Here is a 288,358-nt window from a genome sequence, read left to right as displayed (position 1 = left end):
ACCACCTTCCTATCCCCGTTAGCTCTGCCACTTCTTACACTGCTGCAGTTTCTCTCGTGTCAGTTTGTCAGAGGTGACTATTGTGTTCCAGCCGCTACTTGTACCTGCTCCCACCTGCCATCTGTATTTTACCTGTACGTCATCAGAATTACTCGACTGCCAGCCGGATCTGTGTCGGCATGTGGTCCTCCATCCTGAGCCGCTGTACACGCCAGTCGTGACACACGCGACTGGCTCAAAGTAATACAACAACATTTCCCATTACTCATGTTGCTTCTTGTTAGAGTCGGCCTGTGTTTTGCTTTGTTGCCTTCACTTTTTACGTGCCGGATCAAAGATTTAGGAGGAAATGAAAAGGTCATTTGTGTAAGTTTGTACACAGCCCCAAACAAATACAAGGTTGGACTGTTTTTCTTTACCAGTTTTGTATTTTCTCGGAATATGTTTCATATTGTATTGCTGTACTTTTTGCGTTGACGTCCAGTGGTGACTCATATCAGCTGCAGTGGCCATCATGTGAGTCATGTGGACATTTTGCCAGGAAATGCTAATGCAGTTGTGAAAAAAATTAAGATTTCTGCAAAAATATGACTGGAGTTTGGATTGGATTGTTTTTAGGCAAACCAGCGACCAAACCTCCAGCATGCACAATTTAATAGCTTATTTCTGTACAATTGTATTCTGTTTATTACTACACATTTTAATCCAATTCCAATCAGTTACTTTTTTTTTCAGTTTGATCCGTTTAGCACCAATTCACAATGCATGTCATCTCACAGCACTGCACAGTTCCTTTTGGATTCCCTGTGAGTAGGCAGTTGGCAACAGTGGGAAGGATCTATTTCTCATTTCTTTAAAATACTGAAGTTATTCATAGAACGGTAAAAATACATCCATAATCAGGGTTACAGGTTTCACTGTGGAAGGTTTTTTGAAAAATCCAAACTCTTTCAGTGTGAGAAAAGCTTTGGTTGGTGCTTGAATTGTCTGCTGCTATTGTCTGACCTGTGAGCTGCCTTATTGATTGAGTTTTCATTAGTGGCCCATGACTCACAGTTGTTGTAGGTATGCGAGTGAGAAAAGGGGTTGGGTGTATTTGTTCAAATAAACCTGGAAATTTCTGAACAGCCCTCATCTTTTGTGCTGTAGAGAGGCATGTTTAATATGAACTAACTCATGGAGGCAGAGCGGAGGTAGCAGCCTGAGGCCACCGCATCCTGATGTCTCCTCTTAAAAGCGGGGAAATGAAATGGGAGAAGTGATGCAGGGAAGATGCCTCTCATCAGGCCCGGCCCCAACACCTTCTTATCACCAAAAGCAGCCTGTGGCCGGAGGGCCCCACACAGATGAGAACTTTGGAGGTGCTGAGGCCACAGGGTATCCACCAAAGCATGCTCAGGGTATGAATGATGTATGACAGGAATGAGCTAACTCAATTCAAAACAAGTTCAAACTGCTGCAAATCAAGGTTCTGTGAGGTGAAAAGTTTTAGGATAGCAAGTCTAAGGCAGCGTATGGCTAGTGTTTCAGGGAGGTCATAGGTTAATTGCCTTTCCAGCAGTCTCTGGGGTGGACTGTTGTGTGCTGCACCTAGAATTGTATTTCATGCAGACTGTACTGTAAGCCTGTCTCGCTTTCTCTCTTCTCTCCCTCTTGGTTTGCACACCATCGCAGTGTGGGGAGGATATTACCACTGGCATTGCAGTGGTGAGCTGACCAATTTCAAAACACATCTGTTCAATTATACCTGAGAACCTCGAGATAATTAACTCTCTTCCCTCTGGCTTCTGCTGGATTACTATTGATTCCAGCAACTTAGGAAGCAGCCTAAGCTCTTCTCTGTAGGAATTGTGCATGCAGAGTGATTATAAAGTCATAAACTGGTGGTTTGTGTTTTTTCTGCCTTACAATCTGCAGACATTGAAAGCTTAATGGGTGCATAAAACTATTCATAGGCGATTTTATGGAGCTAAAAAAAGATGAATGAGAGAAGTTTAACATCTCTGTTAAATTGAGTATCTTGTGCAATGGATAGATGGATGGATGGATGGATGGATGGATAGATGGATAGATGGATAGATGGATAGATAGATAGATAAAAATACACTTCTATAAATGAAAAAACCCACAAAAACTGCGACTCACCTATTCTCATACACATTTACATTTTAGCAAAGGATCTGGATGTTATTTAGAAGGTAAAGCAGTATGAAAGCCACTGCCTTTGTGAGGACTGAAGTGCATTTCCTCTGGACTCGTTGCCATAGCAGCCTTCCTTCAGTGGTTCTAATGACGGCTGATGAGTTTGAAATGAAATGCTGATGGTAAGGAAAAGTGTTCTCTCTATTGTTGAGGGAAGGGAAATTAACAAAATAGTAGCTGCTCCACGGATGATGGAATTTGAAATGGCAGGTTGTTGAGGCAGCTCTGAAAGCAGATTTTAAATCTTTAAATAACAGAATGACACAGAGTCCTTCATTTGGATTTGCTTGTAGTGTTTGATTTGGTCACAGTGATTTGTCCCCTTCAGCTGCTGCAAGTACAAGATATTCTTGGAAATAACTATAAAAACAAATACCCTTCTTAGAAGCATACAACAGAAAATCCTCTACTGACACTTTTATTGCGTTAATGTAAGACTGGAGCTGAGATCAACAGTAAAATAAATCTCTCTGTCAGTCTTCAAACTATGCAGAGGAATTTCAAACTTTGTCACTCTTTAAACTTAAGGGGAAGTCATTGCAGAAAGAGAGCATTCATCCATTTCTTTCAAAAAGTAGACCTCTTTACTGTTCTCTACTGTAAGCTGTCTTATGAAGAAATAACCCTGATGGAGAGTTTCATCTCTGGAGTGTCTTCATGCTGCACAACTGCTCTCTATACCCGGCTCCACTGAAAATCAATTTGCACCCTTCAGAATTAACTGTGTCCAATTCCCACGGATATGTTTATTTCATTCAGTCCAAATGAGATTATGGACCAATAGAGTGACCCTGAAAATATCCATAGCAAATCCATTTCTTCCTGCATAGTAGAGTGTGTGTGTGTGTGTGTGTGTGTTGCTCATAAGGTGAAGCACAAATGGGCTTTAAACACTATTTTTCACTGTGTTTTTCTATGAGAATGTTTTTACGATACCTGTTCAATATTATGTCAAGTAATGAAAATAAGCTCCTATTTGCATGATGTTTCTTCTGTTGTATTTGATTTGCTGTCGCGAGTTTCACCGTCTGGTTGGCAACAATGCATCATGGGATGTCATGGTTTGGTACCTGCATTCAACAAGGGTCAACAAAGTCTCTACCTAACATCAATACCTATCGGAAACCCAATAGAGTCAAGCTTGTGTGTTTAGACTGGCTCGCTTCAGCAGCTGTCCTCCATTCTGGTGTTTATGTTCATGTTTTTCTAGAATTAACTACTCTTCATCCTGCAGTATTACAGGAAATAAAGTATAGCCCAAGCAACCAAATTGTGACAATGGTAAATGTAACTATTCTCTACTGGTTGCTAAAATACCTGCATCAACGATCATGTTCAGTGAATGTTGCTGCCCTAAAATTAAATTCAATCTAATATGTGATTAGACTCGGAAGTACTTATTTTCGTGCATCACGGAAGTGCACAGAACAGCTGAAAGGTAATAACTGGCAATTTTATTTTGGGGGTGACAGTCTCCCTGCCAAAGCTGCTTTCATTCACTGACTGGCAGACAGAATGAGAGTGACTATGCCTCTGGCTATTCAGAGAGTGAAAAACACTCGTGCCACACCAGCAGCAGTGCAAACTAAGTGCCAAGAGTGCAGTGCCAAGACCTCAAACCTCTACACCAATTCTTGTACATGGTGATCGTATGAGTATATACTTTATTCCAGCTAAAATGAACACTCTCAACCAGAACTCAACTCAGTGAGAAAGTTTGGGCTTAGATTTTCCTCTAATTTTCTACATTGAAAATAACATAAAAAAGGTCTAATCGTTCAAGGATAACAAGTCGAGAGTCACTAAAGAGGCAAATATTTATTTGTGCAGATGAATTTCCATCCAGTTATGAAATATCTTCAGCAATATGGAGACTAAACAGATACCACAAATCCATCAAAGCTGCAGCTTCTGAAGATTACAGTCCAAACCGCCTCAGAGGACCAGAACAGGGCCAAGGATCAATTCCTACTTCATTGGACACCAATTTAAAGTCACTCAGAGTGATTCACTTGGCTGCAGGGGCAGGTCCAGGGGCCCTTGTAATGAGATTCATGCTGCTTCTCCCTATCTTAAGCCAGCACTGACATCCTGGATACATTTATCCTCCACACTCCCTCACACATCTCATTTGCTGCTGTACCACTACATTACAGTGTATTTTTCCAACACAACTGCAAACAATATTTCGTTAGATCGTGTCAATATTTTATGTCATAGAGACAGTGAAGTGAGTATAATACTGCATTTGGTTCAAGAACATGCACATGCTGTCTTCACCGAGGAAGTAAGTTTCAGTTGAAGAAAGTGCAGTGAGTGAAGAAAATAATTAGCTGTTGACTGGAACTTGTGAAGGTGACTCATACGATGTGATGTGAAACTCAGATCTAGAAAACAGAATTTTGTAAAATCTTTGGAAGTTATGAAAATGTCTGGAATTGCTTGTGCGTGTGTGCGTGTGCGTGCGTGTGTGTGTGTGTGTGTGTGTGTGTGTGTGTGTGTGTGTGTGTGTGTGTGTGTGTGTGTGTGTGTGTGTGTGTGTGTGTGCGTGTGTACAGTGTGCGTATGATTACTGAGACCTACTGAGACTACCCCAGTCCACCCAGAGGGGTGGCAGGGGACAGATGGCAGGGAGGGACTAGAGTGGAAGCTGCCAAGCAGCATTAGTCACACCCATTACTCACAGACTCTGTGCTGGCAGACAACAAGTGACTGTGCCCCTGACGTCTACATAGCAGGAAATTCTCATTAACAATTTGCGCAGGAAAGAACAATGGGGGAGCAATTAGAGAGAGGCAAAGAGGCATTAGAGAGGGAGAGAGGAAGGATGAGGACTGGAACCTCCTCTTTGGTGTCACTGGAGGCATCATCACCACCATCATCACGATCATCGCTCCTTGGCATGATAGCAAACTCAGACATCCTCTGGCTTCCCCTGAGACTTCATGCCTAAAATAACAACCAAAAAAGCGTGCAAACTGCTGCCATCGTACAGACATGGACTAATCTATGAGGACAATCTGAGGTGTCACCGTATCAAGAACTGTTTCCAAGGTCTTCCCTCCTTCCACATTCCTGTTCTTCTTCTGTCATTCCTGAACATCTAAGGACAAACACAACCTATGCAGTGCTGATCCCTGCCCACAGGAGTGTGATCTAGGCCAGGCGTTCATTTTCCCCTTTTAGAAGCCTGTTAATGAAGTCACAAACAGGCTGACCCAGTGGGACGTGCCCAGCCTCCGCCGCAAAGATGTAGGGAGACTTGAGGACTAATTGGCACCACCCTTGTTTCCAGTGTAATTGCACTTATCTAGCGAGTCACCTTCGAGGGTCATTAAGAGGCTCTGGATTAATTGAGCAGAGCGCTGAGGAGTGGAGGAGAGAGAGGAGCCAAGCGGAGCAGATATTTGGCCCATTATGCCAATCGGAAAACTTTCCCTGAGTCTGACACGTCTGCTCACACGGGACACTTTCAATCAGTCTGCCTTAATCGCTCCTCTGCTGCGACTAACAAATGCTCGCTGCAGCTTTCTTTTTATAGAATTCTTAGTGATCATTATTTCACAGCCCTACTCCCACCAGTACACTCTAATGGGTCAGATACACCACTGCAAGAGCGTGATGGAGTAATGACAGTGCTTTTAGCCTGCTCATGTGTAAAGGAGTGCGTGGAAAAACAAGCTTCAGAGAGGACAGAGAGAAATGTTTCAAATGGGATGTAAATTATGACAATGAGGTGTGCATGTGTCTGAGAGGGCAGCATGGTGCTATGTGCTATACAGTACGTCCTGTGTAGAAATTCACATTTCTCATCACATCAAGGGCATACACAGAACCTGCCAGAATAGAACTGAGGGAACCAAAGTGTAATGAAACTCAGGGCTTGGGGAAATGTTGTGTGTGTGTGTGTGTGTGTGTGTGTGTGTGTGTTTTGGCTTGCTTTAATGATACACTAGAAAGGGCTGAAATACATTTTCAAGGTCACTTGCGCTAGAATCGGTCAGCGTTGAGAACACTCCGGACGTACCATGAGAAAATGGGCTGCTTTGGACAAACACGTAAACACATCCTGCACATACACCCAAATTGATGTGTAGATGACTACAAGCAACACGGCTTGTGGTTGCTTTGTTTCACTTTGTTGCCATTTTGTGTGTCTTAGTCTTGCATGTCTTGCCACTTCATACACTTACAAAATCTAATGCAATCCGAAACAACAGTTGTACCAAAAATTCTACTTTCACGAAGCCTCCACATGTTTGTTTTTTTGTTGTCAAATGGATAAAAAGCTAATAAAACAAACTCTCTGGCTTGTTTGTTTGCCTTTAAACCAATCACAGCTTTATTGGGCGGAGCTGAGTGAAAGATGCAGCAACAATGTTCAATCAAAAAAGTGATGGCAAGATTGTTTTATGGCACATTTGCGCGCAATGAAGCGAACATTGTCACTGAAATGGCTAATTTACTTGAAAAGCTAGCAGGGCTGCCTTACTGTACGATCCAAATACTCCACAAAACTTGAAATTTTCACCCTCTAGAGTCCTATTCCAAAGGTTGTTTCCTTCAGTGAGATGGATTTTGAAAAAACAGTTACATGCAGATGAAATGTGCCACCAGTGAGAGGCTTATACCTGCAGTCTACATCCAGTGAGTCACACTAATTACTGCTTCATAGTGGGTGGTGGTGCATTGTATTACATTACATTTAAATGTGCTCCTAATATTTTGTCCGCCACATTTAAGTACACGAGGGGAACAAACCCAACAATGCTGCTAATTTACTCACACACCTCAAACAGAAGCTCAGACACAGAGACTTAAGCACTCAGAGGCCCAGTCGGCTTCTCACTAACACATTCATAGAGTCTGTCCTCTATTTGTTTAACACTGTGAGGTCATATTTTCGAAGCTCACGGTCTCAAACCAAGACCCAGTGTTTAGTCAATGTCAAGGGTTTGGTGAGATCAGCTCTTCACTTTTGATGGCTCAGCAGGCCAGTATAAGCTCCCATAAGGTTACCACTACAGAGTCCACAGCAGTAGCTGGTATTTCACACAGTCGGTGTGACTCTCTAAATGTAACCAGAGTGCAGCCTCAACGATAACAATTACCTTTGTTCATGTGCATGCATTTGGGCCGGTAGTGCATAGCTGATGTCGAGTGCTCGCTGAACAAACTGAGGGGCTTAACCTTCTCTAATGCTTTCAGATTGATGCATCTACTGGAGTTCTTGCTTTCTCGCGTCTCTGTTGTTTGTTCGTACAGCTGGATTAGGCTGGTGTCTCTGCTGTTTGAGGGGGAGATGGATGTTGATGGGCCTGACCTTTCATTTGCGTGCTCCACCATGCATGGCACACCAGTAGAGGGAACGCTCAACAGCTGGTGTATGCGAGCAATATGTTTGTGTGCTCGCTGTAATCTTTTACTAAAACATCCGTTGCTTTCTCATTGAGAAAGAGGCAGAAGACAGACGAAAAGGGCATATTTGTGTTCTGCCACGATGTGCAGCAGAAAAAAAAACTGTAGGGCAGAGCCTGTGTGTGTGTGTGTGCGTGCGTGCGTGCGTGCGCGCGAGAGAGAGAGAGAGAGAGAGAGAGAGAGAGAGAGAGAGAGAGAGAGAGAGAGAGAGAGAGAGAGAGAGAGAGAGAGAGAGAGAGAGAGAGAGAGAGAGAGAGAGAGAGAGAGAGAGAGAGAGAGAGAGAGAGAGAGAGAGAGAAGCACTGGCTGTAGCAAAATGTCAACATGATAAATCCAACCTTTACAAGCAGTCTCTGCTCTAAGCGAGCTCGTGTCCCAGAATTAATAATCAGATATATCAAATTGTTTTGGAATAATTAATTCACCACAGTCTGTCATATATCCCTACTGTGGGGTCTATAAATCCCGCTTTTAAAAAAAGTTATGGCTAATATATACGCCGAGTGCTGCCCTGTGAGATGCCTTAGGGGGAAAAAGGTGCTTTTTATTGGCAGAGAGGATGGCGCTTGTTAAACAAGCCTTGCCAGAGCTCGTCGGGTGTCAGGCCAATGTGAAAGAGAGATCAATCTCTCCGACCTGTGTCAAGCGTCTGATAGATGAAGTGGGAGAGGGGGAGGGGCTGTCATTGTTTCAGATGGTTTTACCTCAGAGACTGACTCCAGTGGCTGCTGCTCTGCAGCTCCCCACTGAAAAGCAGCAAGACTGGATGTAGAAAACAAACTCAGCAGAGCTGTCAACTGACCACTTTCATCCACTCTCCCAGCCAATCAAAGACTGGCCTCAATACCTGGAGGATTGAGAAACATCCTGTGTTGACATGTACATCGATGAAAGCACACTGCATTTTTCTGTGCAGGTTAAAAGGCATGAAGTTAATATATATGCAGTAACTTGAAATTTAAATCACACAAATGATTTGGTTCGTGCTGGCTCAGCAGAGGCTGAAATATTGACTGTGTAGAAAGTATACTGGCTTTATGGTCACATGTGTTTTGATCAAGCTAAATTGGTTATATTGACTCAGCCCTTGTAAACTTTCATCATGCAGTGTATCACTCAACAGGCACCACTGTGCTCCAGAAGCTCACATTACTTACTCCGATCAAACTGTTCTTATAAAATTATAATGGGGAATTTACAATGTTCAAATATTTATGTCTGCTTGTGAAACTACTACATCAGAAAGAAACCATTTTTCCAAACTCTATAGTAGAGAAAACTCTTTTCCTTTACAAGCTTACTGACACCGTGACACTGAATTTTATGAAACATGCACAGTATTTTGCAGAAATGCTCTTTCATGACATGTCGGGTGCAAATGTGTATTCAGCTAAAAAAAATGTTTTGTTAATGAAATACTCAAGTGTGATGACAATTTTCAAATGTTACAAATGAGAGTAATGTGACTGTAATGTGGTATAAGGTTCATTTTCCATCAGTTAATGCTTTAAATTTAACAAATGTAAAGAAGGAACCGACTGTAAATGTAAATGTCACAGCATATTAAAATATTAATTTGCTTTTTTATCTGATTGATAAATGACATTTCAAACTAATCTACGGACATAAAAGTACTCACTGATGAGGTCTTTGTTGCGCCAACCTTTGTACTTTCCATCTGGCTCAGTATTAATGCAGGCTGCAGCAGGGCTCAGTAGGTCCTCCGTAGTTGGAGAGAATAAGATCTATACGGAGCTTAATGAGTGTTCACAGAGCAGCACAGCAGGGGGCAAAGATTGATGCCTTTCATTGAGGTAAAGGTAATCTTATTACATGGCCATTAATAAAACATCATTCATTAAGTGGAGTAATAAAGCTCCAATCAGTATTGTTGACTTCAGCTGACACCTAATCAATATAGTCGGTAGAATTCAAACTTCAGAAGACATTCACTGTTAATTGTAACCTTTTGCTAGTACACAATATCAAATCTGTTTAGTTTTTGAAGTTCCTCTCCCACTCTATTTTTCACCTTGTAGTTAAAACTTCAGGAGGTCCCGATTAGAACTGCCAGAAGGTAGGAACAAGTCAGTACAGGTATTGTTCCACAGAAGACATGCACTCACCGACTTCTTTGTCTTCCATTCTAAGAACTGGAGCTTGGTTTGGCGGCGAAGTTTAAAGAAGTGTATCTCGGCTCTGTCTGTTCGGAAAGACTCACAGAGGTGATAATTTCCTGCAGCAGGAAATGCAGCTTAACAAACCGCCAGAGAGTACGTGGGAGTGATGGAGGTTACCGAGAGTCAAGAGAGAATAGTTCAGAAAAGCATCAGGGGTGGATGAGAACATAGATTAAGAGATTACCCATTTTAGCGTGCAACACATTCAGCGGGCTTCAAACCATCGGTTGTTTTTTCGTTTTAAGTGAGGGGGATGTAAGAGAAAAACATAGAATTTAGCTCAGTCACTGAAATGTGTTTGTCCTAGATGGAATAGAATTTCCAAGTAGCTGAGGGGAATTTGAAATGAAGGTAATTTTATGGTAGGCATAGCATCTTTTGGCCAGCTAGTGTCTGGTCTGAAGGTGACAGAGGTAGATAGAAAGATTCAGGTGATGCTGCCGTTGGCTGTATGGACTTGAGTGTATACATACATGCAGGTTACGCACAAAAGAATGGAGGGCAAAATACGCATAATTGAATGCATTCATAGTTAAACCTGGGTGCTGGTAACATCAATAGTGTTGTGTCTGTGTCAAAAGCCCCTTGAATGGGGGAAATTTTATATTTACACTTAATCTCGCCGTAATAAGGCTTTTTGTGTCGGGCTCATAGCGGATGCTATGCTTCCATTGTCTGTGCTGAATAGATAACAAGATAAAGCCCAATGAATGAAAGCTACAGGAAGTGATGTCACAAGCGATAAGCAATAACAGGGACACCATCAGACACCGAGAGCTACATAATTTGTGTCTCCATCTTTAGAAATGACTTTCTTCCTTTTTGTCCCTGCTCTCTTCCCATAGCGTCTCTTATCTTACAGCAATAATTAAACCCACGAGGGAGTATTTTATGATGGACATATAAACCTGTTTAAAATGGAATTAAAGATGTTATCGCATAGACTGAAATAATGAAATGCTTTGGGGAATTACAATCACTGGGCTGCTCTCTCCTGCTTTTCTCCGCCTGAATTAAAAGGAAACAAGCCCTCCTCGCTGAAGATTACACAAACCATTTGACTTGTTGCTCTCGGGAACTTTGGTGTCTATGGCCGGAGTGGTGAAAGATGAATCTCTAATTATAGCGGTATTTCTCATCCATTTATGCATGCTCCTGAGGAACATGCCTTTCACGGCTGCAAATGGTTCCTAAAATTTCTCAGGTTGACAATTTTTCTGTAGAATTTTCCAAAGCCAGTGACAGAAGGGATAATTTCTATAATTGCTCACTGTGATCCATTCATTTTGGAGTCACAGAGCCCCAGAACAACCTGTGAGGGAGTGTCAGGGACAAGAAGTCTTCACATTATTTCCCGCCACCGTTTTTTTACATACTAGATCCCACTTTGTCAGATCTCTCCATCCAGGTCTATTACTCCTTCTGGGTCATGGTAACCCCTCACGAAACTTGGTAGGCTCTATTCCATTACCCCCTTTCAACACTAATGACACTCAGAGTTCCTCTCTGACGCACAATAATGCAGTGCTGGGAGAGGGTGGGAGGCAGTGTGCCATAGAGATAACCAGTATCTCATTAGCAGGAGCACATTCAGCTCTCCTGCTCCTCCAGTCAGCGCTAAAAAAAATAAGGGGGAGTGATTTTTTTGTTGCGATGAAGTCATAAGAACATTAAAGACTAAAAGGATTAGCTGTGGCTAATGGGTCCAGATGACCTTTAGCTTTCACGTTCTACAAAAGGTAGAAGTTGCAACTTAAGCAGGTCTCCAGTTTGAGACTTCGAACTCATAAACTTCATCAGTACATGTATTATGCCTAAGAATTGCCTTCAATACCAGCTATATAAGTTTAGAGGAAATAGTGGAGGTAAATGTATCTACAAAGACAACCCTAATTCTATTGTCTCCACCAAGATGCAATCTGATATAAAATAATCTGTCCACTTGGCTCCCCTGATGGTGTCTCGTCCCTCATGGAGGCAATTTGCACTGTCTCTGGGCTTCACATTTCCCCAACATTAACTGCACGATTAAAAACTCATTTCAGCTGTAATTCCACAGTTAAGCACCTTTTCCTTTCCCGAGTTAGGTTCTCATAATCCTCCCTGTGACATATGCCTCTGCTTTTCATAAGCCATTCCAACCTGCCGCCGCGCCAAATGTTTTAATTAAGGCAAGAAAAAAAACATGCTTGAGTAATAAGACACCTTTAACTAAAGTTGAGAGATGTGCATTTTTTGGAACCGCTGTGATTTCTGGACAGACTAACAAAGAGACCGTGCTTTGATGGTGCGATTCAGTACAGCGAGAGAGATTTCTCAGATTCAGCAATACAAGCAGCCCACATTCACATCAGCAGAGGAGGAGTTAACACCATTAGGGACATTAAATGATGTGCTGCACTCTTGCACTCAAGGACTGAATCATCAAATATTCATGGAAACCAGTCTGCACTGGTGTTCTTTTAAACACTTTCTTCAAGCAGACGCTTTCCCCTCTTTGCTGGTTCATTATTTAGTTTGAGGTTGGGTGACGCTCATCCTCGAGGCCTCGCTGAACACTGTTGACATTAAAAACTCCAAAGTTTACTTTGGGCTTAAAAGCACGCGCCGTGCTGTTGGGAATGAGAAAACTGGCAGGCCCCCAGCTCCAGCACCGAGCCTCAGCAGACAGAGCTATCAATATCTTCGACTTCTTTCACCATCTGATATGTTGTTTATTGTCAAGTCTGGAACATCGCTGGATCTCTCCCTTGTACGTCTGCACTTGAAGATTCATTTAAGTCTCTGAGACAGTGTGAAGTGTATCGTATCATCGCAGGAGCCTGAGAGACTGTTACGGTGACCTTGGGAATGCACTGGATCTTATTTCGCAGTCTGGGTCAAAGTAGGATGGTGTGATGGGAGCGGTGATCATGGAGGTGTGTGTGTGTGTGTGTGTGTGTGTGTGTGTGTGTGTGTGTGTGTGTGTGTGTGTGTGTGTGTGTGTGTGTGTGTGTGTGTGTGTGTGTGTGTGTGTGTGTGTGTGTGTGTGTGTGTGGGGTCGAGGTGGGGGGAGGCTGGAGAATCACAGGCGATGAGGAGGGACTTAGTACTCCGATTGAATACTGCAGTTCCACTCTTCAGATGTCTTGGAGATTTACAATTTGGATGCAGGCTCTGCTAGCTGCAGTATTGATCCCTCCTATAGTGTATAAGCAACACATGCCCACTGTGCACAGGAATCATACATCACTGCACTGAAAGAAGGAACAACTACCATCTCTCATAACAGTGCAGTCAGGCCGTTTTTAGCCTGCGGTAACGAAAATGAGCCGCTCCATGAGTGATGGCAGTCACGCTCTGTGACTGAGGTCTGCGGAGTGAAGGACTTTGCAGATCAGTTTCTGAGATGTTTACAGGAACGGGTGGATTGGGTTAATCTCTGCCAGTGAAGAGGCCACGTCACTGCAACAAACGCAACCTCCATGCGTACATCGTGTAGAAAAAGAAGTTCTCAGTCTTACAACTTCCATTAAAGTTCTATTCAAGTTTCATCTGCACATCACTGTCAGGCAAAATTATATCTTTTCCTGCAGTGGTTTTTGGTTTTAGCAGCCGATAAATGATACGGATAAAGAATCATCAGGAATTATGGCGATCAGCGCTCAGTGTGCAATGAGATTTCCAGCAGCACATTCATATTAGCTTGCCAGGTCATGCAGACATATTGATCTATGGGAAGAGTTCACCAGCAATGACCTTCATGATTTGAGGAATATAATTAAATATGCATTATTACAGACCTTTCCAGTGATGCTTATGGATGCAGAAACATTTGGAAAATGTCACGTTCCCTCATTTCGATATTGCTGATGAACTCTTACTTAGTTGTACTGGACCTGAAGGAACACAGATGAATGTAGGTTCTATCATTTTCATGCTCCAAAAAGTGCATTTGATCCTCCTGAAATTATTTCTTTTCCACTGTTTTAGAGAATGAAAGTTTGTTCGTTCTGACATAGACAGATTACTGGTGACTGTTAGATTTGATAATAGCAGCATACACCTAATCAAGTGCAACACAACAAGCTTTAAGGAGTAGATATTCCACTTAATGTGAATTCATAAAGATATTTTAATTGTCCTGTTACCTTTACAGAACATCTTTATGGGGAATTTGTGGTTATTGCATGCAGCTGTTGTGGCTGAGAAACTACCAAGAGAAACGAGGAAAACTGAAACGACAGAGGACGAATGTGAAGAAATGAAGAAGAGTAGTCATTGCAGTGGAAAACGATGAAACTTATCAAAGAACAGGAAGTTCCTTGTCCAATCTGTGGGTGGTTTGTAAGGTTTGTCAAAAAGAGTTTTTGCTCACAAGCTTTAAATTGGCTGTCAGAAATATTCAAATGTGTCTCTATCTGTGTAAAACACAGGAGCAGGCTTCTCTGACTTAACTGCCTTTCAGCAGTTTTTTTTTAACTCCATCAAAAGAGGAGTAAAAGTAAACATTTTCCTCTCTATACACCACCTTTTAATAACGCAGTGCTCCTAAAAAAAACGCAGCAAACATGCTTCAAAAATTCCACCTGAGAAGCAGACAACTCCTTGTTAACCTTCAAACAGTGGAAATAAAACTCAGACATGATAAGAATCTCTATCTGACTCTTGTTTCTCTTAATTTCCTGTGCTGCTAGATTGGCTGATGGGAAAAAAAAGCGATGCCATCAGTCATCGCAGAGATACAATCAAACCGCGTGCACATGTTTGCTGGTTCATAAAGTATTGATGAATCTCAGCTTTCCAGAGACGCCAGTGTCATGTTTGTCATATGGGCTATTGATAAACTGTACTGGGTGCAAATTGCTCTATTTATTCATAAAGGGACTGCTTGTGTTCATTGATTAATAATTGATTTGATGTTAGACATCCATGACCATAACAATGAAGACAGGTTTGTTGACGATGCACATCATCTATACAGCTGACAGATGCAACACGAACTACACAGAATATCTATGTAAATTGATTGGACTGATTATAGACGAGTGAGGGGCTCAGATGCTGAATTATTTTTCATGTCTGACCTTCTCCCATTATACCCACAACTTCTAACTTGTAAAAAAAAAAAAAAAAAAAATGCAATGGTGCCTATTTGTACTAAGTCTTATTTTCCCACTGCTAAACCTGTTACTTTCACTATTAATTTCTACACAGACCATTAAAAGCTACATCATTTTTTAATTAGACTAAAGCCCTTAACTAAGACCAATATTGATTTTTAGGGAGTAAAAAATTCCAATGTTAATTTATCAGCAAGTCTTCTTTATATACATACAGATGCATACATATGTATGTTAGAGTGAAAATTAAAATGGAAAATGAGTGGGTAATTGTTTATTTACTTTCTGGTAACGTAGATCACAAACTAGTTAGCAAATTACCAGAACACAACACTTGACTCCGCACCACCGTCTGCCCCACTGTAGCACATACTCTCCAGCATGTACCTATTAATTACCCCAAGGTTCTTTTTCTGCCTTATGTTCTGTAAAAACAAACAAACAAACAAAAAAACACATGAATTAAAAGATGTTTTCCATACGGTGCACTTTGGACAACATATATACTGATGCTAATATGTTGATGATAGGACAAAATCGGCTGACCAATGCATTCAATACATTAGTACAGCTGTAATTTATGAGTTAATATTTTGATGGCAGAGTTCAAATGAAGTATGTTTTCTTTATTTATTTTTTTGTTTTTTATTGTTTAGTTAATTTAGATACATTGGTTGTAATTATTCCCGTGTGCGGACACTTTAATGTAAGAAAAAAGATGATATCCAGTAGCCTCCACCACAAATCCATGTGTAGTTTTTTGACATGACCAAAGACACATGATAATTTTACACCTCTACAGTGCAAAAGACATGAGCTATTTTATTACCTCTACTTTTGGCTGTAATTGTATATTTTTTCCATTTTTTGCTCACTGACTGTACAATTTAACACCACAGGCAGACACAAGCCTCGCTCCCTCCGTGAGATGATACTTCTGCAGGATAAGGATCAGAGTCATATTAATCTTCTCTACATGCTGAACCTATAGGACTCCATGCACGCCCCTTTCTGCACAGATGAAGCCCCGCCCCGCTCCAATCACTCTTCAGTACTCCACCTGAGATCCCCTTATACCAGATTAACAGGATTTGTGTTTTTCTGTTCCAGGTAATTAAACGTGTGCGTGTGCAGGGTTAAATGAGGTCACTAAAAGTAATTACCAGTATTCATCACTGCAGTAGCATGCCTGCAACATGCATGTCTTTTTCTTTTTTCTTTGAGGTGAATCTGCAACTGAAAGATTACAGCAGCATGTGCGTTGGTTTGTCTTCTCTTGATCATCTAAATAAGCAGATTAATTGGAAATTCTCCAGTAAATGAATACTCCAGTGAATGATAGATGTCAAAGCAGCAGTACAATCCTGACTCTAGTCCCTACTCTAGATCCTACATTTACCATAGTGTTACTTGAAAACCTCTTCTGTTAAACCATCCCTGTCTGGGACACTCTTGCATCTTTAAATTCCTCACCTTCTCCAGAGGTTTTTTTCTTGATGATTTGTATTTGTAGTCTCTAAGCCAAACTCAAACAACACAGATGATGTGACTGCCACAGAGGACATTTCGACTGTTTTCACCGGCTGAGCAGTATTCCTGACGGTGACTAAATTGTTCTTTATGTGTAAAATTGCAGGGCCCTTTAAGTGCCACTCCAAATGTGTTGGTGGTTTTGAGAAATTTGTTTTGCAGTTGTGTTTACCACTTGAATGCTGATGTGAATGGAGATGCACAATAATATCAGCACCTAAAATTTAATATAGGCATCAGACCATCGTGAACAGTGAGAGGCAGATAGTGCCGTTCAGGCTAAAAGTTTACAGTTTTGTTTGAATGCTACATGAAAAATAAATATGGATGCTTTACATGTAAGATAAAGTAGTTTTTATTATTTTGCCCAGTAAATGTGCATTGTTGAAAGCATTGTTTTGTATTTCTGCACCTGCCAAAGGGCCATTGCCATCCATTTGTGTTGCATTCATCCATTTGGGTTGCAGTAGCAGCAGGCTAAGCTGGTCATTCCAGATGTCCCTCACCCCAGCGATGCTTTCCAGCTCCTCCTGGAGGATCCCAAGGTGTTCCCAGGCCAGATGAGATATGTAATCCCTCTATCAAGTTCTGGGTGTACCTTGGGGTCTCCACCCACTTGGACATGACATCAAAAACCTTGAAAGGAAAACACTAAGGAGGCCCCTAATCAGATTCCTGAACGACTTCAGATGACTTGTTTCAGTGATTCTACTCAAAGGTCCTCAACCTATAAGGCTGAGCCCCGCCAGCCTTCAGAGGAAAGGTAACTGGGAACTTCACTACCCAGTAACTACCCAGAGATCATGACCGCAGGTGAGAGGTGAAAAGTACACCGACTTGCAAATCAAGAGCTCAGCCCCTCTCAGTCACTACAGTCTATACCCATGTTACTGCTGATGCTGCATCAAGCTGTCCATCTCTTGAAGAAAACCCCAACATATTTAAACTCCTTCGCTTGGGGCGGCAACTCGCCCCTAATACAGAGGGATCAATCCATCGGTTTCCAGCAGACAACTACAACCTCAGACTTGGAGATGCTGACTCTCTGGATGTTTCACACTCGTATGCAAACCGCCCCAGTGTGAGCTGAAGGTCACCACCTGATGAAGCTGGATCATTTGCAAAAAGCAAAGAGTAGGCATAATAATGTGTTACCTCCAGTCAAGAAAATACTTTATGGTGTCTCCAAGTAGGAGAAAAAAAGTTTTTTTTATATATATATATATATATATATATATATATATATATATATATATATATATATATGTATACATAGATAGATAGATAGATAGATATATATATAGATAGATAGATAGATAGATAGATAGATAGATAGATAGATAGATAGAGAGAGAGAGAGAGAGAGAGAGAGAGAGAGAGAGAGAGAGAGAGAGAGAGAGAGAGAGAGAGAGAGAGAGAGAGAGAGAGAGAGAGAGATAGATAGATAGATAGATAGATAGATAGAGAGAGAGAGAGAGAGAGAGAGAGAGAGAGAGAGAGAGAGAGAGAGAGAGAGAGAGAGATTTTGGAAATCAGCTAAAATGAGATGTGAAATGTCACCAAAAATCCAATATTGTACAATATAAGACATGAATTCTGCAAGCCTTATACAGTTAATCACGGTAACTGATACGAAACAAACTTCACACGAGACACATCTTTCCTGGCTGTCTATAAGTTAAACAGACACTGCCTCTTTAAATACTCCCTACGAGTGTCTTTTTTTCTCACTGTCCATGCACTTGAATGATCTTGACTCCTGAATGCTTTTAACTTTGAAGATTCATACATTCATTTTTCTATGCTGCTTTTAAAACATTCCTCACAGCCCTTTCTGTTACAGCAGGTGACACACGTGTGGGAAAAGTCTTCCTGGGTTCAAGAACAGCTATGCTAAAATGGACATAAATTCACTGATTTCCACTCAGAGCATGCTATGGTTGGAGATATATATGTTTCGAATAAAAGAAGAACAGATAAATGCAAGAATGGGCAGGTAGATGGTGTGATTATTTCCAGTGATCATAATGAGAGCACTGTGCTCTACACTGTACTGCTGCAGCGGCAGCTCACATTTAAATGATCACCTATATGTGCAGGGAAGGGACAGTCATTAGGAAACGAAGCTCTCACAGTCATAGCTTAAATACACCTTGACAGTCAATGATAAGTTGAGTTATAGGCGGAAGTGGATGAATATGTAAGCAGAAGCTTGCTGTTTGCACTGGAAGGTAGATTTTTAGACGCTTTTTCTTTGTAAACTGCAATGTCTTGGCAACAGTAGTTGGTTAAGTCTATAATTATTACACTAAAGCTAATTAATTCTACCACAGGCCTGGAGTTTGTGCTGGCTGCTGTATATTTACATGAAATATTCTGTGCACGTTCACATTCAAAGCAAGAAGACGCCCATTGATTTTGGCCACACTATTACCTTTCTTGAGTAATGCTCTCCCCACCACAAACCTCTCCTTTAAACATTCAGCTCAAGGATCAGTGGACAGTTTTTATGTATGTGCTCACATTTATGGTTCCAGTAAGAAAGAAAAATGACTTTACCGACCTGAGAGCCTCCACTCCACACCCGTATTATCAGGCAATATTTTCATTTTCATTTTGACTCTTTGATCATAAGCACACACTCTTTGCTGCGCATGTTTTTAAAAGCGGTTCTTGTAACACTGTGATCTTTCACCTCACACCAGCTTTTAGGCAAACTCTGGCACTCCGAATATGCTGTAATTATTGTGTCAACTTTTGAGTACAACTGCAAAAATAATGACCACGTTATTGGGCCTGGGTGCTGTTCTTGTTAGTTTTTCTCAGTCTTTTCTTCCATATAAGAAAGACAGATCAAATTACAGTGTTTGCAGTGTAATGTTCTAAAGCAGTAATGACTCATCGGTCACATTTTGCTTTAACAGAACCCTCCATGTTTATTGTAGCATTTGCAGTATACAACATAATTGTACAACATCACTTAAATGTCAATTAATACAAAATTGTAGAATTTCTAAGTTCAAAAGAAGGTATTTGATCTTGTGTAAAAACACAACAACAGACAGTTTAGATTTGCTATAATAATACACTTCTCACAGTAGAAAGTCAAAGCAACAAAAGTTATTTTTTCAGTACTGAAAACATTGGATGAGTCTTAATCGTCTTTGGCATTGAGGATATCAGTGGTACACAAATGTCTGGAGAGATATCCTGCCATTTTTCAGAGACTATTTTTTCAGCTGCTCTTTGCTGGAGGGGTTGTATTGCTCTACTTTTCCCTTGGCCAAGTATGTCAGGTGACATTTTTGGCCAGATTATGGTTTTCACTTTTTTTTTTCCTTAGAAAGTCTTTTGGCAGTGTGCTTTGGATCATTATCAGGCTGGAATGTTCTTCTTCTGCCAAGCGTCTGCAGACTGAGAGTGATCACTTTAGCCAGTATGTTTGTATTTATGGTTCTATCTACAAATGTTATCTCCCCAACACTTTTTTGCACTCATGCAGCCTCATATAATCACAATCCCTCTCTGTGCTTCACTGTCAGGTCTATGCATTCACTGTGGTAGGCCTGGAGAGATTTGTTCTAAACATTGTGTTCCTCGTCTGAGCTTTACAAAATAATCTTCGCCTCATCTGATGAAACTGTGTGCTTCTAGTATTTATCAGGCTTCTTTTTTTTAATGTTATTTAGAAAGCTTAATATAGCGGTTTTGTTCTGTAGAGAAAGCAAGTTATATTTTTAGGATGCTGCCCATAGAGGTTGATGTTATGCAATGTCCTCACACTGTCTGAGCTATCACAGTAACCTGGAATTCCATTGATAACCCCTGTAACACGCCTGAAGCACCTGCCTGCCTCTATTTCAGATGCAGGTTGTGCAAGTGCTACTCTGTTAGTGATGCCATTTTAAAGGGAAGATCATTTTGGCTCTGATTAGTGGTACTAGACTCTTTCTGTACCTCCTGATTACTGCTCCAACTCTGTTTTCACAGATTTTTAGATGGGGCCAGATCTTTCTGTATCATTTTATATCCTGTGGGACATTCCCATTACTTTCTGCTTTGGTTTTTGTAAATACACTTTCCAAATGCTGAGTTGTGGTTTGACTGCTTAAACATTGTTGTTTTGGTTGAGTTTGTTTACTGTCTGGTCACTTACTTTAGTTTTGTATGGTCTGATACAGCCCAAAGGTCCAAAATGGGGGAAGTTCTGGTGTTCATTGGTCATTTTCTAACCATGTTCATGCAGCTTGGCTGGTTAGAAATCATAGGGGTGCTCAATTTTATTTCAGTGATGACAGGATTTCTAATTTTTATGATGATTACAGATCTCTTCATTGTTGTTGCATTGAGTTTCTACTTTGGGGCCTGCATTTTCAATGTAGTCTTTCTAAAATATGTTTTTGATTGTGCATAAGAGGAAACAGTATAGTTGTCAAACTCAGAAATAATGCAATTATTGAGGGGTGATATAATTTTGACATTTAGGTGATATTGCACAGGGATGTAATTACTTCTGTTTTAAGAAATAGAACATTTTCAATAATTTATTAATGCTTATTTGTGAAACATTTTAACTTATCTCCTCATCCATCCCTTACTGACTTTCATTTTCTCACATTCTCTGATCTTTTCTCTTTACACACCTGTACATTTACACTTTAACACACTTCATACACAATCACAGCTACGTGCAAATCTATCCCAAAGAGCGGAAGTTTTTTTTTTCTAAACTTATCTTACATAATTGTACATCTGTAGTGGCTCGATTCTTTGCTCTAGTGATTTTTTTCGGTTTATTTGTAGTTGTTCCATGTTTTATTTTAGTTTTACTGCCTGCTTTTGTATTTTTCCAGACGGTTTTCTATTTCCCCTTTGTTTTGTATGGGTGACTTGTGAATTTACAGTCAATCATCTTCCCTTTTTGGTTGTGTTCATCATTCGTGCCCTGTTTGTCAGCACTTTGTGACTTGCGTAGATTTTATTTTTTAACCTTTTTGCTGTACCTGAGATGCTGCCTCTGCCTAGCCCTTGTGTCTTTGTTTGCTTAACTGGATATTTGTCATCTTGCATCAGCCTAAGTAAGTAAAGCTTGTTTTTTGTTTTTTCAACCTGCCTCTTGTGTCCTAAGGGGGACGACTACTAAGCCTTTCAGAGCAGTATAATGTCACATGTGGCTCTGGAGGACATTTTCAAAATCTCGAAAAATAACCGCCTGATGATATTTCCTTGACTTAGGCTCCAGACTTGACAATTTGCCATTGTACAGTAGTTTTACAATGTTTAGACAGAGTTGTAGATGAGCTGGTGTGCTGGAACTGCAACAGGTGGTGAGAGGTGGGGACTGTGTAGATTGACACATTCTAGATGAAGCAACCGTGGGATAATTTTCATGTAAAAAGATTCTAAAGTCATAACTTTGAGAGAATATTTAGGGGGTAGAAGAGGGAGTTGAAAAGCAAGCCTCCATTGCAACACTGAGATGTAGAGTTTAAACGAAGTGGGTATTCAGAAGGCAGAAATAGGTTTCTAAAGTATGATGCCACTGAGTTGCATTGTGGGAATCGTAGGATACAGCAAGCCAGGATGTGTTGCATTCTGAAAGTGAGCTGTCTAACTTCATCTGCAGCCCTACATCTGCTTATATTTGCATTACAGTATGTTTTAAAACAAATTATTGTTTTTATACAGTGCTTATAAATTCTAAATAGAGCTAGAGATAAAGCGTGAACTTACCCATTGCTTATCCAATGTTCAGCAGGTGCTGTCATTCCATATCCAACATTCAGCAGGTGCTGCTACAGTGACTCATTGGTGTGAGGCGAGACGTTGCAGTGGAAAGCTGTTTAAGACTGGCGCTGTTGCTGTAAGCAAGCAGTTCTCAAATACGACAACAAAGAAAAGAAACAGAGATTGTATAACAAGTATAAAAGCAAATATGGTGACTAATCTCTGCATAAAAAGCCCTATAGCTGCACAGACTTGAGATTAAGCTCACTCTTACTGTATCTCTGTACTTGTATGGGGGAAAACAATAACATGCGTAAATGCTGCTGCTCACTGGTGCACACAGGATGACATTACCTGGACTAAAATGACATTTTCATTTCCCAGGGTCTGATAGAATTCATCCACATTGTTTTCACAGGGACAAACATTCAGTTAGTTCCGTGGTTTGATTAATCAACATAGAAAACCTAAGAAGACCTGCTCTATTTTTCTGAAATAGTGTGTCAATATTATAAGCTGATTTGGCAGTAAATAGCTGTGTGTTGCAAAGACACAAGCGGATAAATATGTGACTGTGTGTGTTGAGGGTAGATAAGGGCAATTTTTACACCTCTGACTACCACTTGTCCATCAACCAAACCTTAAATGACATGGAAATTGAGTTCTAGAGACTCCTAATAAAAGAGATACAGCTTGGTGGAGGGAAGAGGAGACATACTTGTCTATTTTCCTCTCTATCAGACAAAAGGCATGCAACATGGGAGGAGAGGAGAGGTCCCTTATGTAGCGAGTACTATTGAAAAAGGGAATGAGGACTGAGATACAGAGATTCCTCAGTTTTATTTCCAAGGCTTCTTTAGGGAGTAAGGCCAACGTTTTTTGGACCTGATGACTGACACCACGGACAGAAAGAGAGCCAAAACAAAAATATACAACAAACAGGCCTGCAGCTCAAACAACCTTTTTTTTCGCAGGCAAAAATAACACCTCTGTGAGCTATCACGTTTGTTTGAGTATATTTTCAGTTACTGAACAATAGAGAGCTTTCCGTGTGACACAATCAACTACACTGTCAAACAGGTCCTTAAACATGGTATTACAGCACAATGGGGATTTAATGTCCACTGCATTGCTACCCATTCCATCTGCATTTCACACCAGCGTGACCACAAAGGATTAAGAAAAAAATAACAGAATAAACTATATGAATGAAGAAAGTGCATTCTGGCTTTCCAGACTCCCCGTGTGCAGCACGCAGCTGCCTGTGGAATTACAAATGGAGAGTAAGATGGTATGTGTGAGCAGATCACTGTTTAATATGAGAACAATGTCTGTGCAGAGACTGACCTACTGACTTTTATAATAGAGCTGTGAAGTCTTCTGCGGAGCTCTGAGAGTTAGCATGTTAAACCGCAACTGCTGAGGTCAACCCATTGAAATGCAACGTTGAGTATGTATATAACCTTACTTGGAAGAGGCTAATGCCGGTTCAGGTTCAATGTGGTAATGAACCCACCAGTCACACAGTCACCACAGATATTATCTGTTGAGTAATTGGCATGCAGAGGTCCAGTTTGTGGTGAGGAATGCTGAACTGCAGGTGTCTGGTCAAGACACACAGATTAACCACTGAGAGGGCTGCATATGAAAGCAATATAGAGTAGAAATCAAGTTATATTACAAGTCATATCTGGATCTGCTGTATTTCTGGGAATTATGACTTTAAAGGATTGTTCTTGATTATAGAGTTTTGTCCCAAGTGTCTTAACTTGCATTCTGTTATTCCATCCATCCATCCATCCATCCATCCATCCATCCAGCCATCCAGCCAGCCAGCCAGCCAGCCAGCCAGCCAGCCAGCCAGCCATCCAGCCAGCCAGCCAGCCAGCCAGCCAGCCAGCCAGCCAGCCAGCCAGCCAGCCAGCCAGCCGATTTGGTTCAATCTAAACATGTCTTTGGTTTGTAGAGTACTCCAAATTGGATTAAGAATGGAAATTACTGAGTAGTGACGCTTGTCAGACTCATCAAACTTTCTTTTCTGCACTTGTTAGAAAAAAGGTCTTATTTTAACCTGATAGATGCCTTTATCTACTCGTACTGGGTGTTGAAATCCAGAAAAACATGATGGATTTTAGCAGTGCCAGTAGCAGTGCCAGTGGTACCCAGAAAAATGAGAAAATACTAAGGTTGTCAGCACTCGCACAACACACAGACGAGTAACAGAGATGAAGAAGGAATGGTGTTACATGAATTTAGATGTCAAATAATAGCCTTGCTTAAAAGAATCTTGTGTACATTTTGGCCACTAAAAGTGGATGCAAGAATTAAAAAAAAAAAAAACATATTCAATTAAAACATTCATATATGCTACTTATCTCTTTGAACCAAGTGGTAACCTCAGGTTAAAAATCAGGCCATTGCAGAAAGGTGCAAAAGCTACATTTCTTCAAATGTCCACTTGAGGCTCCATTACTAAGTCAAGCCTCATAGACCACTATGTTAAAACGTACAATTTTTCCATTTGTGAGAAATGCACAAAGTATGAATTTTGATATACTCCACTCATCTAAATTGTATTAAGAAATAAAATTCTGCATATTTATAGGTGAATGTTGTCACTGTGGCTCAGTGGTTTGCATTGTCACCTTGCAGCTAGAAGATCCCTGGTTCATGTTGCATGTTCTCCCTGTACATGAATAGGTTTTCTCCGGGTTCTCTGGCTTCCTCCCACAGTCCAAAAACATGCTGAGGTTGATTGGTAACTCTAAATTGTCCATAGGTGTGAATGTGAGTGTGATTGTCTGTAGATGTAGCCCTGCGATAGACGACCTGTCCAAGGTGTCCCTTGACTTCGTCCTAAGTAAGTTGGGACAGGCTCCAGCTCCACCACGACCCTAATGAGGATTAAAAGGTATAGATAATGGACAGTACATGGCCAACCTCAGCTCCTCTCATGCTTCATCTCTTAAGTGAATTAGGAGGAGTCAGGCACTGTCAAGATGTAAATGGTTGGAGCCACCAAACCAAACTTCAAAACTGCTCTTCAGGAAACTTATTGGTAACGTCACAGAGGGTTCGTTCATTTTCATGGTTTGAGTCGGTAGTTCATGGAGGAGGCACAGTGTTCTCACAGTGTCAATGCTGAGGAGTGGGGAAGAGATAAAAAAGTACAGAGCAGGTGCAAGGATCACTAGCATTATTTTCTATTATGCTCACTTTTGCTTTTGCCTTGAAAATTATCCACACCAATAGAAATGGCCAGTACATAGAAAGATAACCCTTGAGTTTTATAGTAAACCAAAATGTTCCTTTTAACAAGTCAGCCTCTGGCCAAAATACAAGATTAATGCCTTTAAGAGTGTCGCACCTCCCTGATGGCCTGAAAGGCTTCTGCCATAGCAACAAGCTTTAATCCATCAACACAGATGCTGAGCTACAGTGTTTAGTTGAACACATACAGTAAACAAAGCTCTTGCCAATGCACAGAGAGGGGGAAAAAAAGCCCTCTCTATCACTGATAATGATCCGGAGCAATTTAGACGGGCAGGAAGCAGACAGGTTTCTCCTGCAGTAAGTGAATGAATATTCTTTAAGCGCTGGAGAGTAATTCACTACTGGGACAAGCTGCCCTCCTGGAAGACAAATGTGTGTGCATAATGCTGGGGAACATTAGTGGGTGGGGTTTCCAAGGAAGGACCTAGTCTTTATTTAATATACTCTTTGCAGATGGATTGAAGCTGCGAAGCTTAGCACAGCAGCATAATTAATATTTTGATTGGAGCTCTGGGAAAATAATATCCAGTGATGTATCCCTGCTGTCAACTGATGGCTCCAAACCCTGCTTTCCCCAGACATATTGACATTAGTGAAAACCTAAAGTATGACGTGCCTCCGAATTTGCTCAGTAACAATATCCGAAAGGACAGGAAACAATACAGCCCTCACTCAAATTTATAAAAATAGCCCAAGGGTAAAAAATGTCGTGACCTAATATTATCCCAATTTCTTTCTCAAATTGTCAACTGCAGATAAAGAATACAGCCCTCTTACTCATAAAGCAAAAGTCCTCCGTGCACAGTAAGGCCCTTAAATTGTGTGCAGTGGACCATCGTTTCCTGCAGGGACTCGATGGAGATAACGCTATGTGAGCTAACAATGTCCTCACCAGGCCGGCCATTGGTTGCGAGGCGCTCCCAGTGCAGGTGAAGCCAGAGATGTGGTGAGCAGCTGTCAGAGAGGCCTGTAATTGGAGCCCATTGTGCCATTAGTCCTGCCCATTAGGCCTGTTATGATCGCTGTCTGTCTCCGCTACACTTTCACAGTCACTGTCTCCATTTGACCCAGGGCACTCCCTCCTACATGGGGACAGAGCTGAGACTTAATGACTTGTCACGTGTCCACCTGTGGCTCTCGAGGCTGACGATCCAGCGTGACACATTCCCCTGTGCACTGTCTGATCTGTAATGGTCTCCATCCATACAGGGAATTGGAGTGTTCACCCAAGGCAAAACGAAAAAAAAAAAAAAACTGAATGATTGTGTTCTGCTGTTTCTACACAGGCAATAGCAAGTGAAAGCCTTGAGAGAGAGGAGGTAATAGACGCTGGTGGTGGTGAGATGGGAGGACAGTGAGTGAGATGAGAGAGTCGGGTACGCCGTAGACATAAAATCATCAGCTGTCAGAGCAAATAATTTGCTTTATACAAGACGTACTTGGGCATACCACAATTTCTCTCAAACGCTGTGGTTTAGCTGAAATGAAAAGGAAACTTTTCCCCTCTTTGAACTTTTTCTGCAGAGGAGGAAATCAATCTCAGCAACCTCAAATTTCAACCAAAAAGCCCAATCCAGTTACTGTGGGAGATAATCCTCAACCTGCTCTGTGTTTTACTGCTCCCTTATTTAACATTTCTGCTGGTTTTCCCTTCCAACTCTGTCAAAACAAAATAATCTCAAGCCTGACACCTGGAAATTGGATCTAATTGGAGCTAAATCCTGTTCGTGGAGCCAACAGCATATCGATCCATTCCTGATTCAGCTAGAGTACATTGTGTACTGAATGTATCCCTGCCAGGACAAACAAATAGTGAATTAGTGGGTTGTGCACAAGGCCACACGGCTGTCCCAGCTTCGCCTGTAACATCAGAGTTATTGTGGCAACTGTAGGCTGCATTAAGGGGAAAGAGAAAGCTGAGCTGACTGTTGGCAGCCACCATTGTAAGAGAACATTTTTATGCAGGTTTTCAATACCTTTGGGAGGGAACGCAGGGTTACTTTATACTTGAGAAAATGGAGTCAGAGTGGTGGTTATGTTGGCAGCAGGCACAGTCCCTGGAAACCATTTTATTTTTTGTGGTAGGAATACAGATTATTTTGTTCTCGTTCTCTTTACTTGAGGACAGAAACGGGGGTGCATTTGAAAAAATGTGTTTAAGAATCTAAAAAAGATGATTTTTGATGATGGGACAATACATCTGCATTTACTTTATTTGCAAATCTTTTGATGCATCACTTTGCATCTCTTGATGGTCATTTTTGTTGTTGTTTTGCATGTCTTCCGTCATTTTGACCAAATGTTTCGACCTCATGTAATTGTTTCCACCTTAATTTTTGCTTCGCACTATGTTTTTATCCTCCGTCACCGCAATAAAATGAAAACCTATATTCATTAGCTTTTCTAACACTGAATGGATAATATTACTCCACTTAAGCACTTTAGCTTTGCAGCTAGAAGATCCTCGGTTCCCAGGATTTTTCTGCATGGAGTTTGCATGTTCTCCCTGTGCATGTGTGAGTTTTCTCTGTGTACTTCGGCTTCTTCCCACAGACCAAAAACATGCTGAGGTTAAGTTAATTGGTTATTCTAAATTGCACCCCCCCCCGTGACCTTAATGAGGATTAAGCGGTCTATAGATAATGAATGGATGAATTATTCCACCCATACTACAATCACTTGCCAACAGAATGCCACATGAATCTAATTGTATTTATAGATTTGTTTATAACAAAATACCAAATAAACCAGCTGTTAATTTGGGCAAATAGGATGTTTCAATTTTGCTTTGTTATTTTAAATGTCATAAACTCTGTTTCCTGCTGAGCCCTTGAGCTTCTGTTTTTGCACAGGCAACATCTTGCTGTACAATAGGTTTGGCTTGGAATTGTATAGCAAATGACACATTTTAAAAGCAGAAACAAATGCTGATTGCTGTCAGTCAAGAAGAGAACACAGTGATGCATTCTGCTTCACAATATTATTAAAGCTGTCTGTCCAGCAGAGATTACAGAGCACATTACCACAAAGGCTGCCTCTCTCTCTGCTCTGTCTCTGGCTCACTCTTACCTCTGATTTCCCCTCATCTCTTTATTTTCTGGGCTGTTTTGGTCATATTTCCTCCCGGGACTGCTGTATTTTACCCTGCAGTGGTCCCTCAGGCTCAGGCTCAGGCTACCAGCTTAATTTTATTTAGGTTCTCATTTAAGTCCTCCTGTTGATTTGGACTTCCAGATTCACAACTTTGACACATTCAAAATTACATTTATGAGGCTCCTAATGAAATTCCCTTTTTTTTAGTTGTTGGAACTGAAAAAACTGTTATTAAAATTTAATCGACACCTTTCAGCCAATCAAAATCTGTGATCATGGTACAAGCATGATAGAAACTACTGCCACATAACTTAAAATGCCACTCTGTAAATATCCACACTGCTCTAAAATTGCTTTTCCTCCTTTTCAGTAAGGCATCTGTTGGAATATTTTGATTTGCAGATATTAAATCACAGCACATTCAGAGATTTAGAACTGCCCACATTTAAGAACATAGATGGGATGAAACCTCAAACATATTAGACAGTGAACTCTTTGACATTCTTCACCGGATTTCATTGCCCACACAGGCGTACAGTTCTTGAAACTTACCTAATTATTCTTTGAAGCAGTCTTATCAATGTCAAGGTCTCGAAGTCCCACCAACGCAAAAGTGTTCATTTTTCAAGTGAATGAAAAAAAATTAAAAAATAATTCGGCCAGCAGTCTTTTTCTATTAACATTTAATGGACGATTCTGGGAAACTACATTCAAACACACTTCACTTGAACTCACTCTAAATCAGATTATTAACTTCACTAAAGCATCTGACAGGTGCAAAGCTCTTAAGTTGTGACAGTGTGTCTGAAGTGCAGGAGGTTTGACAAAGCCTGTGTAGATTATGGAGTGCCTTGAGGAGTGATCTGCCAAATCTTAAGCTCTGAAGGAGGAGTTGTTTTGATGGTGGGTGCTGGTATATACCACCAGAGAGGAGACCCAGGGAGAGCGACCCACGCTGGGCCTGGAGACACACTGAGACACGTCCTCTCTGTGTCTGACTGGTCCCAGTGGCATCGCCAGTCAGGACTTGTCCAGTTTGACAGTTCAGAATAGCTGCCGTCTTGTCTGTTCCACTGAGGATTCACAGCTTTGACAATATGTCTGCAGTTTCACCTGAGGCACCAATTAACCACTCCTCCAAATACACTGATGCAGGCCACATTCACACTTGCTGATACAGCACACGCACACACATGTGAAGACACTTTTCCACACACCAGCTCCTACTGTGAGAATGGCCAAAGGCGGCAATCCAGCATTATTCATGACTGGCGCTTGGTGAGGCCTCCTCTGGACCATTGTCCTGGCATACAGTCCCATTGCTTCTTGTCCCAGTTGACCTCTTCATCCCCCTGTTGAGATTGTCATTAAGGAAATCATTGTGCCCAGATCCCAGATGGCATGTTAGGATTGCTGGCAAGCCCTCTGATTATTGAGCAGCCCCCCTGGAAGGCCTGAGTCATTCTGGATGAGCTGGATCTTTGTTTACAACAGTATTCCAGGAAATCCTAAAATGATGCTCTGGCAGCGGGACGCTTCGGTTGTTTGAAAGATTTCAAATCCCAGATCAGCTCCTCTTTTTCCTTTTTTTTTTGTTTTGTTTCTTTTACACAAGAGATGGTCTGACAGTGTGGTCATCCAGGTTGTCATTCATTTTCTGAAAGGAGCCACAAAACAGAGAGTGTTTTTAAATGCTCTACTCCCAAGTGAAATCTGGTGTGTGTGAATCCTGACAACAGCCCACAGCAATGCTGCTTTCTCATAATCCCCAGTATTGTGGAACTATAAAAGAATCAGTAGGAAAAAAATAGAAAAGGAATAAATAAAAACAATAGATAGAAGCGAGACTTTTTTCTTCAGAACGATAGAGCGAATTCAAAACACTTTGTAGCTTTCCTTTGGCTTGTAAATTCTAGGAATCAGTTTCGGTCTTATAACATCATATTTTGACACTACACATTTGTGTGTGTGTCTAAATAAAGCAAAATATGTGCCCTTAAGCATCAGTTTTTCCAAATGTTTACCAAAATATCCCACATAAATATTGCTTAAAGCTGAACTAAACAATATTTTGATATCAATAATGGATTAGATCATTGTGACTATGAAAGAGTTTACTCTTTTTTCCAATTCCACAGAGAATTATCACCCAGCGCTGCAGTTCCCTTCTGATTTATGGAGTTTTCAGTCAATTGTGGATCATTGTTTTGCCCTTCCAGCTCACATACTTGGCTCTCATGAGCATCATTTCCACACACAGCAGGCAGTTGTTTTCAACAAAAACCTGGCTGTGTACTGGCTGTGGGCTACCTGCCCAACACTGGATAAAGTTTTCAACTACCTGGTGAACATAATGGAGAGTTTCACTTAATGTGGCAACAGCACCACTGCACTCTGAAATCCATTATTTCCAATGGCTCGCACCACGGCACTGCGGATCGTGTTACGGTGGTGCACCGAGGCTCAGGAAATGGAGATCGTAGACCAGGGAGATTTAGAATGCTTTCTTTACAATTTGCAAAGTATAATACAGAACGACAACAGGAAACCGGAACTATATGAGAACCCGGAACTAACTCTAACCGCCCTAGGTGGACTGAACGGGAGTTCCTCTAAAGGGACAGGAAGACTGACTACACTAACAAACTCAAGAATGTAAACCCCGACAACCAAGAGAGGATTACAACTAAAACCAAAACCTAAACGAAACCCCATACTCACAATCCTGACAGAAACCCCAAAACCCAATAATGCTACAAACAATAACTGATGTAAAAGACCCAAGATGTTAACCTTAGCTGATGACAATAACGTACACAGAAAATAGAAACAGATGATGAATGAACATTAGTTCATCATAAATTACTATCATCTGGTTGTGCTCGGTATTGGGGACTTAACTGACTGGACAGGGGAACAGAGTTTGTAACGTGGTCCTGGGTCCAACCTTCCCAGTAGAGAGACGACCCAGCAGATGGAGAATGGGACTGCAGTGGAAAGGCAGACGTCGTACTGGGAAGGTTAGGCAAGCAGTGATGGTGAGCTGATCTCTTGGCTGGTGAGGCTGGCAGCAGGTGCTTACTTCAGAATGCAGTAATGGAGAGCGGATTGGCCAATGTGAGAAACCCAGTGAAATCCAAAGAGGTGAGATCCTCTCCAACGGACGGAACAGGGCAACAGCAGATAGATACACAGGATTACTGAGGGTCAAAACTGGTGGATGTTGATGAGAAAGTCAATTTTCATTAAAACAAATCGATATTAAGTACAAAGTCGAATTAGTCAATAAAATTGATTTATCGCCCAGCCCTACCACATGTGTATAAATCTGCAACTAAGCTCTCAGTCAGTTTGGCTGGGATTTAATGTGACCACTTCACCCTGGTGCCGCTCGAGTCTTTTGTGTAGTCCGTAGCCACTAAGAGAATATAGCTTCTGTTAGCAGCTTCTAATTCGGTGAGGAGTTGCATGTCTTTGTGAACTGTATCTTGTGTTAGCAGCGGACTAATTTGGTGAGAAGCTACTTGTGTCGTGTGTGTCCTGTAGCCACTGTAAGGTGGTGATTCGTGTGTTATGTCTTGTTGGTAGTGTGTGTATTGATGTTTTGAGGCACCAGTTTTACTTAATTGTGCAAACTTGACACTCATTACTATTGTATTAGTTTCTGTTGTTTGTGGTGGGTAATGCTACTGTATTTAGGTTTGGCTAAGGAGTTTAGTTGTTTTTGTTTAGCTAGTTTAAAAACTCTATTAGCCTTTGTTTTGGTTTTATTTGATTTAGCAACATCCACCAGCCCTGTTTTCCTTTGTTTGACCACTTTTGTGGTACTTCTGTCACTGAGCAATAAATTGCTACCAATTACATCTGGTTGTTTTTGTTACACCCAGCTGACCCTAGCGGTTGGGTTGTAACAGTGACTTAATTCATGTTGCTTTGTGAATGAACATTTCAAGTTTTAGGAAGGCAGCACTACTATTTTTTTGGTGAATTATTCATTTTAATCACAATGCTTGTCTTCCTGTATGCCAGTGTTCCACTAAAACAATTAGACCTGTCACTACTTTGAGTTAACGCTAAAACATCCTTTGCTTAGTCCCGCCCACAATGACTGTGATTGGTCAACTGGAGCATTTTACCCTTACAGCCAATAAGAAGGATCAGCCTTCACTAATTTCAGTTAACTCATCTCTTTTGTCCTCAGTCATCCTCCTGCCCATGACCTGGAAATAATTCTTGATGCGACTTCGCAACGAAGGCCTCAATTCCTAAAATGCATTTCGAGAATCTGAGGTTGAGGAGGATTGCTGGAGGAGTTATGAGCGAAGATGCACAGGTGTATCCTCACTGTGACCTCAGTGTTTTCAGGACCAGTGACATAAAGGAGGCAACATACATCTGGAGTATACATACAAACCATGCCAACAGCAAGACATGTATATCACTCAATTATAATATACTGTATGTCATTCATTATTTATATAATACTCTTTTGTGTGTCTTTTATACTTCCAGGCACATATGTGTTAAATTTAAAAAAAGAAACGTACAACATCCGTACATCGGTGTCACATTCTACCATATTGTGAATTGAAATATAAGTAAATATATACTGGAAGTTATCATGAACACTGTGCTGCTCTTCTGACAGAGATCTTAAAATACATTTGCAAGTTCTAAAAAAAACAAAGGACAGGTGATACAGCTGTTCAACACGTCTTATTTAATTGATGTCGCTTTACAGTGATGCTCTGAGGTGAGGATATTGCATTCTGTTAAATATCTGTTGCTTTGACACCCCTCTGTTCCTGTCTCTTCCTCCTCTCCTCCACTCTTGTCTCTGGTGGGAGGAACTAAAATGCGAGGCGAGGAGTCGAGGATGTACAATTAGTGAAATGAGATAAGATGATGGTGTGGTGCAGACAGACTATGTTCTACAGAATGAGTGGACATAGCGGGACTTAGTGTGTTTCAACAGTTAGGGAACCTGTTTTAGTGTGTGTACCGTGGGAGACAAAATTTTACATGCAACTGTAAACAGTGTGTATATCCTGGCAGTCTTAAGTTTCCAATGACTGCTACAACTATAAACTTTCTATGATGGAATCGTTAAAACATATTTGTCTTTGTCATAAAAAGCAATCATGCATTTTTGTTATTTCAAAGATTTATTATGGGTCTTCTGGAAATATGGCAAAATTTACTGGGTCAAAAATATGCATACAGCAACTTAAATTAGCCGTTTTGGTGATATACAAAGGCTTGTTAATCAAATTTAGTTAGCTTCATGGCCTTATAACTTCAGGGAGAGTCATTTCGATGGACTACAGCTGCTGACTTTTCTAAACCGGTTTAAATAAGGTCCATTTAATGCACTCATTAGACTCAGCCAAAAACGCTACAGTGGGAAGGATTGAGGAGCTCAGCACGGATCTGAAAAAGCAAATCATTGACTTGAACAAGTAAGGAAAGTCACCCGGAGCCATTTAAAAGCAGCTACAAATCCCAACATCAACTGTGTATACAACTGTTTAAGTATGAAATGTATAGTACAGTTGTGTCATTGCCACGGTCAGAAAGAACACATAAGCTATCACCAGCTACTGAGAGACAAAACAGCAGGTCTGCAATAAATTAAAAGCTGCTGGAACACAAATGTCAGCATCGCCATGGCCTGAGAGGCTGCCATGTAAGAAGGAGGCTTTTGGGCAACAACTAGCAGAAATATGTATGGAGGAAATAAGGTGAGGCTTTTAACCCATAAAACACTGAACCTACCATCAAGCATGGTGGTGGTAGTATTATGCTCTAGGGCTGTTGTAGTGCTAGTGGAACTGGTGCTTTACACAAAGTAAATGGAATAATGAAGAAGGAGGATTACCTAGACATTCTTCAGGATAATCTAAAATCATCAGCCAGAAGGTTTGGTCTTGGATGCAACTGAGTACTTCATCAAGGCAATGACCTCAAGACGCATCAACAGTAGTAAAGAAATGGCTAAATTAGGCCAAAATAAAGGTTTTAGATTGGTCTCCTCAAAGTCCTGATCTGAACGACATTAAGAATCTGGACAGTGATGAAGAAACAAGTCTGTCAGAAAGCCAGGAAATTCAGCTGAACTGCACCAGTTCTGTCAAGATAAGTGTTTGAAGTTACAGCCAAGACTTGAAAGAAACTTGTGGATGGTTACTAAAAGTGCCTAGTTGAGGTGAAAATGGTCAAGGAACCAAATGTTAGCATTGTATGTATATTTTTGAACTGGCAGATTTGCTCTACAGACCTGTTAAATAGATGTAGTCCTTCTAGAAGTTTTGAAAGCTCTGCCTGTTTTGTACGGACTCCATTGAACAGCAGGAGTTGTTGCATTGCTCAATTAGGAGTTAACTAATACCAAACTGGAGCTAAAAGAGCCTGCATTTCTACAGGCCCCAAACAAATGTTCCTGTTGCTGTTTCTGGTGGTTTCTAATACAACTTTTAAAGACAATGATGTGTCAGGTTTGTTTTTTAGCCTTTTCTGCTGACTTAAGGTGGTCAGAAAATCAATTGATACAGCTTTAATTGATCCAAAACCCAACCAGAAACTATACAACTGTTTTGGCACATTCTCCTTAAAAGACTGTCACTCTCAACTTTTTCATTTTTTTTATCCAGTACCAAATTTGCTTCAACTCTAACCTTTCTTTTAGCAGCTCAGCAGAGTATATATCTTCCTAGCATCTGCCTCTTTGGATCAGATGCATGTGAAAATAGTCAGTTAGCATTGTTACTGGAGCCATTTTACCTTTCACAGAGCTGAAAGCTGAGCATCATGGTGACAGAAAGAAAGAAATATCAAAGATGGAGCCCACGATGACAAAGGAAGTGCATTTGATTTTCAAAGGGATGCAGATATCAGCACTTTTAAATCGCTTGACCAGACCTGGCCCTTCCTCTCTCTTACCTTTCATCTCAAGAGCTGGCCCCAGGAAAGAACTGATGGAAGGCTGCTCAATATTTAAATGCATCCAGGCCTGACAAGTTCATGCTTTTATTCAGAATTGGCATGAATATTGAAAACCCTGCTTCATAAGCACCAAACACTGGTCTGAAGAAGGCCTAATGGATGATCGCCCATGTTCTCATTGTAATCTGTCAGCCATCTGATGAAGGGTGAAGAGGCCTCTTCATCCGCCAGCACATCGGTGGACTGATTGACACGGTGTCAATTTCACATTTATCTCAACAAGAATCCATTTTAAAACCGTCTTTTCACTTAGCAAGATTGTAAACAGACATGATAAATATAAATGTCTGGCAGTAAATGTCACATCTTAACTAGAGCCCTGGTGGTCAATCAGCATGTCGTGTGGAAAATAAGAATGAATGACCTATAAATGCTATTCCTTAAAAAAAAAAAAAAAAAAAAAAAGCTCAGGTTGAACAGTTATATTCAGGATATTATCAGCAGTATGTTTTCTTCTCCCAGCTGCATGTATGTTCTAAATTTTTTTGGAATGTTAAACACGTCTTGCAAGTCAGTCTACTTTATCGAGATCAGATTTCAGTTTCTCTACGTAGTTTACATACAAGTGGACATGTTGTCTGTCTCATGTTACATGGGGAAGCCTCCAGGACGTCATTCATAGGTTTTCTAAGGAACTTTACTGTATGTTGATTAGGGTTTCCCATCAGTTTCAGTTACTGGGGTGTGTCAGCTGTCAGTGAAGCAAACACAACTACAAGCACTTCTTCAATCCTTGGCATCGCCTTAAAATAAATTAATAAATGAAATATCTAAATATGCGCTAAGAAGTGAAATCTGATAAATCTGAGCTGCTAAAAGTATTGGCTTTGCATGTCGTCTGAATTGTTGGAGAATGTGTCTGATTTTATTTATTCCAATGTGTTTGACTCTGAATTACTCTGCTCTAGTGAATACTAATAGCCTGCACATGCTTCCAAGTTGTCTGTTTCCTTTTAGTTCTTGCCTAGATTATCATTTAGTTAAATTTTCATCTCTTTCATCCCCTTTTAACTAAATACATCTTCTCAGCTGCTGTCAAGCTTTTTGCATAACTGGGAGCTTGTGCCCCAGTGGCGCTTCATGGAGGGCTGCAGCAGTAATCTAAAAGCTACGTTTTGCAAAGCATGTTTTGTCATCTCAGTGACACCGATTTGCTATCTAAGTGCTACAAAAAGATTCATTTTGTGGTATTTGTAGAGCAAAAAAATGCAAACTAGAATTTGCTTCTTGTAAAATTACCCTAATTCAATAAGCAACTGACTAGGATGCACATGTTATGTTTGTTTGAGGATAATGTGAAACAGAGGCCCAATTTGTCATCTAAATGGAACATCTTGTGTGAATTAATCCATTGATTCTGTATTGGCCACTTTGTGTATAACTACAAAAGTAAAAGCCCAATCAGGGAGAGATTACAAAAGAATCCTGGAAACACAGAGTGCTGAGCTTTTCAACTCTTTGCTTCAGTCAGCGGACCTTGTGCACATTGCCCATAGCACTATTTAGCACTATGAGATTGCTGCTTTAAAAAGGGGATTCAAGAGGGATATAAATGAAAGAAAGACTGAAGTGGATTTGCTTTTTCATTTGCTAACTCCCACTTCAACAAGTTTAGTGCAGCAGGCTTATCTTTGCAGAAAAAGTCCAGTTGTTAGGGAGGTAAACAGAACAGCTTGGTTTACCTGGAGGAAGGCCACCTGAGAGACACAACTAGGTGGTAATTTGATTTTAGTGCATGTTGTTAATAAAGGCCTTATGCTCCACTCTGCTGCTATGATTTCATTTAGACGCATAATGCTAAACATTAATATCAATACATACGCTATTGATTTTTCCTCTCTGCCTGCTTTGAAAGGGAGGCAGTCTTAGGGCACAGAGAGGGGATTCAGTTGCACTGAATTTAATTTGGTGGTTTCATGTCAGCATAGATATCCTGAAATTCAGACTTGTCTGAAGCCTTGTTCAATATCCTTGCTTGACCCCATCCTCTGGTTTCTTCTCCTCAGAGAGAGCTGCATCACTCTGAAGGCAAGAGAGGAGCTCTAATCTCGCTCCCTCCTCTCTCTCTTTTATTTTTTTGTTGCTACAAATTCTTTGCTACCCTTACCCACAGAACCACAAGAGGGTCTCCGAAGGGTCAGTGCCGCAGCATTTCGATAGAGAGAAAAGGCCAAGCATGTGGGTGTTCGATAGAAATCCAACACCCAGAGTTCCCTTTGGGCTTAACAATGGGCATCTGTAGTGCTAATGTCAAAGGTTGTTTGTGTGATTGTTTTGATAAAAAATTTCATCCTTTGCTGCAAGATCAGAGTTCACTTGCTCGAGCGGGTGTGTACTTGATATTTAAAAGAATAAAGAGCTTGGGGAAGAGGTGCTGGTGGAAATAAACAGTAATAGCGATTGATGTTGAAGAGAGAGCTGGCATCTCATTCATCAGAGAAACTGAATCTCGACATATTCCTCTGAATATGTACGCTCTTAATTGGGCACAATTATAATTAATGGATGCACTCAACAAAGAATATTAAAGAACAGATGTTTACTCAACCTAAGTCAATAGTTGCAGAAACCTTCAATTATGGCCCCCCTATGAGGAACGAAGATGTCGCATTAATCTGGGCCAATTGACAGTAGATTGAATTTATTACCTTATTATAAGGAAGCTTGGTTATTATTGCCATAACTCACTGCTGATTAGCAATCTTTTGCAGTGCAGAAAGATACAGAGTAAACACGATCAAGATCTAATCACATGACCAGCCCATATTCATCTTGTATACTTGATTAGGTCAGATGTACAGGGAAAGGCAGGCGGAGAAGAGAGTGCGTATCAATTTCATGATATGAAAATAATTTCCATAGACACCCCTGGGTGGTAAGAAGCTGCTGTGCATCAACCTGATTGGATACTGTTAATCATGACTAAAGAGTCTATCATTGCAGTAGAGTATGTCTTCAATATTTATACACAAACAAACCCCACAGCTAAGTATTCATCAGGAGAAGACTTCATGTATGCTTCTCACTAAAAAAAATTAGAACAGTAAAAGGCATAACAGCGAATTTCACACTATTCCACCATCAACACTGATGGGATTTTTATGTTCACAGATTCAGCAGAAGTGTCGCTTCATGTGGCAAACATATGGAGAATGTGCCTTGATTTGTGCTCCGCTTGCCGAATCGCTTGAACTGAGACGTTCCTCCCTTGTGCTCTGCCTGCATGATGAGGGCTAGCATCTGAACTTCCATCCTGTCAAGTGTGTGTTGGATGCATTCTTCTGACAGCTTTCTCGCTTTACTTTGCACCCCCACCTCCCTCCCCAGCCCTCCATTTCACACCACAGAGGTCAGGGATTCTGTGAGTGTGCATGTGTGCAAGGAGGAGAGAAAAAGAGCTGAAGCGTGTATTGGGAGAAGCTGTCTACCTTCTCAGCCAGTGGTGTTGTCAGGTCTGTGGTGTTAAGGAAGTTCGACAGTATGTCCCCTACCTCACCTTGCTGCAAACAGGGCCTGATATCAGCTTTCATCCTGGATACAAGTGTGTGTGTGTGTGTGTGTGTGTGTGTGCCCTCTGAAGTGTAACAAGTTTGTTCTTTTCTGCATGTGTTTCTATGTGTGTGTACGGTATTTGTGTGTACCTGCCCTCTCCCGCTCTGTGTTGCTTGACTGTTCAATATTTATCTTCCGTACGTGGAGAAGGTTGACTTGAGGATGACTTGAGGATTAATGCAATCCTCAAACAGAATACAACATGTCAGATTTTCACACTGTCTCTTCCCCCTGGTGACCAAATGGGATGGTTTTCATGAAGGGGAGTGAATTTATCGACCTCAAACCAGATGGTGGACTGGAATCACACTGACGCAGTTTACACATAGCAAGCTTGTTTTATTCCACCTGAACACATTTTCTTCTCTGCACAAGACGTATATGAAAAAGCAGTAGGAGAAATACTAGCACTTTTAATGTATTTTTTAATACTTCTGCTGGTTCTAATGATTCTAGAAAAGCCCAAAGACACTATTTGTATAAATATGAAAAGGGCTATGATTAAGCATGATTTAAAAAAGAGACATATCTAGTCATTGCTTTTCTTCTAAGGGTTGAAATGATTATTTGATGAGGTAATCAGATAATAAAGTTTGTAAGTGGTAATTTTGAGCTTCTGAATCACTAGAATTTTATTGGCAACTTCCCTGCATGCAAATGTTCTACCAAAATAAAACTTAAGCACTATGCTGTGTGGCCTTCGGTGGATCCTGTTCTTAGCCTTGCCCAGCACAGTTTTTAACAGTGTATAAAACTAACTTGTCTCCCAAAGCAGAATGATAAAGATGTGCAGCCAGACCATTCTAAACATCACACATAATATTTTTCACTGGTGGTTGTGTGATGATGACTCACTAGAGATCACGGCTCCTCATCTTATTTGTCACTTTATCACTGCACCAAACAAAGAAATTTGTTGTAAATCCATTAAAATATTATGAGCGTCATTTTTCATGTTCTCCCACTGACCTTCCATTAAAATCCCCCAACAACAGCTACGTGTTGCTGTTTTTAAAATCGCCTTCACCACGAGAAACAACACCAATCTCTGAGCAGCAACCTACACGCTGAAAAGTTCAGATTTTGCCAAAAGTTCAGTTTGTGCAGTAAAAGTTGCCCTGTCAGCTCTTTGGTGAATTATCCATATTGTTGGAACTGCTTACCTTCCTGCCTGCAAATGTCGTACCACAATAAATCTTTTACACTATTTAAGTAAACACCATCAGTGCACCCTGTTCTTTGCCCTGTGATTGGTTTAAAGAAATGCAAACATACCTGAGCAGAATGATAATGAGGTGCTGTCAGACCATTCTACACAGAATTGTCAACACTGGAGAATGGTCTGATTATACAAAAATACAATTTTGATAAGAACCTAATTGTTATATTTCAGATAAAGTAAACAAATAAAAAATGTTATGTGTGAGTCTCTCAAATGTAAAAAATGTCCTGCTTTTCTGTTTATTTGTTGCTGGGATGAAATATTCAATCTGCAGATTCATTATTTTCCTCACTTTTATAACCCTACAGAATAATTAAATGACTGTAAAGTTTTCAGCAAAGTAATCTGTTATGAAAATAATAGTTTGTTGCAGCCCTTCTTTTGTAAATATAGCTTTCCTTAATTTAAAATGTGCAGCAGTGAACCTCTTGACTTTCAAGAACAGAATATAGTTTTATCGCCAAGGACTTTTCACCAACCGTCTGAGGATCATGTTTATTGGCACACAAACACATCACACATAATATTTTTCACTGGTGCTAATGTGATGATGACCCACTAGAGGTCACGGCTCCTACATCTTGTTATTTGTCACTTTATCACTACGCAGAACAAAGAAATTTGCTGTAAATCCGTTAAAATATTGTGAGCACCATTTTTAATTTTCTACCATTGACGTGTCATTGACATCCCCCAGCTAAACACCAACCTCTGAGCAGCAACCTACATGCTGAAAATTTCAAGGTTTGCCAAAGTTTAGTTTGTGCAGTAAAGCAGCCCTGTCAGCTCTTTGGTGAATTACATATTTTATTGGCAGTGCTCACCTCCCTGCATATAAATTTTCTACCAAAATAAAACTTTGACATGATTTTGAGTGGCTATTGGTGCATCCAGTTCATGGCCCCTCCCAACACAATTGTTATTTGTTTAAAAACACACCCAAGCTTTTCTTCTGCCAAAGCAGAATAATAATGAAGTGCAGCCAGACCACTCTACACAGCGTTGTCAGCACTGGAGAATGGTCTGACTGGACAAAACTAGAATTTCGATAACCTAATTGTTATATTTCAAGAAAAAGTAAATAAAGAAAAGTTGTGTTTGAGTCTCTCAAAGGTAAGAATTTCCTGCTTTTCTGTGTTTATTTGTTGTTGGGATGAAATCTTCAATCCACGGATTCGTTAATTCCCTAACTTTTATGACCCTGAATAATAATTAAATGACATATTTCACCTAACAATTTTCACTACTGGTAGTATGATGAGGACTCACCACAGGCCACAGCTCCTACATCTTTCTATTTGTCACTTTATCACTGCGCAGAGAGAAGAAATTTGTTGTAAATCCAGTAAAATATTGTGAGCATCATTTTTCATGTTCTCCCACTGACCCGTCACTGACTGTCCCAAACAGCAGCTGCTACGCTTTGTGTAAAAATCATGTGTCGTCTGAAGTCCCAGTAAAAGCTTCCTCAGAACCAGACACAGATCTGCACACAGCAGTTCATCTGTCTCTCACACACCAACCCCAGCCCTCCTCCATGTTGGAGCCCCCTGCCTGCCTGTCCCAAGCCCGGCTGCTGGCTGACAGGCAGCAAACCGGGCCTGACAGGTGGCCAGGCAGTGTCACAGGCTCACCGCAGAGAGCACTGCCTGTCTCCACTCATTTCCTCCTCTCTGCTCCCACTGACCCGAGCCCCAATGCTCCACACCTCCACCCACTCCACCCACCTTCCTGTTGAGGGAACGTAATGCCAGACATGGAGGCTTCCTTTTAATAGACAGGCTTTTTAAACCGGTGCTTTTCTGTCTGCTCTCAGCCTCTGTTTTAATGTATGTGTTGAAGGTGAAAATTGAATTATGGAATAACAAATAATGGAAGGAAAGCTCTTAAGGTTATGGATAAAAGGTGCTTTCTCATGTTCAAGAGCCACTCGAAAATGTCTCACCAGTGCCTCTCGTTGAGAAACTTTCAAAAAGAAATGTGCGTGTAATGAGTCAGACTGGATGCCATTTGTTGCATCACGAGGGAGACAAGGTGGTGCTCTTCTAAAAAAATAATTTACTGTCCTTCTGTCTGCACTGAAATGTCCACATTCATTGAAAATGAAAATCTGAACATTCTTTCTTGCAATAGGCAAAAAAGAGAGAGAGCAGTTGTATAATCGCTTCTTATTATAGCAGAATAACTATGAATGAGATAAAGATATGTTGCAGAACAGATCGAGTTCAATGACTTCCATTTTCAAGTTGTGATCTCTCCCAGCAGGAGAGGGTCCTCATATGCAGAAGCAGTGGTTTATCTAAAAGGAAACTCTTAGTCCTATCAAAGCACGCATGCCCTGAGATGATCCACTGCACTGTATCTCAGCACCCGTCCATTCAGATCTGCCTTTTCACTGTGATACGTTCCTCTGCCTCACTTTTGTCTTTCACTGTGGAACGAGACGCTTCCCTCAGCCTTGGTTGTAATTGGTTTTCATGTAAATTGAGATCGGTCAAGAGAACAGCAGATTACCTGTGCATGCTTTTCCTCATTCTCGCACACAAATGTTAGTATATATATATATATATATATATATATATATATATATATATATATATATATATATATATATATGAAGAGGGAGAAAGGGATATGGATGTGTGTGCATTGATATATATACACACACATATACATATATATATATATATATATATATATATATATATGTATAAAGAGAGAGAGAGAGAGAGAGATTTACTGAAGCAAAGCACAATTAGACTGTTGCCATGGAAGTCTACCTAATGAGGACCGAGATAACAGCTGAAATTCAGACAATATAATGCATCACAGTCAAGGTCCCAGGAAATTGTTCCATCTTAAGAGAGAAAAAAAATGGGTGGCTCCTTTGTGTCCAGCAGAGACAGTTAAATGGCCTTAAATCAGCTGTAATTTCATGTTTGATCTTCCTCACCCCTAAAGCATAATGGCCTTGAATATGTGATCCTGTCCATTCAGAGCAGGATGAAAGTATCTTGACGGCTCAGTCTGCACAAAGGTGTGCTGTTAGCAGGAACATTCACATAGCAATGAACAAGATGGATGTGGTGCTGCAGTTGGCTCCTCTGAGGAAGAGAGATGTCTTTTTTCCTCCCCCAAAGCACTTTTCAGATATATCTGTTTTGAAAGCACCTTTTAACAACGTGCCCATATTTCAGAAATATAAAACAGCACCCCTAACGTACAGCTCAACCCCTTCCCACATCATGTCCTTCCCAGTGCCATAATTTCAGTGCATCCTCCAAAACAAGAAATGTCAGAGCGAAGACGTAGAGAATTTGATTTCCGAGGTCTTTCTAATTGCATTCCTACATTGGAACTCCAGAGATGGGAGGGTGACCCTGCTAATGGAAGGACTCATCAGTATGTTCCAGGGTAATTAGCCGAATTAGCCAATCCTCTCATCTCTGAGGTGACCCTGGTGTTGGGGTGAGCGTTTGACGTGCAGGGAATCTCCGCAGTAATTACTGACTTCCAACGGGGCCGTACTTGTTGGCCCTGTTGGCTTTGTTTATTCCATAAAGCCGATATGAAATGAGTCTGAACTGCTTTTTAGCTCAAGGTAGATGTCATGACATTCTGATGCATTAAACAGCATTAATGCTTTGACAGATACAATAATGTCATCAGTTTAATGTTGTCCAGTTACTTGACTGAGTAATAAGCTTAAAGAAATAAATATAAAACAAAATGCAGCAATAACAGTTGTCTTAGCACACACTCATTCACATAACCACAAAACACACAATCATCCCTTTGTCACATTTTAATTATGTACTTTTCGCTCTTCCTCTTATGGGTATGTATGTGTCACATTTTGTGAGAAACAAAACCTCCACTCTGGTGTTTTTTTAACTTCTCCTCCAGAAAGTGGGTACAACAGTAATGCTTTTCCTGCTTTCACAGGAAGCTGCCTTTATTATTCAGCCATCGTCAGTCCATTAAAAGGCACATGAACTATTACCCTTTTCCCTGCATTACTTCTCTCCAACTCAACTTTTTCCATCCATTGTTGCTCACATATCTCTCCTTCCTCTTGTTCTCGCCAAGAGAATATTTAACCTTGGCGAGGCTCGGGGAGCAGATGGTGGGCCCTTATGTGTGTCCGGCATCATCCACAGCTAATGAAGTGATGTCTCTATAAACACCTGACAGTGGGTCAAACCAGCCTGGATATGAAGATGGGCAGTTCACACTCCCAGTACCTTATTGTGTCCACATTATTGTGCCAGCGCGTGAACCAGCCTTCCCTACTGCTGCACCTGCAACCTCACATACTAACAAGCAGACTGTGGCCTGTACACAAACAGCTCAGACACATTTAGCAAATACAGACACACATTAGGTTCTGGATGAACCTCTATAAAATAAAAAACATTCTTTGGTCTAAAACGAATTACATTTGAACCACTGTCAGAATAGAAATATATATATATATATATATTTACAGCAGCATGTTTGTATGAATAGAGCAATAAGGCTTTTTAATGGCATGATGAGTAGCAGGGAAGTCACAGGTGGTGTGATAGGATTAACATTTCATTTGCTGTCAGATCCAAGATATTCTGTATGCCGCGTAACTGAAATGGTTTACACTTTCATTAATGTCATTAGTCACACCTGAGATTTTCCTGCACTGACAATTTAAAACGTCTGCGTGAAAGCAGCCTATTACCAGCACTTAGCGGTGGGTGAAGTCCTCGGCAGCTCAGCGCTGCTCTGCCGGTCACTGGGTGGCGGTGAGTTTTCGTCACGCCTGACGGCATCATGTGCACTTCAGTGAAATGGAGCAACCGAAACATGAAGCGAAGCAACACTGTAAAAATGACTAAAAGAGTGAAGACAGGGCAGGGAAAATCTGAGCCACTGTAGCTGATGCCGAAACACCAACGGTCCCCAAAACCCAACACCTCTGCCACCAGTGTAAGTGTCATGGCTGTAAAGTTGCCTGTGTTTTTCCTAAAAGGATATGAACTTTTTGTGAGCCAGTCAATGCAGCAGAATTAGAATCACCTCCTTACCAGACTTAATTTATGAAAGCTGTTATCACTCATCATACTATAAATATAGTACCATACTCACTGTAACATGGGCGTTAAATGAATTAGACTATATCAACTAGATGGTAACTGAGGTATGAAGTGCAAAAATTAACCACCTTGTCAATATGAATTAACTGACTTTCTTATTAGTGTTAACGCTTACATTTTAACAATCACTGAGTTTGCAGTTTTATTTCTGTCCAGCTGTTTTTATGTACATTTTCACTTTGTACATAGAAAAAGCTTGATTGGAAACTTGAGAAATTTGGTACCAAAATCATGCAACTTAAATGTTACAGGAGCTTGTGTTGCCACCAGAACCCTTCCAAGAGCATATAGATGTAATGTTAGTTATTCAAAACTCTCCATTTCATTTGTCCTTTAATGCTCTCCTTCAAAATAATACAGCGTGAGCCAAAAGTAGGCTTACACTTATCAACCACCGAACCTGTGCTTTCAAATTAATTTCTTAAGTGATAAATTGCCTGGTGTGAGGGTGGGGGAGTGTTCAAGGTTCCTTGCCATGATGTCTGCACCTGCTCGGCATTTTCACATTGCAAATACTGCTTTAGTATCAATTTTCTTTACTCTTGATTTAATTTGTTAGCCATCGCTCACAAGCCTTGTAAAAAAAAAATTTAAAAAATATAAAAATCGAAACCAAAAGTAGACGAAATAGCTTAATAACGTTTCCAAAATGTGAATGAGGGACATGGAATACTGGTTTGGAATTGTGGTTTCATTATATTAGATTGGAAACTGTTTACTGCTTACTTTTGGCTCACCCTAAATTCATGGTTTGGTTTACTTCATTGGAGGTTTGATACTCTTTTATTTGCACTGCTACTTTAATTGAACCACGTCTTAATTTCCACATTGCAGTAGTAAATGGAATCACACAAATTCATTCATTCATTCACACATTTTATTCATGCCGTTTTTCAGAAATTATACCTGAAATTGACCATAGGTTGTACTGAAACCCACTTTGTGTCTGAAATCACACTTTTCTTTACAAATTCTGTATAAATTGTGTTGCTGAAATGTAGTTTTATTAGAAAAAGTTGGTGGGAATGATGAAATTCTTAACAAAATAAAAAAAAAAAAAATCCTTAATCCTGTAAAGAAGTTTTAAGCTTGCTTGAGATGATTTTTAAATTGTTCTAAAAAGAGCTGAAGTGCGAAAAGGGGGATTGAAACACTTTTTTTTGAAAAGGTTCTCACATCAAACTCTTAACTCGCATGACTGACTTTTTATTGTCTTCGCCTCCGGACAGCACAAGACATGTTCAAAACCAGCTGAAATAAAAGAATAATGTTAACTTGCCTGACTGAAAACAGTTTCTGAAGACTTTTCTTCATTTGTCTGGAATTCCAAAGTTTTGTTGCCTGTTTTCCAAGGTTTTTAGTATTTCGCAAATTAGTTTTGTCTCTGGTATTTTCTTCTCTGTTTATTACAGCAATGTAGCATATACTGCCACTCTCTTACAGTACACAGCCTGGTATAAACTACGAAACAAGACAACCATAATTAACACTTTTCGTTTTTAAAAATTTCATAACCCTTCAAAAATTTGCTTCAGATTTACTTAACCCTTTGATACACAACATGGGTCAAAACTGACCCAAATAAAATGGAAAATGTGTATCTCTTGACCCATGCTGCGCATCAAAGGGTTAAGAATGATCTGAAATTACAGCTATTTTTCTCTATACTGAGCTGTGAATCTAAATTGCAAACATTTAAGAACCCTAATCAATGTGCATTATCATCAGCAGGTGTACCAAATTTGATGCATCACGTTTTTTCATTCTATTGTCAGACTATATAGTGCATGCAGTATTTCACGCAGAGTATCTGGGCACTTGCATAAAAATAGCACCAATAACAAAGACTGTACAATACAAAGCTATTTTGCACCACAGGAGTTTTGCAGGCAATTTCAGAGCAGTCCAAGCGTTTGTGCAAGAACCGGAAATAGTGATGCTAACTCGTTGAACTCGGAGAAAACGACACGGATTGGTTAAAGTCTGTGAGGACAACAGCTGTCGTTTGTTTGTCCTTGTCAAGTAGCAGCTTTCACCTCTATACCATCGCCATCATCCATGTAAGAACACTTTTGATTGAAATTGATTTGTTTTCAATGTTCTAACTGTATTGGAGTCGCATACAGTAACTACTATTTGTCGTTGTTTGGGTACAGTCAGTGTTAATGTGAAAACCGAAAGGTTGAAAGGGTAATTACAGCACCGTTTCTGTAAATGTTTGCATTATGCCATGTGTGCCGCTAGTTTCTGCAGTACAAAGCCTCTTTTATTCAGTGTACAACAGCTTGTTCCTCTGAGATAATGCTGTATTATGGGTTGTTTGTCGACTTGGAGCTGCTGGCCTCTTTGTCCTGCTGGCGTTAGTCACCCCTAAAACTGTCCACTAAGTTCAGTTTCAACTAGAGTTTTCTGTAGTCTCATGAAATGTTGAATGTTTTCAACTAAGCAGAAAGTACATTTCTAATGAGAAGTGGATGGATTCTCCTGACATCTTCACAGAAAATATGGACTAGGCAGAGTCATCTGTCAAGAGACCACAACGATGCACAATGTCACAGAATACCATGTGAGACGATGTTAAAACTAAAAATACTGCCTGAAAAATTGTCAACAGTGACTGTTTAAACTGACTGCAAAATGAAGCCAGGAGTGATGCAGCCCTTGAACGCACTTCTGAATAAGCTAAGCAGGTGACAATAATGCTTTATTTCAAGTCCTCCACATAACTTGATAGACAAAAGACATCAAGGATGAGTACTAGTCAATGGATTTGCAAAATATTCTTCAGCTGAAATGAAGAACGCACCAAAACCCAGAAGCCTTAGAGCTGATATTGTAAGTGATGCTACAACCCAGGCTAACACACACTTCCTCTCAGGGGGCTGTTTGCATTTACAGATTATGGCACGTTCCAGTTGGAATCTTCACCACTATGGAGGGCACTTAAAAACAGGAAAGACGAATAAACGAGTGGCTGTTCATGTGATCACAACAGCAAAAGTTTGTTAGCTTATCACTAAATAATTTGATCAGTTTTGCAACACATCGATTTCAGATGGGATCAGAATTCATTTGAACAAATTAGATGATGCCGCTAACAAATGTTTGAAGTTGACTTGTTGACGAAGAGGCCTTTTCCTTTGAGTGTAGTGACCTTGTGTTCTGTAATATACATCAACCCAACATATAATCATCCAGAATAACTGAAATAACATGTGTAGGCCTTGAAAGGATGGTAAATATTTCATATTCTCATAACATTACATTTTTATTGAAAGTTTTCCTCTGATTCAATGAGTTTTTTTTTTTCTAAATGTAGGTGTAACAAACACTGTGCGGAGGTTGCATCGTTACTGTTGATATGCACATGCAGTATGTATGGACTCTCATTTGATATGACAGGTACTGCTGTGTGGTAATATTCGACTACAGTGCATTAACTAAACCTACACGCTTCACTAGTGGTTCTAAAATGACTGCTGACAGATGTTCATCTGAAAAAAAAGACATTCTGAGACTTAAATAAATAATTTTAATGACTCCACATCAATAGTCTGAAAGCTGGCAGTATTTAAATCATTTGTTTGTCTTACTTCTTCCCTGATGCAAATCCGCTGGCTCATTTTGTCTTATAAAGTCAGAACAAAGACCTTTTGGTTGATCAGTAACAGGTTGCAATCTTGCATCGACAATTGCTCTGAAATGAGCAGGTGGTGTGTCAGACAAATCTAGTTTTTATACTGAAGGTCAACATGTGGGATATTATTCATGTAAAGTGTATTTGACAGACACTAATTCATCAGACTCACCTTTCCATGACTTCATCTGGAGGGGAACATTAGAGAAGACTGTGGCCTATTAGACACAAGAAGTCTGACACAGGATTGAAGCTCCCTCATACTGTCTTTCTCAGGAAGTCTTTTCTTTTTCTGCTCTATTCAAATTTGTCTATTCAAACACCAAGCTGCTTTTTGTGTGTTTTATCCCGTCATCACCACCGGCCATGACACAGGAGCTTTACTTCTGTCCCTTTTAGTTCTCTAATGGAAACAAAGCCTGGACACAGACAATTGGCTCGGCTGCTAGCAACTGTCTTTGTCCTTACTGCAGAATTTACTGTACTGAGAACATCTTAGTGACAGACTGAGCGTGTTTTTCTTTTTTTTCTCGCCAGAATGGTTGTGCAGCCGCAGCCTCACCTCTAGTGCTTCAGAGATGGTAAGATAGGCAAATGTACAGCAAGAAGACTATTTGTCAGTCAGCAGTAGACCACAGACTGGGGTGTATAATTACCGCTTACTGCACAATCAGCTGTCTTGTCACACTCTCCGTGCCAGAGCTCTCCGGATTCACATTTAAATTTCTGAGGAGATTTTTTTTTGTTGTTTTCTTGCACAGATTTTCTTCACTTCTTGGCATTTGCTTTCTATTTCCACATTTTCCTTTTCACACACATATTAGAGGTCTTATTGATTTAATAGCGAACCGCATCACTTTTTGTTTACACATAATTTGTTACTGCTTCTCCCTCGCTGCTTACGTATTTTTTTTCTCCTCATGCACGTCTCCCGTTATGCTCCCCCTCCACTCTTTCCTCTGCCCACTTTGCTGCGCCAGCACTTTGATAGCAGAGTAGCTGCGGGGGTGGTGGTGGTGGTGGTTTAATGGGGGGTGGGGACTTCAGGCCCAGATGAGAACAGTCAATATTTCATATCTCTACCTGGAAGGAGACACAGAGGGCAGTGCAAATTCAAATAGGGTAAGATGAATGACACCCACACACAGTTTTAACCAGATTGCCAATGGGAAATGCAACACGAGGCTATGTGGCTCCTGACATAAGGAATCCATGAATTTCAACATTTGCAAATAGAATACGGTTTCAGAAAAGATGGCAACACTTGCACTATGGAAACTGAAAAATTGAACGCAAGGACCACAATAAAAAAAAGTGAAGCCACATTAGCATAAATCAAATTGTCAAACTTTTACATCTTTGGATGCATTGTGCGCATAATGCAGTCGTAGCTGCGAGTTTTGAATTATGCCACTCGTGAATAGCAGCAAATTTTCCCCCTCAGATCAGGCTTCAGGTGTGATTATGTGCTGGTGATTTCAAAGGTGTGTTGTAATGAAAGTGGATGGCTGTGGATGAAAGGGGTGTTCCCTTCCTCGCTGCCAAGTCCCATTCTTCCACCTGAACTCAATCAGCCATTCAGCCCGTGTAGACAGAGCTTACTGTTGGCTCCTCATATTGGCTTCCGTTGCCCAGAGAATAACTCTGCAATCAGTTCACATTCCTTCCCGTATCCCTCTCAGGTTGGCTACATTTGCTCTCATTCAGGCCTCTGCACACTCACAAATGAACTACAGTCTTATCAGGATCGAAATAGCAGCTCTGAATGATGTGATACGATCAGTTTTAGCCTGAGAATCACGAGTGCTCATTAAGATGTTCGTGTTATGAACATATTGCCCCATGCAGACTTATTTCTATGGTAATGCAGTTATTCATATGGCATTTCTTATATTTGCTTACAGCAAATCAATAAAGGGCAATGTGCTGACTGCATTCTGTACCAGACAAAGAATGCTGGAACCATGTGCAGCAAGCATGCATACGTCGAACTCTACAGCACGCATTGATTTGACATTATAAAAGTTTTCAGGCAAACAGCGGCCCATCACAAGACCTACCATTTCATAGTGCAATCATTTTCTGTCAAAGAGGAAACAAATATCACCTGACGCGTGCAAATGAGAACACAGTGGATAGTGTTGTGAAGAAAACAATACAACAATCTTCTCATGAAAACGATGTTAGATACGCTCCTGTGAGAGAATCACGTTCAATCGTCTATGCAACAATGAAAAGAGGAGTCGAGTCTATTGTACCTGTCTTTCTGTCAGCCCCCAGTTAAATGCTGCTGGTTGTGTTTGGTCTCTACAGAAGCCTGCTTTTGGCTCCTTTGCAAGGCCTTGCCACTTGGGTGCTGAACTGCTTCGTTCCAGTTGCCTGTGTTTGTTTGTTTAATGCCAGGCTCTGCTTTCACACAGACATAATTAAATCAGGCCTAATCCACTATTTATGCATTCTGCTTCTGAATTATTCACACAACAGTTTTATGTGTTATTGCATTTTTTTTTTCCAGAGACAGTTTGAACTTGCCATTATTGAATAGAACTTCCCTCCAGATTACTGCTTTTATTAATTAAGGCCCCCCTCCATGCAATAATACACAATGCAGTTGTGTAAGAGCTGTGCTTGCATATTTTTTTGCTTAAGCAAGTGTGAATTTGCTTAATGCAACTATACAGGATGTAATAAGAGTAATTAGAGCCTCTAGAGAGTACATCAGTTTTCCAAGAATATTTTTTAACATTGAAATATTCGAGTATAAATGCAGACAACACAGTGAAACAGCTACGGTGCATCTGTTGAATGTCACCGTAGTGTTTCAGGATAACACACAGTCAACACATACTAAATCTGTTAGCAAAATGACATTGTGTAAAGACCCTTGATGCTGCTGAGGGAGGAGTCTGAAAGGGAAAGAATTAGGGGTGTGGAAAGAGGGAGAAAAGAAAGAAATTTAACTTAATCACAACTCTGTGGCCTGCTCGTATTTTCTGCAACAGAAACACACAGGAAAACGTGTTCAAGCTGCATTAGACAATTGCACAAAACACATTAGTTTCTTAGTTAAGACTGTAAAATTGTAAGATGCCTATTTTATTCTATCGCCCTGCTTAAATATAGTCCACATTAGGAGCCTGAAGATGTGTTGGTGGCATCAGTTGCAGAACTTTCACCCAGAGGAATTATGTTTTTTACACTCAGTTGCATTTTATTTTGCTATTTGCTTTTGTTATCTGTTGCTGTTCTCTGTCGTTTTCTTTTCTCGCATTACCAGACCTATCTGAACAGTGCCAGCGGTGGAGGTCTGACTGCACCTCATATCGTTCTGCTTAATGGCATAAAAATGCTTTGCCTTTGCTGTTTTTTCATCAAGCAAATTCAACCAAGCAGGCTTGCCTTACTGCATGATCCAAATCTTGAGAAAAACTTGGTACTTTCAGTATGTGGCTGCAGCTCTGAGGTTTTTGTTGCTTCTCACAGTAAAGAGAATTTTGAAAATGATAACATACAAATAGCAAAAGGACAGGCTGTGTGAAATGTGTACCAGAAATTGCAGATTTACACTCAGAAGTTACATTTGGTGAGACCGACTTCTTGTTTACAGCCACTGTTTGCTTTGTTTTCACCACAAAACTTCCTGGGTGTGATTAGGAAAAAAAAAATCCAGTTTGGGTTAAAATACACCCATGTTAAACAATAACCACAAAACTCCAGTTGTTTTCCAGGTTGCTATGGTAACACGGTCTGCCACAAGTATAGCCCCTAAAAAATGTGAGCATCTCATTAGATTTACAGCGTTTTTGTGAACATAATACATTTTGTTCGGTGGACAGGTGGAACTGATACACATTTAATTGTGAGAGGCTGCCTTGAGGCTACACTTTCTTCCACCAGCATAACACTGAAATCTGAAGCATTAGCAGTAACGTTGCATTGTGAGTAACGTAGGCAGCAGCTTTTGACAACCAAGAAGAATGCTTGAAATACAAGATGATATCTGTGGTTCTGCTGCTTCAATTTTGAGTCTTTGAAGCAAAAGCAATAACTGTCTCTTATGACGCTAACTATATTAAAGGAGTGTGCTGCTGAATTTGAATATAATTTCACCTAAAGGATTCCTAAAGGCTGCTTCAGTAGGTTACAACAATGTACCATCAATCCATAACTGCAACAGCAAATATTTGATGAATATAATGTATTTCTAACCAGATTATTTTTTGTATTATTTTCCATTGGAAACATTGTTAATTAACGCCACTAACAAAGCCCTGAAAACTTGGCTTCAAATCCTGTATAGATTAAATATTCATGACTAAATAAGCTGTGTCTGCTTGAAAAACAACATCCTTAGGTGGGTTTTTAATAGTCAAAAATTCAGTTAATCTGTTTCATCAGAATTGTATGGATGCAGTTTGATTGGATTTGCTGAACAGTAACTAAACAATCCACCAACTGTCATCACATTTGGATTCAGAAGCTGCTAAATGGAGCATGTGAGATCAGATCGCGTTTTTGCATTTGGACCTTCACTATTGTCACACTGCAAAATGTAAATACTGAATGTATTAGCAAAATGTTTACTGACAACATCCTCTCTCGCAAATGCGACATCTGGAAAATGTGTCACCCATCTTGATTACATGTACTATACTACAACTTGAAACATGAATAAAACACTCTCCTCGCTACAAGAAAACACAACAGGAAACACAAAATTACAACTGGAAAAGCATCTTACTAGCATGTAAATGTACCTGTGGTACCATGCGGTAATATCTGGGAAGCTTTCTTAACGAATCTTAATTAAACAGAATTTTAGTGAGACCTATGTAAGATATAAATTGTGTGAGATTTGTTGTGGGTAAGTCGGTTCAGAGGTTTTTTTCCCCCTCCACATAGCGGTAGGAGTCTGCCGAGTGGAAACAGACAGAGGTTAATTAGGCGGAGTAGATTCTGATGTTCCGGTTCAAATGAAAATCAAATGACATCCACTGTCATCCATCACCATCGAGCCGCTCTCTGGCAGTCGTGGTATACGATGAAATGATAGTCAAAAGGCCACCGACACAGGCATCTGCGGGGGCTCATCCCCTGTGTTAAATATGGAGAGCAGCCCGTAGCCTTGTGCCATTATTTTTGGTCCACAGTCATCTAGTAAAAACTATTGATTTTTCCCAGTCCGCCCTCTGTGGAGGCAGAGTGATCCGCTGCACTGTGCTGCTGAAATATCTGTGAAGCCCATTAGAACAGAGCAAAGGAATATTATCTAATCTAGCTAAAAATAATTCTGCTCATATGTGAAAATTACTTTATATTTATTTTACACCCCTCGCTCCACTCAAGGTGTTGCATAAATGTTTACTTTGGTCTTTTATTGATAGATCATTTGCTCCCTGGGATCTTCAGGCAGTTCTGGTGTGCACTTATCAATATTTCATCCATTCCAGAAGAGCTGGTGAAAAACAAAACATCAGTTCCTGAAAGTCTGAGAGGTGTGGAGTTTGTGCAGAATTTGTGATTCAGTTTATTAGAGATCTCCTGTTTTTTGCTGCTTTTCTTCTTCATGCTGTGAATCAGGTGGATGTCAATACACTTAAAAATTAAACTTCAGCTTGAATAGTCAGAGAAAAACACTCATAAATTCCTGTTACAGCATAGATATTATTGCAGTAACACCAGCTGAGTTAAAACTAGAGTTGACTTTAAATCCTTAACACACTGTAGGCGTTGCCATGATATGTTGTGTTCCACTCATATTGTGTGGACTGCGAACATAACAACCAGCATAGTTGTACAGAGTGTTAACAAAAGAGATAAATTCTCAACAACATTCTGTTGTAGACATGGCCACTAAAAATCACTGAAGAGGCATTATTTGATTCACACTGGCAGCAGCTGCAGCATTCTTCTCCTGAAAACCCTCCAAATATTTTAGAAAGCCTTCGTGCCACAACACATTTTTGAAATGCTATTCACTCCTTTCTCTGAGAGCTAATTAATCTGGAGGGTTTTGTAGATTTTCACTATGCTGTCACATAACTCTGGAGATTTCTGTGAAGTTTTCTACTTGGTCAGCAGTGAGGAAAGTTTCACATCGACGGCAAGTGGCACAGCTCCCCACACGACTGACAATGTTGCAATAGTTGCATCAGCAGCGGCGTCGCTTTGAAAACGGTGCTGATGAACTCTGTGCGGCTTTTGCACCTTGTAAATGCGTCTGCTTTAAACAAAGCTCTCACACATGGATTCTGTCCCGCTGTGCGCGATGTGTACAGTAGATCTAATAATTACCTGTTCAAGCATGATATCAAGTCTTTGGCCTCTAATTTGATCAGCTGCTTTCATCTGCCTCACAGATTTAATAACGGTAATAAGCTGGCAGGCTCATAACAAATGATGTGCAGACATGGGAGCACCTATGGCCTTTAAAACACGCCAGCATTGTTGGTATTTTTAACCAAAAACTAGTTGGCTTCGAATTTCATGCAGGATCACACTACATGGCTGTTTGTTTGGCAGTGAGCCATGTTATCTGATGAAGGCAGCAAAGAAGAAACTTTTCCTCTTGTGAAAATGTACAGTGAATGAGTAAAGACTCACAAAAACGTTACACTCTTACAGTATGTCCTCTTACTATTAGTTTTGCCCCTGCTGAACCAGTTAGATAACACAAAGCAATACAGCAGTAAACAACACCGACTGCCTGAACCGCATCTTACTCTTAGTGATGGTACGAACATAAAAGTGTTCAACACCCATAAACTGAGATCTGCTGCATGACTTTGACCAGTGGGGATTTTATTACTATTGTTTTTTCCCTCTTTGGGTTTTTATCTTTTTCCATTTATCTCTCTCTCAATTTTAACTTGTGAAAAATGAAGATATTTCACATTTTCAGGGCTGTTTGAAAGCTGCTGATGTGATTAGCCCTTTAATATTTTGGATAAATTGTAGAGTGGCTTAGAAAACATCTGTAATTAAATGGAGTTCTGGAAATCCCAATGCAAAAACATCATACAGTCAACTTTGGGTGTTTTTAAAAAACACCAGCAAAGAAGATTAAATCAACTTTACTGGTGCTTTTATCAGACAATTCCTGAAGGATAATTTTTCGCCTTTAAATTAGATTGAAGCGACTGCTTGTGTTACATGTAACACTAACATCAACAATATGTGCACTTTTTGTTAAAAAAAATTAAGGGTTGTGTAGAAAACACATACATTAGAGTAATTATAAAGAAGAATTTCACCACTAGAGCGTGAGCTGCGTTGTAAAACGTCTAATTGGTGGAAATGTGCAGTTACTTTTGAAGTTCGGTGGTTTAAAAAAGTAGTTGCACATTTGCACAGAAACTATGGGCTCTGAACAGCCTCATACTAAATAAACTTTCACTAGTGATGAAAATATTTACAGAAAGCAACTTTTGGTCAGTTTTTACTATAATCAGACTACATTGCAAACCTGTCATGACTTCAGGTTGCTAGATTAAAAACCTAAAATGAGATTAGTGTTAAAAAAAAAAAAGCAAGCTTCATTACCAGTAAGGGAGGAAACTATCAAGTTAACTATAATTCATGTGAACCTGTTGCTTTCAACTTAGAATAGTAGCTGATTTTGTTCGGAATTAAAATAACTGTTGATTTTTTCTTTTGATGTGAACCATAGGTGGACTGCAGATGTGTTTAATGTGTATAGAGTTAAAGCTGATCAACTGTATCATTAAATAAATCTTGACTAAGTTATATTTCCTCCTAATTATTAGTTTACAATCAGAAGTGATCACGTACTGGTTGGGCCTAATTTATGCAGGCAGGATCATTAAATTCTTAATGAGCCTTTACAAATTTTGTGCCTCGGTGATAAATGTAAGATTAAAAGCTGTGCTGTTGTAAATGTGCACTTCTCAAAACACAATTTATGAGTGGAAGTATTGTCTCCTAATAAATTTGGTGGCGGAGAGAAACCAAGAAATTATAAGATACCTCAGAGGTATGACCTCTGGTCAGGAGGACAGGTTCTGTCCTGGACTGTTCCCTGGACTCCATAGAGGAGGTGGGTGAGAGGAGGATGTTGGCAAAGCTCACATCCATCATGGACAATCCCTCTCACCCACTGCATGACACTGTGGGGTCTTTAAGCAGCTCCTTCAGCAGCAGACTGAGACATCCACCCTGCAAGAAAGAGCGCTATCGCAGGTCCTTCATTCCATCTGCTGTAAGACTTTACAACATCAGTATCACTGGCTGATGTTATTTTTTCTGTTAAGCCACTTTACCCTCATCTGTCACCCTTGTATATATTGTAAATATTATTACTATTGTTCTATTATTATTTTATTCTTATCACTATGTCTACTGTTACATAAGTCTTTCTTTTAATGTTAGTGCACTGTTACTTTTATTTAACTTAAAGAAATAAGAGAAAAAAGCATTTATTAACCTCCGCCTTTGGAAGATATCACACAGCTGCTGTTTCTTAATGACATTTAGGACAGCGGAAATTTCAGGGTGGAAGCGCTTTGATAGCTTTTGTCTGCTTTGTAGGCGTCAATTAGCTTCATTTTCAGATCCTCAGAGGAACCCATGGCTGGAAAGTGCCACCACAAGGTTTAAGAATCAGAATTTCGCAGATCTGGTCTCATCAGCTGAAAATTCTTCACCTGACTTTCAAATCACGTATGTCAGTTAAGGTGTAAGTGAGACTTTACAAACTCTGGACATACTGCTGTTTTTTTTTCTTCCAGATTTTGTCTCGCTGCTGCAAAGTTTCTATTTCCTTTTTGTCACATTAGAAAATCAACAAGATGCCATTTGCTCAGAGCAGTCCAGACTTTTTGCATATAAATGAATCTCTTCACAAACGAATGAACCACAAGAGAGAAAGCAATCCACGAAACAAGAAATGGAAAGCAGAATTTGTAAGCCTGTGTAGTCAATGCTGAGGTGTACTGTAAAAAAAAAAAAGAAAAAAGAAAAGAGAGCTGGGGCTCATTTTGTGAGAGATGTTTAATAATTCAACACGACCTTAAACCAATTCACTTCAAGTGCCCAGATGGTATTTTTATTAAGCAAATGCTCCATACTTGAAAGAAATAATTTACTTGCCTTCCCAAACTGGCAGGGTACCTTCGAGCCATTCGGAATTCACTGTGCGGAGAATCAGTCGCGCGTTTCTTCGGGGTACTAATTCAGCAAAACAATAATTTCATGGATATCACAGGCAGATGGGGAGGTTGTATTTTTTAGAACCACAACTATAAGATAATGTGAGCTTAGAGAGGGATGAGCTGATATTTCTGACTGTGTAATTCTGACAGAAGGGGACATCCAAGCAATTTATCAACTAGACTGTGGTTTACTAATTAGGTTAAAATGTGTGAAGCCATTTTAACCTTCTGTTGGTGGGGGAATTCTAGACAAACTGTTGGAGGAAGTCATTTCCCTGGAGGACACATCATTTTCAGCAAACTCACACGTTTTCTCCCTGGAAGCTCTTTTTCGTCTTAACCCTTCTTCTTGTCAGCAGCTGGTCCCATGTGAATAAAGGCGACATTATTTATTAAGACTTGTTGTTTATTGCACAGGGTGTGAGTTTAAATCCTTGTCATACAGTTCCTCCGCCAAGTTTTTCCAATAAAAGCATAAGCACAATGCCCCAAAGAAAGATGAGTGGAGTGTATTTCTCATATCTCTGACCTAAAAAATCCTGCCCTCTGGACAGAAACACCCACTGAGCTGCAGTCAACTAGACTGAGAGTACTTCTTAATTAACCGCCTCAAGCCGTTTATTTTGAAGATACTGTTTAAAGGAAGGAAAAACTGTTCAGAGACAATTTCTTTTTTCAATATCGAAGGAGTTAGTGGTGGAAATGAAGCGGCAGAGTGAATGGCAGTGACAGGGACAGGCACTGGGCTGTGCTGATTGACACTGCAATACTGTCCTATTCCTTTTGATGGGATTAAATTGTCATGACCTCTCAGATATGGAAATTGAGGCACTGATCTGAGGCTTCGGAAATGTCAACATTATTAAATTGTGAGAGCAGTTGAAGCAGTTAAAGGTGCATCTCGCACTTTTTCCCAGGTAATATTTCAGACCACTGTACGGAAACCAAACATTAATGGATGTATTTTACTTTTTCTTCAGGTTTTACGACTAAGACTGGACATATATGTCAAGATACGAATGCAAATGGGTCTGACATTATATGGGCTCCATGTTTTATTATGATCTATAAGAAAAGTGACAATGTAGAAGATGGGAGAAAATATCTTATTTATAAAGGACTAATCCCATATAAGTGATTTTTAAAATTAAAATATTGCACTAAATACTGGACTAAATGATTCAATAAAAATAGACATATATCTTGTATGCTGGATGATCACACAGCCCTCTGATTTACTGTACTTTATTTAATTTGAACCTTTCATTCACAATCAGAGTCTTATCCCGCACTGGTCTGTCGGAGCAGCTTTTATAAAAGCTAATAACTATGCGGCTCCTGCTATACTTATACCCAGGATCAGGGGCAGAGGGGGTAACTGGGGTGTGAAATAGACTCCAGTTAGCTGATGGACACATGAAAGGACTCGGATGGTTGCTTGTCACTCACACAGCCAGAACCGCGCATTTTTCACTGCATCTCAAGTCAAAAAAAATATGAATCTAAATAGCCTGGAAAATACAGTTTTTCCTTTTCTTCTTCTTCTTCCAATAGATCCCAGGAGTGGCACCGGGGCATCATCATCATCATCATCACAGGGAGTGATTCGGAGCACGGACAGCGCACACCGCTTTGGCTGCTCCTGCGTTTTGAGCGGTAGGAGGGGTTGTAGTGACGCGGCTATCCAATGGGCTCCGGTTTCCTCTGGACCGAGCGAAGCATCTCTTGTCTCAGCGGCACTTTTGCGCCAGACAAGTAGGGACGATCTCTCACTCAGCACCCAAGAAGGAGAAAACAGGGAATTACTGAGGTGTATTTGGCGACGAAGACTCATCTTTCTCTTCTTTCCCCCCCTCATTAACACGCTGGTTCGCAAAGATGAACGCTGGCTGCGTCATCTTGGCGTGCACCTTACTTGCGGGCGCATCCTCGGTAAGATGAGTTAATTTCTACGTGTTCTTTTTCGGCTCACAGTGGGCTGGAAGTGCTGCACTGCTGCACTGCTTTACTTGGGGCTGTGCAGCGCGCTGCAGGAGGACTGGAAAGTGGCTGTGAACGGCTCACTGTGCCTCGCAGTGTTGCGCTATAGGCAGCAGGATGCGTGTAACGGAGCCTATTACTGCACATTTTAGGTCAAGGATATTTTTGTCTAACTATGGTGAGGAAAAAAGTCTGAGAACTCTGCTCATTACCCTCCCAGATCCTCCCGTCCAAAATGAACTGCAGTGCATTATTGCAGAGGACAGTGATTCTAGAGGGGCTTCTCGCGCTGTTGGCTGCGATCAACTTCGTTTACGCACGTTTACGCACCGTAATTTCTCCCTTTCCGGATTTCTGGCATCGACTCTCAGTGTTTAATGAAGAAGGTTAATCTAAGCAGCATTATGAGAAACTCATCTTTTTATTTCCAAACTTAGTAGAATAACGTAGGCCTGCAATAATCAGCCTTTGAGCTGTGGTAGTTTTCTGAGCTCTGTTGATGTGCAGTGCAATTACCGAGTTGAATATTTATGTATATTGGATATATTTTCTTTATAAAAACATTTGTGCTATGAATCAGGTGGGCTGCTTCATTCTTCCTTCCCTCTGGTTACCGTGAGCCTGCAGACATGCTCATATATCAACAATATATTGTTGTATTTGGCATTTAAGCAATTCTTTTTCACTCATACACACACATTTGAATCAGCAGGCAGTATATAGGGTGTTAAACATTTCCTGCCAGCCACAGTCAGCATTCTTACCTTACTTTTTTTGTTTTACTATCATTAAAATATGATAATTGCAACGTTCTCTTAATGATAATGATTTGATGATGAGTACCATCATCAAAATGATTTACTCCCTCTCTGTGCAGCGTCTGAGTGTCTCTCATGAGACTTTGTGTTTCACTCCAGCGAATCTGAGCAGGTGTTTTAAGCCCCCAGATGTGGATTTCCACACTGTGATGGTCCAAGTGCAACATGCTGCAGGCTGATGTACTGTAAATCACTCACTGTGGCGGTGGACACTGTGAGGTTCAATATCAGCCTGAAAAGGCTGTGAGATCAGCTTGTGACCCCATGGCTGCGAGTCAATTTGCCAGTGCTTAACAGGCTGTCTTGTTTTATTCCTCAGGGGAGTAAGGCAGGCCAGCCCCTCAAACCCCCATGCAGACCAGGCTTCTCCCACAACTTCTACACGGTGATTGTCTCCAGAGACGTGCTGCACGGCCAGAGTATTCTCAAAGGTAAGTCTGCCGCTGCTGGATCTCATTATTGACTGATGATATTTTCTCTTCACTGCCCAGATGTGTCCCCAACCCACAGTGTGATTGAGTGAGTAAATGTGTGTCTACGGTTGTGTGTGGGGGGACATATATTATGGCAGTCGAGTCTCCATCACTCTTAAAGAAGGTCAGAAGACACTCCGGTTGTGGCTTTGCAATGTAAGCAGCTCATCTTGAGCGCAGGCACACATATATTTAGGCAGAAGCATAATTTGAATGTGGCTTAGCTTGGAAAAATCTTGCGGTTTGACTAAGCAGGATGTGACAGCAGGTGTGCGATGCATTCAGTTCAACAACTGTAATTTTCTGTTAGGTGTCATTGAAAATGAACACCTAAATTACACAGATTTTGTAGACAATATATTTCTTGTTTCTTGATCGACTAAACATCAGGTTTCCAGAGCAGATTCATTCAAACTGCCAGTTCCCTGCTCTGCATGTTGCAGCTGGAAGCCCAAAACTTTTATTTTATTTCTGGCGTTCATTGTAATACGTTTTCCAGCCCTTTTATTCTCACCATTTTTTGGAGGAATTCAATTCTGTTTTCATTCGCTCCATTTCTTTTCAGTGCAGGCAGTGTACTGGATCTGCTGTGAGGTTCATCTCCTGCCATGTGAAATTGTGCCGGAGTCTCTTCAGCATGTCTCTGCTGTTTGCTGGTGAATCTTAGCCATAATGGAAATGATTCCCACACAGCCACATCCCAGTGTCCCAATTTGCATAATTGACAAATAAACAACACCTTTGACACTCACTGGATGTGCTTTTATAACACCGACCACTTTACATGGAGGGCTTTAAACTTGTAGATGATGAAATTCCCCCTTAAGATGAGGAGAGAAGCGGGCTTGCAGTTATATTACTTCGGCATTTTGAGCATTTTAAATCGACACTGTAGGTTTCTGCTGTGAGAGTCGAGGGACTTGGTTTTGGTAAAATGGGCTCAATATTTAGGTTTTTCTCATTTCCTTTTTTCCTTCCCTGCATCCTACTAGACTGTTACTCATACATGTGGGTAGCAGCTGAAGAACAACGTACAATAAGCTTAGCTTTCCCCTGACACTTGGCTTTTATAGCCAAATATTTGTCTATTGTTACGTGAAATGCTATTTGCCAGGAGGAAATGGCATTCTCATTGTAACAGCTGTTTGAGCATTTTCTGACTGCAAGCGAAACAATTGAATTATTCTGGAGGTTATTTTGTTATTTAGGAAGCTGACAAGGACAGTGCAGCCGGTCAGTGGGGAGCCAGTTTGCCTGAAGGGGCTCAGAGCTCAGGGTTCCTGCCTGTTTGGAAATGGGCTGAGGCGTCCTCACTGACCCAAACAATATTACCAGAGGGTTGATGTGTCTCGACAGATAACGTATGCCGTTTCCTCCTCTGTCTTTATGTGTGTGTTATATGTCTCAAGGGGATGTTACACACGCATGTAGCTTCTCCTGGTGCACATATTAGCTGTTAACACTCCGATTCCAAAAAAAAAAATGTCACAGCAAAGCTCAGCTGCATCAGTTTGATTTACCTTATGTGCTACGTCAGCTCCAGCTTTGATCCCATATTACCTTTTGCTTCCAGTCTCTCGCTTTCATTTTGTCTGAGTCTGTGTTTGTTCTTTGTGAAAATCAATCTGAGAACCATGCTGTCCTCCCAACTGGCCATTCAAAAGGATATGGGCTGCAGCAGCTTAAGTCGTCGTGCAGTGATTAATGTGCAGCGGCTCGCTTTACCGAGGATCTGTTTTCTATACAGTGGGACACAAAGTGGGAGGAGGCCTTTAATACGAACGCCACAATATGTATAACCTGAAACTGTCACTTTCCAAGAAAATGAATGGGCCAGGGATGAGATGAAGGAGGGTCTGGGATGCTCCAGAGCTGACTAGGGGGTTGCTGGACTGCTATGGGCCGTGGCTGTTGTCTCCCTGGAGAGATGGACAGTGAGCGATGGGGAAAGGACCAAAAAGCTGTGGCCCAGCAGGTGCAGCGTGAAACAGGCTGCTGTTTCCAGTCGCTGAACGTGTTTACCACAACTCCTTTCATGCTGCGGTGGAAGTGGGAGTTGTTTTCCTTCTGTTTTTATTGTTTTGATGGTGTGTGTGGGTTGTTTAGGAGTGACTACATAAATAATTTCATGTCAAAATCATTAACACCATTCTGAGTTAACTGAGGGTTTTAAAAATATTTTTCCATCATGACGCAGCTGTACACGCCTCGTTGTCACACAATGTGTCTGACTTATGAACCTCTGTGCTCCTATGAAGGACCGGAGAGGCGTTTATCTCGGTTTCCATTACTGCTGACGTTTTTCTATGGTGTGTTTGAATGCGTTACCTTCATGGAACACATTCATTTTCATTCATTTCAATATAGATTCATTTCAGTATAGATTGTGGAGTATTTGAACTTGCGTAAGATTGGCTCCCATGCTAATTTAGGTATTTATTGTTGTTGTCTGTGTTATGTAATCATTATATAGATAGATATAGAGATAGATATTCATTGTATTCAGATGATCTCCATTTCATTTATAGTGTGACTTCTGCAAATATGTTGTCAGGTAAGTCACGTTTTTAATTAATTGTCGCTATTTTACAGAAATCTGTCTTCATTTTGGCATGGAAGACTCTTTGTAAATTATTGTCTAAAAAGTCAAATGATATTGACCATTATTCAGTGTCGAAAAAAAATTTAAGGGGTTAAACTTCCATGTCTCTTAATGAACCTGATAGATAAGAAAAGATTAGATAAGATACAACGGTGAAAAAGATTGGGAATGACATGCAACAAAGGTCTCCAGCCACACTTGATCCCTCAGTTCACTAGAATTCTTGGTTAATGCCTTAAAGCCACAAGCTATCAGGGCAGCCCAATCTGCAAATTTATCTACATCACATCATTTCAGAGTCCATGAGGGAGTGAGAGTATTCTCAACCCACCAAGGATCTTGTAATCCTTTCTTTACTGGTTTTTCCACGTATTTGACTTGTCGCTCTATATCCAATAAATGACCCATCAGGGGATCAACCAGGGCCTCATGTTCCCTTCTCAGATGTTTCATTTCAGTGTGTTCAGTCCTACGGACGTACAGCTCCAGTATGTGCAGAGAAGGAGAAGAAAAAAATACCAAAAAGCAAAAATAACAGTGTTTTGTTTGGTAGTAATTTCAGTCTTTGTTATGCTGTCAATGTCATCAGCCCTCAGATTCTTTTCTTTGTGTCTCTGCTCTTTGAAAAACGTGAACCTGAAGATTCACTGAACTGTGACCATAACAGAAAATAATGTCTCCATGAGATCTTAAACACATCATGCCTTTGGATATATGGTCAATTGGGACTTAAATAGTACATGACTTATAGTAAATGCACCACAGTAATATAAAATATTAGTATTGTCCTTTGCACTTGCTTCTTTCAACAGTTTCGCCCTGTAGGTAAAGTGAAATGTCTGCTGAAGTATTGAAAGGTCATTTTGGAAATATAATGCATCATTCAGTTCCCCTTTTTGGTCATTCTTCACTGGCTTTATCGGTTAAACAGGCCGTTATGGCTTTGTGGTTGACCATACAAGACCTTTGTTTAACTAACTCGCAAATCTCTGCACTGCTGGGGAGATGTGCTGAATAAATCATCCCGTGCTCCCATGGAAATGTTTGTCTGAGAGCTGGGTCAGGATTGGAGGGGAAGGCTGTGGCACACAGGCAAGCAGACAGCCAGGCCTTGAGTCGTGGTCCGTGCAGATTCCCACTGTGGGCAGATAAGCCATGAAAAGAAATATTCCAGTGATTGCACATCACTGTGTAAACCATCACCTCGCTCCAAGAGCCGGAACAGACACCTCGGAACACGGACAAGGGGATGTGGTCTCGGCACAAAAGAAATTGATTTGAAATACAGTTCAGACAGGACAGTGTCTCTTTAAGTCGCTGTCAATGCATATTTGAAAAGACAGCGGTGATGAGTTTCACCCTTCACCCCTTGACACTCCTGAGAGACAGAGAACAACGCCACTCAGAGTGATTTAAAAGCCTGTCCGACTGCATATTTTACTTTATGTCACCAAGATTTTGGGACAAAGAAAATGGCTTTGATGGATTTACTGGATTGAAGAAATCTTATTTTTTGGGAGAAAATTGATTTCAGCCTTTCAGTGGATGATTTAGAAATGCAGCAGAGAGCCACTTTGGTCAAATGAGCTAAAAAAACATTGATGAGAATTTAATGTTTTCTGGCAGAGAGCATCACAAAAGACGTGTCTATTCGTTAGCCAGGCATACAGGATCTTTTCTTAAAGTCTCTGCTTTGCTACCTCGAGTTGACACCACCTTTTTCAAAGAGAATGGTCTTGTTTTCATTTCCAGTCCCTGTGTTGTCTGTGGAATCACAGGAGATGAACTTACTTTATGAAAAAATTACTCACGATTTGGCATCTTTCTTTGCTTCCTTCATCCCTGGGCTTTTAATTTAAAATTGGGTCTTGTGGTGCATACAGGGGGAAATATAAAACTCACTGCACTTTAATCTAAAAGATTAATTTAAGGAGGATCCTGCCTTCATCAGCTATAAGCTTTCAGCATGGATTTCCTATTGTTTAATTCCATCTCGAAAAGTTACACATACAAAATGACTCGTAACATGACCCCAATTAGACTACAGCAGGAAAATCTGGCAAAGAGCCATATCTGCTTTGAAACAGCCAGCTCGGCGTTTACTGTGCTGTGGAGAACTTCTGACTCCTAACCTACTATCCAAAGTGACAGGGCTTTCATAAGTACGTCCAGACCCAAGAACTGGGGGCGAGGGGGGGATTATGTTTCCAGGCATTTGATAAGCGGGATGCCATTTTCCTTCTGACTCACGAACGTCTCTCTTGTCCTCCAGAGAGTCTTTCATCTCTGCAGCCAGGACCTGCAGTCTGTGGCGAGCTGATAGAATACAGGTACAGAAGATGAGCCACATCATTTCTCTTTATCTCGCCTGCCTTCTTACCAAACCAAGCTATGCTCCTATATCCCTCAAACTCCCCACAACATGACATACATGCTGAGCCAATTCCATCAAGCAAACCACCCAAGATATAGTACATGTCACAGCACAATGCTTTTCATCCTGTTTTGTAGTTATTTCCTCTGTGGAGGTAGTAAGTAAAAAAGGGGTTTTGATAGATGGGAAACCGGTTGTCAGCAGAAATATTATTGTTAGGGCTTCCATGTGAATTTGATTAGTTCTAGTGCACTGATTTCCACTGTGCTGCTCTCACAGTTTGCTGGTATTAGCTTTAGTCTGGCGGCTGGTCGCTGGGTCATGGCACACACTCTCATGGAGTTTCAATACAACACAGAGAGCTTCATTGCTTTCCCAAATGGTGCCCACCGAGAGACAGGCATGATTCATCTCGAGCTCTTTGTATTTAGAAAGTGATAAGCTGTCAGAGACAAACCCGACGCTGGAGACTCCTGCTGCATTTTAAAAGCACAGTGCATGCTGCATGTTTGCGCTCTAGCGGGTGAGAGCCACAGATCTACATTTCCTGACAAAATAGAGGTGAGATAATTGTGCCCTGAGTTCTGACCTTCAAACAGCGCTAACCACGATATTATCAGACCTCAGACTGCATCTGCTGGAGCAGGAGGCTGTGGGTTCAATCATGGAGTGATTATGAGAGAGGGAAAAAAAAAAGAAGAGCTAGGCACTTCTGATGGTGTTAGCCAAAAAAGAAGTCCTTGGCAAGGGATTAATGGATAAGAAAGAGGACTGTGTTGGATGAGGAACTGCAGACTTTACTACTGTATTTCAGGAACTGAGACAAGGGCAAATTTAGAGAATATTCATGGACGAAGTTAAAAGTGTTTTTTTCATATTTCTCAGAAACTGTCTCCAAATTACACTTTAACCCTCCTCACTGATGCCGTTCTTTATATTCATTATCAAAGAGAGCAGCAGTAAGCCGTCTTTTGAAGAAATGAACAGCACCTCCACCACTGATGACCTTGTATTCTGTGAATACTATTTGCATTTGTTACTGAAAACCTTTTTAATTGACCACCCTCTTTCACAATCAATGTGTATTAGCACTTTGCATCTCGGTGCACTTTAACGATCGGTGGCCTTGATTAAGACTCTATTGGCTTTTTTTTGTTGCAGTGCAGAAATGAACCATTTTCCCACTAGGAGACCTCTGTTTCACCTTTTAGCTGCAAGTGTAACCCAGAATATACCAGTTCATTACAAAGGTTCCCCTCCTCCTCCAGGTTTCCAGGATTTACATGCATCTGAATACGAATCAGGTCTTCTGTTCTGAAGTGGTGCTTCTTGCAGTTCAAGTTATTCACGTGTGTGCTATTACGTTTGTATTGTCATGACAAAGCAGACTTAAGTGCCATTTAGGTGGACCATTGGTTAAATAATATTCGGAAAAAGGAAAAATGGTTTAGGTTAACTGCGATAACCCGGCAGAAGAAACTGAAAAGAACAAAGTAAGAGCTCTGTGCAAACCTCGTCTATCTGAAAATAATGTAAAAAAGAAAAAAAAAGCTCAGTTTGAACCAATTTTCTATTTCCGTTATCATCTGTCTGAAATTGTGGCTTTTCAGAGTTGCAATTGGCTTTGAGTCATGTCAAGCTTTCTTCTTCCAAGAAATGAAATACGCTGGGAAATAAAAAGCTAGAATTCACATACTGTATAGACTACAAATATTCTCTAGTTGGCCTCCATCAGTGTCTGCCTGAATGTTTAGAGTCCTGTGTGCCACTTGTGTGATTGCTAAGTCTGTAATTACTCTGGAGTGAATATTTGTCAGAGGAGAGGATTCACAAATGGTCAGATCCTTTCAGTCATTTGTTTGGAAATCGAAAAGGCCAGTGGAGGAGGAGTTAGAAACAGGAGGAAATGGAGGTAGAACAACTAACACATTAAAATTCACCCTGGAGCATCGTCCTCTCAAACCAGCCTTTTAGTGCACTTGAGAAGCACAAGATGGCGCTTGTAGAAACTTCATTCTCGCCAAGTTTGTGCGTGCCTCATGCACAAACAGTATTTTACAGTATGTGTTTGCTGAGCTGTGAGAATCTCTACCTACCAAAGCTGCCCTCGCGCTCAGCTGTGCCACTTCATTCTTCTCCCCCAACCCTGTTTTCCTTCCTGAGTCTGGGGATCAAAGTGACATAAAGCTTCTCACTTTATTGATGAGTTATGGCCAAGCGGTTTGACCTTGTGCTGCTGCTTGACCTCGCATGTTCTCCGACACTCATATCCTCAGTCCGCGGCGCTGGAGGAGATGAAAAGCACGGCCCAATCAAAATGATTTACGTTTGGCTTGACTCAACACATAGATCCTTCTAAGCTGCTGCTAAATGCATCTCCAGAGGGCCACTCTGTATTGTACTGTACAGACATTTCTAAAGCCACGGGGCTTTTGCTATTCTATCGCCTTAATTAAAAGAGTACACTGTCAAGACGCCTTTGTTCTGCAAACTCTAATATCAAAAAGGTCCCTCGCCAGAGAGGGGCTTGTGCTCTATTTTGTCCTCGGGATTAATTCAGCTTGGAATCTATATTTGATCAGGGCGCCTGCATCCTCTTGTTTTCACTGTATTCTCTTGTTCATTTTTGTTTAATGCGTAAACACACTGTTGTTTATTTATATATAACCACACTATATTTTGAGCATTGTGTGCGTTTGCGTGTCTGTGAGCGAATGTGTTTGTAGGCAGCGCTCCATCCAGAGGGTGATTATCTTAAATGGAGAAATTAAAGGATTACAAACCAGTCCAGTAATCCAGCTGTCAATCTCATGGCTCATTAGTAAGCAAAGGAGAGCGATGACGGAAAGAGAGAGACACAGCGAGAGAGCGATATATATATATATATATATATATATATATGTATATATATATATATATATATATATATATATATATATATATATATATATATATATATATATATATATATATATATATATATATATACAGCCAACTGGGAGGGAGTGGAGGATGATGGGAATGAGACTAACATACCTGTTTACAATGTTAAAGATGTAAATTGTCAAACAGAAAGGAGGGTTTTCGGTTTTCTCCTGGTATTAATCAGCTTTCATTACTAAAAAAGGCGCATTGATTTCACCTTAGCAGCTGAGATGAAATGCCTCGCAGTGAAAACAAACAATTTTCAGTGAGATTTAACGGTGAAATTAAATTTTCCACACACAGTTTAAATATAAAAACTGTGACTTTTATCAAATTGCACATTCTGGTGTTGGTATGGTTAAATGAGAACTTGCTTGCAGTTTTGCCTGTGTTGTTGCACTACTCAACTGTTTGGCTTGGTTTATTATTAGTTCAGTATTGGGATATGCACAGAAGCACAGCAACTTTCAGCAGAAAACATCTTAAGGATTCACATTGTACCTCTTACTAGGAAAACCATGTGCTGTGTGCTACCAGCATTTATTTGAGGCTTGTTTCACAGTTGCTGCTTTTCACAGTTTTAAATAGCAAACCAGTGAATGCAACTACAATGATGTACACAGCAACATGTAAACCGTGTGTGTGTGTGTGTGCTGCAGATTAGCCTCAGTGTTGAAAGATATACAGCATCTCCACCATTTTTCACCTCGCTCTGAGGCGCATAAAAGAAACTGTTTGGGAAACGATGGCACCATAAAAGAAAATAGAAACACAAATCCTGACTCCATCATGGAAAGAAGGGGGGAAATTGCATCTCCTATGGCGGTGACGCTTTTTGGATTTGATTGTATCAATTTGCTGTCTATTTTGATCTAAAAAGCGGGGCAGTGTGCAGGCTTATTTGCTCTGTGCAGCACAGCGACTTGTGGATGGACACTGCTGGGAACTATTGCTTGTGCGGCTCCTGTCGTTTAATTTAAAACTCACCATTCTCGGGTTTGTGTTTTTACATTTTGTTCGATTGCACTTCACTCATTTAGGCGACTCAGTTTAAGTTTCAATTTATTATCTAAGATCTAACTTCTCACTGTCCACTTGTTTTAAATCTTGTTCTTGTGTCATAGACAAGATTTCTAGGTGCATTGCTGCTTTATTTGTGGTACCTTTTGAGGAATGACTGCCCTGCTTTGTTGAAAAAAAATGCAAAGGGAAGTCGGTTGTGCTTTCTGCAGACAGACTGTTTGAAAGAGCTCATTCTGGCCAGGATTCAGATGGCTTATTTGGAAATCACAATACGGAACCGTGCTCCGTCCTGTTGTGATGCAGATTTGTTTGTGGGAGGCAGACAAATCTGCTTTGCTGACCAGAATAAACAGAAGACATTCAGTTGTAGAACTGTAATACAACTTAATCCATTCTGCTTCCTGTACGCTCTCTTTGTCAGCTTTAATGTCAGTGACAAATTTTTTTATTCTTTGTTTTCATTGTTTGTTTGCTTTCTTTCCATGAACACATTATCTTGACTGTTTTTGTGGTTTACTTACTCTCACAATCTGAGGGAGCTAATCGTGCTGTTGCTGCTTTGCTTGTGAAACCAGTTCCTCAAAAAATGACGGCATTTAATAAAGCACAAATTACTAGTCTGATGTTTGTTTAGAGCTGCAAGAAGAGCAGCTCACATACACAGCTTGTACCACAGACGCATGCATATACACACCAATATACACTTTAACATCACTGTAGAGGTTAATTCGCTGTAGCAGAGGCCCCTGTAGGTATCTGCACAAATGTTAAATGTGCCATTACACTATTAGCTTTGACCTCCACATGGTTTTCTTCTACACTACCATAATCTACCTGCAGACCTGCAGATTGATTCATTCCCAGTCACCTCTGGAGAACAAGCACACAGTTAAACAGCCAGGCCGGAAAAAAAATGTATTTGTAAATGTGATTGTGCCTTTTGTACTGCTTTCGCACTTCTTGACATGTTTGTACATCATGTAGATAGAGGTTCACTGCAAAAAGGTTATAGCCATCAGTTTGTAACAGGCAGAAATCCAAATGAAACATCATCCGAATGCCGAAATGTCCTCGTCTTACACGCAAACATGTATTTTGTTGTCTCTGCATAAAAAGATGGATATTTTTCAACATGCCTGAGCTTGACATTTGGCATTTTATTCTTTATTTAGTAAAAGGCTGGCAATTTGCAGCAGTACAGAGGAAAATATAGGGTTGAGAACCCACTTTTTTTGATTGAAATATGGGAGCAAATCAATAGAGCCCTCCTTTTCGCTGGCAACGTGCAATGCAGACGCACGCTGGTAGCATCGATCACAGCTTCAGAAGAATCACAGTTTTCCTCTCCCGCTTCGCTCTGTCTCTCTGTGTGCTTCTCTTCTCTTCCCCTCTCATTCTCTTTCGCTTGTCTCTTTTCTCTCTGTAGCCTCGTTTAGGTTTTCAGATAAAAATAATGGCTCTGAGAACCAACAGAGAAGAGTGGGACAGAGGGGGAGGGGTTGGTGGTGTTGGTGACAGTGTTTGTGCTCTGCACCACAACCCAGCAATAAGACAATAAGAGGCAGTCTGACTAACTGTGGCCTCTGGGAATAGAAGCCTTCTTATTGCCATAAACAGCAATTTAGCCCGGGTAAAAGAAAAACGGATACAGCCATATTACTGTGTCATCATGATTACAGACACCACAGGGCTGTGGCAAAGTGAATGATGGCTGCTCCATCCAGGCATCTATTCAAATGCGGTGTCAAATTTATAGCTGTGTAAACCAGTCCAGCGTCAAGGCTAATCCCAATGATGACATGTCAGAGGTGCCACCGCTAAGTGAAGGATGTTCCCGCACTGGTTTGCAGGACAGAGTTTGTTGCTTGTTTGTATTGCTGGGCCTGTTTGTTAAAAGCAGAGTGATTCCGAAGCTGTTGGAATTTGCATACAATAGCTCACGTCTGTGCTTAAACTTGTAGCCTTTTGATTTGCTGCCTACAGGTTAGTGGCTGTACATGCTGTAGTCCTTTCTAATCTGCTCGTCTGAATTCTATCCAGAGGACATGGAAAGCTTTGAACAGCTCTCTAAAAGTATCATTATGAAGCTGAGAGTTAAACGTCCTGGTTGAGTAAGCTCAGCTGCCCTGCAGGGCCACAGACCTGCTGAGCATAACTCACCTGTCATGAATAAACATCCTCCATCCATAGATTTCTGCTGGGTTTCCTGATTTCATATAATGATTCACAGCTTGATTTGCATTCCTGTTATGCTTTTCTAAGATTATATTAAGCTACTGAAGTACCATGCGATGCTCTGACCACAGCGATGGTTGTGCCTGTTATTTTTAACTGATAGTTTTTCATGCTGGGGTCAGGTTCAAGGCCTAAAGAGCTCATTATCGTAGAGCTAGGGTGGATGTTGGCAACAAAACAAGACCCTCTTCCACCTTCAGGCCCTGCAGCATGTTGGATGAAATGTGAGGAGGAGTTGGAAGAAGGCCTGCACATGTGTGATCAACATAGCAAACTGCACAATTTACACTGCCAATAACAGTAAAGAATGGCCATAATGCCACGCTTTAGTTTTCTCTGTATGACAGTATTGTGAATCTGTTCTTACAGACATATGCCAGCAACAGAATGTTTTTCCTTTTTAGTGCTAAACTGTGTTCCTGTAATGTGGTGAAAAGTGTCCTTTGCATTCAGAGCTTGAATACGAGCGGTATTGCAGTTTGGTTTTGTGGATTGAGATTTGCATGTCTAATGAAAGTACGTGTTGAATCACCGGCATATTTTATCAGTTGTTAACAGATTTTTAATTTATTCACAGTTATCCCCCAATATTTTTGTCACACAAGTAAAGCAGTTGGCATTTTTAACATTAGAAGTAATTTAAATAAACTGCTACAGGCTGAAAGGTTGAGCTTATTTCATTCATGCAAAAATAAGAATTCACATGAATAGTACTATTGCAGATGCAATTTGTCTCATTGTGGAGCCCTGTGTCCACACAAATCCTTTACAACTAAACACTATTCAGATCATGCTTTAAAGGAAAGTATTTACTGGCAGATTATCTTTGTTTGTAATGTAAAAGCCTCACATGCAAAGTAGATGCTCGCTAGACAGCAGTGCACAAAACCTTTTGTCTTCCCACTCAGTTCCTTCAGTACAGCAACTCAGACAAGTGTGTGACCAAAACTGACTTTGAAAGAGTAAAATGAGTTCTAATGTCAGATTTAACAAAGATCAAACAAAATATTTTTTTTCTATGTTCCGAGTTTTCTACGGGTGAAACATTTCAAATGTCAAAATAATAGTCAATCATCTTTATAAAATAATGAGAAGCCAAAGCATGGTTAATTAAATTAAATTTAATTTTTAATTCTACTATTGCTAATAATATTAATAACGGCCAAGCCCTACAACTGATGTTTCAGATTCTGTTTTGCAAACAAATATCACTTCCTGTGAGGTGACTTTTACACGTATGCACATCGTAATCTCGATGCTGAAGCCATATTCAATGCAGCCCCAATTTATTCTATTGCTTTCTAACTGTTGCTCCTTTTCACACAACCAGTCGTGTGTTAGATTTGACAAGATTCTTCACTCTGGTAACCCAGAAATTTGGAGGAGAAGCTTCATAAATGTTGTGAAAGAGTGTATTTTTTAAAGCCTAACCAAGTAGCTCTGATGCCTCAAACTAAACAAACAGTGAGTGGAAATGAAACATATATCTAAGAATAGTAGCCTCCTATGGGACATTGAAAGCTTAGACTTCTAGGTGAAAACCCTGTTGACTGTTTTCCACTGGAGGAACTTGCAGGTTATTTTAGTGCGACCCAGACATTTGTGCATGTTCTGACTACAAGAACTTGTAAAATCGAATTCACAGTCATTTTCAGGGGAGAAAAAAGACTGTGGTTCGTACTTCTGATTGGTTAAACACGGAGAAGACAAGTGCAAATTTGGACAATGAGTGCCATTTTTCTGCCCTCTTAATACCTAAGTTTTCCTGTATGGACTAATGTAACAAACCCTTCCTTTGTGCTACTTCGTGTGTGCTCATAGAACTGTAATTACATCTTGTATCTCATACTTGCCGCTGTTAGGGTGCATATTAAGTTAATGTTGCCGTCGAAGCTATGCCATATTCCTCCTCAGTGGAAACAGAGAGGCTAAAAGGGTCAATTACAGGGCTGTTCTTGAAAACTTTTATGCCATCTCATGCCTGTCCTGAGGTCATGCAGTGGAAAGCTGGACCTCTACCCTCCTAGCCTCCTAATGCAAACTTTGACTGAAAGCAGAAACATTTCCGCCTGTATCACACTGTTATCTCAACAGGAGAAAAAAAAAGTCTTTCTAAACATAAATGAGAACACAGTTTAGCTATATAGGGCTCATTTTTTAGAGTCTCAGTATGTATGGTTCTCCTCAGCTCATGTAAACACACTCACACACACACACGGCAAAATGCTCCTGCAGGTTTTTTACTCTGTGAAATCTCAGGAAACATCTCAACGCTTGAACTTCGATCTCAATTCACACTGGGTTAGTAAAATCATAGCATTTGTTTCTGAGCTGCCAGCGGAGGGGAAAATTCTAAAGAGTAGCTAACTTTGTCTTGTTAATAGGCATTAACAGAGACTAGCAGCGGTGCCAGAATGTAAGCTGCACTCCGCAAGTGCTTGAAGATGCTGTTTTCATGATATTCTCTTAATCATCAAACTCCCTCCAGTCATTCACATGCTTTAATGTGCAGACGCCTCATGATCCACTTGTCACCGCGTTTCTAACGGCATCCGAAAAGATCCAAGGACATCGCAGACGTGCAGACAAGTTATGGTTATGATGATAAAGTTAGGCATAGTGTAATGGATTGTAAAGATGCGACTAGATTGGATAGAATGACCACACTGAATCTACACAATCTACACACACACAGACACACAAAGAGACAGACAGGATAGTTTTATTTGCTGCTGTAATTCTATCAAGCAAGACATCATCAGGAATGGGTCACTCATGGATCAGTAGCCTTAAGACTCCTCTTCCTCTTTTCTCCTTCTTCCTCTTCCTCTTTTCTCCCTCTTCCTCTCCTCTCCTCTCCTCTCCTCTCCTCTCCTCTCCTCTCCTCTCCTCTCCTCTCCTCTCCTCTCCTCTCCTCTCCTCTCCTCTCCTCTCCTCTTTGTTTTTATCCCCCCCCACACCAACTTCCCTGTGGAAGACTTTTAGATCCAATTTACAGTCTCTCTGTGCCTACTTTGCCGTCTCTCTCAGCTTCAGTGTGTTCACCAGCCTGAAGCTCTGTGTGAACTTCTCTTCGCACTCTGGAGATTGTGTCTGTCGTTCCAGGGAGAAATGGAGCAAGAAGGGGATAAGATGTTGACAGGAGATGTCCTTTTTTCACTATTTTATTGAGCATATGATACATGGCATACATTTATGGAATGTGTAGCTCTGTGTGCATATGTTATATGTGTGTGCCTGCATGCTTGATCTCACCCCCCCAACTTTCAATAATCTCACCACACACCAGCACAAGTCAGAGGCAGGGCCCTTGCAGGCTGCATTCTAAATACTCTCAAGGCTGGAGGCAAAGCAACATGAATTTCAATGAATTATTAAACAGGATTATTTATTTACTTCCTCCGCACCCTGAACCACCTAACTGGCAAATCTACATAGCATTTTTTCGAACCTGTGGCACATTTGTATGCATAATTTACTCTCATGGCTGAATATTTTCTTTAGGATGTTGAGTTTAGTGTATTCCTCTGTACACCTTTGGGAATCAGCCCGGTGGACTTTGAATTGTGCTGCACTGAAATTCTAATGGACTTTGATTGTACATTTCAGCGCAGTTATCTTCACGAAGAGATTGATTTTGAAATGTTGCCTGGCATAATTCGCTTCGTGGCCGTCATGCGTTCACGTCGTAATTTTTGGTTTGTTTTAGATTAATGTGAATCAAGTGGTATTGTGTGGTGGATGAGTTTGTGCCAAATGTATGTGTGTGCTTGTGTGTGTGTGTGTCAGACTATGTTGGCTGTGGGAGAAAGAGATGAATAAGCGAGCAGAGGACTGGAGCCCTGCCAGCCTGCGAGACTCCGACGCACTGCAGATGAGCCAAACCTCCATCCATTCACATGGAGCTCTTCATGGTGGGGTGACGGCATGCTCCCACTATCAATGTGTTTGTCGGATTTTGTGTACCGCTACATGTTTGTGTGCCCTTTGAATTTGCTGTTACGTTCCCCTTAACAGATACTGTGCTGTTTCAAAGGCATGATTAAATATCAATCTAAACCTCATGAGCAAACAACCTTGGTTTCATTATGAAGTTTTAATGAGAAAATCTTACCAATCCCGTGGCAATCAGCCGTATGTATTTATAAAACCCCGCCTTGGGTCATTAACAGCGCGGCACGCATCAAACATGGCACCTTAATAAAAAGCTAACAGCCCACGTATAACTGAAGCGCAGAGTGTGTGACCTACGCAAATAGCACACAGATGAAATATACATCAAGGCAAATGAGATGACACTTCCGTTCCTGCTGTCTGAACCGACCAGTACAGCTTTCCTCACAATGCCATGCATCCAGTGTGATTAGGAGTGTTTGTGTGTGGTCCAAAGCAGCAACAAGCCAAAGAGTGCAGTGATTGAGGATCCAGGAGGGCAGTTAGACTACAGCGGGATCCTCCTAATATTACTGCTGAGGATGCAGCATGTGCCTGGTAACTCTGATGGAAATATGAGTGTTTTGTATCGGGGCTGAATCTGTTAATGAATAGACCCCTCAGGGATAATAAATGCACATGAATTGCAGTGTGTTCTACAGGCTTGTTTCTCTGTGGATTCTGCCAGTCAGACACAAACACCTTGTTTTCTGCCCAGATTTATGATTACTGAGGTACTGTTGTTTTACTCAGAGAGTGCACTTACACACAAACACATATACATTTGAAATTCAGCGAGATAATACTCCAGTGGTTCAGTGAATCTTTACATTTAGCTGGACAGCATTTGATTTGAGTATGTATTTATGCACACACTGTATAGCACATGAATCAAGCAGGGAGACGCTAGTACGTGCTCAGAGGAAAAAATGTTCAAATAGTCTTTCACCTGTCAAATCTTTGATCTGGAAGCCATATTTCGAATGCGAGTTCAGAAGTCAAATTTGAAATAAAATGATATGCAAAATGCTAAGAGGGAAAAGACAAAAGTCAAGCACAAATTGCTTTCTCTTGGATTGGAACCCAGAAACCATTTCAGAGAGAGTAAAAAGGCAAAAAAGTCAAAGATGCCCTCCCACACAAAGAACAAAAGCAAACATGTATACAGCTGCAGATGTATGATTGCATATGACTGCCACTGTGACAATTGTAACACCGCAATTTCATAACACTATGATATATTCCTCACTTTTCCTCTCGGTGTTAAGACACACCAAGGTATTTTTTTCAGATTAGAATAATATCTTGTTATAAAAAGACACAGTTTATTGCAAGAAGATGAGTAAGTCTGATGTTATTGCAAGAAGCATTCCTGTGTTGTTATGAATAAAAGATCAAGTCAAAGTCTAAGACTGAAGACATTGAGTTCTATGGAAATCAGTAGTTCTGTCACGTCTACGAAAACACATTATGGTTTATGTTTTCGGACATGAAGTACGGTTAAAGCTGGGCTAGGCAGAATTCTGAAAAAGGCTTAAAAGCTTAAAAAAAATTTCCTCTCCCATCTCCGTCCTAAGTCCTTCAGACTGGGCATTCAAGTGCACAAAAACGATCAAGCTAAGACCTGCCATAGCATCAACATTTACTGTACCTGTGGCTTCACACACAAATAAAACTTTGCTTTCCTCAGTACCTCTATTTAGCTATGGCTTCACCACATTCTGTGCTCCATGAGAACTTTGTTGTTCTTTCTACTATTTTATCTTCTCTGTGTAAAAAAAAAAAACCCCTGCAGCTGGCTACAGTCTCTGTCCTGGGCTGACTTTTATCACATAGAGCATCATGTGTCATGAGTCAAAACGTCACGTTACAGTGTCAACAGCGGGACCTTTGTTACACATTTTTTCTGTATAACCTATGATGAGTGCTGAATCTCTTAAACAAAATGGCAAACCTATAACTTGAACTACATTTTGGGGAAGAGAAAAAAGTTAAATCTGATGAGAAAGACAGGTGGAGAGCGACGTTTGTGCTGCTGTGGCGAAAAAAACCTGTGTGTAATTACAATGCTGTGACCAGGCGCACAGTACCTTGGAGAAACCACATGGTGTTAAACCACAGTTCAGGCTGTTTGTGCCAAATGTTCTCCCTCAGACACCTCAGGATGTAACAGTGGAGCTCTGCCTTGACAGTCCTTCTCTGGGGGATTAATTCCCAGTGAACAACCATGTGAATGTTAAAGGAAACAGTGAACATGCTGCTGGTGTGCTCCACACATAGTTTTTGAACCTGTAGCTTCTTCCACTGTGAAAAATGGTGCTTCTTCTCCCGATGGTCGCTCCAGACCCGCCTCTGGTCACCAGCGATTATGTGCCACATACGGCTCGGATCTTCTGGGCTGCTGACTGACACACAATGTGATGTTTTCTTCTCTGCTCCAGTCTGTGGTCCATGAAGAAATCACACCTACAAGTGTTCACAAAAACATGTCCACACAGGTCTAGCTGCTGATAGCGTGGTGACATGTGACATCACAACTCTTCGCAGTTTTGGTTCGCACATGTGTTAAATGAAATAAGTGTCATAATAGCAATAAACTAGGTGATTATTTTTTCTTGTGACTGCTGTGACACACTGCTACAGCAATTTGATGAAAGCTTCTCAAACTGTCCTCTGCCCACGTACAAGAGAAGAAATAAGTTTCTTGTGATTGTTGAGTTTCACACAGCTGGTGCAGAACAGACCCCCGACCTCCACCTCGCTCTGACCAGTCGAGCCAGCAGACTTCATGCCATCATCTTTTCCCACATGTACAGCATGAAGTAGAGTGGAACCACAGGATGGCGTGTGATGTGTGAGCTCGCTGCTGTATCTGATGGTACTGAGTGTGGGGCGCCGGGGTCTGGCAGGGGCCTCTCGGGGGGGCTTCACCTCTGAGCTACTTGCTCCCGAATGTCCCTTTGAAGTGCCAGGGGAAGGTTAAGTGCTGACAGGGGTGTGTAATGGCTTCCTCAGGTTATGTTATGTTGGGGGGGAACAGAGCTGCACTGCGTTGTCATATGTAGTCTTGTAAATTCAGTTGAATCAGATCCAGCTGAGTCGAACGGAGCGCTGCAGCGCTCAGGTTACATGGCCGACATAATCGTTGGAGAAAAGGTATTATTCAGTCGGGCACTGTGCTGATGCGCTCTGACATAAGGAGATGTGAGGGAAGTTGCATTAAAAGTCTCACAGGGCCCCTCCCTTTCATCACATGGCCGTGCACTGCAGCATCCACAGCGGGGTCTAAACAGAGGAGGACTGCACTGATGACATGCTGTCGAGAGGAAACAGGCTGAGGAGCTGAACTAAGCTAACGCAGGCCGACAACAACACTGTGCCTGCTGCTCTCCGTGCGTCTGCCCCGCTTCCACCCTCTTTCACAGTCTTTCTCCAGATACATTCGCCTCTCTCTATCTCTTCAACATCATCATTTTTCTTCCTGCTCTGCTCTTTGACATTTATCTCCCTCCTCATTACTCACCCCTCTCTCTGAATGCTGCTTGGTGTGGTCTCTTGTCTAGCTTGTGTTGAACCTTCCTGTAATGCCTCTCCCTATTTTATTTGTTTTACTGAATCAAGGCCACAACAGTGAGCGCTGACAGGCCTCTCCATCATGCTCGGCCTAGAGATTGATCTCAGATGGGCCTCGGGAGACTAAGGACTTACAAAGCAAACAAGCAAACAGCACACATGAGAGGCACATGTGAAACTTCTCACTTACCTTCTCCCAGTGGTAGCTGACGTCAGGCTAAAAGCTGACCGGTGAAAGTTAAATGATTGAATTTCCGTCTTTCCGACTGTTTGATTAAGATGAAGCAGCTTGCCGCACGTTTCTCTGTTTTTAGATGTGAGCACTCACAGTAAAAGCCCTTTTATTCACGCTTATTTAGATTAGGCTCCATCAGCCCATTAGCATGGATGCTGTGGCCCCTTGGCAAGAGCTCTACTTCTGACATCCAACTCAATCATTTATGCTGGCCAGTGCTAGGGTCCATGTCCAGCACAGAAAGATGGCACATGGGCATGGGGGTAGCAGCCTGCTCCTCAGATGTCCTCACTACATTTGTATAAATCAGCACTGTTTAAAATAAATTCCCAAGTGCTATGTAGGACAGTATTTCTTTGAAAAAAATTTTGTGTGTATAGATTAGCAGCTCTCTAAATCAGATAATATTGATTCATCACACCCTTTCAGCGTCATTACCAAAGAGGAAACTGCCTCGGCTACCTCAGTTTGATTGCTACATGTGTGAAATGGGATCCAAACTGCACCGCAGTCTGCCTCCATTTACACAGAGGGCTCCATTGATGACAGATGATAACAGTGAGATCTCAGAAGGATGTTTGAGTAAAATGGTCGGCTCATTCAGCGGGGCTGCAGTGACAAAGCTTCCAGAGTCAGCACTGTATTGATGAACATTCTGACAGTTTCGCACATACGGTACAGTCGGCTTGTGCCTCATGTCATATAGCAAAGGGCAGTAAGAACAAACAAAGGCAGCACAGACAGGGGTGAGAGTCAGAGATGCACAAACGGCCCTGAGACACGGCGAAGGGAGAATATCATCAGTGTTCACAAACAGCATGAACACTTCTGATTTGAGCCTTGTCTCATCTGGCTTTCTTCTCTCCTTCCTGATTTGCCTTCATCTCTCTTTGTCTTTATTTTTCTCACTTTCCCCTCACATGCTTTATTATCCATTCTTCACTGATGCCCTTTGTCCTCTTTTTTGCATGGACACATTCCATTAACAGTAAGTTGCTTCATGCGGATAATTTCGCATGCACCTTATTTAGGTCAACTGCGGTGAATGTGAATTATACTTCTTTCAAACTTCTCATAATTGCATTCAAATGTGGCTCTTATTGCCATATGATGTGAATTCCCTCTGGTTCCTCATTATGGTTTCCCATTGAAATGCCACCAAATGTGACATTTAGACCATCCGAAGCACTGTTTCATTTGTGTAAAAATGGTTTTGATTTTACATGATTAAACTGTGGTAGTCTGTGTGCCTATGAGGTCTGCTGGTATCCAGGAAATGTTGAATCAGAGATGTACTCGGAGTGGACTGCTGATTCCTTTCAGTTTGAAACATCAGTAGCTGAAACACTAAATCATTACCCTTTAATCGAATTGGAGTTGTACTGTTTTTCCTGGTTATTTGCTGGAACAACACAATCACTTCTCATCAACGTGCGCATATCAGCCAGAGAGTGAGTTAGTGAGGGAGTGGAGGGGTGAGAGCAGGAGAGAGGCAGAAAGGACGAGTGAGTAAGATCATGAAATTCCCACGTGTCTTGTCCATCCCCGAGCTCGGCACATTAATGAATGAGCAGAATTCGCCTGTCATTCTGGAATTGGAGTACACACACAACAATAGGCCTCTCCCTGACGAAGAGCACGGTGCAGGAGGGCTTCAATTTGCTTCTTCTCTCCCACAGAGCTTGGCATTCAGCAGAGCGTTCCTTATTCAGAGAAAGCATCCATGGCAAAATAAAACTAGTGCCATCTGCTCCATCTCCCCTTGCTTCCCGCCACAAAGCAGATGATTATCAACTGGAGCCTGCTCTGCTTCAGCGGAGCACTGGAGCATCGCAGCCGGCAACCAAAATATCAACTGTCTGAATTTGGAAACTTTTGACAAGTTACATGCTTCCTGTTTTGCAGTTAGAGGCTCTGTAATGTGCTTGTTCTCCATACACGCGATCCATTGACATTTTGAGCACAACACATTTGGAAATACCATGCATAATTATATTTTACGTAACATTCTGAATGCATGCTTCTGTTTCCTATATTATTAGCAGAAATGCCATAGTGATAATGGGCTTTATTGTGTCTGGCAACAGTGTGAGCTTTGAAGGCTGGTATTTTTGCTTTTTTCTCTCTGTTAGCGCAGACACACAGTCATAGCCAAAGGATAGTTAGAGACAATAGAGGACAGTAGAAATGAAGACCACAGGGGTCCATTCATACCCTCCTGTGCTTGCCTTTATGGAAAGTGTGTATCTCAGCAGGCTGTTGTGTTACATGTGGTATACAACCGAGAGAGGTACACATGAATACACTCCTAGCTGTGGCTGCATGTGCATCCTCAAAAGACCAGTGCTCTTTTAGGAGAGATTCTCCACATACACTATATTGCCAAAAGTATTCGCTCACCTGCCTTGACTCGCATATGAACGTAAGTGACATCCCATTCCTAATCCATAGGGTTTAATATGACGTCGGTCCACCCTTTACAGCTAGAACAGCTTCAACTCTCCTGGGAAGGCGGTCCACAAGGTTTAGGAGTGTGTTTATGGGAATTTTTGACCATTCTTCCAGAAGCACATTTGTGAGGTCACACACTGATGTTGGACCAGAAGGTCTGGCTCTCAGTCTCTGCTCTAATTCATCCTAAAGGTGTTCTATCAGGTTGAGGTCAGGACTTTGTGCAGGCCAGTCAAGTTCATCCACACCAGACTCTGTCATCCATGTCTTTATGGACCTTGCTTTGTGCACTGGTGCACAGTCATGTTGGAAGAGGAAGGGGCCAGCTCCAAACTGTTCCCACAAAGTTGGGAGCATGGAATTGTCCAAAATGTCTTGGTATGCTGAAGCATTCAGAGTTCCTTTCACTGGAACTAAGGGGCCAAGCCCAGCTCCTGAAAAACAAGCCCACACCATAATCCCCCCTCCACCAAACTTTACACTTGACACAATGCAGTCTGACAAGTATGGTTCTCCTGGCAACTGCCAAACCCAGACTCGTCCATCAGATTGCCAGATGGAGAAGCATGATTGGTCACTCCAGAGAACGCGTCTCCACTACTCTAGAGTCCAGTGGTGGCTGCTTTACACCACTGCATCCCACACTTTGCATTGCACTTGGTGATGTATGGCTTGGATGCAGCTGCTCGGCCATGGAAACCCATTCCATGAAGCTCTCTGCTGAAGCACTGTTCTTGAGCTAATCTGAAGGCCACATGAAGTTTGAAGGTCTGTAGTAATTGACTCTGCAGAAAGTTGGCCACCTCTTGGCACTATGCGCCTCAGCATCCACTGACCACGCTCCGTCAGTTTACGTGTCCTACCACTTGGTGGCTGAGTTGCTGTCGTTCCCAAACACTTCCACTTTCTTATAATACAGCTGACAGTTGACTGTGGAATATTTAGGAGAGAGGAAATGTCACGACTGGATTTGTTGCACAGGTGGCATCCTATCACAGTTCCACGCTGGAATTCACTGAGCTCCTGAGAGCGACCCGTTCTTTCACAAATGTTTGTAAAAACAGTCTGCATGCCTAGGTGCTTGATTTTATACACCTGTGGCCATGGAAGTGATTGGAACACCTGATTCTGATTATTTGGATGGGTGAGCAAATACTTTTGGCAATATAGTGTATGTTAAGATCTGAAAGGTAAATTTGCTGTTATTCTAAATTCCTCTTATTAGTAAAAGTCCAGCAATCCTATTGGTGTAGCCAAAGATTTATACACTCTAACTTCTTCCTCAGTGCCATTCAGCTAAACGTTAACCAGGCAACAATGAGCTACTCCATTACACTGGATGTCATGTTCTTTCATTACTCTCACAGTGGATCTGGTTGTCTGTTGTCTATATCTATGCATAAATATGCTGTAAATATTCACAAGCTCTTCTAATTTGCAGGTGAAAATAGTCCCGTACAAGTGCACTCTGTACTCTGAGTACCATTATGAAAAGTAAAATCTATGCTGTATTTGTTTCCCCTTTTTAGATGCATCTTTTATCTTCCTTTGAAATGAATGGGCTGCAAGTTTTGGTTCTGAGGATAATACAGATCATCAACACTGTGGGAGTCACTACAAATCGAGCACTGGTACATATAGAGGTGAATGTAGCATATTCATGCACTCTCTCCCCCTCTCTAGCTCTTTCTTTTGGATAATAAAAGCAAACCACAGAGAATTTGAGAAAATGCTCGGTTCAAACATCAAATGGAACAACATCCACTGTGGCATTCAATATGAAAGCCTTCTCTTTTATGGAGATTGCTGCATTCTCTTGGCTTGTCACCCTCACACTGTTTGAGACAAGTGTATGTCCTGCCTGTCATTGTACATACAATGTCCATCCTGTCACAAAATAGATTTTCAATAGAAAAGGCTCCCTCCCCTCCGCCCTAATCCGATTTACTGCCTATTTGTATGCCTTATAAAAGCCTTTAAGTCTGCCGCTTGGCTTGGCTAGTCTTTTTTTTTATTTTTTAAGCATCGTAGACCTGGGAGACAGAAATGACATGAGGACAGGGACAGAAAGTGGAGCATAGAGATACAAGAACTGGGATGAAGACATGGAGGAAGAGAATGTAACGCAATGAGGCAGCCTCGCTTTGCGAGAGAGACGAACCAGTGTGCAGACGGGAGGACACACAGCCACTGTATAGTCTTCACAGTCTCTCCACTGCTGCTGTTTTTCTCTCCCAGACTGAGGAGCTTAAGCTGAATAGCTTAAGTAATGATTTATCTACCATTCAAATGAAAAAGGGAACACATGCCCACAGACAGTTGCACATAGGGTAAATGCAGATGTCTACACAAACACAGAAAAGCAGAGACGGGAGAGATTACAAACAAATCATATGAGGGGATTTTGCAGTGAATCAATTATCAGTGCTTCCATCTGTGTCAGACAGGATCATGCTATGAGGTGAGCTGGAGGGATGTTAGGATTAGAGCGCTCAGTGATGAGCAGGAGGAACAAGACGGTGACAAAGGAAGGAAGATGACCAAAGCCCTCAAAGGGGGAGTTTTTAGACAGGTCAAGCTTTGTGGAAAGAAGCTTTGGACCGTAAACAACATGTAGGCTTATTTTGTCGAGGTGGTTACATCCTGTTATGTTGCACTGCGGTGCTGCCTCAGGTGTAAGAGCTCAGACTGAGTCCAGCAAGTTTCCAGCTGTCATCGTTTGTGTCATTAGTAGAACTCTGAGTGGGGATTGAATCAGGTTTGCTCCAAGCCATGAGGAGGCACTCGAACTGTCTGCTGCCAATTCCCCTCCTTAACATTTAATATGTGTGTATGTTTGTGTGTTTGTGTGTGTGTGTGTGTGTGTGTGTGTGTGTGTGTGTGTGTGTGTGTGTGTGTGTGCGTGTGCGTGCGTGATTGCACATGCATGCAGACACAGTGGGAACACTTTGCTATTTGCATGAGGTTCACATTCATTAACAGTTCATACAAGAGAGCATAATTAAAAGCTTGCTGTGTTTGTAATTACCCTGTAGCACCTGTTCCCCCCACTGCACGTCTCCTCTGCCCACAATGTAACAGTCCCTATCACATCCTCTCAGAGGTGATGTGAAGGCTCAGGGGCACAATTTATTCTTTAAAGTTAGATGAGATTCATGAAGTTGAGATTTGACTCATTAAATCATAAGAATCATTAAATGAGATCAGAGCAAGAATAAAGGGGAATGTGAGGGCAACCCAAAAGCAATGGAAATGCAGATGACAAAGGACACAATGTGGCTAGCATAATGTTATTCCATTGTTGCAGGGTGAAATGGAAATATAGTGTAACCAGCAGTGTATCTAAACAATTTCTCATACATTCATGTGTTCTTCTACTTGCATATATATATATGTACCTGCTAGCAAATATGACACACAAGCGTGAGTGTAACTCTTTGAAAAAAAGATAGAGCATGCTCTTTCAGGGGGTCTGTGTCTTTAATACGGTGTGAGACTGTGTGAAAATATGTGTGGCATCTACACAGATATGTTTTATGGTACAAGGAAGCGTTTCACTCAAGAGCTCCTCTGATCCACATGATGCAGTATATTTGAAGAAATGTAACTCCTGAGGATGAAGACAGCCCTAAAACTTTAACCTGAGAATTTGATGGACTGGTCTGTTGAGTCACAAGTCGTAGTTAGAATAGTAAAAATAGGATTTACAGTTTGACTTTGGATGAGCTGCAAGCTCATGCATCACAAGCAAAGTCACAATTTACCAGGGTCACTATAACTCTCAGCTATAAACTGTCTGTGTTTCCGTGTTTTGGTGCAAGAAGACATCAGACACAAAGGTATTTTTTAAGGATGAAGGATGGACACAGGTGAGAGCACTGATTCAGGACAGCTGAAAAATAACTACTCCAATGATTTAGTATGAAAATTTTATAAAGTCAGTGGACTCAAAAGACCCGGATGTAAAAGAAGATGATCAAATGATTAGAATCCATACAGCAGAGACTAAAATGTGCTGACTTTCATTCCTGAGCATGACTTAAGATCCATAAATATTGCCCATACTGCAGATAGCATCTTTCATTTGGTTGTCTGTGTCTGGTAAACACTCTTTCAAGCTTCTAACTCTGGTTTCTGCAAAATACCTGCATTTATTCATGTTGAACTTAAAAAAATCCCTTTTGTTTTTCCCCATTTTTTTTTTAAGGAAGACTAATGTTGGAATTGTGCAGATAACAGCAGGACCTCCTCCTTTATAGCCAGTTCTCACTGTTACTGTCTCAGTTAACATGACCATTGTCACCACCAGTAGCACATGCACGGAAAAAAGAGAATTGTTGGATCAAAGTTATAATGTTAAATTAAACTTATAAATTAAGTTTATCCAAATGATGTTAACAAATAATGTTAAAACCACTTGTTTAAGTTACTTGTACGTTATCATTTGATTTCACTTAAATGGGCATCAGTGCAGCTTAACTTTAAGGGAATCCAATTTGAAGTTTCCTGTTTTTCCAACTTAAGTATTTCCTTTAACGGCTTTGTGAAACATCAGGAGCTTCGTCATTGTCTGGCTGGGGTTTGCTACATTGCGTGACCTAAATATGTAGCAGGCGGCAGGAATTGATGGGACTCAGAAACATCCCACAGTTTAATCGTTTGTTCCTTGTATGATTTACAACTGATAAATCACAGTCAATTTGTAGTAGGATCGCAATCATGTGATCATCAGCAGGTAACTGACACAGTGTTCACATCATGGTTACAGCGATTATATCTGGCAATGGGAAATCCTTAACAAAGCTGTGGATCCAGACTATAAGCTGCATCACTGTGAAAATGTAATGAGTTGGTCCTTGTGTCATTTCTGACTTTCCTTGAAAATTTCATCCAAATCCATTTCTGAGTAATGTTTCACACGGACAGACAAACAGATTCACAGACAAATGTATGCCGGTCGTCACATAACTCCACCGTTCCTTGGCGGAGTAACAAACATAGCAAAAAAGGGAAAAAATAATAACCCAACATATCTAAAAATGAGTAGGACGAAGCCTAAGCGTATTTACTCCTACGCCTTCTCCATCTTGACCATCAGTTACTCAGTACTCCCATAGTTATTTATGTACATATTTCAAACAAAATAGAAAATAATATAAATAATTTAATATTATATATAATTTAAAGAGACAAAGTGTTTTTTCAAGCTGATAGGATTCTTAAAAGTGAGCTGAGATTTATTTGAAACATTACTTAACTTCAGCTACACTTCAGATACACTTTATACAGTTTGAATGACAGCTAATTCATGTTAATTCTTTTACCTCATTTACTTCTCAGTTCAAACTGTAACAGCTACACTAAAACCCTCATCCATGTAGGTTTATGTGCTCACACATCACTCTACAGCTGTAGGTGAGCTGAGTGTTTATAGTTTGCCAAAGATAAGACGTTTATCTTGAGAATTGATCAGCTGATTTCAGTATAGTAAATACAGGTGATCGTTCAGTTACATTTTAAATGATCCCCTTTATTTGGAAAACATATTGTCAGAATGTTGCATTTGTTGTTTCAGTGAATCAGTAAATCTAAAAACTGTAGCATTTCTGTGTTTTTCATCCAACAACAGATAACCCCAGATCAAAACTGAACCTTTGGATTGTTCTTGTTTATAAAATACAGACATTTTCAAACAATAAAAGATTAACTAAATGAGAGGGGATATGTAACAGAATTTGATAAAATCCAAAGCTGTCAATTATTTTTATACTCTCGGTAAAAAAGCTGTTGGTGTAACACAAGCTATCTGTAAAACAGTCACAGTCTCCTAGTATACCTGATGGCACCATAAGGGTTATATAATAGCATTCATAGACTCACTCGTGCTCTTCATGATAAGTAATCTGGACTTGATGTGCAAAATTAGTGGAAATGACAGGTTCATCCTTAAACGGAGGGCAGGAAGAAGGAGGGAAAGATGGGAATAAAGGGGTGATTATAAAACGAGCACACATATGGGAGGAACATGAGGAAACAAATTATGTGAATGACTCTTTTACTTCTCAGTTCAAACCCATTCCCCCCTATCACTGACTGACAGTGAATTCTTCTAGAAAGCTGAAAGGTCAAAGGTGCATGAGTAATGACAAGCCTGCACAATTACAAATGGATAATGGCTCCCACCTCCCACCTTCCTCCTGATCTGATGGCTTGGCAGAGCAAAGCCTGGTAATGACGCTAGTTTCATTCAGGCTGCGGTGGGAATTTCTTTCAGCTGTCTAGCATGATAATGACCATTTGGACAATTTTCTCTCTTTTATCAGGCCTGAGCTTCTTTTTTGTCTGCAACTCAAAATGTCTCTTCAAGGTAAAAATGCCTCCTTCATTTAAGATGGTGTTTGCACTAAGGTAGCAACATGTTGACGCAAATCTTTTTCGTCTCCTCTTTACAGGAAAACTGTGTTTTCAACACACAAAAGCACATTTTTGAACAGTTTTTAACACAGAAAGGTTGACTGTGAGAAGTTGGTGTTGTTATGTGGATGATGACAAAAAAACTTTTGCCAAAGCTCTGAAGTTTGAGTTTACGACAACAATTGGGAGCAGAAATGTTGCGAAGTGAGATTCTTTCTGAGATTCACTGCAAACAGAAAACTTCTGTAAAATTAGTTGAAACACTAGAATGGATTTAAAGAGCGTCTATAGATTGATCTGTACTACTGCAGACAGAACCTAAAACACCAACTGATGAAGCATCTTGTATTTTAGCTCTCAGTTTTGTGGTGTTTTTTATTTGCCTCAGCAAGAGCAAATAAAACAAACCAGGGACGAAGCACCAGAGGTGTGGTGTGCGAGCAAGGTTGGCAATTAAATGTGTCTGAAGAGACTAAATACATTCCGTCCATATTACCAAGCAACTGTGGGAGACAGCCGCTCTCATTGTTTAAGCTCCCGGCTGCCTTGGGGGCGTTGGCCGGGGTGAGGAGTATCAAGTTTATACAGGGGATGAATAGAAAATTTGATAAAAGCAACAAGTGTGACCCCACTTTCAGCCAGGGCGCGTTTATCTTTCAGACTGATTGAGGAAGGTGTGGAGAGGCGCCCCGGGAGGCCACAGTAGATAGATGGAGAATAGGCCGGGAGGGGGTTGAAGCAGAAAGGCCTCACAAAGCCTGGCATTATTTTAGTGGCCCCCCCTCTCCTGTGGGAGACTTGGCTGAATGCGCCTGTCCAGGAGCACAACTCAGTCAAGGCGACAGCGCCCAGCTATTCATTTATCTGAATAACAAGTGGAATGAGGCAGAGAATGAAGCAGAATCGGTGCAGGTGAAGAAACGGCGTCCGTACACAGGATCAGATGAATGCACTGACAAGGAGAGTTTGTCAGAGTATTGACACTCCTCTGTACTGAAATGTGCCACCACTGTGCTATCAGTCTAACCAGTAGTGTTGGTGTTGCTTTGAACAGTTGTGAGCTTCTAAAGAGCCATAGAGCTGTAATCCTGTTGGGGCTCCTTAGGATTTGATGTAAGAGCTTTTCTCAGCACTCATCCTTCACTGTAGATCCTGTTGATGTTGCAAATTGTTTTAGCCTCTTGGCTTGGCTAGCGTCTCCCCGGCCTTCCTCGCTTCCGACACAAAGTTGGCAGCCGCACAGGAGGAGCTGTCCTGCCTAAAACCATCTAGGCCTCTTTACACTGGGTTTCGGTGTGTGTGGTGCATTGTATTGTTTAATTTGCCTTTTAACATGCACCTTCGTGCTTCAGAATATTAAAGGCACTCTGCATTCACACAACACGTATTGCAGCCCCTCGTGGTCTCGTCTTTATTGGAATATCCCAGTTTGCTGATTTGTAGCACTTCTTTGAAAATCTCTCACAAGGAATCCTTAAAGCAGCAGTAATTCCCAGGTCGATGTGTAGTTAAAAACCCAGGTGAAGACTGCTGAATTATTCTCTTCGTTTTCCACATCAAAGGCAGATTTTTATCAGTTATTTTCCTGTCGCCTCTGGCCATGAGTTTAAGCAACGCCACAGCCAGTAGAAAGTTCTGTCAACTGTTTGAGAACTCCATAATATCTACTGCTGTAGCTGCATCATTCAGCCAGGCAGCAGCCACAGCCGGGAAGCTGTTCTGTTGCACAGTATCCTATTGCAGCCCCCTGCCCGCTCCCCACGGCTTGGACGTCTGTTAGTACACTGGCAGGGAACAAGCGCTTTAGCCCACCTAAGAACAGGTGATCCTTCACAGATGGAAGAGGCTGCACCCAGGGGAGTTCACGCTCTATCGTTTGCATCTTTGGCTCATAAATCTTTTATAAAGGATGTCAGTTTTGCTTACACAGAGGGGAGGCAAATGCCCCTCAGGACCAGGATGAAATAAATGTACAAAAGGCTTCTGCAAGCCTTAGTTGGTTTGAGTCTGCTTGCCTGTGTGGGAACGGCCAACTTTCTTTGTGTTACACTGCATAACTATTCTCGATCCTAATTTGGTGCGTGTTCCCTTTTAAATGCGCTTATCATGTGTTACAACATATTTACCATACTAATAGCAGTGGCCATTCATATGCAAATGAGTAAAGGCTGTTTGGAATGTATCCAAATCCCCCCTCGCATTACACTGGATTCCTGAATCACTTAGTTTGAATATGTATTCTCACCACAGTATTATACTTTCAGGGAGCAATATTCTGCTGCACAATGGCACCAGTATGTGCACATTACTTATTGTCAGTGACATAGATACACATGCATTTAGTTGAAGACATGACACAACATATTCCATTTTAGACACACAATCCAACCTCTGTGTCCTTCTGTCCTCCTGTCTCTTTGTCTGTCTTCAGTTGGTCTGTCTTTAAAGGAAGTGATGTCTCATGGTCTGTCTGCTGTTTGGTGGCTCTAACTGCATGTGACGTCGGTGCTGCTTGCTTTGATCTAACCGTCTCTGGCATTTTTTCCCCTTCTTTTTCTGTGGCGCAGCAGTGAAATTTAACACATTTAATATGACACCAGGCCTGTCAGGTATTCACAGATAAACACATGCAACCAGCTTGTACCGTTCTCATCTTTTTATTATTCTGTCAACACATCATCGCTGGCAAGCAGTTGGCCTTTCCAACCTTTGCAGTTGTTTTGATTTGTCATTTGTGTTCTACATATTATGAATATTTTAACTGTGGTCAGCCCAAAAGTAGATACGAGTGAGGCCTGTAGCGAATAATACAGATGCGTGTTGACAGCTGTATCCTTGTTCACAATGATGTCTCACATCCTACAAATAAGAGACAGAATTTGAATGCAAACGTGCGAGCTTTGCTGCTCCAAATCTTCCTGTAAATGTCAATGTGCGTTTATGCATGAAGAGAGGCGTTGGGTTCCCTTGATAATTTCCGCCACCCCGAACTCATTGTTGCCATGTAATTGTATTTGTGCAACTCACCTGTTTGCTGGGGGAGTGGTACTGGCACTGTAAATCAAATTATGTCATTTATTCCACCTCTAATGAGTGATTTAATGATATAAGTGTGCTGGGCTAATGCCAACCTGCAGCCATAAGGAAACAGCGTCCCAGTCAGGCCGACTCGCCGGCCAAATGAACGCCATTATTGCTTGTGTGCTGCATAAGTGGAAATGATGAACAGGAATTTATCACACCATCTTTTCCTCCACACTTCTGTGTTTGTGTCTTGGGTTTCTCCTCCATCTCACATGCCCTCCTCATCTTGATATTCACTACTCTCTTTGGGATATCTCTGGAAATCTCTGGCTGGATCTCCACTGTTAGATAAACAGCCTGTCCTCCTCCATAATTTCTTAGTTATTGTTTGCAGCCTCCCTCTGACATCACTAATCACTCCATCTTGCTGTCCATCCATCAAAATTATTCACTTTTTGGAATGTAATAAAGCCTCATAGTGAGGGACGAAGCAAGGAGGTGAAACCACATCAGCTGTATTAAAGATGGACATTAGTTTCTTTAGCAGGATATTACAAGCCTTGGGCCGCCCATGGCATACAAACTGCCACCAGATGAAGAGAAATGCACTGTTTTATTATCACATTTCCCTCAAGCTTTTTAATGCAATTTTACTCTCATCATGCTTCTGTAAACTTATATTGGATTTGCAATGTATGCCATGGGATGATTGGCAAACATGCAGGTTTCAGATCAACATTCATGCTTGAGAAGCAGTTGGGGTACAAGCAACTTGATCAAGCAGAGGAGGGGGACTGCAAAGTGTTTTCTCACCATCCAGCCTTATAGCAACAGAAACGGGGTTCAGTAATACATCTTTTTCTCTGTTGAGCTGAAAGGAAAGTGAGAGTAAATGACTATCGATTGGCTAGCCGCAGGGTTGGGGTTCGCGGCCTGCTAACTGCTAGTCTGGCTGAGTGGCTATTATTAGCATTGCTCAACATGTCGTGCACGACCCAGGTAAGTGGCTGTCCCTGACAAATGCTGTTTGCCAGCCCAGTCCATTATCTGTGGGAGCAGGATGACCGCTGGGCCTCACTGCTAATATGCAAGGAGATGCTTATCAGTTCAAATTAAGAGGAGGCTCTCCCAGAGACCAAGGGATGTAATTGTTTTTGACAAGCCACAGCCCTGCAGCCATGAACCCTCCAGAGAGGAAATGGATGCAGCTCTTCATGTGGGTGGAGGCGGAGGGACGGGGCTACGATGGGCGCTCACGCAAGATGGCCACCTCTTTGCATTTCAGTAGGTTTAGGTTATCTGTTCCATCTAAGGGCCCAAAGATATGGCTGAGATTATTTTCAAGCATGTGATGTGATGTGGCATCAGATCACTTCTGTTGTCATGACATGGCATTGATTTAGCTGACATTTCAGATTCAGAGAGTCTATATAGATGCGCAGCATATTTGCAAAGACTTTGTACTCTATCTGGTTTGTAAGGAAAAAATGAAATGAACAAAAAAAACCCCAGATATGCCATTCCTCAGATATGAAATCAAAGTGCCTTAGAATACGTGAGCAGGCCCACTAGAATCATCCAGTTTCAAAAATGCACTCTTAGCTATCAACTTGATCATGTTGTTTGCTCTGCTTGCTACTTTACTGAAGTGGCTTTAAATATAAAGCCCCATTTTAGCAGTGTGGAGATGTCTGACTGAACAACCCATGAGTAACAAAATGGAAAATTACCCGTAATTTCCCTGACATGTTTATGCATTAGACAGAGGCAGTGGAGCAACAAAATTGTCAAGATTGTTCCTACGAATACATCTCCATCTGAGAGAGCACGTTTAAATGCCCCTCTTTCTAACTATTACACCATGCTGGGAGGACAACTGTGTAAAACAGTATGTATTTAATAAGTCACTCTTATGATTATAAGTTTAATCTTTTTTGATTATTTTTTTCAAGTGGCATTTTGGCAGAATTTATTAAAGAATGAAACGTGCTTTTAGAGTTGTTTTAGGCTTTACCAAGTACCAATTCATCTGCAGTATACCATCTGCTAGAATTTTTTGTCTCAGAAGTGTCACATACATTCAGTTTAATCTATTTAATGTATGTTTTAAAAAGAAATGTTAAAACCTTCTTTAACTAAGTCCTACTGAGGATAACACAAAGCTCGGTTTGTAGGGAGACCAGGGCAGGATGGCATCATAAAAAATTTGGGACAGTGTGACACAACATCGGGCATGCAAATGAAACAATATTTAAGACTGTCAGAATCAAGAGGGCTAAAGTGAGTTTTTTTTTTTTTTTTAAAGGAAAAGATTCATTTACCATAGCGGTTACAGTAACCTTGAATGGGCTTTAGTGCAGAATACTAAGTTCTTTGATTTCTCATTTCTTTGCAAACTTTTCCATATCAACAATTTGAGTCAAATACAGTCAAGGAACATTGCCCTCTGGCTTTTGTGTGAATCAGTTCCATTCAAGATCACCAAATAATCTCAACTACAATCTCCTTGTTGTCGATGAAGGGTATGTGATGAACTAAGGAGAACAAAGACTCACTGCTGATGGATTTCTAAAGAACTTTGATATTTGAACACGTGTTTTTTCATGATTTACAACCAAGAGCTTGCAGATTTAGAAACTAATATATGAGCATGCTATTTGTTCTTTCTGTATATAACAATACTCCCACCCTCATTCCTAGTTTGATCAGCATGGAAGATGACCCGGTGCCCAGGTGAAATGACGTCAGCGTTAGATTTGTTAGCCCCAGAACTGTGACGTTAGCATCATTTAACTGTGCCCATGCAAGAATAAAATCCAATATTTGTGTTGATCCATGGACATTTAACTGAATAAATCCAAGGCCAGATCTCTCTTTAAATTCTGCAGGTGTCCATAATGTGGTCCAAAGTTAAGACTAATTCATGTTGCGTGTCCGCTGTCAGCTTTTCAAGCTCACAGACTTCCAATCATACTACAGCTTTATTGTACTCGTCGGTCTCCTACGTAAATGCATTGCATTGCCCTTCACATCGAACATAGAAAAGCACACAGCTTACCGTGGATGTTTCTTTGACTTTGTGCTTTTTGGTTACAGGATCTGGCATTTGCTAATTACAAATTAAGAAGTAATAGCATGTTGATGGTTAATCCTGAGGTGTTGCAAGCTTGCAGCTGGAATTTATCGACTTTCCGTCCAATGGACAATGAGCAGACACTGCACAGGATTTTGGGAGAATTGGGAACGTCCTACTGTGTTTGGGTGCCATCGATGGAAAGAATCTAGCTGTAAATCAAAGCTCGGCAGTGTCTACTTTAAGTGCAACTGTTTTATTGATAAATTGTAATGGTGCAGATAATGGCAAAATTCCTTACACAGCCTCTCCTAAAAACAAGCATCTTGTGTTTGGGCAGATGGAGAAAGTTGCAGCATTGTAACCCACACAGACCACAGCACACAGGAGAAGCAAATCACAATTAAACATCTACACTTTCTTGATATGCACAAGGTTTCTTTAGTATACAGTCTTCAAAGTCATCAGAAGAGTGTGTAATCTGCTGACTCATGCTACATGTTTTTCTGTAATAGTAGACGAGTAGACGCGAAAAAAAAAGTGTTCTCAGGCATCTGTGTCCTGAAAATGAGCTACAACACTGTCATCTGTGAAATGGGGTCACCTCATGTCGTGTTCTAAGACAGAAACAAGAAAATTGTGATCATCCAATTTTTTACTTTGATTCCAAAGCTCACTGCTTGTAAGAGCGTAACCGAGTCTTTTTCTGTAGTATGATGATGTGTGTAACAAACAGACGCAGAATTAAAGATTCTGCATTGTATCCCAACCGGCTTCTATCTGCACAATTAAAGTACTAAGGAAGATCTGGTTGATAGGCATGAATACCTCTGACAGTCGGTCCCTTGGGGAAATGAGTTTGCTAATTGTTTGTTTTTTACCGGCTATTGTACACTCCATTTGCCAATATTTACGGCACAGGAAGACAGAGAGATTGCTACAGCTGGTGCTCACGGAGGAGATGGGACAAGAAGGGGAAGCGCCTCGGAAGATTGCACATAACTGCTGTTTTAGGTGTTGCTGTAGAATTACAGTGGAGAAGAAATAGCAGGGGTTCATGTTAGAATAGAGAGACAACGAAATGATAGACAGAGCAGATGATTCAGTACTGCAACATGGCAACTTCAGGAAGCACAATACTCCACGTGGTCACTGAATCATACGTACAAACCCTCTGGACCAGGTATTCAACTAAGTTTCTGTCTTTGGGTCTTAATGCTGATATGTGTAGTATTTAATGTTGAGGAGTCAGCACTCATTAGAATTTGTTTTTCTCACTTCAGTGCCAAGAAAACAGACCCAGTTTTTTGCATTTCCTTGGAATTTTTTTTTGTTGAAGTTGCTTTTTCATTTGAGCCATATGGTTGGGCTGTGTTGCAAGCTGTTCTGCTGAACATGAATACAAAAGTTAGGTACCTAGAGACATCATTAAGACTGAGGAGGAGTGTTTTAAAGTTTCAACAGCTTTGAATAGAACATACTTGTTGATTTTTCTCAAATGCTCTGAGTCGTACAAATCAAATGCCTGTATCTGTATGTGAAGCCTCGCATTGGTGGTTTAATCATGAGAAATTGCTTTAGTGATTTACCGAGTGTAAAATGATTCTTCTTTCAAAGTTACCTCCAATTCTTCATTTTTAAAGCATATTTCTGGGCAGTTTTATGCCTGTATTTGATAGTGGAGTGCGGTGGAGAGAGACTGGATATATGGGGAAAGAGAATAGAGGAATGACATGCAGCAAATAGACCCCAGAGGCCTGCTGCTTAGGGCATCTAAGGCCACATGTCCCAACCAACCAACCTTCAGGTCGCCTCCTTGTAATAATTTAAAATGAAAATTATAGTAATTTTTATAATCATAGAACAATTTGTCAACCTTTTCAAGTGTTTTGTAAATGGACTCTAAACAATGACACTTGATTTGTATCTAAGTGATAACATTTATGTTACATACACACTCACACACACACTCACATGCAGCATCTCTGACAGTCTCTGACACTGAGATCTGAAACCAATTTAATATCTGTCATGTCCCCATTAAAATCAGAGCGTTAATTACACCTTATAAAAAGCCTGTCATGTTTCATAATCCCACAAGCAGCAACAATTCAAACTCAATCAGCCACTCAGATCTAGCATTGAATTAGTGCACTGTCAGTCTGTAATTGAATGGTTGTCTGGGCCAGGCACAAGGCTGCCAATTTAAACATGTTTATTATTCCCCATCTAGATCTTATATCTGACCTTGAAGCTTTAGAGGCTCATTCTCTCTCCTGGCAGCTCGGTCTGAAGGAGGTAGTGAGCTGCCAGCGTGCCAGAGGACAAGTGCTGTGCTGCGTCCGGTTAAGATGCAGATCACGTCAGCCTGCCGTTGGCTGGCTGGCTGCTGAGAAGCGGACTAGTGCTCACACATCTGACCTGGTTGTTTCTCCCTCAGTTCATCTGTTTGTTCTGCTTCCCACTCTGCTTCGTTCTCTCCACCTACATACAGCAATTTATTTCCTGTGTGCTTCTTTGTCATTAATAGTCATATTCCCCTCAGACCTCTTGGACGAAAGAGAAAAAGAGAAGAAGCCAATGAGGAAACGTTCCTTATAAAAGACCAATTTTTACTTTAGATGGAAGTGAAGCAACAACTTCTAGGAACACTTAATAGTTATAGAAATTGAGCTGTTGTCTAAATCGAAATGTATTTTCTTTAGTAGCTCCTTTTGAACTTAAAAGGTGAAGGAAAGCTCATACCATCGACTGTATAAGCTTATATAAGACCAAGAGTCTACAGTCATCGTAGCAGCTCTGTGACTGTACTTATGTTGCTTTGACTTAAATGCTAAAATCAGAATGCTAACATGTATTGGACAAGGTGAAATTTTAACCTGATAATGATGCTTGATAAAAAGAGATAAAATGAGATATTTAATTTTAATAATACTGGCAATCAGTACAATAACTAGCTGTTTGCTTAAAACCGCAAATGGGAACCTTCTGGTGTCGCTAAAAGGTGTTTGTAGAAAATATTGTGTGTCTATACAGGCTGAGATTGTAAAAAAAAAGAAAAAACTTACCTGATTTTAGCCCTTTCACCACAATCCATCCATGCCAGATCCGTTATTAGGAGAGCCAAACAATTAACTTTTTTAAAACAATTAACCAAACTTTGAGGTTTTGTGTTGCAGCATTTGCCGACCTTGGTCAGACCCTGTTGTTCTCCCTCGCTGCATTTGTAAAGCAGAGTCTAGAATGGATGGACTGGGAAAGTCAGTGCACGCAGGCAGAAAAATGAAAAGAGAATCAGGTGGACCACTAAGACTTATCACCTGAGTGTGACCTGCCTGTAGCCTCCCAAGCGGAGGCAGAACAGGTTATAGTTTAAGTGGCTGTCATGTTGATGTCTGTGGCGGATCAGGTGGAGGAGGGGCAGAACGCATCACACTGGTCGGGGAAATCAACAAATGAAGCCTGACAGGAATCAAAATGTCACGCATAGCTGTTGTGATGGAGATTTTTTTTCTTTTTATGTTTGATGGATTTCTGTCAGTGATAATTTAATTGCAGAAATCTGGGCTGTTGAAAGAGAGAACAGTACTGACATTACATCATTTTACTGTTGTATTTTGATCAGTTTGCTTTTGAAGGTCCGTGTGATCTAATCATTTCAGTGTATTTTTTCTTGCTCTTTACTATTGGTGAATATGACATCTGCACAAGTAAATCGATCACATTAATCTCAGAAGACTTAAGTAATTCATTCTATTTCAAGCATCAAGTAGTGATGTTTTAGGAAGCCGTTTGTGTGATTGGTTAAGTTGCTTTTCATAGAAAAACATGAGCTAAGGTGGCTTAAGATGACCTTAAGATGTTTTAAAGTCATGTTAAAAAGTTTGAGGCTCTAACAGTCCACTGAGAGAAATGATAAACAAACAGAAATAGAATTTCACAAAGAGCCAAAAGCAAAACATTAAATGTAGCAAAATAATAAAAAGAGAAGAAGATTGTGAGATCCTTCCGCCTTCACTGCTGCATCTGATGTCATTGTACATTCATCAATAATAAACAGAACACTGAATAGAAATGGCATTCACACAAGAGCAGCCAAGGAGAACTTTTTCTGTTGAAGAACCAGGTCCTTTACCTCAGAGCACCTGGACAAGGCAAAGGCTTTAGTAGAACTGCTTTTGAGGGAGATCAGACCAGAATAAAATGGTGTAATTAGAGTCAAAAATGACATATTCTGCAAATAAGTCACTTGCAGAATAATTTTACTCCAACAGTCAAGCATTCATGTAGGAGTGACACTGCAATTTTTTCTTGGGGTGTACATGTGAAACATTTTGCAGGTAGTTGGGTAACAAAGAAGAGAGGGAAAAAAAAGTACTATCCTGCGTTTCCTTTCACCTCCACACAGCTGGACCATGACTGCATAAAGACTTCTGAATCTCAAATCATTGGTTTTAGAAGGTTATACATAATTGATGCTGCCCAAGATTAGAAAGATTCAAGGGAAAAAGGTTTCCAACTCCATCTGACCATCAGACAAGCCATAAATACAGCTTGATATATACATGGAACCTCTTGATCAAAATTATTGCCCACAGCTCTAAGAAGTAAAGGAGGACTGAATGTGTTCCAACAAGACAACGGTTCTTAGTATTCTAGCAAATCTACTAAGAAAGGCTTTCATTTAGTGCTTTGGATTAGCCAAGTCAAAGTTCTGATCTAAAACCAACTGAGTTCCTGTGGCATGAGGAGACATCTGGCCATACAAGAGAGCCCACAAATTCAGTGAGGAGAAGGGTGGTAAAAATCCCTGGAGGGAGATTTGAAAGGCTGATGAGTAGCTAGGAGACATTTACTCGAAGTGATTGATGAAAAATGAGATGCTGCACGGTGTTGGCAGGAGTTTAGGCTGCATCAGTAGCAATGGTTTGCTAAGGTTAAACATTGTGACAGGCACTGTAGATGTGATTTTCAGAGACCTACCTGGATGATGGTGAATGTTGCATCAAATGGAAAGGACATCGGTTCTCCCTCCAAGAATTTTCAGTCAGTGGAAAACGTGGGATCTCTGATGAGCTTTTCTGTAGGGTGTGTCTTTGGAAATGTTTAGAACCATCAAACCGGTTAATTTAGATTAATAGATGTCTCTCCACAATGGATGTGAGAGCTGCAGTGGTGAGACCATTGACCGATCTTTTATCGTTTGGTTTTGTCATTGGTCCAATAATGTACTAATGTGACAAGCAATCTAAAACCAGTTAAATTCCCTCCGATTCTCCAATTATGGTGCAAACTATAAAGCAGCCACAGAGGAGCAGAGACTAAAAAATCCAGAAAAAAACCCACATTAATTGCAATATAAGGTAAAAAATACCGTATCGCGCATCATTCCACATATTTAAGTGCCAGTAGTATCATCTCACACCTTTTAGTCGGCCAGAAGGCATATTATCGTCTATTGCGATCATTGATAAACAGACCCTAACCCTGATCATGTCAGTGACCCCTCGTAGTTGTGTAAAGAAGTTCATGTACAATCTTCAGCAGATATTAGAAGTACGATGAGGTCCCTATCAGCCTGTATGTATTGAAATGATGTGCACTGATAACGCCTGTTCAACAATATAATGACATCCAAACTGCGTGTACAGCCATGTATTTTAATCACTTAGTCTGCATTTATCAAACACAGAGAAGAGCTTTACTGCTTGATCATGTGACCATTTATTTCCTTACCAGCAATTGTCCAATCATATCACCAACCCCAGCGAGGCAACGTAGGCCTGTTATGCTTAGAATTTCTCCACAGTTTGCCCAAAGACAATCACAAGTGCTAAAGTGACAGGAATGTGTTCCATGTGCTTTAATAAATGTTGCAAACATTGCATGTCAGGCTAACTAACTAATATCCACCATAATAATCCTACCCTGATACTGTTTAAGGCCATGAAGCTAACATTATATTACTGTGTGGGATCTCAGAAGGCAAGGCCCTGTTCAATACTGGAACACTGTCTGTGTATTTCCTCACTGTTTTCTGGATATTTTAGAGGTTTACTGCAATCTTAGAAGCTCTCTTCTGTTCAGTGGTGGAATTGGAGAATTTTGCACTCCAGCAACCCTCGACAATCATGCTACTTAAAATAGCATTAGTCTATACTTTCCAAACTCTTTTGGTAGTCCTCATCCTTGAAGTCTTCTCTTTTGAGGAAATTAAAGCAAAGCATAAATGTGATCTTGGTTGCTTACCCAAGTACGTTTCTCTATAGAAAGATGAACATTGAAACAGGACTTATATCATAATCTCGCTAAATACATAATTTAGATCCTTTTATGTGGCTCACATGTCAGTAGGAGATGGTGTTTTTAGCCATCGTATGGACCTAATGTGACATAAATTAGCTAAAGACAAAATCTTGGACAGATATTACTAGTAAATCTGCCACTGTTATTATTGTACACTGCATATGTGCTGTGACAGAAAGAAAAGCTTGATGATGTAGCAACAGTAGCTAAGGAGGGATTCACAGATTCTGTCAATTGTACAACAAAAGGAAGCAAACATTCATGCATTAACCGTGGGTGGGGAGGAAAGACTGAATCACTTAACATCTGTGTAGGCCTACACACACACACACACACACACGCACACACACAGGTCACTGTACAGCAGATATTCATCATTATGCTGTGGCAGTAACAACAAAACACACTGTGTTTTGTGTTTTCATAGAGGCAACACACCTTCCTTATCAATGCAACAATTCTAGAGTCAATGGAGCTTTAAAGCAACAAATCAATAATTCAAAAATAAAAGAAAACTTGCTTGGTTTTCATTTTCCATAACCAGTCTGGAAGAGAAGTGTGCCTGTTTTGATGGTTACAGTTCGAGGTTTACCATAGATAGGATGGAATTAATGGAGTGACACCACCATCTACGGTTTTGGCTCACAAAGGACTGATGAGGACTTTTCATGAAAGTAATCATGATCGGACAGTAGAGTAAAGACAATGAAACTCTGTTACCTTCTTTGAAATACATATATGTGTGTATATATGCAAGGATTCTTCTCTGCAGTAAAAAATCCTCACATCTGTAGCTTGATTATGTTTATGAGTATTCTAGCTTGCAATAAGAAAATATAAGTAAATTATAGGTTGAAAACAGCTTGATAAAGAGGCGGAGGTGACACAGATAACACTTATAATGAGAGACCATGTGAGTAGTGTATTCCAAACTGTCAAAGTAAACCTATGAAATACCTCGAGGGATGTTTTAACACATTTAATTGTGGTTAAAAAAAGATGCAACATAATTGCTGTGAATATGTGTTATAATGGCATTCTTACAGTGATCACAACAGTGATAGTTGTTTGAGGTTATTCATAATTATACATATTAGAGAAACATTTGTTCTTATAGGTCCCCCATGACTTAACTACAGCTAAATGATAAAATAAAATTTTAAATCAAACAAATGTTAAAGTATTGCCTAACAATAACCAAAACCGTTCTAAACATAGAAATTCTAATGTGTGAATGATCAGTTCAGTCAGAATCAGACTAGAAACAAAAATTTGTGTCTGTCAGACAGTCCCAGTTTGTTGTTTTATTGTTGAAGTGACACAGTATGTTTGCAAAACAACACACAATCTGTCCATTAGAATTAGTTGCTAGGTTAAAATGGAATTCAGTTAAACAAAATTTCCAAAGCTGGATGTTTGTGTCTACAGAAACACAACATCCAACATTCAGGCAGCTGACGTAGTGTTCACGTGTTGTCATAGTTACAGTGACACTGTGCCGCTATCTGGCAATGATACAGAAATGTGTAACAAATCCATGGATCCAGACTATAAGCCACATTACTGCTAAAATCTAATCACTTGGTCCTTGTGTCATTTCTGACCTTTCCTGAAAATTTTCATCGAAATCCATTAGTCTTTTTTTTTTTTAACAGTAAATAATACTGTAATCCATTTTTTAGTAATGTTGCGAACAGACAGACAGACGGACAGAAAAACCACCGCCGACTGTCACGTAACTCTGCTGCATTCCTTGGCGGAGTAATGACTTGAATGAAATCAAGCCTGATTATATGAATGGGGTATTCGGTGCTAATTTACTTCACAGTTGCACAATAACATTTAATAGTGCACCTATAATTGAATCTGGGCTGATTCCTGCTTCCTCCTCTCCATTCTTTCCCTTTGTTGCTCACAACCACATTCACCTGAGAGTATTTAACAAATCATTTGTTTTTGGCTGGGCTGAATATCAAACCATACATGTTTTCTGGACCCTAATGGGTCAGAGTATTGATGAACAGTCTACAAGAAAGCTATCAAATTTCTGTTTATTGTATCAACTTAAGATGGGTCATTACAGTCGAAGCTGATGACCATCTTTAGAGAAATTTTGCATAAACTTCTCTAAACATTTTACTCATTGAGTTTGAGTCTTTAAGCCTTGGAAATGGTAAAACATTCAGTTCATTTAGTACATTCACAGCACAGAGCATGTACGCATGACAAAGCAGCTGCATCCTGCTCAGCCTTCTCTGATAATTCAGACTCTTTACTACGATCTTAATTATCACCTGCAGACTGCTTATTACTCCGCCAAGGAACGACGGAGTTATGTGACGATCGGCGTACATTTGTCTGTGAATCTGTCTGTCTGTGTGAAACATTACTCAAAAATGGACTAATGGATTTGAATGAAATTTTCAGGGAAGGTCAGAAATGACACAAGAACCACCTCATTAAATTTTTTACAGTGATGCAGCTTATAGTCTGCATCCACAGCTTTGTTAAGGATTTCCCATTGCGAGATACAGCTGCCTGCACGGCGTCACTGTAACCATCACAACAAGTGAACACTGTGTTAGTTTCCTGCTGACGATCACATGATGGTGATCCTACTACAAATTGACGGTGATTTATTAGTTGAAAATCATACAAGGAACAAATGATTAAACTGTGGGCTGTTTCTGAGTCCCATCAATTTCTGCCGCAGCAAACCCCAGCCAGACAATGGTGAAGCTCCTGATGTTTCACAAAGCCTTTATTTACTTTCAGCCGTCAGCCTTATATCGAACACAAATTCACCTTTCTGTCCTTCACTCCTTTCTTCAGCAAACACCTTAAGAGCTTGTCCCCATTCCAGTTAGGTGCTTCTAAGTTTAGACACATCCTTTGCTGGACAGCAACAGCGCGGAACCGTTTACGTTCGTCTTTATATGAATTTTCTGATTTTTTGGCAGCGTCTTCATCATGTCAGAGCCCGCTTCTTAGATAAACACTTCCTGTGCTGCCGGAGTGGCGACAAAATAAAAGCCCGTACCATTAAAAAAATGTGCCTTCAAAATAAAAGCCTGAAGGGAACGGTTATTTTAACACTAGCAATACAAAGGCTTGCCAATAGTGATGAACTGATCAACAGACCTTTATAACAGTAATTTACACGTGGTTCGGTATAAATACATAACATGCGCATGCATAACACATGCCTGTGCTCAGCACAAGGTCATTTTTTATTGAAGATTTCATCCATTGGAAATTATACGTCAACTGAGCAGCCTTGGTGGAGTACTGCGCTCTCTGAGTGCTTTTCTTGTTTAAATATGTTAAGTCTTAACGCACTTTGTGACGTCAGTCACGAAACGTTTCCTTTGTATGTTGCACCTCCTCTGTGCTACTTACTACGGGCTTTCTCTCTGATCCATGCTGAGTGCTGGATAGTTTAACAAGTGCAGGTTACTAACTGACTGAGTGCTAGATACTTTCAGTTGACATGGCAACTGCTACCTGCTATTATCGATTTCCACTGCTGTGTTGCTGCGCCTAATAGCTATTGATTATCTGTATATAGATTGCATAATGCCAGGGTTGGCAAAGAAAGACCAGTCAACCGGGAAAAATTCTGAACTTCTCAACGGCCAGTTCATGTCTGACTGCAGGTATAGATGGGTCTTTAGTTATTGTATATACTGATGGCACGAATGATGCTGTTGCAATTTTTCTTTTTATACATAATTTTGTCTTGAGTAGTTAAATGCTCTTGTAACACATTGTCATATATGACATTGTATTTCACTAAAATCCTCCATTAGTTGTCGTTTATGTTCATGTATTCTCATGCCTGTCCCTTTAAGAGCCTGTGTGTGTGTTCCCACGGCAATGTGCACGAGCATGCCTACTCTGGCCAGAGCTGTAATCTGTATGGCCAGAGCTAAGTCACAGTTTGAGCGCGCTCCTCTGACAGTTTTTATAAGTTATTATTTGTGTCTTAACCCATCACACGTGGCAGCTTTTACCTTTAATGGTAGAGTTTTTCTTCAAGTAGGTAAATGACTGCTTATATAATTCTACTTACTGATGCCTTTCACTTTTAAGAGTGTTCAGAGGGAGATGGATTCATAATTAGAGATCACAGCCATGAGGAGTTAAACTGGTTTTGTACATATTGTATGCATACATGCAGTTATATCTGCGGGCCTGTCTGAAGCTTTACATGGTCATTTAGCTCGCCAGTCCACAGGTGAATTTAAATTAAAGACCAGACACCACCCTTCAACCCTCACCTGAAGGCTCTCTCTTGACTGGAAAAACAGTCTAAGTGCACCTACACACTCGTAGCACTTCTCTCCCCTCTCTGCCAGCAGTATTTTTTCTGCTGTTGCCATTCAGTCAAGGATGAAATGAAGTATCCTGTGCTGTGTGGATGGATACCTGCTCAAGTTAAACTCAGTCTGACAGGTTCTAATGCCCTGGTCAGTGCACTAAATGAGGTATTGGGCGATAGTGAATGCTTCCCCTGCTACTATTCCCCATGGCCTTGGCCTCTCTTTCCAGTTATGTGATTAGTTCAGTGTCGACTTGATGTAGGAAATTAGCTCTTTGTTGGTAGCATACAGCATGTTTGATATTATCGAAGTTTTTCTGCTGTAAACAGCTGCTGTAAAATACTGTATATTACTTATATAGTACAGTGGCTAAATGTGCTAAACATCTTACTGGCTTTGGTGTGAATTTGGATGGCTATTTGTGACTTGATTGATTGAGATGGATTTCTTGAGGATAGGCCTGTGGAAATTTAAGTGTTCAGAGGGGAGCTGAGAACACGGGCAACAGAGCAGATCATTGAGGCAATCGACCGAAAGCTCTGTGGTCAATTTAAATGTGAGAAACTTAATATGGAAACAAAAGCTTTTTGGGGGTTGTCCTCCTCAGTGCTGCCTACCTGTTCTTGATCAACATCTTTGCATTCACCTGCTTCTTTCCTGTCCTCTCCCCCCTTGTAGAGCCCTGTAGTCGCATGTTTAGTGCTGCAAACATGAACAATAGTACCACTGGCTCTGTCTTCCAAGAAGGAGCATCTCGACAATTCACACTGATTGTTCTCAAATTGCCCGACTGGGAGAATCACCTCTTCTGTTTGATGCTCTAAAGTGCCTCTGATTCCGCCGGGACAAGCATCTCCAGCTTTCGCAGATTTTTCGTTTTTCAGGCCCTCCCCCTCTTCCTCCTGAACCAAACTGCCCCCCTCACTATGATTTTAAGGGTGAGAGAGTATATTGTGGTGCTATCGTACTGGCAGAGCGGACAGGAGCAGTGCGCAGGAGTCCACTCCCTCACAGATGTCATCCATCTTAGGCTGAATTCATCACACTATGCTCAAGTCATTTTGCTGAGGAAAAAAAAGTTTGCCATCTCTCATCTTTAAGCTTGAGCTGCTGCATTGTCGTGAAGGATACATTATTCTGCTTTGTTCCAGTTTCTTGGTAAATGCCCAGTCACCTATGTAACTACTGTGTAAATAACCCCATAAAAGCTGTTACCACTATACCACATTTTCGTTCCTGAATTTTAAGTAAATGTCTCAGCACCCAACACAGTATAATTAGATGGTGATCATAATTCATTCAGCCTGTTTATGACACCGAGCAGCGATAGCTGCTGGAACATCTGGTTTCTGTCATTTTCCAACACTGTGTATGTCAGTGTTAATGCCCTTCATGGTTAATTTTATACTTGGTGATAAACTGACACACATCTGTCTAAAAAAAATGTTGATGGGAGTAAATGAGAGTAAAAACAGACTTCCGTCATCTGTCTCCAGATGTGTAATGATAATTGGACCACACAAATAGATTTGTCATGTTAACATATTGAAGAGTCTCATGTTGGTTCTCCAGGAGTTTCAGACAACTCCACACAACTTTTTGTTGCTGACTTTTCCTATCTTCACTTTGTAGCTGAGCCACATTGTGATGGGTGCAAAGTTGAGTCCGTTTTGTGCAGTTGGAGTGTCCAGACAGTTGTGGTGATGAATGTATGTATCATCAGAGCTGTGAGCGTGACAGGCCTGCCATTACCTGAGAGTGATAGCTCAAATGGAGCACCTATAATTACTGGCCTGTCAACCAGGCAGCCCTACTGCCTATTCCATGTCCATGCACTTTAATTGAAAAACACCAGCAGATTGGCATGCTGCATTAAACCATTGCATTGATGTCTGTAAAGCTCTTTATTGGAAATACAGTACGCTCTACTTACCTCTGGCAGCAATGGGCCACAAAAACAGTAACAGAATTGGTTTGTAAATGGATCTGATTCTTAGTTAGGTCTCTAAAAATCAAAAACAAATAAGGCTGCAAACTCAGGGCAGAAATACACCTGGCTGTAACCAACTAATTTTGCAGTTTAGTGCTGTATTGAACAACGTAGAGGAGAAGCTGGGCAGGATGAATACATTATGAGTAGGGAAAGAAAGCGTCAGCAGTGTTATTTAAGGCCAGCCTGTTGAGTAGTCTTTAATGATGGACAGTTACATCAGCTCCTCTCATCCTTTTAAAAGGAGCCGACAGTTTAATGGGCTGATGTCCATTGCAACTTGTCCATGGTGGTATCAGTTTTGGGGTTATAGAGTGTCCACGTTAGAAAAGTCCATCTGTGTCTGAGACAGAAATTATGTGTGTTAATAATCTGATATGATAGCTCTTTATGACAGCAGTTTCGTCATGTTATGTGACCTGCAGTTCTGACTTTGGTCGCTATGTCAAAATAATCGTAAAGCTTTTACCTATTTTCAAGAAGGAGGCTTTGGCTGGTCTGAAGAGAACAATAGCAGATCCACAAAAATTTATTATATACAAGGACGTTTCTATTCTCTGCATGACATTACTACCACTAGCGGCTGTTTTCACTTGATTGATTTGCAGATTATTTTCTTGCTTTACTGTTTAATTAGTGGGTTTATAAAATACCAGAAAATGGTTTGAATTGTCAAGGAGTGTTTCCCAAAGCCAAAGATGACATTTTTAAAGTTGTTGTTTGTCCACAACACACACAAAAATCAATTTAGTGTCATGGAAAAAGATAATACTTAAATTTTAGAAGCTGGAATATCAAGATTTTGACTTTTTAAACAAGCTGTTGATTAGTCTAATATGTTGCAACTAAGTGATCAATCATTGCAGCTCTAGTGTGTAATGATGTGCACGATGTGAAGATAATGAAATCATTAACTATATTTCCATCATTACCATCTGCACGAGATTTTATTGAGCGATTGAAAAGGGAGGATTAAGTCAAATATGGCCATCACTATGTTTACGTGCACATAACAGGGTTCTTTTCTGTCAGCCAGTCTGTGTACTTTGTGACTCTGATTAGCGCTGGCCCATGCACATGCATGTCTCTTGTTTGACCTTTGGCCCACCTCTGAACCCATTATCTGTGACAACACAGCAACATGGGTGCCCTTCCCCGAGTGGGCTTATCACCTGCCACTCCTCACCTGTCAACCTCATCTCAGGTTCAGCTCGGCTGTTCCTGATGCCCCTGTTGGCCCTTCCCCTGTGAACAAGGCAGAGACCTTTTGAAGGATGTCCCCACCTAATCCTGCCACCTCCCTCTGCATCGACAGCCTGCGTTTATCAGCAGGCGCAGGTTCAGTTCGAGGAGACTCTGCACAAGGGAGAAATAAATAGACAGGAAAAATCAATATGAGCTGCATCAATGGGCCCTGACGCTTTAAGAAACAGGTTTATTCAGCACAACATCTCACCAGATTGTGTGTGGTTGTTAAAATCATGTCAAGATTAGTCATCAATGGATTTGATTGGACAGGTCTAATATGGACTGCTCAGTATGATGTGCTCTGCTGTGCAGTGACAAGCACGCCTTAGTTTTTCTAATGTGAATAAACATTAAGTCCACTATATCTGCAAAGTATAGTCAGTTAATCAAGGTGAAAAGAGGATGATAAATGTTGCACAACTGAGTTCCCGATTTGCATGCGTAAGTAGGAATGAAGGCACTTTGTCCAGTCTTCTTCTGTCTCTTGTGTTCCTGAAAATCTCTGCAGAATACCACGATATAGTCCTCTGGGCTTTGCTGACAATGCAGAAAGAGGCTGAAGCCACTGTCAGTGATGTAAAGCTGCCAGTGTTTAAATATGGCTCTCAAGGCTGCTTTTTTAAGTTGCTGCATCTACATGATGAGCTGTCAGATATTTAAGGCTATTGGATTTCTTTGCTGATAAAATCCCCACAATTATGGTCAGACCCTCTCAGGCTTCGTGACTCGACATATTGGCCAATATCCCCCAACCGCGCAGTCTGAAATTATAATATATTATAAAAAAGCAGTAGATTGGTGGGGTAATCGGATGTAAAATAGCTCTGTGACACGATGGAGGGGTTTGATCTGAGAGAGTAATCTCTGAGCTGTTAGTGACACCAATGATCAGCTATCATAAACAGCCAGGGACAGGGTGCTGTTCCTTTTAAATAACATTTTCAAGAAAGAGCTTCCCCGTGGGACTGTGTTTTTATGCGGCCATTGGATTTTTCAAAACAGCATCTGTATTGATCAGATTAAAGAGCTGCTATTCAGACAGGATTGAGGTTGAATACTATCTTTTGTTAAGCTATTGTTGGGCTTAAGGAGGTTTAGTGTCCGTTCTATTCACAGTGCTGGTAGTTACAGTTGTTTTCCTCTAAGCTTCTGTGTTTTTCTTGATCTTTTGTTGTTATATAAAAATATATGGTGGTATAGTTTTGCAATAATTGCTACCTGCTATTTTCTTGGCAGCGTCTGTCTGCTGTTCACTTTTAAGAAAATGCCACTAGCTTGGTAATTGTTTGCTACAATTTTGTCTTTGTTTCTTCATCGATTCTGCTTTTTTTCCTTTGTTGAACAAAAATACACACCCAAGCCGACATTCCCAAATCAACATAACACATGAAGTTGAAGTAATTCTGTGAAGTTGTGTATTGCAACCTCTGCTTTACTGCATGTGACGTACAGATTGTGCAAGATGACACCTTTGACCTCTCATCGTGATTGCTCAGATGATGTTTACTTGATAATCTAAACCAAATCCAGCCACAAATGTCTTCCAGGTACCAAGCCAAAGTGCAGTGCTGCAAATGTGTACTGTTTTGCTCCTGTGTTGTGTAAGGGGATATGTAAGGGGATCTAAATGGATGATCCTAATGAATGGGACTGGCCTGGCTTTCTTTTTAAGGCCTTTCTGATGAATAGCAAGCTTGGTTATTCTCTCAGCATGAGACTCTAATAAGCCCAGGGACCCAGTCAAGGCCCAAAAGAGAAGCTCGATTTAAACCAATCTAAAGGAGCAGGGAGCATGATTTACGATGTAGGACTGACTGCAGTGCTGCTTCTCTTCTGCAGACCCCCCTCTGTAGCCAATCACAGCCAAAACACTCAACACTTCCTGCCAGGGCTGACTGCGGACCCTATGTGGTAGCGCGGCTTGCACTGTTGTCACTGGTTCTAATCTATTTGATTGATTATGAGCCTAATCGCTGCATTACTCCCTACACTTTGTCTCAGGCTTTTGCTGTACGAAGGCACTAAAAGGCTAAAGACGGTGTTTTTGATGTTTCATTTCCTTTATTCATGTCTTGTATTTTATTATATATTGGCAAATTCTGATTACCTGTAAAGGTCAGATTTGGGTAAGCCACACATGTGATTTGCAGCAATGATGTATGTTGCAGGCAAGGGTTATACATCACTCCGTATGCAATTCAAACCCGTGTTCCAGGTATTGAAGTAATGGAGCTGTCCTCACATGAAACATACTCTGCTCCTTCCCTCAGGGGACTTTCATTTCCGTCAATGAAGCCAGCAACTGCACAGCGAGAGCCTGGAGCGAGAGGCCTTTGACAAAATTTAGATTGAAGTGCAGGAAGCAGGGAGACAAATATCAATCACCTCTTATTTTCACATAGATACAGTGAGCTTCTCTTTTCTCCGTGGTCGTCTCATGCTGGCTGTCCACAGTGGTTGTACCCTTAAGGTGATGCCAGGATAAGTTTACAACCCATGGCCACTGTGGAGAAGATGGGACAGTGGGAAGATTTGTGACCTCCGACCGTGGGGCATGGACAGCACCCGAGTTTTTGTTCAGGCTAGAGCCAAGCTGTGTTGACACAAAATGACTTAGCCATTCTGGCAGACAGTGAGAGAAGCAGAAGAGAGGCAGTGTGTTATCAGGCCAGCGTAGGAACTCAGCCACTCACACTGATAACACAGAAAAACACATTCACATCAAACAAACTGCCTTGTCCCTGGCCTTCCGCTATCTCCTCTCTTCTCCTCGCCCACTTCGTTTGAAATAGCAAAAAAAAATTAAATAAAACAGCCAGAAAGTGACGAGTTAGGATTTGCTAGCCCCTGAGTCTGTGTTAGAATGAGGATGGAAGAAATTCAAATTCTGCAAGGGAAACGGAAGTCCCTTTTGTCTGGACAGATAAGGTTCGAGGGGTGACGAGGAGTCTTTTGTGAATTCGGACACCACCACAAACTGCTTGAGGAGAATTTTTTTCTATTAACTTTTCAGCATAGTTACACAAAAGGCCCCTTAGGTCAATACAAAACTGGGTCAAATGGTAAATTTATCTAAGAAATATTACCCTTCAAAATGCAGACGAGTATTCCTGGATGTCATTGTGGGTCATCTGCACACAACTTGTCTCTTTACAAGTCTTTAAATCTCTAAATGGAACCTGTTAGACCACATAGCAGCATAGAGATCCATTGCCAGGTGTCATTAAGGTTGGGGCTATCAAAATGAAGCAGGTAGACCAAATTTAGAAGCACTTCATAGCTCTCCTTCAACAATATGTGACTACCTGTCATGCAGCAGTCTACCCACTCAATATCTGTAACCGTGGGGAGGCACTCAGACATGAAAGCAGTAGTATTAAAATGCTTCTTTAAAAAATGGAACAAAGTCACTCAGCGTCTGATGTCTTAAGCGGATTGAGAGAAAATCCATCTGCCTTAATGTCAGCTCAACTGTCTATGGAGTATAGTGAGTAGTAGGCTTTGTGGATGGTGATGTTAGTGAGGAGTGGACTCAAGCTGACAGCAAGAGGTGAGAGAAAAGGAGGGAGGGGCGAGGAAAGTTGAGTTTTTGAATGGTGATAGGTGCAGTTTAACCGACTGCATGGCTTAGTCAGAAACACAGGGTGCAGCTGAGTGATTGCGGATGCAGGGTCTAAATTCTGCGCTCTCCAGGAATGAGGCATTTAATTGGTTGTGACAGAGACGTGACAACATTTTTGCCTCGTTGTCACCATTATTGCTTATTAAAAAAAGCTTAGGGGGAAAAGGCGACACATTACCCTATCACTTACGTGTGAGTCACAAACGTAGTTATGAGTACACAATTATTTGTGAACCTGCCTGCAGCATATATGTGTGTGTGAGTGTGGTAAAGGGCTCAGCTTAATCTCACATCAGACATCATGTAGCTACACTGTATCCTAAATATTGGACTTGTTGCATTTTGCAGAGTCACGCTATTTTAACTCTGCCGTCCAAGAAATTACTGCAAAATGTGCGTGTTTGGACAATGTATTCTCAAGAAAAACAGAACAACTAGAAAACACCGAGGAGTGAGAAACCGTTTTCTCAGCTGTCTTTAACAGTTGGAACCCAGTGAGCACATTCTTTGCCAAGAAGCCGAATACATTACCAGTGCCAATGTAATATGCAAATTTTGTTAAAGGAAATGTAATTTTCCATCCCCCTTGTTGATTGCGCTTAATGCAACTTCCAAAGTGATGGTGATTTAATTGAATCTCTGAATGTGGCTAATTTAAATCAAGGAGCAGATTAATCCATGGCCATTGTAATATGTTATGTAAATATTTGAAGCATATGCCATTAAAAGCTTTTTTTTATTGAGATCGAGACGCGGCTGTCATATGAAGGTAGAGGGAGCCAGTCAGAAAAGAAAATGACGAACCTGCAAAAAACACCGCCTGTGGCGCTTTACATTTCCACTATGTGGACTTAACTGTTTTAATGTGCATCAGGCACTTGGAGTACTGTGAATCACATTCATGTGTGGGTTTTTAGAAATTGTCCTAAAGTATGGACAGACCAAATAACGAGCTTTATGTTGACACAGTTCTAAACCTTACATTTCAGCCGAAAATTCTAATCAACAGCGCAAAAGGAGCAGAGATGCTAACAGCATGCGATGGGTGTCCTGCTGTAAATCTGGCCTACCGTATAATGTGTGTTAATGTTAGCAGGACCTCCTGGGCTGCTCTTGCATGGGGCTGAATTTTCCCTTGGGGATCACCGACTTATTCCTGCCATCCTTTGCACAATCCACCGTATGCTGATGCATTATGTTTTTCATTATCTGTTACTACTTTTTTCTCTCTCTCTCTCTCACACCTCCCACAGTTCTGGACAGCATCTAACAGAGCATGGCGATTAAAAGAAATGTCAGTGCATTCATTAATAATTCCACAGAGGACTGCTGGGCTTACTGTGCTTATTCAGTCATATCGGGCATCTTGGAATTGTTCAATTGTTTTATCACATGACGCTCTGTGTGTTAGAGTAGATCCATGTGTATTTGTATGTGTTCAATTTCTTACTTCTTTGCTTTTTCTATATAGGTTCACTATCAATAGATTGTGCAGTGATACAAAAGAGGGAAATGGCTCCTCACAGCTGGTCAGTCAGTCTCTCTCTCTATATATACACTCTTTTTCCCCCAGGCCAATTTTCCCCCTCCCCTCCATCATTATTTCTTTTTTTTACTTATAGAGGATGGCCACAGCTGGCCAGACATTCAGATAGGCATATGCCTGAGGGAGCCCCATGCAGCTGGCATATAGTGAGGTGCAGTAGGAGAAGTTGGGGTGAGGGGAAGTATGTGGGATTCACTGACTACTGTTGATTTGAAAAACAATGTTGTTGCTTGTTCTAGCATGCATTTTAGACTTTCTTGTTTTTGATAGTTTTACACTATGACGAACAGCCTTGCACAGGGAAATTAATGAAACGTGATTCGAGGAAGTTGACATAGTGACTAAAGGCTATAAAATTGGGAAATGTTTGCAATTTTAGAAGCTAATTTTGTGGCAGTGCTGCATTGTGGTTAGCATTTGCACAAGAGTTTGTTAACCAAACTATTATATTTTCCAAAATCTTGGTGGTAAAACTTAACTAGTTCTGCAACAAATCCTGTCTGATTAATTGTATGGGAGTGAGGTCACACTTCTCGATAATAACTAATAACTAGAGGTCCAAGGTATTAGCAGTCCCATGTAAATAGGGCTTTTAATGCTGTTTTTACACACAGTTCCAAGAAACTTGCAATTCACATGACTTGCCAATAAAAATGACATCCTTACGATGGAACAAATTTTATTTTGCGCAGTGGACCAACGAAGCAATCACGCTGAATGTAAGATGGCATTGTGACCACAGGTAAGATTAGTTAATGATTTACTGTTGCTGGTATGTTAACGGCTAGCATTCTTTCTAGTCAGTCACATGCTTGCGCAAGTGATGCACACTTGCTCCCCAAGTTTCTTTCCATTTTCTCGTTACAGCGCTGTTCACAATCTCACGGCATTTGGTACTAGAGATTATACATGATTTTAAATAATAAAGAGTTACTGAGGAGGGAGAAAATACTATAGCTAACTGATAACAAGCTCATTAGCTCAGTTGCTAAGAATGAACTAATGAGTGGACAGTACATGGTTCATGGAAAATATTTTATAGCATCAACTCTGTCTCATTACTGTCTGGAAAACATTCCTGTTGTGTGCAGCGTTTCATACTAAGACAGATGAGGGTTACATAAATGTTTGTGCTACAACTCAGCTAATGAGCTACGCATGATAGTGTCCTCCATTTTGGATTTTGTCCCAAAGGTCAGCACTGTCAGGAAAAACTTGCTGTTGGTAAATTTGCATGTACCAGTCCACCGAAATTGAACTCAAAATAGTATGTATGGATTTTCTTTGCCTACATGAACAAATCCACTAATTTCATTTACAAAGTGTTGTTTCAAATGATAGTTTTGTAGTGTGTGACATCACAAAAGCCACAGCACTTTTTCTTGTTGTTCAAATAATTGAAACAACCTGTATTTACTTTTGTTTCTGATATGTAAATGAGTAAACAGTTAGTGTATCTAAAAGCAAAAATGTTAGAAGGTTGGGGGTTTAGATTTCCACCCTACATGACTGTGATATTTGCCTATCCTCTACCAAAGCTGTTTTAGTTGCATAATCGCAACCAAACGTTGACTATGAAGTGGTGACAGATCAGAAATTGACCATATGAACTATTTTAGTGTTAATGCCAGACCAGGAAACACACTTAGAATGTTTTCTAAGGCCTTGTTTGTATGTATGCGTAACCATAGCAAACCCACTGTGGTAATTTTTTGAAAGAACATATTTGGCAGTGAATCTAAGCCCAGTGCAGATGATGGACTGTAGTTTCTCATGTAATTTCTTATGAGCAAACTGAGAGCTGTAACAATGCTGTTCCCTCCTCCTCTGCTTCGATTTAATGCTATTTCTGGTTGGCACATCCCGATTGAGTTTTAATGAAACACATCTTTGAGCTGTGAGTCAGGGAGGTAGCTATTAATATGTTATTTTATCCATTCTTAAGCTCCATTGTCAGGCAGAGAAACAGGCCAGTCAGTCGCACTGAATCGCAAAACAGCACTTACAGCAGCAGTGAGGTGGACAGAAGCAGCAAGGATCAGTCAGTATAAAACCTCTGTGCTGCACAAAGGACATTTTTGTCATGGTAAAATGTTAATTTAACCTAAACTATATTTTGAGTAACCATTACTTTCCCAAGGGATTGTAGTGATGTACATTAAGGTTGCGAAGTTACAGCTTAGTAAAAGTTGTGAATTTGCCATAATAGCTAAGCACTACCAAAACGTAAGACAAAGCGGTACTTTCCGCCTTCCTGTTCGCATCTTCCTTGCAGCACATGCTCATTCCTGTTTTGTTTCTGCAACATGTGAGTCCACTTGTAGCCTTGTACAATTTCTTCTCAGTCTTTTCTCTCATCAAGATATAGAACACAGAGAAATATCAAAAAAAAAAGGCAAGGCCGATTTAGTCATTTTAAAAACACCAAGTTTGGATGTTACTTGCACAGAACCGCCTTTATTTCTTAAATTTCCCCAGACATCTGAAGACTGGACAAGACGTTATGCAAGAGAACCAGTAGGATCACATTTTTTATGTAGGATTTTATGTTGATGAAGTTATGCACAAATGTGAAGCTGAGGACGCTGAAAATTAAGAATGAATTTTAAGGTGTTAAAACAATGTTGACCACAATGTAGAACCATATTTATGGTTTGCAAGTATTCATATACAGTAAAATACTCAATTTCATAGGTAGCAGCGGAGTCTGCCCTTCCCACACTGGATTTAGATCACCTGGTCAAGCAGCCGATGACTGTTTTTACACAGCATTAGCTGCTGCATTACTGCTAATGCAAATCCAGCAGCTTCTTCTATTGCTGCAGCTACATATTAACATTGTTGAAATGGTAGCTTTTATTGTAAAGCACCCACAGAAAATACCTTGTAATTGTCAACAGAGGTTAGCATTGACCACCTGCATACATTAAAGACATATACAAAATGGTCATTTTTAGCAATCTGTTGAATCTCTGTTAACTATTAATAAATAATTTTAGGTAAATGACCACTGCAAGATAGCTAGCTTTATCATTAAGAGTAATGTAAACAATGCATTTTTATGTAAAGTTAAAAGTTGTGATGACAATACAACAGCAGTTGCATAGAAGAAGAGATTATTGACAACAGAATCAGTCCATCTTCTGCGTCATCTCTTCTCCAGATGACTGACACGTACAGCTCCACATTCTGTAAATGGCAAAGGGGTCACAGTGTCCCTTCATGTATGACTAGCCCTGAGTATGAGGAGGCAATAGGGACCCGATGCAGGCTGGGGTCTCTGCAGCAGAGTAAGGGGAGGGAAGGGTGAGTCAGGCGTCACAGAAAAGCCTTTGTTCGCCGCCTGCTGCCACGCTCTCAGCTGGAATTCCATTTGTTCCCTCACCGGAATGAAATGGCATTGATTGTTGGCTCAGATGTCTGGTAGGAGGGAGGGGCTGGAAACAAGGTAGAAGAGGAGCGAGAGAGAAGGGAATGTAGAGAGAGAGTGAAGGAAGAGGCAGATGGACACGGAAAGGAGACGGACAGACAGACATTTAGAACAGAGAGAAATGCAGGAAAAGTGCACGGCTTTTGCAAATCTATGCGAGGACTTAAAAGGGAGAAGAACAGAGAGAGGGAGAGAGAGAGAAGGGAAAGTGTAGGATAAAAGAAAGGAAATGAGGCATCAATGCCGTGTAAGCAGGTGGTGTCTGTGGCAGACTCATCTTCAGATCCTCCTCAGTAGGATGCCTCATCAGCATGCTTACCTCAAATTTAACTATTGTCACTGTGGAGGTAGGAAGGGACCTGGTTGCTCAGAGGGATTAAGTGGTTGTCATGTACTCGTGGCATCGTACCTTTGAATACAGCAACCTTTGTCCTGTCAATTTTCCTTGATTGCAGGCGAGGATATCGGAAATGCCACTGACTGTACAGCAATTGAGAATCAATCTTGTATTAGCAACTGGATTATTCTTAGTAGATTGAATTATTACCTCAGTGATGTTGTCTCATTCACACCCTGAAAAACGCCTCATGTTCTCATGTTGACTACTCACAAGGCCTGTGTAAATTGAATTAGTTCAAGATTTCCTGCCTGTAGAAAAACAGTTCAAGCTGAGCGGAACATTAGAGGACACGGCGTGACTTGGGTGAACTTGACATGCTAAAGTTCACCTCACAGGAAAGTCAAAACTCTGCAACAACAGCATGCACAATAGGCATGAAAAGCACTTTCATTCTCTGCAGTTTCTTAGAGCTTTACACATACAGTCCAATTTAAAGATGGTTTCAGAGACTGAGAATAAACGTAAGTTCACCAATGACCTCTGTTTATGAGTGTTGTTTCAGTGTAATATTATGTTTGTTTAGTGAATCTGACAGCTGGTATAATTTCTACAAAAACTATCGGAATGAGACGTACAGTAGTAAGTAATAAGCAAGTAATAGCGCTCAGGGCACAGGTTACTGTACACACATTTAAATACCCTGCTGTCTCTCCATTAGAAAAATAAGAATGTGCAGGGGATGCATGTTTGTTTTACATCTAATTGCACTTTCTGCCAGAAAATTGCACTTTCCATTTAAACAAGTTGTAGGCTATCATTTTTGTCCTCTTGTTTCCATCCATTATCTATACACCGCTTAATCCTCACTAGGGTCGCGGGGGGGGTGCTGGAGCCTATCCCAGCTGACTCAGGCGAAGGCAGGGGACACCCTAGACAGGTCACCAGTCTGTCGCAGGGCTACATACAGAGACAAACAAGCACTCACACATTCACACCTACGGGCAATTTAGAGTAATCAATTAACCTCAGCATATTTTTGGACTGTGGGAGGAAGCCGGAGTACCCGGAGAAAACCCACGCATGCACAGGGAGAACATGCAAACTCCATGCAGAAAGATCCCGGGAAAGCCGGGACGCGAACCAGGGACCTTCTTGCTGCAAGGCGAAAGTGCTAACCACTACACCACTGTGCAGCCCCTGTCCTCTTGTTTGCCAGGTAAAATTGTTATTTATTTAATCTTTTTTGAATTTTTTCTTTTAAATGTGACAGCTTTAGATAAACCTATGCTGCCCTAGCTCAGTTCGCCTCCACAATAATTCTTTTCAGCATTTATTATACTGCGTTCCCGTTCTGACCTGTTCTCTCCATTAAATAACCCAGAAAGCTTTTGACCATGATTGTACTTTGTTCATGCTAGAGAATTTTCAGATGTTGCCTCTTGACTATATTATGAGTTTTAGCTGTTCTCTGTGACTCATTGTTGAAAAGGAAAACAGCAGAAAAAACAAGATCTAAAGTCATCCAGCTTTCTGCTTACGCTATTGGAAGCAGTCTGAATTGTGCTCTGGGTTTAGTCTCCCAGGTAGCTAAACTTAACCACTGAGACTATTATCCAAACAGGAATGTTAGATTATTTGAAAGTTTACTCCTGGAATGCTGTTGGCGTTGGTATTGTCACCCATTTCAAAGCCCTTGTCATCCCCAGCTAATCATATGAAGGATTTTTAAGACAGCTAAATACTGAGCGATTAAAAATCCCATTTCAAAATGTATTCTAGCACTCCTTGGCTCATGCTCCTCCCTGCTGTAGCTTATAGTGTAGCACAAGCTCACAGACGTTCTCTCGGTGAGCCATATTTTGTTACATATTTTGTAAATGTGAAAGGCAAATTCAGCTGAGCTTTGAAGATGTCCTATTGTGTAAGGTTTACATGCAGGCAGCACACCTGTGGGTGTTTCAGCTTACAGAAAAAATGCAGCAGGGAATTCTGTAGAAAGAAATGCCTGTATAGACGACATCAAAGCCAAGTGGCCAAATGTCTGTGCTGGGAAGCACAGCTCTGCCTTTACGTTGCTACTCTCCCTCTCTCCCTTTGCTTGCTGTTTTGTTTCTTCTGTCTGCCAGTCCAGACTGCTGTTACTGCTCCTCCTTTCCCCTGGGAGATACGGTTGACACGCCGCGGGCTAAAGGGAATTTGTTCTGCTCATCAAGTATGCCTCATGTTGATGTTCCTTGGTTTTGTGGAGTGCACCATATAACTATTTACATATTTATATACAGATCTATATATATGGCCATAAAAATAAAGATAATGTCTGTCTGTGCGTGTGCGTGCGTGTGTGTGTGTGTGTATTGTGTGGCCATTCTTCCTGTGGTTTGGTAATGAGAGCGTTTCACATATCTGGTTATTGGACTGAGCAGGAGGAGAAGCCATCCGATCAATTTGTTGTACCTCCTGATATTGCTGAACAAATATCCAGTGATGACACAAGCAGAGCAACAGCACACACACTTCTGTAGTCAACACATCCCCCTGTCTGAAATATCACCCATACATACCCAGGAACAACCAATAATAAACTATTTCTTTACTATTTACTTCCCAGCGATTGAAATTGACAAGTTCTGATTACCAGCGGTGTGCATGGGTATGGGTGCTCTGCTGTAAATCTGAGCATACATGTCTAAATTTGTGTCTGTATAAGGGAAATGAAAAGGGAATGAGCCCCTGACTACACTGATGGAGAGAAAAAGAGGCGTGTGATAACCTGATGGCTCCACTATGTGTAGAAAAGAAGCATTTCTTCCAGTCAGAACAGCGCCTGGGACTCTGGAAAGATTAATAATGAACTGTGCATTTATAATTCTGCTGACTCATTGAAACACAACTCTGCTGCAGCGGGGGGCAACATCTGTGGGTTTGGAGATGCATTTATTTATTAATTTATTTTCATGTTCTGAAAAGACTCAGTGATAAAAGACAGTGGGGACAGAAGTAATAAAAGTAAAAAATAGGGAGAGGGGGTGGGGTTATTGCAAGGTCAATTCCATTAAGAATGCCTCAGGATGAATGTATGGCCCAGAGCTGCTGGGCATGTGGGGCCTTGCCCTTCATCAATCACCTGCTCTCCTGCTTTGGCCATGACATGGGAGGTATGGAGGAGCTGATTTGATTATTGCCATATTTCTGAGAGAATTCACTGACTGACAGCTTTTGAGAAAAGAACCCACAAAAAAATGTTTAGATTTTTTGTCATTATTGTTGGTAACAGAAAAAAGTCATAAAAAAGTTTTATATACAAACATGGTGATAGTATTGGATGAAAAATAAATCACATCAGTATTTCACACAGTTACAGCGTTGAAGTGTTCTAATGGGGTGTTATGTTCTTTTATCACCATAAAAACAGGCGTTGTTGTTTATTTTGAATAAAGCCATTACATGCCATCATAGCAACTGCTCTACATAGTCGTGCGCCAGATGTGTATTCAGCTGAAAAATAGTCAACGGCAAATTCGCTATTTAGCCTTTACAATGTTAGTCTCACTTTTAAAAATTTGCATCTGCCAGACAGCCTGCTAGACAGTAGGGCAGAATGATTTTGCAGCTTTTTGATTTGCACTGTAGTCAAAATTCAGTTCAGTATTCACTATGTATTTGATTTAAAACATGTCATGTAGTGTTCCCACATGAAACACCATCAAAATCATGACTGTCACACATGGAGTGAGTAGCCGCACTGGAGGCAAGGTGGGTGAAGTGTCTTGCCCGAGGACACAACAGCACATGACTAGGACAGAGCGGGAATCGAACTGCCGACCCTTCGATCATTGGACGACCCGCTCTACCACCTGAGATAACATCAGCCCCATAAGCCCCACCCCCACATAAGAGCCGGGTTCTGCTCAAGGTTTCTTCCCATTAAAAGGGAGTTTTTTCTTGCCACTGTCGCCTTGGGGCTTGCTCTGGGGGTTCAGGCATATGGGTTCTGTAAAGCATCTTGAGATAATTTGAATTGTAACTGGCACTATATAAATAAAATTGAATTTAAGTAAATTCATGATAAATTCTTTTTAATTGGTGAAATAATTTAGCTGATTACAAATATAAGAACCGATAAGGCAGAAGACAAAGGACATGAATGTGAGATTGTATTGTATACCAGCTGTAGTACTTGGTTGCACCACCAGGTGGAGCCTCTTACTGTATGACAATGCAGTGACTTGAGGTGGCGTTCACTCAAACTACCAGAGTTTCGTGATGGCAAGCAAAGAGCATTGTGGGAGTTTAGCTAATAAAGTACCACCAGTATAAAGTCTCCTGTGATGCTTAATGTTTTCCAGCCAAAGCTCATTTTGTAAATGTATTGATGCGTATCAGGACAGTTTCACTGTGGGCAAGTAACAGATTTTCAACGCCAGTAGTGTGGCTCATGTCATGTGATATAAGTTTCTTCAACAGCTTCTATCACATGACTGTTCAAAGCAGTTTAATCATGACATAGGAAGATAACCACTGAGGTAATGTAAGTTATTGATTAGGCAATTATTTTTTGGTAAGGCTGCAAATTATTGGCCACTAGATTTGTTTAAAATGTGTATATCTGCCTTGTATATGCTAATGTGTTACCACTGCAGTTTGTTGACTGCAGTTGATTACTTGCTCAGTCTGGGAATTAATGATAAATATTGAGAATAACGCAAAAAAACCCAGTTGGATCTGGTCATTTAATGGCTTTTGTTGATAAACAACAAATGTTGGAATAACAACAGCTTTACCCACTAATTGAAGGGTGTCCAAAGCCTTGGAATACACTTCAGCAGACTGTACTGTGCATAATTATTTTCCGTATGTGTTTATTTTAGCAGGAAATTTATTATGTATTTACCATTAATAAGGCAGGTGTGGGTTATTTTCTTGTGGACCTTATAGAGAAAGAGCTGTTTTAATGGGCTGTGCTATATGTGACTTGACTCTCCACTGGAAAGAGTTTCAACAATAACATGCTGGAAGAATGTACCTTTCCTCTTCACTCCCGCAGTTTGTTCATAATGTCAGAGCAGATAATCACATTTCTATTCACAGATTGTAGGAAATGAATCTGTAGAAGTGGATAAAATGCAGAAGGTGGTACATATGTTTGGCATAAAAATAGCTGAATGGCTACACAAATATACATATTGCTTTTTTAAATTAGCCAACAGTGCAAAGCATTGTGTGAATGAAACAGTGACACAATACACAATAGTTATTTCCTGTTTCCAAGCCTGATTTGTTGATTGTAGACGTATTAGCAGATCTGATTATCATTGTGTGTCATGTGAAAAATAGATTTAAGATAGCTTAAGTTCTTGGTTAGTTCAGCTTCTCAGCACTGGATGTGTGTCATTATTCTTCTCTGCTTGCTAACAAGTTGCAAAGTTCTTTTTCTATTGACCCAGCACTATCAGCAACACATCTTTCCCTCTCCACTCGACCGCCCAGTGGAACCAGCTAGACTCCAGGGAGAAGACAACCTCTCCAACGGCCAATTACACCATTAATTGCTTATCAGATCCAATTTGGGATTGCAGTAAATGAAGCAAAGTATTCTCTGCTGTTTGTGAGTGAGTGAGTGAGTGTGTGTGTGTGTGTGTGTGTGTGTGTGTGTGCATGCATCTTACTGTGTGAGGCTCAACGCAGTGTGTTGCCCCTGTCATCCCCAATCAGTGGAATTGAAACATCTAATTGCCGAGCTCCCACTCGTTTGCCTTCCAAAACATTCCTTTGTTTGCCTAATCAGGCACTCACACACATTCATACAGGCAGAGTTGGTTCTGTGATGCATCAGGGTTTCCTGGTGGATCCGCCTGCACCTACTGCTGCACTCTTTTGAGATATAATGTGAAATATATTAAAAGAAGAGCAAAAGTGTACATCTGCACTAGTGGGAGGTGGAGTAATTGATGAGAAGCATTTTGTTTTATAGCTGCTGTCACTGGTGAATATGCTGCCACATCCTTTAATTAATAAGGGGCATTAGCGAGCCTATTCACTCTCAGCTTCCACTCTAAGTTTGGCTGTAGTGCTGCCGGTTCTGGCGACAAGATTAGAGACACCTCTTAGTTTGCTTTCGGTGTTTAATTTGTGAGATCTACTGTGCTTTTTCACACTTTCATTTGCTTTTCACCATGATTTTCTTGTAGTCTTCCTTGTGATGAATGATTAATAAGTAAATAAAATTGACTTGATCTTGGACTCCTATTGATCCTCCTCATCCTGCACCTGTAACCCCCCCCCAAACCGTAATGAACCAAGTGAAGATTAGGCTAATTGGACCATGGCAGGTGAGGAGTACAGCCTTCCGCTCTCCTCTCTAGCGTGCATCCTCTCCTGGCAGAACACACATGGAGACACGCTCCAGACGCTCACACATGCACACAAACACACACAACACACACACACACACACATACACACGTATTGCACTGCAAGCATAATAACCTGGCTGTTTATAAGATGTCTCATTATACCTGCAATTGACTTGTCGAAGACATAACCGTTAATGCATTCAGGGGTGTTGTGTCAATTTTTGATAGAGTTTCCGATTGATTTATTTTCTCAGCGAAAGTCAATCGATGGAAATCTCATTAGTCAGAAGGTAAAGGTCACAGCTGATGTGTAAATGAACGCCCCAATGGTTCTTAACGCAGCCTCTCCATGGTTTCAGCGACACATATAGGTGACTTACACACTGCAGACTGTGCACTGACACAAACCAAACTTTATTTTACTTTAGAAAGACTTGGCATTCTGAGCTGTCACCTCTCGTAATGTCACGGCAATGATTGCACAACACAATGATTCACTCACATAAAGTATACGATCCACTTTATATATTGAGTGGAAAATTGTGGACCATTTTTATCAGGATTGATTTTATTTTAATGGCTCCAAAACAAGGGCGAGGCAGCTTGATGTCTCTGGTTAATACTGGTACTGATAAACTCAGAATTGCTTTAAAGCTGCACTAATCACTATTTTTATTTTTAACAGTATAAAAAAATGGCCACGTGTGTGCCGAAAGGTGTTCTTTGTAGTGATGAACTCACGGAGAATTATCACTTAACTGAGCTCTACGGTGGATTTTAGTGGATTTCAGCTCATTGTTATTGGTTTTATTGGCCACAATTTTCCTGCTGGCTGAGTCTCATGTCTCTCATAAACCTGTTTCCAGCTACAACAAGTAGCAGATTTCAACAAAGAGCTTTGATAAGACCACAGAAATTTAGCAACTGAAGAGTCAGACACAGTTGATGGAGACCAAGGCTGTCCTGAATTAACAGTGAATTTTCAGTGCTTCAGGGTGTGGACTTGGTTGTCATCCGTAGTGAGGACGTCTACTATGGCAGCTGTAGAGTCGTATGCATAGTTTTGGTTGTGGTTGAGGATGCCAGTGGCTGCAATGCTTTGGTATGCACCTATGGATAAGTTTCGTTTTTACAGTTTAAATGATGGATAGAAGTGGCCTCATCATAGTGACTAGTTTGCTGTCAGTTTTTCATCGAACAGATACCACTTAGAGCATCCAGGTGAGTTTGCATGCTTGCTGTGCCACCCTGGTAGGCCAATTTCAAATTGTATATTTGGTACACTGCCTTTGTCTTGTCATCACTCAATTTAAAATGTTTGCACATCACTGACATCTTCTGCACTTTGTTTTCTCTTTAGCTGCCAAGGTGCACTGAAGCATGATGTTCACTGTTAGGAAGACAGATGTCGGGGCCCCAGCTATATATTTTCACATTTATATGGTGCAATTAAAAAGTAGAACTATATTACAAACAAACAAACAAAATATCTCAAACCTCAAACAAACAATGAAGTACACTTGCAACCAACAAATATAACAATAAATATCCAGGGTAAGCCCTAGTAGAGACCATAATGAGTTAAATCAGAATCAGTAGCTGCACAATAGATCCAATATTAATCTCGATCACAAACTTGTCCTTCTGCAATTAAATGTACATGATCGACTGTGATAGTGACATTATAAATGAATGCTCTGCTCCTAGAAAACTGAGCTGCATTACCAAATCAAGCACTTCTGAGACTAACAGCCAGCCACCAGGGAGGGACCGAGATGTTTTGGCTTCACTTTTGGGAAGCTGTCATGCCGCTATGCATGCACACCTGCAGCTTATTCAAGAAACCTCTGGATGCTGCGCCTTCAGTCCAGAATAGAAGAATAAAGCTCAAGAGAGAGAAGTTAAATGTCTAGTTCCTTGAAACAGATAATCATTTATTGTTTGTATTTATTTTGGCTTTAGGGCAAGTGATGTTAAGCAAGAACAAAACACATACAAAGCGTTCATGAGGCTTGTGTATGTGCTGCAAAGCAGCACAGCTAGCCTGACTGGCTAGATGTAGACTTTGGGTGCAAGCCTGGCATTTCTTCTGTGCATTAAGGCTTTCTCTTAACCTTCCTCTATTTGTATGCTGCCATTTTCAAAATCCCATTTGCTACGGGAAACAGCTTCCAACGTGAATGCTGAAAATGGCAAGTGTAAATGGAGATTTGGATCGTGCAATAAGGCAGGCCTGTGTGATTCTTCCGGTGAATTAGCCATTTTATTTAAAGCTCGCCTCTCCACATGCAAATGTTCCACCAAAACAAATTCCCCTGGCACTAATTTGCACAAGCGATGTCGTTGCATCCTGGGCTTAGCGCCCCTCAAGACAGCTGTGATTAGTTTCAAGAAATACAACACGTGTAATCGGAGTGTTGTTTCCACCCATAGAAGAATGATAACAGAAGCAGTCACACCTTTCTCCAGGGCTGACGTAGTGCTGAGTAGATAGGTGTTGCTATGTAGCTCTATCTTTGCAACACAATTAACTTGTTCATTTTCCCGAAAGAAACACTGAAAACTGCTGTGCAAAGAAAAAAAGTTTCAAGAGGATCAGCGTTGCTAATATCACCTCACTGAAACCCTGTCCTTGTGTGGTATCAACATGCGTCAGTCACTGGATTACACAAACTGCAAGTGAAAGCAGGATTCTGGAGATTTTATTTTGGGGTCATTCCATGTCAGCTCAGCAAAAGGGGTTGTTTGACCATCTCAGACTCTGCTGAAACTTTATAGGAATGATCTTTGGCATCTGAAACTGACATCTGTCCATTTTTAGCTGAAATTCCAAAATTTTCATAATTTTCCACCAGATGGAAATTTTCTATAAATCTCTTGCAAGATGGAAATGAACTTTGAGATTTACTTCAATTTATTTGCAATTTTTGAACAAATCCTGCATCTGAGAGATCTTGCACACAAAACTGTCCATTCACCAGAAACTTATGAACATCTCTTGAAAATTCGAAGACTCTGGGACATATACTTCAAGTAATATGGACATCTGAAAGTGGCATCTCGTTCAGTTTCCAACTCGCAGGAGATTTATTTGTAGATATTCGATTTACTGAAAATTTCTATTCAGTGAAAGATTATGAAAATGTTGGAATTTCAGCTAAAGAAAAATGCCATGCATCAGTTTTAGATGCCAGAGGTCATTCCTACAAAGTTTCAACAGATTCTGAGAAGGTCAAGTGACTGACCTCCCCTAATCACACTGAATTGACATGGGATGCCGCTCTGGGTAAAAGGTTTTGGTGCAATTTTGCTTATATTGTGCTCTTGTGAGTTGTACTGTGAATAAGAATCAGTCTTATTTTGATGCAAGCACTTGTAAATATGCCAGAATGTGGCATAACATGAAAGTGAAAGTTTGAATTGCAAAGTTGCAGTAGAAATATAGTGGTCCTGAAATCGATTAATAATGATCAAAATTATTTTTTTTTATCTCAAAATTGATCCAAATAATCATGAATGAATGTAATTTTGTAGCCCAGCTCAGTAGTAGGCTAACATTCAATGAATGCTTATGTCGCTCTGTGACAGCTGGATGTTGATGCAACTGTTAGCACGTGCTTTAAAAGGTTTTGTTCCAGGTCTCATTTATAGCTTATTCCACTGACTGCAACTGGCCAAAAACGAATAAATCCAGGTTGTAGTTGTCTTCCCCCCCCCCCCCCCTATGTGGTGGTAAAATGTTCTGCTTGCATTTCCCTTATGTTTCCTCTCACAATTCACAGATGTGTCATTTGGGGAATGTCAGACTGCTAAACTTCAACCGTGATAAATCAGCGACATGTTCAGAATGCTTTCCAGTCTTTTGTCCAGGGCATGCTGAAAAGAAACAAGAAAAACAGATTGACAAAACTGAGTCAAGCTGATTGCCACAAAGTTACATTTTTGAAGATATCATTTTTCTTTCCCTGGAGAGTGCAGTGACCACTTTACTTAACTGTTTCATCAGTTGCTCAGATTCTGCCGGGACTGCCACTTAAATGCAGCTGCAGAGCTTCAAGGCAAGACTGCTTTTCACTTTTCTGAAGTGTGTGGCTATCTGCACAGTATTGATATTATGTCTTAGTTTTTCATTTCTGGTGGAAAACGCGATGGAGTCTCCAGGAGCATTCAGGCTGTTCTCCACTGGTAAAAGACCAGGGACCTCGATAAGTCCCTGTGAACTGTGCGAATGGATGCCTGAGGGAACAAATATTTCCCAGACTCAATCCTCCTAAAAGAGGAGTGTTTGGCCAAGAGCCGTTACTCATTCTATTCCCCCACCTCCTTGCCTGCACTCATTTCCTCTCTTCTTTGGTGTCTCTCTCAGTCTCTCGCTCCACTGGCAATATGACAAGTGAACAATGATTCATATGCAGTGAGTGCATGCTGGAGCCTATTTCACATGTCTTTTGAGCCCCATTGAAGTCACCCAGAGCCCCCCTGTACTGTCTCACATCCCATCCCACAACAGTTTTCTTCACACACACGCACACCTTGCTTTAGGATAGTTGTGAATTTCATTTCAGCGCTGTGAGGCTGGAAGCATATGTGGATTTAGAGCGGGAGAGAAAGCTGTGATGTTTTTACATCTCAGATAAATGATCACGCTGTTTGCTTTAATGACCACACTGAATATGGAGACACATGTAATTGCTTTGATGTTGCTCTGATGGCTGCAAGTAATAGGGCTCTCCATGATTATGGAGTCCGTTAGGTGCTGCAGGTGTACACACGGGCCTGTGTGCACAAACTCTTGTGCGTGTAACTGTACGTGAGAATTCCCCCATCACTCACCTCCCTTTAGTTTTTGTCTGGGTTCTCACCCCAAGGGCTTGATTTAGATGAAATGTCACTTTTAATGGAAAATTTGATGGAAGCAAAACAACAACTTGGAATATTGCTTGTGTAAGTAGTAGGAAGGGAGGCAAGTGCCAGGGCGATGTCAGCGGCAGGGGTTGTTTCTTCCTTGATTGTACTCTTTAGGAATTCATTGGTTGCCTCTATGATATTAGTGTTGTAGCAAATGTAGCCCCCAGGCAGGCTGGGCAGCCAGCACACTGCTACTCTTTATAGATGAGCATGCCAGGAGGAAATATGCTTGCAGCCAGGCGCTGCTGTGGACTCACTGTGGAACAAGCTGATGGGGAGAGGATGGTGGCGATAAGTGCTATAGCAGCTCATCATATCTGCCCTTTCTTCTCTTGTTTTCAGCTCACTTACCTCTTGTCTTAATTGCTTTCATATCATGAATTTGCATGAGTTGCATTCACTTTAATGAGACTCTAACCTCCTTGGCAAACTGGCATCATTTTTTGCTCGATTGGCTGCAGTAACCAAGCTGCTAAAACACTTTGCTTATGTCTCTCATGAAACCAGCTGCTCCTCTGCGTCAAACCAGTGGGTATTTCTTAATGTCAGTGGTGCAGCAAATGGCAACTCCAAGACCCCCCTCAGACTCTGTTTAGAGTACTGCAGATGCTGGCCTCAGTATCATTTATGTGGCCTGCCATGTAGTTTTGTGTTTCAGTAACTCTGGCCACACAGAATTCCCATTTGGTAGCGTAGTAATTAATTTATCTCTATTGATCTCTTGTATCCCTCAAGCCTTTCAGCAGGGTGGCCTGAAAGCTGAAAGCTGCATTGTTGATTGAAAGCTAAGTCTATCTTCAGATGCGATCACAAATCAGTCCCCATAGGGGAATTGCTGGGAGCGAGCCAGATTATGTTCTTTCATGCTGCAGTGGTAATGATTCATTTCTTCGTATAAGACACAAGTACTGTAATTGCAGGTGTGGTTCTGGGCATCGACCTCTGTCATGCTCATGATCATGTGGATTGTCGTTTTGAATGAACTCAACTGCAGCCAGACACTTAAGGTGCAGGATAGATACTAGACACCAGATTATTCCCTACATTTTGCTTTTGGTGTATTTTGGCGTAGACGGGGCAAGATGCTTCAGGTTCAGATTTTTATAATAAGCTGTTCCTGCCAGCTCCTGGCACAGTCTGACATTTACTCAGAGCAGGGCAAATAAGGATAAAGAAAAAAATAACAGAATATTTGCCTAAGGACCTTCAACTCCCTCTCTGCCCCACCCCTCCAACTCACCTCCTTCTTCTTCATATCTTTTCACACTTTCCAGGTATCATGTTTCTGCTACACATCTTTGGCGAGTAGACGGCACCGCTGGCAAACAGATACAAAGAAATGATCTTATAGACCTCTTCAAAACATCTCAGGGATGCAAAGTGCAGAGCATGTCCAGTACAGTGCTGAAGAAACCCACTGCATAACAAAGACTGTAGTCATTACTCACACAGCAATGCAGAGGCAAAATCTCAAGTCGTGAACCTGCTTCATGGCTTTGGGAAAAAAAATAAATAAAAATTTAACTTGTACTCAGTTGAATTTCAGTTTCTCTATCTCTTCACTTATGTTTCCTATCTTAACCCAGGGGTGTAGCTTTGAGAAATAAATAGGTATCAAAGAAAGGAAAATGAGAGAGAGGAGGAGACAAATCTTGAGAAAAATGATGGGGGCAGTAATAGTACAAGACAACTCAACAGGAGGCAAATAAGTTGAACTAAAAGCAGCAGAAGCAAGATGGAGATGGGGAAAAAAAGTAATGATAGCTCACCTTATGTCAGCCTCTGTGACAGAAATGACTTGGAAGTTTGGAGACAGGCGTTGTCATGGAAACTGATTTTTGTGCCGCTGACAGGCGGATGGTCTCTCTGTGTTTTTCCAGTGGATGACAATGCCTGCCGATAAAGATGTCATCTTGAGAAAAATAGGTGTTGGCCGTCAATGGACTTGAGTGCTGACATTGCCTTTGCTGAAGCTGTATTGTCCCAGATAGTCCACAGAGGATTCAAAAGGCTGCTCTGTCCATTTTATTTGAATTTGAAGAATGCTTCCCACAGGGCCTGTTTAAGATAACATACTGCAAGACTCCAGATGTGGCATGTTACAAAATGGTGGCAAAAAGATAACAGTTCTGCCTTTCATGCTTGATGATAGGTGTGTGGATGTGAGAGTGAAAGTAAAACTCTTGTTGTAAATTCACTATCCTCCTATTGTGAATTCAGTCCTTGTAATTACACAAATAATACACTCAAGGAGTAGGATAATGAAACTCATCACTATTACTTCAGGATTAGAGGATGGATTGCTTTGTAAGCCATCTCCAAGCACTCACATCACAAATCTTCCAGAATATTCCAGCTTCTGTGTTAATGATCATCAACACCAGTAATGTGTCGTGTCTTGAATTACACTCTGTCCTACTATCCTAGCACGAGTCTCTGTGCTGGAGGGAGAAGTCCTGTTTATCATGTCCAGGCTGTTGTGCACGGGGGCCGCATTTTTAATTAAAAGTTGTCGTATCTCTCTCCCCAACATTGGGAGGTGTGATCACTGCCTGTCACTTCAGCTCAACACAAACATGTTTATTTTTGGGCCCAGATTCATTTAATGGGCTTGTCAAAACTGATGAAAATTAGAGGAGGCAGAGGCGGCTGATAAGCCCCTCCGTTATTAGATGGGCTGGAGCTGTTGTTTGTCTGCCTTAGTTTGTCCTATGTTGATACATAAATGCCTGTGTACAAGTAGCCAGCAATCTAAAGAAAATACATGACCCTGCACAACTGCTAATTCAGCCCCAGACTCAAAATGTCATTTGATTAAAGTTGTCTAGACTCCAACTTTTAAGTATAAATAAGGAGTTTGACACTTGTAGCCACTGAAGAAGCTCTGCAATATTCAGCAGTGCCTCCATGCTGCAGTCTGCTCAGTGCTTTCTGAAATGTAGAACAGCAGAAGTGAATAGACATGGGAGCAGACAAACTTATTCACTTGGGTGCTTTCTATCTTTGTTGTCCTGCCTGAACACACAGAAGAAAGCAAAAGTTGGATTTTCCCAACAAATCCTCTTGAGGGCCAGAAGAACAGTGCACCAGCGCTACGTGGTGTGCATCAGATAAAGATGTGTATCAAATGGAAAGTAGGACTTTTAGATCTGTATCTGAGCGTGTGCCAGTGTCACTCTAGAGCTGCATGATGACAACTGTGTTTTTCCAAATGGCAAAACATTGGACTGGTTTTTGCTAGTTGTGTTGGAATAGATCAGATTGTACTTTATTGGTACGGCACAAGACTGAATAGGAGAGGTGATGGAATTTTACTGCTTTACTGCCACACATAATACAGCACAGTTGTATTTGCTCCACAGAGGGTGGTTTTATTGAAAAGCTCCTCTCACTGAGGTTATGCAGACAAATGACAGCGTGACATACAAATGCAACCATCTGCTCCCTACGTGGGCTTTATTAGAGGGCATGATTGCATTGTGCTTTTATTGTGTTTGTCATTCAAGTCAATTGTCATCTCATAAAAATGCAAATAGTACACATATGGAACATGACTAAGTCACTGAGAGCAAAGGGAAACAGAAGATTAAAAAATAGAGGAAAATGAAGGCTGAAAGCAAAAGACAGAAAAATGCATAGGTGAGCTGTTGAGTGCCACTCACCTAATGTGTTAATAAATTAAGAGCCAAGCCTTTAGGTGTAGTAAATAATATGTAGGCTATCATGTATGCATACATCCACAATACCCTAGACAACTTGATGGGAGTGGTTGTGTCTTGCACTTAAAGGTCCCATGCAGTGACAATGAACCTTGTTATCTATATCCTTTTGATGTTTTTTTCATATGCATGAAGACATATCTTAAGCAAAATAAACAGTCAGGTGGATGGCTGAATGTTCCTGCCTTGAAAATACAGCATACTAATGATTATCTCAACAACACAAATTTAGACTTCCAGGATTTCATGTGTAACTAGCTTAGGGAAACAGTCGTGTCCAGTTTTGTGGTGGGACTTTCCGCAACATTATTGTTCTTCATCAATTACCCCAATATCACAACTTGCCATTGTATAGTGTAGAGTAGTTTCACTGTGTTTGAGGAGAGTTACAGATGAGCTGGTGTGTAGGTGAGTGTTGGTTGTAGAAAGACATGGAAACTTAATGGACTTACAGGGTCGTAGAGTTACATGTTGCTAATTTTAAGTCATTAATGGGTTATTTTTATGGAAAAGGAATTAAAAATATGTAATTAATTAATTAATTTATTTATTTATTTATTTTTAACAGAGATGTCTGTCTTTGGGATAGTTTTTCAGGAGAGGAGCTTAATCCCAGGAGAGGAATTTAAACCCAACTAGATAACTGACATTCTTGAGCTAAGCTTCAGCTCATGTTGTACCAAATTATCTCCACTATTTGGAGAAAGAAGTAGCACAAAGACATAACTGGGAACTTGTGAAGCTCATGCAGCAGAGCAGTCTTGCAACTTGTTTTAATACAATTTATGTCAACAGGAGCTCCTGCTATATGCGCTTCATACCCACCTTTAAAGCTCTATTTATAGCAGAAGTAAAAGACACTAAGGGAACTGTCTCACACATTAAGAAGCACTTAATGCTTTTAGAGCAATGTCTTGGTACAGCGCGATATGAATTTGGAATTCATCAAATTATCCCACATGCAACTGTAGACAGAGCAATAATATTATGTTAGGTGAAGTCAGATTAGGTATACTATAGTATATTAGAGTGGTATATGCTGTGTTATTGAGTGCTCTGCCCTTTAAACCCAAAGGTAGGGTAATACTCTCAAATAGAGTATTTATAGCTAACATATTAGCTATAAAACACCTCCATACTCACACAGGTTTGCCTCCAGACACACACACATACAAAAATACACATGCTTGAAACATGTGGACAGGCCACAGAAAGTGCTAAAGAGCAAATGCCGCTAAGTGCTACCTTAGTCCTTCACAAGAGGTTTGAAATGTGCTCTCTGTCTACTTAGTGACTTCACGTATCTAAGTGCTCTGTTTGACCTTCTCACTGTCTCAGTTTCCAGAACTAAGCTCATCACCTCTTATGTTGACCTGCTCTCTCAGGCTCGCTTGTTTCCTACCATTTTTCTTGAACTATAACCAAAGACAGTGTAGTGAACACACAACAGAAATCAATGTAGACACTTGAAACATGTAAGAACAGACACCCAATTAAAGCTGTGTTTGTGTTTTATGTGTTAGCTCACATCTTTTGAGAAAAGCAGTAAACTGTTACATGGAGAAGTCAATAAATAAATGCTTCTACACGATGGATTTGTGTAGAAACGGCACTCATATTTAAATTATGTCAGCATGAAAATGTGTTCTATGTTTGCAGTTAAGATGCACAAATTAAAAGTTTCAAACCCAGTACAAGGTATCCGAGGTGTCCGTTACCAAAAAGCTAAATATTCAGTTTGGTGAACACAGCATCAATGACAATGCTGCATTTATAAAACCATGACATTTAGGGGCCATTGACATTTTAGAAGCATAGAGATGTCAGCGTGACAAAGTATTGGTTATGTGATGCCGCAATTTCAGAATCTGACTTCACTTTCTCCCTTAAAAAAGCTTGGCGACAGCTGTTTTTGTGTCTCCACCTGTCAAAATGCTCTCACCACTCCTTTCAATAGACCAGTTTAGCAACCAGTTGTAGTGAGTCTCTGAGTCGTTCATGCTCTTTTGATGTCTCCAGGAAGCAAATCAGCGCTCAGGGTCAGCTGGAAGGTTCTGTGGTCTTTGTTATCCAGCAGCAGCCTCTAAATCAAAGCTTTAGGGAGAGAGGGAAGACATTGGTTTCCAATATAAAAACTGAGCCCATGCACCTCCTAAATGCCACATCCATTTAAAAGAGTATTCCGTTTTATTCCAACCTGCCGTATTTCGTGTTAATGTGACTATTGTGATTCTAAGTGTCATGCTAACTTTGCATCCTTCATCTCTGTTGTAGAGATTCAGCGAAATGAGGAGCCCCACCGAACAGCTTGTGAACAACATTTAGCGGGGGCAATTAGCATGAGTTCCCTGTAGCTTTCCAAAGAGAGCTGATTCTCACACGAATCATGAATCATCTGACCGAAGTTAAACACAGAAATTAGCTGCCTGGAACGGACGTTTTGCTGAATGCATTAGGGATCCACATCCAGGGATACTTGCTGACCTAATAACCAGCAAATTAATATGCACACACCCATTTGTTCATATGCATGAGGTTAAATTTCACTCTACAGATGGAGGCAGAGGCAAACAACTGGACATCCTGGGAGACAACAGGATATTGCTAAAGATAATATACCTTGGTGAACTGATGGTGTTCCTGTGCTCACCGCTAAGCAGCCAACTGACGAGAATAAACTATTGCAGCAAATAGTGAGACCTACTGACGCCAAACTTCGAAAATCTCCATGTGTTCATGGATGAGAATCATCCCAACTGTAGAACTACAGCTAATGAATGTGCAGCTTTGATAAACATTGCCGTACTGGCTATGCAAAATCAGCTGGAAGAAAAGACCAAGACCAGCTGGTTTTTAGAAAAACAGCTGTTTCTCTGTTTACTTTGAGTTTGACTCGCAAACAGACATTTAAAATGAATGATGGTAAAAATCTTTCTTTGGAGAGCTAATTGCACCCTCTGCCAAACAGTTTTCCTAAATTTCAGGGGCAAAGAGTGCAAATTTAACATGACGTAATTGCCACCCCATTGAGAAATTTATCACTATGAAACAAACCGAAATTCTTCTTTAACCCATTGACGCGCAACATGAGTCAAAAGTGACCCAAATGGGTATCTCCTGACTCACACTGCGCATCAAAGGGTTAAGGACACAGTAAGCAACTCACAGACTTTGTTCTCTGGTATTAAGATCAAAGGCTCTAAACTGTCATAAAATGTTGAGTCCAGCTAAAGTCAGACTCCATCTCCTCTTATTACTCATTGTAGTACTTCGTGTTTTAGTAAGTAACTGCTTCACACATTTTACTTGCGAGTCAGAGCCAAACAACCTATGTCAGACTGCACTGCAAGGACTCTGATGAGGCAGTGTCTACATGTCGCATTTCATAACATATAGTACACCTTCCTCAGCAGACACAAAATCGAGCTCTAACAGACCCAAGGGAGATTGTTAAAATAGCATGGCAGGTTAGCTAAGACTCATGGTAAAGTATTCCCATGTGGGGATCATCAAATAGACACCTAAGGGATTGATGGCAGCCTTTAGCTGCCTCCTAATAGTCACACATTGGACAGATATGACTGCAAGGATGAGTCCCAGGTGGATGTAAATACTTCACAGTACCCCGTTAGCTGCTGGTTGTCAATAGAAGCCAGGGGAAGTGAGGGGTGGGTTGGTTGCTTGGTGCACAGACAGCGGTGCTCTTTGTTGGCTTAATGGTTAAGTGGGGTTGCAGTGAGATGAGTCGGGGGGAAGTGGGAGGTAATAAGCTGACAAAGACAAAATGGAAAGAGACTTCTAGCTGCTACAGAGGTGTAGTTTCTCCTCGTCATAACAGATTAGCTCCTGTTTTTGCTTATTTTTTTCTTTTTCTTAGATTTTTTCCTATAGGCACGACATGTTGCAAAAGGGGGAGAGGTGAGAAAAAAACGACATGAAGGCTGTGAAGGTGATTCTTTACACTGCGTTCACACTTCCATCTGTTTGTTGTAAATGCGTAACTTTTTCTCTGTTTATGACTAGTTTCACCTAAAACAGAGACTTTTGTAAATGTTGCTATAGGACTGTATCTTACTCTGGACAGGCAGTCTTGTACAATAATGCTTTTTGGCATGACTATTATATGAAAAATATTTCCAAAGCATCAAGAATGGGCAATAAACATTAAAAAGAAAACTCTTTGACAAGTGTTTCCCATATGAAGATATGTTATGCAGCTATAGGTCTAACTGAGCTTACTTCTTGCACATGAACACTGCCCAGAAGCCAATAACCGTTACAGAAGTCTCTGTCATGGTGGCCCGTTGACCCTTTTCTGGTAGAAAACAAAGGCATCAGCCTTGACTACCAGTAGTTAACTCAACATGGATAATGAATAAAAAATTCCTGGTTTTACTTTCTGCCATTACTCTTATTCCATCACAGTATTTTCTTTAGTAAAACTCAACAAACAACTCTCTACTTCCTGTTTATTGCAGTGTACATGGATGTATTCATGTAATGTGCATTTTCAGACAGTTCAGACAGGAGGAGTTTTTAAAAGCCTAAAAGGAAAATAGCACGTCTAGACTGATGTTGTTTTTGTCTTAAAATGCTGTTTGAAAATGAAAATGCGTTAGTGTGGATGTAGCCTCAGTGTCTCTGTCTCTCTTTCACTCTCATCATCTCCTCCCAGACTCTGTGGATCTACAGGGTGTAACTAAGCACCTTCTGTCCTCCCCAGCCTACCCGACTCTTGATCTCCCCAGGCCCTCCGCCATCCTTCACTGGTCTTAATGACAGACATTTATTTAATTCAGGCTACTCGGAAATGAGATTAGTTTCAGTAGAGGAAGACAGGGGGACAGAGAGTAGAGCTGTAGAAAATGAGAGGGAGAAAGAAAGTGAGGATTGCATGTCCTATAGCCCATCACTCGCCACCTGCTGGTTTTCTGCAGCTTTCAGTGCAAGTTATTTTAGAGCACGGTTAATGCCATTGTCATTCTGTCATTGGCTCCAACATGGCTTACTACAGCAGGCCCAAATGAGCCAAGCAAGGAAACGACAACAGAGACGATGCTGATGAAGATGATGATAGTAGCGATGATGATGACAACAGGCTGTTGAGGCCGTCGGTTGGTAATGTGATCGCATCAACAAAATGTGGCTGATTGCTTCTTCAACGCCGCCTCTTACTTCATTATATTTGCAGAAGCTCTGCCATCGGGGTATTGCTCTCTACCAAACAGCAGCGTCAGACTCTGCATGCTAGTGGAAGCATTGAGTCAGCAGTGTGTGTAAGTGTGTGCCTGAGCTACGTTCGTCTCCGTGTGGGCCTGTGCAGTCTATTGCCCTCCAGCTTTGACACAGTGCAAAGAGGAAACTGCGACAGGAGACCTTGGTTCAGACATATGGCAAATGCACCACCCTTCACATGCACGGACATGCACATGCAGCTGATTATCTTTACAATTACTCTGAATTGACAGGTGATTGCACACACACACACACACACACACACACACACACACACACACACACACACACATATACACATAAACGTGCACACTCAGCTGAATGCAAATCATTGGAGATAAAGCACACACGCTCTGTGCCTACAGAGATACAAGGTGGCTACAGGAGAGCACTTGGCTGCCTAAAGCCCCCAAAGCGCATGTCAACTCCTCCCTCCATCCCACATCGGGGCTCTGCATTTTAACTAAACATCTGGCTGTGTCAGCACCAGTTCATCACAGCAGGGAGCCACCGCCCACCTCCTCTCCCGCCCCCTCTTTTTTTTTTGCCAATTTGTCTGCCTCTACGTGTTGGGAGGCTGCATTCAGAGAAAAAAAATGCAACTTAGGCATTGTGATTCATGGCGGTTCGGTGTTTATGAGCGTTGCACATGCATATTCATTTGGATTTAATCATCAGGCAGGAGCTGAAATTGCTGGCTTTGACCTGACAAATATGTACACTTTGAGTGCAGAAAATAAATGCATGCCAGTGTGCACCCACAAATGCCAAATGTCCTTACACACGAGATGTTTACATGCAAAATTGAAACCACCCACTGGGCTACAACAATTAATTGGTTGCTACCTACAGTGCGTTAACATTAAGGTTGAGTCACCCCATTAAATGCGTTTATCCTCCAGGGAAAGTGTTTTATTGTTAGCTGAGAGAAAGTACAAATAGCTCGGTATAAGCCAGATCCATTTGATATTTAGGGTGTAATGATATGCAGCATACATTATTGTAGACACTGCTCTGGGGCTCACTTGGACAATTATTGTATAGTGACTTGACCTTGTAAAGAGAAATGAGAGGACAGACGCAGCGCCTTTGAAACTGTCTGTTCATTAAACACAGGAAAAGTGGAAAATTTCACCGGGTTATGAGGTTGCACATTTCACAAAAATAGGATATGTAAAAACATGAAAATGTATTCTTCTCCATTTGCTGTTTGATGATAATTGCAGTATGTGAAGGATGAATAAAGGCAGAATTGTATTTTTTTATCTTGTTAGTGTTCCCACTATTGATTTTATTGAGTTACTATATTTTGTTTTCCTGAATACGAGCTGTTGCAATTGACAGTTTTTGAAAGTGAAACGGAAAAGCAAACGTTTTCTGAATAGCAGACCAAACACTACGTCAACTAATCCTCACATCTCTAGTTTACATGTCATAGTCAGAAAAACTACCAAGTAACCACCACCTGTTTGATTATCTGGAATTTGCATGTTGTCAAGGCGTTTGTCAGGATTGACACCTTTGTTTGAGTCAGTCCAGCCTTGTGTCTTAGCTCATGCTTAACTGGGTGACTTAGTGGATGAGCTCCTGACAGGATCTGTGATGGAGAACATTTAGCATCTCTGGAGAAAAACAAATCAACTTGTCATTCTCTTTTGTGCTTTTTCTTGTAGACGATATGGCAGATAAGATTTGTGCAGACACGTCGTCAGCGATGTGTGGATGTGTGCTAGATGTTTTTTCCAGGTTGAAATCACACCCAGACTCGGTGTTTGTCTGTAACTAAGGTGGTGTCGTCAGGACGTATTAAATCAGAAAGTTCAGTTCGCTCAGTTAACATCAATGCGTCCCTTAGTTCAGCCTTGTAGTTTTGAATGCAGTGCACGTAAGCAATGCTTATCGCCAAAGAAAAGGGGCCTTTAGTGATTGCAGTGTATTGGCAGTTGGGTGTGTGAAACAGCAGTCTCCAAAAGTACCCCCATTACCTTTAATTTAAAGCGTGTACAGAGGAACAGGTCAAGCAGTGCAGTCCTTGCTCTGACAACACCGATAGCATTCTGCTCACGGACGGGCGGGTTGCAGAGAGAGAGAAAGAGACAGATTATGGGAGAGAAAATAGAACTTATTCACAAGCAGAATCAAATATTCTAGCATTGATGACATTTTGGCCTTCATCTGTTTCTCTACCTGCATTTGGCCAGTGGCTCAATAAAAATCTACATGTTAAGATCTGCACATTAAAGAAGAAACACTGAAAAGCTTTCTGCTTCAGCCGTGTTTTCATGCACTGTTTGTCGATGATTTCATATTAACTGCATGAATGTGAACTACACTAAACTTTCACAATCAAGCAGAAGAGTGCAGTCAAAGCTGACAATGACACTTTTAATTTACATCAGGGCTGTCAGGAGAGAAAGTCATATATCTCTTGGCACGCTAGCTCCTATCATTAATCATCCCATATTCTGCAGCAGAGTACACTCAGATATGGCCAGCCTGCCAAATATCATAAGAGGGAAGTAGATGTGGTCACCAAAGCTCCAAAAGCATTTCCGTGTTTGAATGACAAACAATGGCACTCCACAAACATTCTGTTGATCTGTAATGCCAGTCTAAACTCTCAACATGTGGTTTCGTGCCGGCCAAGAGAGAGTCATGGCTCACCGCAGGACAAGTTTGTTTTCGTGTCTGGGGCCCCACAGCTCCAACCTTTAAAAGTATGCCTTCTTTTTCTCACAATCAGCACTTGAATTTTTAGCATCTATCACATTCCCAGTAGCAGTGGCAAAATAGAACAACTCTAAATGACATGTAGTTTCTTTCAGTATTATCACTTAACATTGTTGTAACGTCTACCCAAGTACAGTTCAAAGGGAAAATTTTTGCTTTTTTTCTATATTTAACAGTCAGAGAAATTTGTTACACTGAATATTAACATTTTCCAAACAGAACACATGAACACCCAATAAATATGATTAACTGTTGGAGATTTTTCACCCTAACAGTATGTGGAGCAGCTGAAATTAGCTCCATCTTCAACTAGCAGTGCTTTTAAAATGCTATTTATATGAACTTGTCAACGGTATTTACCAAATAATGTAACTGTATATAATGATATATTATGCTTAAAAGCAACTATATTAAACAAGTATATTCGTTTTTTTATGTGTTTTGCCAGTAAAGTGAATAAACTTGTTCTTAAAACTTCTTAAACAGTACCCTAAAAAGTTGATATGGCGAAGATGTGAGCAAACATCCAGCCGACAGAGCAATATCAGAAATAGTTTCACGTCATGTTTATTTCTGTCTCGTGATTATGTTTGTTAACTTTGCTTGTCTGTGTGCTGGGCAGGTAGTGAGCATTTGGGTTTATTAGAGATTTTCTGTCGCCAAACCCTGCTGCTCAAATGATGACAGCACAAAAAAGGGAACCAAAACAAGGATTTTGTGGCCTGAACAACTAAAACAGTCAACTGTAGGTTGACTAAAGCTGAGGGGAAACTGCAGATTCAAGAGGTGATTCTTTATAGGGAGGTCACAACCAACTTCATTTTATTCACAGTTACAAGTATTGATTAGTGCAGCTTCCAGTCAAGGATACAAACATGCTAATCTCACACACATGCATATACATCTAGTAGAACAAGTGGCATTTGTCAGATTGTTTATTATAGTAATTTTCTCATTATTTTGTGAACAAATGTTGAGCACAAGCACATACGACTAGCCCTCTGTGGTGTCGGCCACCTGTCTAGAGAGAGGCTTCTTATTATTACTGGGTCTGTATCTGCAGAGTCAGACTTGAAGGCTGGGTATCATAAAAGCAGTGAATGCAGTATAACACTACATATCTGTTAGTCTACAATAAAACCTCTTTAGGCAGCGGCCGTGCTTTATGTGTTACATTGAGGGTTGAATATACGATTGCACTCTCCACAAGGGCCCTATTACCACAAAACGTTAATGCTCCATGTCGTTGTGCTTCCATTCAGTCACTTCAGTGCAATAATTAATCAAAATAAACATACAGCGCTTGACAATAAGGCTTTTATATTCAGCACTAATCAGACAACTCATTAGGCAGTAATGAGCCGACTCTGCCTGCTCTTGTCGTGTTTGGGGGAACTTTGGCGTATGGGGAGAAGTGTTTGTGTGTGTGTCTGTGCGTGTTAACACACAGACACACATAGGCACACGTGTACCCGCATCTATACACACACACACACACACACACACACTCACACACCAGCCAGCACTCCTGTAGTCCCACTCCAATTATGGCAGCGTCTCACCCGGGAAGAAGCCCACTTACCCAGCATTCACTTTATGAATAATTGATTGTTTGTGCCAGTGTCATATTTGTAAATACACGTTTGCGCTCTGATTAATAGTTTTCTAGACATACTCATTTGTTCAATTTGATTAGACTCTTAAATGTATTATTTATTAGCTGAAAAGGCTCAGTGGTTATTAGTCATCACAAGGGCAACAAGAAGATTTGGCATGAGGACGCATCTGCATGCAAACAGACGCGCTCACATCAATCCACACTGGCTCACATGATGGGTGACACGATGTGAGTGTGAGTTTGCACATTGTTTAGATGTGGTGAACACTTTGACTGTCTTTCAGCATGTGTTAGTGCATGTCTTCAAGGCGTACAGCTTTTTGAAAAACCTTATATACGTGTGTGTGTGTGTGTGTGTGTGTGTGTGTGTGTGTGTGTCAGGGTGAATGTGTGAATATAAAGCAGAAGCACCAGACATATTAACCATAACAACTCCACATCTCTGGACAAGTGCAAAGAGGAAGGTTATCAAACTTCCAATGCTGCCTTAATGAAACCTCAAAATGTTTTCTTCATGTCTTTGATGAAGAAAATGAGTAGCTCTGACCTTTAGGGTGAGTTTTGGAATAGGTGGGAGTCTGCATCATCACTTGCTTTGACCATCGCTTTTCACAGCAGCAGTCGACTTCATAAAGAACCAGTCAGAATGTCTTAGATGAATTTAAAAGAAAGAAAATGAATGTGGACTAGACAAGAATGTGGAATGTGGATAAGAATTTTCAATCTATTTCACTTGAAGGCAAACACGACGATATCAGCACAAACTCATCACTGAGATGGATCACATATCTGTGAGAGAATAAAAGTATGTTTAAGGCTTTACGTGGTATTTATTTATCTGTCTCAGTATCCTGTTAAAGTCAGCATGAAAATTAAAACTGCTATACAGCACTAGTAAATGTTCTGTGTGTCAGTTTAGCTGGCAATAGCACAAGACTTTGTTTTCTGCCTTCAGGGAGTGAACTAGCTAACTATCAGAGACGGCAAAACACAATTTAAATTGTGAAACTGACGGGTATTTGCGGTTGACATGGCCGATTGTTTCATACTCCATAGTGAGGCTTGTATTTAATTGGTGCCGCCAGCAATCGGACGTAATTGCGTGTGACAAAAAGAATCTTTTTAAAGACAAAGATCTAAAAATAAAACGCCAGCAGGCAGATGATAACAGTTGACTACATTAATCTTGATGTTCAGTCTGACATTTTAAACCCGTGAAAACATCAAGCTAATTGATGCAAGTCAGCAGTCAGCTGGCACAGCGAGTGTTAATTAGCTGACACCTTTACCTCCTCCTGATATATTTGTGATTCGCTGTGATTATACCAAAGATTGTATTGCAGCTTGTGTAAGTAAGTATGCGGAGCAGGGTAGTGTGCTCTTAACCAGCTAAATGCACAAACTAAGCAGGTCATAGAGTGAAATGTTAAAAATAACGCAAGCACACAGGCTATGTTTCTCTGCCGCTTTTCACTGGAGACGTTGTGGCTTTATGTGGAAGAAAAGCACAGGAACAGTAAAAGCATAGTAACAGCACATGACCAAGAAACAGAAGCAGCTAAATAGAATTCAGGTATTTTAAATAAGCCTAAAATAGAATAGAATATATAGAATAGATCTTCACTGACATTGCTGAACAACAACAAAAGGCAGTGTAGCAGCTCTTTGAATTCGCAGCATGATACAAGAAAAGAGCACAAAGTCATTACAAAAAATAGAATAAAGATACAATTGAATTCAAAAATAAGAATGCACTGTGTGAAGAACAAGAATAAAGGTAAAACTGCACTGTGAGGCAGCAGGATTGCATTGTACCTAGTAAAATAAATGAGCAGTTATTGCTTATTGCAGGGTGTGGGGGTGATGGGACAACCAGTGTCCTCAGTCTTGTCTTGATTTTTTTTGGGAATGGGGTTGTGCAATTAGCAGCCTGTGGGAGGAAGCTGTTTTCAGTCTGTTATTGTTAGTTTTGATTGTCCAATGTCCAGTTCTGTAAATACACATTTACTAGTGTTATTTCCCCCATAGCATGTCGAAATGTGTTCCTCCTACACAAAGCCGACATGGATGACACTGAGGTGATTGATTCTCCAAAGGGATTTGAGTTAATCTGCCTGGTTAGAGCTTCTCTCAGGACAGTTTGGCGGTGAATGCAGTGTCTGATATCTGCTTCACTGTCCTGTTAACTGTGTTGTATCTTCAAGGTGCACAGTTTGATGACCTCAGTAACCCACCATCCAGTTTAACCCTGAAAAAGGATCTAATAAGAAACACTTATGTAGGTGTGCAAGGCCACTAATAGAAAACATACCGCAGTCACCAGAAAGAAACCAGACTTTTCTGAGGTATTTTGAGCAGCTGACTGTGGATGGTTTGGCTGTCACAGTTTGTACAGTGCTACTGTGCTGTTGCTGAAAAAAAGCTTTAAACCTGTTGCAAAGAGGTTGTAGGCAAATGCTCAGCAGCCCGATGGGGGAGGGTGGTGGTGGTGGGGGGTTTCTTCAAACCTGACAGACATGGCGGATCATTGGTATATTTGTGACTGTGCATGTGTGTGTGTTTCTGTGCTCCTCGGGAGTGCTAGCATGCCAGCTGAAGAGGGGAAGGAAAAGCAGCACTGCTCTGCACCATATGCCAAATATGAGCCTGCCTGCCAATTTGTGGGGGATACTGGCAAGTGCTAGCAAGGCTGAATTCTTGACAGAGGGAGATGAATAATTGAACATGTGCGAAGCAAAGTTGTGTTGGGATGGAGTGGGGGTGCCGTTCTACATGGAGAAGGGGAATGGAGACAGTCAGACTGTCTACAAGGAAAACTCATTTAGATAGTGATTTGTTTGTTTTTTGTAAACAACTCAAAAAGTTGCAGAGATTTTAAGATAAACTTGAATGGATTTGTGGTAAGACGTGAGTGGGAATCTTTGCATTTTGATCACAGCAGCCACATGCAAAAAGACCAGAAGCTGCCATTGATCTCAGAAGTGTGTGTCGTAACCACACTAGAAAAGTGAGAAAATAAAAATACACGCTGAAATATAAAGCATGTTTGAAGAGAAATCTGTGGAACTTAATCTGTTTGGTAAAGACTTTTATTCAATTGGGGGATGCAGTTTAGATTAAAATTTTAATAATTTAGCATAAAATCCATTTCAGACCAGCCTCCACTGAACACAACAGTAAAACAAACTAACAGATAACTGAACAGTGGAACAATCTGATGATTGAACTACCAAAAGTATAGATTTTATTCCATATGCTTAAGTTACATGGCTTTTTTAGCAAATTTTCAAGTTTATTTCAAAATTTGAACCAAAAAAAAATGCACAAAATGTGACACATTTAACAAAGGCAGACATTGAGCATAGCTCCTTCCAACAGCTGGTTTAGTTTAACTGTGAGACACTCTTCATGGCAGGTTTCCAGAGAAAATTACATGATGGATAGGAAGCTTTTTCCCAAATCCCATATGTTGCATGTTCCCATTTCATTTGGTGTCATCGTTCGAGGAAGTGTTTCATCTTACCGCACATCACGCATGTCATTAGTGTCATAAGCTTTGCAAGTAAAAGAAGTTATTACAGATCATCCTCAGGGGAATTTAAATATATGCATCAGATTTCATGGTAACCCATTCAATAGGTGTCGAGGCATTTAAATCAAAGCCACGAACTAGTTAAAGTCAGAGATAACTAAATTCAGGCAGATTCATCCATTTCAGTCTCAATAGTAGCAGCAGTGTGGCATAAACTAGGAACATTTCTTGTTAAGTGACTAAAATTCAACCTTATGTTCTGATATTCTGATATTATGTTCTGAAAGTAAAACTACTCCTTAGAGAGCACACCTTCCCCAATGCTTTTATTTAAAATATTTTAATAACAGGATTCGTGATAGAGTAGGATGAAACCTAGAGTTCAGAAACCAAATAAATCTGACCAGAGTTAGTATTTTCCCGTGTTTTTGTCAGCTCTAAGGCTTTCTAGATTAAAAAAATGTAAGCAATAAATGCAAAGTCGCGCCGTGGAGATTGCTTCTGATCAAATCTCGCTAAGCAACTCCGCTAGAGGACATGAGAAGGGCAGGCAACCGAGGGAAAGACGTCAAGAGCCTCCACGGCTGCCTCTTCTCTCTCTGTCACCCAGCTGTGGTGCCAAGGTCTGAATAAATACCGCCCACGACGATGTACATAAGTGTGTGCAATGTGCATATGCAATATCCTGCAATTCTCCTGTGTTTCATTGAACGAGCACAAGAGCAATATAGACATCACATCGAGCGTTTGAAGATAATGATAAATCCCACTGCTTGAGGCAACGACAAGAAGTATAAGAGAGAAAACAAACTGTATTCTGGTTAAATGGTGCTGCCTGGATAATAGACAGAGACAAATGTGAGAGACTAGGCAGTTGTGACAGCAAATTTTCTCCAATAGCGTCCTCACGTTCTGTATATGTCACTGTCCGGCTATTGCATGTGACTTTCCATTAATCCTTAGAAATTGATCTGTTTTGTTCTCTTGTTTAACGGTGACTTTAGTATTGCAGTGTCACTTTTACTGAAACCTATTACGTTCTAATCATCATCTTCTTCTCTTTTCTCCCTTTTGCCCTTTTTCTCCCCCTCTCTCCTCTTCTTCTCTCGGTTGACAGATACCAGCCTGTCCAGCGAACGTGGTAAGTACCGCAGCCGCACACTGCCTTGATTTAAAGCCATCTGTGCATGGACTCCGCCAGCGTCAGCGCACTGGCTGTTTGTCTTGATGTGGAAGGAACCATTCTCAGATGTTCGTCTCAGTGGGGGAGAGCCGAGCCACAAACATCATTTGCATCACCAGGAAGCCATTTTCCTCGCCATCACATTGCATGTCACAGCAAATGTTGAAATGAGGAGAGAAACATCAAGCGAAGTCAATTATGAAAGCAGCATCCACACACCCATGTGGCCAATCAGAATTTGAATTCAGCATATTTTCTCTGCACGCTTTTTGCCTTGCCCTACTTCATCAATTTACCCCCTTTTGACTCCAATAGTATTCAATAAGGAGCTGATGAGTGTCTTTTTTGCACTGCTTCTTTCCAGCTTTAGTGGAACACATCCCCATGTAGCGTAAAAGAGAGTAGATGGATTCCTCCGCTGTAGCACTGTCTCATTTTATTTTGAAATTGACTTCTGTCTGTTGTGCTGTTATTAATGGCTTTCTGTGCTTAGAGGAACACTTTAATCGCTTCATCAAACAAGTTGAAAGAGAGAGTCCATCTGCAGCACTGGCTTTGTTTATATCTTTATTTTGCATGTGTGTGTGTGTGTGTGTGTGTGTGTGTGTGCTTTAGTCAGACATCTGTTTTTTGATAGTTTAAATGTCAGCCACTCTTCCTCTACAACACTGCTTTTGTTTGCTTATAGATATTCCCGCTATTCATGTCACCATCAGTCTATCAGCATAGTACAGATGACACAGAAAGCGATCCTGCTGAACTTGCTGTCTGCCCCATGGAGGATGATGCTTTGGGGCAAAACTGTGGAGCCAAATTGGTGTGGTGGCGTCACACGGCATAGACAAAACACCCCATGCTGTGTGTCTGGTGTTTGAAACCTCAAAGTGACAGAGGGAGAGAGGAGTGTAAAGTTGTGGTTCGGATCAAGCTCCAGAGGTTTATTTTTGTGTGCCTGGTTAACCTCCATTTGCTGGTAGAGACAATGATACCTGCACTGAAAAGTCTGCGTGATCAATTTTTCATTGCAAAGCTAGCAACAGTGTGGTGCTTTTTTCAATCTGGTTAGGCTTGAACCCAAAGCAGGGAGTAAGAAGTCACAGTCGGCAAAGATTTGTTTTCATTGGTAGTGTTATCCTTGATTTTGACCTCGTCTCTGCCTTTCTAACCGCCGTGCCGCTCTCACATTAAAACACATGCATGAGTTCTCTCTTCCCCCCCTTCACAAGTACTTTCCTTTTTTGTGCTGCTGAATAGTTGCATAATGTGAATAATATTCCACAATGAAAGGCAGAAAAAGAGGAGATGAATGGATTAAAAAGCAAATGAGAGGATGAGACGAGGCAGTGTCGGGGCAAGGTCTGTTTGCCCTTGGTGCCTTTAAGTAGGCAGTCAGCAGGAAGCATTCAGGTAGAATGCTTGTAATTCACTAGAGCATACTTTAGAGATGCTTGATGCTATTCAATTTTTGTGTCATTGGAAGAACATAAACATACAACAAACTGTATGCCTGCAGTGCACAGCCATACATACGTGTTCGACTTCTTCCTTGTGTCTTCCTGGGCGTAACAAGCTGTCTCTGCTCCTTCAGCAGTGATGGGGTGTGTTTGGAGTCGTCCGATAGGCCTCCTCAACATGAAGTAGCTGCTGGCGCATCCTCTCCCAGCTTAATTGGCTGTACCTGCGGCGGGAGGGCAAGGTGTAATTGCGATAAGAGAAAACGCTGTGCTTGGCTGGTTTTAGTGCCCTTATCTATAATCTCCAGATTGATTATGGTTTTTCTGCCAGCCGCGCAAATTGTTCAACCCCATCAACTGCACTGGAAACCACCTTAACTCTGTCTTCACAGTGCACTTGCATTTGCCTTGAATATATTCTGACCACAGATTTTTATCTCATCCCTGCTGGTTGTCGGTTGTTTTCTGCTCAAGGCATTAACCATTTATAGAAGAGAGTACAACTTAACATCTTGTATACCATATAAATCTATTTTCTGTCAAATTAATAAGGCTGTATCTCCCCACAGTAGCCCTGAGTGATTAAATGATATGTATCGGTGACAGGCATTTTGTCAATAGCAATAAGAAAATTGTCTCATAGGATGTTTTACTTACATGAATTACATACACTGCCATGTTGCAGTGCTCCCTCAGAAGCTCATAACAGCCTCCTTTAATGGAGCATGCTGTGAGTGACATGCAAACAGCCAGTTGTTTAAAGCTGAAGTAGGCAGAAATTCATAAAAGGCTAGAAAAAAAAGCCAGAATTTTAATATATACAGCTCTCCTCCCCTCTCCCTCCCACAACACGAGTAGATGCTTCAAACAAGCAAAGATTGTCAAGCTAAAATGGCCCAGGAGTCTAGTTTCCTCTCAGACCACTTGAATAACAATATACTAAAAGATTACCATGCAATAATTGTTTTTTTTTTTCCAGTGAGGCCAGACAACTTAGTGCTGGCTCACCACTTAGACCTTAAACCTCAACACGGTGCGCCTGCTTCCCTGAAGACCATCCCAAATTTCATAATACACTTACCGACTGCACAGAATTTGTATCATTTTATTAACTAATTTCAAGAGGTTACTGTTTGTTCAAGTATTGCATCTTACTGGTGTTCATCAGTTTACCTAAAAAGTTAATTCACTTGATTTCTTTATCTGATGTGTATCAAGGGGAGACGATGCCTTTACCCTCATGCAACTCTTAGCCAGGACCCCTTCTCCAATACACCCGACAAGTGTGAAACTGACTGAATGAACAGTTGATTTATACATAGACTGATTGGTATACAGACAGAGATGTTCATTTATTTTGTTTTTCACTGAAGCTAAAATTACTCCTTTTATTGTTAAACATTCTTAAAAGCAAATTATTTTTTTCACCTCTAGCTGAAGAATCAAGATCTTTGAATATATGAATTGTGTTTAAGATTAAGATCTCTCCTACTTCCTACCCTAAAGCCCATTTCATTGTACAGTATGTGTGCTGAAAGATGAAACAGTGCATATCTCACTTGTTTAAGTTGCTTATTGGACTGGCTTTGCTTCCAAAATAAATGTGATGTCACAAATTGCACACTTATGTACTTGTCTTTACATTAGTTTCAGAGCAGATGACCAAAAAAAAGCCTTCTGAAGTTACACTGTTCATATCCATTATTCATTAAACCAGACAACAGAGAACAACACCATAAAGTTAAATATGTATTTTTGAACAATATCGGATGGGGGTGTCATCAATGTTATCCTCTAAATCTGGGAAAGAAAGCAAACAAGCCTATTTCCCAAATGTCAAGCCGGACTTTTGACTGTAGCTTTATTTTCTAATGTTGCACATGAAAAGTTACCACATCTGTGGCAGATGCATCAGTTGGAATGCTCTGTGTACAGTCTCCCTCCCCGCTACCCTCCCCTTCTTCTTTTCCACTGGTTTTGAGTAGCGGCTGGGGCTGAAAGAGCAGCTAATGGGCTGCAAAATGTCTCCAAAGCTAGAGCAACAACAGAAGCTAATGTCTCAAAGCCCTTCTGAAACAACACAAACAGTGTAGAAACCTGACAGTGCAAAGAAGGGGGGGGGGGGCATCCTGGTTTCCTCTAATGTGTCAGCAAAGCCATTTTTGTCAGCCTAATTGTAGTGAAGCTGTTCTAGTGGCCTCGGTGAAATGGCGTAATTGCCTGCTGGAAAGGCTCGGACTGCACTGTTGGCTGCACTCTGTAGGGTTTTCCTTTAGCCGTGTACTGCAAGATCGTGGACGTAGCTCAATGGCGCTCTGACATTTGCTGTTTCAATCTTTTAGCTGCAGAGCACTATGCTTAGTAGGGTAAATTCAAGGCTCAGTGGTATTGACAGGCCAGTGTGAAATATTGTAGTTTGCAATTTTAGCAGGACAAGTTGATTTACTTGCATGCAACCTGAGAGCCATTGCTTAGAGGGTGTTGATTCACAGCTTTTCTTATTGGTGCTAATGGGAACATGTGTTTATTTAAAGAGTGCCATACTTATTAATGTAAGCATTTATGTGTTTTATTGCACAATAGGGAAAATGCAAGATGTGTCTTTGCATTGCCAATGCCAAGGAAAAGCTGGGTTGAATACAATTCTTGATCATTCGCGAGTATTTTCTCTAAAATGTCATGAAGCGTGCAGCCCCTTCTGCTGCTCTTCCCCCTCAGTACCAATTAAAGCTGTTTTTCTGCAGCAGATCTTGAGCTGATGAAGACAGCCACTAAGCGCTCTTGAAGTAAAGTCACACAGGGCCTGTATGGCAGATGGTTTGTGCAAGAGCATGTGCAAAGAGAGAAAGCAGCAAAGAAGGAAACAAACAAGCATAAAAATGGCAGCCTGTCTCCAGTGAGAAACTACTATTTTCTACCCAATTTAAGACATACCATTTCCAAATTTTCAAACTTTTCCTCAAAAATGCTGTCAAACCTGCTGGAAACCAGGGAAAACATAAGATCTTGTTCTGCAGAGAATTTTTCTACGCCATCTTCCAAAAACTGTATAGACAACTCAAGTATTTCTCAGCCAGAAAAAAAAAAGCTGCTGGGAGCTGCTTGATCTCGCGGCTTTGACCAGCTCTCCCAGCTGAATGGAAACAAGCTTTGCTGCGGCCTTTTGCTACAAAGGCTGAGACGGCGGAGAGTCAAGGCACAGAGGACGGTGCCTAATGGCTACAAGTCCGGCTTTCCCCGGTGGATTACATGTTTCAAACAGATAAGGCTTGATCAGTATTTTTCACGAGAAAAAAATCCTCTTTTTGTGATGCAGATGAAAGCAGAAAGAAAACTTGCTAGAACCCATGGGGTCTAAAGGCTATGTGCTGAGGTTCAGAGCATACAAATGAGGAAACAGAGATCACACACAATACCTTTCTTCAGGGTCAGACTTCTTTATTGTGCTGCATTTCCACCTGGTTCTGTTGTAAGAGCAATGTTGCCAACTTTATGTTTTATGTAACATCAAATAATCCAAAACATATTTTTCTGAAGCTTTTGGAGTCATTTCTACCTCTGCACCTGCTTACGTCTCCAAACGACGCCTTTATTAATGTCTGCCGTCGTGTATACTTGACCAATTAGTTCACACTTCATTTTAACACCCAGACTGAGACTAATGAAGCCACATTTCCTGGGGTTAATTACACCAACATTATGTGATATTATGAGGAACAGGAAATGGCAAAGCACACTTTAGTATCTCTCCCTTTCATCACCACCTCCTGCTGTGGGAGACTTTCCCCTCTCCAGCTCTCCTTCCATCCCTTTATATATTTATATATATCTCCCCTCTCCTGAACTCGGTACTTCCAGGCACATCCTCCCCTTCTCTCAGCATCGAGACCTGATGGCACAGTCGCATTAAGAGCCTGTGAGACAAGGCGGGTCCAGCCAAATCCCTATACAAATTAGAGTGTAGAGACCATTATTAAAGCCAATTGCCACAGCCTGCTACCAACGGTTAAATTACAATGTCTCTTGAACAAAAAAGCGAGGAGATTTTATTACCCCCCTTTTTCCCTCCCTCACTGAGCTGTGCGGTGGAGCGAGTGCAGCTTTGGAACTGTGTCATTCCTCAAGATCTGGGGTGGAATTATAATGTACTATGGAGCTGACATTCGAATGAGCCCTGGACCTCAAAGAGGCAAGCTCACGACTGGCACCCAGGTTTGTGCAAAGAGCATTAAGTTTCTTCATTTTAGAAAAAATAAAAGGCCTGATATTTTGCTACACATTTCACCTCAGACGCTTTAGCTTCTCAAAGGCACGCAAAATACTCAAGTTTGCTTTCATATGAAGTATACTGAGACGATTTCTGTAGCTGGCTTTTAACTCTTGCATTTGGCGCTTTTCTCTGTCAAATGGGTACTTCAGTAGGAACGATTTGCCTGTCAATCATAGCTATCTCTCAGTATTCCTGACATGCACAGATTGCTTTGCTACTTTAAGGATGTACTGAATTTGTGTGAGTGTGTGCCAATGAGCGTGCATGCTACATTAATGTTTGTGCGTGAGGAGGTGGATGGGTGTGCATGTGTGTATGCATGCTAGACATTTAATGTCGTAAATACTAATCTGTCACTTCTACAAGATTACCGCTGGAGCTGACTTCATGTGGTGCATGTCAACATCCCAGCAGACAGAACCTGCTGAGTTCCTGTTTCCTTGACGTTTATTCTAACTGCACTTCCCTCTACGTTACCAAATTACTTTAATCGACCTTAACTTGACACATTAATATCATTTAAACTCTTTCTGACTCACTTCTGCACTGCTGTACTGGATTTTTCCCATTTAGTGGACTCTTTGGTATGTAGAGCACATCCAGTCTCGCTGGGCCTTTTTCCATTAATGACATAACACTGTTGTGTAATTATTGCTCATCTGCACTTGAAAGTAGATTTCATTAGAAGCTGTAGAATTCATCAGGGCTGAATTCTATTGCTGCAGTTAAGCACATTCAAGGTATTTTGTTAACGTGTACATGCAGGGACCTTAAGGTTCTGAATATATCATTACTAAACGTTTAGTTAATGTACATAAACTCCATTTCGTTGGGGAGGCCACCACACACAAGATGTTCCTCTTTTAATCTTCAGGGTGTAGACACTGAAATAGCTCCAGGACTACAACGTAATGTAATACAAAATATTACCACTTTTTTTACAGAGACAGAACAAGAACTGTGAAACACTCTGAAAAGTATTCTCCTCGGAAAAGGAAAATGAAACCAGTGTTTTCTGTGAAGTATGAAGAGGCGAATTTTTCTCACCTATGACAAACTCTAATTTCCTTTGCTCCCCAGTCACAAAAATGTCAGAATCGTTTTGCTGTTGTAGTTTTCTGCCTCATCATCTGAAGAAGTGCATTTTCTACGAACTATGAGTCAGACACCCAAAGCAACATATAGATACTTATATTTATGCATAACAGAATCAAATCTGTGGTTTTGTTACTGTGGATCCTCAGAGATTAATGTCATCCTTTAGCATCATGCACATCTTTCCATTTTGCTGGGCTTTGTATGTGTACAGAGTAAGTTCAGTTCCTGCTTCTTTAACACTGATGCGATACAAACCTGCTAACCATGTGGCTCAGTGGGTGACAGTGTGACTGCTGTGATCCCCAGACTTTTCATCCAGCGCCACAAGGCTGACATTAGTGGATTTGGGTCAGATGTCTTGACAACTGTTTGATGGATTGCTGTGATATTTGTTATGGACATTCATGCCTTCCTCAGGATGAACTGTAACTGCTTTTGAGATCCCACGACTTTCCCTCTAGTGCTAACATCAGGACAAAATGTGTCGTACTTTGGTTTGTGACCTAATCCATATAAAGCTACAATTCACATCACCTTCATCTGTGTGTCATGTATGTTTAATGCAGATGTTAAACCTTAAATGGTGAACATGGTAAACCAGCTAAATATCAGCATTAGTGTTAATGAACATAACATCCTGTAATTAGCATTAAGCTCCAGCCACCACTGTTTACAGCCTCAAAGACTCATAATTGTTGCTTTATTATTGTACCCTTTGGGTGGCTCTTATCTTTCTTCTTTTACTCATGGAAAATGTAGTAAAATTAAATTGTATCTTTGCTTGCAAGTGAATACTTCAAGTATGCACTGGGTAGTTGCTGATTTATTTCCTATTCTCAAGCTGGAGGCGATCTTGTTGGTGCAGAATTGCATTTTTATGGTTCAGACGGTTTAGGTGATTCAAATTTTTGTTTTCTATTAATTAAACTTATTTTAACATCCTTAAATGATGTCAGATATATGCTCAAATAAAATGCTTAGCATGACACAAAGGTTTTCAATAACCTGTTGCTGATGTTAACTTGGCTGTTTCACAACCAACTAATCACATGCTTTGTCAGGACACCTAACCTTTTAAAGCACATGGAACACCTTTGATATAATTTTTTAACATATAGGGTAACCTTCTGAAGATCTCCCCTAACATTTAAAATAGACATTATGAGACCTTTAGACAAATGCTCTCTGGGGCTGGGTTCTTAGGCGTGGGTAATATATCAGATGTGTTGGGATTTGTGATGTGGTAAACAGGAATATGTAGGAAATGCTTGTTACAGATAGGAGAAATTTACCTTCCAATATGTGGTTATTGCTATGAAATGATGTAATTTACCCAAGCTGCAACCTTTTCGTAAACCTAGCTAAACAATGACTGATAGTGAAATTAATGGTTCGACATGGGACATAAACCCCAATTCTATGGCTCCGCTACCATAAGACAGCATTGCACTACCTTGCATGCTGAAAAATAATGCAAAAAGGATTCCAAGTGCATCAGAAGTGACGCCAAAGAAATCCTGACCAAGCTCTGAGTGTGAGAATGTGATGGTGTTAGCGTTTCATAGGTTGGATTTCTCGTCTAAATATCATCCGATATTTGTGACTCACCCAGAATGACCCCGTTTTGACCTTTCATTGTCTTCCATCATCGTTCTCCCTGCCCTATCATATTAATGCCCGGATGCATTTTGAATTGATTGAACTGTTCCGCCCCCTGATATTTTTCATTTTGGAGCTAGAGGAAAGACAGCATATTACCGGCTCAACCTTTCCAAACAGCACCTGTACAAACTGTTTTTCTTCACGCCACTCCTGCAGCTCCATCACTATCGCTCTCACCTACTCTGTAGATTAGCTGTGCACTCTGCTGGTGGAAGAATGAGGCCAGCTAGAATCAAACATTAATCAGCTGCTGTTTTATAAGACAGAGGGAGCGCCTGCTCTCGCCGGGTCCCCCCTCCTTCATGCCCTTATTCTGCCCTACCACCGGATGTTAATGTGACTGCCATTACTCATTTATGAGCTGCACACTTCTGGCTGCCCAGAGCCTGGTGTCCGGGTCCAGGCTGGCATGGTGGGCACACTGCAGGTGGACAGCTGTGCCAGGGCATTCAGCGGTAGCAAGGCCAGGTCTGTTTTTAAAAAGAACATGGTCTAGAAGGAAGAGCTTCTAGGTGGGCCGTGCTGTTTACCTGCCAGCAATCGGAGTGAGGAGGCAGACAGTTGTGAGAGTGGTGTCATATTTACAGCAGGTAGTACACGGAGTAAGAAAACACAATTAGAAAAACAACGCTGTCATCCAAACTCTTACGATCGCTCACTCAGGTAAGACCAAATGCAAGCTGTCCAATTTTTATTCAGTAAATGGGCAATATGATATGATGTGTTCACATTTTGACTGTTGTAATTGGACATAAATCTCGGTAAATTGCCTTCATGGTGAGACTAAGTACCTCGATATGTGCAGACAGGCAGCTTTGAACAGTTAGAGCTGAGTGGTTGTTCTTGGAATCCAGGACAAAGAGCGCAGCAGGAGCCGTTCTTATTCGTACTATAGTGACATCAATAAAGAAGCGAGCCTGCGCACAGTGAGGCACGCAGACACTTTCTGCTAGAGTGTGAAGACTCGCATTAAGTGTCAGGTTGTGAAAGCGGAAATTAATGAAGGAGGAAGCAGGGGCTGTATGCAAGTGCCGGGACCTGATATGCTAATATATGTGTGCAAATAGAGATGGAAGATAAAGATAACGGACGTGAAATGCAGTGTCGCACCAGCAGACTGATATTTTTTTTCATGGTGCAAACTGACTGTACTGTTTTGGTTTGTTGGTGGTTTGCCATGCACCACAGTAGTAGCAAGAGAGATGCAGTTGGCAAAGTCAACCCAGTGGTGCACGACAATTTTAGTGCCAAAAATTAGTAAGTTTTGCATAGTCCTGTGGTCCACTTTGTCAAAGAAGGTCAGCTGCCCGGCGTACTAATATTTGGACACTTTATTTAGTGAAGACACACCTCTCTACAAAGTTTTACTCATCTTTCCATGATTATTGTATGTTTCTGATCAAGTATTAGTCCCATCAATGATGTCATCGATGTCAGCAAGACAGCATAAACATTAACAACTTACCAGCTCTGTAATCCACAAAAGTCCACCACATGGGTAGTCTGCACTGAAGCTCTGGTCAATCTTAAGGCAGCAGCTATCTGCTGTGATGTAGCACACTGAAATACCACAATTACTCAAGGCAAAGATGCCAGTTAAGTCCTGTGTGCTGCAAAAATAACCACAGAAACCTCCTCTGTGCTTGCTTTGCTCAAATCTATCTGTGTGGCAGGTTTTTCTCTTACCTCTGTGCTGCTCTGAGCTTTTGTGCGGCAGCGGCACCAAAGGTGTTACTTAGTGTGAAGTGGTTGATGATTCAGGATCCCACAGATTGTCACGCGATCCAGTTTCCCACATTGCTTTGCTCTTTGCCTCACCTTTTCCCCAATGGCACCGCCGCCTCAATAGGACTGTGTGGATGCAGTCCAGAAGCTGTTTGCTGTTTCCATGCATGTTTAATGCCTGTACCAGAATTACTACTCCCTGTCACATGTCAGCATTTTTGTGTTACTGTTACAGTTTATTCAGCTTCATATAAATGGCTTCCCTCTTGCACACAATGGGCAGTTTTGAATAGTGTTTTTATATGCTGAATATTTTAAATATAATCAACCAACAGTGGTGTAACTCAGCTCAGCTTAAAACTATCACTTCTGCATATGAGGAAAGAGCTTACAAACAGAGTTTCATATTTATTTTAAGAAAATTTGCCCAAGGAGGATGTCTTCTCCTTCATCCCTCTTCTTGTCTATGGAACCTCATGAATTTGTGGCCTTGGGGGTTTTCGCAGCATGCAGCAGAAACAGGAAGTGTGCAGCCTGTGGCTAAAAGGTAGCTACTTCTCCAAGAGTGTTACATAGCGCACATACACACATGCATGCTTTTCTCCTATGGGAGTGCTAATCCCCAAGAGATGAAAGGAGACTCCCACTGCTCTCTGATCCCTGTGTCCTGCTGCGGCGGTTCATTTGGTGCCTGTTGGAGAGAGACAGGTCCAGTTGATGCTCCCACACACAGTGTCCTTGACCGGAGCACAGATGTGACTCCGGTCAAGCCCCCATGCTGATCCAGAGAGTTCCCTATTAGAAATCGATGTCCGTTTGACGCCCCTTTCATTTAGGTTCTCTTTGTGATGGGTCTCTATCACTATGGAGAAAGGACGAAAAAAGAGAGATAAAGAGAGAGAGAAGGAGAGGGAGTGTGTATGCATACTGACAACCCCTTCACACCTTCCTGAATCATGGTGCTTCCTCATGGGAAGCCAGGCATTAATGCAAGATTAACTATCTCCTCTTCATTATAGGAAAGAGAGTCCTCTGTTCAACCTTGATGCTTTGAAGTGGTGCAAAAGTTCACTCAGAGTCCATTGACCATGTCTGCATTTATTGTATCTCTTGGTGTGTGTGTTTGCACTCTTACCGCTGAGCAAGAATGCATGTGTGTGTACATGTACATGAACAGGCCATTTAATAGCTCTGGACTAGTGGCACATCAAAGAGAATGATGAAGTAAATGCACTTAATTGTGCTTAAAAAGGGAAAAAGAAAAGAGAATATTTCCTCCCATGAACCTACATCAACTTCCATGAGGATAAATCCAGTAGCAGCTCCCACCCAGGTCCATTCATGAGGACACTGAGAGCTGCTGCTGCTGACTCGTGTCGGTCTTTGTGGTAGTTCTCCTCAATGTCATGAATTTTAAAGAACAGATAATATACTCCAAGGGCCCTTATTCAGCACAACAGCACTTAATAAGGAAATTGCCAACCTATGTCCTCTACATTTAATCACAAATACAGTCCAGATGATTATCTCAGATTCTGATTATATCCTTAATTCTCTGCTCGACTGCCAGGCTAAATGGGAATCTTTGTTCAGAGAAAGAAAATAAAGGAATCAGCAGTAAGGGATTGCTCAAGGTGTCTTTTGCAAAGGTCTCTGTTCTCTCCTGCACCTGAAGTGCTTCTAAAGCCCACCTGGTTTTTTAGAGCTCGAGGTGCATAAAATCTTGTAGTTCAGTTTTTATATGTGAGCACTTAAAGGCAGGAAAACCGGCAAATAGTGTGAGGAGAGTGAATAGCCTTTCCTCAGTGTTGTGAGCTTCCATTTTGTGAAACTGTGAACACACGTTAAGATATTATCCTCAGCTTATTATAATGTTTGTTTGCACCTGCACACCCTACACCTAATGTGGTTCACCACATTAAATGTGAAGGTGATACTATAGCTGCAGTAAACAAACAAGACCTTGCTCAGCAGCCTCCGCTTTTGTCAACATATTTTCATACACTGAGCCTAGTTTTGTGGGCAATGAGCTGTGTTGGAATACGTTTTTGTTATGAGCTTTTTTCCATATTGTTGCTTTCAGTACAACATTTAGGGAAATGTGTTTTACGGCTTTCTTTGTAACAGTTAACCCCTTGACACCTGAATTTATTTACAATTAAATTAAAAAAATATAAAAATTGTATGTTTTTGCTTTCCAGCTGATGCTATAAGTGGAGATTGTTAATTTGTCTATTACACATAGAACAGATACATAATAATAATAATAATAATAATAACAGATATATGATAATTAGGTCCCACTCCGACTGGTCCTACGAGAAACCAGCGCTCGCAAAAGGTTCCGAGGTACATATTGAATAGGAACAAACTGGCATTGGGGGAATGGATACGCTATCTCGGCTGCAGTCTAAATGAAAGTGGTGTGATGTGAATTCGCGACAATAGGCGTCAAGGGGTTAAATGAGTAGATCATTACTGCTTTCGTGTCTGCTCAGTAAATATAAACCTGGTCCCTGCAGCCTAGTTCAACATGCAGACTGGAAAGAGGTCAGCTGGTTTTGCTCTATTCAAAGGTAAAAAAAAAACATCTTCAATAAATAACTGTTTTTTACACACTGTTTTTGTGTGGGCTAGGCACATGAGGTATAAGCTGACTTGTGGCTTTACTACTCCGCCAAGGAGCACAGCAGAGTTATGTGACAATTGGCGTACGTTTGTCCTTCTTTGAATCTGTTTGTCTGTTAGCAACAGTACTCACAAACAGACTAACGGATTTGGGAGAAATTTTCAGGGAAGGTCAGAAATGACACAGGGACCACCTCATTAGATTTTGGCAGTGATACGGCTTATAGTCTGGATCCACAGATTTGTTAAAGATGTCTATATCATTGCAAGATAATGGCACAGCATCAGTGTAACCATGACAACAAGTGAACACTATGTCAGTTACCTGTATCAATTCACGCAGCCCACTACATATTTCGGTCACTCAACTTGATAGCTGTAAATAACGTACACATACATAACACATGCCTGTGCTCACCGCAAGGTAATTTTTAAAAATGTATTTAGTTTTGGGTTGATCTATATTAAATGGCCAGATTCTATGTTGCCATGATTTCTGAATACACAAATTGAGGAATGAACAGCCTTGGCAGAGTACTGCGCTCTCTGAGTGCTTTTCTTGTTGCCTATGTACTGTCCAAACATGCTAGTGATTTGCATTTTTTAATCTTACACTGAGAAAAAAAAGCAAATTTTCCAAAATGTTGAAGTAATCCTGTATGCCAAAGGCATGCACAACAACATCAACTAAGTGGTAGACAGAGAAAAGCTTTGCAAAAGGCACCAGACTTTTTCAAAGGGATCATTTTTATTACTTTATTTTGTCAGTTATCTCAATCACAATCAATCTAACAACAATATTTCGGTATCTGAAGGTGTTTCCTATAGCAAGCGCAGGGTCAGCCACTGACGGGCCCTTAAGCAAGGCTCTTATCCCTTCCTGCTCCAGGGGTGCTGTACCATGGCTGACCCTGCGCTCTGACCCCAATTGGGAAATGCGAAAACAACATTTCACAGTGCTGTAAAAATGTATTGGTGACAAATAAAGGCTTCTTCTTCTTCTTCTTCTTAAAGTAAGTCCACTCTTACTGGAGCGACCAGCTAATCTGAAAGCTTGCAGCCTAGTTTGAAACTTGTATCTCATTTTGCCGAGTAGGTTACCTCCACTCCGGCGCCTCCGGTTTCACCTTTGCAGAGCACATTGCGCTGTACTTCAACATGCTGCTAAAACAGGTGGCGCATGGTCTGCCTGCAAAAGGACACCTTTGCAAGCTCATAAATAACAATGGTGAATGTTAGGGCCGTGTAGAACACATGGGGGTCACCTCGGCACAAGTAGGGCATGCGTTGTCCATGGAGGATTGGGGCGCATCCTCCCCTCCGTCTATCCAGAAGTGGCTACCATCAGCAGGTTTCGAGCAGGAAGCGCCTGGTTAATATTTAGGACGAAGCACACTGAACATTAGTTTTCCCTCAGGCTCTGCTTTCCTCTCTCTCTCTGGTGTCAGCTATGCGACAGGTGTCTTTTCAGCCCGGGATGTGATAAATGAAAGGCTGTTTGTCTGAAGCAGAAAATAAAATACACCCTGTAGGGCAACAAATAAAAACGGGGCTTCCAGACATCTTGAACTGGATTAATCAGACTGTAAAAGCTGCTCTCCTGAGACATAGTCTGTATGACAATTCATTTAAAAACAACTCCTCTCTTAGTCACTCATTACCATCAAGTACCATAATACCACTTTTTCAAGACATATTTTGCCTTTGCTTTAGTGCACCTTCAGTCACACCTTTTTCTTTTCTTTTTCTTCTTTTAATGAATCCTGTTGATGATTTGTGAAAATACTTCATTTTAATCAACAAGTTCCCTTGTGAATTCTCTCAAGTGATGCACTTCATTACGGTGACATTTGGCGTTGACACATTTTGGGCTTTACTGTGATCTTAACACATGAAAATGTTACTTAACCTCATTACACAACTGTGTGTTTTTGTCATCATTACTGCTGGAGTTAATGATGCTGAGAAAGAAGGGCAATGCTCTTGGGTGGCTGGAGAGATGGAAGACATGTACCTGCCTTCTCCTGAGACATTCATTAAGCAGCACAGTGTTCACATTGCATGACATGACTACTTGGGCCCGCTAAGGGCTACATTAACCCCTTATTTATATTTCATTGCATGAAAATGTAAGTGTTTGCCTTGAGGGGCTCAAAAGCATGCCTAAACAGCCTAAGCAAAGAAGTAAAGTAGGCACAAACCTATCAGGGATCTGGAGGTTTTGAGCTGGAATAGAATTAAAAAATGACCAACACTTCCAGGTCCACCTGACAACATCCAGCAGACACACTGTTACACCATCATCCTGCTATAAATAAAATAATGACTCATTTCAGAGTTTGGCTCATTATGCTATACATTATTCTGTAATTATTTCTTCCTGTAAAAGTGCTCTCAAGGCTAATGTTAATGGCAAATTATTGATATAAAACATTTTGCATTACATTTCACTCACTTAAATTTCATGAAAAGTTATGCAAATGATTATCAAATTCATTAGTGCTCTTTGTCCTATAAAAATTGCAAAATAAGAGTCAGGAAAGCATATTTTGGAAGTGCTTTCTCCACTTTGAGATCACGCATTTCTGTGCAGTCATACGCACGCATGCACACACATACAAACATACCTCCTTATCCTGTCCACCCCCACACAAAATCACCTGGTAGAACAGAGTGACCTCGTTCTGCCAGAACCCTTCAGTCATCCTCAGTGCTCTCTCTCTCTCTCTCACACACACACACACACACACACACACACACACACACACACACACACACACACACACACACACACACACTCGTTTGCCTCGCCCTCAGTCGTGTTGAATGCAGCCTCCCAGTGAGAATGCTCCCTCAGAAGCACTGTTTGGTGACTAGCTCAACACAGTTCAAGGTTAGCTGGGATCACACAACCTACAGCGTCCTATGCTGGTCTGATGAGCGACCTGTTACCCAGAGACTGCAGCATCATTGCTCCCATCGCTGAGGAGTTAAAATGAGGTTTTTTCAGGACGCCCGGTGTTTGCGGAGAGGTCTGACAGCCTGTATTTTGGTTGACTGAAAATCTTTGTCTGAACATGTCTGGAGATTTTGAGATGAATTTATGATTATAACATGTCAACAGGAAAATTGCATGATTGTGCATCAGTCGTTGTCCATTATTCCTCATATTGCAAACATGCCAACACAAACATGCGCTAGTGGTTTCAAACCAAGTCTTTCCACAATGAAAAAGAACAATCAGATGTATTTTCTAATTGTAGAATATGTATATATATATATATATATATATATATATATATATATATATATATATATATATATATATATATATATATTCCTTTATAGAGATTTATACAGTATGAACAAAATGAAATCCTCAATCTATGAAAACCTGCTCATTACCATCTTATGTAAAACTAGCAATGACAGAAAAAGAGTCCCTTGGAAATGAGCAATAAAGCGACAATGAATAGAAAAGATTCAGCTGTTTACCAGTTGTTCATTTAAAACCAGATTTGCCTCTTTTCTCTTTCAAGGGCACTTCCATCAGAAACAATTGCTTTACTTTATTATGAATGTACAAACTCCAAATATTTCCATATCTTAATGTATATTTGAATAAGAAATAACACAAAGCTACTACTTTTCACTGTCAGTGGTTTCTTCCATGTTCCAGGCTTTTTGCTAACCATCCAAACTCCATCCAGGGCAGCGTCACATTACACATTACGAGTCTAACAGTCGTAACCGAACACATGCTGGCACTCTGTGATGAACAGTGAAGTATAAAATGGTCATACAGTATAAACTTAATTTTAGGCAAGTACATGAAGCTACAATAACTCTTGAGCAACTTTGATGATAAAAGTGAATTAATCAGCAACAAGAATAAAACCACCAACAGGTAAAGTAAACGTTGATCATCTTGATACAACTCAGTGTTTTGCAGCAAAACTTTGAGTCCTGACACTCACATGGATGTTAGTGTGACATGTACTACCTAACTATACATTGTTGCTTGGTGGAAGTTGGGCATGTGCAGAAAGGGAGACATACCCACACATTCTTAAGTAAATTAATAGATAATAGCATAGGTTTCTCCACTAAAAATATTGTAATTGCCAAGTACTTTGCAATAAGCTCAAATTCCAGTTATTCAAATATTCCACACAGAAAAGCATATAAAGATTTGGTTCAGACAGTAAAAGCTACTTTGAAGCTGTAAGTCAGAGTAAAGACACTTAACCTAAAACCAGAAGTCTCTCTACCACAATTTTGGAGTCTCAGATCTAGAAACGTAACACTGGACTCCTTACATGCTTATATTACCTTTATAGTTCATAGCTAAGTCTGTGACATTGGCAGTTTTACAGAGCTACCTTGAATGCATCACAAATTTGTGCAGAGATGTTCGAGATATTTGCAAACTTCAGATTGATTCTGTTCAGGAATTCAGCCAACCATCTTCTCTGGAGGGAAAAGTCAACTGCCATCCTTCCTCCTATGCATGTATGTGCACGGAGAGGAAGGCCTGTGCAAAGAGACAGGGCGGGAAAGGATGTAGCTACACAATGAAATAAGATTTTACCCATTTTCAGTGGTAAAAAACAGAAAATCAATATCTGACCGTCACTGCTGACAGTTCGGCACGCTGCCACACATAAATCAATGTCAGGAAAACTCTGGCATCGTTCTCTCAGATGGATAAAATTCATTTAATAAATAAAAAGATTCTAAAATAGTTTGCCAAATATACTTTTGTGGCTGTTAATGTTCCTGGGCCGCCCGCCCCAGTACAGTTTACGTGTGGGAAATACTGCCAAGGATTTTTGTTAAAGGCTGTGGATGGTTTTGCAGGAATAAACAGCCAGTTTAAGGTTAGAGAGTGCACCATGTTCCTGTGTTTAATAAATATTGCTAACCTGCTAGCCTCAATTATTGAGGCTTTGCTCAGCTGTGAGTCAGACAGTTTGGAGTCTCAGATCTAGAAACGTAACGCTGATGGGATCACACCAGATGAGACACCCGTCAACACGTAGACGTTCTGGTCCATGAGTGGGTACAAAGGTGTCATAGTCCCTCATGGGCTGTGCCACCCCCAGTCTTTCAACTTCAAAGCTACACATCTGTAAAGTTTTGTGACAGAATGTCCACCGACAGATACACAAACAGTTACTAAACTGACTTTGTAGTAGTTCCTGTTAAACTAGGTGTGTCTAGGACCACATTTGTGTAGAGCATTGCTACAACACGTGATTGTTGCATTTCACAAACAGTAATGGTAACATGATAAGATGTGAACCTTTGGACAACATTCAGAGTTTGGGTTACAGATCTAGATGTCTATCTTTGAGGTGCTTGAATTAGGTGTTTCCTTTTTTTCTTTCAAATGCTCTGATACAATTTGCGTTTTGTGTGGTCATACCCCTGATTGTCCGACTCAGTCATAAAATGTCTCCCTACATTACTCTTTGTGTGGGTCATTTTTCCTGTAAGTCGTATTAGACCAGCATCTGCCATTCCACATGTTGTTCGGACTAGTCCACAGTATCTCCAGTATCCACAGAATCTTTGTTACCTTCAGCAACTACTGTACTATACAAAAACAACTACAGGCATGTATTCTGAATCTTGTCATCGACTTGGTGCAGAAAAATGAGTTCTCATGACATTCCTAGCAGTAGTGTACATTTTGAAGCGTCAGAGAGTCTTTACGTACAGCTTTGTTATGCATTGTGTCCCCCTGCTCCAGTGCAAAATATAGGTTTGTCCAGTTGTCAAGATTTGGGCCTCTGCTCACCATTTTGTTGCCATTTGGTCGTACTTATTGACAACCACTTTTCCTGTGTTAAGAGTCCCTCCGTGTTGCTCCACCTCTTTGTATGGACCTAATCTTCTGCCTGAGCAAGCAAGAGTGCTGCTGTTACATGGATTACCACTCTTACAAACAACAAAGCTGAAAAAACTCTTAAGACCGCTCAGTCTGAACCAAAGAAATGTGCAAACTTCATCTAAAAAAGCCGGAGGCAAAGCACGGTTGATGAACTGCAGAGGACAGATTAACAATGCAATAATGATATTTAATAATGCTTAGGTTCATGCCGTATGGAAGCAAAATCTTGCTTTAATGCAACACGTTTGGCATTCGTTTGGCACTTCATCCTTCTTGCATGGTGTTTTCATTGCTAATTGTACTCATGTGTGTATGATCCAAGCATAAATTCATCCCCAGCGGCTTTATTTCTAAAAATGTCCAAGGTGAAGTTGGAGGAGACCTAGAACCCCTAAAATCAGTAGGATTTTAGAACAATTGGACATGTGTAGTGTTATGGGCTGAAATAAGAAATAAAGAGTAAGAGTGAAGCTAAATGAGATTCTGTCTGACCAAGTTTGCTCCTAAAATGACTCCGTAGAAGCATGTGTGCTCTCACCTGCACTGTTTATTCTCAAAACTGATATCTGTCAGAGCAAGTGTGCAAATAGGACCAGCTTAAAATATGCAGGTTACTCTGTTGGTGTTTTGTTGTGGCTCCAAAACTATGAGCCTCCAAGACAACATGGCCTGGTCACTGTTGACTTCATGAAGTGTTGGATGGCATCTTGTCTTCATTTAAACATATCTGACAGGAAAGACATGACAATTGATTAGACAGACCCAAATACATGAAGTTACATACACAAAAGGTCACACAGTGGAATCTGTCCAGTCTTACAAATCTCACTCAAAAATTTGCTTGAAGCGAACAGTGACACTGTGAAAAATGGAGCATCAGCTTTTGTCCCATTTGTGAAAATTGTTAAATTTATTTTAACATTGACAAAACCCTGATGACCTCATATTGTCATGCTTTTTTAAAAATCTGTTTTCCTTTTTTTGGGGGGTTTGGAATTATCAGCAAATATCACAGTAATCACAATGCAGAAAGTAAGACATGAAGTAAAGCAAATTAACTCCAGCACTCTCATGGTACAACTTCCTTTTTCTGCTTGATATAAAAAGAAAACTCACCCGGCTCTCATTTTCCATGACTAATCTAGGGGATTAATCTAATCTATACGGCTGTCTGATATAATTTGCTCTAATTTAAAAAGGAAGATTTGGCTGCAAAAAGAAACGCATCAGTTGTATGGAAATATTTCAGCATCAGAGAGGATGTCATTGACCAAAAACAGGTACTTCGTGCCTTACAAGTGTTGCTACTACACAATGCAACACATCCAATTAGTTGACCCTTTGAATCAACGCCACAACAGTGATTCAAGTCATGTGGTAAAAATTCCCGTATTTTTTCATGTTGCAATATACACTGCAGAAAAGCAAAATGTCACGATCTCAGCTTCTTTTTTCCAGTGTCTTGTAGCTCGAATGTCTGTCCTTCCAGCTCTCACTGAATCAAATAGTTAAATGGTGTAGCTGGCTGACTGGTGAGTCACTGCTTAACACAGCGTCCTTGTACACCTGCTTTCATTTTAATGGGCAGCTCACACGCTTTGCACAGTGAGTTTCAGCTTCTGCCTGGATGCAGTTCTATAGTCTCAAAATGCACAAAAACACAATTTAAAAATAGTTTTATTCCAGCAGCCATCACTTGGGTGAATAAACTCTACAGAAACATTCCTTATTTTTTGATTTCTATATATTTTTTAATTTTAGTTTTTTGGGGTTTTCCTGGATGATTGAAATCTTGAAATCTTTATACTATGTTGTCTGTAGTCTGTGCTGTTTGTAAAATATGTGCCAGGATGGATGAGTCATCGTTTGCAAATCAGAACTCCGTACAGGTAAAAATAAGATAACCTGAACCTGATGTTTAGCTACTACACGTACAAACAGGTATCACTGAATTACTGTGATATTGAACAAACTTGAAAAATAGTTGATTCTCGGTTAAGCTTTGAAGCGTCTTTTTTGGGGTTTCTGAATGTATTTATTGTTTTTTTTTTTCCACACTATACACATCAGAGATAGTGACATCTTTGGCAAATGTAAGTCACAGTGAATCATTTGCGTGCTCATATTTAAGTCATGACCCTCAGAAACAGTGCAATTTTTGACTCAGATTCAACTCACGCAGTATGTTTGCCTCACCTCCAGCTCTCACATGTCCCCCTGGGGCAGCTTTTGGCTTTCTCTCTTGGCTTCGCCCTGTGCAATGTTCATATCTATCGCTGAGTGCATCGTGTAATTTCCCAATGGTTAAAATGCCATCCAGAAAGATGAGTTAAATTACAGAGGAGTACAGTTAATGTTTCGCTCCAGACCTCCTCCTTTAGTGTTAACCCTGCCAGAATGGGACTAAAGAAAGAAACTAGAGAGAAAAAAGCAGAATTTTCTCTTCAGCTGAAGGAGATGACGTCCTCAGTCACTGAATGGGAGAGTCGGCAGACTCTCACAGAATAATAATTAAGCACAACAGCAGCAGCAGCAACAACAATACCTGCAATAATTGCTGTTTATTTATTCAGTTTAGAATGGAACTGTAAGCTGCAAAGAGGGCAAAGCGGCAGAAAGTTTTGATACTCTGCAAGTCCTGTAGGTTGTGCATATTAATATTTGTGCATGTGTGTGTGTACTTTCAGGTGGCCTGTGTGTGTTGACCTATGTTTGTGCCTCTGTGTGTGCATGTCTGTGTATTTCCATGTGTAAAAGTGCATATATACAGTATGTCTGCCTGCTGTGTGTGTATCTGGGTGCTTGTGTTTGTGTGGATGTGCATTGTTTGATTCGCACTTGTCGTTAGAATTTTAAAAAGCAGGAAAGGTCGATTGACAAAGCGGTATTTCCGCCATCAACATTCACATCCTCTTGCAGTGTGGCACTTTGAGTGGAAAGCAACAAAGCATCTTGGTCTGTGTGGCAAAAACATGCTCAACTTGGAATGTTAACAATTTCAGATTTTTTTTTCTTTTTTGCCAAACACTCTCTCAAGCTCTCTGCTATCTGTTTTACAGTAACAGTCTTGTATAGTGTTTCATTCAGTGAATGTGCCACAGAATTTGAAGCCCGTTTCAACGTCAAGAACTCACAATCGGAGCTGTACGGTTGCTCATTTAAAGTCGTGCAGCAATGAAGACTAGAGTGAGCTAACAGCCTTCTAATCATGTTTAACCATCTATTCATTTGTGAAGTATTGTTTACCCACTTTACACAGCTAAAATACTGATTAGTAAAATTCTGTTGAAGGAAAATCCCCATTAAGATTGTTTAAGGAATTGTTAAAAACTAATTTTTCTGAGTGGCTTCTTTCATACTGTGTACCATTTTACTCAATAGTAAATTAGTGCATTAATAGCAACTCAGACATGAGCACGACTTGCCTCTCCATCCTTCTTGCTATTTTTATCTAATCACAAGCTCCCCAGTGTCCCTACTAATTTTCATGCTTGCCTCTTTTTCCTTTCTTTTTCTCCTCATTCTTTTCATCTTCTCCTCATCTCTTTCACCTCATCCACCTTGCCTTTCTATGTCTTCTTTGCTTTCTTACTGTTGCTTTCAAAATGGTGTGATGTACCACACGGGCTGGAACGGTTTCTTGCGTTAATAACTGTGACCTATTAACTGACAGTGGTGTCTTAGGGGAGAAGCCCTTGTCCTTAAATTGTACATGATCACTCTCTCAATTTGTTCCTCTCTCTCGATCTCTCGCTCATTCCTGGTGTTTTCCTCTTTATTTCTCTCACTCATGCTCCTGTATAAGGTCACAGATATCCTATTTTCAAAAGGTTATACCAGAGATTAAACAGTAGTAGGAAGGAAAAAGGTGCTCTGGCACGTTTGTCCGCATTACATAATTATGTCCAGCTGGTGTATTTCTTGTCATGTGAAACTTATTACTGTAAACTAATGTGTGTGCTTCACAAAGGAGCACTGGGAAGAAACTGAAGAAAAGGCCTGCAATTATTTTTTACTTCCATAACCTGCTAATGAGCAGTGTTGCCACTGTGAACACTCCTAAAAAAGTCTGACAGAAAACTGTAACAAATGTACTTTTCACAGACAAGTTTTTCCTGGTTCATGGCTTTTTTTCCTCTTTCATGTAGCAATAGTTGTGTTTCCATGAGGTATTTATATGTGCTTTTTGAAGTGTCACATTAGAAAAGGTTAATGGCAAAATTCTGAAAACCTTCCTCAGTTTTGCAGAAAAGTTTCTATGCTCATTTGAGATGGTTTTTGACTTTTTGAAAATCAGTTAATGTGCGAATTGGGACATGGAAACACAAGTAAGTTGTGAAGCAGTAGATATTTAACTTACATGACTGATCAGCTGATTTGCTTTCTAGAGACTCCTGCCAGCATGAAGCATGACTGATACCAGCAGACATGAAAAATTAATAACAACTCATCAGCTGAACAAAGTTCCTGCAGACTTTTCTCTATTTATTGTCAGAGATAGCCAGGGTGACTGGTTTTGCTTCATGTCTGTGACCTCTACTTCTTGTTTAGTGTACTCTCTACCGTCACCTTCTGATGACGCCTATGCAACCTAGTTTGTTAACAAACCTAATTTACTTTTTATTTTGTGTGACTTTTAAAAGTTGCTTGACAGCTATGTTGAAACACAGCTAATTACTTTATTTATGTACATACTGCAGTTCATTTCTACCAGTGTTGACTGCTGTCTGTTGGCTGAATTACCCATCACAGAGGTTAAAGCTTTTGTCTACTCCATCCAAAACTTTTATTCTATTAACCGCAGCAGTGACTGAAATGCTGAAATGAGATGGCAGTGAATTGGTCACTGAATCTGAATACTATTTTTTTTTTTCTTTGTGGTTTAAAAATAATAATGTGGTTGGAGTTTGGTCTAATTGACTTTGGCTTTTTATAATCTGAAGTGCAATTGCCCTGCCAAACCTTGATACACACGAAACAAGCAAACCAAAAGCCTTTGAACAGGTTGGTCTGAAATATCAAGGCAACATGGTGACCAGAACTACTCCAATATATGTTATACAGTGGTTCATTTAGATGTCTTTGATCCTAAGTACTGTACTGTGATTTTAAAGGACAGAATTCTCAAGCATACCCGGTTCCTATGAGCCATTTTCTGCCATTTCCTTGAAACATATCTTCATTTTTGCAATGCTGTTTACTTTGAGCTGGTTAAAAAAATACCACCATACAGTATATCAGCCACACATCACTGTTTTGGGAGTTTGGTAAGTTGAACATAAAGCTGCACAATCAGGTAGTCACCTTATGTTCATGCCTTTTGTATCTTTTGTATCAGGACTGAAAGGTATAATTTTCACTTTATTCTGGCTCAGGAGAACCATCTCCGAGTGTGATTGGCTCCTTAAGCATAATAAAAGGCACCTTAAGGGTTTCTTGATCACTGGTTACCCAAAGGAGCAATGATTTTATGAATGAGACCACAAGGTCGGCTTAACACATATCCCTGCAAAAATAAGCATTGCAATGTGCCAACAAAGGAAAGGTAGAGAAACAACAAGCTAATAAAGGATATTAACTGCAGGATTTGAAATATGAAAAAAACTGAATGCGTCTTTTGTTTGTTTACAAGAAAGTCCCACAAAGCACCTGGAAAGGTCAGCATATGTCCACACTGCAGAGTTGTGCTAAAGTACCATTCTAACAGGAAAATATATTCCTCACACTCCAGTCTGTGCAGTTATTGCTTCTCCCATCATCACACATTGAGTCTCAGCTCTATATATTGAACATGGACATATTTAAGTTGTTACCCCACTAGCAGTTTATCACATTTCAGTGCCACATTTCCATGCATATTCAATAATTTCTCTGCAAGGGAACACGATTTTCAAAGATTTTATGTAAATTGGCTGCTTCTTTGCATTTGTGAAGGTCTTTAAAGGGCACATGCTAGTAAATCGATAACACAGTTTCAACATACATCGCTGGCATGGAGGCATGATCTTTGATGTTGTGGTTTACGTGGGCGTGTCTGTGCTCAGAATGAATAGAGCAGAGAAACAGTGATATCGCCTCAGACATTTCTGTAGCAAAGGAATGTTCACGTTCATTTTGTACAGACTTATGCAAGGCGTAGTGCTCGATCAAACTCAACTGCTAGAAGCCATTTACACAAAAGCAGATGAAAGCCAATTTATGTCTAGGTAATTTTACTAGTTTTCACCAAAATCAATTTTTAGCCTTTAGCTTCTGTGCATAAGCAGCTTGTCACACGCCCACTGATGATGCTATTCCTGGGTATTTTATTTGATTTCCCCACATTACAGAGAGTAGATCAGTCTGTCTCTCCACGATGACTTCCACTCCTTGCTGAGAATGCATGTTGGAAGATTCATAAATCGCTCCTTTCTACTTTACAGAGCTGCACCTGAAGACAGGCTTTCAATTTGCCAATTTACATTTCAGCCCTGACGATAATAGAACAGTGAATAAAAGATTGTCAAACATAGGCAAAAGTGGCTGAAGTTAGTTTCCTTTAGAGGAGTTCCAGGCTCAGCTCATTAGAAAGAGACAACTGAGGTAATTTTGTGAATCTAATCAGGGCACCTTCCATATGCCCCTCTGTGGAGGTATTCTGGGCACCAGCAACTGGGAGGAGACCTTGGGGCAGACCCAGAGCATGTTGGAAGGATTATATATCCCATCTGGCTTGGGAACTCCTCTGGATCCCTCAGGAGAAGCTGGAGGTCGGGCTATGGAAAAGGACGTCTGCACTGCTTTGCTTGGTCTGATGCCACCAAACCTCAGACTCAAATAAGCTACACAGCAGGGAAAGGTGGGTGGCTGGGTTGAGTAAAAACATTCATACTTGAAATCCAAACCTGGTTTAAATAAATCCAAAACAGGACTTTACAGTAGACATGACATAAATAGTTAAATGGTGGCTTTAAATGCACTTGTGAAGATTGTAATAAGACAGCAAACCGAATTTTAAAGTAACATATTGGACCAAAATGAAGCACGACATGATGATTGTTTCAAATCCACAGCCAAACACAAAACAACTCATGTGATAGTAGCTCAACACATTTGCCACGCAAAGTTAACAAGGTGATAATGTGTTAATAATGTGCTAGCCCTAACCCTAATGGGCCACAACATTAATTTCAGATTTAAAGGCATTCACAGGACACTCAATTGAGCTTGACATTTAGGAACATCTGAAACTAAATATCAGAAATGGAAAGAATTTTTTTTTTTAAAAGCTTAGCTTAAGTGCAGGCTGTTGTGCCATTGAGAAATTGGTTGGACCTTAACGCAGATATAATGTACTCCGGTGAGAGAATGTGAAATGGGTTGCTCCGAGGGATAAACCTGCAGAGAATCATCTCCAGAATCTGCAGCTCCTCTTGGCTTTAGAGAAAATTGTACAAATCTTCAGCTCATTGCTTAGTTGTCAGATCTGCAACATTAAAGCCCTCAAAGTGTCATTCCAGCTTCAAGTGTAAGAGAAGTGAAATATGAAGTAATCATTATTTCATGTTGTTGAGCTAAAAAGGGGAGTAGTAAGCAACTATATTATATGGTATGCTCACCTTTTCATATTGCATTTGAAAAAGATTTTCTGATAGAACTGCTAAGCTTCACAGTTATTGCAGAAATTCATCGTGTTTTGCAGAAACAGAAATCATCGACGAATAGTCAGTACTTAAATTATCTATGCTTACTTTTATTCAGTGAGACTTTACAAAATAGACATGTAAAAATGTCACACATTCATAGAAGTGTGAGCTGAATCCATTATATAGCTTCAGAAAGAGCATTACTACACACAGATGAGCATATGTAATTGTATATATACAATATTAATTTGAAAACTGCTGATGAATTGATTCAGTCAAATGCAGGTGCAAATGTTGTGTTTGAATACAAGTTTTGTTTAAGTTCTTATCAGTAGTTTAGCGTGCCTCTTTTTCTTGTTGCACCTTGCCTCAAGAACATAAAGCAAACAGACTGTTGATAAACACAGAAATGTGCAGACAAACTATCATTTGTCTATATTTTTTCTGCGCGTTTATAGAGAGGTCCTTATGAATTCATGCTGACACAAATCCTTTTTCTGCTTTTCATCATTTGAAGAGGTGAAAAAGTTCCTCATGAGACAGCACCAACCGCATTATTCAGTTTCAGCGATTTTACTGCGAGAAAATGCTGCAGATATTCAAAGGTGTATTGTGGGAGCTGGATAACTTGTTAAATTTACATTTCTGAATTGTGTCTCTATCTGGTAAACATGTACACCAAGGAACCCTGCAGACAGGATAAGCCCTGCACTCACTACCAATATTACATGAATGGATTGTTTTTGTAAACCTGTTGAAGCCACTTGTAGCACACCACAGAGATGCATTCATTAAACATTTAATGCCGGTTTATGTTGGGTGATTCAACAAAACTTGAGCTGATGATATTTGATGCATAAAAATCATGATTATAAAATAAAAAGCTGTGGATGACATTTGGATCAGTGATACTCATGAATAACTTTGCCATAAATCTTTGAATAGATTCTCTTACGAAGCATTTAACCTCGATTCAAGAGTTGATATAGTGCACGACTGGTAAACAATGGAAAAATTAAATGAATACAAAATATCTTCTTTGCCCTGAATGCATTATGGCCTTGGTCATTAATACACGCAAATTATCCACAACATCAAAGCCAGTAACAGGAAAAATTAATAACACAGTCTCTGTACAATGCCATGTTCTGCGAGAAAACCTTGGGTTCTGGCACTCATGTGGATGCCACTTTGACACGTACCACCCACCTAAATGTTCCAGACGAAGCACAACCTTCGATGGCAGTAACAGTTCCAGACAACAGTGGGTTCCTCCAGCACAACCCTGCCATATCACTAAGAGTGTTGAATGAGCCCAAGGCATTGACCCAGCGTTCGAATTTCCTAGATGTCAGTCGGATCGAACATCAGTGGAGTGCACCGGAACAAGTCTGCCCATGGAGGCCCCGCTCACAATACCGATAATACCTACAGAATATTGTTTTACTGGTTGTGGCTGATAGGTCCGTCCATCCATCCATCCATCCATCCATCCATCCACCCACCCATCCATCCATCCATCCATCCATCCATCCATCCATCCACCCACCCACCCACCCACCCATCCATCCATCCATCCATCCATCCATCCATCCATCCATCCATCCATCCATCCACCCACCCACCCACCCACCCATCCATCCATCCATCCATCCATCCATCCATCCATCCATCCATCATCTATACATCTGTATCATCATCTGTACAGAACTGCCAGTATGACTGTAGGCTTTTAGACTGCATCCACGCTAATGCAATTTCATTTTATAGCATAACTCCTGCTACATATATGTCTACCATCCACACTACTCGAGTATTTTAGGATGCCTAAAATGAAGATTTTTTCAAACATTGCTGACTCTGTTTCAGCTTAATACTCTGGGGTTGTGCTTTATACTGGATGGATAGAAATGGAGATGTTTGGAACCTTTTGTTCGTTTCTTGATTCATGACGCTCCCATCAGCAAAGACACATGCATTGATTACCACTGGTTAATTCAATATCACTAACCCAGGCATTTGCTGACCTTGTTGTCTGTGCTATGAGCTGTTTTGCAGTTAAAAGAATCTCTGGTTTTGGTTTTCTTCATTGCCGCTCTTGCTTTGTAGTATCTTTTTTTTACAACAAAGCATACCCAGTGTACCTAAGTGGTCATGTGTTATATGTTCTTAGACATGTTAACATGCACAGATGTTATCTCTGAAACTGGGCTAAAAGGTTCATCCCAATGGAGATCATTTTCATTTTAAAGCTCCATTTTAGTTTGTATCAGTGTGGATGTAGCCCTAGTCTTGTTAGGTGTGCCAGGGTTGTTTTTGTTCAATGCCTTGAATGATACATTAATCCTTTATGCTGTTGTCTGGACATTGTGTTTTGAATCCCTGAAGTCAATCTTTACAGAACCAGACTTGGCCCTACGCACCAAAGACAACAGTCCAGACATTGCTTGCTGTCTCTCAGTCTGAACAAAATGCCTACGTTCGCTCTTTTCATAGTAGAACGATGAATTTTTAATGAGCCTCTATCACCATTCAGAATGGGGGAGCAGAGAAAGCAGTGGAGAACGCTCAAGTCGATTTCAATATTCCTGGATCACTGTCTCTGCCTTGTCCTCATCATATCTTCATTATCTCCTCTTCCTTCAATTTATTTTTATCTGTGAATAACCGAAAGACCAGTAAATGAGGAAAATGGGGAGAAACAATTCCTCCTTTCATGTGCGTGGAACAGAGAGAAGTTTGATGTGGCACGCAGACAAGAGAGAGAGAAAATTCACACCCCACAAAGAGTGTTCCCTTTTTGTTTACAGCAGCCAAAGATGGACTCATTCTTCCCTTTGGTCTCTGCGTGTAGCTTAAGGCAGAAGAGAATGGAGAGAGTTTGAAGAGCTGACACAATGAGTCAGAGCGAGGCGAGAGTGAGTGTGAGGGAGAGGGAAGGGCGGTAAAGGTTTAGGCATCTGCACTGACAGCTTTCTCCTGCAGTCTGACAGAGCTGTGTTGAGGATCCCGGGTTTCACCACTGTTGCCCCTCCAGGGTTTCACTGATGTTGCTGCCGCAGTAAGCGCCCAGCCCTGACCTTTTCATACACGCACCATACAAACATCCATCCTTCACACCCTTCCATCCCCCTCCACCCTCAATCCACATTTATGGAAGAGAAAAGGAAGTTGAAAACAGGCTGTCATGTGTTGACAGATGGCCCGCGCTGTCGGTAAAACGTCATCACAGACCACATCTCCCACGAGGTAGGAACTTGGTGGCACGGTGGCGAGGATGGCCATTGCCATCTGTGCCCCTGCAACAGATGCTGCAGACAATACACAGGCCACATGTGTCACAGCGTGTTTCATACACAAGGCTGACTGTAGCGCCCCATGCAGAGTATTAGTTTGGGTGTGTCATCGCACTGGAAATTGGTTGATTTTTTTCTCTGCCTCTTAATACTAACTCTGACATATTGAAGCTGTAAACCTCATTCTGTCTCTCTCATTTCTCTTCCCTCTGCCTGACTGTCTCCCTGTCTGTCACTCCATCATGTCCGTCTCTCTGTCTCTCACCATCTCCCCTCCTCTCCATCTTAGCCATCGTCTGCCGTCTCTCTCGCTCTGGAGCTCGCTAACTGTAGTTAAGGGAGAGCATGAAAAAAGATGAGCAAACATGCCGGCTGCCATGGAATTCATTTTCAAGCCCCACGCCTTCTCTCCCCATCTCTGCTTTCCCTCCACCTGCAATATTCCTCCTCAGCTGCTCCCACACAGGATTAAGGTTAAATGAGAAATGTATTGTTTCCTTCATTCACTCAAGTCAAAGAGTAATGGAGTTAATCTGTCTGATGCCTGTCTGTTGGGGAGCAGCAGATTACTGCCTCTGTTGGCAGAGATGGAATCACAGCTTTAAAAGACGGAATAAAAATGTCGCTGCGTCTTTAATGACAGTCAGCTTGACATTTCCCAGCAAGCTTTTCATAGGTAACACTCATTCGGAATTTTATTTTTTTTTCACACAATACAATGGAGGGAAATGTCATGTCATTCTATTTCCGTGTGGGATGTCTACAAACTTTTATGAACACTTTATCAACTAGTATGTATCTAGTTGATGTCAAACAATATAATAAAGATTTTTTGTCACTTATTCCAAAATATTTCAAAATATATAAAAGTTATCTTGAAATTTTATGAGCAAATCAAACTTTGAATTAGCACTTTGAGAGAGAAACACTATACAGCAGGCATAGGCATGGTTGCTATGACTAATAGGATTTTGTATTATGTGGCATCATCACGTATTTCCCTCAAGAAAACAAAATTTCCATTCAGCCTAAAACAAGCTAGCTCGATTATGTTGACACGTAACCGAAGAGATGAATATTTGTCGTCTCTTCACATCTGACAACCCTGCAAATTTGCCTGTGTGTGCAAGAATTTGCTTATTCCACCTAAACAGTAACCATGCCAACATAGCAATTGTGCCTAATGGATTTCCCTGCACCGTTATTGCTGAACACACAAATAGTTATGGGGTGAATGAAAGCCTTTTTCCTGTGCGCAGCAGAAAGACTAAGTTCGGTTTTACAAGTCCTAGCAGAATTATTTGATTTTATTTGTCGCAGATAAATGGTTTTTATGGAGGCTTACAGCTGCAGTGTGTGATTGGGGGTGAGAAAGGGATGTGTCCCAAGCTGATGGGCCAGGCCGGATGCTTTTCCAAAAGCATGACTTATAATTCCCTACAGCTCCCCTTGCATATAGAACATGCACCGATCAGCCACAACATTAAAACCTCCTGTCTAATATTGTGTTCATCTGCAGCAATGTTTAAGTGAGTGATACGTGTCAAAGTAACAGCCACATGAATGCCAGAGTTTAAAGGTTTTCCCTGCAGAATGCTGCATTGTCAGTGTTTTTAATGTTATGGCTGATTGATGTATGGTAAACATGTCACTAAGATCTCTTAAAACCTGACAGTGACGCCCTTATATTCCTTCTTGCTGTGGCTTGAGAAGATTAATATCACTCTCATTTCTGAATGGTAAATACAAATCCTAAAACACTAGCTTATTAGCTTGCCTTTACCTTAAGATGGGATGCAGGGAGAAACAGGTACTCTGGGGCTACCACAAGGTTGTAAAACCCGCCCACCAGCACCTATATAGCTCCTTAATCAACATGTAATGTTGTGTTTGTTTAGGCAAACTGAAAGAACAAGAAAACAGCATAGCACATAACCCCCTGCCTCGTGGTTTTGTATTGATTCAATAAATATAATGTGTTAATCTGTAAGCTTTACATGTGCTCACATGTGTATTTTATTTCCATGGAAAAGACTACATCTACCAATTCCCCAGCTGAACCAGTTCAGTTCTTATGCACATCTAAGCCACCAGACTTCTAATTCCAGGTAATTATTTAGACATGGGAATGGTATTGATCATCTTATTTAATTCTCAAAAAGAAATTTCGTAAAATGTCAAACTGTTGCTTCACCAGTTGACTTCAAGGTATTTTAAATGTCTCTGTGTTGTGTATTGTTGAGCAATGGGCCACTTTAAAATGTCAAGGCCACATTATTTAAGGAAGTCTATGCCCAACCTTGGCCGCTGTGTTTGAAATGCCCCAGACTAACCATGGGATGTGAGCGTTTTACCCAAATTTAATCGTTCTTTGTGTCTGTATTGAATCTCTGGCTGTGTACTTCAAGGACTCTTCAGTGCCAAGGCCTGTGCTTTTAGATTCTCCAGGTTTTCCATGCATCTGCGCTATGACTCAGATCAAGAGGAAACTTTAAAAAAGAGGTAACAATAAACCAAAATGCTTAAAGTTCAGGGTTTGGCCTCTGGTGACTCTATTCAATAAGCAAAGCAAAAAAGAGACAGCATAGAGGTCCATCAAAGGTACCTGAGAGATTAAAGACACGATATATAGTGTACATAGTGGATCACCTTAGAAGACAAACACTAGCCGCTTGAAACAACAGCATGCATACCTTCAGCGGTGCCGGCACACCTCCACATGAGAAAATATAGAGTGGATTAGTAGAATTAAGTTTCCTGGAGGAGCAGTTGGCTGGCTGAATTGGACAAACAGGTGCTTCTGTTTAGAGGTAGATGAGGAGGGAACTGCTCCAAAAAACTCCCTCTGTCTTTCTGCTTTTCTCCTGCCTGACAGTAAACATTAATTTTCTTGAATCTCAAAACAGGTCGAAAATGATAAAGAAGTGCTCTGTGAATACTTAGCAGTTATTCAGCCCATCCTGTGGCACCTGCCTGGCTCCAGATACATCAGCAATTTCCCCTTCCTATTCCCTGGGTCTTTTCTCCTGGGTTTCTGACAGTGATCAGGGGAGTTGGAGCATTGCTGAGCTGAACAGTGCTGACAAAGCCAAAAGGCTCTGCACTTCAGGCTCCAGAGTGGCTGGATCGATGTAGTGCCATCACTGTGGCCCGGGGGAACGGTTGCCACCATCCTTCATACTGCACTGGATGTCCTCATCCGCCTCTCTGTCACCTCGCTGCCTGCGACGTGACAGAGAGATCTACGCACAGCATACAGCTCGAGTGCAAGCATACGTTAGAGGTTAGCAAGTTGCATCGCATAACACTAGCGGCGCTGTTGGATAGCTCAGATAGGCTCCGTGTCTGAAACGTTCATCGTTTGGAACGTTTAACACCTACGCTGACAAATTGATGCTGGCAAGGAAGTCAGACTCAGTTTGCATTTGGCATGAAAATAAAGCTCAGAAATTAATTTGATATTTTAAAGCCTGAAGCTGTGATTTCAATACGGCTGAGTCTCGAGCACATTCCTCCATAGCAGACTTCGTTTACATAGTGATTTGCTAGTTTAAATATACTTTCCACACTCACTTTTATTGCCTTATATTTTTACATCAGCTTGACATGTATTTTTATCTTGTGAGTTTGTGAGACTGTGGAATGTTTGCAAACACTGCGAGTAGGAAAAAGCAGAACACCAGAGCAGGCAAGTGTGTGATGATCCAGGAGAGAATTATAGAGTGGAAAGATCACGTCTTGGTAAGTACCAACAACTTATGCACAGAATGGAAAACATTTTTATGCATACACCAGCTTTGGTAGATTAACACCACAGACACATCAAGCAGCATATAGATGATTGGCATCGTTAGGAATGTTTCCTGCAGAACAGTTCTGTGCTGAATCTTTGTTTAAAGGTTGTGTTTCTTTTCATTCCATCTGGGCCCTCAAAAAGTTGGATAATCAGGTTAGTTGAATCAGAAATCTGACCGTGGACTGAAAAAAGAGCTATTCCGCCTTGCTTTCAGCGCCGTTAAACTGCTAATTTAATAATCTTCCTTTGAGAGACAGGTCCTTGGTGTGCTTTTGTGTTGTATATTCAGAACTGGTAAATCTGGTTGGGTCTTAGATCCTCAAGCTTTAGCTAGAGCGAAAACAAAATTCATCCAACCTCTCCTGGGCCCCAGAGTACATTTTAAGTGCTTTGCCAGGCTGGCAACTAGCCATTAGCATCCTCTTGCCAGATCAACAGAATGGATGGTCTATTTTAATTGTTTGTAATGGGAATGATAATGGTTCTGTGTAATTATAGCCCATATTTAATTTATGAAAAATGATACCAAGATGATTAAACATATTTTACGTAATACAAATGACTTTTTGCATCTCTAATCTGGCATCTTGCTGTCTGTTGTGTGTTGCAGACACAGGTTTACTGTTCAGCGGATGTTCTCAGCATTTCTAAGCCAACATAAAATGTGAACCCACTATTTTGAGATGGGAATTTTTAGAGTAATCTATCTATCAGTAAAATTTAAAGTGGGTGGAATAATTACCTGCTGTTGAAGCGGATTAGATGAGACATTTTCTGCCATGTCAGATAACATAAGGCTAGAAAAAAGAGTCTCTATGTTTTTGAGAATACAGTATCCATTGTTGTTGAAAACATAGCGGCATTCATCAGCTGCTCATTAATTGCAGCACCCACTTTCTTTTTAATCTGTCCTCTACAGTTTGACATCTTTTTTGTTCAACCTCAACTGTCTTCAGAGTTTTTTAGCTTTGTAGTTTTTAAGAGTACTAATCCATGTAACAGCAGCACTCTTGCTTGCTCAGGCAGAAGATTAGGTCCATATAGGGCAATTATATCGAGCGATTCTCTTAAAGCAGGATATAAAGTTGTCAACAAGTCCAACCAAATAACAGCAAAATGTGTAGCAGCCATCCAGATGTAGTTAACAGGACAAACTGCATTTATAGTCATGCTGGAGATACAGTGTACAGCAAAACTACGGCAATGTGCGCAGACTCAGTGGTTCTTTGTCATCAGAATCAATGTTTCTGTGTTACATCAATGCCAAAATTATGAATATTGGTGGATCTTGTAAATTCTGTAGGTACTGGAGTTACTAGACAACACGTGAAATGATGTCTGGAAGTGCAGATACAGCAACAGGTCTGCCAAGAATTCAAATTGGTATCACTTCATAATTGCAAAACAAATACTTTAGGACAACTATGTTTAAAAAAAGTAGAAACTCAATGCAAGAAGAGTGGATACACCTGTAATTATTGACACATAAGATGGAAAACGCCTGTATCAAATATAAAATGACCTGTAAACACTAGAACTTTCTCTATTTTGAACCTATGGACTGTGCCTATCTGCGTATCGCCATCATGACTCCATAAGGGAAATGTTGCCAAAGCATTAGAAAAACCTGCTTGTGAAACTTCACACTGATGGAAAAGGACACAGGAGGATTGATGACCAACTAAAATTCAGTGGAAACACAGTTACAAATACAGGACAAGCACAGTCTAGCTCTGATAAACAGACGGGCAAGTGCTTTAGACTTTACACAGGGGTGATCAGTTTTCTGTGTTTCAGATATTGCTGTAAATTGCTTATAGAAAGACAACATTACGGAAGTCAAACAGAAAATCTGAGGTCTTCTCCTTTCCAATAATACACCCCATACACCATACACCATAACCAACTGCACTGCAAAACATATCTGAAAGTATCATTAGTTATCTAAGCAGTAGGGATGTACCATATACAAAAATAAATCATGACATAAATGAAGATATTAGTCTCAATTTTAGTGCCGTTTTTCCATTTCTTTTCCATTGAGAAATATAAAAAAGTGATTTCTCCTGCAGTCTGCACCAGTTCCTTTATGTCTAAAAAATATGATTCATAGACCACATGATCATCTCCACAATGCTTCATTTATAATGGCACATTGTGACACATCGTACCTTTATGAGCTCCTATGATTTGGATATTGTACTTTTATTGCTATTTCAGTAGGATTTTTGATTATTTGTTCAGCCCAAGTAAGCAATTTGTAGCCTATAATTCAGAACTTACACTGTGGATACCTTTTATACTGGGGTTGAATGAATCCAGCTCTGATTGTGCAGCAATCCAACATACTTGTGCAGAACAATTATCCCTTCTCTCTCAGACAGGCGCCAGTAATAGAGCTATTCTTCCTGCAGTCCATTCAGTTGCAGTTGTGATTGCCCTGTTGCATACTGGCCAAACCTCAGCCAGATTAAATAAAATGAAGTCAACTTTACCACCGATGACAGCGCGTAAACCATCTCCTTTTATACGTAGTGACTTGCTTAAGAAGGGCAATTAAGCCTATTCCCATTACTTGTGCGATAACACATATACCCATTCTCACCTGATAACCTAAACAGCCTGATTCTTTATAGATTAATGACTTGTCTCCAGCTAATGTATTTTTATCACAAGGTCATGAGTGATGCATTATCAGTTAATGAGAAATACAGAAATGTCTGGTGTGAGAGAGGCAGGGACGAGGTAAACACACACACCGAGACACTCTCATTTGACCTTTCAGAAGGGTTTTTTCTGGCCTGCGGTGAGTTGTCCTGCAGTGATAAGAATAATGGTTTTGGCGCCATGGCCCGGGGAGACCGACCTCCCATTCCCTCCTAGCAGATAGTTGAGCAAAGAAGTTCGGCCTCTCCTATTGTGCCTCCTACATCTACAGCACACAATGAGGCTTAGTGCTGCCCACTTAAGGGACAGCTGTATGCTCGTATTAAGGACCACTGCAGATCTCTTTGATAACTGTCACTAGGGGACTTAGATAGGAAATGTAAGGAGAGTTAGAGTGATGGAAGAAAAAGACACTTGCATTACATTAATTATAAATCAAACAATAGCAAAATGCCTTCATGGGGCGGAGTATTGTACCATTCGGCTTTCAAGGCTTGCTGGACTTCTTTGTTGAGTGTTGTGCAAAAAAAAAAGAGCACAGTAAGACTCCACTGATATCCTTCATTATTTAATTTCACTTTCGGTGGGAGCTTCACTTGAAGCAGCGAATGAGTATGAAAAAGTCATTCTTGAAATCCTCCCGTCACTATCTCTGTGATCTCAGCATTTACACAGAGTTAGGCAGTGGGAGAACATCAAACATTCCAAAGAGGAAAAGTGGAAAATGCTAGGTGCAAATGTATTAGTCATGTTTTTAATTGATTTTCTGGAACAGGCCAGAGTGACTTCAAAGAAATTTGCTCTTTAAAGAAACTCAGATTTGTTGCTTTTAAAAGCAGGGCTGCACTCTGAAAGACTCACTTTTTTCTTTCTTTTTTAATTTTTTTTACTCAAATACCTATGCAAATCCAAGCTCAGACTGGAACTGTGTAAATGGTGATTACACAGGATAAATGACTTTAGCTACAGTGCGGTAACTCTGTGCTACTTACAATGCAACATACTGTACTTTTGATGCTGACTATGATTTAAAGCCTGTCAGTATTTTATATATTATATAAAATAGATTAAATAGCTCTTAGTGGCACATTAAAAGTCTTTCTCTGACTAAGTCCCAAAGACATAGCTCGGTATGGTGTGTGTCTTTCAGCTTGTTGTTGTAGTTTTATGGATTTTACCCTCATTCTTGCTTTTGTCCTGTTTTGCAGTTGGTTTAATCTGCACTGCTTCCAGAGGTGTGAAGTACAAAAATTTTTTTAAAAGGCTAGACATAGCCAGGCTCTCTTTGTATTAGCCAGCTTGGTAAAACCTAAAACCCCAAGCAGAGATAATGAGAATGCTAGTTGTCAACTTTTTTTGTTAAACAAGGTCCTATAGAAAGGGCTTTAGACATGTCATATGACCACAAAATGTCCTGATGGTGTGCTGCCTACTTCAATCAAAAGGAGAAGGTTGCAATAAAGGAGACATGAGGATTCTAAAAAATGTACTATGGTAAAAAGTGGTGCTACTACAAGTGATTCAAGAAGGAGAAATTAGTTAATCGTAAAAGTAAATACATTTATTTCACCACTCAGTGCACTTTTAATGCCTGATGTTTCTAACATTATTTCTAATGTGACAGTTGCACATTAGAGTCCTTAAATTTAAACTTCATTCATTTAAACAGAACCTCTTCCAGAGCAGATTAGCAGTGCAGCATCAGTTACCATGGTGATCTAGCAGGTTTAAAGATAGTCAGCTTCATGACAAAGAAAACTCTGACTTTAGTCTTAAAATACTCACTAACTTATTCACTCTGTTGGCAACTGTTTGCTAACACGGCCACCATGTCAACTTTACATGAGCCAACTATTTATCTCCAGGTGGCAAGTGGCAAAACAAACGAATAATGCAACTTTAAGCTGATTCTTGGCTAAGTGATAAAAGATGCTCTTATTTTGAAAAGGTGTTTCCTTCTGTATCTTTCTGTAGTTATGAGATCTTTTTTTAAACGACTTTCATTTCATTGGCCATGACTCCCACAGTGTGTTCGCACAAACATTGTTCTTCAAAGTCTGCTTTTTTGTAAAATTGTTCTCTTTGGGCCTGAAGCATTTGGCACTGAGTCCTGTTTTGACTTAACACAGCAGCTTATGGCACAATGTTACGAGCTGGAAAAGCAATTATCTTCATAATGACAACATTAGCACCCGGCTCACAACAATTTGTCGATACAGTCCATGTGCCTGTGCTCTTCAGATCTCTCTAGAGGAACCAAGCTAGACTCACATTTGTGTGCTGACTGACCAAATTGAGACCAATTACTTTCACTTTCATGTGTGGGTCTGTCGAATGACCTTGACAGTTTCTGATGGTGGGAACCTGGTGGACAAATACTTCATCATCACTTTGGCTATATGCACACATCTCAGATGACTTTACATCACATGAGTGGAAAATGGTGCGCTTGTGGAATTACAAAGGTCAGTCTTTCAACAGAATGTACATATCCAAATGAAGCAATTTGGCAGTTGCGGGTACGTGGCAGCAGTCGATGTAACTAACCTCTGAGATGTCTTTGATCTCCCTATGGGGAAAATACAGATGAGTTTTGTCCCTGGTCTTGGGACCTGGAGACTAATGGCTGGCCGTGGCCTATCGCTTGCCCCCAGGGGCTTTGGAGTAGAGACAGGATTAGAGAGAAATGGATGAGAGCAACGGATAATGAAGGAGATCTGTCTTAAGTCTAATCATTGGCTTTAGAAGACATGATCTGGCCTAGAGAGAGGGAGCAGGAGAGAAGATAAGAGGTGCGTTTCTTGTTGTGATTACACCTTTTATCACGATTGAACCTCCAATATGTTCCCATTGTCAGATGCTCGGCGTGCTGTTTCATTCAGTTAACGCAAACAACCCATTCATCGATTTACATTAAGTGCAGTTTCAGTGGACTTTGATAAGACACTTCATTACTGAGATGTAGTGATACACCTTTTATCACACAAATTTACTGGTGCCTTTTCCTCTGGCCTCCATTCCCTTAAATTACTCTGTCAGGCCTAACAGATATTTCTGTTCCTCTCTAAGTGTATATTTGTAATGCTAATTAGGGCAATTGTAGGGAATCAAATCAAGATGCTGAACACAGCAGCTAAACAATCACCAGGGAAGGATGCAAACACTTTTATGCTAATAACACAAAGAGGGGAAAAGAGATGGAGAGAAAAACAGAAGGAACCGGAGAGAAGAAATGGCTGCCGGTCGACTCAGTCAGTGGTTGTGGGTGATGGAGAGAGAGAGAGAGAGCCGAGAGGGGGAGAGATAAAATGAGAGAAATCTAAAAAAAAGTGTGGGGGTGTGGGGAATTAAAAGCTGATTACCTTGTGAGTGAGTCTTTGGTTTCTCTGTGGACTGGAGGAGGGCAAGGGGCTGGGAATTTGGGCATTGGGAGCCTGTTTTTAGTCTTATAGTGTTTATTAAAGCCAGTCTCTGGGGTAATCAAAACCAGCTAAAAATAACGAGCTAAGAGGTCCTGCAGTCATACACTCTGGACACAAACAGAGCACTGTCTTATGCTGCAAATGGACTCGTTTGCTCAGCCAGCCATAACATCTCAGCCGCATCTGCACAGTGTCGGTTATCATGATTAAAGTGTGACCATTATCTAAAAATTGTAGTTTGTACCCTGCATTGAAAAAAAACAAAAAACCTTCTTACTTGAGAATAATAGGTTTTCATTACAGTCATTATTCGGTCGAGTGAGAGTCACTGATATTTCCCAGAATCCCCTTCTGTCCCCCCTGTTCCCCTGCTCCTAGTTTGCTCACATTTCCCTCTTTGTCACTTGGCCCAGCAGAGGTCCCACTGCCTCACTTTGGGCTCTGTGAAATTATTATATTGTACCGGGAGATAACAGACACTATGTAGCCTTGAGGCACTTTCTTCGCTTCACCTCCTTAAAAGCGATATTGCTGTGATAAAACGTGGCTCTTTCTCTGCTCACACTAAATCGAAGGGGAAGCCTTGAAGGCAAGGTCTGGTGAGTGGGAGCCAGATGAAAGAAATAAAAGAAAGAATCGGTTGATATGTTTGTGCAGCTTGCTGTGGTTCAAAAAGGAACATTTCTCATTACCATAACACTCTGGGAAGGGCCGATAGCTCAATGGGGGGAATTTTTGAGGCGGTGTTTGCTGCCTTGATGCAAGTTTTCTGCAGAGGGTGGATTGACTGCGAGCCAGATTCCACTGAGTCGGTCTGATCTGAAATTAGTGGGTAGCTGCTGATGAGATGGTCAGCCAAAAGGCATGCAAGAAAAATTCAAGGATATCGTGTGCTCATTATAGTTCACAACAGTGTGAAGTTTAGTAACATTTTACATGCTGTATTTTAAGATGACCTCATTATAAATAATTCAGTAGAAAGTTTTAAGGCGGTGTTTGGCCATTTGCAAATATCTGCCCACCATGTGTTTCTCACGTTCATCCAGGAAATGTTCAGCTGTTATTTGGCCTTTCAGTCCGGGACAGATGGTTCTGTATTTCCTGTTATAAGAACATTGTTTAAGTCACCAGGATCCTGACATAACCTTTAAAAAGGGTTAATCCTTGTCCAGCCGGTACACAGAGACGCACTGGAGCCCCCTAGCTGCAGTTGAATCACAAACAAAACCACACACACACCCACACACACAGACCACGCACACATCTACACAGAGGAGAAAAGCTCCTAGGCTGAATGGTGGTGTATTAATCACACTGACGCCTGGCACTGCGATCTGTGACCCAGTCTTTTAATTGCATCCGCTCTGCTTTGCTCCCGCTCTCCCTCTTTATCTTGCCTTTTTCCCCTTTCTCATTCCTCAAGCCTCCTCATGCCCATGCCCATGAGAGGAGACTAATGCAGAGATAAGAGGGAGGTCTATGGATGTGCAAAACCCAGCGCTCTATCCAAAGAGCCCCCCGCCACAGGACAATGAATGCTGCAGCGCTTTAGCATGCTAGGAACTGAGCGGTAATGTCAAACGAAAATCACTACCTGCTCACATGATGACGCGCTAGTGGGAAAAACACTTATCTGTGAGGAAATGTTCATAATCTGTTGAAATACAGTGACAGTATTTGTGGGAAAAGCACATGTCCCACACAACGCCCTGATTATGTGGTTACATGACTGGCAGTATTTGCAGTATAAAACTCTGTGTGTTGTGACAGGTTGGTAGAAAGGTCTTTTTTTTTTTTACAGCTGTTTCTACATACCTGCATAAGGAGGGAGGTGAAAGAAGGAAAACAAAGGTGTGATAGAGTGGGTGGTGGCGAGGTGGTGGGTGGATGTTGACCATACAGATGTGACAGAGCACTTACGATGTGACAAGGTTTCGTTCAGCCCCGCGAGAGCAGCAGCAGCAGCAGCAGATAACAAGCATGTGGTGTTTAAAAAGTGAAACATGAGCACAGACGCAAATGCAGGCTGACAGCACCTTCTCTTCCCACTCTCACACACACACACACACACACACACACAGATGCACACCTATGGGAACACGCTCTATGACACCCATACCCATTTATGCATCAGCTGTAATAATCGTATATGCAAAGAGCTCATGTCACACACTCCCACTCCAATGTCCCTTCTCTCTCTCCGTCTCTTTGTCGTTCTCACTCTGGCTCGGCTGCACGCACAAGCACACACAGTGACACACACACACTTGAGTCGCTGTGGTTTCCTTTTGTGAGAGCGAGCTGTCAGAGGGAACTGTGTGGGCTTTTGTTAAAACAGAGAACTGCAGAGGCAGAGAAATTCATTTCCAACTGCGGCAAAAAAAAAAAGAAAAAAAAAGCTTTTTCAGGAAAGTCACATTGTACCTGCAGTGTTTTAAAAACAGCAGCATGTAAATTGAATTAGTTATAAGCATTCCTGTGGGGGAACAGTGGGCTGGATTTCAAAAGAGTTTCAAGGGGTTGTGGATGTACTGCATGGGGCGCCTCAGGTTTGATTACAGATTCACAAGATGCTGCACTTTAGTTTAAGGATAAATCTCAAAACATCAGAAAATAGATTTTACATCTTTACTTGCCAATCACGCCTGTTCCACTGCAGTTACTTCACCGCCCACTGGAAGATGTAAAGTTTTCTCATTTCTTATGTCTTGTAGGCGGAAAGAATATTAAGACTCCAGTGTCTCCAGTAGCTGAACTTGACTGGAATCACACTGGCAGGTGAAGGAACACCTTATGGCTTCAGTTTAAAGTTATGCTGAAGGATCACATGCACCTATGTGGATTGTTTTAAATCCTCGAAACCTCTCCAATGAGATCATTTAAAAACTCTCGGCCTTCACCCTGAGAACAATAGTGTTTCTCTCAGGTACTGAAAAGTCGGCCTTTTAGAGATACAGTACAGGCTTTTCACAGGCCTCTGTCATTAATGTGGGATTTAAGAGAATAATCTCTTTACTGATAAATTCCGCTTTTGTATTTAGTTTTGCAGAGAGACATTTGATGCAGAGGATCATTAAAAATTAATTCAGCTTATTGTGAGTGGCACTCCTTATCTGTGTACTAAAACCAAATGCTTCAGCATCCCATGCTTCTTCTCATGCCTCGGTTGTAACCCGAAATACTAGTGAATACAATTAGAGCCATCATTGCACATGAAATTTTAGAACAAAATTGGAACTCGTGAAGTTGAAATACTCAAATTATGATGACCTTTTCCAAAGTACTTCCAATGAGCACACAAAATTGAAACTGCACAGTCCAGAGCTGAAATTTTCTGGCGCTCTTTCCAGCTCCGTGCAGACAGTATGTTCTGTGTTCGTTTACTCATCAGTGGGCTCTGTGTTCCTGCCTATCACCGCCTAAGCCTGGCAAAAATACTGTTATTTGCAAATTGAGTGGGTGGCGTTGATTTTTCCGTTGGCTTGAGGAAAGCAGTGGGGGTACCAGAGGGAATGTTTACTTCGCACCGTGCCACAACTGCGATGAACAGCACCTTAACAAAGCAGCTCCATATGCTCGGTCCGGACCTGTTTATCAGCCTAACTCATAGCACACCTGACTCTCAACTATATCACTTTTTCTCCCCAGCTGTGTACGTCATGGTATTTCATGTGGCACAACAGCCCATTTATGTATACCGGATTTGTTGTCAGATGTCTATTTTTAGCGGTTGTAACTAGTCTTTATTTATCTACCTTTCAAATCACAAAAACAAAACACTTTGAAACTCATTACATAAACACATCAAATCAAGAGCAGGAGAAATAAATACGAGGTGAGGCGTGCAGATTAAAAGCGGGAATCATAAAAGGGAGGCTAAGAACAATAATAAAGGTTGTTATACAAAAGCAGGTCTATAAAATGATTCATCAGTCTTAAAAATGATCATAAATAAATCATAAAATTACTTCAAAAACAAGCTTACAAGGGTGTAAATGCTAAATTCAGGCTGACATGACCTTTTTTGTGATGCCTGTATGCACCCGTTTTAGTTCTTTTTATGCTGTATTCTCAGCTCACGTTAACAGTGGTAATAATGGGCCCACCAGGGTGTCTGGCTGGGCTCTTGGCTCAGACTGACTGTCCTGGTTTGGGGAGAAAGTACCTCCAGGGAATATGAGAGGAGAGTGGAGAAGAGGAGGATAGATAAGGATGAGAGGAAGTTAAACGAGGAGGAAATAAGGACAGTAAGAAAAGGAGGATGGGGAGCCGTGACACTGGAGAGCAGAGGGAAGGGAGAGTGACAGGAGGAGAGGGGAGGCGTTCACGGTCGACAGGTGAACATGGTGTAGGCGGCTGCAGGGGGATTAGGGCGGCGTGCTCCGTGTAGATGCACAGAGCGACCTGCCATCTGCATCGTGCACACGTAATGTTTCCATACAAGAGCTGCTCTGGCCTCCTCCTGGGTTTTGTCGTGGATCTGCAAGCAGGAAGAGACAAAAAGCATAAGTGTCTGAGTGTGTGTGTGTGTGTGTGTGTGTGTGTGTGTGTGTGTGCGGGGAGGACTTAGTGGTCGGCGGTCACGGCTGCTTGCCTGCTCTGTTTTAGCTGCGTCTGTGCCGCACCAGCCGCTCTGTTGGACAGCATGTTCTCCGCTGTACGAGTGCAGAGAGGAGCAGCCGAGCAGAATGACACCAGCCTCTGCAGCCTGCCAAACATCTCCGTGGACGGCAGCATGAACTAAAATACACAGGGCGCACACTCACACAGTGCACTCACATGCACTCCGCAGGCCTGCAAAAGGACACAAAGGGTCAGATATGTGCACACAGTCGACAGAAAAAGAGCAGAACCCATAGGCGTCCTACATATACGCACTTGAGCTGTATGGTTTAATGGCCGGAATGTTTTCCTCATCAGCTACAGGGATCTGAGGCCAAATACCTATAAGCATTCATACACCCACAGAAAAGGAAGGCAATTGACACAACATATCTTGGAATCAAAAGGCTGTTAACATAACCAGCAAGGCACCAAACTGTCCCTTTTATGTAGTTTCCACTGCTTGCTGATTCAGAGCTGCTGAGTTGAGGCTGTTTGAAGCAGCAGTAGCAGCTGTCCATCAGAGTCCGTTAGAAACGCCCGGTTACTGCCATCGCCTGTGTGTTTTGTGCACTGATATACGATAACTACACTCTCATTTTAACACGTGACATTTCAGTCCTGATGATTGCATGATATAGAAACGCAGATACTTAAGGCTGCAGAAAAATCTTGCGAAACTGAGTGAGACGTGTGATGGGTAAACAAGGCAATCCATGACTTTACTTTCCAAATGCGTATCCGGCTATGACATGATGTCCACAAGCGCAGTCTAGCTGGAATTAACAATATGTTCAGAGGTTTTTTAGCCCCGTGACAAACACACACTCATCCCTCTTAAATTAGAGACAGCTGCTCTCCACCGCTACTGACGATGTCTGACAGCAAAGCCTGGTGTCCTTGTGCGATTTTATCATGTGGTGTGAGCATTTATAAACAATGACAGAAAAAGAACTATCTGCTGTCAGCCCATTCCTCTGTCTCGTCCAGCCAGAGGACCGTGATTGAACCTGTTGTAAATATGTATGTATTTTTTCAAAATAGATGAAGGACTGTGAGTTACTGACCTTCAGGGTTGTCAGTTGAGAAAACATCCCAAAGCTTCGTCTTCATTTATTCATTTCAAGTTCAATTTTTTTTGTGCAAAGGGATGCTGTAGTTTGCAGAGTGTAGGAAGAAAAAACAAATTGCATGCACTAAAGGACAATGAGAGTAAATAAGCATGGATTAGCAATGACAGTATTTGTCTTCATTCACTGTTTTTCCATTATGATGTGACAGCACTGACTAAACTGCACAGATATGTTTGAACATTAACTCTATTGACTTGAAAACTAAGGATAAGCTGGGAAAACGGTTCCAATTGGGCTTTATTTTATATGTTTTGTTAAATACCTCCTTTTTCCTGCTGCAGTATCTGTCCCCTCCCCTTTGCTTTTATCTGACAATCTCCTCTTCTATCAAATACACACACACACACACACACACACACACACACACACACACACACACACACACACACACACACACACAGTTTCCCTATCAGTATCTAGTGTCTGCGTTGTCTCTTTTCTGCTGCTTTCATCTCCATTTAACAGCGTGGCAGATCAGATCCCACCACCTGATTTGAATGTGCTTTGTGAACAGGATTTTAAATGAATAGAAAAGCGTTTATGAATTTCTCCACACTAAGTAGATGTGTCAGGAATCGGGGTCACAGTGTCGGCCCCAAGCGGCTGCACACCAGCAGGCATTGAATGGTAAACTGGGAGCTGGCCTAATGCCCTCATACAGAATCAAAGATACAGCTTTTAGTAGTGTTCCACAATGGCAATGCCTCATAGACCACATGTGTGTTCCCATGCCAACTGGCACTACCACAGCAGCACACAAGGCAGCAGGTTCAGACAGACCCTCAGAGACTTCCACGGTTTTGCTGTAGTATTAACATCAAAATTAATGTACACGCTAGCGGAGGACATACATTCTCACTCTGGCTGCACACAGCAGCGCACACAGAGGCATTTATGAGCAGCGATATTCTGCGCTCGTGTCCTTAAGCCTCACTTCTCCAGCTGCACCACAAGAGACCTGTCTAAGTGACAACAATTAGCCTGCTCAGTTCAAGCTAATTGAAGTCATTTACATAATACACGTCTGCCATCACGATTCATCTGTGGACAATTCAAGCAGGTCTGTGTCATATTGTCGCAACCTGATGTTAAACCCCTCCTCCTCCCACCCCCCCCCCACCCCACCCCACCCCCGACCCTCCCTTTGATAAATGATACCCAAAGCAGGGCAATAATTTCAACAAAGCTGATCACTCACATAAGGACGTTCTCCACTGGTGTGTGTGTGTGTGTGTGTGTGTGTGTGTGTGTGTGTGTGTGTGTGTGTGTATTTTAATGAAAATATGGATTGCATTTGCCAACATAGACAGATGCACACATTGTCAAAGCTGTGTTTACCATCCGTCCCATTACGCATGCAATTACTCAGAGGTTGAAAACAAGCAGCCTCATTTGTGTGATGCTAAGCTGCAGCGGCTGAGGAGATCTCATGCTTTATTAGCCTGTTGTTTGGAAGCTGCTTTTGACAGGAAGCTGGGCGATAAATTAAATAGATGGCTTGATAAAAAGCTTGCTGTGCAGAATTCTTCACGCTGGATTTTTGAGAAATCCGGCTGCCATAGCTCATAACAGATGATCTGTTCCCTGGGTGATTTATGAAATCAATTTGTCTTGTTATCAGCAGCCGGAGTTTGTGAGATAACATCACAGCACATGCATTTCAACTTGGGGGTATTGGGAGACAAGGGATGGCATGTGTGTGTGTGTTAAGCTTGTAGACATGTTGAAAATAACAATCAGTCATTTTGCAGCATTCATGTCATTGCGTCATGCTATGAGTCGCATGAAGACGATGTGCTGAGTTTTGATTGAATTTGTCAATGAAATGAAAGTGTTTCAGATGTAGTGGTGTCTGGGGCTGCTGGTTTCTCCTGTGTTTTGTGTGGTGTGATGGTATATTCGTGTCAGCTGTCACCATGTCTGTGTGATCTGTTCCAACCATTTACTCATCTGTGGCATGGAAAGACTATAAACACACCTGCATCCAAACCTGCCTCCCATACTGCACATATATATAGACATATATGGTACATTACTCTGGAAGCAGGAATAGCTGCCTGTATGTGTGTGTGCACACAAACAGGAGATTCCTCACAGCTCCCCTTTTCTTCTGTCTCGTTGAAGCAGAACCCTCTAAATGTCATTCAAGACTGTTGCTCACATGAGCATTGTGCTCAATCAGCCCAGTCAGCTTAATGTGCTTTAGACCTTCTCTTCATGCTTTCCCTGTACAAGCTGAAGGTAATGCCATTTTGACGTTGCTATCTGTCTAGTTTGGAAAAAGAATGATATGAAAAAGAATTAGGTCCCCCTACCCCCACGTGTATTCCGGTTCAGGAACAGATAAGCAGTTTGTTTTGCCAAAGACGTCAAAGCGGGGAATCAGAACTGACAGCAGAAGGGATGAGATATTTCAAGATACGTCGTGATGGATGCGGGTTAATCTTAAGCCTGCCAGATGTGTCAAGGATTTGCAAACACCTTATGGAGTAAATCTCACTGTGCTGCTCTCTAACTCTGTACCTCCTTCCCCCTTTTCTGTGTCTGCAGTGAAGTTTGAGGACTGCCAGCGCAGCAGAGAGGTGGGCTTTTTCAGCAGTGACCCCAACTTCGGCGTGAGGCCTGATGGGACGGTGTACGCAGAGCAGGAGGTGGCCAACCTGTCAGAGCCGGTCCAGTTCATGGTAACAGCCCGGGGGCTCCACGACCCCCACATCTGGGAGACCACGGTTAAACTGGCCCTCGCTGGACATCCTCATCCTTTACCACTCACAAAGGTAACATATAAGAGACCAAGAATATAAAAAACACAGCAGTGCAGTGATACATCTGCAAGAGTTCCTTCCTCATTATTAAACTGCCAATTTAATCCTTTTCCAAATAATTCATTTGTATTGCTTACCAGCAACTGCCTTTTGCACTCTGACTAGTGCTGTAAACTAACGCACAGTTTTCCATCTGACCCTAGCTTTAACCCTGTCCAAAAAAATCTTTCCAGATCTGCAAGGTGTTAAGGTTAAGCTAGCTTGTGGCAGTCTCAAGAGTTTGTTTTATGCTGCTACATTTGATCTTTGGTTGTTTTAGTAGAGGGTTCAGTTTTGGATCCCATATTTGCAAAGCTGTGAAACTATAAAAATCCTTTAATTATCATTTTCCATCTTTTTTTTTATTTGCAAAAGTAAGTATTAGCAAAAGAACAATGTAAGAAAGATTTCAGTAGCATGCTTCTCATTTATAACCAGCAAAGGAATATACAAAATCAGCGGCAGTTAATTAATATCTGTTCCATAAGTAATAGTTGTGTTTTTGTAGTGCAACAAGATCAGCAGTGATGCTACTCTTCTGTTGAGGAACCATCTGGCTACTTGCATAAAGCCAATTTCAGCAGAATTTAAAGCATATAATATCAGTATATTGACCTTAATACTTCTGCAGTGGGAGTGCACATATTTATAGTATGTAGCTGGTGAAAAATAAGATGTAGAAGTAAGCAAGGAACACATTTTACTAGTATCAGATACATTTAATCAACATCAACATCTTCTGATGCTCGTCTCATTTTCAGATCGTAGCAACAGGCGTTGGAAATTAACGTGATTTGCCACTTAAAGCTCCTTCTGTCTAATTAGCCAACAAATGGTGATTACAGATCTTTGTTTTCATTTTCAAGTTCAGTGGCTTACAAGTGTTAAGAGCTAAACCCTAATTACATTTGATAAATATTCTGGAAGGATTTACACTTGATACACAGATTTAAATCTGGATTTGGATTCAATAAAATGCGATCAAATCCCAATCTTAACTTGTTTTCTGATTAGATATGCTTCATCCTTTTGCTGCAGGAAATGTTAAAGCATCTTGCTGATAAAAGTCACACGAGTCTGTGGAGTCACAAGAAACTGATCAGTGTTACAAAACTAATAGAATATGAGCTGGTTGAAATACGGCAAAAGGTTTTACCCTGTTAAGATAACCATTTGGTGTTTTTTTTTATACATTCACGATATGTTTATCATGAGCAAAAAATGGCAGTTCACGCCACGGCTGAGCATTTAAACCGTGACAGTGCTACGTACCGATGGGAGAGTCAAAAATGCAGCGTTTCATTTATAAAAAACTATAAAGGAACCAATCCCTTTGACTTGGGTGAGGTTTTCTGTTTTAATGCTCTTTTTCAGAATCAGTTTTTTACCGGTATGGACATTTGTATCTGAATTACTCCAACAATACAACTGGCTATTGTGAGGGATAGAATTGTTTTACAGTGTATGAGCAGAGTCAGCTGGTGAGCTGGTGTGCTCGAGCTGAGAGAAAGAGGCAGGGACTATAGATCTTCATAATCAAGCAGAAACAATAGAAACCTAAACCATTTTAAGGCAGACAGGTATTATTTCCATTAAAATACTTTTAAATATGTAACTTTCATACACAGAGATGAGTTTTTAGGGGTTTATTCAATGACTGGAGTGGAATTTTAAGATTTACACTTTCCCTTTTGTCTCTCTAACCTTGTATTTAAACAAGCTTACACACCATCTACACAGTAATTGTATTTTCAGCCGTCTCTAAGGTAACGTTTTATAGCAGTTTATGCACAGCAATAAAGATGCAGCTCTTCTCTGTATGTGACAAGTAAAGACATGGCCCTATTTTTTGCCAAGGGTCTATTAGCTAACACAGACTGTAAAACTACACGAGGCAAATGTATAGCCGTTGTTACAGACTTCCACGACCGGGCTGCTCTTGCTTGAGCGACAAAGCCATTATCATTTTTCCTGCACTACTTGTTGAATGCCATTGGGCTTAATGTTCAGTCATGTTTCTAATCATGACAAAAAACCCAAGACTCATGTAGCTAAAGCAATTGCAGAGTGGGGATTAAAATTCTACCCACTCCTGGCAGTGCAATAATGGAGACTGGGAAATAATTGACATTGATTGAGCTAATGTTCCACTCTGGTGGAGTCTGCAAAGACCAGGTGATGTAGTTTCAGTGTATAATTATGTTCCCTGCGTTGTCGAGCTGGAGAAAGATTCAATAATTGAACAAAAAATAAATGTGTTTCCTCTAATCACATGGAAATTTGAAAACCAGTTCTTATATGCACAGTACACTTTGCACTTCATGCCATAGTGATGTTTACACATAGTTTTGTCACTTTCTCCTCAGTGGATCCTCAGTTGATAAGACACTGTTCCTGTTCCCAACACACTGCACACTTGTGTCAAAAGTGCACTTTATTGTCAAAATTTGAACTTTGTTTTCAAAATTAAGACACAAGAAGCAAAAGTAGGACACTGCACTGCTAAATACAAAACACTTCTCTCTCACTGTGTTTTCACAAGAAGTATAAAAAAATGATACAGTCCTCAAAAATGACAACTTGAATACAAATGCATCCTATAAATGAATCAGAGGAGGCCATTGCAGTGACTGACTGTACATCTATGTTTTCTCTGGCCAGGCAACGTGGAAAGAAAGACCTAGTGTGTCTGATCCAGCCTGACATGCATCAACAGAAACATCACCACATGTTTCATATATATATATATATATATATATATATATATATATATATATATATATATATATATATATATATATATATATATATATATATATATATATATACATATGTATGCGCTTGTGCCACAGCAGCTCCACTGTAGGTGAAAAATGTCCTGAGGGTAAATTAAAATGAATACTTGTTTTAGTAGGAGCCTAGTCACAGAAAATATAATTATTAAAATACAGTAAATGCTGTAGAATAATTTGAGTGGATGGAAAAAATTCTAATTTATATATATTCATGAAACCTTTTTGTTTGTACTTTTTAAGTCATGTATTTATTAAATTGATGCTTCTTGCGTACTGTACAGACCAATACTGGGAAATTTGATGGATTCAATGTTAAAACTGCATAAAATGTAGGGAATTAAATTCAGCGATAGTCTCTGCAAGGCTGAAAAAATCCTCCTGTTATCAGGTTGTCCTCAACATCAGCTTGGCTATGTATAACATAAGTGATCACAGTTTTAGTGTTGGCTTACTCAGTGTAGTTTACTCTCAGTTTCTTACATTCCTGAAGTGAACGTTTATTTAAATTCAACAGTCTCTCCAGTTGATATGGAGGACAGAAAATCTGTCCTTATTCTCAGCAGCCTGGTGTGAAAATGACCTGTTGTGTTATTATGTGGCCCTGCAGAAGGTCATGGAGTCCGGTCTCCTATCGCACTCCTTCAGGCACAAAGTTTACTCAGACAAACAAGTGGAAAGCCGCTGATAGTTTGACAGGAATATATAATGCAGCATTATTGTTACCCCAAGCATTTACGAGAACTTGTGTCACAAGAGTCCACAAGGACACCAGCAGCTCTGTGAGGCACTCAATGCTAACACCAGTATGCAAATATGCTCTCAGTGACAACATTTAGCTACATAATTTAAATTATGTTAAAGGTTCCATATTGTAAAAATCTATTTTTTGTGTGTGTTTTATAGTTGTTATGACTTTAAAAACTGTAAATATATGAAGATGCCTTTCCTCAAACTCCTTCACATCTACATTCTGTAGCTACTTAGTCACCTAACTTGAACTTTTTATAACCCTGTTTACCACTGCCTGCTGCTTTCAGGTGTGCCATTCAGAAAGAGCAGCTGCCCCTCAGTCCACCAGATTTATTGACTTTCAATAGTTGCTTCTGCTAACTCTAAAATGTCTTAGCCATGAGCGAAACACTCTAAATGTTCTGCTATTGGCTGCAGGCATGAAGAGTTTTCATGCATTTCCAACATGTAAAGAACTGAAGATCCACTGAATTAATTTCATTACTCAGGGCAATGACACCACAACAATCAGATATATTTAGTGTTAGCGTGCTTTGTGACTAATGTAGCTAACGTTGCCAATAGTTTCACCTATATGCCCACAGGTCAGACCTCTGTGGAAACTGTAATATTCAGGAACGGTCAAGTCAGAAATGGTGGAAACTGTCAGATTTAAAACTAATTAGAAAGTAAGGACTTTGTGTGGGTTACTGTGTTTTCAAGTCAAGTACAACTTAAACTTATCTGTTGTTTACACATATTTGCTTCTTTCCGACTCTCTGTGCTCACATATACTGCATTTGCAGCGGATTTCTTGATGATGAAATTATGTTCTCATGCACATATTTTTCTGTTGTCAGACAAGGGAACAGGTATGAAATAGTGACTGAAATGTAGCCATTATGTCTAAATGTTTACCAGGAGACACTTGATAGCCATTATCCAAGCTGCTGCTCTGGACCACTATAGTACTGGTTTTATAGCTGCAATGTTGTCTGACAAAATCACCTTACACATCTTTAAGACAGTGGCTGTGCTGAGATATTCATGTGAAACAACTGCTCAGAGAGAAAGCTAGAAGCAATAGAAAGTCCTGGTCTCACACACTCATACAAGTTAGTGTCAGCGCCTTGGTCGACTGTCTCTCTTCACTCTGTCAATCACAGTCGCAGTGAGAGTCTTCTTCCTGAAGGGGGCGTGGACAGCATCAGCTCAACTGCATTTGAAGCTGCTATGTGAGACTTTCATTATTTTACGAAAAGGGGCACAATATGGGACTTTTAACTATTTTAGATTACTGTTTTAGCATGAAATATGGACAACTGCATTACAATTAATTATTGTCAATGAACAAATTGACACCAAACAAAGTGTAGTGCAGTATACTTGACCCTAATCACAGCAAGTAGGAGGGAGAGTCCCACCCTCTCCTTGAGATGCTTTAAAAATTCCTCCTTTGTAAAATACTGGTTAACAGTAGTGTGTAATGTAAAGATAGCAATAAAATGTAACTTGTTCATGCTGTAGGCAGCCATGAGAAAGTTAAACGCTCTGCCTGTCTCTTCCCTTGTTTGTTCGTCTTTAATATATGGAGTTATAAGCTAAAGTCAGGAAGTGTGCTGTAAACAGTTTAGTGCCATGACTTCAATTGATTTCTGGGAAGTGAAGTTAAAACTTATCAGTGCTATCAGTGCAGCGCAGTGTTTTTGAACTGTGTGGCCCATTTTCTTTTCCTAACGTGGTAAGCACACACAGAGGAAAGTAGTTGTTATCTGCGCTCATCTCTTTGTTCTGAAAGTCAATAGCTATTTTAGAAAGAGGTTATCATAATCGCATCACCTAACCACGACCTCTCTCTGCGCAATAAACATGGCAACAGTGGCAAAGAAGAATATAAACAGCTCAGGATATGCTCTTTTTCCCAATAGCGATTAAAAGTCAGACACCTCAAATGCCAGCTCATTTTGTTCGCTCATGCTCTGTGAAGAGACAGATAATGTGAAGAGAGGGGCGCTGTATTGTAACAAATTGTACTCTCGGTTCAGCTCCCCTCAGATGAACTGGCTTCAGCACAGAATATACTGGTGCTTACTTCTCTTGCTACGCTTGCTTTGTTGTGTAGCACCAGTGAGAGTGCACTGATTTGCTTTTAATAACTGGCTTAGTATCTCACTGTTCTGTTTCGGAAGCAGGAATTAGCATACTTGGAATGGGCTCTACTGGCTAATTTTAGTATTTAATTTTCCAGTGTACAATACCACAGCAATTGAAGTGTAGAGCGTCTTTGGCCTGAAAGCCCTTTCTGCTGTGTTTATGTACTCAGGCTATCGCACCTCACACAGGTAGGGCCTCTCGTTGAGTGCTCTCCAACTCGTACTGATTTCATGGCACGTTGGTTTGCCTTCTCCACCAGCTTAGAGGCCATCAGTTATGCACCACTGGATTTGGAGTCGACTGGTTGCCGGAACGGGTTTTAGTGCTTATTTGATTTGCATTTTTACCGCACTCTCCCCGGACAGCATCACCTGTTCAAGGTAGATTAGAGTAAAGGCCGGCAGCAGGGTGGAACGTAGGACCCTGGGGTCCACTGGTCATTGAAAAGCAGCAGCGGTAGAGTTGCTGTGTGCTTTAACTTGTGATTATAGCCCAATTATATTGACAGTCCATAAAGAACTGCAAAAAAAAAATCTGCACTGGCAAGTACCAGCAATGAGAATTCATTAATTAGTTTATTTATTTTACATCTAAAGTTTGATTTAAATGTTTAAATGTCTTATTTTTTGCCCTTAAATCGAGAGAAGCTCTTATGACTTGTACTCTGATCTCAAGACTGATCTATATTTTTTATTATTACAATGAACCAGTAAAGGGAACTGTAGCAGTAAAGACATAAAACAATGAAATCAAAGACCTGAATTAAACATTTTCAGAGGCACACTGAACAGAGAATGGCCAATCAACGCACACACTTATTGTATTGCTCTGTCTGTTTGTGAGACTGATAACCTCCAGATGTCAGCTCCAGGGCTCAGGGACTGCAGGCCTAAAGAATGCCCCAGCAATGTGCAGCATGCCTGGGAGCAGAGTGCTGCCAGCTGGCCCTGCCTGCCTTTGGGTTTCAGGAGCCCCCGGCACGTCAGGGACACACTAACTGACTCCTTGTCATGTATTCACGCACTTACACACACTGGGGCACACAAACACAAAGGCACTTGCGCATATGTTCATGCATTATTGTTGCACAGTTGTACATGTGCACACATGCTTGCATCAAGGCCAGCACACATGATTTCCCATATGTGCACACAGGCGTGCTGAACCCACTACACATGCACATACTGTATTCAAACACACAGGCAGAAAAAATAACTCCCCTAAACCCTAATAGGCACCTAGTTTCCTGGAAGCCCACTGAGAGCTTGTTCTAGTTTTTTTCTTTCTTTTCTTTGTAATTCTGGTGCTGTCACAATGCCAACAGTCTGTCATCTGCCATGCTATTTGAACATGACAGTCACATGCAGCCACTATCCCGATATCATCCACAAGCAGGCTCACAATAAAGGATATCTGTCCTTCAATGTGTGTCTCTCTGCCTGACCATCTCTCTTCTTCATTTTTTCATTTTTTCCAAAGGAATGCTGGGGCCTGACCAGTTGAATACGTCAATCATCGGGCCTTCGTCAGCAGGCAGATTGCAGTATAGAGTATCTATTCATTCATCATGTTTTTCTGCTGATAGCTGGGAACGCGGATAAAGACTTAATGATCGGAGCAGCACAGTGGACTGAGCATAGTTGAGGCAGAACAGTGTTTTGTCATTACATGTGTCATAACTGTCCACATGCACTGACGTCGGCTCTCCTGATGATTCATTATCATTGGCCGGGAAAAGTGTTGTTTTTTCCTCTGTTTCCTCGTTTGTTTGCATGTTTGCTTTCTGTTGTTTTGTCTGTGTTTCAAATGAACCTTTGCAAATACACACACAATCACAGAAACACAAATTCGCCAGCGGAGACTAATTCCACCTGCCGCCCGTAGAGGGGACTGGCACACTCTGCCTCCCCCCACGCCAGTTGGTACCTGTGAGTGTTTTGGATGAGTGGAGCTGGAACGAGTGCTGCCTTATCTGGGAAACACATCTGGTCCCCTCGTTTCTCTTTCCGGCCTCTAACCATCCAGCCGCTCGCCTCTACTTCGCGTTCCTGCCCTGGCCATCCAGAGACCCGAACTGAGCTCGCTGTCCAATTTCTCTGTGAATGTGCGGAGAGTTGAAACAAAAGGTGCAAAATTTTCACCGCGTTTGCTCAGGTTTAGCTTACAGTCTGCCTCTCTCACAGGCAAAGCAGGTGTATATTGATAGGGTGAACTGCCGGCCCGTGTTTGGCTTGGCATTGTGTCGGCGGCGGCAGCTCGTGTGAACACGTGGCCGTGCGGCTGCGTTGTGTGTGTTCCAGGTGGGATGAGCAGGAGGATTTCTACTGTGCTTCAGGTGACAGCGGCACACTGCCAGCGGATGTGTGTGTGTACGCGGGGCGCAGAGACAACAATAGGATTAGGTGGATTACAGCAATACAACCATCTTACACAGGAGGACACCGTAGAGGATCGAGGAAAACACTCAGTCTTTTACACACCTTCTAACCCTTATTTTACCAGGCGAGATGAGTAAGAACACAATCTTCTCTCTGTAGCTATTGCTGGGTGAGGCGGTGCAGGGGCTGTATATAAATCCGTACATTCCTACATGAAAGTTCAAAGGTACAGCAGTATCAAAAGTATGAAGCAAAACATACACTCATCAGCCATAACATTAAAACCACCTGCCTAATAATTGTTTGTCCCCCTGACACCACCAGGAGATGTCGAGGTCTGAGCACCACAGACCCTGAGGTATCAGGAATCAAGATGTTAGCAGCAGATCCTATGAGTCCTGATAGTTGTGAGGTGCATGGACCAGTCTGCTTTTTTCTGCCACATCCCACAGATACTTGATTAGGTGCATTATTCTGCAGAAGAAGCCTTCTAAGATGTTAGCAGTAGATCTTTTAAGTCCTGGAAGTTGTGAGGTGGGATCTACATGGATGAGACTTGTTTTTCTAGCACATCCTACAGATACTCCTGATGGAAGAGGCCACTGCCATAATGGAGATCTGTTGACATGAAGGTGTATATGAGTGTGTAAGAATGTTCAGATTGATGCTACATTTCAAAGTAACAAGTAATTTGAGATTTTTCAACAAAAAAAATTTGCCTATAGCATCACACTGCTGCCACTGGTTTGCATTCTTCCCATAGTGCACCCTGCTACCATCCCTTTTTTATGTAAATGACACACACACACACAGAAGTCCAACACGAAGTAAAAGAAATTGCCACTCCTCAGACCAGGACATCTACTTCCATTGCTCCATAGTCCAGGTCTGACATTCACATCCATTCTAGGTGCTTTCAGTGGTGAACAGGGGTCAACATGGGCACTCTAGTCTTCCTCCTCCTGTAGAACATAATCGTCTGGCTGCACCTCACCATCGTCCTGCCATAGGAGGGAAAACAGTCTGGCTTGTGTGTATTTCTTTAAACAAATCGCAGTCAAGTTGGGCGAAGTTGAGTGAAGCTTGTGGCCTTGGTGCTGCCTCAGAATAGTGGCAGGTGAAACTGCTTTGCTGGAATATTTGCACACAGGAAGAAAAAATTGGACGATTCAATGAAAAAACTTGCAGGGCTGTTTTACTGCATGACCCAAATTGACAAAACTTTTCATTTTCAGTGTCAAAGATTGCTGCTCGGAGGTTGTTGTTGTTGCTTCCTTTAGTGTGGGGGATTTTGAAAATAGTAGCACTCAGATAACAGAAGGAAAAGACAGCACCACCTGAAATGAGCACCCAATGGCAGGCTTGTACCCACAGCATACATCCAGTGATGCACTGTGAGGACTGTGTGCCAGCATTAAGGGTTTCAGCAGTTGGTGCTACAGTACCTCCCCTGTGGGATCAGGCCACATGGGTCAGCCATCACTCCCCACGCACATCAACCACCCCTGGGCACCCATGATCCTCTCGCTGCTTCTTTCGTTGTCCTTCCTTGGACACTTTTGGTAGCTGCTAACCACTGCATACTGGGAGTATCATCGTAATTTGATCCTTGTCAAAGTTGGGGAGATTTTTGATTGCCCTTTTTTTGTGTGTGCTTCCAACACATCAACTTTGAGAACTGATTGTTCACTTGGCACCTACTATATCCCACTCATTGACAGGTTCCCTTGTACACAGAGGATCAGTGTTATTCCGCCTGTCAGTGGTTTTAATTTTGGGGCTGATCAGTGTATTTACAAAGTATGTTTCGAAATTAAGAATAGAATAGTAGTTCAGAAAGACCACATGCTATTTGTGCTTTCAACACCTTTTTAGGATAAACATGTCTTCTTGCTGTGTGCTCTTATTATTATACATATATTTTATCAGTACCTGTTTCATTTGGTGATAAGCTTCTGTCTGGCCAAAGTGTCACATTGATTTCTGTCTTCAGCAGGGACAAAGAGGATGGGGATGGGAGGGAAAAATGTTGTTTGTCTAGAAAATATGTGCAGGGATGCAGACAAAGCAGAGAGCACCTCTGTGGACAAACCCCAGCCATATAGCCTGGGGGAAGTCTCACTTTCTTAGGCAGAAGCCGAGGGCTTGGGCAGGCTCAGGTGTCCTGCCAAGGGCCTCATGAAATGTGATGCAGCAGCATTCATAAAAATGTTTATTTATGTTTCCTTGTGTTTGCCTTTGACACTACCTAAATTGTTTATCGAGTTTACTGTTAGCATGACACCCAGCATTTTACTTTCAATTCTAGCCAGGGGATGCCTTGTCATTTTACAACACGTTGTAGATTCATCTTTCAACCTGGCATAGCAAAATAACATTCTTCAAATGATGACATGCATAATACAAGGTTATTCAAAATTCAAAATGTGGCATGATATGATATATTTGACTTTTTCTTTTCAGATTGGTATTGAAGAAATGCTGTCAAGAGTCTGGGAGTCCCAACCCCGAATTATCAAGTTTCCCCGAAAACATCAGAGGGGCTCCTCTTCCAATGGGCTCAGGCGACAGAAGAGAGACTGGGTCATTCCACCTATCAATGTACCTGAAAACTCCAGAGGACCCTTCCCTCACATGCTTGTCAGAGTGAGTGACAGTTTGTATCATTTCAGTAAATACCACACATCTTTTCCTGATGTGCAGTGTCTTTGGTACACCACAAAACTTTCATATAACTTGTCTTTGTAGTGAAAAGCTAAGAATCAAAGAACAGCCAGGTAGAATCCATATTTTCTTTCAAAGTATTTATTCAGGCCAAGGAAGAGAGCGGAGTGGGGAGTATGCTGTAATATCTCTTACAATCACCATGAGGCCAGGAGACTCAACATTCTGGTATTTTCGATCAAGCACACCCAGCAGGTGAAAAGCACTGCTCTTTGTCTCTGATTTAAGTCATGATGCCAGATGATTTGTCTGCTGTGCCTCTGGGCACCACAGACAGGTAGACAAAGAATAATCCTTGCTTGGAAAGCACACAAATATGCACTTCGTGCTTGGTCTCAGAAGAATAGATCTAAGGATTACTCAGGAGCATTCTCTCTCAGTAGAATTTCTGCACCTGTTACTGTAGTATAGCTGCTGGACTATTTCCCACATCACAGTGCATCTCTTTGTAGATTACAGCTTATTTAAATTGGTGATGGGGACGTTCGTAGAGTGCTCAGTTGAGGAAGCACACTTTTGAGGATTAATGTTCATTTAAGGAAATGTTTTTAAATGCCTAGGGTTTAATTAAGTAATCACACAGCAGCAAACAAAGCAGAATCACATTGGTACATCACTGAGGATACTAATGAGCACATTTCAGTGTTTTGAGTGAAGGCAAAGTATATGTGGTCTAAGCTTTAAAATGACAGACAAAATTCTGCATATGCAAAATTGTCCTTTAAAACTGGGCAGCTAAATGATGACACCAATACTTACCTTCTTATTTACATGGTTCAGCCTGTGCTGTTTGTTAAGACTTTAAAACCTTATATTCTTATACTGTATGTCCTATTGATATTATAACAGTATTATCGTAAAACCAACAGTTAGAGAGAAGGAAATAAAAACCTCCTTGGAAGAAACAAAGCAGTAATGCTGCAACAGATAATATGTGTTTTAACCAGTCAGCCAAATGTATCCAGATGTATCCAGCTGCTTGTCAGCTTTCTAAGGCCATGCATAAGTACGGTTGTTTCAAACCCTCTGAACCACAAAACCTGCCAGCGGGTTTAAAAGGCATATTCTTCTTTAAAAAAAAAAAAAAAAACAACTGTCATTTGTCAGAGCCAGAAACTGTAAAAACGGAAGGGATTGTTGGATTTTCAACTTCCTGACAGTTCTCCAACTACTCATCTGTGACATCCCATTCCGTCTGGGAAATTATCCATATCTAAGCCTAAATCAATTTATTCCACATGTCTCTGTTTAAAATGTATGAATAATATGACACTTGCTTCAACCAGATTCAATAAAACAAACAAAAAAGTCCTCGCCCTTCAATGCAACAGCAACAGTCATGTGAGAAAAAATTCTGGGATGTTTCTGCAGGCTTTGTTTACACAGACAAGACGGTACATAGTACAGGCATGGCAATTTTCTGCCGTTCTGCGGAAATCCGCCGTTTTAATTTTCAAATTGATCATTTCTGTGAATCGTCCAAATCCGTTGAGAAAATTTTAGGGGGGGTGAGGTATGTTTTTGTTACTCTTGCTCCCGGTTTTTGAGAAGCGCTCGGCGTTTCTCCCGCAGCGTAACAGACAAAGAAAACCAGTCTAGCTCCTGCTGCATTGTAAAAGGCCTTGCGATTGGTCGAAATTGGTTAGCTGCCAACGATTGGACCAATCAAATTGCTCGATGCATTCTTTTGTTACAATTCATGACGGCACGTTCGTGTTGGAATTTTGAGCTATTGGGATCGTTTTTGGTGGAATCATGAGGTTTTTATCAAAAGATCAAGAGTCATCAGTGCTAGAAATAGATAAAAGTGTCAAATATTATCAGAGTGGGTCAGTTTGCTTTAAAATAATCATTTTGATTTCTCAAGCCATGAGTCAGAAGTACTCACTATAAGTAAAATATTTGAGTCATTTAACAAAACATTGGGTATTTGACACATGACTCAGGGCAAAATGAATCCCCGATAGTGTTTAAAGAGTGTTCTGGAAATGTAAAAAAAAAAACTGACACAGCTGACTCCATAGAGGAAACTGTGACATTAGAAGTGACTTTGTGACCAGTGTAGAACTCCAGTGTAAATAGTGTTAAAATGCCTATAAAACTGTAAAAATTGTAGGACTAAATGCAGTGAGACAACACTGAAGAAAAAGTAAGTTAACTTTTCATTAAATGAACTTATTCATTACAATCTAGTCTTCTGTAATTCTATGCATGTTTTTCATTCTAAATCACCTCTATTTTACTGAATACCTCTCGGCACTGCGCCCCCCTGGACCCCCCCTGAAGATTGTATACCGAACATTTTCAGCTGAAATCAAAATTTGCTGTTGCCATGCCTGATAGTAAAATATCCATAATCCGTAATTGGAAAAAGTTTTACATGTTGATTCCATTTTTTTTTCATTTTTGTAGAGTAAATAGTCAAATAAATTAAACTTTTGATTATTATTTTCTTGATGATTTATAGGATTACAACTGTGTCATACTACACAGAAAATTTCTCTTTTATTGTAGCCGTGATTGTGCTATTTCTATAAAGGTTCAAAACTTTATATTATAATAAAAAAAAAATAGCTTACAGGGAGCGGAAATGAGAGCAGAAAAAAATGCTTGTGTGCATAGAGTTAATATAAAGACCATCCACTCCCACCATAGGTCATAATCAACTGTTTGTATTTCTCTCCATCCAAAGAAAAGCCAAAAGAAAAGAAGCCAAAGAAAAGGCACAGCTGTACCTAAGGGCAGTGAAAAGCTTTCCATTATAATGCACAGCTGCATATTTTATACTGCATGTGATCAGTGTTGTCAAATGTTAGGAAGGTCATCAGATTTAATTTTTAATATTAATTTCCCTCTGAATTTGTGATAAAGGATAACGGGAACAATGATATTGAATAAATCAGGGCAGTTATGTATTTTTCACTTACTGAGCTCAAGCTAGAGCAAGGCATATATGACTGGACTGAAAAATGCACGAGGCAAGGGCATTCTAGTCCCATGTTTTATTAATACCAGTTTTAGTTTAGTGTGTAAACATATTTGGTTGCATACATTGTTGTCCCGAGGACCCAAAAGGATTCAGTTTTACACTGCAGCTCAGCTACCAGTCTGTCAGTGTCTGAGGAAAAATGTATAACTCTGCAATTCTCTCAATCAAAAAGGAAATATAACTAAATATGAATGTAAACACTTCTTAATTACAACCAGTGGATAACAAAGAATATTAATGAGAAGGAAAATCTGAAGCAAGTTTCTCATGGAGGTGTCGCACTCTTGTAGCTCTTCGCTGCTACTCTAATCTGTCTTCACTCGCCGCCTCTTATCAGTCACCCGCACAGACATGCAGCTTTTTGCTGGCATTTTTCTGACGCACACAAACAGATACACACACACACACACACACACACACACACACACACACACACACACACACACACACACACACACACACACACACACACACTAACATACATACACAAAGTCCCTCACGCCCGTTTGTACAGCAAGGCTTACACTCCCGGATTACGGAAATCGCCTTTCACCGATGTGTCGGCAAGAGGGCAGATTTTCCACCAAAGCGTGGAAACACTCACCCTCACAAACAGGCACAAAGCGAGGCCATGGAGAGTCACAGGAGGCACCAAATTGTGCTGCCCTGCTGGAGAAATGGACCCTCTTTTATCCCCTTTTCATGTTGGATGGTTGGATTAAACCTCGAGGGCTTCCCTCGTGCGTGTGGCCATGTCACTGTTGAGGTTGTGTTAATGTGGGTGTGTATCTGCATGTTCAAAGCGAGCTTCTGTATGGGAGCATCTATCAGATTGCATATACTGTATATGTGTGTGTCAGCACTGAGCCATAGCTGAAAGCAGCGCACCATGGAGGATGTGACTCTGTTGCTCTGTGAGTTTGTCGCTGCAGCACAGCTCTCGGTTCTGACAGGCAGCCGAGGAAATGAGCAGTGGGGATTCTGCGTTTTATCTTGCCGGTCTCAGAAGTGGCCAAGAACGACCTTTAAAGCTTACGCACTTGATTTCAGCACACAATAGCTCTCCTGAGTTTTTCTTCTCTTGTGTTTCTAGTCTCAAGTCTTCAAATAAGTAGGTTCATCAGGTTTAAAAAGACCAATTAACCCTCAGTGTGTAATTACCACTTTGCAGCCATCAAATGATGCAAATAACATGCCCAAAGTGGTGTGTGGTGGTTTTCACTTTGATCCACTGAGAGTGGAGAAAGAACTGGCAGCATGACACACAGTACAATGACTGACTAATGTACCTCTGCTGTGGTGGGATATTTGATTCATCAAATGCACTGATAGATCCAATCACACATTCTGTATAAAGCAAAGTCCTTGCCGATTTAATTGTCAATAATAATTCTTATGAGTCAGCTTTAATAAGTCATCAGTTCACACACTTGCAGTATTGTGTAAGTAAACTGTTGGTAATCCATATTCACTTTCCTCTTCACTCTTCAACCTGTGATTGCATCACCCTGTTTCAGTTTTTAAAAGCTACTTTATTCCCATTGAAACAAAGGAAAAAATTGTCTCTCTCTCTCTCTCATACACACCAAATACTGTGCAAGTGCTCCATTTACTGCAGGCCATATTTACCTTGACATGTGCAGTTCAGTCATGAAGAACCACAAGTGGTGCAGCTTTGATGGCATTGATTTACCATTGTGCACGAATGGAACATGGTTCCAAGCTTTCCTGTCAAATTATTTGACGTGACAGATATAAGTGCGGTGGAAATGGAGAAGCTGAAAAACAGCTCGAGCTGAATGGGTGGAAAGGCGGAATGACGAGAACTACTCCTTTTTTTTGGAGGGAGTGAACGAGGGTGGGGAATGGTAGGAAGGGGGACAGGCGGAGACTGAAAAAAACAAGGAAAGAAAAAATACAAAGTCTTTGGAGAGTGCTGTAAATCTGCAGGGTGAGGGAGACCAACATTAGTTTCAGGCCATTTGTGGCATTCTCATCTCAACCGTCTCCTGCAGCACCTACACTGGGGCCAATGAGGCACAACTGATGGAAAGCAGTCTGAATATAGGAGAGAAAAGATCCTCCTTTCATTTAACCAGGCCTCAAACGCCGGCTCCTTCCCTGACCCACAGTTAGGACACGGAAATGAACAATGAGCTGGAAATAATTGAGCACATTGTGGACAGTTATTTTAATAATATGAGATTCCGCTAGCCAAGAGAAAAACCAAAGAGAAATGTCTGTGTTTGCGGTTTCTTTTACTCTCTGCATGATTCTATATCTTCAGCATATAGCAAAACGAACTGTAATTATATGTATATCATACAGCCACATTCTTGTAGGAAAATGAAGGTCTTGGGTGAACCGGCACATTAAAGTGCTTCTCAGTGTGATTTAGTTTAGCACATTATTTTGAATAGCCCTATATGGTAATCCCAGTGGCTAATATAACATGGTACAGTGCAGTGTTAAATGTGTCGCAGTCAGAGTGGCTCCTCATTTATTAGGATCTTAACAAAAGCAAACAGAGGCGCAGAAATGACAACAACTGGTTAAACATGCCCAACACTCAAGTTAACACTTGTTTGACCAAAAAAAAATGGGTTTTTGCTTCACAAATATGAGCAATTGGTGGCTTTCTGATGGTGTTCTAACTACAGCCAGCAGCTTAAATATACGTAATGTATGTGTGTGTGTGGGAGCAAGTCAGCTCAATAGTGATGACAGTGTAATGTGTGTACAGTTGTTTGCTCAGTATCCAAAAATGAAAACACGGCGGTTTATTTACACCCTCATATTGCACTGTGTATTTCATTACAACTCGTAATGAGTTTGTAATATGATTTTTGGATCCGCTTGTTTTGTCTGCAGTTTTATTGCATCCCTTGTGCATTGAAATGCATTGTGTCCATTGTGTCTACTCCGTGTGGGGACGCTTCCACATTTGGGTATATGAGTTAGTGGGACAAAACCTGCACCATTATATTATTTAAGAAGCAATTTATCTAAATTTGACACTCAACAGAATTCTTCATTTTAAAAAGTGTTTTTTACACCAGTCACTTATTCCCTGCAGCTCAGTTTATAGATGGAACCCGCTTGTAGTCACATCGCTTCTCTTCTGATAGAGGCACTGAAGGATACTGTAAGAAGAAAAACAGTAAAATAAACTTTTCAAACCACTCATTCTGCTTCACAAGTGCATATATTTACAGTGGTGGAGGAAGTATTCACATCCTTTACTGTAGTAAAACACTAACACCACACTTTAGAAGTGTTCTGTATTTAAAATGTTACCCAAGTAAAAGTATGTATTAACAAGAAAATGCACTTGTACTCAGAAAGTTGCAATCTTAACTGGCCTACAGAGAAATATTCTATTTTTAGATGGTTGTTGCTCCTGCATTGATGTAAAAACAGGGGTTTATTCTTGCTGGATGAGATGGAATATATTTAGAACTATTTGGTATACAGCTGCAAATGATGATTATTACTCTGCCAAGGAGGTGGAGCCTCGGCGGAGCTATGCGACGATCGGCGTGCGTTTGTCTGTCTGTTAGCAACATTACTCAAAAATGTATTAATGGATTGGGATAAAATTTTCAGGGAAGGTCAGAAATGACACAAGGACCAAGTGATTAGATTTTGGCAGTGATGCGGCTTATAGTCTGGATCCACGGATTTGTTAAACATTTCTGTATCATTGCGAGATAGCGGCACGGCGTCACTGTAACTATGACAACAAGTGAACACTACGTCAGCTGGCTGCTGATGGTCACATGATTGCGATCCTACTACAAATTGACCACTGTGGCCTTATCAGGACTTATCTGTCGGAAATGATACAAGGAACAACTGATTAAATTGTGGGGGTGTTTCCAAGTCCCATCAATTCCCGTCGCCCGCTACATATTTAGGTCACGCGATTCAACATCTGTACATAATGTACACATGAACAATACACGCGTGTGCTCAGTGCAGGGTCATTTTGTTTGTGGGTACATCTATATTAAATGACCACATACCACCACTGTAGGAAATAATACAACGACTGAGCAGCCTTGGTGGATTACTGCGCTCTCCGAGTGCTTTTCTTGTTTTTAGTGTGGATTTGTCTTCTAATTTTGAAATTAGTAATAAATTCCAGCAACAGTGCTCTAAATTATTCTCAAGATTGCTGCCCATTCATTGTCAATTGACTAGCTGATGAATGGACTAGTCATTTTAGCTGTATTTGTATAGTTGAGTAGTTTATGAAATAACAGTAATTTCTAAATTCTTCATACATTCTGCTTGCATTTATAAAGTAGCTTGAAACTAAAGCGGTCAGAATAATAAAAAGTACAATATTTCCCTCTGAGATGTAGAACAGTATAAATGGTAAAAGCTTCATAAATAGACCCAGATAAAGTGCAAATGTGTACTTCAGTACAGTATTTGAGTTTCTTTTTCCCAATGCATATATTGAAGATATTTACTAGCGCACAATAAACCACATCCTCGTGTCTTTATTGACTAGTTTAGAGTTGTAACCTCTTCAGTGGCCATTTTTAATTTAAATTGTTTCTTAGCTGAGGGTGTATAAAGTAAAGAGAAACATCTGTGTTTGTGGTTTCTTTTACTCTCTGCATGATTCTATATCCTCAGCATAGAGCTAAACAAGCTGTAATTATATGTATAACACACAGCCTTTATCATACAGCCACGTTCTTGTAGGAAAATTATGGTCTTGGGTGAATTTTCACATTAAAATGCTTCTCAGTGTGATTTAGTTTGGCACATTATTTTTAATAGCCCTTTATGGTTGATATAACGTAGTACAGTGTGGTGTTGAATGTGTGGCTCCTCATTTATTAGGATTTCAACAACAAATGGTTAAACACTCAAGTTTACTTTGACAGTAAGAAAACTTGACTTTTGCTTTAGAAACAGAAAGAATTTGTGACTTTTTGACAGGATTTTAACTATAACAAGCAGTTTAAATATATGTGATGTGAATGAGCAAATTAGCTCAGTGAAAATAGAATTTTTTGTCTTTGTTAATGCAGCACCTTATTTAAGGATAGTGTTATCAGCATGTATGCAAGGTTACACTGATCAGATGAAAAAGAAATTCGCATAAAGTGAGTATTAACTTTCTCCAAGGGTAAGTGTCGCACAATTAACATTTTTTGTTTTTTCTCTGAAATGGCAAAACTGTGGAGTTTAATTGAGTTGAAGCTCTTTAAGAGTCACATTGTCTGTCCAAATTATTACCCCACAACAGTCAGCTGTGTCACATTTCACATAATGTAATTACAATTGAATCGAACAGCAAACACCACAGTTTTACACTCTATGTATGAAGGTGAGGTTAAAGATTTGGAATCTCTACAGTATCACTCAATCTGCTCATTAAATATTTAGCTTTATTCCTCCATGTCTGTGCACTGTCTGTCTGTGATAGAAATTCTGTTTTGTTTTGGTTTTTTTTGCTTCAAGGAGGAAACAGAGAATGTTGACATGTCTCTCTGGTTTAAATCAGGACACCCTACACTCCCTTTTCTTGACACGATTCTCAGAATGTGTCCCAGAATCCAGGAGTGTCTTGGTGCTGAGTCATGCACAATAACAACACAGTCCCCAGGAATAAAGTTCCCTTTAATCTTGTTCCATATAGTTTACTTTTTCATGACTGTCTAACCCACCTCCTCGGAAGGATCTGCCAAAAAACTTCACTTGTTTCCATCCTGTGCTAGAGTGCAGGTCTTCCCATTGAAGCAGATGGCCAAAGACTGTTCATGTGTTAGTTATTGTTCCATGTTGGTCTCTGTGTTGCCTCTACATTTTGTTAGAAGCTGCTCTTTTGCAAGAAATCAGATTCTGATGGTACTTTTAATACAAAATTTAGGTGTAGAGATGCATGCAATGATATGTCTTTACTTTAGAGCTTAACTTTCTTCTTGTCAGTGATGTAATGTGGATATACTAACAAAAAAAGATAAATATCACATAAAAACACTTTAATGTGTCACTAATCCATATTTATATTGATAATGGAATACAACAACACAGAATCATCACCCAACTTCTCAATTTCTCTGAGAGTTTTAGCATTTTTTTTTTTAGCTCAGATGCATCTCTAACAATAATAATAATAATATCTCTACTGTTTTCATCCCATAATTTCTGGTTTCCATCCTGAACCAAACAGCAAACAGACCAAGTTAGCAACAAGGTGGATTCAGCTGCTGAACAAACAGATGTTTTTCGAGAGTTAAACTTGCAGTTGCATTCTTCAGGTGGACACAGACGTGACTTGATTGATCCCAGCGTTTTACCAAGTATTCTGTCAATATGTAGATGTTACAGTGCTTCTCTCAAGTGGCCAACAAATCAGTTAATGCAGTAAAAGGTAACTTTACCCTGACGTGTTTTTCTAGCAGACTCTCCAAATCCTGGTACCAGGTGTAATGCACAAAGTGGCCCCAGATCTTTGCTGAAAGGACAGTTCAGTCAAGTCATTCCAGGCTTTGTAAGATTATTAGACGCAAATCTCCTGCAGAACAAGAAACATTGTTGGTGTATAAACATTTGTGCATGTGGGCTTTTGTTGGCTACCTCATGCCTGTGTGTGTGTGAAGGTATATGTGTGTGTGTGTGTGTCTGAGTATTGTCTGAGTGAAAGTGTTTGTCTGTTTGTCATTCTCGGCATCCCCAGTCGGACAATTAGAAGGTGACAGTCCCATTAGAGGCGGCCCAGTAGTACAAAGGCTGAGTGCTGTCGTGAGTGACACCGAGCTCAGCCTCTCACTAAATAACTGTCAGTGTGCTCTCGTCCACTCTGACCCCTCTGGCAGCCTCCCTCTGAGCCACTCCAGCTCCCCTCTGGACGCTCATTGGCAGCCTTGGCAGCTCCCTGAGCCAAGCATGGCCCTCCTTTCAAGCCTGGACCTCCAACTGATTGGTTGGACGCCGCTAGCCCTAGGCATGCCAGAAGGGCTTTCTACTGGCCTCAGGGTGCTGCTGATTGGCCAGGCTGTCATGGCCGCATGTCTCCTATGGGAGCATGTGGCAGCGGCCTGGGTTGAGGGATGCAATTTGACAATGGAAGTAGGTGGAGAGGAAAAGTGCAAGAGCAGCAGAAAGCTATAACTTCACCTATATCTCTTGAATGTGCTCTGTTCTTTTCCTTTAGTCAGCCTTCCAGCAGCCAATCACGTCTTCACTTGTAATTATCTTGTGATTTTTCTTCATGCTTGGACAACCTAATATGGTTTACCTATCGTCCTTGTTCTGGGATGCCTTGTGTAGAGCAGGAGAATGGAACTATTTAACGAGTTGAATCTCTCCGGGGGTCTGCAGTCTGTCTGGGCGGGTAAGAAAAGTAAGTCGGCCTCTGCCTCCTTCATTCCCATCGCAAGACTTAGGGAATGTGATTTCCTTTATATGGGAGACAGAATGGCTGTATTTGCTCTATTCTTCTCCCTCACTTTGAATCAGGGAATTAATGCCATTGTTAATGCAGAGAGACCGCTGGTACATTTCAACAGGATTCTCGCCTCGTGCAGAGCTCATCTAAATTGCCTGGCTAATGCTATAATTGGGTTTGTGAGTCACTTCTTAACTTCCATTAATATTTGTTCTACCTCTAATTGCTCCTTTTTCCAATCCTGCATTTCATTCCTCTGTCTGGCTAATGGTTTGAGGTGGAGGCAATGATGTGCATGTGCATGACTGCGCGTGCGTTTCGAGAAAGCATCTCATCTATTTTTGAGCTGGTACAAAATGTTAAAGCTGTGGGACTTCCTTCTCTTTTCTTGGTAATGATGAATGACATGTGGGATGGAAACAGAGGGTATTTGAATTTAAGAGCGAGGCATCAAAAAGTTCACAGTCAAGATTTGTGGAACCACCTCCAGATCCATGATCCATGTGAGCTAAAGATAAAAAATATCTCTCCCCCAAAGACATCCTATCTGTTTTTTAAACGAGCACCAAACTGTTTCATTTGAATGTTATATATTGGATATGCTGCAGGCATTCAGAATTCTTTCTGCTCTTCATTAAAAGACATATTACTTGACAATGCCTCGGTGTTTTCAGAGGTTTTCTTCTAAGCTTCTTCACTGTTTTCCCACTTACGTATAACCGGATTGTCTTTCCCTCTTATTCATCACATTAAAAGAGCTCCTCTGGAAGGGGAAAAACACTGCCACCAAAAAGCTTCAGATATGTTTCCTAAAATTCTCTTGAGAAACAACACACTCTGTTATCTTAAAATCCAAATCTGCTTCTCAGAAACATTACCCTAGGAAACCTTAGGAACTCAAAGGATTCAATTCATTCGACCATGTTAGACATTTGAGGAGAATGGCTGAGTAACGGTGTCGGTACCGGAGCAGACAAACCTTCCTCAGGTGGCGACTCTTGCTTGTTTGTATTGATGGGACTCTCGCAGCTTCATTCCCACTGGGAGAAATGGGAGGAGGGCGAGAGACAGAAAGAGATAGAACAACTGAAACGGCAACACAAATATGGACGGAGCAGCTGCACATGAGATGAAAAGGAGTGTGTCGAGGGCAAAAACAGATTCCCAAACTGTATGGGTTCATTTCCCATTCAGTTTTCCAATCCATAATGGACTCTGCTGCCTGTGTGCTGTTCTTTACGAGTATATGGGATAACTGTGTGCGACAGTGGCTGTCAGTGGCTCTCACTTGAGAGATATTAAACCCATGCTCTCTGCAGCTGCTGTCTCACAGACCTCCTATGTGACTATTTTTAAAATCATCCGTGCCATTCCCTTCTCGTGATGCCAGCAAACAGACAGGTTTTACCCCCCTTTATCGCCACACTCTCACGTGTACGGTTGTTATTGTATTCTGCAGGAAGGAAAGTTTGAAAGCTGGCAAAAAGTTGAGGTCCTACATTTTCCCTAATTGGAAATTTTGTTTCCATTTTGTCAGCCCATCTCTCTTATTTCTTTCATCCTCCGCTTTCTTATTTCCTCCTATGTCATTTTGTTGGATGTTTGTGTGGATGGCCTATCAGACTATTTGAATTCCTCTTCCCCATCAAAAGCAGGGCACATCAGCTTTGAAGAGTGACAAGCACACAGCAGGAGTGATCAAAGCAATGCAAAACTGAAATTTAAGAGGAAGTTAAAAAGCATGTAGTTTTGCCATTTCCCTCATGTTCAACAAAGAGAAAACAGATACTGTATAACAGCGGGGAAAGATGAGACATTATCAAACACAGCGATTTTCAAGGATGCCTGTGTAGTTCGCAGATGCACAGATGCTTTTGATAATGCTGTTTAACATAGCAATTCACCCATTCGGAGTAACTCGTGTTAGCAGCCATTCCTACATCCCCACGAGTTCAAAGGTTTGTTGTTAGATCAGAATATTTTAACCCCAGCAGTGACTCTGAAGTCAGACTGCTCCGGAAAGAAAAAAATCTACTGTCTGCTCCAGCATGACAGTGTCACAACCTTTCTTTAAAAATGCTCACTAAGGCATCAGACCTGCTCTGGGAATACACGAAAAATGGCGTATTTCATTTTAAAACCGCTACAAAGCTTGCCAGCAATTCCCCAAGTGGACATGCAGCAATATAAAAAGCAGTAAATAGAAATGGGACATGTGAGCTTGTTGCTTAAATTACTGGACATTCACACTTGAGGGGAATTTGAGTCAAGCACTGAGTGAGAAACCAAATTAGATCTAGTTATCTCTAAACCCCCGTTTTACAATGTCAAACATCTTATGATTGTTTTCTGCTGATACTAACATAAATCTTGACTCGAAGCAGTACCTCGTTATTTCAATTTTGGCCAGTATGAATTCAAAATCATGTTTTCATCCCCACTAAATTACCATATGCTAATGTCTTCCTGTGTAAACTGGTGCTGCAGAGAGGAAAAGCAGCAGAGGCTTGTCAGTATATGAGGCACCCAGTCAGTAAGTAGGTTCTATTAAAGGCATCCACATATTTGGCAGATGCTGTCTTAATTACGGTTGACAGTTCAGCCATAGCATGTCTGTGCCCCGACTGGTTGGCATCATTTTCTCCCATAATGCACCTCAGCATAGAAATGCTACACCTCAGCTTTCCTGCATTCACATACTGCAAATTAAGAATCCTTCAAATGCAGACACTTATCCTTCATACCAAACTGTAATCAAAGCTGTATAGTAGGTCTTTTAATATTTGACTTGTGACGCCATCAGTGACATTTACTCCCACAAAGAAAAACAAGATGGCATTATGCTCTTTCTCATGCTGTTTAGACATTGAATATTAAAGCATATATTGAAAATTTCCTTATTGGGTTAGGATGATATGAAAAGAGCAACATTACCAGAGCACAAGCCCAAAATATATGGCAGTTAAATATAGCAGGTAATTGAAAGCAGCCCTTGGACAGACAAAAAATTATACCAATCATATGCAGTTATAGAGGAAAAGCAGTCTGAGGTTTTTTTTAGTATAGAGCAGTTATTTGCATAATGTAGCACAAGAAACACTACAGAATTTGAAGGGAAAAGCAAATATTTTTCAACATGGTTGTTGTTTTCGTAATTGCATCCTAAGTATGAGTCACACTGACTTTGCACTTGAGATATAAAGATTCAAGAATCAGGGCGACCCGCTGGCTGAGTGCTCGGGGCTCATGCCATGTGGGCTCAGATGCTCTGAGCAGCAGGTCACTGGCTCGATTCCAAGCTGGGGACCATTTGCTGCATGTCTTTCCCCTGTTCTCTTTCACCACATTTATTGTCTCTCTTCACATCCACTGTGAAATAAAGGGCACACAGAGGTCCCCCAAAATAAATCAATCAAGAAGATATTTTTTAAAAAAAAACAAAGATTCTGCAAACTTTAAATTACTTGTGTCTAAATCTGACCAACAGGAAACAACAAATGACTGACCTGGATTAGCTACTGAAGCTAGTAGAGACCGACTTAGCTGCAACTCTCCAGCTAACTACACTGCATGTGGATTTACTGTTTGTCCCGGCAACAGATTTAATAGCAAGTAATGGATAGTGGAAAACAGAGATTGGCCATCTAGTGTAGCTCAGTCCTGCTGCCAGACAAATACACACACTTACAACTCTTTATACATTAATGGCACAGACAGACTATGGCAAGCTGTTTATAACTAGACTGGGTATGTAAGGCAGGTATCCTTAATTCAACTCATCCTTGTCAAAAACAGTTACATTCTTCCTATCCACTTTTACTATACTCATTCTTAACAAACATGTAGGAAACCTGTAATTAAGGTAATTCCAGAGTAAAATGTAGTTTAATTATGACTGGTTGAGATATCTTTCGGCATATCGTTAGGCATACACAAATTGTCCTTTATAGATGTCTTAAATTGCTTGACCTGCTGATTCCAGTATATGAGGAAAAAAAGTTTATGTGTGCTCAAACTTAAAGGTGATTTCAAATTATTTATTTAGTATATATTTCCCAAATCTTTACAATGAAGCCAGGAAGAGTAGCATTAGCATGAGCTGATGCCAGAACAGTGACAGATGGAAAAACATGTGCTCTATGATAATTGCAATGCTAAATGCATTATGAGCATTATTCTGCTCGTCAGCCAGTGATACACAAGTGTGACAATGAAACATATTTTAGTTTACATAGCAGGTCAAATGGGCAGGACCAGACTGGAGTGCTTATTTATTCAAATACAGTCGTGACAGATATCAAACATTTCCATAAAAAAATGATCATCAGTGGTGACAACACGCTGTGTTGTCCTCACCATAATAGTGTAGGTGAGGGTTTTATTAGCCCTCCTAACCCGTGGGGGGTGTTTGATGTGCCCTGAAGGCAGAGTGAGGTGACTGAACCCATAAAAAGCTATAAAATAAAGAGAGAGAAGGGAATGTGGGAAGCCAAAGGACTGCAACACAGGCCCGAACCATCAAGTGCGGATGAGACATAAAAGAGGCTATCAAAGAGTGTAAACCACAGATTCCCATTATTGTGTGACATTAGCCCATAACACACAGTAACCCTTAATGATCCCATGGGTGCCTGCAGCACGCTGTGCTAATGACTTCCTGGTTGAAGAATAGTTGTTTCTTGGAAGCAGGATACAGCTGGAGAAAGAGAAGTAGTGCTGCACGTGTTCTACATGGCAGAACGCTGTTTTGTTTGTTCTGCAGTGTTGCTAGAAGTAAGTCTGACGTGAAGTAAATGAGCGAATCACAGAGTACCATCGAATAAACACCAAATTAGTCCATGTGTATGTAGGCATCAAGATATTTATGCAGATAGGGTGATCACACAAGGTTGGATCAATTAAAGCAGATTTGGACAGACTGAAACTTCACACTGCGCTAATTAGGCAACCAGCCGCTGTGCCCAATCACTGGAAATGCATTCCTTTCCATTCCGTTCCCTCTTTCTGTTTGTGTGCCTTGTGTCACCCCCAAGGAGTTTTAGCAGAACACTAATGCTTCATCTAATTTTCCCCCCCAACTCCCCGAAGCTTTGACTCCCTGTGCCTCTCCGCTTCTATCCCCCTCCATCTTTCTTCTCACACTGATAGCTTGTCCCACAGGACCCCAACAGTTGTCAGTAATCAAGGAAATCACTTTCAAAGAGCTACAAATAGGTCACTTATCTGATGTCTGGTCTGATCTGACGGAGACAGACAGCTAGTTAAGTCCCTTACATCTGCCTTTCCTGGCTATTTTTAGTGTGATTAGTAGCCTTTCTATCTGCTAGGAGGCGCTGAAGTAAGATTGAGAGTTAAAGATAGCGATGAATAGACAATAAGAGAAAGAGAAAGAAAGCGAGAGGAGGAGGAGGTGGACAGAAATCCCAGCTTTCATCATTAGCATTCTAGTCAAATGGCTCAATTGAGCAGTTGTCACTCATGGGATTCCCAGGACTCCAAGAAGCCATGCTTCTTCATTTATTCAATTTATTGATATAAAGACTCTTCATTAAGAGACACCAGCAAATGTGACATCTGGTCTCAGGTGGCCTTGATGTGGAATTTTAAGCAGGCATAGAAGCAGAGGCAGCATGACGTGTAAAAAGCTCCTTTGTCTCCTCTCGGGGCTATTATATGGATGTGCCAACTATACACGGTCAGCTTTGAAGTCCCAGTGAAGAGACAGATCGCACACAAACACACACTCGCACACACACACTCCCAGCCACGCAACCGTGCACATGTCCGCATGCAGAATCACAGACCCATGGCAGGTGAAAATTTCATAAGTGTGTTTCCCACCTGACGGCCTTGTGAATTATTGAACTGAGCTGGTCCTTTTGATCCACGCATTGGTGCACACAGAGAATCTCTTACCTGTCAAACACTTCACTAAACACACATACATGGCTACAAGCTGCCTCTTATGCACCCAGGAAATACTTATGTAAAAGTAGCAGATGCAGGGTGGTAAGTCTGTCTGTCTTCCTGTTGTTTTTTTTCTTCCTCTCCTTTCATTTTTTGGGTGTCCCTGTAGCTCAAGCAGATGGGATTCTTTGTGGTTTGCCTCAGTTCATTTCTTCTGGTTTTGAACAGTGAGTCCTTAACATGTTTGTCTCCTTCACAGATAAGACAGAGGATTTCTCAGGCACGTTCTCATTACTGAAATGCATAATCCGTCTGTTCTGCTCCACATTATCTATCTGTTATTCAAACAGATGACACTGACGATGAGGGTGAATGATTAAATTATGTTATTATTTATGCCGTAATTTCATCCTGCTTTGATTGGCAGATGGTGGGCGTTGTGAAAAATAAATGTAATTAGTCTTACAGTATCACCACCATGCTACAGTGGTTACATGTGTGCCAAGTAGAACAGCTTAAGTGCACTGATTGATAGAAGTTACACAATGCTGTACATTACGCCCAAACCTGCAGGGTCCACAAATGGATCCTGTGTGAAGTGAGCTCAGGAAATGAAAATTGCCGCTGTGAAAGCTACAGCGGAGTGCTGCACTGTGGGTGTGGGAGCACCACGTTGGAAATTAAGAGAGAGGGTATCATGTTCAAACAGAGAAATGTTTTATGCAGCAGCCGCCATCACAGCTGAACGGATGAAGTAATTTCATTTTCATGCATGATCTGCAGCCCCACAGACCCGGAAAATTGCATAGGAGGGGAAGAAAAAGATAGAGAAAAAAAAGAGTCAAGCCTTCCTTTTTCTCCATTTGACTCTGTGATTATTCCCTCTGACTTGTAACCATAGTGATGGTTCAGTCCCAATAAAAAAAAAAAAATTTTAAAAAGAGGCAACACGGTGTTGCATTCAGAACCTGAGGGAGAGGTCAGACAAAAGATGATAGGATTATAGTTGGTACAAGTCTTTCCTCAGAAGTACGTGACAAGTAGAGCTGAAAGACATTAATCATTATTTTAATAAATAATTGATTGCATTAAACAGGTGCTAGTTCCAGCTTCTCAAATGTACAGATTATGTGCTTTTCTTTGTCATGTGTGACAATACACTGAGTACTTTCAGGTTTTGGACTATGAAACTAAAGAATTTAAATGTGTCATCTTTGGGTCTGGGAATGGCCTTTTTCTGCTTCTTTTGAGCAGTCAATCACTTGTAAAAGTAACCTGCATATAATCCATAATGTAAACAAGTGTTAATTGTAGCTTTACCGCACACAATCAACCTTTTAGGCCACATAGCATTAGCCCACCCACAAACCCTGTAAAATACAGGCTTTAGAGAGTCACTGATTACTGTAATTAAAGCTTTGTGAAAGTTTTGCATAGTCTGTACGTTTAACCGTCTGAACCTTCAGCACTGTCTGAGCATTTATTTATATTTTTTTGGTCATGTCACATTTTTACTCATTACAGGCTCATTTTTAAGTAAAATACAGACCTTTGCACATCTATGGAAACAGCACAACCATGACTAGAGGTAGAAAGAACTAAAAAAAAATGTCCTCTGTGCAGTAAAGCAAAATTATAATGCCATAAATTGTGAAAAAGAACAAGAAACAGCATTTTTCAAAAAGTTGAGAAGCCTCAAATAAACATCCATCCATTCATTATCTATACACCCCTTAATCCACATTAGGGTCACAGGGGGACACAGTGCGATTTTAAGAATCTTATAAGTTCACAGCTTGTTACACTGTACGACATGAATCTAATAATCTTTGGCCACGACATGAAGTTTGCTGTGTGCAGACTGCATGATGAAAACACAAGCTGAATCGCAGCCTGCGACGTACGTGAGTCGACGTGAATGCGCAATAAGCATGCGCCGTCAATCCATGAAAAATAAACAACCGAAGCATAAACGGAATACCTGCAATCACAGGGTAACCAGCGAAACATGAACGGATTTAATTTTTATTTATTTATGTTAATAAATAAATGTGGCCACTATTTACAGTGGCGTTTGTGTGTGTTTGCTAGCCACTAATGTTAGGTTACTAACCAGGGAACTTCAGTTCCGCCGCTACATCCTTCCATGCTTCGTCCTTTTTTGTCCGGTTGTGGTACGAGCTGGAGAACACATCAAAAAGGCTTCTGCTGCCACAACTCTACTAGGCTGTCGTTTTTGTTTAAATCCCACATACTTATTTTGAAGCGTTTTGCCATTGTCGCTGCAAATCATCTGTTTGGGTTTAGCGCCAGTGTCTGATCATTATGTCATTTCATGCTGCATTTCTATTGGTTAGTTAGTTGTCGTAGGTCGCAGCAGCAGTCACACTGGGAGATGATCACCCCAAAATTCTGACACTGTCAGAATGTTATCACAGCTTGTTTTTGGTCACAAGACCGTGACAACGGGCGTCTTTGAACCTGTCTCACAGTAGACCACCGATTTAGAGCCACGACCAAAGAGATCACCACGATTCTCTCACGATTGTTATCTTTCGTCTGAGACAGCTGAAAATCACACAGTGTGTAGAGGCCTTTACCGCGAAGGCAGGGGTCACTCTGGACAGGTCGCAAGTCTATCACAGAGCTAACAATCACGCTCGCATTCACACCTATGGACAATTTAGAGTCACCAATAAACCTCAACATGTTTTTGGACTGTGGGAGGAAGCCAAAGTACCCAGAGAAAACCCACGTATGCACAGAGAGAACATGCAAACTCCATGTAGAAAGATCCCAGGAAGGCCAGGATGTGAACTGGGGATCTTCTAGCTGCAAGACGGAAGTGCTTCAAATAAACATGTACAACATTTTTTTAAGGTGCCCTCAGGTGTTATCAATACTAAAAAAGAAATGTTGGTTCTAGAGTCCTAAATAGCTTTGTGGTTACACAGAATTTTAAAAAAAATTTTTTTTTTACAGAATCTTGTTTGAACAAATAGTTTATTTTCATCGATTTGTTTTAAAATTAAACATGTAGATTATAGTGAATATAAAGTTTGATGAAACATCACATTTTAAGTTTAGATTTAGCTGTGATTTTTAAACAGAATGTCAGAGATGATTAGTTCAGGGACTGCCATAAATTGAAAATCTGATGATTCCTTCTGTGTTTACAGTCTCTGGCTCTGGTAAGTGGTGTCATTCTAGCAATTTTCAGAAAATTACAAATCTTTTAAACCAGTCTGTGAGCCTTGCAGATCAGCGGGTTAATTTCTTATTCATCATACATTAATATCAGAGACATTTCTGATTGGTCTTCTGCAGTATTACAACAATCACAATCATACAGAGATCGTTTCTGGAGATTAAAAAGAAAACTTGGCTCCAAAAAATCATCTCTGTGTTTCCATCTTTACTCTCATTGCAGTTTTTACCCTGTGAAATTTTTAGGTTTAGCACTTGTAAGGAGAAAATCTGAGCAGGGAGAATCACTGACTTGTAGAAAGCACAGATAATTTTCAGCTGAATTCTTTGGTGGTGTAATTAAATGGAACAAAAATGTAATGCAATGTCAGGTTTTAGCTCTTGCATTTCCATGGATGCAAATAGTCCCTTTCAACTGATAAAAATATAACTTATTATTTAGTTTGAGGGTGTCTCAGGGCCACAGTTACATAAATCACTTTTCTGTAGTTACTTTTTGTCTTCAGATAACCAGGCTTGTCTGTACTGATTTGCACTGAACTGTGGCCACAAGTACACACAATAATAGATTAATATGTGGTATGATTCGAAAGTTAACCTTCTGAATCCTAAACCTGCTGGTGAGTTTTAAAGCCATGGTATTTTTTGAAAAATCCCCACAATCACGGCATTTTTCAGAGTGAGAAACTTTGAGAACAACTTTCCAACAGTCCTTGCACTCTTTAACTTTGACCTGCCATTCAGCCAGGAAGATTTGCCAAATCATAGCTTGTTATCGTGATATTTCTTTGACATCACTTTATTGTACATGTCTCATTTAGAAATTTACCTTGAATGAATAACTAATAGTAACCAGGTTCACTATAGTACAGAACAATAACAACTCAGAAATTCAGAAACTTTTTGGCTAAACTGCAGGCAGTGTGCATAGATGAGAAAGGAGACACATTTGGAAACAAATTAAAAAAAATATTACTATTAAAGTAATTCAATTTTAGATTAAAGTATCTGGGGCCACATTTATTCTCATATTTTGGTAACACCTGTGGGCACTTTTAAATATAGTTTAAATAAGTAGTCAAAGAAGTTCAACTTTTATTTTTTTATGATGTATGGCAATAGACCTGGTTTTACTACACAGAGGACATTTTTGATTTCACTCTACTCTAGTCTTGGTTGTCCTGTTTCCTCAGAGGTGCAGGACTTTATTATTGAAGTGAAAAATGACCTGACGGTGAGTGAAAATGTGACAGCGTGTGGGGATCGGAGAATAAAGGAATATTTTGGCCCTCTTGCCAGCAGCTGGTTAACCCATGTAGAACAAAGCCTTCAAAGCCTTTATGTAAAGCTAAGCTAACAAACTGTCGGAGCTGGCTTATGGTAATTTATGTGAGAGTGACACTGTTTTATGGGTAGAAACAGTAAAATTAAGCCATTTCAGAAAATATCAAGCAATTTCTTCAACTCCTCCAATACTGACTACAGACCACCTCAAACAGTAGCTTCTCACCTTTCTCCGGAGGCACATCCTTGTTCAATTACTATCTATTGCACACTATTCATAATGTCCTACTAAGAGAATGAATCTGAAGTCTTTGAAAAAAATGTTGTATTTGTGAAGTGGTAACTACATTTGTATGCCAACTTAGTAATGGCTGCAATTTTAGACCTAGCAGTTTTACTGATGCCACATTAATGTTGTTGCACTGTTTGGTGACACAACAGAACCCTTGAAGCCGTTCGAAAATCGGTCCCACGGGAAGAAACGCTATAATCCCATCTCATTTTGTCTTCTTTTAAGTCTGCACGGCACCGAACAAAAGTATTGACGTTTTTATTCCGATGGCAGAGGAGCCATCAGTACTGAAACCTGTTCGAAGTGAGATATAGCTCTCCTGTAAGCGTCACATTTTGAGTTATGTGTGAAATAACAGCTGGGGTGTTAAAGAGGGAGCAAACACACTGAGATATAAAGCTCCAGTTGTGTTGTAGTTGTGAAGTATGAGGGCACCCAGAGAGCACAGTCTTCAACCAAACCTCATCTTGCAATGTTAAAGAAAGTCACCCAGATCTGCAAAAAAGTTTAATGAGCTCTTCCTCACCCCATGCTCCACCTCCCCTCCATGTTTCAAGACGTTTTTCCTCGTGGTTTTTGTGTAATCTTGCTGAGAGACAAACAAACATCCCTGAGAAATAGAGGCGTGCGCCACTTCTAATTAATCCAGGAAGGTCTCCATCAGAAATTCCATCATAGCTGGACGTAAAGTTCTTTTACAAGGTTTAGAGAGAAGCCGCCGTGAAGAAAACTAAATACTCAACAGGTCAGACGAAAATTGTCTGGCAGAGATCTCTTTCCCTCACATTGTTCAATTTTCTATTTTCACCTTCGGGCTGTCGGTTCAAAGTGTTGGCAAAAAAAGAAAGCTTGCTCTGGAAATGTTATCATCAGTGTATCTATCAAACACCCCACATATTCTCAGTTTTCTCTCAAACTTTTGGTTTTACTTCACAATATGCTTTTGACAATCTATGTCACATACTATGCTCTGAACATTTTGTACTTTTTGTTGCGAGTGCAGGACGAGACTGAAAAGCTGGGACTGAAAAACAGATTTTCCTCTCTGTTGAACTTGTTTTTCTGGTTCTGTCCTCAGATCCGCTCAGATCAGGATAAGGATGTTGGCATCCGCTACAGCATCACCGGAGCAGGCGCTGATCAGCCCCCGAGTGGTATCTACAACATAGATCCCATCAGCGGCAACATGTTTGTCACCCAACCCCTGGACAGAGAGGAGAGAGCCTCCTTCCATGTAAGGAAAGAAATGAGCGTCTGTCTTTGTCTGTTTCTGTTTACCCTCCATCTCCACTTACGTCTGTCTCATTATCTCCTAATTATCCCCGTGGACATGAGCGGTGGCTTTTCTCTTCCACATCTACCTTTCATCTGAACGCTTAGGTTGTCTGCCAAAACAAAACCACAAGTCAGAGCACATTCAGGGGACTCTGTTGTACTTTACACCAGCCTTTCCAGACCTTGACTGATGCTGAAGCCAGCTATGAAATGAGCAACGCCTTAACAAAACACAAGCTGCCGTCTAGATTGAGGTTTACCTGCACAGAGCGTGAAGACTGTTGTCTTTGGTCTCACCATCAGAGCTAATGAGCAGGTGCAGCTGTGTGTGTGTTTGTGTGTGTGTGTGTGTGTGTGTGTGTACTGCATGCAGAAATCATAAGCAGGTCTTTTCCTTTCCCACTTCTCCTTTGTGTACTGCAGGCCCACACATTGCTGCACCTCATTCACTCTGTGTAACTGTGCCGTTCAGCGGGCCTGGCTGACAGCTGTACGGTTAGCCTGCATGTGGCCCATAGGATTTCCGACTACCACACACACACACACACACACACACACACACACACACACACACACACACACACACGCACACACACACAAGAAACTGAAGGGTTGAGTTTATGACTGGCCCCTCTGGAACGTCGGGTTAAACAGCTTTGTGGATGTGTGAATTAAATATGTAGACCACATGAGACTGTTGTTAACACCAGGCCATTGGTTCATATACACACATTACAGGTTTCACTTTATATCAGCAAAGACTAACACCTCCGCTTGAGGTGAGCGCCGGTGTCAGACTCACGACGCCCGCACGCCTGTCAGCATGATAGATGGCTGCGCCGCTGATAGAGCTAATTCAAAAGCATGCTCCTGTCTTTGGAGGAAGGAAAAGAGTGAGTGGAGGTGTGGGGCACAGACTCAGCAGTATGCACACATTACAAACACTAACGCACACACGCATAAACTGTACGTGCACTGAGTTTAAACAAACACGAAGCTCTGCGTGATTGTCTTCTTGATCGGTTCGTCTTCTGTGTTCCGTTTAGTTCCAGAAGATGCTCTTGTTCCTGTACCTATAGGCTCTGGACACTACTGTATGTGTGTGTTTGTTGTCTCTCCATACCTGGGATCAACACTCAACCGGCAAATTGGGATCAATAAAGCAGCCAGGTTATTGGTCCCTGGGAAAGGACAGCCGCTCAGTAAACAGTTCTTATTCGACACAGCCTGTAGTGAAAACAGTACGTTAGGTTGAGGGCACTTCAAGTTGAATGTGCCTCCCATTTAGACTCCGTGGACCCATGCTGCTTGTGATGTGATGTATGATTTAGTGCAGGAGAATGTAGCCAGCATTTGACCCAGGGGAAATTTAGTCCATGGCTTACTTTCTTTCAACTTGACAGGAAGTTCCCGGCACTGCTGTGCTCTCGTAGGCCAAACTTTGCTTGTTAGTTTTGGGTTCAAGAGAAAAGAGAGACGAGGCTGCTGTTTTTGACAGACTAGCACCAGGGGGAAGCGATCTGTGAGGTGAGGAGAGTGGGTGTTAGCCTTGAGTTTTGTCAGACAGAGCTTCTGTGAGGCAGCAGGGCGCGAGGAGGATTGAGCAAATATGAGAACGTCTGTGATTATTTTTTTCCCTTTTTGTTTGCATGAATGCATGTACTTCAGTGCATAGGGAGGATTTGCATTGGTGTCTTCCAGCGATGCACCAGTTGCAGTCGTCTGTTCTGCAGCATGTGTTCAACAAGCTGCAAATATGTGTTTAACAAAGTTTTAAAACATTGTTGGTAATCTATATTAACATTACAAAACTCACAGCCACGTGAGCAACTCCGTGACACTAACAGTAACCGTGTTAATATACTGGTGTTTTGCATTTATTGGTTTTTCTCGTGCACTATGACAGTTATTCAGTTTTTAAAATGACTGCAACTAATAGGAATGTCACTAGTTTTGCAGGTACTTGGTCTTGAACTTTCTGCCCCTTTTTGTTCCTGTCACATTGTTTTACTCAATGTGGACTCATTTTTTATTCAGTATCAAGCCCTGCTCCTCTATTGAAGCAGCATAATCATGACTACCAGTAGATAGAACTAAAAAATATCTTTTGTAAAATATTGCACACAGTTTTAATGTCAGAAATCACAAGAAAAGAAAAAGCAGATATTGAATTTCTTTATTTGTTTTACTTATTGGTGGCTGTACACACTATCAGTATTTTACTGCTTAAATTGTGTCATGTGTGCAGATTTTTACAATATGACATGCAGAATGAACAGCTTTTGATGAAATACCACAATTTTAAATTTAAATTTGGTTAAATTCATTGAGTGGCACATCATAGACGAGTAGCTTAAAGACTGCCAGTAAGTTGAAAATCTGATAATTCTTCGTTTTTAACTAAGGCTAACTCCGATAAGTGATCTAATTTTGTATGTAATATAAGGGTAATGTGCCTTTCAAACCTGCTGGCAGATTTTGGGGTTCAGGGGTTTGAACTAAAGTACTGACCTGAAGACGACTGTCGTTCAAAAGTGTCAGGATCATTAAAGTCATTAAGATGCACTGGGTGCTTTTCATTATGTTAACTTATGCTTCCTTGCATCCACTCTTCACCTGTGACCCAGAAATCATTCCCCCTCCACAACCATGGAGAATCTTTCAATCCTGTAAATGCACTGCAAGGAGAAGAAGAGAGAGGAGGACCCACAAGTGTAGTTGTTTTTTTTGGTTTGTTTTTGTTTTTTTTGTTTTTTTTTTTTTTGGGGGGGGGTTGTCTCTTTTTTAAAGGTAGTTTTTAGCCTCATAATAGTAAAAAATGGCACATCACTCCAGGTGCTAATTTGGTGACTCTGAAACCTTTTTGCTTGGTACATTTTTGTCAGTATGGGATCAGTAGTGATGCAGACAAGAAGTTGCCATTTACCAAATCAAGCTAAAGCAATTAAGCATTTGTCCTCTTTTAGGTTCATTGGTTCATGTATTACTGAATTTCCCTTTGGGGATAAACAAAGTTCTTCTTGTATTGTTTGTATCTTAATTTTGTAGTGTTGGGCAAAGAGCAATCAGTCAAGTCAAATTACTTTATTGTCTTTGTACATTGTACAACGACTTGATACTTTCTCATTGAAATAACAGAAAAACTACCAACAAACACAAAACATGCAATTTAAGAAAATGTTCGGTATCTAGTTCTAACAGCCACTATAGTAAAGTGCAACTTCCAGCTTTATAAACTTTAAAGATGCAAAGAAGAGGGTTAACACGTGGCAGGTTAACATAACAAGGATTCTCAGGGTGATACACCCTAGAAGCTTTGGAGCCTTTCCATCTGGCAGACCATAAGATATTTCACTAAACAAGTGATAACTTTGACCAGTTGGTGAGAGTAGAGGAAAAAAGAAGACATTTTACAGGTTTAAATGGATGCCAAGTGGGTCGCCAACATCAATATAGGGCATAGATCTGGGCAACATGACTGAGGAATTTAGCAAAAGGGCTCCAAGGTTTCAAATGTTTCATATCAGTCAATATCAGTTCTGATTTATGTTTAGACCAGAGATTAGATTTTAACCACCTTACTTTGAATTGAACCACCTAAGTCAATTTACTGAGGCACAGAGGTAGTAATTTTAATGTTAACAATGAAAAACATACATCACACGTGCACTCCTGCATCAAATCCATCAGCCCTCCGAGCAGGCAGCAGGGAGTTTATCACTTAGTTGAAGCTGGTGTTGGCCAACAGTGTTGTGGGTGTGAAACTACCGGTTCCCTGCTGGCCCCAGCCTCCAACAGGGGAAGTCTGTGGGGGAGGAGAAAGGCAATGAGAGACTCAGGTGACATTGAAATAGAGGGATTCTGAAGATCGAACAGAGTTTGGTGGAACGAGTTACCAAACTCTGTTAGATTTGCAGAATCCCTCTCAGTCTTTAAGAAAAGACTAACGACCCAGCTCTTCACTGAACACCTTTGTACTTGGCAGGCTGCAAAGAGCAAAAAATATATATAAAAGATTCCTATTACCTCCCACTTCCACTTATGGCTCTTATCAAGGTTGTTTTCTCCTGACCAGATCCTTGCTTGTTACTTTCAGATGTACGTCACTGTGGATAAAAGTGTCTGCAAAATGAAATTGTAGAAACTGTAGACTAGCATGCCTCTGGAGACCTGCACAGAAACCAATTTTCACGATGGTTTGCACCGAATTAATTAAAGAGAAACTATTAAATAATTATCTTAATGTTATTGATGATGTATCTGTTGCCAATATACATCACAACTGTTTTATCAACCAGACCTAGAACAAAAGCGTGGCAGTTTTGTAAAATAATAGCAATAGTTGCATACCTCTATGTTTCCACGTTCAACCTCCGAAATTCCTTGAGGAATGCATAATAGAATAAAAAGTGGTATGGGTACAAGCAGATGGGAAGCAGTTACCGTAGAACAGCATTTTAATAGAAAAAGGAAAAAAATACCACATACAGAATTCAGCGCAAAATCATCAAGTGCCATGCAAGTACAGATACATGTTGGGTACGGGAGCCAATGGGGCAAGTACAAACTGTTTTGTCCCCTCTGTGCTTGGTCCAGTCATACTAAAGCTCACCCTACAGAATACTGATGTTGCTTCACACACATATTTGCAGTCTGCACAACACACACTCCTCCAGGCCCTCAGATCACATTTCCAATTCCACCATCGAGCACACAAACACAGACACACATAAACAGGCTCCCAGGAAGACACAGAGGCAGACACACACAGAAAAGTGAACATATAGACGAAAACTCATATAGAAGTATGAGAAAATGCGCTGGATCATATATCCACAGGCAGAGAGGATTAAACATACACACACGAAAACACACAGTTTAACGCAAAGACAAAAATACACAATCATTATCGCGCATTCACACACATGAGCTGAAGCCATCCCACATATCGCAGTCACACATCCTCAGCGTGCAGTGTTCACAGCTGAGGAAACAGATTGGCCTTGTTTGTTTGTTGGGTCCTCTCTCCATGTTTGTTTGCTGTGCTGCAGCCAATGGAAAACTAGCATCTTGAGGATCATTAAGTGGCTAAAGAGGGCTCTTTTGATTGGCTGCGTGCGGCTCCCCAGCGTGTATCTTTGTGCTTGTCAGTGTCCGTGTTAATATGCCTAAACATGTGTCTGAATTGGTGTTTGGATACGTGTGTGAATGCTCAAGCGGCTGCGTGTTTTCGTATGGTTTGATACATCCTTGACAGGCAGGCACAAAAGCCGACATGATTAGTTGTGTTTTGGTGAAGGCAGGTGTCGCCATTCAATCTTTCATGTCACCCCACAATACATCATGACTTCCTGTAAATAGGCTGACAGGCAGATCCTCCTCGACTGTGTGCAGACAAAATATTTTGCTGCGAGCGTGTCGGTTTTAGCCAGAATGAGAGCCCTTCTCCATTTACCGAGCCAAGCTGTGACTGAATAACATTTCTGCAGAGGATATGAATTTCTAGGCAATCGAATGAGAGTAATGTAAGTCACGGTGAACTGTGCTGGTTTGGTTCCAGGGCTATTACAAAGCTTTGCGTTATGTTAGATATCATTAGTGGGGATTGGTGGGGAGTAGAGGGTGTGTAACAGCAGTGGTGGAGATTAAGACATCCCACTGTAGATGATAATTGCTTTTGTCAGTCCTTCCTGTTCGAGCCCCCACACCCCCACACTGCCTCTTTGTATTTTCATCTCTCATTTACTTGCACAAGACTCAGGCTCCTTCCCATCTCTCTGCCTTTTTCCCCGCACTGCCTTTTTTTTTTCCTCCCTTCATTCGCTTACTCTTTGCTGTCTCCATTCTCACCCTGTGCATTGTCAAGGAACGGCTCATCAGACGGAGACATCCATCCAAATGGCGGGCTTTGTCAAAACAAGCCGAGACAAACATTCTCCCTGAACAAAAAGAAGCCACAGCTTGAGCAGCAACACCTCTCTGATATTTTTTAGGCCTCTGGCTGTGCTAACAACAAAATAGGTGTTGTTTGTGTGTCTGGAACATTTCACTACTTTGCCCCTTTCTGTGTTGTTGTGGTCTGTGCCAAGATACCAACAGGATACTCATGGCCCATTGGCAGACAAGAAACAGAATATTTGCCAGCTAGATTAAGTTGCCAATTAACAAAGTCAAGGTTGCGCCGTGTGCTGAGTTTGTTCCAGTCCAGAGCGGCTGCAGAGTTTCATATCAATCAAGCCAATGCCCCGCTGTCAGAGTTAGTGGAGCTGCATTTAGTTTTTCTTTCAAGCTCGTATGTGGTGCTGAATGCTAATAATGCTTTTTCACTTTCATTTCTGTACATTGACAGCTGCGCGCCCACGCAGTGGACATGAACGGGAACCAGGTGGAGAATCCGATCGATCTGTACATCTACGTGATCGACATGAACGACAACAGGCCTGAGTTTCAGAACCAGGTGTACAACGGCTCTGTGGCCGAAGGCTCCAAACCAGGTAAGACTTTGTCTCTTCACCGTAGATACAGCTGCACAGTAGCACACCTGTAAGTACAGGGTAAAGTGAGAGTTCCCTATAAATAGAATGAAATGACAGGTGTGACAGTAAAATCAACCTCAAGCTTTTAGCCCCTTGACGCCTGAATTTATTTACAATTAAACAGAAAACATTTTTTGTGTGTTTTTGCTTTCCAGCTGATGCTAATATAAGTGGAGATAATTTGTCTATTACACTTAGATACATAGATATATAATAATAATAATAATAATAATAATAATAATAATAATAATAATAATAATAATAATAATAATAATAATAACAATAGATATATAATAATTAGGTCCCACTCCGACCGGTCCTACGAGAAACCAGTGCTTGCAAAAGGTTCCGAGCTACGTATTGAATATGCACAGACCAGCAGTGGGGGAATGGATACGCTGTCTGGGCTGCAGTCTGAATGAAAATGGTATGATGCAAATCTATGACAATAGGCATCAAGGGATTAAGTTATCATTTATTATATATATGTTCATTGTATGTATACTACCAGTCAAAACTTTGGACACACCTTTTCATATTTATTTATCTTGTATTATTTTCTACATTGTAGAATAATACTGAAGATTAACGCTTTTTTGTTTACAACATAATTCCATATATTGATGTCTTCAGTATTAATCTACAATATAGAAAATAATTAAATAAAAACCCTTGAATGAGAAGGTGTGTCTAAATTTTTGATTAGTAGTGTACATGTATCTTTGTTGTTGGGGAACATTTTCATGTTAGCAGAGTAACTTTCATGTAGAATAGAATAGAATAGAATAGAATAGAATAGAATAGAATAGAATAGAATAGAATAGAAATACTTTATTGTCATTGTACACAAAAAATTGTACAACAAAATTGGTGGGAATATCTCCCCATAGGGCACTTACAAACATACAATAGACATTAAGTAATAAAAGTGATAAATATAGAGAACAACAAAAGTCCACATACTTACATTCTTGCCCAAAAAACTGTCTTGATGTAGCTCAGTATAATTACAGAAGAGTTACCTAAGGGGTCAAAAAGGTCAAGTTTTGAGGCCAACCAGAGAAGATGTGTTTACACCCCTAAAAGGTTTTTGTCTTTGGAAAGATGGACTCAGCATTTCTTACATGATATGGAAAACTCTATGATAGGTTTTCAAATTTACAACCTACTTACAACGAGCCAATCGGAAAAGAGTTTGTGTTCACTATAAGAGCTGTTACATTTCTACTTCTTCCTTGGCTGAGAGAGGAGTGAGGTCTTACTCCCTGTGTTGAGTAACGTCTCTTCCCCATTGTAATGATGTACTTTCTTTTCCATATGGTTAGCAATATTACATTTACAGAAAACCCAGCGGTGTGTTTGTTATTCAGGGGTAGAACCAGGCGTAAAATATCCTCGATAAAGGCCCTAAATTTTGTCCCTTGTGAGAGTTTACTTCTTTCAAACAAGTTGCTGTAGAGCAAACTTTGAAAGAATTTAAATGGGAGCTGCTGAAGGAGACACTTATTGTGATGCTACTGTGTGAGGTGAAAGAGGTGCACATGCTGGTGTTCACAAATTAACTGGAAATTAGGTTTTGTAACTGGATATTAACACAGTCAGCAGTTGGAGCTGCAGCAGCGATAGTTACTCCGTATTTAACAGCACTTTAAGTACTTAAACTGTTCCTTCTCTGAGTCATAACTCAACCAAATCTTACCCCACAAACATGACATGCACAGTTTTGACTTTACAGTGAATTGTTCATTGTTATATAGGATATATAAGATTAACGCTCATTAACCTGGTTGGAAATTACAGAAAAATATAAGATGATATAATTAAATAGATTTCAACCAGTAGCTCCCTGGGTAAGAAAAAACTGTACAACTGTAATGAACTATACAACCAATGCATGTTGTACTATGGATACAAAGTAAACCAATGGCAACTCTCAGTGATTTTGAACAGCTTCCCTACTTGGCCATTTGCATAATCGTCCCAACTCACAGACAATTTACTTGCTATTACATTCATGGTTGTGATGATGGTAAGTGACACCCAAAAAACACACACATTTATATTATTCATTTTAACTGACTGGAAGTCTAATTAACTGGTCAACAGCTTAGTTGTAAAGTCAACACCTTTGTTTAGATTGAATAAATCACCTAGTTAATGTATTGATCCAAACAAACTGCCCTTCAGACACAGTTAGACGCAGACAGAGTGGAATCCAAATAACCTCCCTAGATGTGCTGCTTTAAACCGACTGTATAACCTGCAAACAAATAGGCATGACAGCATATCAAATTGTACTTTTTACTAAGGATAAATTGTAGTCCTGCGAATGCATTTAATAGCTTGCACAGTGTTTTTTTTTTGTTTTTTTTTAACAAATGTGAGCGCAAAGAACAATCCTGAATCGAGCCACCTTTGTCGAACAGAATAAAACACCCATCATCCAGTGGTTTCCTGCTTCTTCTTCCTTTTTTTTTTTTGGTTCGTGACCTTTTAAAGTCACAAGTTTGACATTTGTACCCGTCTTACCTAATGTACAAACCAATAGAGCTGGAGAAGAACAAGATGTGCCTTTTGTTGCAGGAGGACTTTATGTTCCCAAACTGCACTTTATGTTCAGTTGTAATTGACTGAGTCATGTTAAAAAGCCAGAAAACACCTAAAAATACAGTCGTGTAATCATTTAATATTGTAACCATTTGATGCAACTATTTAAATGAATGCATGGAAACTCACCACTGAGCACTTTTGTTGGTTCGTACTGAGCTCTGCTAAAAATCACTAATGTGATAATCCATTTGAAGCTTTATTTTAGACTGCTGTATTATTAGCTGAAAGGTTTTTATTGGATTAGCTTTAATTAATACTAATAATTGCGGGAAGAAAATGCGAAAATTTACTATAATCCACAGCCTCTTATTGTTTGAGAATCCTGTTTACTTTTCATTTCAACCAATCAAATGCTCATTTTGTGCTTCAGAAAAACTCAACATTTCAATCTTACACTCGCCTTGAATACATTCGGTCGTTCCGTCTTTGAGGAGAGAATTTTCTCTTGAAATTTTCTGTGCGGATTCAGACGGGGGGCAAGTTCATGATATTTGTTTTACAGTATCTCGGCTGGATGCATCATTATCAGATTCTGCAGAGCATGGAGAGATGTAGACCTTCCCTCAGAATCGGGGAATGGTTGTGGTCAGCGCAAAGCTGGAGACAAGAGCAGAATGTGCAAGTAGCTCTCATGTCTCGACTGGAAGAACTCGTGTTCTAACAATCAGACCCCGAGGACCCATGTTTGTCTTCACAGCGTTCAGATATTGTTCTGCTGCAAAGTTTAATCTCAGGGGGATTTGTAAACAATATAGGAAAGCATGTTGTGCATGTGTATGGGTGTGTATGGATGAGCGAGTCCGGGATTGAGTTTTGTGTGCGTGAACGCTGGTTATTCCTCAGCGGAGCGTGGGTCTATATACAGAGCTCCTAATTAGCGAGGGCAGCCAGACATTCCAAAAGCTACTTTCTTTGTTTTCTCACTCTGATAGTCTCCGCGTGCTTTAAAATGAGAACATGCAACGACAAAAGCATTTGAAATCCGTGACACCAATTAACAAGAAATACATTACACTATGTACAGTATAATTGCTGTGCCCTTCATTAAGCAATCACTGCCAAGGAATGTTTGTTTGTGGAGCTCATGTTGTTAGGTGTTAAGAGTGCAGTGTCAAAAAAGCATGATGTGTGTGGAGCACTGTGCTTTTTGTCTGCCTTTGCTACTGTCACTGGCCCCTGAATTGATGAATTTTAATTAGGAAAATACTGTAGACTGTGTGTTGGCCTAATTGCCAGTTTTGTTGAAGAAAACAAAATGATTGTGATTCATCTTCAGTGGAGGCTGAAGGAGACATACTTTTACGCTTTTCTGGCCCATTAAAGCCTTTAATATATGCTCTGCCAGTTAAATCTTTTACTCACTATTAATGGACCCAGTTTAGACCTCAAGTTAAGTGCTGCACAGTTTTGCTGGAGTTGGTTTTTGTGCCCAGCAGCACTGATTCCAACCCCGCAGTTAGAGAACGTGGCCAAATATAAGATATACACTTTAGATGATGTACATTATTAATATCAATTCTGACTTTGACTAAGCTCTCTTATGCACCTTTCTTTACATACTGGAGTCTCTGCTGTTTTTCATCACAAAACCTGAGGCGACAACCAAAAATACTAACATTCAATAAAAAGAGCTATCTTGAGTGAGACAAAGGGGAATCTGAGGCGCTCTGAAGCACAAATAAAACCTGATTTTTGGTTTAAGTGAGCCTCAGATTCTCAGGATTTTTTACTTTGTCTCTCTTTCAGTGCTATTCTACAGAACACCTCAGCTGCTATTCTAGTTTTTGATGCTTAATCTGTATTTCAGACAGGACACTTTGTCAGATTTAACCATTTATTTTGGAATGACATGCATTTGTGTTTGGCGGTGACTCTGCTCAAGTGATGCTGTGGAACAACCTGAGGAAGCATGACACAGACAGTCCCTCAGATCACAAACCCCTCAGCAGAGCCAGAGATTCACATTTAAATAAATGCAGTGTGGACACAGAAACAAAGAGACCCACTTAAGTGGTCATCATTATACAAACTCCAATATACATAGTTTTAATGAACAATCTGTGTTCTGCAGTCCCACAAAATATGAGAAACATCCATTCCCTTAATTCTTTCTTCCTCTACAGCTGAAAGAGTGTCTGAACGAGCAGTTCAGGTTTGCGGCTTGCCGAGATGAGAAGAAAAGATATGCACTGCTCCCAGCCGGCTGCTCGTTCTCTTCCACCGACTAGACAGAGTAGATTCAGAGGCGTGCTGCAGTCCTCTTTGTAAAATTGTCAGAGTTATGAAACTAAACCTTTAAAAAGGAGGAGGTGGAGATTTGCGTATCTGTAGAGGCTGGTGTAGCAGACAGAATGGTTATAAAGCACGCTAAGTGGAGGGGCTGGACTTCGTAGAAAACGATTGGACAGAAAAGGACCTTGTGACACCCTGACTCCGTGCATGTATGAACTAGCGTAAAGCTGTATTTGTGGCGCTTCTCCTTGCTTCTTAGTGTAATAATATCATATGCATTCTTCATCCAATGTTGTAAAGAACTGACATTTTCAGTGATTAATAGAACACCCACCACTGCTGAGCTTCACAGATCTTCAGAGTGCAGCCTTTATTTGCATTCAGTTTGGATCGATCTGTGGATGAGAAGGCCATGAATTCTCTCAGGTGTTACTCCAGGTGACTCCCTCTCTGTCCATCCTGCCAGCAGATGGAGTGTTGAAACCTGTCACAGTGTTGCAGCTGACAGGTGCTGCTCTGGGCGGCGATGCTGCTCAACACGGTATCAGTGCATCCAGTATATCTCAGTTTTCTGTCTCTCTCCACCCACAGCAGGTGATGAAACAACAAAGAATATTAAAACATGGCATCATGTAATTATTCACAGCCATGTGCACTTTTTAGAAAATTATTGTGCCTGTTCAAAAATGGCAAACATCTGAATTATATCACATTTTCTATGGAATTTCAGCGTAGTTAGCAAAGTCACGTTTGAATGAAACATGAAATACGTCTCATTAAATTAGTTATTTTTGCTAATCAAAAACCATCAGATAATTTTAAACAGATTTTTTTTGCCTAACTGTCAATGCAAATTGTAAAAAAAAAACTGCTTTTAACTGTATTTTCTTAAAGAATTTACTGTTATTTTATATGTTTTTCCTGTTTTGTCAGATTACAGATCATATCCATTAAAACACCTGTTGACAAAAACAGGCAACAAAATTAAATAATGTCCACTTTAAAAAATCTGTTTTTACCATGATTGCAAAATTACACTGTTTTAAATCCACTAAAATAATAAAAAATATATTGTTATCTTACAGATATTTGCCATTATTTTCTCAGTTTTGGCACTTTCTGAATGTTACAGTATTCCATTTTTTTAAACATATTTTTCTGGCACTCTTGCTGCCAGATTTTTACAGGATTTTTTTTTTCTTTGCTGTGCAGAGAAGACTTGTTTGTTTCATTTGTACAGCTACAGTGACAGCAGATCTAAAGCCTTGGCAACAAAAGCAAATTATTTGTATGAGTAGATACCAGTAGGGTCACAGTGTAACCTCTAACAGAAACACTGAACAAAAAAGTTTAAACAATTTGGAGTAAACTTTTGCAGAAAGGAAAATATGCCTTTCATCTTCAGTGTGCACAGTGTAAAGTACAGGAAGGCAGTTCAGCTGTTCACTATATTTAATATAATTGAAAAATGTGTGCAGCAGCAATAAAACTTTGTCACAGATAAATGTCCAACCTGCTTTTCTAAATGCCAAACAAAGTGTGTTTGTGTGTGTGGAGGGGGTGTATGCGTTTAGCTACAATGGTGTCATTTTCAGTATCTACAGACCCAGATATCAAAGGTTCTCTGAAGCATTACAACACATCTTCACATCTTGCACTGTGTGAAAGCCATCAAAGAGGAGGACCTACAGGGAACCACCCTTATCTCCATCTCCAGATGTTACGTAGGGAGAGATCCGATCAAACCGTCAGGCTCCGGTTTGAAACATTTGTCACTTTCCGCCACCGGGCCCTGCGTACCACCAAATACACCTGTGACTAATAGAATTAATTCATGCAAGTAATCAAATGTACCAAAGCAGTGCATCGTATACAGCCGTTGTTAATGAGGAATAAATTGAATTGAATCTGAAACTAATGAGAATTGTCTCGGTAAAACTTGTTAAACCTGTTAAATGTGTGCAAATACTTTTTTTGGTAGGGCTCCTTATTTAATTTATGGTTAAAAAAAAAAAAACAAGAAAAAAGAAGAAAAAAAAAGAAAATACAGCATCTTCACAAACCAGCATCTTGTCAAGAGAGGTCACCAAAATGATGTGAAAACCGTCAAGACGGTGACATGAGACAGTCCTTACGTTGTGTTAAGTGGCCTCAGATGAAGATTCAGCAAGATGGCGTGACTTCTTCAGAAAGCTCTTGTGTTCTGAGGCTACAGTGTACTCAGAACATCTGCCCCCCCGCCTCCCTTCCTCCTCTCCGGCTCTGACAGCAAAGTTGTTCCCTTTTATGGACCGTCTTTCTCAAAAAGGGCCTTCTGAAATGAGAGAGCAAGATCAAAACCAGCAGCTGAGTGCCTTCTCTCACAGTCGATTTACCCTCCCAAGGGGGGACAGGGGAACTGCATTTCTCTCTCTCCCTCTCTCTCTCCTAACTGTTGCAGAGATTTAAGAGGCTTTCTCTCGCCATCTTGCCTGGTGGAGTTGAGGGGGTGGGGGGAGGTTAATTAGGGATTGGCATAAGAGCAAGGGAGATGGAGTGATGGGGGTAAATAAGAGGTGGTGGATGCTCCGGGGTGTAGAGGCCTCTCCAGAGAACACATCAGGGTCACATGAATTTTTATTGACACAGAGGGTCGGTGGTTAGCGGTGCCACCTCACTCTGAAAGACAGGGGGGGGTTTTTTGCATTTTTTACCAGTTTGCTCTGACAGGCGAGCAATGTGAAGCAGGAAATCACTTTTACCTGCAGACAGATAAAACTCACCCATCTGTAGTTATGTGTGTTTCTCATAGTGTGCGTTTTGAGACGCTGTCAAAAAGCCATCAGACATTTGTTGCTTCTTCTCATGCAGCCCAGTGAATATTTCTGTAATAGTTTAATATCTTTAATATTCTTCAGCAAACAGCTATCAGATTCTCTTGAGGAGTCTCGTAATATTGTCTAAGGGCGTCATTTTTCTGCTGCTTTTCTGACAAGTTATGTTTTCCTCCTTGTGATGGCGAGTAACTGTAAAAAAGTGTGAAGCCCCTGAGCATTGAACAGATTCTCGGTATAATGTTTTCTGTTTTTTGTTTTCTGTTTCAAACCAGCCTCCCAACAGGAGCTGCATCAACCGCTCTGACAACATGTTGTTGAGATTCAGAAGGTTTGCACATCTGCGAGCCTCTGCGATCTGCGTTTACCCAAAGCACATTTCTTTATGTAACCCTACAGAAATGTGCTTGTGGATTTTTGTCGAGTATCATGATTCTAGCCTTAGCCGAGTTTGCAGCGGATAAGAAGCAAGTCAGAGTCATAACATGCTTTTTCTAATTCTAACCCTCTAAACTTAAAGCAGTTTCTGGGCATTTTTTTTTTGCTCCTGTTGCATTTTTTTTTATCACTGCAGGCTCATTTTTCACTACAGTGTAAAGTCTTGCACCCTTACGGAAACAGCACAGCCACGTCTAGAATAGAAAGAACTCAGCATTGTCTGTAGGGCGGTATGACACATTTAGAATGCAATAAATCGTAATAAAAATAAAAGCCTAAAGTTGATTTTCTCTGCTTGTTTATTTTACAAAAATTTAAATAACTTGGAATCAGCATGTAGAATATTTCCCAAGTGCCCACGGGTGTTAACAATATTGCAAAAGCTAATTCTTCATACTGAAGATATTTTACAACTGAATTTGTTTAATTTGTTTCTGGTCTGTGTGAACACAGCCTGCAGTTCAGCTGAAAAGTCCCTCATTTTTGTCATGTGACTGTTGGTGGCAGCTGACTTTTTGTTTTCACAGAATTTTTTTAGTTTGCAGAATTTGGTTCGAATAAACTTTTTATTTTAGAATTTTAAGTCTAGATTTGGTTCATTTTCCAGACTGAGCAGCATAATGAGTAGTTCAAGGATTGTTAAAAAGTTGAAAATCAAATGATTCTTGCTATTTTTATAGTCTCCGGATCTGATAAATGGTGTATTTTTGCAGATTTGTTAATGATAACGTGTTTCAGACCTGCCAGGACATTTGGGGTTCAGAGTGTTAAGTCACTTTAATTCTGACTTGTAGAAGGAATCAGAGTTAATTAGCACATACGTAGAGTTTGCGACTTGTAACTGAGAGATTAAAAGGAATATAGACTTTCAGTCAGATCAAGCTCAAGAAGCGCTGCATCCTACATTTACCACATTTGCAACTCAACAATGTGTTTCATTAGAACCTTCCTGTTGTTCAACACCTACATGTTTCAAACCATTTTGCGGCAAGTTAGTAAATAAGCTTTCTATTTGGAGTTTCAGAGTCCAAACTAAAATAAACTCAATGACATCGTCTCCCTCTGTCAGAGCAGGTTGATGTCATAGAAAGACATTATACAAATGTTTTTTATAGGTCAAGTAGTTCTCACCATGACAGGTTAAGTCACCCGTGTGTAAATCAGTGGAGTGCTCCTTTAGAGAAGCAGCTAATGCAACTGCTCATGTTTAGTACAGATGATTCAACCAGGGTAATTTTAGACCCATCCAAGCCTTGGACGTACTCCAACTATTGTCTATTTAGAGAAAAATATCACTTTTCCTGCAACTGGAGCTCTGGGCATCTGAAATAACTCCCCCCACTCAGCTGTGGGTCGCATTAAAGTAAGCAGGGAAACACCGACATGGCTAACAGGCTGTAACGCAAGAAAAAAGATTCCAAAAGGGCAGCTTTGATCTGGCCTTTGCACCGAGGTGTGAATACCAGTTTTCGACCTCATTTTTAGTGACGGTGTTTGAATGGTTCAAATGGTTTGACCGCAGCTTTGTGTCCTCAGTGTAGTGGACACCATTAGAGGCTCTTGTGTGAAAACTCAGTGTTCCCTTCATGACTTCTGCTGTGATTCACCGGGTTTCAACCTTTTCTCTTACCAACCTTACCTCTCAACCTCTACTTCTCCTTCTCTGGCTCTATCTACTGTACCGTGGCCACTCTTTCCTCCTGAAAGGCAACCTCTATCTTCCCTCCATTGATGAGAATTATTATCCTCTTATACTGTCCATCCCATGCCCTTTGGCTCCCTCACTTCCCCTTGTACTTTTGCTTTCAGTGGTCTTTATAAACTCCCTCACCACTCTTTTTGATCTCTTCACTCTCTTTTTCAGCTTGGCAATTTTCCACTCTTCTTCCTATCTTTTAATCAGTGTGCGTCTATCTCCCTGTCGCTGTTTCCGTCTGTATCCATCTCCCTCTATTTTTAATCCATCTCTTTCTAATTGGAAGGCAGATGTTGACTCCGGCTGATTAATGTTTAGGCAGCAGATAGAGCTCACCGGTGATCTCCAGTCACGTGAGCAAAATGGCCAGCAATATACACGACTGCCACCAAATTTTCAGGTCCAGTGATTTTGGCAGAAAAGCAATTAGGATTTGGAATTAGTGTTCAAATTAAATAGGAATTAAACAGGCTCAGAGTTTAACCCTTTTCAGGCATATAGCGTTCCCTGTTTGGATCTGAAAGCGCACCAGCATCATCATATCGTTGAGTCCTCCACATTGAGATGGAAGATAGCAGCACTAACATGTGATTCATCACGTCCTGTCTCTCCCTGCAGGACTGGAAAGGTTGATTATATATTGGCGCTGTCCTCAGTGGAATGGCAATAATTGTTTTTTTTTTCTTTTTCCCGTCTTTCCTTGGACTCTCTTCTTTTCCTTTGCTGGTCAAAGTGACAAATCCCGCTTTGAAACTTAATGAAGTTTGAAATAGAATTTGAGGCTACAATTATCGTGTCCATGCAGGCTGTCACAGAATGATGGTGCCATCTAGACCCAATTATTGGAATGGAGACACCTGTAACTGCTGAGAACCACAGGCGAACGTCGAATCTGCCATGAATCCAGTGACTCCCTGGCTTTGGTTAAGACATTTACATTTATGATTTGGAGGCAAAGCTTGACTTTCTCCTTTAGCTCTCACTTCTTCTGTTCTAAAACATACATGACATGTTTTTTTGTGCTGACTAATTTTGATTGCTTTGATGTGATAATTCAACGTTACTGTATTAGTCCCCACTCAGCGTGGCATCCACCATCATGCAGGGCTCATGCATTAGCTGCTGACTAACATTTTGATGACTTCTAGCGTGAAAACAGTGGAAATATGTTTTGAAAGCACCAGAATTGTAATCAAAATTACAATTTTGGCGATAAATTACAACATGCAGGCATTATGCCATGTGAATTACCGCTTTCCCTTCTTTGCTTTCTCATCTCCTATTTATTCTTCAGCTCCTCTGTCCTTGTCTTTCTCCTTTTAAGTCTTTCTCCACTTACACAATCTTCTCATTCAAGCATGTTGGTGCTTCAGTCGTCTCTTCTCTTTGCTGTCCCCCTCCTGCAAGCTGACAGCCCTTTTTTTTTCTCAGCGGCAGCAGCAGCCTGTAAATGGCTGCCTGATGGAAAGTGACATTTTCACAGAACCCTGAGAGAGAGGCGAGGTGATCTCTCCTCTTTCCAGCACAAAGTGCTCCTAATTGCCTGGTCGCATTTGTGAGCCCAGCTGACAAACTCGTGCAAATCAATAATTCTGCTCGGGGAAGATGCGAGGACGCAGAGGCTCTCATCCTGATACATGTTGAGAGGACACAAACAGTCACATGCATACAGATACACACGTGTGCCTGGAAGTATACGTCGACATACATGCGTTCTTTTCACACACAAATACTTGCAAACGCTACCCCCCCCGTCTCAACACCTCTGTGCTGTCGGCCTTAAATGGCAGTGTTTATCTGTGATTCTAAGACAAATAGGCAGAGAGTATCGAAGCATTAAGGGCAGTCACGGTGCCGCTGAAGGCTGAAATAATGGATGGTGGAAATGGCAGAAGACCCAGCGCTGCTCATTACTAAATGGACTCTGCAGAGGTGCAAACTTTGCCCCATAAGCTTGAAATGTACAGAGGAGAAAACAGCACAGCTTAAAATAGGGGCTTATTTAACAGATTTTGTTTGTGTTTTTGTACTATGCTCACTAATAGCTCTGCCTCTAAAAGTTATTTGCCAAAGAACAGAGAATGTCACAGCAATTTGAAAAGTCTGATTGACTTGTTTCAAGTTTATAAATGGGTTTGTTGTCTGCTGAGTCTCCTCTTAGTCTTCCTTCTTCTCTTTGATATTTCCCACAAATTCATTAGCAGTAATGGGCTTACAAGGAACCTTCATTTTGCCGTATGTGTTTTCTAAAATGTATGTGTGCAAAGGACCATGAGCAGCACATCTTTGTATTTTAATGAATGTCACTCGGTTGTTTTTCTTCTCTACTTTTTTTCGAGCTTGACCTCTTCTAGTGCGTCGCCTGCATCTCCCATTATTCTGCTGTGCCTCTCGCTGAGTGCCGCTGGTTGACTATCTCTTCTCTCTCCGCAGGCTCATCTGTGATGCAGGTGACAGCCACAGACTCGGACGACTCCACCACAGCGAACGGCATGGTGCGCTATCGCATCCTCTCGCAGACGCCCCACAGCCCCATCCCCAACATGTTCACCATCAACAGCGAGACTGGAGACATAGTTACAGTGGCAGCCGGCCTGGACAGAGAGGTCAGTATGTGTTCTGGATTGATTTTAAGAGCATCATTCTATCTCTCCGTGTCTCATTTGTGCCAGCAATAAGACGACATATTTAGGAAGGTTCAGTGATGTTGTACAAAGTCAGTATCTACAGTAATTACTGGGAAAAACATCACATTCTAATAAAATAATAATGAATTTTTATTATATTAATTTTTCTAGACATCTATTTATAATTTGGTGTATTAACATACATTTTTTCATAGTAATTTGTAAACCAGTCACTGTAGACAAGCTGTATTCATTTAGAACCCAGGTTTTTGCAGGGTCAAATCTCCTGCAACTTCCTTAAACATAGGAGTTGCCTTCATCAAGCAGTAAAATAAAATGAAAACAGCTCCATGTCATCCCATTTGGGCCATAGTTTAACCCAAAAATGTACATCTGTAAGTCTGATTTGACAAGATTCCCCAAATAGATCCTTATATTCACTAAGTATTTGTTAAACAATGCAAATAAATGAATGAAAAGTCTCTCACACATTTATAATTTGGTACAAACAGGAGCCAACTGAAACCGTGAGCGGCTGTAACTCTGCAACCAATCAACATTGCAGACATTTTCAGGAAGGTATAAATTACAAAACATCACCAAATTCTACCGAATGACAGCTTCCATTTAAAAATATTTCTGAAGAATAATTGAGTATACCAATGCAGCTTTTTCCAGTTAATATCTTTGGCTGTAATTATATATAAGATATAACTTGTGTAGGTACATTTTACTTTGATGTATGTGTGTTGATGTATAATGTATATGGGTTTTCTCAAAGCTGCAGGACGAGCTAGGTGCCAAAAATCTTGTCAGAAGAATCTATAAGTACAAGCCCGGGGAGTACTAAAAAGGGTGCTTCAATGCTTGTGCGCTGGCACACTGAATGGGAAAATACTGGGATGTGAAACATTAGAACCTTTAAGGGCCAAAACAAATTCTTAAAAAGACATAGACTCCTACGTTACATATACAGATGAACCTGCAATTTCTGGGAAGAATCCCAACAAAATCTACAAATTAACAGATGAATTTTCTTACCTTAATTTAATGTAGCAAAGAAGAAAAGTAAACATTGCTCAGTTAGTAATTAATTTACCTGAGACTCTCCACTGTACAATATAGAAATACCAATTAGCATTAATGAATACATACATAAATAAACACAATCAACAGGTCACACTGCTAATATGTGTTTATATTCTTACATATCTGGAACAGAACAAGAAAACCCAACAGATTAATGCTTACTAAAAATCAAGATATGAAGAAAACAATCTATCAACTTTATGTAAGAATATAATAAATCACAGGAAAGTGCAGAGAAGTAGTTAGTGTATAAACCCAGTAAGCCTCATGAGTATCTTATCAGGATCCTACCTTTAGATGTTAAGACGATATGTTCGATCCCACAGAGAAGCAATGACGTGGCGTCATGTTATTTTTTAATCACTGAAATGCTATCAACTTGCTTGTCTTCTTTGTACAGACTGAATTTCTTCTGAATACACAAGTGTATAAAGTGATCTAAGTTTAATCCCTGCATGTAACTGAAGCTTAAAAAAAATCTGGATTGCTTTCAGCCACTTTTAAAGATGGCAAATCAAACAAACCAAGCAGAAAATTCACTCATTAATTTCATTCATCTGCTTGTTTTGTGTATAAATAAAAAATGACAGGCAAATATTGAATGCTCGTCTCGGGGCACAGGGCAGATATAATGGCCACGTAAATCCAGCACCTCTCTGCTGGCGAGGTCGCAGGAGCGTTCTTTTCATTGTCATCTTTCGTCTCATCCACTGCTGGTGTGTCTGTTGCTCGCTGTAGACATTTGCCGGCCCACACACCACCGACACCGAGGAGCACATCATCCCCGCTCCATCCTCCGTCTTATTCTGCTAATGAGGGAGGTCACATAGGGTCAACTTTTGTTTATCCCAAGCTGCATCAGGTGACTGTGGGCAGCAGCGTTTCATTGCAGACTGTTTATCTTGCAGCGTGTCTCTTGCACAGATGCACACGCTTATCCTTATCTCTCTGCGGTGCAAGATGAAAAATCTAAGAAAGAAAAAAACCTAAAATGAACAAAATCAGGAAAACATCCATATCCACGCGCCGTCGTTATGAGGATCATCTCTTCCTCATAACTTCGTTGGCTGATTTTATTACCGACATAAAAGCACCATTGAGTGTGTCTCATAATGTTTATATTCTGAGAAGTCCCATTGGTCCCTCTTGGCACTAAACCTAGCCAGGCAACACTTTGGAAATTAAAACAGGATTTTACCAACAGTAAAGCGAACGCATTTCGAGAATAATTACGGTTAAAATCTCAAGAACAGAAACAGGTTTTGATAACAGAAGAAACAATACATCAATGCTCCTTCCTTATCCAAATTTTATATGGTGCTGGCATGGCATGATAGTGTGGCACATTTGTGGGACAATATAAATGAGCCTAGTGAATGCGGGCCAGGTCTGTGTCCCTGTTTCCAGCTTGGCCCAGGCAGCAGCAGTAGCAGCTGATATGAATGAGAGAAAGCTCATTAATCTGGACACATCAAGCCAGGCACAGTCCCACCTGCCTCTGATCCTCCCACTAAAACTGGGACACACCTGGGAGTTCACCCACCTGCTGTCAAGGTCATCAACACAAACAAGCACAGACACATGAGCACATGTGTGCAGACACATTTGTTGTTTATACGCAGTGAAGCTCACGCTGAGCGAGGAGGAGCAGCACACATGAAGCATAAGATCACTGGTGTCACAGTGGATCTGTGCTGCTAGAGCGGAGAACATGCATGACATTATGCAAAAACATGAACATGATATGATATTGACAATGAATGCACTGTAAAATCCTGTTCATTACATACTGTATATACTCATGTCCCGTCTCTCTACTCGCCTGCTTTAGCTAATCCTCATCTACCATCATGGTGTCTAATTAGAATATTCATGTCCTAATTAAGAGGTGAGGCAGGTTCTGTCGTGTTGAGGAGAACAAGGGGTCCATGGAGGTTAGCCTGGTATCACTTACCTCTGACATCGCTGAATACCAATTATTCTCCCTCATTTCCCACCTCTAACCTTCCACATGCTCCAACCCACAGGCTAACAAGCTAACCAACCAACGTGTTTGCTTATTATCAGTATAACATGACTGTTTCTATGCGGATGTGGGTAGTTATTTGAGGTGTGGTGACAGAATTAACTGTGAAATTAGCATTGCAGCATGTTCACGTAAAGTTTTTTGCAGTTTTGTGTGCATTTTTTAGCATAATTACATCACAAATATCAGACTTGTCTCAGTCTACTGTGGAGGAAGCGCCTTCTAATGAAGTACAGCTCTGATGCAGCAGGTAGCAGAGTGGGACATGTCAGAGTGCCACAGCTGGCGTCCATGCTCTCCTTTTGTGCCCTCTCTCCATGGCAGTAGTTCCACTGGCAGGCAGAGCCGTTGTCTTTCATTACCCCAGGCTGTCTCAATCTCCCATGAGCCCCTGGATTGGAACAGTCTGGTGCGGCATGGTGTGGTGTTGCCCGGCACCAGGCTGTCCCCAGAGCCGATGCCAGCTCCACGTTGGACTGTCTCGTCCTCGATTAGGACATCGCCTGGACTGCCTCAAGAACATGAGTGCCCACAGCCTGGCACTGTTAGGATCTGCAGAGCCCGACTGGGGATACAGGCTGAGAGTCGGCATCTTAAATGGGCCTGGGGCTTTATTGTCTCAGAGATGCTGAGTTATGTTAATTCGCCTTCTTGCACCGCAGCTCCAGAAGCCAGACAGTGCAGCCATCTGAGGATTGTGAGCGGGTTGCTGAATTAAGAGTACTGATGCATGTAGGTGGATGTTGACTGCTTGTAGCCAGCATTCAATCAAAAAAATATCTGCTCAATATCCACGTTTTTATGTGCACAATGTACACGTACTAGTATTGAATTGGACTGTCTTTTGTCTCCAGAAAAGCCTGAACTGTTCCACTTCTACCCTTTAGGTTGGAAATCTGTTCTTCTGTTAGTTTGAGATTTCTTGCTTCATCTATACCTCTTAATTTTTTAAGAGTATAAACTTCTCTGTTTACAATATAATCCATGTATTATGTCCACAGTTTGTCTCGGGCAGAGCAGAGTAACTGGAAACTACATGAAGAATGTGAGCAGTCAGTTTGCTCTGTATTTCAATCTTTTATTAAAGAAGCTTAAAGTTGACTTTAGGGATGGCCCTGGTCAAAACAGCAAACCATCCAGATGAGCAGGAATAAAACCACAACAGTAAATATTAATAATAATAGACAAGTGTTGTACTCCTAAACCAAACTTGTTATCAACACAAAAGATGAGAGAAAATGGAATCTGAGAAAAATTGCACAACTCTCCTATGGCGCTTCCTAAAAGAGAAGTCTGAGGTAGTTCCTAAGATACAAGACAGAAATGACTTAAAGTAATTACTTTTCCCCAACAACAACATACAAGATGGCTGTAAACAAAGCCCTGACAAAACTGCTCACAGTACACAAATACTTTGCTTCTAAGCAGGCGGAAATTGCATCCAAAAGGCATTAAAAGTGCAGTTTCTCAGCATTTATATACCCCCAGGTGGACTGAAGTTGGAGCAACTAGAGATGAAGTCCACAGAGCCTGAGGAGCAGCACAGCACATATTAAAAGTTTTGCACTCACCTATGGAGAAATCCAACAACAGCACTGTTGAGAGGAAACCCCAAATGAACTCTGGTCCAGTATCTTGCGGCATATGCATAACAACCCAATCTAAAATGTGTAACAAAGTTTTAAGTCTTTCGATTGATTACAGCATTACCCCGTAAAACGGATCGCTTGTGTCCTCAAGTAACAACAGGACCGAGGATTTTAATGAAACCCAATTAATTGGAGGTCCAGAAATCCTCCCTGTCATTGCTCTGGATTATAAACTTTCTATCTTCCTTACAGTTTAAAGAATAGACTCTTATTAAAAGAGCTCGTCCGGTAAGTTTTGAAAAGTTTTTCAGTCTTCCTGTCAGTTCGGACCGAGATATCTTAGCAAAATTTTATACGGTTATTTAGTACAGAGAATCAAGATTTACGTTTTCCCAGTGCTTTATTTCCTAACCGACAGCCTGCAATAATAATAACATTCCCATCAGCCTCAGCTGTACAATAGTGTGTATTTACTGATAATTAACACGTTAGAATATTAACAAGCAAACATGGACACTAAACAGTATCCATCAGAGGGGAGTACAAGCACAATATAGTTGAAATGTCAAATAATTCTAGCACCTCTCAATTATTGCATTATTTCAGCAGAGTGAATACACCTGTGATCACGTGTGTTTTCTAATTCAGTTACAATGAGCTGTAAACACCAAAACTTACTCAGGTTTGAACCTATTGTCTGTGCCTATCTGCATGTCTGCATCATGGCTCCACATGGAAAAGAATTGACAGAGGAACTGAAAAATTTCATTGTGAGACTTCACAAAGATGGCAAAAGGATTACAGAAAGATCAGCAGCCAACTAGAAATGAGTTGAAGCGCAGTTGCAGCAGTAATCAGAGGGCATGGAACGAGTCGAAGCACCACTAATCAGAGTTGCAGTGCCTCCTAAAGTGACATCCCAGATGGTGTGGTACTTGTACAGTGTAGCTCTGAAAAGCAGAAGGGCAGGTGTTTCACATTTCTCACAGGGTCTGAGTGGCTGTGGCAGCTCAGGCAGTGTGAAGGAGAGTTCATGTCAACCCTCATGTACAGTAGCCAAGAAAATCCCATTTGTTTGCTGTTTGGTATAAAACTGCAAAATGGCACCTAAAGGGGATGGGGGGAAAAGCCAGATGAATGTTGGGAGCACGTCCTTTGGTCAGATTATGTTGTTTGGCTCAGATGGGGTCCAGCATGTTCGTTGTGAACCTGGTCAGGACTTCCACAGTGAATGCATGGTCCTGACAGTGAAGTACAGAGGTGGAAGTTTGAGTATATGGGGCTGCATGAAGAATGTGTTAAAGAGGTGATAGATGACACCATGAATTGAATATCAAAAAGCTGATGGACAAGATGACTCCCAGTCAGCAGACACTCGGCAGAAGAGGAATATTCCAGATTGATAAATTCAAAAACACCCTGCTAAAAACACACAGAAGAAGAAAAAAAATCTTTTTTTTAAATGACCTTCCCAAATACGTCTCTGGACTTGCATTCAACAGAGCACCTGTGGGGTATTTTAAAGAGAATGCAGTGCAACAAAATCCCTCCAGCAAAGAACAGCTGAAAAAAAACCCTGAAGAATGACAGAACATCTCTCCAGAAATCTGAGCTCCAGTGGTATCCTCCATGCTGAAAAGGACTGAGCGTGTCCTCAAAGATGTGGCCATATTAAACATATAATATACACTACCAGTCAAAAGTTTGGACATACCTCCTCGTTTAATGTTTTTTCTTTATTTTCATGACTATTTACATTGTAGATTCTCACTGAAGGCATCAAAGCTATGAATGAACACATAAGGAATTATGTAGAAAACAAAAAACTGAAATAAGTTAAAACATGTTTTATATTTTAGATTCTTCAAAATAGCCACCCTTTGCAATAATTACTGCTTTATACACTCTTAGCATTCTCTCGATGAGCTTCATATTATTAGAAGGTGTGTCCGGACTTTTGACTGGTAGTGTATAATAAAAAAATACATAAGATTTGAACCTCAGTAAATATTGCATTGAGTTTCTACTGTGGGGGCTATATTCTATTAAAAATAAATGAAATCTAAATTGTTTCATTTCACTTGAAAGGGAATTCTTTGCCCTTCAAAATAAAAGTACTCCAGTTACTATATGGTGATATGACTTTGAATCATTTCAAATTTAAGTGATATATACTCTTGACTCAGTATGTCAAAAAGACAAGTTTATACCATAACCAATACCAGGAGATTTACTGATAATTTTAGCTTTCTTCTCTGTTAGGAGAGTTTTGATTGAATATACAGTCTTTGCTTGAATGGAATTTCACTTTCACTGTTTTATTGGTAAAGAATTAAGTGTTAGAAGCTTTCTAAGTCTCTTGGTCTACTTTTGACTAGTTTTGGTCACCAACTTCTCTTCCCTCTTCGTGAGACACCTAACATGATCTGCTGCTGTACAACAAGAACCTTTGCCTTCGATCTGGCTTTACTGTTCTCATGTGTTTGTGACATGTTGGAGCCAGGAACTTTGGCAACAGCATGTTCATCCTGCTCATATTTGCTTAATCGTGTCCTGCGTATTGTATTGCAATGCTCAGTTGGATGATTTATTGAACCTCTTTCCCAGTCTCCATGTTTCATTTTAGCAGCTTTATTCATTTGTGACTCACTGCTTTTTTTTATCCAGTGTGTGACTTTGAGCTGTTTGCGTAAATGTGGAGGCGTATCTAATCAAGTGGATTCAGAGTTTTTATCTCAGATTTACCTACGTATCTGAGTCAGTGTCTCTACAATGGGATTGGGAGAGCTTTCAGAGAACAGTGTGCTGCTGACAATACGTCTCCATCAACTCGTGGCCTCTTCAAGATGTTTCTGGCCTTAACCTAACATGAGAGACATCGCTGCGAGGGATAAAGAGAGGCAAAGAAAATGAAGATGGAGACTAAACAGACTTCTCTTTGTATTTTTTGCTTCTAACTCAGAAAAGAAAATAGAGAATAACCATATACATGTAAGCTATGTTTCAGTTACACCAACTCCAACAGATATCTCAGATTTTTATTGGCAATGTGTACCTGAGCTGAACTGATGTGAAACAAATTGAACTGAAATGAACTAAACTAAAAATCTAATGAAAAGGAATCGAATGGCATCGAATCAAACTGAGTAAATTTAATTGAGGTGATCCCAACCGCACTGAAATGAAACTGTAGTGGTAGTCACTGACACTGAGGGTCACTGAGGTAGACAGGGACTGGAGTCAAAAGAGGAAGAGGGGAGCTGGACTCCACAGTTTCAGCCGAGCACTGCAGCATTTGAGACAAATTGTAAGTGACAAGCTAATGACTGTGGCCACTAGGAGCTCGGCAAGCCGGAACACAATCCACAAGCGACACAAGTAAAGAGCAAGTCTTCCACTCATCTGGTCCCCTTTTCTTTACCCTCTTTGAGTGGTCCTTTACAGTACGCCAAGTGAAAATGCACACTCAGCTTAGGTACAATTAATTAACCACCGTACATGTGTTGCCAGAAAACCATTCCTTTCCAATCTCTTGTTCGACATTGCCTTACCAGTCGAGACCATTATTTCCCCTAGTTTGTCCCACTGGAGTTCGAGTCCATTTGCTTACCAGCCAGCTTTTTCCACCCGTCCTGATGTCTGCTCGGCTTGACATGTTTAGCAGCTCTAACACTGGTGGCTTAAAGCTATTTTCCTTTTCCTTCCTCCAGTTTCCTGGATGGTAAACTACCTAATTTGGTCCCCATGAAAAAGGGGATTGAGTTTTGTTGTTGCCGGAGCCCTGCGTGCAGGAGTTTCTGTGGCCTCTGATGGCTTTCAGCGTCTGCAGATTAAGTCTTGTGACACTCGAGGCCAGTGGGGGAGTCTGGACTGTTGCTGTTGGTGGTGAGACAAGAAGCTGTATTTCCTGCCAGTGCTGGACTCTAATCTAACAGAGAGATTTTCTGTTCAGCACTTCTATAGGACTCATTAGAGAGCCCTTTACTGGCCTATTCGGGTAGCCACTTTTGGACAGCAGAGTGTGTTTGGCTGTGTGTGTATGTGTGTTGGATGTGCCAGTGCACGTACACGTGCACGTGTAAACCTGGTGTGTGTAAGTGTCTGAGTGTCCCACCTGTTCCCACTCACTGGAGCGTTAGCGGATGTGTATGTGTGCACTAAGGGCCATAAACTCGCAACTACTCTCAGATGAGTGATATAACCCTGCAGGATAGGACACATCAGCCACATCCCCCACTGTGTGAGAGCTCCACCTGCTGGCTCAGCTCCTCTCATTTCTCTTCACCTGACCGAAGGAAGAGACGTCCATCAAAGCTCGAGCCTATTAGCTTCCTACAGCCATCTGGTGCTATTTCTAGATTGATGTATATGACCGGATCTAAATGAGTCTGCAGAGAGACACATTCGTTGGAGGCTCTATTTACTGAAGCGCTCTATGAGGGGAGATGGTATTGATATTTCATTATGAGTCTAATAAAGGGCAGCCAGTATTGAGTTTTCATTAATAGGGTAGGTTTGGTGCAGATTAACATGTCTGTGCACTTCATAATGACCAGGAGAGATTCTAAATGACTCCAGCTGGGTGTTTTAACTAGCCTCAGTGATTTGACTGATATAACAATCAGCTGCATCCTTCACAACTGAAAAAAGAGTGGGAGAGAGAGACGGAGATATAGTGACACACGGGAACCTGCATAGAGATAGAGGAGACGGGCGTAGAACACTGAGCAACCAGGATGTGATGCAGAAGATAGCGAGGGATTAAAAGAGGCACATAATGTGCATTAATAAAGAACACACAATAAACCAAGGGGAGAAAAAAACATGACTCAAAGAAATGAAAAATAAAAAAGGTGCCACCTCAGCAGGAAGCATTATAAACTCGATCTACTGCTCCATGGCCTCTGTCTGGGTTTATTTTTGTTCCTCTAAGCAGTCCCTATCGTAAGAGCCTCTGGCCATGAAGTGTGACCTCGGGTCAACATGGCAAAGTTAGCCTAACAACACAAACATTAGACCATCAGTAAGACGCATTGTGGATGTTCAGCAAAGCTGTACAGTGAACAGTGGCCTGTCCTTGACGTCCACTCTCTGTCTCACTCCCTTCCTTTGCTCTGATACAATGGAGGCCTGGACCAAATAGATTAATAGGAAGAGAAAGAAACCACAAAGCAGGGAGGCTTATATACTGCCAGGATGGAAACACACACACACACACACACACACACACACACACACACACACACACACACACACACACACACACACACACACACACACACACACACACACATAGACAGACAGAGCTCTTCACAGTGCTGAGTCTGGGGACAGACTGAACTTTCAGCACCATGGACAGAGTCACTGGAATGTGGATGCACCGCTTCGATGTTTTCGATGCTTCATGCAGTAGTGTCCAAACAAAGCTTAATGTCTGATGTTTTTGCCGGTCATGACACTGTAATAATGCAGTCTGTGCTGCAGTACACTTGGGGGCAACTCCCCCTCACTGTAACTGGACTAAATAAGGCCCGTTCACCTCCTGGCATTATCCGAAGCACTGTGGCGCATCTTAAAGTGGCGGCACCTCCATTAAAATGAGTGATGATCCGAGTCTGTTCCCACAGCGGAAAGCCAAGACTTTTAGGCAATAATGGATGGGCCTTTTACCAACACATTGCTCCCTCTCTGCAGCTTTGTGTATATTTGTGTTTTCTGCATGTGTGCCGTTCATCTGTTATGGAGCAGGAGAGGTGTTGTAGCAGACTCCAGTTGTTCTAGTGGATGGTAAGCTGTGAAAAAGCAAACATGTGAATTCATGGCAGACATCAGAGGGAATTGTCTTTCCTGCATTCACTTATTTGTTAATTCACAATGCTCAGTATATCAGGGTCACATGGAAAATATTTACTAGTTGATTTGAGTCCTGTGTTTGTTTCTAGTAGTATTTGAAATAACAATTGCTGAATACGCCTTCTCTTTTTCTGCTTCTTCTTACAGAAAGTGTCTCAGTACACCATCATTGTCCAGGCCACCGACATGGAGGGAAACCTGAACTTTGGACTCTCCAACACAGCTACAGCCCTCATTTCTATCACCGACATCAACGATAATCCTCCAGAGCTGACAGTCAGGACGGTGAGTCCTGCAAATACTCCCAAATTGAATATGACTAATTAATCATTAGCTTTTTTTTTCTCATCCCAAAATATATATGTTTTTCCATTGTTACCTTGTAAAATATATTGTGCATTGTGTGGTTATAAAAGTACCTCTTTTTGGCCATAAAATGAAATCAGCAGATCAATCTTTGTGTTAGGGCCTTATCTTACTAATCAGAACTGGCAGGTTATTCCCTCTTCAGTCATTTGATGGTTATAAACTTTTATTTTATAGATTTCTATTGGAAAAATTAGAAAATATTTTCAACATTTTGTTGTATTTGATATATATTTATAGTTTTGAGGTACTGGAAGAAGGTATTCAAAATTTCTTGACATTAAGCCTCTAAAAGCAAAGCACTTTTTGGGCGATTTTAAGTTTGTTTTTTTTTTGCTCCTGTCACATTCTTAATGACTGTGAACTTATTTTTCACTACAACATAAAGTCCTGCACCTCTTTGGAAACAGCACAACCACGGCTAGAACTGAGAGAACTTAAAAATGTCTTTTGTGCAGTATGACAAAGAAAAAACTAAAATGTACTTTTTTTGATCATTTATTTCTCAAAACTTGAAAAAAATGGAATCAAGATAAAACATTTTCTACTAGTGCACTTGGGTATTACCAATGCTGGAAAACATTGTGGCTGTGTATACTATGGATATTTTACGACTTACATTTTTCATTTTTCTACATTCTTATCTGCCAAAAAGTCCCTAAATTTTTGTGATGTGCTTGTTGGTTGCATCTAAGTCAATTCTTGGTGTAGCTGAGGAGCATAGATTTCTATTTGTTATTTATTTATTGTGCAGAATCTGGGGGGCTAGTATGGTTTGTTTTCTGGCATTTTTTTAAATAACACATGTAGGATAAAGGGATTTCCATGAAATGTCCAATTTTTTGTTTGCACCTGATTGTTTTTTCTGACAAAATCAGAAGTGAATTAGATAATGGATCATTAGAGAGTTCTATAATGAATGGTGTGATTTTGGTAATTTAAAAGAAAAGCCTTTCAAATCCACCAGCAGAGTTTGGGGTTGACAGCATTAAGGGGCAGATTTACCCCCATAATTCTTATAGTTTGTACCTGTATACCTGAACTGGTCGGTCACAGTTTCACATTAGGGTTTGATTCTGTATCCGTCACCTCTAGTTTCCATGCTATGTCAGTGTTCTATGAAGCTGTTATTCTTCATATAGGGCACAAGGGTATATTTTGTCTTAGGTAGGCTGTACAGGTGTCCAAGTGAAAGACTGCACTCAGATATTATTAGAGAACACGTTATCTAGTCCTTGTCAACGACAACAATTGTGCAGTGCTAGCACTATTGAAATGTGTTTTCAAAGAACTCAGAAATGAGAGCAAACACAACAGCTGACAAAGATGTAGGATCAAGACAGATATATGAGGAGAAATGGGTACAGAATATAAAGCAGTGACAGATACAAAAGCATTGCATGAAGCACAACGTAAGGAGAGACAGGAGAGAGGTGCTGATCAAGATCAGTTTTGTTCTCACTCCTTTTCTGTACTTTTGCTGCTTGCAGGGCCTCTGGTGGTGGAGGCTTGTCTGGAGGCATCAGGTCTCAGTCCGTAGTATCTGCAGGATGGTTTGACAGGAAGCCACAATACAGCTTTTCTGTAGTGTAGTTAGGTGGGGAGTTTGTTGGTTTAGGAGTAAGAATGACTGTATGAAAGAGGCTTGATGAGGACACAGAATTTGGAGGATGATGTTGTGTGAGTGTGTGCATCATTCTCCATCTGTAGCTTGTTTATTCTCAGCCTGGTCGTACAACACAATCAAACGCTGACCACAGTCTGATGGACCTACGGGGTTGCGGCTGCTCTTTTTCTGAGCGTTTGAATTCATAAGATTCCAAAGAGAGACAGATGCTGTTTGCAGCAAAGCTCGGAGGCAGAGCAAGCACCGTGTCAGTGTCACACACTGTGATCCCCGACTCCTCGGCGGGGCTGTCGTCAGCGTGCATGCCAGTACAGTTCCAGCCGCGTGCTCTGATAAGAGCTCCCCAGCTGTCAGAGGTAGAATTCAAAGAACAAGGCTGCCGCTCTGCTCAGAACTGGTCTTCATCCCTCGCGTCTCCGCCTGTGGTGATGGCTCCTTCACCAACCTACGCTGAGAAGGAGATCTGGACCAGAGTCTCCCCTCCAGCCAGAAAGGTTGTGATTCAATCGCAAACACACATGAACGTTCACATACATGTATGCTCAGGCAAACTCTGCTAAATGCCGTCTCCCCAGGACCTCATTAGAGGCTTATTTGGGCAGTAGGAGGAGCCAGAAATGGTTTTTCAATTTGTTGGAGAAAGGGAATAAACTGAAAATGTTCTCATCCCACTTTCAGCCCTCCACAGCTCTGCATAATTGAGCTTGTCAACCATTCAGCAAATTTTGGCCAGTGACTCAAATGTGGTAATGAGTAAAACGGAATAAAAAGGTGTTTTGTTTTGTCCTTCACTTAGACTCAGACAGCCACCGCGAAGACATAGTTTTCCACCAGATGCTGTTTCCACTGCTTTGTCAATCTCGAGTACTTGTTTTGCTTCCCACACAAACAACAAGACTTGGAGCACTTCAGTAATTATTTGTGTATGACAGACACAAGAAGAATTCATTGCTCTCTGCAGGAGGCATAGAGAAAACATAAGCACGTTAATTAAGTGAAATTGCTTGCGGGGGAGTAAACCAAGCTGATATATTGCAGCTAATTTGGAAAAAAAAGAAAAAAAAGAAAAGCCAAATGTTTTATTCATTTCACCACATGGTCCTGGATGTGCTATGTTACTGCTATGTTCGTCATTATGTGATAAACTGGAAGACAATGGTGCTGCCACAGTCGGTATAATCAAACTATTTAATCAAGTGTATCACATCCTCCTAAGTGTACTGTGCTTTGCTGTTGACTAAGCAATGATTGGGAGCAGAAGAGGAGCTCGGAAGACTTGTGGGGATGAAAACATGACCTCAGACACACGAGCTGAAAGTTGTGAATATTTTATGATTCACCTGTAGAGCCGCAGCTGCTGAAAGAGTTGCAGTGCCGGAGATTATCTGCATTCACCACTTTCCTCTGCTTTGACTTTCATCTGTGTTTAAATAGAAGAGACACCTGCTTGACATCTGCTATAAGATGAAAAATGAAGCTGAGGGTAGACACCTGTTGCCAGTAGCGGTGTTTTTATTGCATAATGAAGTGAACACATAAGAGCCATTTTAAGTGCACTGATGTCAGTCTCATGCCTGTAGGGGTCTGTTTTAGGTCATTTAGTCCTACATAATGTTGTCATTACCATTTGGTGTTGTTTGCAGCGCACCATGAAGGAAAGAAAGAGCTCTTAAGTGTTGTTTCGCAGCAGCTCAGCCCTCTATAAGAACACATTTTCATTTAGTCAGTGATTTTTCAGTATATGCTAGATTTCCCCTGCTGTGCTGTGCGCCTTGATACAAAAACTTATTTTTCAGAATAACTATGTCGGATATTTATGCAGCTCTGCAGCCTCGCTTACTTCCCTTGATTGGACTGCAGCTCAAATGTTTGAAGGTTAGTTAAGACAGAAAATAAATAAGACCCTGGTAGAACGCTTTGAATAATGTCTTGAAGAGTGACTGACAGAAAAGTCGGCCTGAGCTCTCATATTTTGCTCTTTAAAGCCAGGTTGTGTGATTTCTGAAAGAATAAATTACTCATTAAATGTTAGAAATGAGAAACTGTTTTCTTGGACAATAAAACACATACTGGCTTGATTCAACTTGGTCTTTTATGACCAGTAACTTATGGCAGCTAACTTTCGATATATATAGCTGTGTAATGAACATTATTGATTCAGCTCACTAACTTTATGACCCTTCTGTACTCGTACTTCACTGCCAGTCTATTCTTGTAGATAAATTCAGCACATGTGCAAACAGATCTTTAACTCTTCTAATGACTGAAAGCACCATCGTCAGCACAGCCGTGATACAAATCCATGTTAAAATCTTATTAAAACAGCAATTAAAACCACAGGAAGACTCAGAATGTGACTGTTGTTACAAATAATAGGCTACTGAGACATTAAATGTGTTTGACTTGAGGTTTGCGCTGAATTAAAAACTATTAATGAAGTCATTTAGAATAAGTGTTGAACATTGCAGCCATATAAGCAGCGATGCATTCACTGGTGTGTTCTGAAGTTCATTTGAACGGTGATGCGTTCACTTAGGAAACAGCGATTTAACCACATTAGTTAATGACTAATATTATTTAATCCAAATTTAATGAAATTTGTTGAATTAAAAATCATCATTTACATCTCCATGTGTTTTAGCATCCACCTTAATTACTAAACTGTCATTTGCAGCGACAGTACCCGCTTTAATTAAGTGACAGTTTATTTAGTATAATAATTCAATTAAATAAAAATTTCAGCTAAAAAAAAACTAATTTTCATTGTGTTTTTCAATTGTATCTTCTGCAAAACTTGTTTTCACCAAATGTTGCAGACGAGGCACACACTGTTGCAAAGATTTACCACTAATATTAATGAACGTTTAAAGATGAAAAGCAGATAAAGTTTCTGTATAAATCCTCATGAAGCTGGAATCACTAACACTGACAAACCCTTCTTGTGACATGACTAAGTCTGAAGTATTGTAACTAATTTCCTGACAGCTACACGATCCTTCAGAAGCTGTGGGTCTGTGTCTCTAGTGGCTTATCAGTGAGTCCACATTGCATTTTAGAGAGTAGCCGTTTTGGAAGGTCCTCCTCTACAGTCAGCAGCGTTGTGTAGCTCCTCTGAGAGAGCGTATTGCATTTGGCCGTCTGACAGCGTGGCCAAGCAAGTTTGGAAGGTTTGTGTTGGTGTTTATGCTAAAGCTCAGGGTGAAAATGAAATGGAAGGGCCTCATACACCAGGGACTGAGAGTGCATATTTAATTTGTTGTGTGCTTATCAGCCCGGCAGGGGGACACAAGAAGAAGAAGAGGGAGGCGAGTAGTGAGGGAGGGAGGGGGAAGGAAAGAAGAGAGGATCGGGTGGTTTGGATGCAGCTTCGTTCCCACGATAATGAAGCCATTAAAGTGAACAGCAGCTGGCAGACATACACCATAAACAAGTTAGAGCTTCAAAAGGGGGAAACACGGATTATCATGTGACAATGAGAGCTTTTACTGTGTATGTGTGTGTGTGTGTGAGTTACTACCTTTGAGTGTCCATCCCTCGCTAGCCCGTAAATCCCTACAGAGAGCCACATGGATCCCATTGCACTGTAAATTCCTCTTCAGGCTCTGCAGCTGTCACCAAGTTTCCTCCAGAGTTAGTTCAGTGGGGAGTTGTTTCAGATTGCAGCATAATGAAGATCATTAGCCAAAGATTATTCCTACCGCTGCCTTAATTACAGTACTTATCTAATTGCTTATTAAGACCTAGATTTGGTGAATGCACAGAAACCAAATTAAATGGGTAAACACTTAATTGAACAAATCCATTAGTTCAAATAAAGAGTTTCATACGAGCAGAAATTGCATGGAATAAGGGACTGCATTATCATAATGGCAGATATGATTCTCTATTATCCACATTTAAACACATTTGTCTTTCTTCCCATCCTCTCCTCTCCTTCTAATTTCTCCCCATTTGTTTTGCTACCACTTTCAATTCAGGTTTTAATGTAATGAGTATTATTGGTGTGACCCTAAAAGCAGTTTGTTTTCATAATAGCAATTAAGTGAAAATGCTAAAAGATGGATGACGGCACAAGCAAATGTTTAAAATCTCAATAAATCAAGTTATTAACATGCATTAGCTGACTGCTGGAGCAACATCGGCATAATGTTATCTCCCCCGTCCTCCCTGCTGTCATCTCCCCTCCCTCTTCTTTCTTTTGTTTCCTCCCATCTGTAGTTTTCTGGGGAAGTGCCAGAGAACAAGGTGAACGTGGTGGTGACCAACCTGACGGTGGTGGACAGAGATCAGCCCCACAGCCCCAACTGGAACGCCGTCTACCGCATCGTCAGCGGAGACCCGTCTGGACACTTCACCATCCGGACTAACCCCATCACGAACGAAGGCATGCTGACAGTGGTCAAGGTAAAAATGAAGCAGGTCCAGACAAATGTGCTGAATGTCTCATCATTAGATGTTTCAAAATGACAGCATACAGTTGTCCTCCATTATTATTCAGCACTGCATCTTGTATGTTTCCACCTGCTGTGAAGTGCCAGATGTTGATGACTGAGTACTTTGGTCCCACATTGTTTTCACCGAATTATATGTCATTGCTCAAATTGGAACACAGTTAGAACTAATCATGCAACCAGCTGCAGTCCATTTTCCTCTCATCAATTTGTTCTGTTTTTCCTGTTTAACTCTTTTCCTCCTTGGTGTCTACCCCAGCCAGTGGATTTTGAGATGAATCGAGCCTTCATGCTGACCGTGGTGGTGTCCAACCAGGCCCACCTGGCCAGCGGCATCCAGTCCTCACTGCAGTCCACGGCGGGTGTCACCATCTCCGTTCAGGACGTGAACGAGCCACCCGTCTTCCCCGTAAACCCCAAGATGATCCGCTTTGAGGAAGGTGTGCCAGCAGGGACCACTCTTACAGTGTTTGCTGCACAGGACCCCGATCACTTCGTCCACCAGAGTGTCAGGTACAGTCATTCAAAGAGCAACACCTCATAACTTTTACATGCAGATGTTCCATAAATACATCTTCAAACTCACAACAGCAGATATTTTGGCCACTTTGAGGCAGCAAAACACAAGTTGTAAAGACAAATTGTGCATAGAGTGTTATTATCGGTTGTTTAACATTCAGCATTAGCAGATCCAGATGATATGGAGCAACATTCCCGTCCATATTTCTAACCACAATTCTAGTGTTTACTTGTGTTTTATAGTAGTTCAAGGGACAGCTGGAACTGACTCGTGGATATTCATATATAGTTAGTTATTTTGTGAACTTTGTTCATGCGTCTTCCTCTGAATGCCGAGTCACCAGTGTTTAATCAGAGCTGAGCACTTTCTCCACAGTTTATGCTTCTTCCGTGACATTCTCAACTGACCCCTCCCCCGCCCACATCCCAGTTACCTCCCCGTTGCCAGGCGACTGGTGTGAGGAGGTCGTTCCGTAATGAGTTGGACACCGTCTATCTGCCCTCTTTAGATCCCTATCTTCCTCCTCATTGATCCCTTCCTCCATCCTTCCTAACTGGGATGACACACAGCGGGCAGCGGGCCATCCAGGCATTGAGCCTGTGTGACAGAAACTCCCACATGCCCACTAAGGTCCAGCGGCACCGTTCCACTCCATCGCTAGCTCCAACGAGAGAGATTGATTTTTCTTAATGTCAGTGAGATGGCCATGTCCACTGAGAAACACAGTGGAAATGCTACTGAATTGATAGCGCGGGTGTTAGTGGGGGATGTACTCGTATATGTACTGTACAGCAGAGTGAGCAATATCCACGTCTCAGATTTCTTCTCCAAAAAAGACATGTCATGCAAACCAAGTGGGCCGAGCCCTTCTGCCCTTTGAGAGAAGTAACTCCTCTTTTACTCCCTTCTCTCTCATCCCTTCCCAACTCCCTCTCGCTCCCGCTGACCCTGTCACTTTCTTCCCCGTCAGTCTGTGTGTCTCTTATTGATGGGAGCTCAGAGCTGCTGTCTTCTCCAAAGCTGCCTGCCAGCAGCCGCTCAGCTCACGACAGCCTCATCTCTGCTGCCGCTGTATTCCCTTTAGGCGACCTTGCTCGAACCCCTGCACAATACACACACAAAAGGCGCCGAAATGCACAAACGGAGACTCACAGACACACACCAGTGTGCACACAGGCACCCACAGAGCACGGCTGAAAGACCTGTGCATGAGCAGCGATGGGAGAGGAGCCAGCTTGTGTTTTTGAATTTCTTGCCTTTTTTCTATCTCTCTCTGGAAGAAAGCAAAGAGAAGATGATATGAGGCCAAGCCTGTTTGCCAGTTGATTTTACTGTTTGATGTGATTTAAGTGGCAACAAGACCGAGCTAATGTGTGTTTGCATACGTGCGTGCGTGCGTGCGTGTGTCTTTGAATTTCTGGTTAGGATTGGATTATTAGCCCTGCAGAATGAGGACACATTTGTGATCTGAGGTCATATTGGTGGCTCCCGACTTAACAAGGTCTTCTTTTAGAGATTGGGTGTAGGATTAAAGGTGTACTGCAGCAATTTAGAGTTGCACTTTTTTAAAGCTGGGAGACTCACCAGAGACAGATTAAAAAAGAATGTTGAAAAATTTAAGCAGCTGAGGCGAAGATATGCAGATTTTTAGTCTCTTGTGCAGATCACACTCCAAATGCCCTGGATCCTAAAATTTCCATGCTGCAGCCCAGTGGTATCTTACACTGGATCCTCAATGCCTCCTGCAAATTGCAAGCTCCTTCTTAGACTTTTTATGAACAAACTGTTCCATGACAGAAATTCTACTAGCAATATTTGGGTTTTAGGAGGTGTACATCTGCATAAAATGTACTATCAACCTCAATCTTAGATATAGAGGATATGACGGTTTACAGCTGGATTCTCTCGACACCTCAAACAGAACTAAGTCGGGCTTTTCTCATAAGCACAAACTATGAAACTATCTAAACTATATTTTTATCTTAATTAAAAAGGGCTCAGGGTCTCCCCAAACTGAGCATTAAGTTAAAAGCTAATGGTGGGATTCGTGTTAGACAGGAAGTCCTCAGAAGTATAGTGTGACATTTTGCTCCTCCAGCGTGAAATGAACGCAGCAGGAGGTGACATCTTGTTGGCACAGGAAGGAGATGAAAGTGCCAGGCGTGCCACGCAAACACCGCAATCTGACCTGCAGGGCAACATCAGACCTTGACTAACACAGCATGACACATTCTTTCAGCAGCGCTTCTATTTATTTTCATCTGTTCCTTTTATTTTCCCAAAAAATAAACTGTGGAGATACAGAATGATAATAGGTGTTCCTGTCTGTCTAATAGAGCTGTTTGCTCTGTACACCTGTCCATGGGTATGTGGATTTAGTTTTCTCAATGCTGTTGAGCCTCTGGCTAACTGATCTCAGCCTCCAGCGCACTGTTTTCATTCAAGCTACCTTTCACCTTCATCATATTTTACCATGTGTATACAGAAACATCCCTATTAGGTACTCCCTTTTTCTTGCTTTGTTTCTCACCCCAGCAACAGTCACCATCTACACACTTGTGAACTTGTCCTTGTCCACAATTAACCATTTCTCATTAGCACTTCTGTGGCTTGCCACTTTTAAAACTTGTCATTGTTGTTTATAGGCTTTATAGACTTAAATAATCGCAGCTGTCACTTTAAACTTTGTGAATGTTTCGACGGTGATGAGAGGTGGTGTGGCGGCTGTGTGGGTACAAAGAGTACCGAAGTGGTTAAGAACGTTGCTTTGCACCTCTGCATATGGGTTCAGGTTTTCGTCGGTCCTCATGCTAATGAGCTGCTGCTATGATAAGCTCGATGAACATATGTTCCACTCTCCGTGTCACTGTAATAATTCAAAGGTGCTTGGCTGGTATTGCTTATTATGGTAATGAACTTTCAACCTGATAATGGGTACTTTGGATCGACAAATAAAAGATTCATAGCTGCTGGATAGAATGTGTATGTGTGTATTTGGATTTGGATGTGTTTTCCTCACCATCTTTCTTTGTGTATGTGTGTGCAGGTACTCGAAGTTATCAGATCCAGCAAACTGGCTAAAGATCAACAGGACTAATGGTCAGATCACCACCATGGCCCTGCTCGACCGAGAGTCCATGTATGTGAAAAACAACGTGTACGAGGCCACATTCCTGGCATTCGACTCTGGTAAGTCTGGTAAGTCAGGATGACTGTGTACGTTGTGATGATCTGATAAACAGCAGGGACGATTACAGGAGGACGGGGGCACGTTTTAGCCATTTAGGGATGCAGCTAATCCACTACTCTGCTCCAGACTGACATATCAGAACTCCTATTCCATGTGTCTCAGATATTCATGTTCCCCAGGGAATGTCTCCTGATGACTAAGGTGATCTGTTTTCCTCTAGTGCCATCGTGAGGCTGATCTTTGTAATTTTGAATGATACGTTTCAAACAATAATGGACTGACTTCCATGAAATTTGGCCCACTTGAAGATGAATAGTTAGAACTTTAATGATCTTTGGTAAAAGTCAAGTTTTATTTACCATGCTAACATGTCCATATGGTCTTTTTTATACGATAAAAGACGGGTTTTATACATTACAAACGAACAAATCCTATCAACATGTAGTGTGGAACTTTCTTTATCATTATTTTTCTTTATAGTCATTCTCTGCATCCAACATGTATGACTGAATTACAACATGTCATATATCACAACTTGCCATTGTCTAGCATAGAAGTGGTTTGACAGTGTTTGGACAGAGTCGTAGGTGAGCTGGTGTGCTCGAGCTGCAGCAACAGAGGAAGTGTGAGTGGAGAGGGGAAAGCACTATGTAGAGTCAAGCATTCTGGAGGAAACAATGATGCAGTTATATTTTTATGCAGAATTGGATTGTTTTCATTAAAAAAAAAACAACTTTGAAATATGTCACTTTGATGCAAAGAGATGAATTTTTTGGGGTGAAATCAATCACCAGAGAGGAACTTCTGTTCAAAAGCACCACTCTGCCTGCTTATATATTCACAGAGCAGGTGTTATATCTGTAGACTTAATGTTGCTTGGTTGTTTTTATTATTAAAATAGCAAGCAGTGGTTACTATTTTTCATCATCATTCATCAAAGAATCAAAGTGCAGTGGTGCAGGCAGGAGATTAATGTGCCAGTTGTCATAGTGGGTAAGAGTGTAATCAAATAACACATTTTCTCTGACATATTTCTCACTATTCAGCCAGGGATCATTCATTATTATTATTGCTATTGTTATTTTTATTATTATTATTATTATTATTATTATTATTATTATTATTATTATTATTATTATTATTATTATTATTATTATTATTATTATTATTATTATTATTATTATTACTAGGATTAAATTACTGTACTTTATCATGTTGGATCTGTACCTGTGGAAGGTATTTCTCTTCATATAGAAATGTAGACTGATTGTAGAGACTTACCAGAAGTTTTTATACCCTGGAAAGCTGCCCTCAAAAAAAAAGGTCAAGTCAACTTCATTTACATCTCACAAATTTGCCTCAGGTGGCTTTACAATGTGTACAGCAGTGATGCTCGTCTTACGGCCCGCGGGCCTGAGTTGGTTCCACAATAGGGTGCCGTCTGGCCCCACCTCCAGTTTCTAATTCACAATTAAAATAGACTGACTCACACTGGGAGTTTTTGGTTTGTCTGTTTGTTTATTGATATAGAAAATGTTCATTAATGTCCTTTGGGTGTTGCTCAGTTAATTAAAACAATAATCATTTGAAAGAATGGTGAGTTATGGGCCTTTTGATCTTTATTCATTTTCCCTGATAAATATTGTGGTTTGTTTGGAAGCTGGCCCCTGGCCTCCTGTCATTTTGCAAAAGTGGCCCTGGGCAAAGCAAGTTGAGTCTCCCTGCTGTGCAGCCTGCAGTGCCCTCTGTCCTCAGATTCTCCATTTGGCCAAGAAAATATTCTCGAAAAACCCTTAACAGAAGGGGAAAAAAACACATGGAAGAGCAACAGTGTGTGCAGAATAAAGTGTAGGAAACTGACACAGTCAATCAGGAAGACAGAGCAGAGTGTAAACATATATGATAAATATCTGCCCTATATGGTGTTTATTTCATATCATCCGTAGTAAAGAAACACAATAATACTATTATATCCGTGTGTCTCGCTACTCTCTTTATTTAAGAAAGGCCATTACCATTTTGCAAAGGTCCAAATAGGACAGGAGTGCTGGTATAAGCTAGCTCCACTAAACTCATTATGGAAGTACTGAGAAAGAACTTCCATTTTATTTAATATGAATATCCTTCAAATACCAAACCTACACACAAACAAGCAAAAACTTTTGGAATTTTGTCAAGAGATTTCATGAAAGGAAGCTGCAAATGTTAAGTATGTCATATCCTTGCCAGAGAACTTCTAGTGTGTGTGATTGAGCTGCTGTATTTAAAGACTGTATCGTATACTGTATATAAAACCATGCTGGCCTTCACGGACATGCGTCCGACTGGAAAAAAACCCAGTAACATTAAGTGAAGGTCCTGAGCATGAGCCTCAGCTGCTGTAACAATGTACGAAGATAAGGAACTGAAGCAGTACAAATAGAGATCCTTGCTCTATGTGTAAGTAGGAGGGACCCAGGTGTTTTTACTCCAGTGAGGAATGAGGGATTGGTTGCCCCGAAGCACACCAACTTAAGCTCAAAGTGTTGACTGCCTATTGATTCTCGAGCCCAGTGTCAACAAGGGGATATATTCCACTTTGATTGAAATTCTCTTTACTTATTCTACTCAAGCGAAGCGTAAGAAGCAACAAAGCACCCAGCCAATCATAACTGACAAGACGGTCGATGGGCCTTGGGGCCCGGGGCAACAGACCTTTACATAGTTGATGCACCAAGTTACTGTCTGATAGAGGAAAAAAAGTTCAAACACAACACTGATGAACTACTGGAGTAAACTCTTTGTATGCTGCACTGCATCAGTAATTTAGTTCAGCTTGCTGACAGTCTGTGTGCAGGGAGTTGTCAACTGCTTATCAAGGCCACAATATATCAGTGTTTGTTCAGCAGAGCAGCGCATATACTTTCCTCATCTGTAGTTTAAGATTGTGTTGCTATGATCGGAAGGAACAGCACTGAAAACTGTTAGTGATTGTCAGTGTCCTTTTACTGTAGTACTCCAGAATATTAATACTTAAATGCAAGCAAATGTTCTGTATTTTACACTAAAAGCACAGTATCATCTGCAAAATATAGAATGAGCCCCGATAGAATGATGAATGTTCCCTGTATTTTATGTAGTAGATAAATTATTTCTGTTTACTATTACTTGTTATCAAAATGGCTCAGTGGAAATTCAGTGTTAGGAGTTATAGATGCATGGATGGATGGATGGATGGATGGATGGATGGATGGATGGATGGATGGATGGATGGATGGATGGATGGATGGATGGATGGATGGATGGATGGATAGATAGATAGATAGATAGATAGATAGATAGATAGATAGATAGATAGATAGATAGATAGATAGATAGATAGATAGATAACTTTATTGTCTGTTCCAAGTAAAGACAGAAATTCATTTGGTGAATCACAGTTCATTACCCTAAACAGCAGTATGATGATTTCATACACAATTTTACTATATTATAACACTATTACAGTAAAGAAACCATGTCTAATGCTAATGCTAATTATATAAATAATACGATATTGAGTTGTTCAAGTATAGTCTTCTCATATAAAATGACCATATATCCAAAGTCAGAATGTTTCTGTGTAAAATCTGAATGTTCAAAGTCACTTAAATAGTCAATTATATGTTGTGCAAGTAAAGCATACACACTGAGAAATTGCACTTTATACTTTGCCTCAGAAAAAATGAAAGAAAAATGTTTTTTTCAAAACCCCTGATTTTAATTGAATATTTTTACTAATACTTCCACAAGGCCAATTAAAAAATAAACATGAATTGCTGCCTGTGCTGTTTCACTTTGGGGTCTGTTCTCCATTTAATCTTTTCCCTATGTCTGTCAGTCATTAGAATCATATCCAAATGAAACACTTTGAAATGATTGTCATTTATGAGTGTTTTGCTCATCAGGTCTGAACAATCCTCACCGTGCACAGATTTCTGTCACTGCATGAATGACTTAACATTCAGAACTCACCTTATCTTCCTCATTAAATGTGCTTACATGGTTGGATTAGGAACACTGTTAGGATTCACTTTTTGTGTTTGTGCATGTAAACATCAAATCTTCATTTCAGTAATCTGGATATGTGTTTATATCAGTTTTGAGAAACATGGTTATGCCAGTTGAAAGAGATTAATCCAGACAGGACATGTAAAATAACTGTTTAGTTTTCATTTAGGACACCACCAGTCAGAAACAAGCTGTTTGAAAATTACATTGATTTCCAGCATCTTTAAATATACACTACCATTTAAAATTCTGGGTCAATTAAATGTCCTTATAATTTAAAGAGGAAAATTTTTTTCAATGAAGGTAACATTAAATTAATCAGAAATACAGTCCAGACATAGTTAATGTGGTAAATAACTATTCTAGCTCTCAACATCTGATTTTTAATGGAATATCTCCATAGGGGTACAGAGGAACATTTCCAGCAACCATCACTCCTGTGTTCTGATGCTACATTGTGTTAGCTGACGGTGTTGAAAGGCTAATTGATGGTTAGAAAACCCTTGTGCAATTATGTTAGCACATGAATAAAAGTGTGAGTTTTCATGGAAAAGACAATTGTTCTCACCCAGAGAACAATGGTCTGGGTGACACCAAACTTTTCAACACTAGTGTATGTGGAGTGTATTGAAACTAATTAAAACTTTTGATACGTGTGGGGTTTTTTGTTTGTTTTTATTTTACAATTTCAAAAGTTGCACCAACTTGAGACAGACCTGAAGCACAACTTCAGGATTACTTTGAGTTTTTGTAAGCCTGCAGAGCACTTAAAAAAACAATGAGGCATTTCTTCCCAACACCACGTTTTGCAGCATCATCACCAATAGTGGCAGATAAACAATACTTCTTTGCCTGTGAAAGAGCAGTTCATTTACTTCATGTACTGTAATCAAAGCACATTAAGTTGTTTTTTTTTTTGAACGGTGCATAAAACATCAAAAATGTGTCTCCCAACCTGGTTCAGTTTTGTTCTGGCCTGGCAATCATAAGAAATCCTGAATAAGTCATGATGAGCTTGTGCTGCTGGCTGTAGTTAAGGGTTTGCGTTTGAGTCGTTTCCCAGCAGGCTTTGCAGAGTGCAGATAACAGCAGTCTTTATGTGAGTGTTGTCCCCTCCAATATGAGTCTCACCTCAGCCTTTTTAAAAAGCAGGCAGTTCTAAACACAAGAACTAAAAAATTTATGTGTCCTTTCAATTCGCTCAGACTGTTTTCTGTGGGTGCTCCACTACAAATGTATACAGTATTGTCCCTCCGCTTTCAGCCACTCAGTAAACAAGCTTTTTACTTTGGAGTTGTTTGTTTGCCTGTGCATCTGATTTTCTCAGTTCCACACAGGACTCACAAAAAAGAAAGATTGTTTTGCCATCTAGCTTTCTCTGAACTCCACTTTTTTTTCTCTGTCTCCAATCATTTCATCTTTACTCCACTGCCTCACTGCTGTACGTTGTTATCTCACCGTCTCCTCCTTTGATCTCTCGGTCTCCTCTCTTTCCTCTCGCCTCCCCTCAGGCTCCCCTCAAGCCAGCGGGACTGGAACCCTCCAGATATACCTGATCGACGTGAACGACAATGCGCCGGTGCTGATTCCCCGCGAGGCTCAAGTGTGCGAGCGTGCGCGTCCCAACTCCAAGGTCAACATCACAGCTTCGGATGCCGATGCCGACCCCAACGTGGGGCCGTTTGTCTTTGAGCTGCCTTCCTTTCCCGCCAGCGTTCGTCGCAACTGGACCATTTCCAGACTGAGCGGTAATTCAATTCTATACATTGTCTTTAATACAGTTGAGCCTTTTTGATGTTAAATTTAGCAAGTATAAAGGGGCAAAAGAGGACCATTCTACGTCCTCAGTTGCATTATAAACCATGAACCTGATGAGGGATGAAACCCCCTCAGCAGAAAAGCTGGCAACATTAAACGAGGGACCGGAGATTTCTGTAAGCTGTGAGAGAAGTCCAAGTTTAACAAAATGTCTCACAAATCTCACAGTGAGGGACATGGGTGCCATCCAGTGTTGATGTACGATCTATCGTTTGTGACAAATGAGATCCATTCATCTCTCTGTCCCCCGAGCAACCGATCTGTCACCTAGTCCACCCAGATGGATGTATCACAGCATTTGTCTTGAGGACAGATCTGATCACATACCTGGATTCTTCTCCCACTGAGGCTCTTGTCTTAGGATGACTGAGTGATAGATACTGAAGGTTTACATATAAATATATATATATCTTTAATGCCCCCTCGCATACACACATGTCAGAATGATTGCTGCGGAGTTTGTTTGGTTGCAGCTTTGATTCGGTACATCATCCACTTGTACCTACGCACATGATGACATGATATCCTGCAGTAAACAAAATGCAATTTCTCTGCAGTACACTGTCTAATCACATTTTCTTCTTCTTCTTCTCCTCCTTCATGTCTTTCCCCTTCCTACTTACTCCACCTTGTAATCTTTCCTCTTGTCTAACTCCCTCCCTGTAGGTGATTATGCTCAGCTGAGGTTAAGGATTCCTTACCTGGAGGCAGGAGTGTACGAGATTCCCATCATCGTGTCAGACTCGGGAAATCCTCCGCTGACAAATCGCTCCGTGATCAGGGTCAAAGTGTGTCCCTGTGATGACAATGGCGACTGTAGCGCCACAGGAGCCGTGGCAGCCGCCGGCCTCGGTACCGGGGCCATCATCGCTATACTCATCTGCATCATCATACTACTCAGTGAGTACAGCAGTGTAGGAGGAACATCCTAAACCCTGCCGGATCATTGTGTCAGTGTGAGAAAACAGTTGCAGCAGAATTTCTTAAAGGTGAAAAAAGTTTATATATTAAATAAAAACACTTTTTTTTTTTTTGCTTGATTTTGTGGCAGGCATGGTTCTGCTGTTTGTGGTGTGGATGAAGCGCAGGGAGAAGGAGCGGCAGGCGAAGCCCCTTCTGATCGACCCTGAGGACGACGTCAGAGACAACATCCTGAAGTATGATGAGGAGGGAGGAGGAGAGGAGGACCAGGTATCATAAATGTATATATTATGAGCAGAAATCATAAAATTTGTTGTAGCATCTCTGAGAAATGAGAAATTTTGACCTTTTTGTTTAAAGATCTTCTTCAAAAAGTCAGGAATTTGTAACAAAAGAGACAAATCACAAAACAGACATATGCAACACCAATACATTTACCAAAATGCCACAAGGAAACTATGTATTCAATAATATTGATCAACAATTATAATTAACTGTAATTAATGATTACTTTAACTGATCGTTTTCTATGAAATGTGCTTACAATTATCCCACAGATGCCGATTGCTTCTTCTATTTGATCATGAAACCAAAAAACCAAAGTATTCCATTAAAATCAGAATAGAAGGAAAAACATCTAACCCTCATATTTGATGTGCTAAAACCATAAACTGTATATAAAAGATGGACTTTGTGACCATGACATCCATCATCCAGTGGTTGTGAGCTACCGATTTGCAGCTTTGTGTTTAGAATCTGGCCATTGTCATCTTGCTCTTTTGAAACCTGAGTGAGTGGTAGATCTGTCTGGAAACCCAAGGACACAACATATGCCTTTATATTATACCCCGTGTAATCATCTGTTTTACTTTTTGTGACCATTAGTTACCAAAAGAACATCCCTCTGTATTAAAGGAGACTTAAAACTAGCAATTGATACCATAAAGTCATTAAGAAAATGATCATCCAGGCAACAAAGCACATGAGAATAATTGTCAATGTCTCATTGACTTCTATACAATCTGACCTTTTGCAACTGGAGGAGTCGCCCCCTGCTGGCCATCAAAAAGAATGCAGCTTTAAGGTTCTTCCACACTTTTCAGATTTTAGGCTATGTGCATCTTTTATATGCAGTCTATGGCTAGAACCGCAAATATTTCGCTTTTATTAGTTGAAAAATGACAAAATTTTTTATAATAATTGTGCATTAAGTAATTGCTGACTTAGAGTTTCAGCTGCACAATAAATAGTTGGGATGTGCTCTTAACAATTTGACTTGTTGTAGCTGGAAAAGCAAACATATAATTAATACCATTACCAAATGACTAATTTCCATTAAGAATCCCAGTGAGTCATTTGATTGAGACTGGCTGCTTCCGTCTTTGTTTCAACATGTCAGTTGAGGCACAGAGGTTTCATTGTAGAGGCCACAGCAGTCAGTCTTGTTTTTCTGCCATAACTGACCACTTATTAAAAATATTAAAATTCTGAAAAGGGAGGGGGAAAAAAGAGACGGATAGTTGCACCCTTGCTGGGAGGCCAACGATCCACTGAAAGAGCATTGGGGTACCTCTTTTAATAAAACACCACAGTAACTAAATGTGCCACCCCAAACCATATTACAATCAAAAGTGAGTGAACTCCCACCACACAGCACAGAACATGGCAAGAGATGGAATTAAAACCCTAAACTATGTAAAATCGACTCTACAATACACAATAAAAACAGTAAAATAGATAAGGACTCCAGTACCTAATACTAAAATAAACTGTAATCAGTGCTCAGCCGGATAGTAAGCAGAGCACTGTTACAGTTTGGCTGTGAGGTAACATAATTTGCAATGCTAAATGAATATATTAACTCTGCACCAGCTTAAAGTCGTCCATCTCTTTTCAGCTTTTCTACCTAGAATAAAAGTTATGGCAGACACAATGTATCAGTGATTTTATATAGACGGCTAGTCAGGGTACTTGCAACCCCTACAGTACTCAGGCAATAAAACAGTAAAATGAGAATAAAACATAATTAGTGATTGAAAAAAGCAACAACAAAACAACAACTGATTGTAACTACTCGAGAAATGAATGTACAAACAGCCTGAGCCACAGGGAGTGAGACCACAAAGCGCTGTGGTCTCCTCACCTGCTGGCCAAATGCAAACTTGAATACACCTGACTTGCTATTGAACCCTGCATGGTTCCCAGTGTTCTTGTGCCACAAACCTGTGCTTTTCCTGATTTAGCATGTCCAAATCTGCCATTACAGACAAGCAATAAATATGAGACGAACAAACCATTACTGGAACAAAACCTTACAAATGATCACAAAGCAAGTTTGACGTCACGGTAGGTTTTTCCATCAGCAAGACCAAAAGTCCTTTTGAACTGTTCCATAAAGTACAATTTATACACTTCTGCATAGGCCTGTTCATTCATGGCATTAATGCTGTTTGCTCAGCATACAGCAGCATACAGTAGGGTCTGACATGCATAAGCTACTGACATATTAAACAACATTACACATTAACATTTTATGATAAGTTCAAGTTTACATCCAAGTGAACCCCCAGGTATTTGTATAAAAATTGATGATGCAGTTTATTTCTTTTTATTTCAAAGGTCAACAAATTGTTCTTCCAGCTTGATAAAAATATTGAACACAGATTAGTCCATCAACCATAATCGTCGCATTAACAAGACATTAAACAAAATTAGGACGCAAACAGACTCTATAGACAGAAAGATATAAGTTTCCAGATGCAAGTTGAATGAAAACTTTCAATAATGGTGAGTTCCAGCATCTTTAATTAATTCAAAAATATATATTGTTTAGTTTTTTATACTTTTCTCAACACTCACACACCATAAATACAGTACACAACAGACATGAGTACAACCCTCTGCAATATTACTTAAATGACTAATGATCCCACATTTCTATGATGTTAAAGTAATTGCATTACTTCTAAGTTGAACAGGAATTAATTTGCTATTATGTAAAATTAAGAACTAACAGTTCAGATTTACTATAGAAAAATTACAACAAAAGTCTCTCATTGCTGTGATTCCACCTTTTTATTTTTTCAGTACATCATATGTCCACCTTTATTTCTGATGACAGTCTAACCAGGCAGATTCCAGTGTTTCTGCTTTTCTTCAAAGATTTTTTTTTCAGCTGCTCTTTTCTGGAGGGGTTGTGTTGCCCTACCTTTCACTTTAAAATGTCACAAATGTCTTCTGTTGGACTCGAGTTAGGCAACATTTTCAGCCAGGTCATAGCTTTCACTTTTTTCTTTCTGTAGAAACTCTTGTGTGATTTTAGCAGCATGCATTGGGTCATTGTCATAGTGGAATATTCCTATTTGGCCAAATGTCTGCAAGCTGGAAGTCTTCTTGACAGCCAGCATCATGGTGCTGTCTATAAATGTTACCTCCCCAACACCTTTTGCACTCATTTAGGTGCATGTCATTACAATCCCAGCTCTGCGTTTCACTCTCAGGACTATGCATTCACTGTTGTAGTCATGGCCAGTTTCATGCCAAACATGCAATGTCAATTCTGAGTTAAAGAAATTTTTCGTGACCATTTAATCAAAGAATGTACTCCCATCAAGCTTCTTTTCATGGTTTTTAAAAAAGTTTAACCTTGCAGTTTTGTGCTAAAGAGAAAGCAGTTTTTTTTTTTTTTCTTGAAAGCCTTTTGTAGAAGTTGCTGTTATGTAATGTCCTTCTCCCTGTATGAGTTGTCACAGAAACACTCATTTCCATTCCAAAGTCCCTTTGGCAAGTCTGAAGCACCTGCCCATCTGTTTTTCAGAGCTGGATTGTGTAAGTAGCACATTGTCCGTGGCATCGTTTTTGGAGGATGACCATAGCAGCTCTGATTAGTGGTAAAGAAGCAATAGTACCACTGTACAATGAGCAATAGTAACACTGTACTATTGCTCATTCTATATTACTGCAACTGTGCAACTTCTATTTTAGTTACTCACTGATCTTCCTGTATTCTTTACCACATGTGTATTCACTTCTCTTGAGTTTTTCCATTTGATTGTTCACGAGGGGAAAAAAATTTACTCTTCAGCTGAAAAATGATGCAAGTATTGAGAGGCGATGTAATTCTGATTTTGACATTAAAGTGATATTTCACAGGAGTACTTTTGTTGTATGTACACCTTAAAGACTAGTAGGATATTTATTTCTAATGTGCGAGAGAGCAGTAAAGTGAACTCATCAACCTGCTCTATTTACATTTAACAGTTTCATCCTTTGATGTAAATACAAACGAACTGAGATTTTCTGTTTCTGTGAAAGCCAGTGTGTGTTACCTAGTGAAATACATTACTTGTATGATGAAGGTGCAGAAGCTCAGCAGGTGCAGGAAGGTACAAGAGCTGTCCGTTAACCGTAAGAAGAAAACACAGTATTCGGTATGTGCTCCATCAATAACCAGAAATGAAAAGGCAGAAAACAGTGGTCAGAGTGGTCTACTAATTAGTTCCAAAGATGTAGTTTCATTAAGTTTTCTGTTTGTTGTTGATATTATTAATTTAATAATATCATACTGTATGCAGTATATTATAAGCGATGCTTGATTAAACCACACAGTGTGTGTTTCCAGATTCCATGCTACAGTCTAAGCAAGTATCAAATTTGCTCAAAGCAAACAAGCAGCACACTAAATACAGTCGATTGTTGAGTGTGCTGTTTATGGACGCTATTTTCTAACAATGCACTGCACAAAAGAAACTGAGGAGCTGCTCATATCTGGAAAAAATAAGGCAGACAGCTGGAGGAAAAACACTGACATTCAAAAGCCACTCTTTGATGTCCATGTTACATCGTTTGTATAACATCATATCCTATGTTGTGTACTCATTCCTATAACAGCATGCCATGACGTTCAGTGTGTAATACATACTGCAGACCTGACGACTGTACAAAAAAAGGAGCTCAAACACTAGAAAGCCCAGTTTCACAGCGGATCAGTCCTGAACCCTCACAGACATAACATGAGCGCACATCAAAGTCTGGCAGTCTTTGATGGCAACAAAAGAGACCTGACTTGAAGACTAAATTCCAGGTTGTAACTGAGCCTGAACTCGAACACAATGTCTAGAAACAGGTTTAGAGAAACAGGTTAGAAACAGTCGATAGTTTGGTAAAGATGATGCTAATCCTCATCAACTTTCCCTCCATGGCGTTCATCCAGGACTACGACTTGAGCCAGCTGCAGCAGCCCGAGTCCCTCGAACACATCATCAATAAGCCGTCGGGGGTGCGCAGGGTGGATGAGAGGCCTGTGATTGCAGAGTCGCAGTACCCAGTCAGACCCAGCCTGCCCCACCCCGGAGACATAGGAGACTTCATAAATGATGTGAGTTCAACACTGAGACCTTTTATCAAAATATGTTTAAATTCTGGTGTTGTGTTTTTTCCTTTAAACTTTCTGTTAATAATCTTAACATTCAAGCATTGGACAGACTGTTAATAATATCTAATTAGTCATACAATGGACCACCCTCTCCTCAAACTAACCTTAAACCTTTTTTTGTGCAGTGGTTCAGACATTTACATGCTTCTAGGCTTTCTGAAGGATGATCAACCTTTCAAGAACATGATTTTTTACAGATTCTTATCTTATCCAAGGGTATATGCTGCATAAACTTCAAAGATGACAGATTGTTTTTAATCCTCAAAGAGTTGATGAATATTTGACAATGAAATTCTGGAATGAAATTCTGACGTGTTTGTTTCCCGTTCACAGCTCAGTGTCTGGCTGTGAACCAGCACTCAGGTTATGATGGAGCACTAAAACCCAAATGGCTGGTTGAGTCAAATGACACAAGTTTATTGCAGCTTTTATAGTTTGGTACCGAGAATGTGTTACTCTGTGAAAAATCACCTCTTTCATTGTCGTGAACAGCAATGAAAATCTACCTTTTTAGTCAGGCGTTTGATTGATTTAATGCTCTTCTTAGAACTCTGAGTTTATTTAGTGATTTCTCTGTTTATTAACCTGTTTGCATATTTTTGGTGCATTTTATTACTTCGTTTTAAAACTTTTTGTTTTGTTTTGACAATATTGGACTTCTCTTTCTATCTCGATCTCTATTTTAATAACAGATATTTTATTACATTTTATTTACTTAACTATCTTTTTGGATTTAACTCATCTGGTGTTTCCTCATTTCTTCGATCCCTGTGTTTTAGAGTTTAGAGACTTTATTTCTATTAGGACTTTTGGTTTGTTTGTACTGTTTCATTGCCTTTTTTTGTAAAGCACTTTGTGTTGCTTTGTGTTTGCATAAAAAGTGCTTGAATGATTGGTATAAATCCAGTTTTTAGTTTCCAGGTTTAACCACACAAAAAGAAAACATTTTTGCTCAGTCAGAGGTCTGTCTTTTCTTGTCTCTCTGGCTCTAGGGTCTGAGGGCAGCAGACAACGACCCCACCGCTCCTCCCTACGACTCCCTGCTGGTGTTCGACTACGAAGGCAGCGGATCGACCGCCGGCTCTGTCAGCTCACTCAACTCCACGAGCTCAGGAGACCAGGACTATGACTACCTCAACGACTGGGGCCCTCGCTTCAAGAAGCTGGCCGACCTCTACGGAGGAGGGGACGATGACTGAGAGCGGGGCAGGGGACGGGGCGGGGCGGGGCTGCGGCACGGGTCAGGAGAGGCGGGACTGGTTGGATGGACGTTCCTATGGACCACAGGCAGGGGCCCACAACATGATGCCGGCTCCATGGTACACATGTGAGGAATGGACCCTTTACATGGGCTGCAGTAGTTTGCTCACAGCAACCAAGCCCGCAAACATGAATTCCGCTGCAACGCAACTGTATTCTGGCTTTATACTTTGTAGTGGCGAGTTTGTAGTGTGATTTGGTTCCTCTTTGTTTTTGTCGTTCTCTCACCGTGCTGGACCCAGGCGTCTCTGGGGACAAATCAAGGCGGTCGTGAGAGGCACGAGTAGTGAATTTGTGCTTTGATTGATTGTTTAAAACAAAACCATCTCTTGCTTTAGTCTCACACTGAAGAGAATGTTTTCGGGAAGTTGCTCTCTGACTCTCTCTTTAACTCTGTCAACTTGAATTTCCTTAGAACAGAAGCACTGTCATTTTATAAAGTGCCTTTTGTGGTGTGTTTTTGTATCAGACTCCTGCTATCTCAGGATCGGTTGCCATTCGTGCAGTACAGTGGAGGCGCGTTCTCTCGTCGCCCCTCTGCGCTCCTCAAACCAGCCCTGCCTGTCACTCTCCTCTCTCGTTCACAGTGGTGCACATGAACAACCCCAGCAGCCAGTCCCGGGAGGGAAGGACAGAACCAGGGCAGACTATCGGACATCATAACCCAATGAATTATGGCCTGAAAGAAGCCAATAAGAGTTGTAGTGGAGAAGACGACCCTCCTCTCCAAGGACCTGCTCAGTTTGACTTTCACAAGCGTCACCTGTCGACACGGCGACAGCAACACGCTGACGTTGTGTGAGACCATTTTTATACAAAATGAGGGTTTTATAATTTAGTGGAGAATGCCTGCCTTTCCTCTTTGGACTCATGACTTTAGGAGCCTTTGTGTTGAGACGCTTGCCTGCCCTGTATGGTTTTGTGTTGCTTTCTCCACAGTGTAAAGCTTATGTAGGCATGATCTGATTAGTCAGACGGTGTAAGAAAGTGGAACTTGAAATGACTTGGAACAACGGTATCTAAGAACGATTTTTTTTTTGTCGCCTTGAACATTCCCGTTTTTTATAGGCCAACAAAACTATTGAAAGGTGCATGATTTTTTTTCCTCCAAATGTTTTACTCGAAGCACTTGTTACTATGTGGTGAGAATGTGAAAATAGTCAGCAGAAACTATATGAATATACTCTGTATAAAGACACCAAGAAAATAAAAATACTGTAAGATACATATTTTTGAAGTATTGATGACATAAAAGTTGCTGCTCTCTCCCCCTGGCTCTACATCGGGGCTTTGGGGGATTTTTGGCCCGTTCATTTTTAATATGTGGATATTTATGTTTGTCTTCTGTTGGAGCTTTTGATTCCATTTGTTCAAGATGCCTGCTTATACATTTGTTGTTTCAGTTTTGCTTTTTTTTTTTATTTCAAAAACTGCTTTGTTATACTCCTTTTATATATGAAAACACACCCTTCCCCTTTCGGTCTGTATTGTCTCTGGCAGACGTGTTCCTCCTGTTGGTTTCTGGCCTTGGGACAGTGGAAGGTTCGTTAGCCATGCCTGCTGATAGTTGTTCTATTATTCAGTGTACTGGAATTCTTTTATTAATTCATCTAGATACTGGATGTGTGCTTTAGAAAATAAACAACACATGTTTTGAAAAAGTGCCATCATTTTTGAATATGTTCAGGTGTATGCTGAGTTATGGGGCATGGCCTGGTTTGTCATTTCAAATATACTGTTACTCAAAGCTTTAATAACAATGGGCCTTTGTGATCTTGTTTTTACCATCATGCCAAGACTAAAGCTGCTGTGTGTTGGGTTTCTGGCACTGGCACTCCTAGTGGTAGTATCAAAAAACAACACTGTGGCAAACAGAAATCAATGTTGCTACCCCACACATGCTCACAGACCACTGATGTCAAATGGGCAGAAAGCAGCACAGAGAGTGCATCAGTTTTCACCAGGACTGTCTAATTATTTTTTAACCCTTTAGAACCCAGCGTAGCGCCGGCGCTACGTTTTGCATATTGATTTTTGATTGCCTTTGATTTTAAACCAGATAAGATGGATCGATAATTCTTTTTGCATATAAAATCTGGGGACTTACACTAACATTTCACACATTCACCATGTCTCAGGGTGCTTTTTCGTTGCAGTGATGGGTTTGTAAAAATACACAATAAAGCGCACACAACAAAACTCTTTATAAACCAGACCACCGGTATTTGGAGGACTTCTTACATTGAAATAAGCGTGATCATGTTGTGGCCATGACCTGTCACATGATTCTTATGTGTCCATACCCGAGAGGCTCCCGTCCCCATCAATAGGAAGTGACGTTGCTGCCGGGAGTTGTAGTTTTTCAGCCAACTACAACTGTAGTTTTCGGCTGTAGCCTGCACAGATACGAGCTCTCACTCGTTTCAGTCCCACTTTTTTTTTTTTTTTTTTTTTTTTTTTTTTTAAACAAAAACGTTCAGACACAGCCCCCACACACACCAGACATCCACCACGGTCCGTGTACGGATCTGGTAATTGGATTTTCCGTTCTGAAACGGGTATTGAAAAACAAAAAACGAGTGGTTATTTGATTTTCGTTTTAAAATACAAAAATTGAAATTGAAATACAAAGCGTTTTTCCTTTTCATGATCAAAAAGGGATATACGATTTTTTTTAAATGCTTTGATTTTCGTTTTATATTTAGAATAACAAGAAAGTAAAATCAGTAAGAGACAGAAACGAAAAAAGGTCCGTTTTTTCATTTTCTGAGACCGGAAGTGGTCATCAAAAAGTGTGGAGCCAAACTGAGTACGGTGCATAGACTGTATATACATTTTTTTCGTTAGTTTTCATGGTCAGAATGAGAGATCAGGTGGCCGATATTAAAATAAATCAATATTGATTTTTTTATAGAGCGTTAAAGTTTTGCGAGGCCAGGGGGCGGGACTACTTGATTGACAGTCCGGTCTGGAATGATTGACAGGTCCTATGGAGGAGGAAGCAGAGACTCTGTTCTCCTCGTTTGGATTAATTCTGATACAATAACTGTTGGTTTATTTATCGGTGGAGCAGCACAACATTTTCCACAGACAGTTTTCCTGCCCGCTGGCTTGTTTTAACCAGTTTTCTGCTTTCAGCTGATTCTACCAGCAGACACTGAAAGGACTCTGATAGTTCGGTAAGTAAATGTTTATTTTCGTATCAGTGCCGCTTTTAATGCACTTTATATGCAGCTTTAGTGTCAGATGTAATGTGTGCCATGCACTCCAGATGTTGGTGGAGTTTGTTTCAGTGTGTGTTGACCAGAGAAGAAAGTTAGCATAGTAAATATTAGCTTTAATGTTAGCGATGCTAACCGAGCTAGCTGCTCAGTCGTAGCCTGATTAAAGCTAACGTAACATCAAGCTAATGTGTTGAGTTTCATGTAAACAGCTGAAGTGTGTTGTGTTCTTGTAATGTGGTTCATTAAGTTCATAAAACTGTGGCTGGTTGACATTAATGTAACGTTCAGGAAACTTAAATGTGATTAAAACAGTAACATTAATGTTCTAGTTGTCAGTAATCAGCTTTAATTTGACACTAAAACAGACTCTGATAGTCTTAAATGACATCAGTTTCATTAATTTGTTGAAAATTGTCTCATTTGTTGTGATGTTGCTGCGGATTCATTAGAAGCAGATGATCCATGTTGAAGATACGTTTAGTTCTAGTATCAGAAGTACAAGAAGGAAAATGGAAGTTTAGTTCTGCTACATCAAAAATTTCAGGATTAAAGTAACTAAATGAGTCTTTATGCCTCAAACTTTATATTTACAATAAAGAAATCATAAAATAATCACAGATAATATAAATATAAATAGCAGAGAAAACCTGAGAGAATAATTTCCTGAAAAGTCTGTGAAGGAAAAGCAGCTTTTTATCCTGAAAGATCAGAATCAGCTCCAACATCTGCATCTGACAGCATCGTCAACCAGAAAGAAAAGAAAAAGGAAAATGACTTCTTTCTGATCACATCTGTTCCTCTGCTCAGAGTCTGTTGCTGCTCACATTCTTCACATTTATAGTCCACTTTTAAAAGTTCAGCAGACAGGTGCTCTGCTTTGGAGTGTGACGATGTCGTCGATAATGTGGAGAGTGAAGTTTCCGTTTCACCCACAGCATGCTTTAGGGCAGCCGGGTCGGACTTGATGTTTGAAATACTGACCGACAGCTCAGATTTAACTGTCTGTAGTTCCGTTTTGATGGGTGTTAAACTTTCACTCAAAGCTGCCAGGAGCTGGGTCTTTAAAATAACCGCCGTCTCGTTACAGAGTGAAAGTAGCAGTTCCTCCTTAAGGTCAGAGATTGCAGCATCTGAGGGCCTCTTCAAAAGAAGACGTAGTTGATGAAGGCGTTCTGGAGCAGGACCAGAAAGACCATGACCAAGCAGCCTTGAGGTCTTAGGCAGCGTCTCCCTCGGGTGGGTGTCAGTGGTGTTAACGGTCAGGTCTGTGGTAATCCTGTCAAAAAATTTTTTGTGAAAAAATCAGAGATATTTTTTTTAGGCCATATCACCCATCCCTACGTATAGCATGTCGCTCTTGAAACGTCATAGTGTAGCATGTCGCTCTAAAAACGTCATAGTATAGCATGTCGCTCTAAAAACGTCATAGTATAGCATGTCGTCCAAAAAACGTCATCATATAGCATGTCGCTCTTGAAACGTCATAGTATAGCATGTCGCTCTAAAAACGTCATAGTATAGCATGTTGCTCTAAAAATGTCATTGTATAGCATGTCGCTCTAAAAATGTCATAGTATAGCATGTCGCTCTAAAAACATCATGGTATAGCATGTCGCTCTAAAAATGTCATGGTATAGCATGTTGCTCTAAAAACGTCATAGTATAGCATGTCGTGCTAAAAACGTCATCGTATAGCATGTCGCTCTAAAAACGTCATTGTATAGCATGTCGCTCTTGAAACGTCATAGTATAGCATGTCGCTGTAAAAATGTCATGGTATAGCATGTTGCTCTAAAAACGTCATAGTATAGCATGTCGCGCTAAAAACGTCATAGTATAGCATGTCGCTCTAAAAACGTCATTGTATAGCATGTCGCTCTTGAAACGTCATAGTATAGCATGTCGCTCTAAAAATGTCATGGTATAGCATGTTGCTCTAAAAACGTCATAGTATAGCATGTCGCTCTAAAAACGTCATGGTATAGCATGTCGCTCTTGAAACGTCATAGTATAGCATGTCGCTCTAAAAACGTCATAGTATAGCATGTTGCTCTAGAAACGTCATAGTATAGCATGTCGCTCTTGAAACGTCATAGTATAGCATGTCGCTCTAAAAACGTCATGGTATAGCATGTTGCTCTAAAAACGTCATAGTATAGCCTGTTGCTCTAGAAACGTCATAGTATAGCATGTCGCTCTTGAAACGTCATAGTATAGCATGTCGCTCTAAAAACGTCATTGTATAGCATGTCGCTGTAAAAATGGGATAGTATAGCATGTCGCTCTAAAAACGTCATTGTATAGCATGTCGTCCAAAAAACGTCATAGTTTAGCATGTCGTCTAAAAAAAACGTCATAGTATAGCATGTCATCCAAAAAATGTCAGAGTATAGGATGCCGCTCTAAAAACATCATAGTATAGCATGTCACTCTAAAAACGTCACAGTATAGCCTTTAGTCCACAGCTGTCAGTAGGTGAGGAGCAACACCAAAACAGTCCAAACGCTGGTTTCCAGAGGGTTAGACGAGTATTTTTTTGAAAGAGTAAGTTTACAACAACACAACATGTGAGGGGTTAAAAGCAAATGGGTGTTAGTAAAATAAAAATAAATAAACAGAACTAAAAGTGAACTTCATGTTGACATTGATGGGAATTCCAACCAGGATCAAAGTAAAAGATAATCAATACGAAAAAAAACCTCTTCCTGTTCACCTCTTCAAGCCCAAAAACACACCGCAGTAGCATCCTAAACTAAAACTACCAATGGGTTTCCTGTTTTCCTTTCTGAACAAGTCAAAGGTCCCTCTCTATCTCCCTACACATCCTCCAACCACTGGAACACATCTCCAAAGTTCTGCCAGGCCAGCTCAGCTTCCCCTCAGAAGAAGTTCCACCACCTGCCACATGAAGGAGCCTTTTGAGAGGCAGCTGGCATCGTGATTGGACTGTACTTTGGTCTGTTCCAATCCAGCTTCAGCTCCAGAGACGGCAGGCGGGACGAGTCAACGGAGGCCGGGTGGACGAAGGCATGAAGCTGAGTACAATCCAGAAAACAACAGAGGAGGAGTGCAGTGGCCCAGTATAGCCTTCAGTATGAAAAAACACCATCATATACATCGTATATTGTACAAATAACAAGTCAAAGGAAAGAGACATACATTGTAGAATTGTAGTAATTGTGGGCTGACTGATTTACTGATTATCAGTATTTTATTTTTTACTGATTTACGGTAATAAATCAATTTAAAAATGGCGCTACTTTGGCTCTGAACCTTAATCTACCTGTGATCGCTGTGTCTTCTGGAGTGATTTGATTGGTTGTGCGTCACGAATA

The 288,358-nt window shown here is 40.8% G+C and overlaps 1 protein-coding gene across 3 annotated transcripts; it reads left to right on the top strand.

The window, feature by feature from the left end:
- Positions 1-59,925: 59,925 nt before the first annotated feature.
- Positions 59,926-283,460, top strand: cdh4 (cadherin 4, type 1, R-cadherin (retinal)). 3 transcript variants are annotated; one of them, XM_035955916.2, is made up of 17 exons: positions 59,927-60,169; positions 61,355-61,466; positions 147,386-147,409; positions 195,276-195,502; positions 206,049-206,231; positions 228,478-228,633; positions 235,024-235,168; positions 247,433-247,605; positions 258,331-258,468; positions 264,395-264,580; positions 264,887-265,140; positions 268,194-268,345; positions 273,878-274,114; positions 274,851-275,084; positions 275,236-275,375; positions 280,318-280,482; positions 281,532-283,460. In XM_035955916.2, the coding sequence occupies exons 1-17, from the start codon at positions 60,116-60,118 to the stop codon at positions 281,736-281,738; spliced, it is 2,787 nt and encodes a 928-aa protein (XP_035811809.2). In that variant the 5' UTR covers positions 59,927-60,115; the 3' UTR covers positions 281,739-283,460. The 3 variants fall into 3 exon arrangements, with proteins under 3 accessions (XP_054866932.1, XP_035811809.2, XP_023143245.2); XM_023287477.3 differs by having other exon boundaries at positions 59,928-60,169; positions 268,194-268,336; XM_055010957.1 differs by lacking the exon at positions 147,386-147,409 and having other exon boundaries at positions 59,926-60,169.
- Positions 283,461-288,358: the final 4,898 nt, after the last annotated feature.

This window comes from Amphiprion ocellaris, chromosome 5 (genome assembly GCF_022539595.1).
Source record: "Amphiprion ocellaris isolate individual 3 ecotype Okinawa chromosome 5, ASM2253959v1, whole genome shotgun sequence".
Taxonomy (NCBI): domain Eukaryota; kingdom Metazoa; phylum Chordata; class Actinopteri; family Pomacentridae; genus Amphiprion; species Amphiprion ocellaris.
Note: the sequence above shows the minus strand (reverse complement) of the source record. Positions and strands in the feature narration are given on the sequence as shown.

What these genes read in the sequence shown, in the direction of transcription:
- cdh4 (XM_035955916.2), top strand. Translation starts at nt 60,116, where the DNA reads ATGAACGCTGGCTGCGTCATCTTGGCGTGCACCTTACTTGCGGGCGCA. An exon ending in TTCGTCCACCAGAGTGTCAG is followed by an intron (nt 265,141 to 268,193) that starts GTACAGTCATTC and finishes ATGTGTGTGCAG; the next exon opens with GTACTCGAAGTTATCAGATC. An exon ending in CTGCATCATCATACTACTCA is followed by an intron (nt 275,085 to 275,235) that starts GTGAGTACAGCA and finishes ATTTTGTGGCAG; the next exon opens with GCATGGTTCTGCTGTTTGTG.